Genomic DNA, 288,358 nt, shown 5'->3' on the forward strand with positions numbered 1-288,358 from the left:
CCGGCAAATCCTTGACAGGATGAATATTGTTGTAGCTAGGCCCTCCTTAAAAATTAAGTGTTATCATTGCTCCTGTGAGTTTGTAAGCCCACGTGTAATACAGGAAGGGCAATAAAGGTTAAGTCTTATAATATCAAAGAGTCCTATGTAGAACTGATTTACTATTTAAGATCAATGCTGTTCTTGAATACGTATGGTTCCAAATGCGGCCATTAATAAAATGTTCCATATTTAGAACCTATAGTTCTAAAGGCAGCAGATAATCAAGTTGAAGAGTGCTACAATCATTTAATCGAAATAGCAGAGGAGCCATAATAGTTTCTGGTATGTTGTCATAAGACTAGGAGTACTAAACGACGTAAATTTCTGTTTCAAGGACACTTTCACAAGTGTTTCCACCGAATCATAATCTTAAAATCAAAGCTAAAAATTAACATTTGTAATCAAAAAATGAACGTAAATCACTAAGAACCATAATCCTAAAATGACAGTAAATAATTAAGAATCGTTATAAGACGATAGAAATACATTGAACTTCACTGATTATAAATCTTCCAGGAAATAAAACAGATTTAACTTTTTAAATAGTTTATTTGTTGTAGCAATTACTGTTGGTCACATAGATGCACTGTGCTCAATTGATTCTTCATATCTGAATACCTGTGCTTAACAGAGAAAATATTTCCGATGCTGATAGTTGTATTAATCCATTTCCACCATTAATTCGGCACTGGAATTAAGCCATGAGCTAGATGAAGTGGTCGGGTGAGAGGCGGTTGTGCTGAAAAAATTTCAGCCGCTTTTTCTATTACCGCCAACTCAAATTTCGTAAACAAGTCTTGGGTTCGATGCAGACCTGAAACATCTGAAGTGCTCTGGAGAGCCCGGCGGCAGGTATCAGAAGCTGACACCCCTGGGATAGCGCGGTGGCGTCTTTGAATAAAGTGATCTCACTCCGACTAACACCATCATTGGCTGACAACATTTAGACCTAGACCGAATAAAAGCATTCAGTCGGTTAAGGCCGTAAAAGTTGAGCAGAAACGCAATGAGTAATCGTTAGATACTTCTGAATTTTCGGCGTGAATAAATATTAAATGTGAAGCAAAAACGCACTATGCTTTAGAAACAACACTTACAGCTAGGTAGTTAAAAGTGGAAAGAATATTACTACGTGCCCATTTAGTAATTAACGCTACCACACATTAGTAGAGACTGAAGCTGCTTAAGGTACTTAGGCTAGGGCGCTTACTTAACGTTTGTGAACTTAAACGAGAACATCACTTAGAGCCATGGCCATAGAAACGTATATTACGTCATGCCAATCTGCACACGGCGTACCTTAATCTAGGTTTGCAGTTTAGAATGCGGAACTTAACCGCTTTATTTTTGACTGGCATTAGCCTGATGAAACCTTACAGTGGAATACTGCGGTACCCTTGCTAATAATCATCACTTTACACGGTTTTATCACTGCTGAGATGGAGCAGCTCTTGCTACAAATTTTGCTTCTGACAGCTTAGGATTCACACTGAGCCAAGCGGATACAATGCCGAAACGCATGGTGCTTCTTGGTACTTGGGACTGGTCAGACATAAGCAACACTATAATGTAGATAGACTTCGTTCAGTAACACCTACTACATTAAGAAACAACACACGACGAGAATTGTAAAGCCAAGATGAGATCGACACAATGGCACACGTTCAAAATAGTTCAAATGGCTCTAAGCTCTATGGGACTTAAAATCGAATGGCATCAGTCCCCTAGACTTAGAACTACATAAACCTAACTAACCTAAGGACATCACACACATCCATTCCAGAGGCAGGATTCGAACCTGCGAGCGTAGCAGCCGCGTGGTTCCGGACTGAAGCGCCTAGAACCGCTCGACCACAGAGGCCGGGCAATGGCACCCGTTAAAATAGATGCGCTCAGTACACAGTTAACGGCAAAACACCACGAGAATACTCAAGACATACAGTGGTCACGTCAAAGCAGCAACGTAAGGTACACAAACGTGCGTGCAATGTACACACGGGCAAGAAGGGTGAAACCCGTTCCTAATTCGTCGCCAGGCGAATCTCGCTGGTCGCTGGAACACGGCCCCGCAACTCTCACGCCCTCTGAAGATGCAAACAGAGCAGCAGCCGACCGCGTGACAGTTTGAACCACAGGGTTGCTGACAGTCTTTACTATGACGACCACATTCAGGTATACTTGCTCAAGCATCCACAACAGAACACAAGCGAGACTTATTGGTCCTTTTTTCCGGATGACTTGCAAAACTCGTTTCTCCTGTGTATCGACTGGCACCGCATCTGATATGGGCAATCAGTACAAGATTTGAGCCTGATCCAACAAAGACAACGATCTCAAAACAAATACGTAATATCTACTAAGATGGCACCTGTTCTTTCGGACATGTCCGAAAGAACAGATACCATCGGTGACCATGCAGCTCGTTAGAATGAAATTACAATGAAATAACACCCTTAGCTGATTACAGGCGTTGACATACGTCAACGGGTACAGATGAAAATGTGTGCCCCGACCAGAACTCTAACCCGGGATCTTATGCTTACATGGCAGACGCTCTATCCATCTTTCTTTTCTTTTTTTAATCTCATTTTGTTCGCTTTTGTTCGTTGCATCTGCTCGGGGCGGACGTCGTAAGACATCCGTTTAAGTTCGTTGTTGATCGATTAGCTCAGTTTTTTTATTACAGAGGGCTGCTAACCCTCTGACCGAACACGCTGAGCTACCGTGCCGGCTAGTCCATCTGAGCCACCGAGGACACAGAGGATAGCGCGACTGCAGGGATTTATCTCTGACACACCTCCCGCGAAACCCACATTCTCAACGTATTGTCCCACACTACATTCGTAGTGCCCCCACCGATTATACTCATTACTCGCGGCGCGTTGCCGATTCCCGTAAGAGTTCGGCCACTGTTTGTGCATTCGCACAGAAGAAGAAGATGGTCAAGTGGCTGGTGAGCCTTAACTATATACACTCCTGGAAATGGAAAAAAGAACACATTGACACCGGTGTGTCAGACCCACCATACTTGCTCCGGACACTGCGAGAGGGCTGTACAAGCAATGATCACACGCACGGCACAGCGGACACACCAGGAACCGCGGTGTTGACCGTCGAATGGCGCTAGCTGCGCAGCATTTGTGCACCGCCGCCGTCAGTGTCAGCCAATTTACCGTGGCATACGGAGCTCCATCGCAGTCTTTAACACTGGTAGCATGCCGTGACAGCGTGGACGTGAACCGTATGTGCAGTTGACGGACTTTGAGCGAGGGCGTATAGTGGGCATGCCGGAGGCCGGGTGGACGTACCGCCGAATTGCTCAACACGTGGGGCGTGAGGTCTCCACAGTACATCGCTGTTGTCGCCAGTGGTCGGCGGAAGGTGCACGTGCCCGTCGACCTGGGACCGGACCGCAGCGACGCACGGATGCACGCAAAGACCGCAGGATCCTACGCAGTGCCGTAGGGGACCGCACCGCCACTTCCCAGCAAATTAGGGACACTGTTGCTCCTGGGGTATCGGCGAGGACCATTCGCAACCGTCTCCATGAAGCTGGGCTACGGTCCCGCACACCGTTAGGCCGTCTTCCGCTCACGCCCCAACATCGTGCAGCCCGCCTCCAGTGGTGTCGCGACAGGCGTGAATGAAGGGACGAATGGAGACGTGTCGTCTTCCGCGATGAGAGTCGCTTCTGCCTTGGTGCCAATGATGGTCGTATGCGTGTTTGGCGCCGTGCAGGTGAGCGCCACAATCAGGACTGCATACGACCGAGGCACACAGGGCCAACACCCGGCATCATGGTGTGGGGAGCGATCTCCTACACTGGCCGTACACCACTGGTGATCGTCGAGGGGACACTGAATAGTGCACGGTACATCCAAACCGTCATCGAACCCATCGTTCTACCATTCCTAGACCGGCAAGGGAACTTGCTGTTCCAACAGGACAATGCACGTCTGCATGTATCCTGTGCCACCCAACGTGCTCTAGAAGGTGTAAGTCAACTACCCTGGCCAGCAAGATCTCCGGATCTGTCGCCCATTGAGCATGTTTGGGACTGGATGAAGCGTCGTCTCACGCGGTCTGCACGTCCAGCACGAACGCTGGTCCAACTGAGGCGCCAGGTGGAAATGGCATGGCAAGCCGTTCCACAGGACTACATCCAGCATCTCTACGATCGTCTCCATGGGAGAATAGCAGCCTGCATTGCTGCGAAAGGTGGATATACACTGTACTAGTGCCGACATTGTGCATGCTCTGTTGCCTGTGTCTATGTGCCTGTGGTTCTGTCAGTGTGATCATGTGATGTATCTGACCCCAGGAATGTGTCAATAAAGTTTCCCCTTCCTGGGACAATGAATTCACGGTGTTCTTATTTCAATTTCCAGGAGTGTATATACTAAGATCATATCTGTTCTTTCGGACATGTCCGACAGAGATAAATCCCTGCAGTCGCGCTATCCTCTGTGTCCTCGGTGGCTCAGATGGATAGAGCGTCTGCCATGTAAGCAGGAGATCCCGGGTTCGAGTCCCGGTCGGGGCACACATTTTCATCTGTCCCCGTTGACGTATGTCAACGCCTGTAAGCAGCTAAGGGTGTTCATTTCATTGTAAGAATACGTAATACAAAACACCAGGCAGGCAACCCACTAATGACTGACCCTCCACTCGGTATGCCTGTGAGAAACCAAACAAAACGTTATCGTAACTTATCACCAACCATACTTCGTTTCGGAAACGGTCGGAACCGAGCCAAACCCAATTTCCGGATACGCAATACGTGAATGACTTAGTACGAACGCAGACACACTTACGCTCACAACCACACACACACCGATACACGCACACAACCCACCGCAGACACCAGATTGTCGTTATAGACAAGAGGACACTAACTACGTGTGATAGAATATAAGTTATCTAGGCGATGCTTTCATGATCCAGAAATGATCAACAACACAAACGGACACACTGAAAAATACTCACAACTCTTTCCCTTGTTAGCAGATTACGTGATAGTAGGCAGCTCTACCTTGCTGCACGTGACGGCGGGATGGGAACCTGGCACGACATCTACAGAGGTGACTTCAGGCCTAGCGATTTAGGGAGGAAAACCTATCGCAGAAATGCTATAGGCAGCAAGTATTGTTGACTAATTCCGCTCTACTGCATGTCAAGAGAAGGAACACCACCTCTCTGGGCGCTGCATCGCCCCTCTAGCGAAACCAGTTGTCTGGGAGAGTAACTTTGACATAGAGCCCCGTGGGCAGTAGCTGGCGCAATTTTGAAATCCTCGGAGAGCAGGACAACTCGACACAGCCTCCTCCCCATTTCTCAACTTAACTGCCGTTCATTCATAAACACGCACACACGCCCCCCACCCGGCCCCCCCCTCCCCACACACACACATATAGGTACATGTACTCACACTGACAAGTGTGACACCATATTGTTGCTCTTGGAGCCTTCGGTCCAGCGACTGGTGCTATGCAGCTCTCCCTCCTGGGTTTAAAGAATAGATTAACAGGCAGTATAGAGTAGGTGAAACATTAGTTTAAGTCCTGCTAAATTATTCGCGTATAATTCATCAAGGTGATAGTAAACGCACTTGAATTCCGAAGCCGGCCGCTATTGCCCTGCGCTTCTAGCCGCTTCAGTCCGGAACCGCGCTGCTGCGATGGTCGCAGGTTCGAATCCTGCCTCGGGCATGGATGTGTGTGATATCGTTAGGTTAGTTAGGTTTAAGTAGTTCTAAGTCTATGGGACTGATGATCTCAGATTAAGTCCCATAGTACTTAGAGCCATTTGAACCATTTGAATTCCGGGCTTTGCAGACAGGCGTAGCAACACAGAGGAGGCACGCTGACTCGGCGAGTAACCACAGCACGCAGCTCGGCCTTTTTGAAATGCGACGCCTACAAAAGGGCGACTCTTGATCAGAAGACATAGTGACAACGGGAGTTCCTGCGGACCCCTATAGTACAAGTGGTGTCACAGTTCTTGCCACAGATGTTATAAATTCACTGCAGCATAAACTACTATTTACCCTTTGATGTACCTTTTGCATTTCTTGCTTTTGTGTTTTCGTTTTCTTCAAAGGCAAAGAGAAAAGGCGAAGCGGTAGCCCAGCGTAGAGTCTGCGCCTATCATGTATTTTTGATTTTCAAGTGTTAAAAAATCTAAGATGTTGAACCGTGGATTTAATTTCAAAGAATATTCTTAAAAATTTATTCTACTTACTAGCGATTCACCAAGAACATTAACAGATTTAATCACACTATGTGAGCGTGGAAGTAGTGGCCAGGGAGTAACTGATGAAATCAAAATCAAATTGCTTTTAACAAATGGGAATTTTATTCCTGAAAGCCTTTTTTTTAAAAAGAAACAGATTTAAAATTATAAGCAGAAAGCACCCTCTAAATATCAAGTTACAATTTATTCAGAGGCAGAAAGAAACAAATTTTTGAGTGTACGAGCTTTCGGACTGAGGACCTTACCGCTCCCTTTTGACACGACCGTAGTCACGACCGCTCACAACAACCTCTGAAAGACTACACTGGTGCAAATCTGCAACACACCAGATTACCTCAAAGTAAAAGTTTTAACAATTCACACAAGCACACAAACTGGGTACCCAGTAGGAGGGATGAAAATGGTACAAAACACTAAAATTAAAAGATTAACTTGCCACCGAAGGTGCAACTTGTTTTAAACTTCTAAGAAGAGTCTTACGGTGGGAGGGTGGCAACTTTATATACTAAAATGATCATTTAAATAAAAGCCCATGAAATGCAATCTTATATAAAATTGTACAAGGTTGGCCAAACGAGTTACAATGCTCTACAGTACACAGATACCGCCTCTCAAGATGATAGGCAAGATCAAAACATGTTTCAGAAAATAGGCCGTTACACTCCAAGCAATAAATTCGTTAACACACCGAATCCGACAAACATGACAGAGGCAGCTCCGAAAGACAGACAGCCACTAACTGCCTCACAAATTCGGACGAGAGCAGACTAGCAAGCTGGGGACAAGAGACTGACCCAGAGTCACCCCAGACTGCCTCCTGCCGAGTTTTTTTTTTTCTTTATTGTATTTCAATTCTCCATTGGGGTGGGCTGGCAGCAGCATATGCGCTGCTCTTCAGCGGAAAGACATAGAACAAAACAATAGAAGACACTGAAAAACAGCAAAGGAGAGAATAAGGTGAACATAGATATAAAAAAGGGGAACATCATGGAAGGCAATAGACAAAAAACGGGGTGACTAAAATGGAGATAAAAAACTGTTTAAAAGTAGCACACACAAAAAGCCACACACTGCGACGATTAAAAGAACACAAGGCACAGTATGACTGGAGCATAAAGGTATCGACGGGTGGCGTAGCACATAACGTAACACTGACGGCGAACCTCAAGGCAGTACACAATTAAAATCACACCTCTTGATGCACAGGAGAAACAGCACTAAACACAACACTGATGTGGCACACGGATGATGATCAATACAGAGGATCTGCCAGGCGCTAGGAGATGAGGGAGACCTGAAGGGAGGGAGGGGAAGAGATGGGGGAGAGGAGCGAGGGGCGCGCTGAAGAGGGCCAGGTAGGGAGGGATGTGGGAAGGAAAGGGGCAAGTATGGGGTGCAAGGTCTCAGGGGAGGGGGGAATGGAGGAAAATCCGCTCTGGGAGAAGGAGGGAAGAGGAAAAAGAGGGCCCTGGGGTGGGGGGGTGGGGGGGAACAAGGCCAGGTTACAGTTGGAAGAAAGGGTAGATGTCACGGTGAAGTTCATCTGGGAGGGGGAGGCGTTGGAAATTGCCCTGATGATGGAGATGGAGGGTGTGGATGTGGAGAGAGGGAGGGATACAACGATAGAGGCGCAGCAACCGGCGGGGGGTGGAGAGGAAGGAGGAAACCAGAGGGTGGGGGGATCAAGCCTGCGAACAATGTAAGGGATGTGGAGATGTTGGAGGAGCAGGAAGAGGTGGGGGAAGGGGATCAGTTCATACAGGAGCCGTGTGGGGGAAGGAAGGCGGATACGGAAGGCAAGGAGGAGTGCATGGCGTTCAAGGATTTGGAGGGCCTTGTAAAAGCGGGTGGGGGCGGAGATCCAGGCAACGCTGGCATAACAGAGGATAGGACGGATGAGGGATTTGTAGGTGTGGAGGATGGTTGAAGGATGCAATCCCCATGTCCAGCCAGACAGGAGTTTCAGAAGGCAGAGGCGGGAATGGGTTTTCTGCTGGATGGTCTGGAGATGAGGGGTCCAGGTGAGGTGTCGGTCGAGGGTGAGGCCAAGGTATTTCAGGGTGGGGGTTAGCTGGATAGGACGACCATAAAGGGTGAGGTAGAAATCATGGAGACGAAAGTAGCGAGTGGTGCAGCCTATGATGATTGCCTGGGTTTTGGAGGGGTTGAGATGGAGGAACCACTGGTTACACCAAGTGGTGAACTGGTTAAGGTGGGTTTGGAGGGTACATTGAGACCGTTGAAGGGTAGGATAGAGAGCCAGGAAGGCAGTGTCATCAGCATACTGGAGAAGGTGGACTGTTGGGGGTGGCTTGGGCATATCAGCTGTATACAAGAGATAAAGGAGAGGGGAGAGGACAGAACCCTGGGGGACGCCAGCCATGGGATAAAAGATACGGGAGTTGGTGTTGTGGAGATGGTGCGAGAGGAAGGAAGCGACCAGACGGACAAAATTGATAGGCAGGGCGTAGGTTTGGAGTTAAAAGAGGAGACCGGGATGCCATACACGGTCATAGGCATTTTGGAGGTCAAGGGAAACAAAAATGGCGGAGCGACGGGAGTTGAGCTGGAGGGACAGAAGGCGAACAAGGTTGAGGAGTTGGTCTTCAGCAGATAAGGAGGGTCGGAAGCCACACTGGGTAAGGGGAGGAAGTGGTGTTGAGCAAGGTGCTGATGGATACGGTGGGAGAGGATGGATTCAAAGACCTTACTGAAGATGGAGGTGAGGCAGATGGGGGTTTGTTGGGTTTGAGGAATAAGAGGACATGGGAGGTCTTCCACAGGTCAGGGTAGAAGCCAGTAGAGAGGACGACATTATAGAGATGGGCGAGGACAGTCAAGAAGGAATAGGGGCTTTCTCGAAGGTGGCAGTAGGTGACACAGTCGTGACCAGGGGCCGTGTTGCGTTTGGACTGGAGGATAAGTTTGCCTTGTGCTGTGATGGGAGTGTTGACGTCGGAGGGGGGCAACTGCCCCAAGTACTGGAGACTAGGAGCAAGTGGAGCAACTGAGGTATTGGCACGTTCCATGACGGTGGGGAAAAGAGAATAATCAAAGTGGGGATCATTGGGGATGGAGAAGACCTCGGAAAGGTGGGAAGCGAAGTTGTTGGCCTTACTGAGGTTGTCAGGAAGGGGGCGATCGTTATGGAGAAAGAGGTAGTGGGGAGCGGAAAGGGAACCAGTAAGACGATGGAAGGCGGACCAGTACTTGGAGGAGTTGGTAGGGAGGGTGGCGTTGAGTCGTGTGCAGGTCTGGCGCCAGTCTCGGCGTTTCGTTGCTGTAATAAGTTTCCGTATGTGTCGCTGTATTTGCCGGTGGCACTGGAGTGTATCCCTGTCACGAGTGCGCAGGAAGGAGTGATAGAGGCGGCGGGATTCACGGAGGAGGAGGACAGCCCATGGAGGGAGAGTGGGACGGTGTGGGTGGATGGTTTTAGTAGGAACATGGGCCTCCACGGCGTCAGTAATTACCTTCTGAAGGAAGGACGAGGCGTGGATGATGTCGTCAGGATGGCGATAGGTAAGAGGGTGGCTTTCGACCTGGATGGAGATGGAGTCCCGGTAGGCATCCCAGTTGGCACGGCGGTGGTCATGGACGACCTTGGGAGGGGGTGCAGGGTGCGGAGCCGGAGGGGGGCGGTGAGCAGACGTTATGGTGAGAAGGACAGGGAGGTGATCGCTACCTGTGGGGTCAAGGACGGCGACAGCGATACGCCCAAGGAGGTTGGCGGAGGCAATGACAACATCGGGGGTGGTGTCACTTTCGGGTCGGGTGTGCTGGGGAAGGGGAACAAGGTCACCTTGGATCGTGGAGAGGAATTGATGCCACCGCCGAAGGGCAGCAGGAGTGCAGCTATGGATGTTGAGGTCGGCGGCAATCACATAGGTGGAGAAGGTGTGGTCAATGTGTGACATGAAGTCATAAGGAAGAGGAGCAGTGAAGCGGACATAGATGGTAGCACAGGTAATGGTGAGGGAGGGGAAGAAGACACTAAGGATAACGTGTTCAGTGGGGTCATTGAGGAGAGGTTGTGGCCGGACGGGGATATGCTTAAGGTGGCCAATCGTGACTCCACCCTGCGTACGAGGACCAGGAGCGTCGGTGCGGTGGAGGATATAGGGGGAGGTGCGGATAGAACGGTGGGGCTGGAGAAAGGTTTCGTTCAAGAGGAAGATGTCGACCTGGTGGAGGGAGAGGGTGTGCATGAGGAGGTATTTGTTGGAGTGGAAGGAGCGAATGTTCTGGAAGAGGATGCGAGACTTGTGCCGCGCCATGACGGGAAGGAGGGGGGGAAGAGAGGGAAGGGAAGAGACTTAAACTAGGATGTCGAGGCGGGTCAAGTGGGCTTGGTTGTGGGAGTAAGTGGCGAAGGTGTTCAGGTGGAATACAGAGCGAGCAGCAAGGGAGATTTGCTGAAAGGTGTGGGGCCGCTGAAAAGGGTGAATGTTTTGGAGTACAATGGTAATGAATCGGATGATGTCCTCGGCCGTGGGGGGTGGACGGAGGGAATTGTTGGGATGGACAGGGGGATCGACGGGACGAGCTCATAGCGCCCCTTAAATGCACGTGAACGGCAGCCTTTCCCGCTTTCCCACCAGAGGGAGACACCACAGCTGCGATTGCCACAGCGGCGCCACCGCCAGAAACGGAGGGCGACTGCTTCACACTACGCGCTGCGGCGCGCTCTTCAAAACGGCAATTTTTACCACGGTTCAGATGTTTTTCCAGTTCCTTGGTAAGAGGAAGGACTCGCTCTCTGTTAATGAACGTAGGCAGACGCACGTTATTTTAGAGCGGGATCGGCGATACCCATTTTGGTTGTGAGAATAACTTAAAAGTCTGTATTTTTTATGCATGTAGAGAAAATATTGTGGTATTTCACCAGTGAAAAATTGAATTATTATTCCAAGTATTACTGTAATAAATAAAAATCCAAGAAGCCCACGTGTGTACTTCAGAGTTATTAAGAAGACCCATTATAAAAGAAATGATGGACACGATCAAGATTTTGTAGGTGGATACGGCTATCGGACATAGTCTTATTAATTGGTAAGCATTAATCCCCAACAAGAGAAAGACTATTTTGTTTCGTGGAACTAATATGAAAAGATTCTTTACCCACTTACAGGCGTAACTCAGATTATTGCGCTTGTCCAACAAGCCGAAAAATTAATCTCATTATTTCCATATATCTAAACATTTATTATATTTTTTTATTACATTAAAATCCGTAAACCAAATTTTGCTTGGGTACTCTGCTGCACTTTACAGTCTACATAGACTCACTTCGGGTTCTGTAAGCATTTTTTAAAGTCATCTCTGTGGAGCAGCTGATGAAGCGAAATGTGGCAAATATGAATTATTCCGTCTCCCTTACTCCACCTCTCACTTTTTTACTACTGGAGCTCATTTTATTCGGCTTGTGGTAACGGAGTGGGAGAGGAATAAACACTTTTATCATAATTGTGGCACACCGTGGATCAAATTATTGCTTTTCCACATCTGATCTGGATAATTATATGTGGAACATTCACTTGCTACTGTAACGTAATCAAGAAAGAAAGACTACTGTATCTGGACTTACTACTTTGCATCGTATTCAGGAAAGTCAGTAATGAAATTCAAATGATCGTTACAGCACTGAATGTTAGTTACGTTATACAGTGTATTTTTGAATACTGTTAATGAGTACAGGCGCGCGGCTAGCCCGCGTTCTCTTAATCTCAGGGAAAAAATGTGAAATATTGCATTAGTTTCACAAAGCAGACCTTGCCACAAAATGTGAAAATGATAAAGTCATAACAGTTATTCGTTATATTTTTTGCGGCCGCATGGAACATGTCGCACAGCACCTTCCAAATCAAACTGAGAAATGCACTTAATAATATGATATAGTCTGCCGGCACTGCTGTGAGCTGTAAGAATGTTAAATACTATGTTACCTCGCTTTACCGACGAGGCGACTGCAATGCCTGAAATAAATATTTTTTAAATGTGCCGCGTCTGCAGCCGTTGCCCTCGCAGATTGGTACAGCGGCTTCCGCTAAATTAAAAGCTGAAAATGTCTAAATTACTTACGGGACGAATTGCTGGCAACTTTACAAATTCTTTTAAAAAGATATTTGTTCAAACTCGCCTAATGTCGTATCTCAAGCTTCATGAACAAAAGACTCACGGTTAGCGTATACATTTGCTTAACACGCGAGTGTTACTCGCATAGAGTAAATATCTCTGGAGTGAGCATTCACATGCGCAGAACAGATTTTGTGTTGTCAACATACATTGCCGGCCCGGTCACGTGATCTCGTGACGTCGTGTGTTTGTCCGTATAGAGCCCTGTATATTTAGAATGTCACTTCATCCCTAGTACAGACGGATTCTTGTCGTACGTGCCGTGGATTATTTATATATGTTGCGCAGACATTTTAACAGTATCCATTTGATACCGGGAATAAACCAGCTACTTAACGTTTAAGGGCAAGCGATATTACACCCTGCTTCTTTGAGATAGGTGTCACAGTTCAGATGCACTTAATTTTTGGTAGTTTTCGGTATGATACGGCACTTTATAGTATTACGGAGCCTGACGTACATTTTTGCAGTGATAGTCTTGCAAAACGACTTCACAGTACGCTAGTACTTTTGCAATTGTCCGAAAAACACAGAATTTGCCGCAGATTAGCGATTATATCCCTGCTAATTCGTCCTTTTTTCCTGCTATTTCTGCGTATTTATTTTCTCGTTTTTGCGACCCTGAAGTATTTAACGCATTTTAAGTACTTGCTCCCAGTTTATTAAATAAATAGTAGACTGAGTAATCTATATACATAATCGACAAGTCACTGATAACTGCATGGTAGATAGTATTTTTTGAAACAATTAACCGTTCCCTTTTCACCAGCAAATTTACGAGAGGAAGCGATTGTTTGTAAGCTTTTGTACGAGCCGTAATATCTAATATATAGTCATAAAATCGTAGAAAAATAGGTCTACAGAATTAAGCCTTAATTATAATGCGTCTCGAAATTTTTAAACATATACAGTGTCTCTTGCTAATATGATAACTATAATTAGAGCTACAAGGTATGTACCCATGAAAAGTTACTATCCCTCCTTTCACATAATTTTCTTTGCATCCGTAGCAACAACAGTAATTCACCATCGCTATTACGCTATCAACAAACGGTGAAACACAACAAAAACTCTTGATATTATATACTTCAAACGCTGCAGACAGCACACACGCACAGCGAAGTCCCGAAAACACGTGACAATCCTGGTTTAATGTTGACAACATGCGCAGAACGCAATGCTCACTCCAGAGATATTTACTCTATGGTTACTCGTAACGAACCCCAAAGAGAACAAAGAAATTATTACAATGCTTTTTACTATTTATACGTGTACAGAATTGTCCTTTTTATCTGAGGCACAGATCATAATGACTAATTCATTTAACAAAATTTTCAAAGATGATAATACGTCATGGATTCAAAGTTAACAAATGCATAAAAGGTCAAATAATTATGAATGTTCTACATACACACATAGTACATTCGTGAAATGTTTACACAGTCTTACTTTATCGCTTCACTTGGTTGTGTTTAAATTATTTCTCTTTCGCCGTGTACATGGCACTGTATCGATACATGTTAACTGGTCTTACACACACGGAAAAAATTCTTTCACAGGCTTTTTATGACTGGTCAGGAGACACTACAGAATATTGTTGTAATCGCGACCGGATTTTTTTTCTTTATTGTGATTTTAATACTCGTATAACAGGTAGGCTGGCAGCAGCACAATATGCCGCTCTTCAGCTAAAGATAGTACAACAATAATACAGAGAAGACACATCAGTTGGAACAAAACGGCGGGGAAAAAACAGAAGACACATGAACATTAAAAAAAAACACATGAAGCCATTCACACTCGATGACAATCCACACTACAAACTGTTGACACGAAGCAGAAACACTGAAGATGTCGATGGCACTGGTGAACGATGGAGTGTGACGAACACTAATTATGACGACACACACGAGACACTAATGGCGATGATCTCCGGCGCGCAAATGTCCACGTAGCGTGTGCGAGTTCTGGGACCTGCCAAGTGGGGAAGAATGGTGGGGGGGGGGGGGGAGAGGGGAGAACAAAGATGCCAATGAGGAGATGGGAGGAGGATTAGAGGGACAGGGGAGGTGAAGCCCAGGGGAGGAGTGAGGAGAAATGGAGGAGGGAGGGAAGGGGGGGAGAGATGGGAGGGAGGGTGCCCAAAGGAGCAAACACAGGAAGAGGGAGGGAGAATCAAAGTTGGTAGGAGGGGTAGATGGAGGGGAGGAGGGCATCATCAGGAAGAGGGAGCTGGCGGAAGCAACTATGGGAGAGGGTAAGGAGGTGGAGAGATGAAGACCGGGTGGGACGTGGGAATACAGGCGCAGCAGCGGGCGGGAGTGGGAGAGGATGGGGGAGACAAGCAGGTGAGGAGGATCGAGTTTTCGGGAGGTGTACAGGATCCGTATCCGTTCAAGGAAAAGGAGGTGGGGGAACGGAATGAGGTCATACAGGATCTGCGTGGGGGAGGGGAGACGGAGACGGATGCGGATGCGATAGGCGAGGCGGAGAGCGTGGCGTTCAAGGATCTGAAGGGATTGGTAAAAGGTAGGGGGGGGGGGCGGAGATCCAGGCATGGTGGGCGTAACAGAGGAGCGACCGGAACGATCGCAGGCGATTAAATACACGATAGGGGGCGCCGCTATTGGCCGCTGGGACCACGTGTTCCACTGTGGCGCCCTCACACTAAAAGCGGGCCAGGAGGCGCGCGCCGCTACTGCTTATGCTACTAGGGGTCTTCGACATCCATGTCGTCTGGTGTGGATTCAAATTCCGCGGCGCGCGGTACCAGAAATATATTGCGCTGTAGTATTTCGATTATCCCTGGCAGAATCTTTTGAAATCTGTGTTACTACTGGTTAAATCTACAAGTAAGTACTATTTCTCTCATCAATTGATGTTGCTTTCTGTTGGCGTAATACGCTCTTCACGTTTCCGATTTTTGAATTTTTTTTCATAATAGCGGAGACAGATCGTGATGTGCTGCACTATCACAATACCTTTCAGAAAATGGCCGGCTTGCTGCTCTACAGTTTGGAGACATCCCCCATAGACGAAAACAGTACGCATCCTTCTGACTGTCGTATACATTCTTAAGGTCTCAGCTGTTTCAGGAGCAAGTTATCGTTACAGTACAAGAGCACAGACTGCTTGGCTTCAAATACGTATGTAAATGCACCGAAGCGCCAAAGAAACTGGTATAGGCATGCGTATTCAAATACAGAGATATGCAAACAGGCAGAATACGACGCTGCTGTCGGCAACGGCTATGTAAGAGAAGTGTCTGGTTCAGTTGTTAGATCGGTTACTGCTGCTACAATGGCAGTTTATCAAGATTTAAGTGAGTCTGAACATGGTGTCACAGGCGCCGCACGAGCGATGGGACACAGCATTTCTGAGGTAGCGATGAAGTGGGGATTCTCCCGTACGACCATTTCACTTGTGTACCGTGAATGTCAGGAATGTGGTAAAACGTCAGATCTCTCACATCGCTGAGGCTAGAAAAGCACACTGTAAGAATGGCGCCAACGACAACTGAATGGAATCGTTCAACGCGACAGAAGTGTAGCCCTTCCGCAAACTGCTGCAGATTTCAATACTGGGCGAACCATGCAAAGAAATATCATCGGTATGGGCTTTCAGAGCCGAAGCCCCATTCGCGTACCCTTAATGACTACTTCAGACATTAGTCGATATTATATCTCTTAAAAAAAAAGAAGTGTAACTAATATATTTTTAGAGGAAACGCTCTCCTAGTAAATTTGTTTGTCCTTTGATTTATCGTGATCTGTTACTGATTTTTAGTGAAGTTAGTTTTAACGTTTAGCTTTCAAAAAAATACAAAAGGGATATAATAAGCAAAATAATGAATTTCGTAAGTTGCCAATTACGTATTATATCTGGTTTTATCGAGCGCCAGGCTCCCTACAAATTACTGTAAATGCAATAGCGTAGTATTACTCAGCTCCAGTTCACTATCACAGAAAATAGATGTTTTAATAAAATTATTTCACTGGATTACTTCAATTAATCTCACTGAGTATTTTTACATAATTTCTTCCGCTCCGGCTATCAGACATTGTGCTGTGAAAAAATATTTTTAAATGTACCGCGTAATGGCGGCTGATTGTTAAGTCAGAGATCACTGTTACGCGCTCCGCAGCAGCTGGAAACATGCTAAATAATTTTCATTTAAATATTCTTTTCATAAGATAAATGTGGCGTAGGTTCTTGAAATAACACACGGAGATCACTTTATACTAATATATTCTTCCTAGGACACACTTTACACCATTAAATATTTGCCATTACGTTACGACAGAAACAAATGCTAGGGCAGCACAATAGCTTTCGTACCTTATTCCAGCTAACACCAGAACGAACAGAACAAAACAAACTAGACAGAAGAATGAGAATTGCATTGTTTTTTATACTCTTACAAAGATAATAATACTTCTTTTTAATTACTTGCACATTATAATCTCATACAATAAAAATAATGTCTTTTCTGCATCTATCGATCTATATTGTATATTTTTACAGTTAGTGTTATTACCTTTCGCAGATAAATCGATGTTTGCAGTTCATTTTGAGTCACAGTCATTTTTATTTATGTTTCACCTCGATAATGGTGAATATTGCAAAAGGGACACTACATAGACTCTATGCCACGTCGTTTGCGACACTTCAGCGTGTTCGATATTAGGCAGGTGAACAGATTTTTTGGTTCTTCAGTGTATAACAGTGTTCGTCAAGTTTTTCTGCTCAAGAGCTGACACCGACAATGCGGTGTGTTACCTCTGACAGCTTATTATTAACTGGTACCCTACATAAATTAGTACTTTAGGACTCCCCACAGACACCCTATCGTACGGGCGCAATAACCTCAAGTACTAATCGTCGAAAGTCGGCACCATCTGGAACACTTCGTGTCAATGTTCTCTGTTTCTGATTGCTGCCACCCTCAGCGACTTCCAAAAATTGTGACACTCTAATCGCCTGACGAAGTGTTGTTCGATTTACTACCTTCCTGGCCATTAAAATTGCTACACCACGAAGATGTGCTACAGACGTGAAATTTAACCGACACGAAGAAGATGCTGTGATATGCAATATATCGTTTCCAACCGATTTCTCATACACAAACAGCAGTTGACTGGCGTTGCCTGGTGAAACGTTGTTGTGCTGCCTCGTGTAAGGAGGAGAAATGCGTACCACCACGTTTCCGACTTTGATAAACGTCGGATTGTAGCCTATCGCGATTGAGGTTTATCATATCGCGACATTGCTCCTCGCGTTGGTCGAGATCCAATGACTGTTAGCAGAACATGGAATCGGTGGATTCCGGAGGGTAATATGAAACACCGTGCTGGATCCCAACGGTCTCGTATCACTAGCAGTCGAGATGACAACATCTTATCCGCATGGCTGTAGCGGATCGTGCAGCCACGTCTCGATCCCTGAGTCAACAGATGGGGACGTTTGCAAGACAACAACCATCTGCACGAACAGTTCGATGACATTTGCAGCAGCATGGATTATCAGCTCGAAGACCGTGGCTGCCATTACCCTTGATGCTACATCACAGACAGGAGCGCCTGCGATGGTGTACTCAATGACGAACCTGGTGCACGAATGGCAAAACGTAATTTTTTCGGATGCATCCAGGTTCTGTTTACAGCATCATGATGGTCATATCCGTGTTCGACGACATCACGGTGAACGCACATAGGAAGCGTGTATTCGTCATCGCCATACTGGCGTATCACCCGGCGTGATGGTATAGGGTGCCATTGGTTCCACGTCTCTTTCACCTGTTGTTCGCATTGACGGCACTTTGAACAGTGGACGTTACATTTCAGATGTTTTACGACCTGCCGGCCGTGGTAGCCGAGCGGTTCTAGGCACGTCAGTCCGGAACCACGATGCTGCTACGGTCGCAGGTTCGAATCCTGCCTCGAGCATGGATGTGTGTGATGTTAGGTTTAAGTAGTTCTAAGTTTAGAGGACTGATGACCTCAGCTGTTAAGTCCCATATTGCTTAGAGCCATTTGAACCATTTGTGTTACGTCCCGTGGCTCTAACCTTCATTCGATCCCTGTGAAACCCTACATTTCAGCAGGATAATGCACGACCGCATGTTCCAGGTCCTGTACAGGCCTTTCTGGATAAAGAAAATGTTCGACTGCTGCCCTGACCAGCACATTCTCCAGATCTCTCACCAACTGAAAACATCTCGTCAGTGGTGGCCGAGCAACTGGCTCGTCACATTACGCCAGTCACTACTCTTGATGAACTGTGGTATCGTGTTGACGCTGCATGGGCAGCTGTCCCTGTACATGCCATCCAAGCTCTGTTTGACTCAATGCCCAAGCGTATCAAAGCCGTTAGTACGGCCAGAGGTGGTTGTTCTGGGTACTTATTTCTCAGGATCTATGCTCCCAAATTGCGTGAAAATGTAATCACATGTCAGTTCTAGTATATTTGTCCAATGAATACCCGTTCATCATCTGCATTTCTTCTTGGTGTAGCAATTTTAATGGCCAGTAGTTTATTTACAAATTCTCAATACCATCAAGAGAAAAAAACCTTACCTTGGCTATATATTTCCCAGCAACAAGTATCACCTATTGCAACTAATAGTTTGAGGAAATTTTGACGGCAGGTGTAGTCCAGGACGAACTAGTTCCTAGCTGAAGAATTTAAGCTCCTGTTTTGGAATGAGCACAGAAACGCTACAGACAAACAAGAGATCATTGTAACCATCACCAATATACTTGAAGGTGGGGGTACTTCAAGGAGAAGAAGGTAATGTATATCTATTAATTAATTAAGTTGAGGCATTGAAGATTCCCTATGGCCCATCAACTATCCCCCTCCCCCTCAAAATTGAATGGTAAAGGTCGCATTGCAGTGAATACATGCCTAACCCAAGACACTGGTGTTTAATTTTTTAGGTGAAAAGTAAAAGTTTTACAGAAAAACTAATTACATAGATGGAAGTAGCTCTGCTTCTTCTACATAAAAATTTTTTTTCAAGTACATTACATGGCTTGAAATTTCCCTCGCTGTGTATTGTATGGTACAAGTTCTGTGGAGCGACCAGCATGCCATGTTTCAGTGGACAATGCAATAGGTATACTTATCGATGTTGTTTCACACTGTCGTCCCAGTGTGAACCATTTCAGTTACTTCCACTATGTCTCTATGTACTCTGCGAAACTGGGTTGCTGCAGCATTATACCACAGGTTACGCTGCATGTCATATCGCATACCCTGATTCTGAACTTCGCTTACTGACATTTGTCACCCATTATAATATTTACTTTATACTTCTTTGTGGATTTGTTTTCTGCTCGCCGGGCCCTCCTCAGATAACTTAAACCTAAACAGGTAGTCCACACAATGCCAGTGAGTGCCTCTAGCAGCGCAAAGATTGGCTTGCCAAAGATATCTGACCGTTTATGACCATATATATACATAGATCTTGCATTACACTACACTCAAAAGTTGAAAGTATACTACAGTACAGTCCAAAAACAGTACACAAATGAGACTAGAATGGTATATGGACAAAATAAGCGGTGAATGAAACGATAAATAAAAAAATGGGGAAGGGAGTGGGAGTGGGGGGCGGGGGGGGGGGGGGGGCAACACGACGTGGCATGCACTCGACTAATGTCTGAAGTAGTGCTGAAGGGAAATGACACCATGAATCCTGCAGGGTTGTCCATAAATTCGTACAAGTGCGAGGGGGTGGAGATTTCTTCTGAATACAACTTGGCAAGGCATCCCAGATATGCTCAGTAATGGTCATGTCTGGGGAGTTTGGTGGGCAGTGGAAGTGTTTAAAGTCGGAAGAGTATTGCTGGAGCCACTCTGTAGCAGTTCTGGGCGTATGGTTTGTCACATTGTGCTGCTGGAATTGCCCAATTCCGTCGAAATGCACAATGGACATGAATGGATGCAGGTGGTCAGACAGGGGATGCAGGTGGTCAGACAGGATGTTTACGTATGTGTCACCTGCCAGAGTTGTATCTAGACGTATGATGGGTCCCAAATCACTCCAACTGCAGACGCCCCACAGCATTACAGAGCCTCCACCAGTTTGAACAGTCTCCTGCTGACATGCAGGGTCCATGGATTCATGAGGTTGTCTCCATATACCCATACACGTCTATCTGTCTACAATTTGAAACGAGACTCGTCCGACCAGGCAACATGTTTCTAGTCGTCAACAGTCCAATGTCAGTGTTGATCGGCTCAGGTCAGGCGTAAAGCTTTGTGTCATGCAGTAATAAAGGGTACAAGAGTGGGCCTTCGGCTGCGAAAGCCCATATCGATGATGTTTTGTTGAATCGTTAGCATGCTGACAATTAAAGGCCCAGCATTGAAATCTGCCGCAATTTGCTTAATGGTTGTTCCTCTGCGCAGGATCTTTTTCCGGCCGCTGCGATCTCGGAGATTTGATGTTTTAGCCGATTCCAGCGGTATTCACAGTACACTCATGAAACGGTCGTGAGGGAAAATCCCCACTTAATCGCAACCTCGGAGATGCTGTGTCCCATCGCTCGTGCACAGACCAGGATCAAACTCACTTAAATCTTGATAACCTTCGATTGTAGCAGCAGTAGCCGACCTAACAACTGCACCAGATACTTGTTTCCTTATATAGGCGTTGCCGACTGCAGCGCCGTACACTGCCTGTTTACAGGTCTCTGTATTTGAATACGCATGCCTATACCAGTTTCTTTTGCGCTTCACTGTATTTATACCAAGAACGTTATCTTAGGATGAGAAAAATATGAACTGGCCACATCAACTTTTGTAAGCGTCATAAATGAAACTACGAGAGGTTTTCAAAAGTTTTGAACAACACTGTGGGTATAATTGAAGTCTTTATTGAAAAGTAATTACCAGCGGTCTGACCACAACTATCCCACTGTTTCATGAGCCGAAGGATTTCCTTTTCATTGAATTCTTGTGGCTGTGACTGGAGCGAGTCCTCCACTGTGTGCTTCAGTTCGTCGTCTGAGCTGAAGCACTTCCCTCTGAAGCGTTTGTCTAAGCGACCAATCACATGGAAGTTGCACTGCTACATGTTCGGACTGCAGTGTATATGCTACAGCTGTTCCCACTTGAAATTGACCATTATACTCTGTGAGATCTTGGGGGCGAATGGACGCTCGTTGTCGTGGAGTAGAGTCACTCCCCTTACTGAGCAGCCCAGGCCATATGCTCATGGACTTACGTGGGCTACGCAATGTCTCACAGTACACTTGACTGTTAATGGTTTTTCCGTGCTCAAGGAATCTGATGACGTCAGACACTGGACGTTGAAAGATACGGTGAGAACATCTTTCCTACTGATGGTACAGCTCTGAATTCTTTAGCGAGAGGTGATGACTAATGTTTCCACTGCCTAGATGTCTCACCACGTTATCCCAAAGTGGAATGAGTAAATTGTGACATCTTCTCTGCTGCTGCGAGTCTAGGTCTTGCTCCAGTTCTGTTAGTTCTTGACCTTAGTTTCTCAGGAACTCGTAATTTTTGGATAATCTTGCACAGGAGACGACACAACAATTAACTGATACTTTAGCCACATCGATATTTGAAAGTCAGTACCATGATAAAATCACTGATATCTGATAAATATAGTCTCTTCTAGGAACTGATCTTTAATTTTTCAAGTTTCATATCGTTGAAAACAATGCTGGCCAGACATATTACAAGAACACGACAAACTGCAATATAGCGAGACAAGTGAACTGCGCCTAATCTGCATATGGCAAATTGGGCAGTTAATACTACTGTATAAATCCATTGCCTATAAAGGTCCACAAAACCGTGTCAAATTAATTATTTTTTAATTAAATCATTTCCATTAAGACTTGAAAATATTAATTATTTGTCCAGTTATACTCACATGTTTTCGCAGGTTGAAGCTTTCCCACATAAAAACCCATATTTTCTCCCTTTACAATGTATTTCCATAAATTAGAATCTTTCCAGGACAATAATAGACTACAGTGCTTTCGGAACGACACACGAGAATACAAGGAACCAGAAGAGGGAGAGAGAGTAACAAAGGGTTTCATCGATATTTATAAGAAAATCAAAACAGAAAGTGTCACATCCTTAGCTCTCGTAGCCCATAGTTTCTTAGGAATCTAATTATTTCAATATTAGTGCTATATGTTAAATATTTGTTAACTTCTTCAGGGATATGGCCATTAACCTTATGCTGAATCAAGACCACCTACAATACATCAGACCACAACACAGAAACCAAGATGGCGGCCGTCTTAGGCCAAGTATTTCAGCGCTACCCTAATTCGAATAATTTACAAACTTCATAAATGGAAAGTAGATTCTAAATTTCGTAAGAAATGTATTGTTATGCATTTTTCTATCTTCAAACTTAAATAAAAAGTTGTCACTAAAGCCACAAATTACGTAATGAGAACTATGACGAAGTAAAATTGTGAGATGCAACTCAAAATCAAATCCAAAACACTACTACAAAACACATGTAAATGGCATATTTGGACACTAATAATAATTTGCACAATAGAAGCTACATAACAATAATAAATGAAGTGTGTGACTAAAGCACAAAATTGTATCAAACAATATGCAGTTAATTCTAGTCACTGTCATTACGTAATATGTTAGAAGTGTTTGATTTTGAGTACCTGTTGGATTTATTTGCTTCTCAGCTTGGCCACTTTGAGTTTTGTTATTTTTGCTGCAATGTCTTCATGAGTTCCTCTTTTTTGTTTGACTAGTGTTCGAGCAATTTCCTTTGAAACACACTTTGCATTCAACAGTTTTGTGTAATTATTAATAAAAATACACTCCTGGAAATTGAAATAAGAACACCGTGAGTTCATTGTCCCAGGAAGGGGAAACTTTATTGACACATTCCTGGGGTCAGATACATCACATGATCACACTGACAGAACCACAGGCACATAGACACAGGCAACAGAGCATGCACAATGTCGGCACTAGTACAGTGTATATCCACCTTTCGCAGCAATGCAGGCTGCTATTCTCCCACGGAGACGATCGTAGAGATGCTGGATGTAGTCCCGTGGAACGGCTTGCCATGCCGTTTCCACCTGGCGCCTCAGTTGGACCAGCGTTCGTGATGGACGTGCAGACCGCGTGAGACGACGCTTCATCCAGTCCCAAACATGCTCAATGGGGGACAGATCCGGAGATCTTGCTGGCCAGGGTAGTTGACTTACACCTTCTAGAGCACGTTGGGTGGCACGGGATACATGCGGACGTGCATTGTCCTGTTGGAACAGCAAGTTCCCTTGCCGGTCTAGGAATGGTAGAACGATGGGTTCGATGACGGTTTGGATGTACCGTGCACTATTCAGTGTCCCCTCGACGATCACCAGTGGTGTACGGCCAGTGTAGGATATCGCTCCCCACACCATGGTGCCGGGTGTTGGCACTGTGTGCCTCGGTCGTATGCAGTCCTGATTGTGGCGCTCACCTGCACGGCGCCAAACACGCATACGACCATCATTGGCACCAAGGCAGAAGCGACTCTCATCGCGGAAGACGACACGTCTCCATTCGTCCCTCCATTCACGCCTGTCGCGACACCACTGGAGGCGGGCTGCACGATGTTGGGGCGTGAGCGGAAGACGGCCTAACGGTGTGCGGGACCGTAGCCCAGCTTCATGGAGACGGTTGCGAATGGTCCTCGCCGTTACCCCAGGAGCAACAGAGTCCCTAATTTGCTGGGAAGTGGCGGTGCGGTCCCCTACGGCACTGCGTAGGATCCTACGGTCTTGGCGTGCGTCCGTGCGTCGCTGCGGTCCGGTCCCAGGTCGACGGGCACGTGCACCTTCCGCCGACCACTGGCGACAACATCGATGTACTGTGGAGACCTCACGCCCCACGTGTTGAGCAATTCGGCGGTACGTCCACCCGGCCTCCCGCATGCCCACTATACGCCCTCGCTCAAAGTCCGTCAACTGCACAAACGGTTCACGTCCACGTTGTCGCGGCATGCTACCAGTGTTAAAGACTGCGATGGAGCTCCGTATGCCACGGCAAACTGGCTGACACTGACGGCGGCGGTGCACAAATGCTGCGCAGCTAGCGCCATTCGACGGCCAACACCGCGGTTTCTGGTGTGTCCGCTGTGCCGTGCGTGTAATCATTGCTTGTACAGCCCTCTCGCAGTGTCCGGAGCAAGTATGGTGGGTCTGACACACCGGTGTCAATGTGTTCTTTTTTCCATTTCCAGGAGTGTATTTGAAAGCACTTTAATACTTTTCTTGATTATTGTCTTTAAAGGAATGCCACATTTGCACACATCACTGAGGTTACTAACGGCATTTTCACACAATTCAGTTCCTAAGGCAATTACTGCATCTCTCTGATTTTCAAGTTTTAGGAATTCTGGTTCATATGTGCTGCTAATCAGAACTATATATGTATATATATATATATATATATATATATATATATATATATTACAGAACTATATTTATATATATTACAACACAAGGAAATCATTATAGAAGGACACTTCAATCCCCCACGATTCAGTTGGTTGAAATAGGAAAGGAGTTCTTTGGTTTCACACTGCAACAAAATTTCATCCTGTGTCTGCAACATTTCTTCACAGCCTGAACATTTTCCACCTTTTTGCAGCATCTCAAGCACTGATTTGCTTGTGTAGCTAGCAATACAAACCAAGACTTTCAAGTCTTCATCCATCATGGGAATGTTTGCTAGTTCCTCTAGAGCAGGTTCAAATTTATCTAAATTTTCATACTTTTGGTTTTTTATGCTGTAATTTACTTTTGCTGCAAAATCATTTATTGTAAATTCATCATGTTTAGTAGATATGAGCTTTAGTAGACAGATTCCATGATTTGCTCAATTGAAACATTATATGTGCAGCCACTTAGCCTTCTATAAGCTCCAAAGCATCAGTTTGTAATTTTGCTGTAAGAATATAGGACCAGTTGTAAGTGTTAAAAATGTATATGCATAACTGAACTGTTGCTGCAAGTGTGTGAGAGAAAGCAATATACGTTTCATTCCTTAATTTTCCATGAGTAGGCAATGCATGCCAGATACCAAGAAATGTTTTCAAGTTTTCAAGAAACACAAGTTTGGAGTCAGAAGGTCCAGTGATGGGGCTAGAATTATCATCTGATGTGTATTTGCCTTTCATGGGATGCTGTACATTAGAAACTGTCCACCATTTAATGATTAATTTCAAAAACTGAATAGTGCCATCAGAAATCTCAATCCCCTGACTTTTCAAAATTTCTAGTGCTGTCACATTTTTAGAATCAAAAACACTGAGAGCAAGGGTAACATTCTGTCTGTCAATAGAAGTTGGATATACTGCCTTTCTCACTAGCTTTGGGGCAAGTTTCAACAGTTTATTTTTCTCAGAATGAAACAGGTTCCTCAAATCTGAAAACTTTGCTTCACTGACAGTATATTCACATGCAGCATTCCCTTCATCACTGTGTAGAAAGGTATTGATGAAAGCAAATGTATCCTCAATATTTGGCATTATGAAGGATTCATTTTTTGCATTCAACCAGTTATTTCTGATACACTTAAGCAAGTGCACATTGTCAGACAGAAGAAAGAGAAATTTGGATGGAGCGACTGGATTTGTAATACACAGCTGTAAAGTGCCACCACACATAAGCTGATGCATTTTTCTATTAGTGCTACGGTTATCTGTTACCAGGCATATAACATCATACTGCAGCTCATGCATTAACTTTAATACATCAATTGTCATTTTCAGTAGAGTATCAGAATTAACATTTTTTACAGGAAAGAGAGCTATCACTTCTTTATAATCAGAATGTAAAGATGACGCCATGAAAACCTGCATTCTACCTGCTGTTGTAGTATCTGAAGTATTCTCAGCAACACCAAATATCTTTCCTGCCTTATAAGAGAATTTTGAATTAACATAATCTTCATCTAGCATCATTGAAATTACCTTGTCACTTCCCTGAAGAAATTTATTTTTTTCCCTCAAAAAAGCTACCTGTGATGGTCCAATACAAGGTTTATTTGGACCCATTTTGCATAGAAACTGCCTTAAATAGACAGAATGAGGTAATGTTAATACATTTGTTTTTCTCAAGTGATGGTAGGCACCAGGAAATGAAAAGCAAATGGTTGCTGCCCATATCAAAAGCTCAGGAGAATATCTACATTCCTTTGTTATTGCGAGTTGTAATTGCTCCAAAACAAATTCTATTTTAGGTGCTATTTCAGCGTCAAAATCACTACCAGCTGTTAGTGCTTGTTTGAGAACATTGACTAAAATTATAATCTTGTCAATGGTGCCAGTAGAGTTATCTGTGAAACCATTAAGGTGACTCGCCAGATTATCAAATTTCGTTCACTTGTCACATTTCAAGTTCTCTTCCTCCCCAGAGTGTAGTATCCATTTCAAGGTTTCCGTAGGCAAACACACATTCTTGTGAAACACTTTTACTTCCAAGGAACTTGATATCTTGAAGCACACTGAAACTAATTGCACATCACTGACTGAATCATCCTTTAATTTAATGAAAGATACGTAGTCATCCTTTACTAAAATTGTAAATGAACAAACATTCCTTTTCTGCACTTCGTTTTTAAAATGCTAAAAGTCAGGTATATTGTCATTTTCGCACCACTTACTGAAGCTACATTCATCACGTTCCAGTAGCTGTTGAACACGATCTTCAGGATTCTTCCTTTGCTTGGGAACTGGTACTGTGTGATAAGAAGGTTGAGTAGGAAAGATGGTTGGAGTTGCATCATTTGTTAGTTTTGGTATTTTTCGTGGCACACATATTGGTTCACTATTTTCCACAGGAAAAATGTCTTCCCTAACCACAAACTTAGGTTCAAAATGCTTAATGCGCACCACAGCTTTATCGTTCACTTCAAAATTAGCTCTATGAATTAGTTTAATCCATTTGTTTCTCAATGCTGTTTCCTTGGGAAACTTAAATGTTGAGGTATCGTATGTTTTGCCGTAATTGGATTTACATCCTGGTACACAACAGCTACGACCCATCGCAAGACCAGTTTACACTTTAAATTATGCCGAACTTACTACAGAATATAGAAAATAAATACTAGCGTAGCACTTTTGACGACATTCACAGCATATAGCATAAGTAACAGCTAGTAATAAATGATTTCGCTTCTCTTGAACGTCATGTATACAATGTGACACACACGCGTTATGGAAACACAAGCACACTGATTTGTTTCCCCACGATTGCCGCCATATTGTCAACTATCGATATCTGCCTTAAGGTCTGATTTATTGTAAGTGGTCTTGGCTGAATATATTGAAGAAAATGAGGTCCTGTAATGGGCAGTGGATACATTTGTGACCATTGTGTTCCCATAAGTTGGCTACCCTGTCCCTAGTTCATTATCTTTGACTGTTATGGAGAGAGATGTTTTTATATCTGTGGATAGTCAGAGGCCGCCTGTTGTTCAGTACAAGCATTTGAAATCATAATTTACACTTTTTTGCAGGAGAACTTTTCGTCTACATTTTTTATTGTGTGCTTTGAATATTTATTATTATAATGTTACTGTTGAAACAATGATACACTCCTGGAAATGGAAAAAAGAACACATTGACACCGGTGTGTCAGACCCACCATACTTGCTCCGGACACTGCGAGAGGGCTGTACAAGCAGTGATCACACGCACGGCACAGCGGACACACCAGGAACCGCGGTGTTGCCCGTCGAATGGCGGTAGCTGCGCAGCATTTGTGCACCGCCGCCGTCAGTGTCAGCCAGTTTGCCGTGGCATACGGAGTTCCATCGCAGTCTTTAACACTGGTAGCATGCCGCGACAGCGTGGACGTGAACCGTATGTGCAGTTGACGGACTTTGAGCGAGGGCGTATAGTGGGCATGCGGGTCGCCAGGTGGACGTACCGCCGAATTGCTCAACACGTGGGGCGTGAGGTCTCCACAGTACATCGATGTTGTCGCCAGTGGTCGGCGGAAGGTGCACGTGCCCGTCGACCTGGGACCGGACCGCAGCGACGCACGGATGCACGCCAAGACCGTAGGATCCTACGCAGTGCCGTAGGGGACCGCACCGCCACTTCCCAGCAAATTAGGGACACTGTTGCTCCTGGGGTATCGGCGAGGACCATTCGCAACCGTCTCCATGAAGCTGGGCTACGGTCCCGCACACCGTTAGGCCGTCTTCCGCTCACGCCCCAACATCGTGCAGCCCGCCTCCAGTGGTGTCGCGACAGGCGTGAATGGAGGGACGAATGGAGACGTGTCGTCTTCCGCGATGAGAGTCGCTTCTGCCTTGGTGCCAATGATGGTCGTATGCGTGTTTGGCGCCGTGCAGGTGAGCGCCACAATCAGGACTGCATACGACCGAGGCACACAGGGCCAACACCCGGCATCATGGTGTGGGGAGCGATCTCCTACACTGGCCGTACACCACTGGTGATCGTCGAGGGGACACTGAATAGTGCACGGTACATCCAAACCGTCATCGAACCCATCGTTCTACCATTCCTAGACCGGCAAGGGAACTTGCTGTTCCAACAGGACAATGCACGTCCGCATGTATCCCGTGCCACCCAACGTGCTCTAGAAGGTGTAAGTCAACTACCCTGGCCAGCAAGATCTCCGGATCTGTCGCCCATTGAGCATGTTTGGGACTGGATGAAGCGTCATCTCACGCGGTCTGCACGTCCAGCACGAACGCTGGTCCAACTGAGGCGCCAGGTGGAAATGGCATGGCAAGCCGTTCCACAGGACTACATCCAGCATCTCTACGATCGTCTCCATGGGAGAATAGCAGCCTGCATTGCTGCGAAAGGTGGATATACACTGTACTAGTGCCGACATTGTGCATGCTCTGTTGCCTGTGTCTATGTGCCTGTGGTTCTGTCAGTGTGATCATGTGATGTATCTGACCCCAGGAATGTGTCAATAAAGTTTCCCCTTCCTGGGACAATGAATTCACGGTGTTCTTATTTCAATTTCCAGGAGTGTATCTGGGAACTATTTTGTATAAATCGACTATTTACAAATGTACACATTTGTGGACACAGTGCAATAGGTAACATAACCTGAAATACAATGTAACCACCAGTGTCTCAATTATAAAATACCGTTTTTGTCATTTTGTTACTTTCATTTATTTTACAGTTTCTCTTCCAACATTATTAAAAATGAATAGAAGGAAAATATTGATCCCAGAGGAAATCTTACTCATTTCAGATTCTGCTGATGATGACAATTGTTCTGATTTGGACGTAATTACAAGTGATGAAGACAGTGATATTCCTGATGACGAGTCTGATGATGATAGTGTTGTTGATGATGACATTGTTTCTAGTGGTGATTTAGCTCTTGATAGCGCAATTCAGTCAATAACAGTGCAGACCAATAGAGCAGCTACAGGTTCCACATTTACGAATTCTCCAACATCTTCCCATATTATATGGTATCCAATCAAGGACAATGACTTCGTTGGTAACATTCTTGCATTCTGTGGCGTTTACAAAAGTTATAGTGATTCTTCAGCAGAAAAGACACCGTATTTTTACAACTGCAACATGTTCACTCCTGAAGCACTGGACGCGATAGCTAGAGGGACAACATGGTATGCTTTCTCAAATGGTGAACGCAATTTCTCTCTCTCAGTAAGTGAAATTCATTGCTCCTTAGCGATTAATTTGATTATGACATACATAAAGTACCCAAACTATCGTATGTACTGGTGAAGTAACACAGCTTTGAGAACGGATATATTTCTGACATTATGTCACTAAAAAGATTTGAGAAAATAAAGACGTATTTACATTTTGTGGACAATGACGAAATACTTGAAAACAGCACTGACATGTGTGTGAGGGTGAAACTCATTTTGGACATACTGAAAGAGACATTTTCAGGGAGAGTAACTCCTACTGAATATCAGTGTATAGATGAAGTGATTATCCCCTTCAAGGGTAGAAGCAGGGGAAAACAGTATATAAAGTCTGAACCCCAAAAGTGGGGGCTCAAATCATGAGTACACTCTAGCTCAGATGGCTAGATAACATTTGTTGAGATGTACCAAGGGACAAGACAGAAACAGAAAAACACACTGAGCCCTAACTTTGGTCCTATTGGAAACACTGTTGTAAGATTGTGCCAGGGACTAGAAGGAAAGAATCACAAGATCATTCTTGACAATTTATTCACAACAGTCCCATTGCTTTTGTATCTGAAGCAAAAGAAAATTCATGTATTGGGAACCATAAGGTCGAACAGACTGAAGAGTGCAGAGAGTAAATTGACCAACAGTGAACCTCTAATGAAATCAGGTCGAGGTTCAATGTCTATTGCTTCTTCTAATGACAGTATCACAGTTGTGTGATGGGTGGATAGAAACATTGTCCACAGGGTATCTACCTTTGCCAGAGGGACACCAACTGAAACTTTCAAAAGATGGAACGTGAAGAGCCATGCTTGCATAGATATAGAGAGGTCATCTACTGTAGCATGCTACAACAAATTCATGGGCAGAGCAGACACAAATGACCGGATGGTTGCACACTACCCTCACACAATGAAGAGCAAGAAGCTTTATTTGAGAATATTTTTCCAATTTTATAATGTTACACTATTAAATGCATGGATTATTTACAAAAGAGACACTTAAATAAATATTTCTTTTGTGGAATTCAAGGTATCAGTTGCTACAACAGTTATAGAGCTTGAAAACCTGCAAAGGAAGCATGGCACACCATCAAAAACTCCTGACCATGCTCACTTGAAGAAAAGGCAACGCACTGGATATTCTACAGATATGAGACTGGATGGAATAGCCCATTATTCTGAGGAATGTTGGAATGCTCCTAGATGCAGAGATAAAAACTGCAAAAGAAGAACAAGATACATTTGCAAAAAATGAAAGGTTCCTTTTTGCCCAGAATGTATGGAGTTCTTCCACAATACATGATGTGAACAATTTCTTGTTACTTCAATTTTGCCATTTTTATCACATGTTTTGGTTTCTTTATTTTTTCACCATATTTGCTCTCAAGTAACCTGCTATGCACCATGTATACGAATGTGGCCATTTCCTATTTCCATTGTTGCACAGTAAATTGAAACAGTTGTTGAAAAAATGTATTTCTAATGACTTTCTTACATCACATATAGTGTTAAAAATAATTGTCAAAATTGAAATTATTTAAAAAATTCGTTCCTGAAGAGATTAAAGTATATGAACTTATTACTTTTATTATTAAAAGTTATTACTTAAGGCCTTATGATAGTAGTTAGAAAAAGCCCCCAGATTGGAGGCAGTGAAAGTTTTCTTCACTGTCCTAACTCCAGAAAGAACCACAACATCACTTGAGTATTTTTTTTCTCTCTCTATAAATGATCAAGTCTTAAATATTTCACTGTTAAAGTATTCCATCTCCTACAAATGTGTAAACAACAGCCGCGCGGGATTAGCCGAGTGGTCTAAGGCGCTGCAGTCGTGGACTGTGCGGCTGGTTCCAGCAGAGGTTTGAGCCCTCCCTCGGGCATGGGTATGTGTGTTTGTCCTTAGGATAATATAGGTTAAATAGTGTGTAAGCTTAGATAAGATTTCACACACATTTGAACATTTTTTTGTAAACAATAATTACAGTTCGTTTCACAAATATGTCACCGAAAGTTTGTTTTTGCTTCTGCATTCTTCTTGTTCGCTTCTGTGAGTCAGTGACTTTCGCGTTGTTGTGAGATCTGCTAGTACAGTCAATGCCACAAGTAATGCAATGGAGCATATTTTATGAGTCTCTCTGCAGTTTTAAATTTCAGAAGTTCAGATTCGAGCTATTTATAATCAATTTGAACATTATAAAGTTTCGATCACAGTCAAATAAGTACACATAATCAGTTATAGAATCGTAGTCATTTATCGAGAACTTAGCGGACGTTGATATACACCGTTAATATTTCTCATCAAATATTGCAAACAAGCTACTAGGCTCGAAACGAATTAATGGAAAACTTCATTAGCAAAATACGCATCAGGATAAAAAAACATATCCTGAAGATAACTTTGGACTTCACCCACGACGATTCATTATGCAGTTTTACATGTGAAACATCTTTCAGTTCTCCTGTGCAGGAAGCACTTTTCATTTACATGAAAAATATTTCAATAGCATTTTCGGATTAATAGATCATTTATATTAATTAATTAAGGTAACGTCATAAAATATTCCCCAGAAGAGCTAAAGGCTGATAAATGCAAAAATGAAAAATTATTTGAGGTAAGAGCTGAAGGATCACAAAGACAAAATCGGAACTTGTTTGAATTAGAAGCTGAAGGCTCTTCAAGACAAAGTCAGCGCTGGTTTTAAATAAGAACTGAAGGCTCATTAAGATAGAATCATAAATTATTTAAAATATGAGCTGAAAGCTCACTAAGACAATATTATACAATGAAGACCAGAAGGCTCAGCAGTCACTAAAATTGTTCATGGAATTTGATTCCTTATCAACTCGTTCGGAAGTTATCCACAGAGCTCTTTACACTACAATCATTGTTTGAACTTCACACTTAAAAACTACCACAAACAGACTTTCTGCAGTTATCCACTTAATAGCTACAGACATGAATAATCAAGAAATTTTCATACTTACTCTGCTTCATCCTCATTAAAAACTAATAAACATAATACATTAAAAAACTTCTTATTCACAATATATTTTTAAGGTCTTCTTGCAGGTGCAATGCCTTCATTCTTTTCGTTTCAGGGTACATGATTCAATAACCTCCATTGTAGCCTGCAATTTTTGTAGTTTGTTTCTTTATTAAAGAAGCCTTTGGATGAGTCCCAAGCAAAATCTTATCTCCTGTCTGGTATTGGAAGATTTTACCTAATTTTTTAGCATATTATAGTTTTCACTGCAGTTCTTCTAGAACCCATTGTAGTTGCTCTTCTTTATTTCCAACCAACTCAGGTACCTTTGGGAGTGGGTCTGCCTATTTGTTACTTTCTGCTTAATTTACCATCACTGCAGGCGGTGTATGCTTGGTGGAAGAGTGAGGGAAATATTTAAAAATACCTTCAAAAACGGCAAAGTACTCAATCTATTTGGTTTGTTGCTTGGCAGCATATGAACTAATAAACCTGTTGAACCACCTGTAGATACCTTCCATGGTACTGGATTCAGGATCAAATCAGGATATTAAGACATGGTTAGTGTTCGTTCCGTTGCAAATTCTTTCCGCTTTATGTCCTGCAAATTTGAAGCATTATAAGACAAAATTGCATTGTGTTCCCCCAGCTATGGAATGTAGTCTTCAACAAATCTTCTAATGATATTGGTGGCTGTGGCTACTCTTATAGGATATAAATTTAAGTACTTAGTAAACAGATCATATATTGTTATGATATACTTTATTCTACCCCTCGCAGGGGTAGGGCTCCAGTTACATCTCGAGATACCATGTGAAGTGGTTTAGTGGTAATAATTTGATGTAGATTAATTTTACTACACCTATTTATAGGCTTAACCAATTGACATAATAAACAAGTTCTTAACAACTTATTAACTTTTCTTCTTAAATTATAGTAATAACAGTGTCTAAGCATCTTGGATGCACATTTCTTTGCCCAAAATTTCTCCAGACGTAGTGAGTAAACCAAGTTTAATAGACACTGAGAGGGCATACACTCTTTCCACATATCTACAACATAATTATCTTTATAAAGTAAGATATCAGAATACAGTTCAAAATTTTTAAGTTCATCCTTATCACTAATCTTCCATTAACAGTTGCTTAATTCTACTCAATTTCGGATCTTCGTCCAGTAATCTCGCCACATTCTTACACACAGTCATGTACTGTCGCCTAAATGGAGAGTTCTTTATTAAAATTACCTTAAAGCCAGACGATTGTTCAACCATCTCACGGAAGCTTGTTAAGACTTGCATCAGTCGGGAAAGGGCATCTACCACTATGTTGTCTTTTTCTGTCACATGAACTATCTCTGTATCGTAATTTTGTAACACTAGCGCTTAACAGGTATGAAGAAATCTACAGGATAACAGAAAACTTACAAACTAGTGATCACAACATACTTTTATGTGCTTTCTGTGTATAAGGTAATTAGATTTTTCCAGTACCTATTTTACAGCAAGCACTTCAAATTCTGCAGCTGTATTTCTTCTCTCACAGTTAGAAGGAATTCGGCTGGCGAAACCGATTACCCTAATTTTCAGTTGTTTTTCCACTGTTACTAGTTGCAAAAGAAATGCATGCAACCCAGTTAATGATGCATCGGCAGCCAAACAAAAATCCCTCTTTATATTTCGATTACATATTATAATTTACTAGAGCAATCTTAGTTTTTTCCTAAGCTTCTGTACACAAGGATGTCCAGTGACATGGCGTGTTCTTTCTCAACAGTCATAACAAACGATCATTATTTAATTATTGATTAGGCATGAATTTTCTAAAAAACAACGTGAGGCCAAGAAGAGATTTGAAATGTTTTCATTAGTGGGATATGGAAAAGTAATGATTGTGTCCTTGGAATTAAGTTTTATCCCCAAAGGTCATATGATATGGCCAAGTAATTTTATCAGACTGTTATTGAACTTTGTGATTTCATTACATTCTCAGTAACACGATATTCTGGAAATTCTTAGAACGCCCTGTTATCAATTTTACATTTTCATTATCTGTTTCTGTGGCTATTAATAAAAATCCACATAGAGAGTAAATGTATCTAGCAGTTCTGGTCCTAACACTTTGTCCAGTGCTGCAATAAATACGCCAGCACTTACATTCAATTCGAAAGGCATAACCTTAAACTGGTAACTTCTTCTGAAGAAGATAAAAGCATTGTACTTCCTTGCTTCTTTATCTAACATAATCTGCCAGTAAGCAAACTATAAATCCAGGGAAGTCTTGAATTATCACGATAAAATTTTCATAACAGTTTTTCTAGGCTCTCTGGGCGATACTTATTAGCACAATGATTTGTTTATGTCTTGCACGTCCAGAACTAAGTGAATGCTTCTGCCTGGCTTTTCTACAGCTAACAACAGACTACTATATGTAGAATTTGACGTAATTTTTCTTTTTTAGTCGTTGATCAAAATTTGATTATAAAGATTCTTTCGAATTCATCGTACGTTCTACAATCCTCTGCTGCTTTGTTGAATCACAGAGCAGAACTGAACGGAACGTTGTTTCGCATATCAAAACGCCTTCTGCTCTTTCTGATTTTCAAAAAGACTTTGAATTTCGATTAATTCCAATCTACAGTCTGCTTGCAACAACTTTGTTGTTGATAGTTTTATAATCGGCTTTAAATTCTTCTATGATTTCATGAGTATTAAATTCGTATTTCTTGGTAACTCTTTATGCTGCTGACGTTATCTTCGATGTCACACGCATATTTACTTTGGTACTTTTAGTCTCCATCCACTCAGACATATCGCCCTCCCACTTTCTGAATTGCTTCACTAAATATTAGTCAATCAATTTCTTATTTTCTACTTGCAGTTATAAAACTGTTCCAAATTGATTATTTCTCTTCTTATCTAAATCATTTCCATTAAGACTTGAAAATGTTAAATACCTGTCCAGTTATATTCGAGGGTTTTCACAGCTTAAAGCTTTGTCAAATGAAATCCAATATTTTATCCCTGTTCAATATATTTCCACAGAGTAGAACCTATCCAGTACAATGATAGGCATCAGTGCTTCCCAGAGCGACACACAGTGAACAGTAACAGTAACACAAATTGCATGAAATCCTATAAATTCCGCTCTGTTCTATAAATGAAATATTGTATTTACTGTTGAGCAGAACGTGGGGAACAGTAACAGTAACAGGGAGAGAGATAAACAAAGGGTTTCATTTGTATTTATAAGAACAGGAGAACAAAATAGTCATCTTTAGCTTCTATAGCTTTTAGGTTCTTAGGAAGGTAATTATTCCAATATTAATACTGTTAGAGAAGAAGCTGAGTAGCACAGTGGTGTAGTGGTTATGATACTAAACTGTTGCATGGAGGGTCGAGAGTTCGAAACTCGTCTGGACTGTAAAACTTTAATTTCTGTATTCGGTTCCAGTACATTCTAGAAGTATCCACGAATGTCAAGAATCATTGTAGTGGAATGTTCTGTAACTGTGTACATACTGTATGTGTTTGGGCCAGAGGCAGTTCACTCCGCGCTGTTGTATGTGCAAGTGCTGAATAAACCTTCGTTAAGTGAAGTTAGTTTTCGTCATTCATCTAGTTACACCTGCTTCTACGTAATAATTCAGTATCTTAAATATTTATTAAAGTATACAAACTAATTACTTATATTAGTAAAAAACCTTAAATTACGACTTACGACCACGTAAGATTGATTACAAAATTTCAGCTGGTTTGGCTGTTGTCAAGTTTTTAACTTTTCATTTGAACACTCCTAATATATTTCTGCATTTTTGAATCAGGGATTACTTCAGTAGTCCGTGACTGGCGTTTATTGAGAGCCAGAATTTCAAGTAATGTTTATTTTCAGCCTTTGGTTACTCTATGGAGAACATCACGTTTAATATCACAAGAACGATATTCCATCAGACCATATTCAGCAAAAGTGTGACGTCTTTCTTTTTCAGTCTCTAACTACTTTTATGTTCAGTTAATCTAGTAGCCATAACTCTACCTGACTGACATACAAATAATTTGCCACACAAATTGCATGAAATCCTATAAATTCCGCTCTGTTCTATAAATGAAATATTGTATTTACTGTTGAACAGAACGTGGGGAACAGTTTTCGTAGTACAAAAAATTGGAGTTCATTGATTTTAGTTTGCTGGCAAGTAACTAACAAGTGATACTAATATATAACATGGAAACCCATGTGTTTTCAGTTGTGAAATAACACCTTCTTAGTATGATACAAAAGTGCTATTATCCTGTCTAAGTATGTTACTACTGAGTATGTTATCAGTTAGGATAGGACTATAACCAGTATGAATTGAATTTCTTTGATTATATTTAACTCATTTTCCAAATGTAATTTGATTTATGATACAAATAGCAGATGGTGCTCCATGGAGCGCAAGGATGCATGTTGTGTGTCACAGAACCCTGGAATTCGGCCAGTATTAGTGTTGTCTATAGAAGCTACTTTAACGTTAATCCTTAATTAAAGCTTTTGACTGATAGCTTCAATAGTAAAGTCTAAGAAGTTGACTGAGTCTCCACCTACCTTCACTGTAAACTTAATTTTAGGGTACTGTTAAATATGGGAAAATATTGTTTTAATTGTCTGGTGCTACCTGTCGACAAGCACAACACATTGTCCACATACCTCAAGAAGTATTCTATTTTAGAACTAAACGTATAACTAAGTAAATTCTGGTATAGATCAGGATCTAGGAGGAAGTACTCATGAATTTATATTGCTGAAGCGCCAAAGAAACTGTTACAGGCATGCTTGTTCAATTACACAGGTATATAAACAGGCGGAAGACGGCACTGTAGTCGGCAACGCCTATATGACAACAAGTGTATGGAGCAGTTGTTAGATCGGTTACTGTTGCTGCAGTGGGCAGGTTATCAAGATTTATGTGAGTTTGAAAGTGGTGTTATGGTCGGCGCACGAGCGATTCAGCACAGCATCTCCGACGTGGCGATGAGATGGGGATTTTCCCGTACGACTATTTCACGAGTATACCACGAATCTCAGGAATCCGGTAAAACATCAAGTCTCTGACGCCGCTGCAGCCGGAAAAAGACCTTGCAAGAACGGGGCCAACGACGACTTAAGAGAATCGTTCAACGTGACAGGAGCGCAACTGTTCCTCAAATTACTGCAGATTTTAATGCGGGGCCATCAACAAGTGTTACCGTGCGAACTATTCAACGAAACATCATCGATGTGGGCTTTCGGAACCGAAGGCGCACTCGTTACCCTTGATGACTGCACGACACAGTCATACGCTTCGCTTGGCCCGTCGACACCGACGTTGGACTGTTCATGACTGGAAACATGGTGCCTGGTCGGACGAGTCTCGTTTCAAATTGTATCGAGCGGATGGACATGTAGGGGTATGGAGACAACGTCATGAATCCATGGACTCTGCATGTCAGTAGGGGGACGTTCAAGCTGGTGGAGGCTCTATAATGGTGTGGGGCTTGTGCAGCTGGAGTGATATGGGACCCATGATACGTCTAGGTCCGATTCTGACCGGAGAAACGAACGTAAGCATCCTGTCTGAAGACTTGCATCCATTCACTCCCCAGACATGAACATCATTGAATATATCTGGGATGTCTTGCAACGTGCTGTTCAGAGAGATCTCCACCCCCTCGTACTCTTACAGATTTATAGATAGCCCTGCAGGAATCATAGTATCAGTTCCTTCCAGTACTACTTCAGACATACCAAGTCGTGTTGCGGCACTTCTGCGTGCTCGCGGGGGCAGGGGCCGTATGTGATATCAGGAAGATGTACCAGTTTCTTTGGCTCTTCAGTGTAATGCTCGTGATTGTTAACGGCATAATGGGTTTCCACTGGTGAAGTGGTGAATTCTGATTAAAAATTTTGAGGAAATGTGTTGCTGTCCTTCAGACAGAAAGAAAGGTTTATTACTTTGCGGTAATTGTAATGTAAGTTTCTTAAATACCTCTCTCTCTCTCTCTCTCTCTCTCTCTCTTTCTCTGCTTGTGTGTGTGTGTGTGTGTGTGTGTGTGTGTGTGTGTGTGTGTGCGTGCGTGTGTGTGTGTGTGTGTGTGTGTGTATGCACGTGTGTGTCTAATATTCAATAAGCTGTTATCTTCATACAATTAACAGTTTACATTCCACCAAGGACCTTTCATTACCGTATTCTACTACTTGCGTTTTTGTGTATGTTCTATAATGAAATTAATATTCTAATACATTTTTGAATTCTAGTGCTGGGTTAGCCGGTCCTGCTGTATTCAGGATTAGCTTGGGGAGGGGGGATGGGGGGCCAGGGTAGTGCTTGTATCCTCGTAAATCTTTAAAAAATAGGCCTCTAGGTCGCCATAATAAGAGGCAGCGAAAAAGAGGGGTATGTTTACTAAAAGTTCGTCGCACTACTGAAGTGACTTTCCTGGTATAGTTGTCTATATTGCTTACACAAGTTGGTACTTACCTCTTTGACGGCGAGAATCCACAAAGCTGTTTTAAACATATGTAGCATTCATGGTGCTCAAAAAGTTCCTTCTCTGTCCTGCCTCTTGCTCCGTTATACACTTTGCTGCAACCACTTTATAGACTGCCGCAAAGTGGACACAGTGAAGCGGGATCATTCTAAATTATTCAGCGACTTGCTGACGTAGCGAACTTCTCTCAGGTTGCGTAAAACAACACTCTGCGGAGTGTCTGGGAAGTTTCAGGAAGTGTATTCTACCTACTCCCACACACGCATTGCCGCTACAGGACGATTTAATGGCCGTACTTCTTCGTTACTCACTGGCCATCGCTAATTCGTGAGCGTGTTTCCGATCTAGTGTTTGCGATGTGGGCTGCCGGAGAGGTGACACGAGAGAATATGAGTGCATTTTGCAGGGTGTCTTGTAGATGGTGGAGAGTCTCTAAGCCGGCCGCGGTGGTCTAGCGGTTCTAGGCGCGCAGTCCGGAACCGCGCGACTGCTACGGTCGCAGGTTCGAATCCTGCTTCGGGCATGGATGTGTGTGATGTCCTTAGGTTTAAGTAGTTCTAGGTTCTAGGGGACTGATGACCACAGATGTTAAGTCCCATAGTGCTCAGAGCCATTTGAACCATTTGAGAGTCTCTAAGACACAGTAACGTGGAGAGCTTGTCAGGAGCACCGTTCAGATTCGTGTTAAGTGGAGAGATCATAATTTTACGTGAAGCGAAGAAAAGATTTCTCTTCCTAATCAATGAAATATGCCAAATTGTTCAAGGTAGGAACCAGGTATTTAGATTATGTTTCAGAACGAGTCTCGTCTGAAATCATTTCCCGTTGGATGAAGGCACGATTTTAATTTTTAAATTACACTTAGTACGTTTTGAATCAGTTCACTTAGCAAAACACGTTTTGATCGAGTCACTTTTTTATATAACATAATTTGGAACTTTCATTTCCATGTTTTATTGATTTTACTGTTCGACTCAGCTCATCGCGTAAGAAAATGAAGTTATTGACATGTTGTTGGCGATAGGTCGATGTGTTACAGTCTTGCACTTACACATTCTTCGTCGTGCGAACAGTCTGTCACGCTCAAACAGTCCACGGGTGTACTGCCGGACCATAGTGTACAGCGGGCACAATATTTCGGCGATCAGACATGTCGCCATCGTCAGGTGCGTCGACGAACAGAGCTGCTGATTGCGGGCGGCCGTCCTAAATCAGAGGCTCAACAACGAAAACGAACGAGCGACCAGGGCGGACGAGGCAGTTACACCGACGCCACCACAGAGACCGACGCCAGCCTCTCAGCGACAGCCGACGCGCGGCCGCGGGCGCGGACCGCGGAGAGAACGCCTCGTGGGGGATGGGGATTTAGGACGGCCGCCCTCCCTCAGGAGCTCAGTTCGTCAGCGCACCTGACGATGGCGACATGTCTGATGGCTCAAATATTGTGTCCGTTGTACACTATGGACCGGCAGTACACCCGTGGACTGTTCGAGCAAGAAGTACGCCGGGAGAAGTTGAAGAATCACATCAGTCTGTCATGATCCTCACTTGCCGGCCTACAAGTTTCTTCAGCTGATGTCGCATCGATTATAGTGCCGAGACATAAAACTGCAGACTATCATCCTCCTTGCAGTTGTCTCCAAATCTTGTTTTCAACAGCTTACCGACACCCTAGTAAAGGAGTTTTGCTGTTTGGGGAGCAAAATAACAAATGATGGTCGAAATAGAGAGGATATAAAATGTAGACTGGCAATGGCAAGGAAAGCGTTTCTGAAGAAGAAAAATTTGTTAACATCGAGTATAGATTTAAGTGTCAGGAAGTCGTTTCTGAAAGTATTTGTATGGAGTGTAGCCATGTATGGAAGTGAAACGTGGACGATAAATAGTTTAGACAAGAAGAGAATGGAAGCTTTCGAAATGTGATGCTACAGAAGAATGCTGAAGATTAGATGGGTAGATCACATAACTAATGAGGAGGTATTGAATAGAATTGGGGAGAAGAGGAGCTTGTGGCATAACTTGACTAGAAGAAGGGATCGGTTGGTAGGACATGTTCTGAGACATCGAGGGATCACCAATTTAGTATTGGAGGGCAGCGTGGAGGGTAAAAATCGTAGAGGGAGACCAAGAGATGAATACACTAAGCAGATTCAGAAGGATGTAGGCTGCAGTAGGTACTGGGAGATGAAGAAACTTGCACAGGATAGAGTAGCATGGAGAGCTGCATCAAACCAGTTTCAGGACTGAAGACCACAACAACAATTAGCTTCCTAAGAACCTATAGACCATGGAAGCTAAAGGTGAGACTTTTTCGTTTTCCTCTTATTATAAAAACAGATGAAACCCTTCGTTTATCTGTCTCCCTGTCACTGTTCATTGTTTGTCGCTCTGGCAAGCACTGATGCCTGTCATTGTACTTGATAGGTTCCACTCTGTGGAAATATATTGAAAAGGGAGAAAATATTGGATTTTATTTGACAAAGCTTTAACCTGTGAAAAGCCTTGAATATAACTGGACATGTATTTAACATTTTCAAGTCTTAATGGAAATGATTTAGATAAGAAGAGAGATAATCAATTTGGAACAGTTTTATAACTGGAAGTAGAAAGTAAGAAATAGATTGACTAATATTTAGTGAAGCAATTCAGAAAGTGGGAGGACGATGTGTCCGAGTGGATGGAGACTAAAAGTACCGAAATAAATATGCGTGTGACATCGAAGATAACGTCAGCAACGTAAAGAGTTACCAAGAAATACGAATTTAATACTCATGAAATCATAGAAGAGTTTAAAGCCGAGTGTAAAACAATCAACAACAAAGTTGTTGCGAAGCAGACTGTAGGTTGGAATTAATCGAAATTCAAAATCCGATTGAAAATCAGAAAGAGCAGAAGAGCAGAAGAGAAGTAGGTACTAGGAGATGAAGAAGCTTGCACAGGATAGAGTAGCATGGAGAGCTGCATCAAACCAGTCTCAGGACTGAAGACCACAACAACACCCAGTGTCTTAGCGTCATGTAATTCTCTCATTTTATCAATGGAAATTCGACTTCACTTTCCTTCATAATCATTAATCACATATTTGAACCTGCTCTCTTGTTCCACTTAGTTCGGTATGCTGTAAACTTCATTGTTTGCTTTCACCAGGTGGAATACTGGGATGCTTCCAAATTTGAATCTGCCTTCTTTGTGATTATATGGCGGCTCAAAATTTTTTAAATGTGGATCGCGACTGTAGTAGCTAAAACAAAATACGACTGATCACGTCATAATTACAGATAGTAAGGCTCCACTCATATAACACATCAATCCAATGACATTACAAATGTCACTGAAAATAGTCGTTCGTGAAATGAACCAGGTGTCATTACTTACTGAGCTTCCTTTTCACGCTGTTTTAATTTTTCTCATTCTAGTTCCTTTAGATCTATCTCCCAACGGGTCAGAAGCCCTTCATGATAATCGAAAGTGCACAGTCACGGATTCAAACATCATTTTATGGGCAGTAAGATGAAAATAGCGTAAAGAGCAGGCAAAAGAGCGGGCTAATAACACAGGCTGGGAAACCTGCCCTGAACATAATACGTTTTGAACTGTTGCATGCGGTGTACATAATACGATTTGATCCGATTCATATTTTTCAGCACCAAACTGCTGTGGGAAAGAATATGAAATGACCCGATATGATTCAACAGCTTTAAAGAGCTGATTGGGATGAAAATGGATCAGACTCTGTTCTGATCTGTGATGCGTTTAGTACGTTTTGAAACAATGCTGCTCATATATACTTTTGCTCTTAGCTTAGTACTTCGTATGTTCACTGTCAGTGACCTTGAAATTGATATTACGATGAGATCTGCCAGTTCCTCCTATTATCTAAAAACTAAAAGGACATACGTTCTTTGTGGTTGCATCTTCTCTGCCATTTATTGAGTACGAATAAGAATTCTGGTTTGCAAAAGGACTTAAATTACTTTCCGTATGTACATATTTAATGAGTTATTGCTGAAGTTACATTAATTAAACCATACACATACAACGACGAGTACGGCCTTCATAGCAGTTCCATGTATTGCCATACAATGACAGATACACTCTTTACAGTTCTGTACACGCAACATGTGACTCTTCTGTAGCTCGCTGATTTCTGTAACAGTTCTACATTCGTACTTTTAGATCACACTAGATGTATGTTGGTGAAATTGTAGCATGGATTTGAGCTTCCATGAGTTTAGCCTGTTTTTTGTGACCTCAGTGAGTGACAACATGCTGTGGATGGTGAACAGTCAGACTGAGTGGGTTATGTAAAGGACTGAGGCAAATTTTTAAAAATTTTTATTCCATTCTGTTCTACGATTATGGTGTTGTGTCTTACGATAATACAGCGAGTGGGCCTGGACTGGTGCAGTAAAGATGTTACTAGACACACACCTACCCGTGCTCTGTTGAGGCGGGTAACATTCCCACAGTTGGTACTACTGAGCTGAGTACGCTATAGTAAAGACATTTCTGACAGAGGGGCGTGCTAAACTGCACATCTGCCGGCCAATTGGGGGGCTGGAAACGATCACGTGGGGGACGGAGCTGGGCTGACGGGAATGCACTCGTCCGTCTCTTGCCTACCAGATGCGTTCCCTAGCTCCTCTCTTACAGCGTCATGTCTCCAGTCTGACTGCATCAGTCTCCTGTCGCCGCAGGACAGTAAAGTCTGGAAACAAAAAGCTCCAACTGTGAGAGTTGTTAGTTTGGTTATGGCCTTTATTTTAAGAAACCTCCTGAAAAACCTTGATGCCCGTATCCCACCACCATAGTAAGTCGACCGTACCTATACATCTGGTCTCAGGCGCAGAGTTGAACTCATTGTGTGATCCACGTTGGCACATCCTTTTCTGGATTACTGCCACTTATTGAGAGAGAGAGAATTGCTATGCTTCAGCATTCTCACGTGTTAGTGTGGTTTCACTGTAAGAGACCACTCGTGAGATGGCCATCAGAAGACCGTCAAGCACGAACGTCAGCATCTGGCGCCGCGCCTCCCCTCTCCGGGAAGATTACACGACACCATTGCCCTCTCCAGCGCTGGCATAAAAGACACTGACGACAGCTCTCAGAGGCCAGTTCATCAGCACAGATTATCTCCCCAGTTCGACGTCTCAGCTCCACGGGGCAGCGGCTGCCGACGTCACAGTTAAGCAGTCGGCACAGGGGCCGTGCATCTGAGCGTTGAGCGTGCCGAGTTTCTGACGTCGTAACGTGGAATAGCACGTTCGAGAGTCTTTCCGAACGTGCAGAGCAATATCTGGCATGTCAGATATTCTGAGCGTGCGTCTGAGCGTTGACCAATGAGATGGCACAACGCCACCTACGTCACACGCACGTCGTCTCCCTTCAGTACAGAGTTGTGAGGGGCCATATTGGCATTCATTTCAAGCCTATATGTATACATGCCGTTTCTAAGCACCAGCAAATTGAGAATCACTGGAAACACCATATTCGTGGCAAAAGAATTATTGTAACTTGTGTATTATGAGAGTAGGCTATTTGAAGGCAGTGAAACACTGAATATCTACCCAAAACGCATTGTTCTTGGTACAATTTGTTACAATTAAATTTCAATTAGTAATATATCTACGATTAAGTTATTCAGTAAGGTGTAACGTAATACGATTACATGAAAAGTGTGTGTTGTTGGTTTCGTGTAGTGGGTAGCGTCATGGACCTCACTTAATTTGTTTGTTGTGGCGGTGGATCGCGTCTTGACACGTCCGAATTTTTTTTCCCCTAACATTCGCGTTTTTTTAGGTTTTGATACTTTATTATTAGTTTAATATAAATATATATTATAATGTTTGATGTTATGTAAATGTAAGTTCACCTTTTTTTGAGGGGTGGCTTTGTTCGATTGGCTTAATCTACAGGACAGCTTGCGCCACTTGCATAAAGATATTTAGCTCCTTTTTCTTTGACGCTTCGTAATTCACATGTTGCAAAGATTCTGCTACTGGGCAGGAACAGTGATCAAGTACGACTGACCTTAGGCCTTTACTAAAATGTGGGAACGATGAAATAATGTTCATCTTATGCGGAGAGGTATTCCAAATTTGTACCGCACTGTTTGTAATGGCACTTTTATAAGCCTGGGGTTTTACTAAAATGTGGGAATGATGAAATAATGTTTATCTTATACGGATAAGTATTCCAAATTTGCACCGCACTGTTTGTAATGGAACTTTTAGAAGTCTGTGTCGTTATTGATTGGGCATGGTACTTTCCTTTTCGTGGACTATGGAGGAAATGTGCGTTTTAATAGAGCTGCTGTGGGAATTTTACGCGCGCCCGTTGAATAAACAGTGTGATACACGAACTAGAAACATCCCTCAACTGCCGCTGGAGTGCGTTGCGATCGCATATACCACGTTGGGGCCCACGTACCGTATGCACAAGTCGCATCATTCCTGAGCGTTCAGCAGCACGTTGAACTCGGCACGCTCCATGTTAACGTTCGACAGCACGGTCCATGTGCCGACGGCTTTAGGTCTGTGAGAACCGGCGTGGCTAGAGAGGTAGTTTGCTACTGAGTTGACAAAAGACTTCATTCTCAGAGAGGAGATGCTTATTACGTTCTACACGACTGCTTTTCAAAAGATAAGCAGATGTGTTTTATTATTCAGTCATAGCACTGGCTGTTGATATTCTGTAGTGTTCCCGGCTACCCTGGTCTGTGTCCTGCTTCGTAGTCTATGAATTACTGTTGTGACCACTCGAGATATTACAGTCAGTCTTTGACGCGCTCTTCCGTGCTAGGCCGCACTTGCACACACATGGCTGGTAAGTGCCGTCAGTGGTGTGTATGACCCTCCCTCGCCCTACCGCCGATCTCTTAGGTCCATCAGTCGGCACACGCTGAGCTGCCTGCGCCGACTGGCCCAGTGCAGTCTACAACTTCACCGTCATTGGGGGCCGATGCCACGTCGCTTCTTTGCCGCGGCGTCCGCCGTGTGTCCGTAACGACATCGACGTTGCCAGCTTCACCATCGCCGACGGTCCACGCTGTGTTGCCGACCCCGCCATTTTTGGGCTGTTCCACGCGACGCGGAAAATGGCGAAACTAAGTCTGACTGTCACGCGTACTTATACCTTCCTGCAGTCCTTGTGCAAGCTGCCACAGCTGGACGTTGACGCGGTTAGTTTTTTATGTTCGTTAAACGTTGAGACTTTTTTCCCTTTATTACAGTCTTTGGTCTCTAGAAGTTTTGGTCTCCCCTCTTTTAACCACACCTCATATGCACTCTGGAGCGAATCGGCGCCAGGATAAGCGGCAAGCCGCTGCTGCTAACAAGGGAACCTCCCCATCGCACCCCGCTCAGATTTAGTTATAAGCTGGCACAGTGGATAGGCCTTGAAAAACTGAACACAGATCAATCGAGACAACAGGAAGAAGTTGTGTGGAACTATGAAAAAAATAAGCAAAATATACAAACTGAGTAGTCCATGTGAAACACAGGCAACATCAAGGACAGTATGAGCTCAGGTGCGCCGTGGTCCTGTGTTTAGCTGCGGAACGAGAGGTACTTGGTTCAAGTCTTCCCTCGAATGAAAAGTGAAATTTTTAATTTTCACACAATTATTATCTGTCCGTCCATCCGTCCGATGCGAGGTAACTGCGCCGTAGTATGGGTTCGGAAAATATTCATTGACCTTGTTATTGAAGTCGCGAGCTATATTTGCTGGATTCATATTGCCCACGGAATACATCTCACGTATTTAATGCACTCTCGTCCAAAGTAGCGAACAGTCAACTGCTAGCCAGGGAGCCTCGTTAGCAGAAATACTCTCTCTTCCGTGCGCTGTAGTCGACTGACGTGGTGTGTTTCGATGTTTGTTTAGGTGTAGCGTCCCCATACTACGGCGCAGTTACCTCGCATCGGAGGGACGGACGGACAGATAATAATTGTCTGAAAATAAAAAATTAAACTTTTCACTTTTTTTAATCTCATTTTGTTCGATTTTGTTCGTTGTATCTGCTCGGGGCGGACGCCGTAAGACATCCGATGAAGTTCGTTGATGATCGATTAACTCAGTTTTTTTTATTACAGAGAATACGTAACCCTCTGACCGAACACGGTGAGATTCCGTGCCGGCTACTCGAGGAAAGACTAGAACCAAGGACCTCTCGTTCCGCAGATGCTCACGCTAACTACGGGACCACGGCGCTCCTGACCTCACATAGTCCTTGATGTTGCCTATCTTTCGCATGGACTACTCAGTTTGTATATTTTGCTTATTTTTTTCATAGTTCCACACAACTTCTTCGTGTTTTCTCGATTGATCTGTATTCAGTTTTTCAAGGCCTATCCACTGCGCCAACTTATAACTAAATCTGAGGGGGGTGCGATGGGGAGGTTCCCTTGTAAGAACCCTGAAGTAGATAACACCGCTCTAATCCAGGAACAGGTTAATCCATTGTTATTACAGATGCAGCCACAGAAATAGATTGCTGACCTAGTACGTCAAATAATAACCCGTAAAAAATTACTTGATAGCCGAGACTTCATGCATCGTAGTTGCTTTACTCCAATAAGATCGCTCAACGTCATGCCTGAACTGTTGGCCGCTGCCAAAATGCCACAACAATTAGTTCACTTCCGATTCCCTGCCGTTACCGGTTTCGAACTGGAAAGTTCATCATCAGACGGCTGTTCACATGATTTTCAAGATACACTTTACATTATCGTCCGTTTTCGATTTTTGTTATTCCACTGTGGCGAAGTATTTTTGGTGTGTTGTTGCTGTCGAAAATTCCGCGCAATTTTGTTGCGACGTTGCAGGATTGTATTTTTCGCATATTCCTAAATATATCCAGCACTTATGTAAATTGTACAGCACCATATTGTGCAAAGCACCACACACACACACATACATACACACACACACACACACACACACACCAAAAAGAATTTGCCTCATGTGATCACAGATTACAACACACCAAAAATACTTCGCCACAGTGGAATAATAAAAATCGGAAACTGACGATAATGTAAAGTGTATCTTGAAAATCATGTGAACAGCCGTCTGGTGATGAACTTTCCAGTTCGAAACCGGTAACGGCGCTATTTACCTGAATAAATGGCACTATTAATAGTGGCTGGTTGCTGTCTTCTTCTTTGTAAGAATTAACCTACATTAATTGTACACAGCCACGGTCTCACCATGTCAGTTTAGACAAAATAGCACAATACACACATTTTACACACAGCAATAACCAAACACTACTCGATCCTTCTGCACAAGATGCGATTCAGCCTCATTTGTTTAGTTATTATGATCACAAAAATCAGCTTAAATTAGATAAGCTCCAGTAAATGAAGCCAAATTTTTGAAGGCTGTCAGTGAATCGTTATGACTGGGAAACTGGAGTCGTAAATACAACAGCTTTATACAGGGTTGGCGTAGAGATCAGCAGTGCACAAGATTGTAGATTAGAATCTCGTCACATGTAACGATTTTTTTATTTTTTAAATCTAATCAAAGGAGTTTCATTATCATTTTTATTCAGTTCATTCGTTTAATCACTTTTTTGAAACTTATATTTCCTTGCCATGTCAATTTCATCACCGTATTGACTGTTTTATTTGCTCTAGGTTTTCTTCCTTTCATTCATCTGCTCGTGTTGCCTATAATGTCAAAGCAAGTGCCAGATGGGACTGCTCACCATTTGATAACGCGGCATACTGTATAGCCAGTGTGAGGACAGTTTCAGGTAATCAGTGAAAGATAGAAATTACAGTGTGCTTTTAGCGCAAAAACTGAAATTTTGCTGCCGAAGATGGATATGTAAACAAACAAGTTATGAAATTTATTTGTCTTGTGTTTGCTCGTAGAGGTTACTCTAATCGCCGTGAACAAAGCGATCACTATTTTAGTTCTGTCACAGATTGTCGATCGCCGGAGTCTCAGGTATATTGTACATCACGATATTGCGGGTGGGTTAGCATGTGCGTTTAAATTCAGGGCTGAAAAGGAAGTCGTCTGCTGTCGACAGAGCACTTCGCGTTTCCGACATACCTCGCGGCGGCGGCGGCAGCAGCTAGCAGTGGGATCAGCAGTATTTCTGAAGTGTCCTGCCGCATTTGTGCCTCGCCTGTAACCGAACGGTAGCTGGCCAGCCGATGTGGCTACACTATAGTGCGAAGTGGCAGATGTCATCTGTCAAGTAATTTTAAACGGGCTACAGCCACATAGCAAGTGAAACTGCAGCAAGTACCTCTACTGCTTCTGCAGTGCATGTGGTGGTCAGTCCACCCTAATCAGCCAATTGATTTTGAGCGGGAAGGTCGGGCCACAGTTCACAGTTTATAACAACAACACTTTTATTAAACTTTTCTTTAGCAAATAAAACTTTATCTATAAAATTTTTGTGATAAGGTAAGTTAGCAAACAATCCCTACAAGCACGGGCAAGCGCCCTATTCAAACAACAACATTAGTCTTTAAACAGGCATTAAGTGATTCGCAAGTAAATTAAATTCTGTACACAGTAAAGCTCGCAAAAGGAGTACAATAATGAGATAAAGTTTAATCAGTCATGGATATCACAATTGTTTTAAATAAAATACAAACAGATACACCCCTTCGTGACAGGTTTTCAAAACAGGTGACGTCACATAGGCACGGGCTAATTCAAGTAGCAGAAGGGGGGAGCCCACTGGACCCAGACCAGAGGCGGCTACACCCAGACAGAACCCACAGCAAGCGGGCGAGCTGGACAGGCTGCCGCACACTGTACACTATAACACACTGGAAACAAAGGTCTTATAGCCCGTGATACTAACGGCAAACATTAATTCCTCAAACGTAAAATAACTACGATGTATAAAACAATAGCCTATTTCACGAACATTGAAAGAAAATAGTCAAGCGTGAATCAATAACTAACGCCCTTGACGTAACCTTAAAGGACGAGGTCGAATAGCATGATACCACGTCAGCTTAGAATATTTAAACTACACTAGTAGGTTAACATATGGTCACTGAAACTGGGGAGCTAATTTAAATTACCACTTAATAGGATACTGATAAACTTAAACAGTCAAGTAAGGCTACCACTTCACTGTTTACGAGTGAACAAGTTATGCAATTAGATAACACAGGATGTACAGATTCAATGTTAAGCCTGTGCTTTCAACCAACTGTAACAACGTCCACACAGCTCAATGTACCAGGAAAAATATTACAGTTTCACCATATCTACATCTACATCTACATTTATACTCCGCAAGCCACCCAACGGTGTGTGGCGGAGGGCACTTTACGTGCCACTGTCATTACCTCCCTTTCCTGTTCCAGTCGCGTATGGTTCGCGGGAAGAACGACTGTCTGAAAGCCTCCGTGCGCGCTCTAATCTCTCTAATTTTACATTCGTGATCTCCTCGGGAGGTATAAGTAGGGGGAAGCAATATATTCGATACCTCATCCAGAAACGCACCCTCTCGAAACCTGGCGAGCAAGCTACACCGCAATGCAGAGCGCCTCTCTTGCAGAGTCTGCCACTTGAGTTTGTTAAACATCTCCGTAACGCTCTCACGGTTACCAAATTACCCTGTGACGAAACGCGCCGCTCTTATTTGGATCTTCTCTATCTCCTCCGTCAACCCGATCTGGTACGGATTCCACACCGATGAGCAATACTCAAGTATAGGTCGAACGAGTGTTTGTAAGCCACCTCCTTTGTTGATGGACTACATTTTCTAAGGACTCTCCCAATGAATCTCAACCTGGTACCCGCCTTACCAACAATTAATTTTATATGATCATTCCACTTCAAATCGTTCCGCACGCATACTCCCAGATATTTTACAGAAGTAACTGCTACCAGTGTTTGTTCCGCTATCATATAATCATACAATAAAGGATCCTTGTTTCTATGTATTCGCAATACATTACATTTGTCTATGTTAAGGGTCAGTTGCCACTCCCTGCACCAAGTGCCTATCCGCTGCAGATCTTCCTGCATTTCGCTACAATTTTCTAATGCTGCAACTTCTCTGTATACTACAGCATCATCCGCGAAAACCCGCATGGAACTTCCGACACTATCTACTAGGTCATTTATATATATTGTGAAAAGCAATGGTCCCATAACACTCCCCTGTGGCACGCCAGAGGTTACTTTAACGTCTGTAGACGTCTCTCCATTGATAACAACATGCTGTGTTCTGTTTGCTAAAAACTCTTCAATCCAGCCACACAGCTTGTCTGATATTCCGTAGGCTCTTACTTTGTTGGTATCCCGTCAGGTCCAGTGGACTTTCCTCTGTTGAGTGATTCCAGTTGCTTTTCTATTCCTTGGACACTTATTTCGATGTCAGCCATTTTTTCGTTTGTGCGAGGATTTAGAGAAGGAACTGCAGTGCGGTCTTCCTCTGTGAAACAGCTTTGGAAAAAGGTGTTTAGTATTTCAGCTGTACGCGTGTCATCCTCTGTTTCAATGCCATCATCATCCCGGAGTGTCTGGATATGCTGTTTCGAGCCACTTACTGATTTAACGTAAGACCAGAACTTCCTAGGATTTTCTCTCAAGTCGGTACATAGAATTTTACTTTCGAATTCACTGAACGCTTCACGCATAGCCCTCCTTACGCTAACTTTGACATCGTTTAGCTTCTGTTTGTCTGAGAGGTTTTGGCTGCGTTTAAACTTGGAGTGAAGCTCTCTTTGCTTTCGCAGTAGTTTCCTAACTTAGTTGTACCACGGTGGGTTTTTCCCGTCCCTCACAGTTTTACTCGGCACGTACCTGTCTAAAACGCATTTTACGATTGCCTTGAACTTTTTCGATAAACACTCAACATTGTCAGTGTCGGAACAGAAATTTTCGTTTTGATCTGTTAGGTAGTCTGAAATCTGCCTTCTATTACTCTTGCTAAACAGATAAACCTTCCTCCCTTTTTTTATATTCCTACTAACTTCCATATTCAGGGATGCTGCAACGGCCTTATGATCACTGATTCCCTGTTCTGTACATACAGAGTCGAAAAGTTCGGGTCTGTTTGTTATCAGTAGGTCCAAGATGTTATCTCCACGAGTCCGTCACTCTGATCATCAATAGTACCAATCAATACACCTCGCTTACTCCGACTGTATCACATAACAAAATCCAGATAAACCTTTAACCAAACACAATGAAACGTGTTTACTTAAATAGCTCTAAATAGAGGGGACCTTTTGGTTGGCAAGACAACAGTTTCCAGTTATGGTGCCGATACTTGGGAAGCAAGGATCAGTATAATATGGGCACCAAAAACATGACAAGCAATTCTCACCACATCTTTTGTGGAATCCTTTACAGATCCAAATCAGGGATGCACGACCCGATTCATTTAATGTGGCCGACTACAGTTCTCACACTACTAGCCAGGTTCGGTCTTCCAAACGTGTCAAACACACCACGACCTCTGCGCCGTGCCCCGGCCTGCTCAACCACGCTCTCCCTGCTTCCCCAGCGCCGCGCGGCTCTCCGGCCGTCCTCTTTCTCGCCCCCACGCCGGTCGCGGCCAAAAGCCACGTCAAACGGCCGAGCCCAAAGATCACACCATGCCGACCCGATCGATCAATCGATACGAGCCGGCACGGCTCAGTGCAAACAGTGGCTTTTGTACCAAATGATGCTAGCAAGCACCCTTCCTGTACTTCCTGCAGTTTCTTTTGTTTCTTCATTATCGGAAAAAACAGCCAGAATGTTACCACCTTTTACCAGAACGTCTGAAGTGTAGGATGCACTTGCTTCTGGCTGGAGAGTTTTCTGTTAAATGTAACTAAACTGAAACTTACAGACGATGCATGCACCTTTGTCGAATCACCAGACGTGTTGCGCGAACTCACAACATTTAGTGTCCTGCAAAAGATATTCGCAGAGCGCAACTCTGATAAAAGGAGTGTCAGTTATTACAGCGACCGTTTGTCCACTTTACGCAGAAAAATGGTGATGACTTTGAGGGTTTCGCCGACAGGATACGAACAGTGTCTTGTCGTCCATATGCACTGGCAATGAGTTGCTGAACCGTTTTCAGGCGGTGTTAGATTATAAGATAAAACTGTGCTTTTTAGTGAGTCAGTTCACTGTTTGGACAGTAAGCACGTGCCTAGTAGCGAGGAACTTTATGTGTGAGGGCATCAAAGATTAGCACCCCTGCCAGAACCAGCAAATGTATGGGAAAACTTCTGTGCATTGATGTCAAACCCCGGACACTGCCAAGATTGGACTTTCTGGTTGGTCCGCTCAGCTCTTTATCGATTGCAAATTCATATCAGAATAAGCATAAGTAAACCAGAAACAGGAGAAAAGAAGTTTCATGTGCTCGCATGAGTTGCAAATTTTGGTCAGAGAGATGTTGAAAATCCACGTGGATCCATATTGGCTAGTGTTGAGGAAGTAATGAAAGTATAAGTTCAATGTGATAAAGAATTTAGGCAGAAGTTGCCAGTGAGAAATGTTCCCAGAATTATTAATTTTCCAAGCAGTCTGTAACGAGAGAAGTTAGCATATTTGTCTGAGTCACAACAGAATCTTTTGCACCCAGTTCTGGAAAAATATGCGTGGCTATTCAAGAAATGGCAGAACTTTCCATCATCTGACCTTGTACCACATGAAATTCCCCTAGAAGACGTTAGACAGATTGCTCAGAAACCAGACACACTACTATTTCACCTAAAGTTTCTGCAGGCCCACCACTGACTCGTTTTGAGCGCGGAATCTTGGCATGGATGCCACTCCGCTATACCCACCAACAGCATGGGAAGAGAAAGAGGACGGATGTATAACAAAAGCATTTCAAATCTTTGACAGTTTTATAAACTGTATGGTGAAGTATGTAACGTTCCCTGGCAAACTCACGTTATTAAAAAAAAAAAAAGAGTTTATTTGTACCATATACGCCGCTCTGGGCAAGTTGTATATATCGTAATTATTGAACAAAAATATTACTGAATGTGGTGTAAAAGACATTTGTTATTCTCCTTATATTTTTTGTTGTAATATTTGTCTGTATTTAGGATAGGAATTTTTCTGTATTTATTATGTGATTGTAAAATGTGTCAGTATTTGCGATAGCAGAGATATGTTGCCAGAAGAGAATAATATCGTCAATTTGCAAAGAAATGTTAATAGTCAGCAATACTATTTAAGCACAATGCATTATGTATTCTTTGGTCTTCTCTGTTCAGAAGTCATTGCGGTAGGACACTGTGAAAGAGTTTTTTACGAATGGGTAGACTTCTTTTGTCTCTGTCTGGACTTAGCCGCCATTAGACGATGCGTTACGAATTAATGTGAGTTGTATTGTTGTTTGATCTAAATATATTAGAGTTTATCAAAAGTGTGAATTATTTATGTAAATTAGCTTGCCCACGTCATCTATAAAATTTCTTTAAGAATTTTTCAGCATTTTTTAGCGGTGTTGCTGGGCTGTGCCGCGACCAACAATAGCAAACCCGTAAATCGGGAACAGATGCATAAAAATCAATGGTGAATTAAGAAATTGTTCTTCCTTTTCAGAGATCCTGTGGCTGATAAAATTTGAATTAATTATACGTTTGTGCATTCGTAGGCGGATAGCTAATGTTAGTTAACATTGAAATTTAAACAGTTTGGTTCTTTCAAAATATCTTAAATGTGTAATGAAGTAGGTTTGATCAGTGATAAATGTCGGCTTGGCAATAATTAAAACATTTTCTGCTAATAGAAGTAATCTTGTGTTCTATGGCTAGTGCCGGGATAAAATTCAGTAAAAATATTTAACAAAAAAATCCACTGCATCAGGAAAGTGTATGCCAAGGCCGAATGATTTAAAGGACCCAATTCTCAACCTAATATTCTTAACCAGTTCATATGAGTTCACGTAAATATTATTTTTTCTTTAAATGTACGTAATAATTAAGTGAGTAAAAATTTTTTATTACCACACGAAAATAAGAGAGTGGTTCTACAACAAAGTTCGCACGAAAGAAAATTAACTTAAAAACAACAGATAAATTTTATTATTCTTCTTTAACGAAATTTCAAATCAATCCCATTCATTACGACCGATTTCGTTAAATTGGCGCCCAACGTGGGGCACGAATATGCAGTGGCCACTAAATACCCGTGAGATAACTAGGGAATTAATATAGTCGAACTTTGTTGCAGAACATTTAATAATTTTGCTATGTATTGTATGTATTGCATAACCAATATTGTGTGGTAATACCTGTGTATGATTTTTTGCATGAGAACACTATGTACCCGGAGGCAAGCTGAAGAAGAGAGCTCAATATTTCGAAAAATTAATTACCTACCACAATATCAGGGGGCAGCTGCACCCAAGATAGATCACCAAAAGGTAAAGCTACAGTGTAGTTGTCCTGTGGGTACTAAAGTAGCCTCAGCGCAGTGTTCTCGGATCATTAGTGGTGTGCTTGTTGTTAGTACTTTGTTTTAAAATAACAGGACATTTAGGTAGTTAGTCATTGTAGTATATAGTAAGTGTGTATTAGTTAATGTCCATTTCTTGTGTGATTATGTCAGTGAAACCTGAGTGTTAGGATATTTAGTTCAGATTTTATTTCTTTTGTTTACTATGGTTAGATTGCGTAGTCAGAAATATATCAACATGGATAATGAGCAACAGTCAGTAAGTAGTGATACCGAGTTGGAAAGTGGGACACAAAGTAATGTTAGTGACGTAGTTCAGGAAGTACAATGTGAGAATCTGGGGGCAGAAGGACAAGAAATGTTGCCATTGCCACCCAGTGATTCAGTTGATAGCGGAAATACTGTGCCATCCGCAAGCACTGGACACGGACCAGAGAGTGGTGAGGTGTCAGAAGTGCAATCATTAAGAGTTATGTTCGAGCGCATGCTCAATTTCCAAGCTGAATTTGTACGTGTGCAAGCAGAGCGTGATAGAGAACGTGTAGCTAAACAAGCAGAACGCGATAGAGAACGTGATGCTGAACAAACAGAGCGTGACCAGAGATTGGTAGCTGAATTTGCATGTATGCAAGCAGAACGCGATAGAGAACGTGATGCTGAACAAGCAGAGCGTGACCAGAGATTGGTAGCTGAATTTGCCAAACAAGCAGAGCGCGATAGAGAACGTGATGCTAAACAAGCAGAGCGTGACCGACGCCTGCATGAGAGGGACTTGCAGTTGATGCAAACTTTAGAAGTTATGCAAAGTGAGATTGTTAGTTTGAAACAAAAATATGAAACCATACCCAAAACGGTGCAAGAATTAAGCGAAAGAGTAGATAGTGTTCAAGTGGCTAACGCCAATATAGTAGAGGAAATCAGTGTCCTGACTAATAGGGTCGAACAACTAGAAATTGACACAACTCAAGTAATTGAGAACAAAGTGATCGAGCAAGTGCACAAAGTAGAAAATGAAGTCATAAAAGAAATAGATCAGAAAGTGCACGCCGCAATTGAGGCCAGAGATGTGGGCTCAAGTGCGGATGTGCAAGATCGAAAAAGGGTAGTGCACAAAGACATTCCGCTGTGGCAGCGGAGTGTGGACCGTCGTCTTGCCGAGATGGAGCTTAGCTTGCGGCATGACGAGGCACGGGCGTATGTCACGCCAGCCAGGTCCAACAATGATAGGCATATAAATACTGCAGTAAAAAATTGCGACTGCGAGACAGAACAGGCAACCAATGTAAGCGAAACAAATAAATGTCATTCCAAAGTAGTGATTGAAGAAAGCTTGATTAGGAACCGACAGTTTCAAATCTTTACAACGGAGAAGAAATCTGTTCACCCTGTAGTGTTTATCAAGGGATTTAGAAACATTTTGCCTAGCGTTTGGAGTCATACCCAGAAAATACAGTTCGTTATGTCTTACATACAAGGAGATGCTGCATTATGGGCAACCGAAGCAGCTGACAGTTGTGATACATATGAGCAATTTGAAAAAGCATTCTTGGCCAAATATTGGTCAACATGTATCCAGGAGAGATTACGGAAGGAGGTATATAATCCAGAGCCGTATTCTCCACGACTAGGCAATTTGCGAAAATATTTCGAGAAGTACATTAATAAGACCCGTTACTGGGACGAACAGATTTCATCCCGGGATTTGATCAGGCTTTTGAAATCACACTTGCCGATACATGTAAAGGAAAAACTTATACACGTGCCTGAAAATGATATGGAACATTTCTTGTCTGTTCTGGACTCAATTGACCTGATTCAGGAGGACGTTAAGGCAGCCTCTGAACAGGCTAGAAGTAACGGAAACGGTTATAGAAATGGTTGAAATAACACGCCTCCACCAAGTAATGGAAACGGCGGAGGTAATAATAGGAGACAGGAGTATGCACAAAACGGAAATAGAGGTAGAGACCGGAACGGCAATAGTCCGCCGGTGAATAATGACCGGAAAAGGAGGTTCGATGACCGGTATGAGACAGGCCCACCAAGCAATAATAGATGGAAAAATGCCAGGGGGCCGAGCAACACTAATACTTATAATGATGCAAACCGAACTTGGCCGCAGAACCAGAGGCCCAGTCCGGACCGGCAAAACAGTGATAGATATGACAATAACCGACCGCCACCACAAAATGCGCCAATTGCGCAACCGTGGCGGCCGACGCAACACAACATGCACATAGTGGAGGTCAGTGACACAGAGCAGCCACGCCCATCCACTAGCAACAATTCAACAAACTAGATGCAGCCGAGATACGCTCTCCATCGTCGGCTGAGGTTTGGAGTGAGAGCAGCCCGACACAGAACAAAACACCGAACAAAATCTGTATCCTTAGGTATAATGACGGGGTACAGATGGGAGATGAATTAATAACTGAACCATCCACGTGCATAAAGGAGCACAAAGACAAAGTACAAGCGATAATAGAGATCAAAATTAACAATATTGATGTGCAAGCGGTCGTAGATACAGGTGCTACAGTCAGTGTTATGAGTATGGACTTATTCAAAGTACTGGGGAAGGAAAGGCGTATGCTGACTTTTCCCGTGAATAATTGTAAAGTCACTGGAGCCATAAGTGCACAGTGACAAATAATTAAACTCCAAGTGCGGGTAGAGATGTATGTAGGGGATGAAGCCATAGCGTGCTCATTCCTGGTAGTAAAGGGTTTAAAGGTAGCCTGCATTTTGGGGGTAGATTTTTTAAGAGAAAGGGACGCAATAATCGACCTTTCTCGGGGAAAATTAAGCTTGATGAATGCTGGTAGGAGAATAGAATTGTCCATGCTCAGATCTGAAGAGGTACCTGTACCTAATTGTAACGCTATTAACATAAGGTGTAGGAATCAGTGGATACTACATTTAGACAATCATTGTCTAGGTCAGAATCTCTATTATCCTGACGTACAAGATGATCAATTAAAAGCAAATGTGGACGCACTTGTGAACAAAGTATCACAGTCCGAAAATTTGAACTCTATGCAACAGCAGGATTTGGTACAGTTATTATCTAATTATGCAGATGTATTTTCAGAACGACCAGGAATTGTTAAGGGATATCAGTACAATATCGAGGTAAAGCCTCACAAAACTTACTGTCGAGCCTCATACTCCATTCCTTGGTCCAAGAAGGAAATAGTAGCTAAAGAAATAAGAAAACTGATCGAGTGGGGAATAATAGAACCGTCTTTGTCCCCTTATAGTAGTCCTTTGGTGGCGGTAGCAAAAGCAGACGGACAGGTACGGTTAGTACTAGATGCGAGAGACATAAATGAAATTATTGTACCTGTTAGGACTCATCCGGAAAATCTTGATGAGCAAATTCAAAAATTTCATGGAGTGCAATATTTGACATCTATTGATATGAGAAGTTCTTTGTGGCAAATCCTGCTCACACCCGAGTCGAGGAAATATACTGCATTTATATTTGGGGGAAGGAGCTACCAATTTAGGGTACTACCTTTCGGCCTAAATGTAAGTGCAGGAGTTTTTATAATAGCCCTCGACGCGGTTTTAGGTCCGGATTTGCTGCAAAGGGTAACAGTGTATGTAGACGATCTAGTGATTGTCACTGCCACCTGGGAGGAGCACGTAGAACTACTGAGTAAAGTCTTAGAAAGGTTTAAGCAAGCGGGAGTAACAGCGAATCTTGATAAATCCAAATTTGGACGTAATCAGATTAAATTTCTAGGTCACATAATAACACCACAAGGCATCAAGCCTGACAGCAAAAAACTTGATGTAATTCGTGGGTTTCCTAGTCCGAGAACTAAGAAACAGCTCAAAGCATTTATAGGTCTAGCATCTTTTTTTAGACGGTTTGTTCCAAACCAATTAATGAATAACGAATCTTTATTGAGCCTGTTGCGTAAAAATGCGCACTGGATGTGGACAGAAGAATGTCAACGCGCATTTGACGCTATCAAAAATGCCTTGGTAAACGCCAACATACTGCGACACCCAGACATGACAAAAGATTTTTGTATAGCGACAGATTCGTGTTCATACGGTCTGGGCGCGTGTTTATTTCAGTGGGACAGGAGCAACGACCCCACAACAATCAATGTAATCGGATTTGCCAGCCGCACACTAAACAGCTGCGAGAGAGCATATTCCGCTACCGAATTAGAGGCTCTTGCAGTGGTTTGGGCGGTAAAGAAATTTAACTATTACATCTATGGTAAAGAAGTCAAAGTATTCAGTGACCACCAGGCTTTGAGCTATTTAATGACTTGCAAATTATACCATACCCGCTTGCTAAGATGGAGGTTAGCATTACAGGAATATAAAATTAAAATCATGTACCTTAAAGGACAAGATAATGTTGTAGCAGACGCCTTGTCGAGGCTTCCACTAGGGCAATCCTCAATGTCAAATATTTTGGGACAATCGGAGGAATATCGAATACTATTAGTACAAGATAAGGTACATAGGAGGGACTTTTTACATATGTGTAAAAATATGTCCATATTGCAGGAAACTGATCCGATTTGGCGAGATATCATTAGTAAAATTAAAGAAGGAACCAATCTTAAAAGTGTTCAGAATTTCAAAATAGTAGATAATATTCTGTATTATAAAACAGGTGTGTCAAATGACCGTGGAGTCGTGTGTATACCACAACAGGCTATCCCAGCTGTAGTGTGGCACACGCATTTAGCATGGGGTCACGCTGGGATAGGCAAGACAATAAGGATTTTGTCCAAATTCTGTTATTTTAAGGCGATAAGCCAGCAGACTCGCACCATTATCAGGACTTGTCCTCTGTGCCAAAAAGCTAAGTTTCAAAATAAGTCCACAAGGTTTGAACTGCATCCTATAGTGCCTCATCGACCACTTCAGTTAGTATCTATAGACATAGCAGGACCCTACCCACGAGCCAGGGGTGGATTGAAGTACATTTTAGCGGTGTATGACCTTTTCTCTAAATATTTAAAAATATACTGCCTTAAATCAGCCACTGCTCGTGGAATAGTTAAATGGTTAGGGAAGGAATATTTTACACAAGTGGGTAAGCCTGAAGCGATAATATCGGATAATGCTTCCTATTTTACAGGCCATACCTGGAAAAACTATTTACATGAACAAGATATAAAGCATATACTAATTTCCCGTTTTCACCCACAAGCAAGTTTAGTAGAGAGAACATTTGGAGAGTTAAATAAATTTTTCAGGTTATACATTGCATATAAACACACAAGATGGCCAGATCTGATACCTAAGTTTGTAGAAGTTCACAACGCAACCCCGCATGCTTCTACGGGGTATCCACCAAACGAGATTATAATGAATAATAATAGAGTTTTGAATGAGTGGCTGGCACCTTTGCCTAAGGTCCCAGTCATTCCTGAGCCTAAGGAAGAGAAGATAAGAAAAGCAGGGTGCAACCTTACCAGGTGCGCTCAGAAAAGGAAAGAAAAATATAATCGACATGTGACGAATAACCAAAAATTTAGTGTTGGGGACTTGGTACTCTTACGCAATCATCCTAAGTCCTCGGCATCCTTGAAACAGAATAGCAAGTGGCAATTGGTGTACAGTGGACCTTTTAGAGTAGTAAGTGTGCCACATGAGTGTAGCTATCTCTTAGCAGATCCCCACTCAGGGAGAGTACGGGGACTGTATCCGCGTAAGGATGTAAAAGCATTCCTACAGTAAAAGACTAATAGTCCTATGTGGACACCATTCTTTTGTAAATAATGAACATTAATGATGTGTGATCTTTAGAGATAATATACTAGTGTAGAAGTGTTTAGTTATAAGAATATGATTGACTTTCTCATGTGTATGGATATTTGTGTTATGTACTCTTTTAATTTGTGTTATCTAGAACATGCTCTAAATGTTTGCACAGATAATCTGATTAGTGCAATTATTTGTAGTGTTAAGCTGTGACAGAGTTCAATCAAAAAGAACATTTTAGTAATGATTAGTTAGTGTACTACATAATTTTCTATGTGCCCAAATTTGAAATATTTCTTGGCACAATCTTCTCTATTATGTGTATGTATGTATATATGTGTAGCTGTCAGATTGACAGATTCGAACCCAGAATAATATCAATAATATGAGGCCCTGAGAACTTTATTATCTAACCAATGTTATTAGAGAAAATAATGCACCCAGTAGTGACCCGAGGGCACCACGGGAGGCAAACTTGTTGCAAATTTATGTAATGCAAAGTTACGCACAAAGAAGCTTCAATTGAAGCATGTGCAGATTCAAACAGTAAAAAAGAGCTAGCCAGATACAGTCCAAGTCAATTTTTGCCTACAGAGACTACACTGTAGTTACGTAGGACGTTGATAGTAAAGTGTGACATGAGTTCAAAGGAGTTATTGAACAATATGCCTGAATCCGGCTGGAATGCACAAATAAAATCTACTCGAACACGAATATAGATGACTTTTGGGCAAACTAATACCAAATTTTAATATTTTGTTACCATGTACGCAAATATCACACCTTGGTAAAGAGTTACGAATGTGCTATTACAAAAAAAAAAAAAAAAAATTGCACAGCGGACATTGTAAATAAAAATAAAGGAACTTAAACAAAAGTGCAGTATTGTGCGGCAGAGACAGACAGTGACTGTTAAACCTGCAGCAATACGTCACGGAATAGTTGTGTATAAGTGATAAAAAACTGTATCATCGCCGTGTGTGCAAGTGGACAAGGAACTAGCACGACACGAACAGTGAACCGATAACGGACGGTGGATCAAGCTAGTGTCAAACTTTAACTCTTTGTGTGTCAAGGGACGCTAGGAAAGCGCATTGACTACGAAGATACATTTTGTCCTAAGGTGAAAACTTGCGTGTGACTAATGACAAGTCATGACATGGTGAAAAATATTGTATGCCCATAAAACGTGTTACTGTGACAACGAAACATTGTGCAAACCAGACTAGTGAAGGCCTACTGAGTAATAACTGCCACTAACTGTGTGCGTTCTTTCCCACAGCAAGAAAAATGCCTATAAGGATAGTACACTGTTTCTGAACTTGTTGCATGTTTCCTGGAGCACTGCAAGAAAACGTCGCACGGGCGAGCGGATATCCAACGCGTATCCGGCTACATCAGCTATGCAGCGGCCGCGGCAGCCCGTAGCAGACCAGACAGACAGCCACGCCCCTCCGCGCCGTAGCTGTCAACGCCGGGGGCGGTGACCTACACGGAGTCAGCGCGCCGCGCCGAGCGCCGCTCAACAATCACTCCGCACCGCTCACCAAATACAGCATTATTGATTTTTTTTTATGTTCACATAAACTGAATAACATGTCAATGACTTCATTTCGATAAACATTGAACATTTACTACGTAGGACAAGTGACCTTGTAGTGTATCACACGAATAATAGTATCACACACAAAAAAACTTCAGTCGAACTGTATGTGACTGTGATATTGTGTAATTGTGTAACCGTTTGTGACGAACTGAATTTAATTCAAATGAATAACTGCATTTAATTCAAATGACCATGAACCAACTGGGATGGCTGGGCTCCGGCACAGTTTTGCCCAGGTTTCCTGTTTGCCTACGCCCAAATGGGGGAGCCATGAACTTATATAATCCTGGGACTAAATAAAAGAGCCATTCCGTAAAATATACAAGTGTAAAGAACGTTACTGGCACCATTGTGTCAAAGTGTAAAAACTCTTTGCCAAATGCTGCCAGGGGGCAATGTAACGTTCCCTGGCAAACTCACGTTATTAAAAAAAAAAAAAAAGAGTTTATTTGTACCATATACGCCGCTCTGGGCAAGTTGTATATATCGTAATTATTGAACAAAAATATTACTGAATGTGGTGTAAAAGACATTTGTTATTCTCCTTATATTTTTTGTTGTAATATTTGTCTGTATTTAGGATAGGAATTTTTTCTGTATTTATTATGTGATTGTAAAATGTGTCAGTATTTGCGATAGCAGAGATATGTTGCCAGAAGAGAATAATATCGTCAATTTGCAAAGAAATGTTAATAGTCAGCAATACTATTTAAGCACAATGCATTATGTATTCTTTGGTCTTCTCTGTTCAGAAGTCATTGCGGTAGGACACTGTGAAAGAGTTTTTTACGAATGGGTAGACTTCTTTTGTCTCTGTCTGGACTTAGCCGCCATTAGACGATGCGTTATGAATTAATGTGAGTTGTATTGTTGTTTGATCTAAATATATTAGAGTTTATCAAAAGTGTGAATTATTTATGTAAATTAGCTTGCCCACGTCATCTATAAAATTTCTTTAAGAATTTTTCAGCATTTTTTAGCGGTGTTGCTGGGCTGTGCCGCGACCAACAATAGCAAACCCGTAAATCGGGAACAGATGCATAAAAATCAATGGTGAATTAAGAAATTGTTCTTCCTTTTCAGAGATCCTGTGGCTGATAAAATTTGAATTAATTATACGTTTGTGCATTCGTAGGCGGATAGCTAATGTTAGTTAACATTGAAATTTAAACAGTTTGGTTCTTTCAAAATATCTTAAATGTGTAATGAAGTAGGTTTGATCAGTGATAAATGTCGGCTTGGCAATAATTAAAACATTTTCTGCTAATAGAGGTAATCTTGTGTTCTATGGCTAGTGCCGGGATAAAATTCAGTAAAAATATTTAACAAAAAAATCCACTGCATCAGGAAAGTGTATGCCAAGGCCGAATGATTTAAAGGACCCAATTCTCAACCTAATATTCTTAACCAGTTCAAATGTACGTAATAATTAAGTGAGTAAAAAATTTTTTATTACCACACGAAAATAAGAGAGTGGTTCTACAACAAAGTTCGCACGAAAGAAAATTAACTTAAAAACAACAGATAAATTTTATTATTCTTCTTTAACGAAATTTCAAATCAATCCCATTCATTACGACCGATTTCGTTAAAAACTTAAACACAATAAATATTGAATTTAATGTAAATGTGATCTTATTTGGTAATAAACGCAGGTACAGAGGTTCCAGTACTGTGAATTTGTGGGAGGTATTTTTGAAATTTAGATTTCTTAAAATGTTCCAACGCTTTTCTGAGCTCTGTGAATACCTTTGTACTGCTAAACAGTGAAACTCCCATGTGCTCTAATAATCAGTTATTACATGTTTTATTAATCAAGTTAAATATTATTTCTCAGTTTATGATTTGTTAAAAAAATTAAGTTACAGTAAGGTGAACACGTGAAAAGTTGAATTTTAAGATAGTGAAAAATTTAAAAATTATGAATACTTTTAACGAAATCGGTCGTAATGAATGGGATTGATTTGAAATTTCGTTAAAGAAGAATAATAAAATTTATCTGTTGTTTTTAAGTTAATTTTCTTTCGTGCGAACTTTGTTGTAGAACCACTCTCTTATTTTCGTGTGGTAATAAAAAATTTTTACTCACTTAATTATTACGTACATTTAAAGAAAAAATAGTATTTACGTGAACTCATATGAACTGGTTAAGAATATTAGGTTGAGAATTGGGTCCTTTAAATCATTCGGCCTTGGCATACACTTTCCTGATGCAGTGGATTTTTTTGTTAAATATTTTTACTGAATTTTATCCCGGCACTAGCCATAGAACACAAGATTACCTCTATTAGCAGAAAATGTTTTAATTATTGCCAAGCCGACATTTATCACTGATCAAACCTACTTCATTACACATTTAAGATATTTTGAAAGAACCAAACTGTTTAAATTTCAATGTTAACTAACATTAGCTATCCGCCTACGAATGCACAAACGTATAATTAATTCAAATTTTATCAGCCACAGGATCTCTGAAAAGGAAGAACAATTTCTTAATTCACCATTGATTTTTATGCACCTGTTCCCGATTTACGGGTTTGCTATTGTTGGTCGCGGCACAGCCCAGCAACACCGCTAAAAAATGCTGAAAAATTCTTAAAGAAATTTTATAGATGACGTGGGCAAGCTAATTTACATAAATAATTCACACTTTTGATAAACTCTAATATATTTAGATCAAACAACAATACAACTCACATTAATTCGTAACGCATCGTCTAATGGCGGCTAAGTCCAGACAGAGACAAAAGAAGTCTACCCATTCGTAAAAAACTCTTTCACAGTGTCCTACCGCAATGACTTCTGAACAGAGAAGACCAAAGAATACATAATGCATTGTGCTTAAATAGTATTGCTGACTATTAACATTTCTTTGCAAATTGACGATATTATTCTCTTCTGGCAACATATCTCTGCTATCGCAAATACTGACACATTTTACAATCACATAATAAATACAGAAAAATTCCTATCCTAAATACAGACAAATATTACAACAAAAAATATAAGGAGAATAACAAATGTCTTTTACACCACATTCAGTAATATTTTTGTTCAATAATTACGATATATACAACTTGCCCAGAGCGGCGTATATGGTACAAATAAACTCTTTTTTTTTTTTTTAATAACGTGAGTTTGCCAGGGAACGTTACATTGCCCCCTGGCAGCATTTGGCAAAGAGTTTTTACACTTTGACACAATGGTGCCAGTAACGTTCTTTACACTTGTATATTTTACGGAATGGCTCTTTTATTTAGTCCCAGGATTATATAAGTTCATGGCTCCCCCATTTGAGCGTAGGCAAACAGGAAACCTGGGCAAAACTGTGCCGGAGCCCAGCCATCCCAGTTGGTTCATGGTCATTTGAATTAAATGCAGTTATTCATTTGAATTAAATTCAGTTCGTCACAAACGGTTACACAATTACACAATATCACAGTCACATACAGTTCGACTGAAGTTTTTTTGTGTGTGATACTATTATTCATGTGATACACTACAAGGTCACTTGTCCTACGTAGTAAATGTTCAATGTTTATCGAAATGAAGTCATTGACATGTTATTCAGTTTATGTGAACATAAAAAAAAATCAATAATGCTGTATTTGGTGAGCGGTGCGGAGTGATTGTTGAGCGGCGCTCGGCGCGGCGCGCTGACTCCGTGTAGGTCACCGCCCCCGGCGTTGACAGCTACGGCGCGGAGGGGCGTGGCTGTCTGTCTGGTCTGCTACGGGCTGCTGCGGCCGCTGCATAGCTGATGTAGACGGATGCGCGTTGGATATCCGCTCGCCCGTGCGACGTTTTCTTGCAGTGCTCCAGGAAACATGCAACAAGTTCAGAAACAGTGTACTATCCTTATAGGTATTTTTCCTGCTGTGAGAAAGAACGCACACAGTTAGTGACAGTTATTACTCAGTAGGCCTTCACTAGTCTGGTTTGCACAATATTTCGTTGTCACAGTAACACGTTTTATGGGCATACAATATTTTTCACCATGTCATGACTTGTCATTAGTCACACGCAAGTTTTCACCTTAGGACAAAATGTATCTTCGTAGTCAATGCGCTTTCCTAGCGTCCCTTGACACACAAAGAGTTAAAGTTTGACACTAGCTTGATCCACCGTCCGTTATCGGTTCACTGTTCGTGTCGTGCTAGTTCCTTGTCCACTTGCACACACGGCGATGATACAGTTTTTTATCACTTATACACAACTATTCCGTGACGTATTGCTGCAGGTTTAACAGTCACTGTCTGTCTCTGCCGCACAATACTGCACTTTTGTTTAAGTTCCTTTATTTTTATTTACAATGTCCGCTGTGCAATTTTTTTTTTTTTTTTTGTAATAGCACATTCGTAACTCTTTACCAAGGTGTGATATTTGCGTACATGGTAACAAAATATTAAAATTTGGTATTAGTTTGCCCAAAAGTCATCTATATTCGTGTTCGAGTAGATTTTATTTGTGCATTCCAGCCGGATTCAGGCATATTGTTCAATAACTCCTTTGAACTCATGTCACACTTTACTATCAACGTCCTACGTAACTACAGTGTAGTCTCTGTAGGCAAAAATTGACTTGGACTGTATCTGGCTAGCTCTTTTTTACTGTTTGAATCTGCACATGCTTCAATTGAAGCTTCTTTGTACGTAACTTTGCATTACATAAATTTGCAACAAGTTTGCCTCCCGTGGTGCCCTCGGGTCACTACTGGGTGCATTATTTTCTCTAATAACATTGGTTAGATAATAAAGTTCTCAGGGCCTCATATTATTGATATTATTCTGGGTTCGAATCTGTCAATCTGACAGCTACACATATATACATACATACACATAATAGAGAAGATTGTGCCAAGAAATATTTCAAATTTGGGCACATAGAAAATTATGTAGTACACTAACTAATCATTACTAAAATGTTCTTTTTGATTGAACTCTGTCACAGCTTAACACTACAAATAATTGCACTAATCAGATTATCTGTGCAAACATTTAGAGCATGTTCTAGATAACACAAATTAAAAGAGTACATAACACAAATATCCATACACATGAGAAAGTCAATCATATTCTTATAACTAAACACTTCTACACTAGTATATTATCTCTAAAGATCACACATCATTAATGTTCATTATTTACAAAAGAATGGTGTCCACATAGGACTATTAGTCTTTTACTGTAGGAATGCTTTTACATCCTTACGCGGATACAGTCCCCGTACTCTCCCTGAGTGGGGATCTGCTAAGAGATAGCTACACTCATGTGGCACACTTACTACTCTAAAAGGTCCACTGTACACCAATTGCCACTTGCTATTCTGTTTCAAGGATGCCGAGGACTTAGGATGATTGCGTAAGAGTACCAAGTCCCCAACACTAAATTTTTGGTTATTCGTCACATGTCGATTATATTTTTCTTTCCTTTTCTGAGCGCACCTGGTAAGGTTGCACCCTGCTTTTCTTATCTTCTCTTCCTTAGGCTCAGGAATGACTGGGACCTTAGGCAAAGGTGCCAGCCACTCATTCAAAACTCTATTATTATTCATTATAATCTCGTTTGGTGGATACCCCGTAGAAGCATGCGGGGTTGCGTTGTGAACTTCTACAAACTTAGGTATCAGATCTGGCCATCTTGTGTGTTTATATGCAATGTATAACCTGAAAAATTTATTTAACTCTCCAAATGTTCTCTCTACTAAACTTGCTTGTGGGTGAAAACGGGAAATTAGTATATGCTTTATATCTTGTTCATGTAAATAGTTTTTCCAGGTATGGCCTGTAAAATAGGAAGCATTATCCGATATTATCGCTTCAGGCTTACCCACTTGTGTAAAATATTCCTTCCCTAACCATTTAACTATTCCACGAGCAGTGGCTGATTTAAGGCAGTATATTTTTAAATATTTAGAGAAAAGGTCATACACCGCTAAAATGTACTTCAATCCACCCCTGGCTCGTGGGTAGGGTCCTGCTATGTCTATAGATACTAACTGAAGTGGTCGATGAGGCACTATAGGATGCAGTTCAAACCTTGTGGACTTATTTTGAAACTTAGCTTTTTGGCACAGAGGACAAGTCCTGATAATGGTGCGAGTCTGCTGGCTTATCGCCTTAAAATAACAGAATTTGGACAAAATCCTTATTGTCTTGCCTATCCCAGCGTGACCCCATGCTAAATGCGTGTGCCACACTACAGCTGGGATAGCCTGTTGTGGTATACACACGACTCCACGGTCATTTGACACACCTGTTTTATAATACAGAATATTATCTACTATTTTGAAATTCTGAACACTTTTAAGATTGGTTCCTTCTTTAATTTTACTAATGATATCTCGCCAAATCGGATCAGTTTCCTGCAATATGGACATATTTTTACACATATGTAAAAAGTCCCTCCTATGTACCTTATCTTGTACTAATAGTATTCGATATTCCTCCGATTGTCCCAAAATATTTGACATTGAGGATTGCCCTAGTGGAAGCCTCGACAAGGCGTCTGCTACAACATTATCTTGTCCTTTAAGGTACATGATTTTAATTTTATATTCCTGTAATGCTAACCTCCATCTTAGCAAGCGGGTATGGTATAATTTGCAAGTCATTAAATAGCTCAAAGCCTGGTGGTCACTGAATACTTTGACTTCTTTACCATAGATGTAATAGTTAAATTTCTTTACCGCCCAAACCACTGCAAGAGCCTCTAATTCGGTAGCGGAATATGCTCTCTCGCAGCTGTTTAGTGTGCGGCTGGCAAATCCGATTACATTGATTGTTGTGGGGTCGTTGCTCCTGTCCCACTGAAATAAACACGCGCCCAGACCGTATGAACACGAATCTGTCGCTATACAAAAATCTTTTGTCATGTCTGGGTGTCGCAGTATGTTGGCGTTTACCAAGGCATTTTTGATAGCGTCAAATGCGCGTTGACATTCTTCTGTCCACACCCAGTGCGCATTTTTACGCAACAGGCTCAATAAAGATTCGTTATTCATTAATTGGTTTGGAACAAACCGTCTAAAAAAAGATGCTAGACCTATAAATGCTTTGAGCTGTTTCTTAGTTCTCGGACTAGGAAACCCACGAATTACATCAAGTTTTTTGCTGTCAGGCTTGATGCCTTGTGGTGTTATTATGTGACCTAGAAATTTAATCTGATTACGTCCAAATTTGGATTTATCAAGATTCGCTGTTACTCCCGCTTGCTTAAACCTTTCTAAGACTTTACTCAGTAGTTCTACGTGCTCCTCCCAGGTGGCAGTGACAATCACTAGATCGTCTACATACACTGTTACCCTTTGCAGCAAATCCGGACCTAAAACCGCGTCGAGGGCTATTATAAAAACTCCTGCACTTACATTTAGGCCGAAAGGTAGTACCCTAAATTGGTAGCTCCTTCCCCCAAATATAAATGCAGTATATTTCCTCGACTCGGGTGTGAGCAGGATTTGCCACAAAGAACTTCTCATATCAATAGATGTCAAATATTGCACTCCATGAAATTTTTGAATTTGCTCATCAAGATTTTCCGGATGAGTCCTAACAGGTACAATAATTTCATTTATGTCTCTCGCATCTAGTACTAACCGTACCTGTCCGTCTGCTTTTGCTACCGCCACCAAAGGACTACTATAAGGGAACAAAGACGGTTCTATTATTCCCCACTCGATCAGTTTTCTTATTTCTTTAGCTACTATTTCCTTCTTGGACCAAGGAATGGAGTATGAGGCTCGACAGTAAGTTTTGTGAGGCTTTACCTCGATATTGTACTGATATCCCTTAACAATTCCTGGTCGTTCTGAAAATACATCTGCATAATTAGATAATAACTGTACCAAATCCTGCTGTTGCATAGAGTTCAAATTTTCGGACTGTGATACTTTGTTCACAAGTGCGTCCACATTTGCTTTTAATTGATCATCTTGTACGTCAGGATAATAGAGATTCTGACCTAGACAATGATTGTCTAAATGTAGTATCCACTGATTCCTACACCTTATGTTAATAGCGTTACAATTAGGTACAGGTACCTCTTCAGATCTGAGCATGGACAATTCTATTCTCCTACCAGCATTCATCAAGCTTAATTTTCCCCGAGAAAGGTCGATTATTGCGTCCCTTTCTCTTAAAAAATCTACTCCCAAAATGCAGGCTACCTTTAAACCCTTTACTACCAGGAATGAGCACGCTATGGCTTCATCCCCTACATACATCTCTACCCGCACTTGGAGTTTAATTATTTGTCACTGTGCACTTATGGCTCCAGTGACTTTACAATTATTCACGGGAAAAGTCAGCATACGCCTTTCCTTCCCCAGTACTTTGAATAAGTCCATACTCATAACACTGACTGTAGCACCTGTATCTACGACCGCTTGCACATCAATATTGTTAATTTTGATCTCTATTATCGCTTGTACTTTGTCTTTGTGCTCCTTTATGCACGTGGATGGTTCAGTTATTAATTCATCTCCCATCTGTACCCCGTCATTATACCTAAGGATACAGATTTTGTTCGGTGTTTTGTTCTGTGTCGGGCTGCTCTCACTCCAAACCTCAGCCGACGATGGAGAGCGTATCTCGGCTGCATCTAGTTTGTTGAATTGTTGCTAGTGGATGGGCGTGGCTGCTCTGTGTCACTGACCTCCACTATGTGCACGTTGTGTTGCGTCGGCCGCCACGGTTGCGCAATTGGCGCATTTTGTGGTGGCGGTCGGTTATTGTCATATCTATCACTGTTTTGCCGGTCCGGACTGGGCCTCTGGTTCTGCGGCCAAGTTCGGTTTGCATCATTATAAGTATTAGTGTTGCTCGGCCCCCTGGCATTTTTCCATCTATTATTGCTTGGTGGGCCTGTCTCATACCGGTCATCGAACCTCCTTTTCCGGTCATTATTCACCGGCGGACTATTGCCGTTCCGGTCTCTACCTCTATTTCCGTTTTGTGCATACTCCTGTCTCCTATTATTACCTCCGCCGTTTCCATTACTTGGTGGAGGCGTGTTATTTCAACCATTTCTATAACCGTTTCCGTTACTTCTAGCCTGTTCAGAGGCTGCCTTAACGTCCTCCTGAATCAGGTCAATTGAGTCCAGAACAGACAAGAAATGTTCCATATCATTTTCAGGCACGTGTATAAGTTTTTCCTTTACATGTATCGGCAAGTGTGATTTCAAAAGCCTGATCAAATCCCGGGATGAAATCTGTTCGTCCCAGTAACGGGTCTTATTAATGTACTTCTCGAAATATTTTCGCAAATTGCCTAGTCGTGGAGAATACGGCTCTGGATTATATACCTCCTTCCGTAATCTCTCCTGGATACATGTTGACCAATATTTGGCCAAGAATGCTTTTTCAAATTGCTCATATGTATCGCAACTGTCAGCTGCTTCGGTTGCCCATAATGCAGCATCTCCTTGTATGTAGGACATAACGAACTGTATTTTCTGGGTATGACTCCAAACGCTAGGCAAAATGTTTCTAAATCCCTTGATAAACACTACATGGTGAACAGATTTCTTCTCCGTTGTAAAGATCTGAAACTGTCGGTTCCTAATCAAGCTTTCTTCAATCACTACTTTGGAATGACATTTATTTGTTTCGCTTACATTGGTTGCCTGTTCTGTCTCGCAGTCGCAATTTTTTACTGCAGTATTTATATGCCTATCATTGTTGGACCTGGCTGGCGTGACATACGCCTGTGCCTCACCATGCCGCAAGCTGAGCTCCATTTCGGCAAGACGACGGTCCACACTCCGCTGCCACAGCGGAATGTCTTTGTGCACTATCCTTTTTAGATCTTGCACATCCGCACTTGAGCCCACATCTCTGGCCTCAATTGCGGCGTGCACTTTCTGATCTATTTCTTTTATGACTTCATTTTCTACTTTGTGCACTTGCTCGATCACTTTGTCCTCAATTACTTGAGTTGTGTCAATTTCCAATTGCTCGACTCTGTTAGTCAGGACACTAATTTCCTCTACGATATTGGCGTTAGCCACTTGAATACTGTCTACTCTTTCGCTTAATTCATGCACTGTTTTGGGTATGGTTTCATATTTTTGTTTCAAACTAACAAGCTCACTTTGCATAACTTCTAAAGTTTGCATCAACTGCAAGTCCCTCTCATGCAGGCGTCGGTCACGCTCTGCTTGTTTAGCATCACGTTCTTTATCACGCTCTGCTTGTTTAGCATCAGTGTTCTTTATCGCGTTCTGCTTGTTTGCATGCAAATTCAGCTACCAATCTCTGGTCACGCTCTGCTTGCATATGTACAAATTCAGCTTGGAAATTGAGCATGCGCTCGAACATAACTCTTAATGATTGCACTTCTGACACCTCACCACTCTCTGGTCCGTGTCCAGTGCTTGCGGATGGCACAGTATTTCCGCTATCAACTGAATCACTGGGTGGCAATGGCAACATTTCTTGTCCTTCTGCCCCCAGATTCTCACATTGTACTTCCTGAACTACGTCACTAACATTACTTTGTGTCCCACTTTCCAACTCGGTATCACTACTTACTGACTGTTGCTCATTATCCATGTTGATATATTTCTGACTACGCAATCTAACCATAGTAAACAAAAGAAATAAAATCTGAACTAAATATCCTAACACTCAGGTTTCACTGACATAATCACACAAGAAATGGACATTAACTAATACACACTTACTATATACTACAATGACTAACTACCTAAATGTCCTGTTATTTTAAAACAAAGTACTAACAACAAGCACACCACTAATGATCCGAGAACACTGCGCTGAGGCTACTTTAGTACCCACAGGACAACTACACTGTAGCTTTACCTTTTGGTGATCTATCTTGGGTGCAGCTGCCCCCTGATATTGTGGTAGGTAATTAATTTTTCGAAATATTGAGCTCTCTTCTTCAGCTTGCCTCCGGGTACATAGTGTTCTCATGCAAAAAATCATACACAGGTATTACCACACAATATTGGTTATGCAATACATACAATACATAGCAAAATTATTAAATGTTCTGCAACAAAGTTCGACTATATTAATTCCCTAGTTATCTCACGGGTATTTAGTGGCCACTGCATATTCGTGCCCCACGTTGGGCGCCAATTTAACGAAATCGGTCGTAATGAATGGGATTGATTTGAAATTTCGTTAAAGAAGAATAATAAAATTTATCTGTTGTTTTTAAGTTAATTTTCTTTCGTGCGAACTTTGTTGTAGAACCACTCTCTTATTTTCGTGTGGTAATAAAAAATTTTTTACTCACTTAATTATTACGTACATTTGAACTGGTTAAGAATATTAGGTTGAGAATTGGGTCCTTTAAATCATTCGGCCTTGGCATACACTTTCCTGATGCAGTGGATTTTTTGTTAAATATTTTTACTGAATTTTATCCCGGCACTAGCCATAGAACACAAGATTACCTCTATTAGCAGAAAATGTTTTAATTATTGCCAAGCCGACATTTATCACTGATCAAACCTACTTCATTACACATTTAAGATATTTTGAAAGAACTAAACTGTTTAAATTTCAATGTTAACTAACATTAACTATCCGCCTACGAATGCACAAACGTATAATTAATTCAAATTTTATCAGCCACAGGATCTCTGAAAAGGAAGAACAATTTCTTAATTCACCATTGATTTTTATGCATCTGTTCCCGATTTACGGGTTTGCTATTGTTGGTCGCGGCACAGCCCAGCAACACCGCTAAAAAATGCTGAAAAATTCTTAAAGAAATTTTATAGATGACGTGGGCAAGCTAATTTACATAAATAATTCACACTTTTGATAAACTCTAATATATTTAGATCAAACAACAATACAACTCACATTAATTCGTAACGCATCGTCTAATGGCGGCTAAGTCCAGACAGAGACAAAAGAAGTCTACCCATTCGTAAAAAACTCTTTCACAGTGTCCTACCGCAATGACTTCTGAACAGAGAAGACCAAAGAATACATAATGCATTGTGCTTAAATAGTATTGCTGACTATTAACATTTCTTTGCAAATTGACGATATTATTCTCTTCTGGCAACATATCTCTGCTATCGCAAATACTGACACATTTTACAATCACATAATAAATACAGAAAAAATTCCTATCCTAAATACAGACAAATATTACAACAAAAAATATAAGGAGAATAACAAATGTCTTTTACACCACATTCAGTAATATTTTTGTTCAATAATTACGATATATACAACTTGCCCAGAGCGGCGTATATGGTACAAATAAACTCTTTTTTTTTTTTTTTTTTTAATAACGTGAGTTTGCCAGGGAACGTTACAAGTTACATACTACAATCGAAAGGAGACGTTGAAATGTGAACTCCTAAAGGTTTGCATTTCATTCTTGTTTTTTCTCAGATAGTTTAACATCTATGTGTTAGAAGTTTCACACATCCAGTCTACACAACACATCTCTACCTTTCTGTCTGTGTAGTCGATTAATCTGGATATTACACTAGTAGTCCTTTCAAAGTTAATTTACCATCAGTTCGGTTTCGTACTCCTACCGCTCGCAAACATAGAGCTTCAAACTCAGTATCGCAAGTAGAGCCAGTAATCACTGCAACAACGTTACAAGTGTCTAAAGCTTCAACGTCAATGTTGGGGGTATCATCAAGAATTACTGCTTCAACATTATAAGCGTCGGAAGCTGTAGAGTCAACATCGTAAGTGACGTCAACAAACAGTATACCAACTTTACAAGCTTGTCGATGTGAAATTTCAATTAATTCCACAGACTTACTGCATTTTATTAATAATTTGTGTTAGAGATCTTAAGATACATCTGAAGTCATGTTAAGGGGGGGGGGGGGGGGGCAGGACGTGAAACTGGCCAACTTGGAGCAGGAAAGGCACCACAGGACATTTTAATTTACACTGTCTATACTTTTACAAATAAATTCATAAAACTTTGTTAGAATGACCAGGACGGATTCCGGATTCACACTCATAGCAGAGTAAGTTCAAAAACATAACAAAACAAATTTTCTTTACATGTGAAATTTCATCATTTTTTCACTTGGTATTGGCTGGATTTGTTGTTGTAGGTACACTTTTCTTCATAAGTAAGAGAGGTTCTTAGATGAATTTCGCACAGCATACAAACCATACTTACAGGTGTATGAAACTCTAGAATTTCCCAAATCTGTTAAAAACGGTGGTAAAAATTGAGATAATTAACTATAAAATTCGAGTTTTCTCTAAACACGAAGTTTAAAACGTAACAGCCCATTCATTTTTCCATAGATTAAATAAATTCTAGAGTTTCATACACTTGTAAGTATGGTTTGCAAGCTGTAATTCATCAAAGAATCTCTCTTAGTTATGAAAAAAAGTGTACCTATAGCAACAAATGCAGCCAACAGTAAGTGAAAAAATCATGAAATTTCACATTTAAGAAATACTAGTTTTCGTGTTTTTGAACTTCCACTGCTATGAGTGTGAATCCTCAATCCTTCCTGGTCATGCTGACAAAGTTTTATGAATTTATTTGTAAAAGTATAGACAGTGCAAATTAAAATGTCCTGTGGTGCCTCTCCTTCTCGAAGACGGCCCGTTTGACGTCCTACCCCCCTTAATAGGAACTTTCACCGAAGATTCTCACTATGAAAGTGCCCATGACTTACACCACACATTACATATCTTGTGGTCCCCAGCCTAAAGTCTGTTTTGATGCAGCTAGCTCTCCATGCCGCTCTTTTCTTAGCAAATGTTCTCGTCTCTCCAGAAATATTTCGACTGACATCCATTTCAACCTCCTCACTGTTTTCAACAAGCCTTCGCCTCTTTCTACAATTTTTACCACTCCAAAATTTCTTCCACTGCTGACCTGAGGCTTCCTTGACACGTCAGGACGTTCGCTCCTTCACTTACTTAACTTGTGATGCAGGTTTTCTTTTTCTGCATTTCGCTTCAGAACCTCCTCATTAGTTAATTCGATCTAACCTTTCAATCTACAGTATTCTTCTGTAACGCCTCATTTCAAAAGCTTCCATCCGATTTTGGTCTCAGCTGTTTGCAGTACACATTTCACTTCCGCAGATGCCCACACTCTTGCTGCCAACAGCCTTGCCGCTGTGGTAACACCGGTTCCCCTCAGATCACTGAAGTTAAGCGCTGTCGGGCTGGGCTAGCACTTGAATGGGTGACCATCCGGTCTGCTGAGCGCTGTTGGCAAGCGGGGTGCACTCAGCCCTTGTGAGGCAAAACTGAGGACCTACTTGATTGAGAGCAAGGAGGTATATAAACTACATAGAGTGCCTATCTGTGAGGTAACAGCGCTCCCAGCGGCAGCAAAAAGCAACACCGGCCGCCATTTTTTGAAACGTCTACATGTCAGTATATTTACATTTGGTGTATAGTACTGGCGTTAGAAAATCACTGTTTTCCGGTTGTAGTTTGTTTTAAAAGTCTTATCGACCGACTGCGAATCATGCCCAGTGTATGTGCAGCGTACAATTGCTCTAATAGAAGTGATAAAACAACTGGAATATCATATCTAAATGCGTGTTGTACTTAGCGTCTTGTGCATAATTTTCGTGTTTAAGCTGCATACAAAATGTAAATAAGCTATTGTATACACGTCTCTTTATTCTGAGATTTCCTCTGAAAAAGAAAGAGCTGTTAAGTCGGTGGGTAGCCAATATGAGGCGAGATAAGTGGCAGCCAACTCAATATAGCTACATATGCTCGTTTCACTTTGAAGATAGATACATGTATAGTACATACGAGAAAATGCGACCTCTGGCAAACGCAGTAACCGACAATATTTACGTTTGCTGACCATCTGCAGAAAACAACTATAGTATAAAGACAACCAAGGAAACGGCCTGTCAGTGAAGAATCAGCTTCCTTATCAAATGAACCAGGTAAAATAGTTTTCTTGTTCTTTATTTGCTATATGGGTTATGTGTGAATTTTACTATTAATCAATGTATGTTTAAAGAAAAATAAAGCTTAATGATAATACTTCATTTTTGTAGGTGAAAGAGTGATCATTCTTATTGTTTGCCTAGCCCCAAAAAATTGAAACAGAATTATGAGGCACTACAGAAAAGGACTGAGAACCTGAGGAAGCAAGCGGAACATCCAAGGCAAAGTGTTTCAAGAAAGAAGGAACAAATTGTGACATATGAAACAGTGGCTGTAGGCCTAAATAAGAGACTCCAAGACTGCTTCTGAAGTGATAGGATGTGACAAAAATAGTGATATCCTGAAGTACTTTTTGCAATGCAAAAAAAATGTTCAATTCCTGAATATCCTAAAGAAATAAGACAGTTTGTCCTTACACTCAATTTTTACTCCTTCAAAGTTTGTAATTATTTGAGGAAGTCTGTTAAATTACCCCATCCTGCGCTGTCAATTGATCGTTTTTGGACCTACTGAACTATTTAAAATTGTTTTTGACCTAATCTATATGGCATTGCAGCGAAATGAACTGCATTTCGTAATAAACTTTTCAATTAATCGATGTCAGAAGTGTGTTTCATTTCTTTTAGCCTTCATCACTATATGTTTTACAATAGAGAAATCAGATTGTCAGTGCAGATTGTTTTTTTTTTTTTACGCCATGCTTAGTAAACAATAACAACATTCAGTATTAGCAGACAACGTGTAGGCTGCACCTTGCCGTTACAAGACATGGCGGCTCAGTTTTCAAGTTGCTTCAAAGATGGCGGTGCCATAGCCAGTCTATGTTGTTTATATAGGTCGTTGATTGAAAAGTAGCCGCTCTGGAACTCGGAAACTGACATATGGTCGGGAGAGCGGTGTGCTGACCACATGCCCCTCCATATCCGCATCCAGTGTCGCCTGTGGTCTGAGGATAACACGGCGGCCGGTCGGTACCTTTGGGCCGTCATGGCCTGTTCGGGAGGAGTTTAGTTTTACTTTTTAGTTGCCCACACTCTATGCAAATAACTTGAGAAACTGCTTCTTTGACATTGTTTCCACGTTTTTTCCCTTGTATTGACCGAATACATATGCCTGCCACCTTCTGGCCTTCCGTTTTCGCTTAGTGCAAGGTGCCATTCGAGCACTCGCTATTCATGCAGGTGCTTTTCTTTTCGCCAAGGATCTTGTTGCGAAACAAGCGCTGTATCATTTGAGAGATGCAGAGGCGAGCAAGTGCGCCGGGACTTAACCCAGTGCATTGCTACCAACGCCACGTCACCATAACGCGTCTGTGCGTAGGATACAAGTATTGCACCACAATGTAAGGCTGAAACTAGAAATTAAAGTAGCTTTTCCAAATTTTGTCAGCATATGCTTCAGTATATTAATGTTTAAATTGTCATATCTCAGATCAATATCTTTCCCTAAATACATCGTTTTAACAAAAAACCAAGTGGCGCTAAATAATAAACCTAGAAAGCCAAAAACTGGTCTGAATGTGAAAATGTATGTTAAAACAACTGTTACAAGTTTCAACTTAATCGCAGCAATATTTTGTTGAAAATCGAGGATATTACGAAAAATCGACGGAGCTAAATATTGGACTTAGAAGGATGTAAATTCGTATGAAGCATCAGTTTGATATGAAGACCAGAAGTATGTCAACCCATTAACCTACCTCTAATAGCTTTTGATTAATTTACTGAAAACTAAATTTGTAACAAAAACGTCCTTATTTGTAGTAGGTTAAGTATTTTTTATATTAATCATCGAAAGTTTCGATTACATCACCTGATGAAATCCACTAAATAATAGAGCTATAACAAGTTTCAGGACTTTGATGCAAATACCAATCAATACAAGGCCTCTTACAGTTGTAGTTCAGAGGTCATGTTCTACTGTTAGTTCCATTCTAAAAGTTCTAGATGGCAATGTTTAAATGCAGGCGAGCTAAGTCTTTTTCTGTGATTATAGCCAACTTAATTACATTCATAAAGAAATTACGAAGATTCTAAATCGATACACAACAATGTTATAAATTATTGTGTGTCCGAGAAACCGGCCGTTTAGAGGCTACTACTGGGGCATAGGGCGAATGACAGCAGGTGGTCCTTCGGCCGCCCGCTGGGCCAGTATATAAAGACAGCCTGAGAGGCAACGACTTCGCTGCACTTCGCCCCCAACTACTATACGGTCCGCGTCAGTCAAACGCCGGCTTGCAGGCTGCCTCGGATGACGTCACAGCCAGACTATTACGAAACACGTTTTCTGTACAAATAGGATGTGAACTCGCGAGGACTGTACACCGTCCTGGACTGCTAGGATTTCGCTGAAGTAACCGTTTGTGTGCCACCCGTAATGTTAAAAAGTCCACGGGGCAAGTGGTAATACTTATTTTCCACTTTTATGGCGAGCAATTATTTCGATTATCAGAAATCAGGCAGAAAGACCGTTTAATGGGTACTTATCACAAGGGTCGCCTCTTCACTTCTCATAGTGTTGTTTAGGACAGAGACAGTTATTATTAGTCTGGACAGCGGGGCATGTCACACCACCGGCTACATGCAGCAGCAGATGGGGCATCAGCATTCCAGCCCCCAGCGGGTCACTGGTTCGACTCTCTCAGGCCAACGTGGGGCATTCAAGTGTTGCAGCTCTCCTGGACGATGGGGTGTGTCGCACCACCAGCTACACGCAGCGGCATATGGGGCGCCATCGTTCCAGTCCACGGCAGGTCACTGGTTCGACCCTCTGAAGCCGGTGCGGGGTCCGTAGCCAGCCAGCCAGCGGTGCGCCACTCTACGGCTCGCTATTGTGGGCAGTCGTCCTGGCTTCCAACATATGCCGGAGGCATCCCAAGGCGAGAGCTGCAGATTCGGATGCCAGATTGTGGGAGCTCATTATCGCTGTGATCTCAGCTATGCAAGCGAGGAAGAATGCAGCGGGCCACTTGGTGGCTCCTAGTGGAGCAGTGGTGAGTCAATGGGGAAGAACACCACTGAGCCGGCTGTAAGTGCAGCCCTGGACGATGTGGTCCTGTGAGGTCGACACACAACAGCACGTTGCACTGGGTCACTGGTGCGGTGCCCTCAGCATTGTGGGACCCTGTGACGCAGACCGAGGTGAATGGGGCACTGTAGTGGGAGCAAATAAATCATTTGAAAAGTTCTCACCATGTTTTAATACGGCATCTCCTGGCACCATCCACTACATTTGGTGTCAGAATAGCAGATGTCGTCTGTACAGTACGACATTCGAGCCCACCGCCCGCATTACATTCAGAAGATCTGGTGAGCTTTGATCAGTTTTCTTTTAAGTATTGGACGTTTTTTGCTTTTTTTGAGTATGACTCCTGTTGAATGGAATGGACAGTGTCTTGAAAGGAGGATATAAGATGAACATCAACAAAAGCAAAACAAGGATAATGGAATGTAGTCTAATTAAGTCGGGTGATGCTGAGGGAATTAGATTAGGAAATGAGGCACTTAAAGTAGTAAGGGAGTTTTGCTACTTGGGGAGCAAAATAACTGATGATGGTCGAAGTAGAGAGGATATAAAATGTAGACTGGCAATGGCAAGAAAAGCGTTTCTGAAGAAGAAAAATTTGTTAGCATCCAGTATTGATTTAAGTGTCAGGAAGTCATTTCTGAAAGTATTCGTATGGAGTGTAGCCATGTATGGAAGTGAAACATGGACGATAAATAGTTTGGACAAGAAGAGAATAGAAGCTTTCGAATTGTGGTGCTACAGAAGAATGCTGAAGATTAGATGGGTAGATCACATAACTAATGAGGAAGTATTGAATAGGATTGGGGAGAAGAGAAGTTTGTGGCACAACTCGACCAGAAGAAGGGATCGGTTGGTAGGACATGTTCTGAGGCATCAAGGGATCACCAATTTAGTATTGGAGGACAGCGTGGAGGGTAAAAATCGTAGAGGGAGACCAAGAGATGAATACACTAAGCAGATTCAGAAGGATGTAGGTTGCAGTAGGTACTGGGAGATGAAAAAGCTTGCACAGGATAGAGTAGCATGGAGAGCTGCATCAAACCAGTCTCAGGACTGAAGACCACAACAACAACATGGCTCCTGGCAAGCAACATTTTTAGATGTTTTGCTTGGGCATATTATTTTGTCGTCAGAGTAAGTGTTAGTATGTTTAGGGAGTAACATTGTTTCGTGGTGTGTAATTACTTTTGTGTTAATTTGAGTATGATGTTACTGAGTATGATGGTAGTGAGGTGTAAGGAATCTGATTATTTTTGTAGTTAAATGTTTTGATTTTTGGGATTTTATGGGTTGAAATGGCGCTAACTGGGGATGAAAGCATCACAATGGCAGAGTCAGGGACGTGAGGTGTGTCGGAAACAGAAGTGGTGCTGATTTTGATGGAAAAGATTACTCAATCGATAGCGCACAATACGCAGTTGAGAAATGTATTAACATCTAGAAGTGAGCGGGAAACCGCATCTGATCAGCCGTTGTTGCCTAGTGTGGAGAGGATTGATCCAGCAGCAGCGAGTTTGATTATTCCGTTTTCTGGCAAGGCATTTGAGGATGTGCGCTGTGATGAATGGTTGGTCTGATAAGCAGTTGTTAGATATAGCCAAAATTAGATTAACGGGTGAAGCAAAAAAATATGCAGCGTACACTCCGCTGCAGAGTGAAAATCTCATTCTGGAAACATCCCCCAGGCTGTGGCTAAGCTATGTCTCCGCAATACCCTTTCTTTCAGGAGTGCTAGTTCTGCAAGGTTCGCAGGAGAGCTTCTGTAAAGTTTGGAAGGTAGGAGACGAGATACTGGCAGAAGTATAGCTGTGAGTACCGGGCGTGAGTCGTGCTTCGGTAGCTCAGATGGTAGAGCACTTGCGCGCGAAAGGCAAAGCCCCCGAGTTCGAGTCTCGGTCGGGCACCCAGTTTTAATCTGCCAGGAAGTTTCATATGTAAGTTGTTCCGAGGCCTTAAGGAGGGCGGGAAAGTTCAAGCAGTTAAAGGAAGGGCTTTTACAAAGGTACAAAAAACAGAATAGCTCTCGGTATTTTAGAGAGAGGTTAAGTACAATGACGAAAATATAGAGGGAGTAGAGAAACTTGCGGACAGAATAAGAGAAATTAACGAGTACACTTACGAGTTGCGTCAGAGCAATGAAGCGAATGGTGTTCTGTTGCAGGAGGCCGAGCAAAAGGCATTTGATGTAGTTTTGAGGGGGTTACCGGCGCATATGGAACGGAAAGTGCGTGAAGGGAATCCGAAAGATTTGTATTCGGCCATTCAGCTGGCAATTCAGTGTGAGGAAATAGACGTGGCAACAGGGGTATGTGACAGTCAAACAGTGTTTACAGCGAGTATAAAATATGTGGTCGTACGCGACATGTGCAGAAGCAATGTATCTAGTCACCAAGGAATAAAGGAGTGGAAATCAGCAGCGTGGAGGATGGAGCAGTAGAATTAGTAGGGGTGGACAATCGTTAAACGGCAGAGGGGTCCCAAGACCCACTTGAGAGAGCTCCTGTTTAATTTCAGTGCTACGACTACGAAAGCAGAGATGGGATGTTCAGTGGTAGGATTCGTAGGAACTAAAAAGCTTAAGATTTTGTTGGACACAGGGGCGCAAGTGTCAGTGGCTACTAAGAGTTTAATTCGACCAAGGAAGTTAGACCCACCACGTTATAGGTTGCACGGAGTGGGGGATAAGGAGGTCACGCCCTTGGGGTCGGTGACAGTTGACTTTCGCAAATAAAGTCCGATTAAATGCATGCATGGAGGTGGTACCATAGGTGAGCGAGGGCTACAACATGGTCCTATGAGTAGATTTCTTGCATCAACATCATGCCAAAATCGACCTTGGACAACGAATTGTGGAACTTGGTGGATAGCCTGGGGGAAACTGTTGTGAATGCAGAACTGTTGCGAGGGATGTTCAATGTAATGAACAAACCAACTGAACCGTGTACATTAGCATTAAGGCTTAATTCGTATGAGTGTGTGTCTAGTGGCACCGGGATGTCGCTTTGGTAAGTGTGGAGTCAAATCTACCTGTGGGTGTAGTATGTGTTATTGAACCATTTGAAGATAATGAATTTTTGGATTCATTGGGTTGTTTTGTGAAACATAGTATTGTACACGTACAGGAGGCGAACGACGGGCGAGTAGTTCCCGTGAATGTGGATAATTTTAGCGCTGTAGACGCGAATTTGAGGAAAGGAGTTTTAGTAGCAAATTTGGATGTGCCAGGTGACGAAGACTGGTGTTTGAGAGGTAGGCGAAGCGATCAGCCACTAACTGCCGGTAGAATGGAGGACAGAGGGCCGTCGAACTGCTGAAAAAAGTAAATGCAGCAGTTTGCATTCACAAGATACAGGCAGAAGGGGTCCACTGGCGCAACCCACGTGTGCGTACGTGACTCGGAGCGGTGTGTTAGCAAAAGAGAGGCACACAGCCGTGTATAGATAGGTTCTGGTTTTCTAACAAGGCACTGAAGTGTGACAGCTCTCCTGGACAGCGCGTCATGTCACACCACCGGCTACATGTAGCAGCAGATGCGTCATCAGCGTTCCAGGCCCTGGCGGGTCACTGGTTCGACCCTCTGAAGCCTACGTGAGGTGTGTCGTCAGGCAGCCAGTGGCGGGCCACTCCACGGCGCGCTACCGCGGGCAGTCGTCCTGGCTTCCAACATATGGCGCAGACATCCTGAGGCGAGAGCAACAGATTCGGACACCGGATTGCGGGCGCTCATTGTCAGCTTGATCTCAGCTACGCCAGCGAGGAAGGACGCAGCGGGCTACTCGGCGGCTCCCAGCAGAGCACCGCTGAGTCAATGGGGAAGAAGACCGCTGAGCTGGCTGTCGGCGCAGCCCTGACGACGCGGTCCTACAAGGCCGACACACATCAGCGCATTGCACTGGGTCGCTGGGACGGTGGCCTCAAAATTGCGGGACTCTATGACGTGGACTGAGGTGATGTGGCACTGTAGTGGAAACAAATAAATCATTTGGAAAGTTCTCGCCGAGTTTTAATACGGCACCTCGTGGTACCATCCACTACACTTGTTGTGTTCCCGCTACATTTGGTCATCCAGATACGTTCAGTGGCAGAAGTCGCCACTACATTTTTGAGATGTAGCTATTCCATTTCAGCTATCTCATTTGTTACATTTCTTTCTCCTTTTGTCAGTTAAAACCAATAGTTCTAATGCTATCCCCGGACTTGTATTTGATCTTGTCTTTTTGTCTGACTTAAGCACTTCATCTATCAAAGTTCCCCATTCATCTTGTGTTTTATTCCTATACCCTGCATCAGTCAATTGTTGCTGAAGGCTGTTTCTGAAACTTGCAACAGCCTCTGGTTCTTTCAATTTATCCATTTCTCTTATCCTTGATAGACATTTACCATACTCATTGAAACCACATATGTGGGTCTCCATGCTACAACACAATCATAGGCCTGGCAGATGTTACTAGTGTCGTATTCAGTCCAAGCATACAAACAGAAACAGAAGAAATGGTAAATAATGTTTTTAAAAATATTGACTTGTTTTCTGTGAATGGTCTCACTGTCACTTTTAAAAAGATACACCATACTCATTTCTGCACGTCTAGGGGTACTGCGCTACACACAGAGACGAAGTAGTAATAATAATAATAATAATAATAATAACCACAGCGACTGCATAGAAGCGATGGAAAAACCAGATGTCTATAAATATCTAGGATACAGGCGAAAAATAGGCTATAGATAATACAAATATTAAAGAAAAACTAAAAGAAAAATATAGACAATGACTAACAAAAATACTGAAAAATACTGAATTGACAGCAAGTAACAAGACAAAAGCTATAAATACTTATGCTATACCAATATTGACCTATTCATTTGGAGTAGTGAAATGGAGTAACAGACCTAGAAGCACTCAATACACTTACACGATCACAATGCCACAAATATAGAATACATCACATACATTCAGCAACAGAAAGATTCACATTAAGCAGAAAGGAAGGAGGAAGGTGATTTATCGACATAAAAAACCTACATTATGGGCAGGTAGACAATTTAAGAAAATTCTTTATAGAACGAGCAGAAACTAGCAAAATACACAAAGCAATAACACATATAAATACATCGGCTACACCATTGCAATTTCATAACTTCAACAGATACAAAGAAAGTAAATAGGAAAAAGAAAACACTACATGGCAAGCACCCGCATCATCTAACACAGCCACACATAGATCAAGACGCATCCAACACATGGCTAAGAAAAGGCAATATATACAATGAGACGGAAGGATTCATGATTGCAATACAGGATCAAACAATAAACACCAGATATTACAGCAAGCATATTATTAAAGATCCCAATACCACAACAGATAAATGCAGACTTTGCAAACAACAAATAGAAACAGTAGATCAAATCACAAGCGGATGTACAATACTAGCAAATACAGAATACACCTGAAGACATGACAATGTATCAAAAATAATACATCAACAATTTGCCATACAACATAAACTAATAAAACAACATGTTCCTACATACAAGTATGCACCACAAAATGCACTGGACAATCATGAATACAAAATATACTAAAACGGAACCATTACAACAGAAAAAACACCACCACATAACAAACCTGACATCATACTCACCAATAAAAAGAAGAAATTAACACAACTAATCGAAATATCCATACCCAATACAGCAAATAACCAGAAGAAAACAGGAGAAAAAAATTGAAAAATTCATCCCAAACTGACTGAGGAAGTCAAGGACATCTGGCATCAGGATAAAGTTGACATTATACCAATTATATCCGCCAGTACATCAACGCAATACAGCTACATCATAATGTATATATACAACTACAGAAATCTGTAATTATTGATACATGTTCAATTACCCGAAAATTCCTAAATGCAATGTAACATATACCATACAGTTAAAAGGAAGTCACACTTGATCAAGGTCCACCTCACTTTCCATTTTTAATCAGACATAACGTCTGAGAAAGGAAAGAAATAATAATAACAAATGTAACACACAGTGAAGAAATAATAATGCAATATGGAAAATTCTTAGATGTCGATATTGATGAGAATTTAAATTGGAAGAAGCACGTTATGGAACTCCTGAAACAATTTAGTTCAGCGACATTTGTACTTAGAATCATTCCAAATGTTGGGGAGAGACAAATCAATAAGTTGACATATTCCAAATCTTCGGGAGAGCCAAATCAATAAGTTGACAAATGTTACATATTTTAATTATTATGTTATAATAATTTAATTCAATAACGTCTTATAGAAAAATGTTCTGAGGCAATTCATTTTCAAGAAAGTAAGTCTTCATTGCGCAAAAACGTACTGCAAGAATAATATGTGGTACCCACCCATGGCCATCTTGTAGACATCTGTTTAAGGAGTTAGGCATTCTGACTACTGCTTCACTGCATATTTGTTCCCTTGTGAAAAAATGGATAAGGTACAGTCTTGGATTCCACATTGCAAGTACGGAAAATGAAGTTTGGTTTTGGGCAGTCAGTCAATACTCCTAATAGTGACAGGTTGCAGAACAACGTAGTGTTCTGTGTGTACAGGTGTGCCACTAAATATAATTACCATCGAAGCTCATGTACATTGTAAGGCACAGTGATTGTCAGAGTTTTTTGCGAAAATATCAGTATCAGTCCGTGGCTAAATACCAGTAAAAGATTTCAGCAAAGTACTATATTATGAATTTTCTAGAAATTTAACCAGAAAGTGACATGCATTAATTTTTATGTTCATTTACTCTGTTATCACTATGACAATTCTGGTACAGTGATTGTTTGTAAGACTAAGACAAAGAGTAGCTTTATTCAGGGTCAACAATTTAATATGAATCACTTGCTTCATGGCCCAGTTATATACACAAATTGCACTGAAAACAGATTGCTTTCTCACAGATGAATTGTTCAATGTACCATATAGCATGGATTTCTCATCGTGTAGCATGAATTCCACATATTTCCGTTGAAAATTAAATTTCCACATGGTTTTGTTGGTCTGGACCGAAACTTACGTATTTTGATACCATAATGAATTTCACACATTTCTCAGATACCAACTTCACGCTTAGAAACACGAGTTTAACTTTTAACAGGAACGTTTCAATACATAATGTTCAAAATGTAATTGTATGTACAAATTAATTTGCGATGTGAATGTAAAATGACTCGTACACGTCATAACAATCTGTCGTACAAAATGACCCGTGGAGAATGTAACTAACGAACATGTTAGTTGTGGAGAAGCTCAAACATAACCGTTGGAAGAAGCAGTAAATCTCATACCCAGTGTACCCAGTGTGTTTTGAACGCCTTTACTACTAATACTGTCTTTATTCTCTAAACACACAGAAATAAACACTTCACTACAGGTTTGTTTCCAACGGACTGCACATTTCTTTCCTCTTATATTAGTTCATTTGAGATAAATCTACCAGAAAACCATGAAAAATTACTTACCAGAATTCGTTGCTCTTGTTATCATTTCCTTGGAACCGGAAGCTGTCATATAAAGCACCACTAATATTTTTTTGTAGGACCTTCACTGGTGAGTGGCACACGTTACACTTTCTTCCTTTTACGACAAGGCACTGGTCATTAAGAGTAAATAATTACTTTATAAAATTTTCAGATCCATAAAAAATTCAAGATAAATCGAGTCACTGATTTCGGCAACTGAAAAAGGTAACTCACTCGTGTTTACGACAAACTGAGAAACTCGAACTATTCAGCGTCCCACAAAGAAGACATATGTCCGAGAAGGAAAGGTGTGATAAGACTTTTATATGTGGCTCGAATATTTTTTGAACTTATCACCTATACAAACAGAACAAAATAAAATGATCATTCTGTGTCGCTAACACAGGGCTGTCAAGAAGCGGCATTTCTTATACACAAACAACCAATGAGGAATTTTACTATGAGACACAATGATCGAACAACACCTACCCTTGTGCAGGTTATCTGACGGGTCTGTTCTAATACCAGGCGGGAGATGGTGGTATAAGAGATTTTAAATGGTGGCATGGGTGTAACTAATGCAGTAAACCAATTTAAGCCGAAATTTCACGTGGAACTAAAACCTGTATCTTTCTGGAAAACACTATATTTTAGGATGAAATTAAGTTTTAATTACTGCAATTCTTATGCAACACCTCGCAATTAAACTGTTACGTTCACACCAAAATTAGACTTCAGCCTACTCTACAGATGACTGTCACGCCTCGCACCTATTTTGTATTCACATCCCATAGTTTCGCAGACGTACGACCTGTCACCTGCACAGACTTGGGGCCGTGCTGTAGATCAGTCTCCCATCACAGCCAGATCTTCTCCATTCTTGCCAGTGCTAAGGACTTCCTGCCACTTTACCACTGTCTGAACTAACCACATGGCCACAAATCTTCATATCTTCTAAAGTGTTGCCTGTAACGGTGACAGCGTTTCAAACTAAGTTATCTGTTCTCATATTCAGTACCATATTATAAATTCCAGCATCCAAAAAAATCACCCCCCGAAAAGAGTAAAAAGGTATGAGTGTAATTGTGATTTTAGGTAATCTAGCATGTATAGTGCTAATCACCAGTGGGAAGTACGTGGCGCGTTGGAAAGAGACTATTATCAACATTGATTACGCCTTTTCAAATTTTGTTAATTATTCAGAGTATGGAATCTGCGTCATTTGGAAAAACGCAGTCCATATGGAAGATGATGATCTCGTTAACTTCAGATTAATTCTGCTGGATGTGATTCGTATACCTGTTGTCATGCAAGTTTGGTTCTGTCTTCGCCAGAGGCGCTACAGCCTCTTAGTTAGCTGTGAGCTTCTTGAGTTGACATTGATTCTGATAGAGGTACCACAGAGACTTGTGTTCCCTTAAGTTCCCAGAAGAGTTGCAGATGTTAAGCTGTCTTTCATTAGTTACTCTCAATCAAGCAGATAATCGCCGTTTGGAAATACCTGTCCTCACATGCATCTCGACAACATACAATCTGTAATGTAGAGAATATCATTTATTACAATTAAAACATAACACATAAGTGAAAAATATCATGCATCTGAGATAAGAGACAGTGAGGGCTAATGTCACCACCAGCTCCGTGGCAGTCGCTTAAGGAAATGTTTATTTGGCAGGTGGTCCACCACCATACCTACTCAGATTCTCAGTCCCTGCTTGCCATATCCCAATAATAATATCACCGAGGAAACTCTTTAGTTATGTTCTGCACTATTATTTTTCTAAATCGCGAACTAGGTTACAACTTATATGGCCATCGCCAGGTGACAGACGAATCTCACAGCTACAAAGAAAATAAGATGTGTGTTAGGGACATGTTAGCGGTGCGTGTAACACTACCACTTCTAAAAAACAATTTGTGATCCATTAAACAGAAATTGCAGAATATAAGGTAGATTTTTTTTTTCATTTTGATATTAGTGGCCAGTTCGGTCAGGCGCCGCCCTCCGAATGCGGAATGCGTAATACGTATTTTTATAAATACTTTTGTGTTAAAATAGTTAATAATGATATTAACAGAAATACGCGTTGTCCTTTGACAATATGTGCCTGACCACACGTATTTCGAGGTGGTGATTACCTCGACAGTTGATATTACATTGTTTTATCTGTATGTACACTACTGGCCATTAAAATTGCTACACCACGAAGATGTGCTACAGACGTGAAAATTAACCGATAGAAGAAGATGCTGTGATATGCAAATGATTAGCTTTTCAGAGCATTCGCACAAGGTTGGCGCCGGTGGCGACACCTACAACGTGCTGACATGAGGAAAGTTTCCAACCGATTTCTCATACACAAACAGCAGTTGACCGACGTTGCCTGGTGAAACGTTGTTGTGCTGCCTCGTGTAAGGAGGAGAAATGCGTACCATCACGTTTCCGACTTTGATAAAGGTCGGATTGTAGCCTATCGCGATTGCGGTTTATCGTATCGCGACATTGCTCCTCGCGTTGGTCGAGATCCAATGACTGTTAGCAGAATATGAAATCGGTGGGTTCAGGAGGGTAATACGGAACGCCGTGCCGGATCCCAACGGCCTCGTATCACTAGCAGTCGAGATGTCAGGCATCTTATCCGCATAGCTGTAACCGATCGTGCAGCCACGTCTCGATCCTAAGTCAACAGACGGGGACGTTTGCAAGACAACAACCATCTGCACGAACAGTCCCACGACGTTTGCAGCAACATGCACTATCAGCTCGGAGACCATGGCTGCGGTTACCCTCGACGCTGCATGACAGACAGGAGCGCCTGCGATGGTGTACTCAACGACTAACCTGGGTCCACGAATGGCAAAACGTCATTTTTTCGGTTGAATCCAGGTTCTTTTTAAAGTATCATGATCGTCGCATCCCTGTTTGGTGAGATCGCCGTGAACCCACATTGGAAGCGTCTATTCGTCATCGCCATACTGGCGTATCACCCGACGTGATGGTATGGGGTGCCATTGGTTACACGTCTCGGTCACCTCTTGTTCGCATTGACGGCACTTCAGTGGACGTTACATTTCAGATGTGTTACGACCCGTGGCTCTACCCTTCATTCGATCCCTGCGAAACCCTACATTTCAGCAGGATAATGCACGACCGCATGTTGCAGGTCCTGTACGGGCCTTTCTGGATACAGAAAATGTTCGACTACTGCCCTGCCGAGCACATTCTCCAGATCTCTCACCAATTGAAAACGTTTGGCAATGGTGGCCGAGCAACTGGCTCGTCACATTACGCCAGTCACTACTCGTGATGAAGTGTGATATCGTGTTGGAGCTGCATGGGCAGCTGTACCTGTACACGCCATCCAAGGTGTGTTTGACTCAATGCCCAGGCGTATGAAGGCCGTTATTACGGCCAGAGGTGGTTGTTCTGGGTACTGATTTCTCAGGATCTATGCACCCAAATTGCGTGAAAATTGTAATAGTGTAGTGTAGTGTAGTGCAATATATTTGTCCAATGAATACCCGTTTATCATCTGCATTTCTTCCTGGTGTAGCAATTTTAATGGCTAGTAGTGTATTTGGAACCATTAGGGTGAATGGTGGGAAGTTCATACTTGTTATATCGTCTACTCACTGATATAGGTCGAAGTGTATGAAACAGCTGTAAAGAAAAGTTGAATTACAATGAGCTGCAAAACAGGACCTTAAAGCAAAGTGCCGAATTACATACGACAGCATCCACCGTGGCCTGTTAAATGCTCAGTCCTCTACGTACCCTCTTTCGTCAGAGACTGAACACTACATAACTGATATAGACTTGTCAGTCCTGAGATACATTTGATGAATGACAGATTTATGTTGGTTTTCAGTGCACTGTCCTGGACCCAAACAAGACTGAAATAGTAAATTTAAAAAAAAAATTGGTGTGATTCTCCAAAATTTTAGCAATTCTCCAAATGAATACTATTTATGTTAATAAATAGCTAAATATGTGCAATATTCAGGAAACTCAATGTCAATGAGTTAAAAAGTATGAAAACGATGTTATTGAAAATCTTAAGTACAGTCGTTGCCGAATGTAGAGCCATTGCTACATCGGAAAGAAACCATCGCTTCTCTGTTGTGAAGAAATAAACAGTCGTTTATTCGATAGAGTAGGGTACATCAGAGAATTACAACATATTCTAAATATATTCTACCGTATTATTTTTTCACCATTACTAAATGTACTATCCTGATGTATTCTTATTTTGATTAGGATCCAGTAACCCCATCACCAGGTTTGTGGTAGAGCAGAGACAGAACCGAAGTCGAAGCATTTGCTTTGAAATTGTCCGAACAGTGAGACAGCGTCAGTTGGGAGCTGGGCGGCAAGCAGAGCCAGCTTCTCGCTAGACGCTGATCTGGGCCGTCTTGGTGATCCAGTCGAGGACTGAGGTAACCCTGGTGTAGGCGCCGGGCACCCCGGCCGCGCCGCAGATGTCCTTCGTCAGATAGCCCGCTATCCCGATCTGCTTGAACCCTCCGCCGGTCTTGAGAACCAGAGCAGTGCCACTATCTCCCTGCAATGCAGACAGTTGTTTACTTACACCTCTGCTGCAATTATGAAATAAGCTTACCAACAGTGTTACCCCTTGAACTAATGGATTGATGCATAAGTTCGTAGCAAAGGATGCACATAACAGATACTTTCGTCACCAAAAATATATTCTCCCTCACTATTTACAGCGCTGGGGTAACTTTTCCATTCGGCGACTGTAGAAAACACGTGGTTTTGACACGAACTCGTCGAGCCTGTTCGGTGCGAATTTTCATCCGGAAAGGAAGTTCCTTGAAGGTTGTTCGATGTTGTTGTTGTTGTTGTGGTCTGCAGTCCTGAGACTGGTTTGATGCAGCTCTCCATTCTGCCCTATCCTGTGCAAGCTTCTTCATCTCCCAGTACCTACTGCAACCTACATCCTTATGAATCTGCTTAGTGTATTCATCTTTTGGTCTCCCTCACGATTTTTACCCTCCACGCTGCCCTCCAATGCTAAATTTGGGATCCCTTGATGCCTCAGAACATGTCCTATCAACCGGTCCCTTCTCCTTGTCAAGTTGTGCCACAAACTCCTCCCCAATTCTATTCAATACCTCCTCATTAGTTATGTGATCTACCTATCTGATCTTCAGCATTCTTCTTTAGCAACACATTTCGAAAGCTTCTATTCTCTTGTTGTCCAAACTATTTATCATCTATGTTTCACTTCCATACATAGCTACACTCCATACAAATACTTTCAGAAACGGCTTCCTGACACTTAAATCTATACTCGATGTTAACAAAATCCTCTTCTTCAGAAACGCTTTCCTTGCCATTGCCAGTCTACATTTTATATCCTCTCTACTTCGACCATCATCAGTTATTTTGCTCCCCAAATAGCAAAACTCCTTTACTACTTTGCTACACGAGTATCACAGTGTGTTGCTACATAGTTACAGCAAGCAGTACAACGAAGGTCAGCATCCGTAGTACCGATACTGCACAAATTCAAACCGAATTGACTAATGTAAAGCAACAAATCGAAGCCGAACTTATCGGATGGAAACAAGATATGGAGGAAACCATGCAATAGAAACATTCATACCTCAAGTCGAAGATTTCAACAACCTATGTTACATTTTCTGACGAAATTAGGCCGAATTTGGAAGCAACAACGTTCATAATGAGTAGCTCTGTACCGACAGCTAAAAGTGAAGTTGCGATGTCAGACACATTCCCTGACAATATACCAAACGATAATGTGTACACACAGATGCACATGGAAGAGAAGCTACTAAAGCATCGACAATTTCAGACCTTTCTACCGGAGAAGCGATCGGTTAATCCAAGCATTCAAGGATTTAGACGAGTCTTGCCTAGGGCACGGTCTGATGCCCAGAAAATCAGTTTCATCGCGGGCTGCATACAAGGCGAAGGAACCTTTTGGTGTACAGATGTGGTGGAGACATGCCAGACGTATGAGGAATTTGAAAAGGCTTTTCTCAACCGGTACTGGTGTAAGGGAATCCAGGAGCGTTTGAAGAAAGAGGCGTACAATCCAAAACCCTTCATACCAGCCAACCTTCGGAGATACTTCGAGATGTATTTCAATAAGGGCAGATATTGAACCAGAGCAGTTCCTCAGAAGGACATAGTGAAAATTATTAATGCCTGACTTTTGGTAAAGGTGCGTGAGAAGTTAATGTACGCACCAGAAGCCGATGTTGAGGAATTTCTACCCGTGGTGGACACAGTTGACCTTCTCCAAGAAGATTTAAGACAAAGAAACCAAAATAGTGGTCCGTCTAATTCCTTTAATAAATATTTTGGAAATCAGAATGAACACAACCACAATAACAGGCAAAACAATTCGGGTAGCACGAATCACGCCAACGTCAACAAATGAACAACGTTCATTGACTTAATGAAAATGCACCGAATTTTCAACCTCACTTGAAGAAAAACAGGAGGTATGACAGGCGTTTTGACCCTATGTATGCAAACAACCAGGGAAACAACACAGAAAGTGGACCACAAAAACAAAGCAACTGGCAACAGCCATCAAACTCGGACTAGTCTACTGCTAGTAACAACCTCCAACTAGAGAAACAATCCGGTGATAATTACGGATTAACAGATGAATCAAGATCATCAACCAACCAACAGCTAAACTAATGCGACCGGATCGTGTCCCGGAGGAATGGTCGTCAGTGGAGAGAGGGTTGTAAGTAGGCTGTTCAGGTTTTTTTTATTGGTAACGCCACCTCTGTATAAAAATCACTGGCTGTGCTGTGTGCAGTCTGTGTCTAGTTTGCATTGTTGTCTGCCATTGTAGCGTTGGGCAGCGGCAGCTGCATGTGAACAGCGCGTAGCGTTGCGCAGTTGGAGGTGAGCCGCCAGCAGTGGTGGATGTGGGGAGAGAGATGGCGGAGTTTTGTAATTTGTCATGAACTGCTATATATATGATGACTATTAAGGTAAATACATTGTTTGTTCTCTATTAAAATCTTTCATTTGCTAACTATGCCTATCAGTAGTTAGTGCCTTCAGTAGTTTGAATCTTTTATTTAACTGGCAGTAGTGGCGCTCGCTGTATTGCAGTAGCTTGAGTAGCGAAGATTTTTGTGAGGTAAGTGATTTGTGAAAGGTATAGTTTAATGTTAGTCAGGGCCATTCTTTTGTAGGGATTATTGAAAGTCAGATTGCGTTGCGCTAACAAAATATTGTGTGTCAGTTTAAGCACAGTCTTGTATAAATTGTTCTAAGGGGACGTTTCAGGGTCTCCAATGAGAAAATGAGTATGTTCAGAATGGTCATAATTTAGAGGATAAACTGACTGAAGAAGAAAGGAGATATGCCACTAGAAGGATGGCACTTTTTACGCTGATGATTTATGTGGTGTCACCGCCAGACACCACACTTGCTAGGTGGTAGCTTAAATCGGCCGCGGTCCATTTAGTACATGTCGGACCCGCGTGTCGCCACTGTGTGATCGCAGACCTAGCACCACCACAAGGCAGGTCTCGATATACGAACAAGCACTCGCCCCAGTTGTACGGACGACATTGCTAGCGACAATACGGACGAAGCCTTCCTCTCATTTGCCGAGAGACAGTTAGAATAGCCTTCTGCTAAGTCCATGGCTACGACCTAGCAAGGCGCCAATTGTAACAGTGCATGTATCTTACGAGTCGCATTTGTATAGTCAAGAGAGATGTATCACAAGAAGACATTAAAGTATAAAGCAGCTACGTACTTTTCTTGCTACCATTCAATAGTTATCCTGTTCCAGACTTGACGCCCGTCGGCGTGTGTGTACGCGTGCCTTTCTTTCGGCTACTACCGTGTGGCGTAACAGTCTTGTTACGTCACTACAGATTGGCGACGAGTAAAAACTTCTTTCTGATTGCTTACATTTATTTGTGTCATGGCTTCGCCACATTCTCCAGATGTGCTGTCCGAATTTTATCGCTTGCAGACTCAGCAGACGCAGGCGTTATTGGATGCTCTTGGACAGCTCGTCCAGGGTCAACGTGCCATTGAAACCGATGCGGCGGCCGCCGCTTCACCGGTACCGCAGCCACAACCTGCCGTTGCACCACCGTTTCGCAGTTTTAATGAAACCCACGAGACTTGGCAGGAATGGTCCCGCCAGTTTGCCTTCCATCTCGCCGCCTACAGAATTCAAGGTAATGAGCGGCAGCCATTTTTGCTTTCTTCTGTCGGTGTGTCCACCTACCGTGTGATAGTGAAATTGTTTCCCCGACGCGACGTAGCAACTCTGTCCTACGAGGAAATTTTGTCTGCTTTAGATGCCTATTTCAAAGAAACGGTTAATGTGGTTGCAAAACGGTATACGTTTTTTCGTACAAAACGTACGGCCGGTCAAACTAATAGGGAGTGGGTAGCAACATTGCAAGGACTTACTATGGACTGTGCCTTTTGACTGTGACTGTGGCCTTTCTTATGCAGATACAATGGTACGTGATGCAATTGCACAGAACGTTTCTGATGTTCGCATACGGGAGCACATTTTGAAACTAGTTAATCCCTCCCTTCAACAAGTGATAGACATATTGGATAGACAAGACACACTTGACTGTGCTCAGGAATCTTTTGAAACTTCGCCAGCAGTGTGTAACATTAACCGGCCCGCCGGGCGAGCTGCGCGGCCCGGTCAACTGCCCTCGCGCAAACAAACGAAGCTGCCGCCGCGCTCTAAGCCACGTGTGCCGCGCCAGCCCACAAATGCAGTGAAATCATGCCCGCGGTGTGCTACTAGACATTCGCGTGAACATTGCCCGTCACGCCAAGCTATTTGCTTTTTCTACAATAGGAAAGGACATGTTCAAAGTGTTTGCCAGAAAAATCTCAGATCAGACAATCACAACCATTCCAGGCCCTTTGCTTCGCGCCGGAACCGAACCAAGGACACTCAGGATCGTGGACCTTCGCCCATGGACATTCATGTCGTTAATTCCACTTCGTCCAGTGACACTTTCTCTAACAGTGACTGTGTTCGTCCCACAAAAACTGTGCGTCGACGTCGCCGGAAATCACGTCAATTAGCAAGTGATTCTGTACAAGTATCAGTTCAAATTGCACAAAACAGTCGCTCTTGTCGTCAGCAGGACAATAAACTTTTTGTGGACTTAGACTTTGAAGGCATAGTGATACCATTCCAGCTCGATACCGGAGCTGCAGTTTCCTTGCTCAATCACGACACGTACAAACAACTGGGCGCACCTCCGTTGCATGCCTGAAATGTTAAGCTAACCACATATTCAGGACAGAAAATTCCTGTGTTAGGACAGTGCAGCCTTCTTGCAACATACAAGGGACAAACAAAACTTGTGTCGTTTTACATTCTTCGTTCTTCTACTGCAGTGAACTTGTTTGGCTTAGATTTATTTCAATTGTTTAACATGTCTATTGTAAATCAGGTCCTATCAATGAATCAAACTGTGCCTTCAGACAGTGTTTCTCGTCTGTGTGACGAATTTGCAGACATTTTTGCACCGGGCTTAGGTTGCGCTAAAAACTATGAAGCACATTTGGAACTGAAAGTAAACGCGCAACCGAAATTTTTCAGAGCGCGCAATGTTCCCCACGCATTGCGTGATGAGGTCGCAAGAACATTAAACGATCTGGAATCACAGGGTGTAATTGAACGTGTGCAAGCTTCTCTCTGGGCCTCACCCTTAGTCATTTTGCCAAAACCTTTCGGAAAATTGAGACTTTGCGTGGACTTCAAGGCCACAGTGAATCCACAACTAGTGACTGCTACTTTTCCTTTGCCCCGCCCGGAAGATCTTTTTGCTAAACTGTGCCCGGGAAAATATTTTTCAAAGTTGGATCTCGCCGATGCGTACTTGCAAATACCGGTGGACGACGAATTCCAGCGCGTGTTGGTGGTTAACACGCATCTTGGATTGTACAGATTCAAAAGACTGCCGTTCGGGTGTGCATCCGCCCCTGCCTTGTTTCAGCAATATTTACAAACTATTTGTGCGTCGGTCCCTACTGCAGCAAACTATCTGGACGATGTAGTGATCTCCGGACAGACAGAAGAAGATCATCTTGCGAACCTACGAACGTTATTTCAGGTCTTGCGACAAAATGGTCTTCGCTTGAGGAAGGACAAATGTGTGTTGTTTGCTCGTGACTTACCATACCTGGGCCATGTCATCAATGCCCAAGGCATACATCTGAGTCCAGAGCACCTCCGTGCCATACAAGAATTGCCTTCCCCTCAAAATGTGAAACAGCTGCAGAGTGTGGTGTTGGGTAAAATTACTTACTATCATCGCTTTCTTCACAATGCTTCTTCCATTTCAGCTCCGCTTCATCGCTTACGCCGTAAAGGTGTTCCGTTCGTCTGGACGACGGAATGCGAACGCGCCTTTCGCCAGTTGAAATCGGCGTTGCTTTCTAATACTTGCCTCACGCCTTTCGATCCCCGGAAACCCCTTTTGTTGATGGTAGATGCATCGGATTTCGGGATCGGTGCTGTGCTTGCGCACAAAGTTGGCTCGCATGATCGCCCTATTGCCTTTGCGTCAAAATTGCTCTCATCTGCGCAAAGAAATTATTCCCAGATAGAGAAAGAAGCTTTGGCTCTCGTGTTTGGTGTTACTAAGTTCCATGATTTCTTGTGTGGTCGTCATTTTACCATCATCACAGACCACAAACCTTTGACATCGCTTTTTCATCCGAACAAGCCTGTACCTCCGCGTACGGCGCAGAAATTCATTCGCTGGTCTATTTTTCTCTCGCAGTACCGCTACGATATCTTGTATCGCTCTACTGCTAAGCACGGAAACGCCGATGCGTTGTCCCGTTTGCCTGTTGCTGAGGATAAAGCATTCGATTCTTCCGAACTTGCTTGCATGTTCATTGATTCGGAAACGGATGAAGTGGTCGAATCGTTTCCGATTGATTTTCGTCGGGTAGCTACAGCCACAGCTGCTGATCCTGTCCTTGCTACCGTTTTGCGTTTTGTTGCTACGCAATGGCCTTTGTCAAAGTCTCGGATCGAGGATCCGTTGGTTCGCCGATTTTTTGCTCACAAGGAGAGACTTTTTGTTCGACGTGGTGTTTTGTTGTTGCGTTCTGATAATGATCAGTCCCGAGTCGTGGTCCCACGTTCGTTACAGTCCTCTGTCTTACGGCTTCTTCACCAAGGACATTGGGGTATAGTGCGAACGAAACAACTTGCTCGTCAGCACTGTACTTGGTTCGTAATCGATGCTGCAATTACGACTATGTGTTCTTCTTGCATGGCGTGTGCCGAACAACAATCCGCACCGCCGCGGAAAGTCTTTGCATGGCCAAAAGCCACTTCCCCTTGGCAACGCTTGCACATTGATTTTGCTGGTCCATTCTGGAATGCTCGATGGTTGGTTCTGGTCGACGCCTTCAGTAATTTTCCTTTTGTTGTCCGGATGTCTTCCACGACGTCCTCCGCCACCATCCAAGCGTTGTCTGCTATCTTTTGCATTGAAGGTCTTCCGCAGACTATTGTTTCCGACAATGGCCCACAATTCATGTCCACAGAATTTCAGTCAGTCTGCCAGGCCAATGGTATTCAACATCTGACATCTGCGCCGTTTTCGCCTCAGTCAAACGGTGCCGCTGAACGATTGGTCCGGACTTTCAAGTCACAGATGTTGAAATTGAAAGAGTCGCATTCTCAGGAGGACGCATTGTTGCTCTTTTTGTCTTCGTATCGCTCTCAGCCCCGAGATGGTCGCTCGCCGGCTGAGTTGCTCCATGGTCGTCCTCATCGCACCTTGATGTCTTTGCTGCATCCGCCGCATCAGGTTCCTGTGCAGCGGCAGACTTCTGCTTTTGCTCCAGGCGACGTTGTATTTTATCGCACCTATCGAGGTTCACGGCGTTGGCTCGCAGGGCGCATTCTTCGCTGCCTCGGCCGCGCGATGTATTTGGTTTTGGGGGCCTCTGGTGAGGTGCGTCGGCATCTCAATCAACTGCGCCTCTGTCGTCGCACGGGTTCTGCCGCTCCCCGTCTGCTTTCAGCGACGGTGCCGTCCGGTCAGCGCCCTGGGGACCCATCTACTGGCTCGCCTCATCCCCAGGTGTTACCGACGATGCCTTCCATTTTGCCCCATGGCGACGCGCCGCCGCAGCAGCCGCCGCCGCCGCCGCCGCCGCCGCCGCAGCCGCCGGTACTCCGGCCGGCGCCGCCCGCATTCGACGCTTCGCTGCAGCCGCCAAGCGCCTCCCAGGGTCACGCGCCGCCGATCGCTTCCCGTGACCAGCTGTCCTCCGCAGTGGAACTCTTGCCCGCTCCGGACCACATGACGTCACCGCGCGTCGGCTACCTCGACGCAATGGAGGTCGACCCTTCGGCCCCTCCTGTCTTTTTACGGGCGCATACCCCGCATGTTGACGTGCACCCTGGACTAGGTTTTCAGGCGTTTCCTAGCTCCCCTCGGACCGGCCGGGTGTGGGTGGCACAGCCTCGCCTGTTGTTAGGCTCCCCACCTCATCGCATACGTCAACATGGGGTCCTCCCCACGGCGGGCGGAAGCCTTATCTCACGACCGTTCGCCGATTTGCGGGGGAGGAATGTGGTGTCACCGCCAGACACCACACTTGCAAGGTGGTAGCTTAAATCGGCCGCGGTCCATTTAGTACATGTCGGACCCGCGTGTCGCCACTGTGTGATCGCAGACCTAGCGCCACCACAAGGCAGGTCTCGTTATACGATAAAGCACTCGCCCCAGTTGTACGGACGACATTGCTAGCGACAATACGGACGAAGCCTTCCTCTCATTTGCCGAGAGACAGTTAGAATAGCCTTCTGCTAAGTCCATGGCTACGACCTAGCAAGGCGCCAATTGTAACAGTGCATGTATCTTATGAGTCGCATTTGTATAGTCAAGAGAGATGTATCACAAGAAGACATTAAAGTTAAGTATAAAGCAGCTACGTACTTTTCTTGCTACCATTCAATAGTTATCCTGTTCCGGACTTGACGCCCGTCGGCGTGTGTGTACGCGTGCCTTTCTTTCGGCTACTACCGTGTGGCGTAACAGTCTTGTTACGTCACTACAATTTATACGGAGATTCTGGGTAGAACGGTCAAGGTAATTTTTGACACAGGTGCCAACATTAATGCTATTTCAGCATGTTTGTTTGACAAACTGTCTCGAAATGCAAAATTACCAGTCTTTCCCGTAAGTAACTGCAAGGTAATTGGAGCTGTGGGCAGTAAGGCTCTGAATATACGTATACAGACTTTATTGGAGTTAAGATTAGGAAATGCAGCGATTTTATGCGCGTTCTTGATAATTAGTAAGTTGATGGAGGACTGTACAACAGGAATGGAGGTGATACGCAAGAAGGATATGCACTTCGACTTCTCAGTGGGATATGCAGATACTAATGTTGATGGTGAGAGAATTTGTGTGGAGTTCATACGGGAAGAGAACACAGACTGGCGGAGATATATCCCCATGACACATATTGTTACAGTTTTTACTCGATACCATGGGGGCTACGTCAACCTGTTAAAGAAGAAACTCATCAAATGATTTAGTGGAATCTCATCGAAACTTCATGCAGTCCATACTGCAGTCGATTGTTGGTTTCACCCAAGCCAGGTGGTAAAGTTCACCTAGTTCTGGATGCCCGTCAGATCAACACTATTATCGTTCCAGACAGAACGCACCCAGAAAATATTGACGAACTGATTCTAAGATTTCACGGCAAAAAGTACTTCGCCACATTCGACCTTTGCACTTCGTCCTGGCAGGTCAAGCTAGTAGAAGAATCTAGGAAGCATACAGCTTTTCTCTATGCGAGCAGAAGCTACCAATTTAAAGTTCTGCCATTCGGTCTGAACGTGAGTTCAGGAGTCTTCATTCAGGCCCTAGATACAGTACTCGGACCTGAATTGCGGAGCCAGCTAACGCTCTTAGTGGACAATATTCTAATAGCAACAACATTGTGGGATGTGCACATTAATCTCTTTTCGAGAGTTCTGTCAACATTTCAACAATCTGGAATGGCTACGAATTCTTTCGCGACGTATTTCTTTAATAAAAATTTCTCGGTGTACATGCCGCGTCAATTCAGGATAAAACTCCAAACTTTCGACCACTACCTCCATGGTCGTCGTCAGGGCTAAAACTGACTGTCGTAAACTAGCGAGGCTCCCACTTTTATATGCAAAGGACGGCTTCTGACTGGCCGGAATACGTCATAGCAACAGCGATATGGCGCGTAGTGAAGTGGTGCCCTCTACTTCCATAGATGTAGTTTCTATCCCGCGTTGCTTGCAGCGCCATCCCTTGAATCAGGAGGTAAAGTGCGGGAAGTTTTCCTCTGCGATTATTCTTTATCCAGTGCACTCTTCCAGGTGTTGCTAAGTACATAGCCGCTGTCTCTGTTAAAGTTATTATCGCTAAGTCTAATTTCGACTGCTTCCCGGATCACAGAGTCCCAGTAATTCGATGCGTGGGCCATTACTTTCGTTTCTTCAAATAAAATCTTATGCTTGTTAAGCAGGCTATGTTCGGCCACCGCTGATTTTTTCCAAATACCTGTATTTCAGGTGGTGCTGGTGCTCGGTGCAGCGGTCGGCAACGGTTCTTACAGACTGGCCCACGTAATTCTTGCCGCATTCGCAAGGAAAGCTATAAATTCCCGGCACCCTTAAGCCGAGACTATCTTTGACTGGTCTCAACATTTTCTTAATTTTCCTAGGTGGTCGGAAAACTGGTTTTATTCCTTGCCTCTTTAAGACTCTGCCTATCTTGCTTGTTGTAACACCGCAAAATGGAAGCTGCGCTATGTGTTGGTCCTCTTCTTGTTTATGGACGGCATCGTGTCTTACTTTCTTGGACAATACTGATGTAATTTCACCGGCAGAATAACCATTCCTCTTGAAAACAGTCGTCAAATGGTTAATCCGGGGACCGAGGTGGTCCTTGTCGAAAATAGTCCTGGCTCTGTGTACTAAAGTATTCAGCATAGTTCTCTTCTGAGACGGATGATGGAAGCTGTGGCTATGCAGATATAAGTCTGTATGCGTTGGCTTCCTGTACACGGAATGGAACAGTCGTCCATCCGATTTTCGCTCCACCAACACATCTAAAAAAGGTAACTTCCCTTCCTTCTCTACCTCCATTGTAAATTTTATGTTTGGATGTACACTATTCAAATGTTCGACGAACTGCTGCAGCGTGTCACTGCCATGTGACCAGATTAAAAAAGTATCGTCGACGTATCTGTAGAAGCATGATGGGCGGAGGTGAGCGCTGCTCAACGCTCGTTCTTCAAAATCCTCCATGAAAAAATTCGCTATTGCTGGTAATAGTGGCGAACCCATGGCTGTTCCATCCGTCATTTCATAATAATTTCCACTGTGTAAAAAGTAAGTGGTCGTCAAAGTATGCCGGAACAACTTCAAAATTTCTGACGAAAAATGAGCAGCCAACAGTTGTAATGTGTCATCTACAGGTACTTTGGTGAACAAAGAAACCACGTCGAGGCTGACCATGATATCACTTGGGCCTATCTTGATTTGTTTTATGATATCAACAAACATTTTTGAATTCTTAATATGATGTGGGCAGTGACCAACTATAGGCGCCAACAATTTAGTTAACTGTTTTGCAAGGCTGTACGTAGCAGAACCAATAGCGTTAACAATCGGTCTCAACGGGACGTTCTCCTTATGAACCTTTGGCAAACCGTACAATTTTGGTGGACTAGGTGCTCTCGGCCGTAAGTCCTTCACCAGTTCGTCGGAGAGGCCAGAGTTTTTTACTAGCTCCCTTGTCTTCCTGCTGATCGCCGATGTAAGATCCCATATGAGAATCCGATATGTGCTATCCTCCAGTTATCCAGTTACAAGCCAACTTCCTTGTGGTAATGTGTAGCATTGAGGATTACCGTAGCGTTCCCCTTGTCAACAGGTAAAACATCTAGATCTTCATCTTTTTGCAACAATTTCAGTCCTTGTCTCTCCTCTCTGCTGATGTTTGACTTAGGCGGCTTGGAGGTCGCTAAAATCCGGCTAGTGGCAAGCCTTACGTCCTGCTTAAATTGGCTCGTTGTTGTGCAAGACTACAGCGATGAAGTAAATGAAAGGTATACAGTAAGAAAAAAATACTAACTCTTTGTGTAACAGACTCAGTTGAAGTCAAAATAATGCTAAAAAGTTGTTTTGCTAAAGAATTATGGGAAATTAGTTAAATATTATAAAGTATTCAAAGGAAACTGTTTAGGAGAACTGATGCAGAGTCTGACAATCTGAAATTAAGTTGGTCAGAAGACAAAGCACAGAGACTAATTAGATAAACACATGAAAACTATGGTCATTGTGGAACACAAATACGTACGCAAAACCTACAGGAAAATGTTTATTATTATAACGTAGATAGAAAGGTAAGAAGAGAATTATCAAACTGTGATAACTGTCAGTGAGTCAAGGTAAGTTATAGGACACATCAAGGTGAAATGCAATACATTATTCCTGTAAAACCTTTGCACTACAGAACGTTGCCAAAATATAAATGTAGACAATATTATATTTTTGTCATGCTTGATGTTTTCTTCTAGTGTACTATATTATGAAAGCTACAAGGAAAGAAATCATTGGAAAAACTGAAAAAAGATTATTTTAAGAATGTAGGGAAAGCAAAAGTTATTTTATCAGATAATCGTTCGTAATTTGTGCCAAAAAACTGCAAGTCATTTATAGCTAAACATGTTTTCAATTCAGTTTATAAATCATTACTGAATTCAGCAGGGACATACATGCATGAAATTGGTCATGGTCTCATACGCTTTGTAGCCATAAACATCCAACATGGTATGAGCCCATAAATGCTTTTGAAGATATTACACAGACACAGACACACACACACACACACACACACACATATATATATATATATATATATATATATATATATATATATACACTCCTGGAAATTGAAATAAGAACACCGTGAATTCATTGTCCCAGGAAGGGCAAACTTTATTGACACATTCCTGGGGTCAGATACATCACATGATCACACTGACAGAACCACAGGCACATAGACACAGGCAACAGAGCACGCACAATGTCGGCACTAGTACAGTGTATACCCACCTTTCGCAGCAATGCAGGCTGCTATTCTCCCATGGAGACGATCGTAGAGATGCTGGATGTAGTCCTGTGGAACGGCTTGCCATGCCATTTCCACCTGGCGCCTCAGTTGGACCAGCGTTCGTGCTGGACGTGCAGACCGCGTGAGACGACGCTTCATCCAGTCCCAAACATGCTCATTGGGGGACAGATCCGGAGATCTTGCTGGCCAGGGTAGTTGACTTACACCTTCTAGAGCACGTTGGGTGGCACGGGATACATGCGGACGTGCATTGTCCTGTTGGAACAGCAAGTTCCCTTGCCGGTCTAGGAATGGTAGAACGATGGGTTCGATGACGGTTTGGATGTACCGTGCACTATTCAGTGTCCCCTCGACGATCACCAGTGGTGTACGGCCAGTGTAGGAGATCGCTCCCCACACCATGATGCCGGGTGTTGGCCCTGTGTGCCTCAGTCGTATACAGTCCTGATTGTGGCGCTCACCTGCACGGCGCCAAACACGTATACGACCATCATTGGCACCAAGGCAGAAACGACTCTCATCGCTGAAGACGACACGTCTCCATTCGTCCCTCCATTCACGCCTGTCGCGACACCACTGGAGGCGGGCTGCACGATGTTGGGGCGTGAGCGGAAGACGGCCTAAAGGGACCGTAGCCCAGCTTCATGGAGACGGTTGCGAATGGTCCTCGCCGATACTCCAGGACCAACAGTGTCCCTAATTTGCTGGGAAGTGGCGGTGCGGTCCCCTACGGCACTGCGTAGGATCCTGTGGTCTTGGCGTGCATCCGTGGGTCGCTGCGATCCGGTCCCAGGTCGACGGGCACGTGCACCTTCCGCCGACCACTGGCGACAACATCGATGTACTGTGGAGACCTCACGCCCCACGTGTTGAGCAATTCGGCGGTACGTCCACCCGGCCTCCCGCATGCCCACTATACGCCCTCGCTCAAAGTCCGTCAACTGCACATACGGTTCACGTCCACGCTGTCGCGGCATGCTACCAGTGTTAAAGACTGCGATGGAGCTCCGTATGCCACGGCAAACTGGCTGACACTGACGGCGGCGGTGCACAAATGCTGCGCAGCTAGCGCCATTCGACGGCCAACACCGCGGTTCCTGGTGTGTCCGCTGTGCCGTGCGTGTGATCATTGCTTGTACAGCCCTCTCGCAGTGTCCGGAGCAAGTATGGTGGGTCTGACGCACCGGTGTCAAGGTGTTCTTTTTTCCATTTCCAGGAGTGTGTATATATATATAGGGTGAGCATAAAGTCCAGGAACACTTTCAATTATTTATTGCACAAATACCAAACATTGTAGAGTTATCATATTTATGTCATTTTGAAGAGAAACCCTGAAAGTTTTTTTCGTGTATACTGCCACAGCGTAGTTTGGTAATTTGCCGATAGTCAGTGCTAGTCGCAAACATAGCTATTTCAGATGCGGACCGAGCATTCTCTGTGTTGGAGTTCGACAAAAACAAGCGTGCTACAGCTGTTCAGCGGACGTTTGGTATCAAGTGCGGCAAGAAGGCACCAACAAGGAAGACCATTTACCAATGGCACAACAAATTCGTTATGACGTGTCGCTTGTGCCTGGCAAAGAGAAGCAGACGTCCCAGTGTGAGTGAAGTGAATGTGGAGCACGTACAAGATACATTCGTAAGGAATCCAAAGAAATTGGTGTGTCGTGAATCCCTTGGCCATGTTGCAGCAATGGCTGATGCCTCAAATGCAACTGGATTCTCCATTCATCTTTCAGCAGGATGGGTCTCCACCCCATTTTCATCACGAAGTTCGTGGGTACCTGAACACAGAGCTGCCACATTGATGCATCAGCTGTGTTACAGAAGAGGACAGCTGTTTCATGGAACGGCCTCCCCAATCACCAGATCTCACTCCATGTGACTTCTTTCTCTGGGGACACATTAAAGATCTGGTGTATGTGCCACCTCTACCACGTGATGTAGTAGAACTCCGGGAGAGAATACGGGAAGCGCCTGTCATAGACGACCCTGCCACGCTGGGACGGTTATGACAAGAATTCAGTTACCGTACTGACGTCTGCCTGGTCATTCACGGTTCACATATCGAATGTTTGTAAAGTGACTTTCACAGTTTCTCTTCAAAATGCAATTTGTATGACATCTGTACTATGTTTAGTCCTGGTGCAATAAATAAACGAAAGTGTTCCCCTGACTTTATGTACACCATGTATATGTTGAATGGGTGCGTGAGTGTGTGTGTGTGTGTGTGTGTGTGTGTGTGTGTGTGTGTGTGTGTGTGTGTGTTTCTGTATATAGCCTATATAAGTGACAAATACTCAATAATTTATTTTGAGACTGTAATGAAAATTCGTTTAGTTTACAGGTATTGGAGATACAACTAAATTATTGACAAAGACCAATGGCTAATAAGACAATTTAGGAGACAAAAAATGTGAACATCATAAATATTATTCATTCAAACAGAAGAGAGATAGTGTGGATAGAAAGAGATAACAATGATAGATTTAAAGATAGAGGAGGAGCATGTGGTACAGAAAATGAGGATGAAACAGTGCCATAACAGCTCGAGGTTCTGTGCTAGCCATGCACATCATGTTTGCCTGAGGGAATCTTTCCTCATCACAATATACTGTTGATTTATTGCAAATAAAATAGTGAAAATAATGGTAATTATGTAGATGTCCATAGTTCTGACTAATCTCAAACGCATCCTTCAATTTTCGATTAGTACAAGAAAACATGCAATTTTTTTCCAGTGAGAGCCCTTTTCCTTTAAGTTCAAATTCGAAAAGAATCTTTACCCTTCTGTTTATATGGTTTCGAAGATGTAACACTCCTAAGCCCCTGTAGTTTCCTACGTTTTGGATAAATCAAACAATTTACACTAGGATGTGGGTTTTCCGAAATTTCGAATGGAGCAATGTATATGTCGATAAACTTTTTTAGTTCTGTATTTAAAATTTTGCGCATTTTGTGTGATATGACCAGTACATAATCGCCAGCCTAAAATATTGTTATTTTTGCTTTACCATCATCATCATGTCTTCTCTTTAGTGTTTCCCCCTGTTTTCTCATAGTATCTTTGTCAGATTCCGTACATTCCTATATATATATATATATATATATATATATATATATATATATATATATATATATATAACAGACACAGTCCCTTTGACTGTTCACTAAACCAGCCCAAAGATGACAACCATGCACGAGCAGGGCCTGCTAGATGGAGGGGGTTCGACAGCCGATCAGTTCCACTCATTCCATCAGGAAGGAGGTACACGGCTCGTGTTGTCTGTACTTCAACCATGCCTAGATGGTCAATACCGCGGTTCAATCGCGTCCGCAATGTTACATTGTGCCAGGAAGGGCTGTCAACAAGGGAAGCGTCCAGAAATCTCGGAGTGAACAAAACGATGTTGTTCGGACATGGAGGAAACACAGAGACACAGGAACTGTCAATGATATGCCTCAATCAGACCGCCAAAGGGCTACTACTGCAGTGGATGACCGCTACCTACGGATTATGGCTCGGAGGAACCCTGATAGCAACGCCACCGTGTTGAATAACGCTTTTCGTGCAGCCACGGGACGTCGTGTTACGACTCAAATTGTGTGCAATAGGCTGCACGATCCGCAACTTAACTCCCGACATTCATGGCGAGGTCCATCTTTGCAACCACGACACCATACAGCGTGGTACAAATGGGCCCAACAACATGCCAAATGGACCGCTCAGGATTGGCATCACGTCCTCTTCACCAATGAGTGTCGCATATGTCTTCAACCAGACAATTGTCGAAGACATGTATGGAGGCAACCCAACGAGGCTGAACGTGGAAATTCCCTGCTGTTTTGGGGTGGCAGTATGTGGGGCCGACGTACGCCACTGGTGATTATGGGAGGTGCCATAACGCCTGTACGATACGTGAATGCCATCCTCCGACTGATAGTGCAACCATATCAGCAGCATGGACGACAATTCGCGCCCCCATCGTGCACATCTTTTGAATGACTTCCTTCAGGATAACGACATCGCTCGACTAGGGTGGCTGGCACGTTCTCCAGACATGAGCCTTATCGAACATGCCTGGAATAGATTGAAAGGGCTGTTCATGGAAGATGTAATCCATTAACCACTCTGAGGGATCTACACCAAATCGCTGGTGAGGAGTGGGACAATCTTTACCAATAGTGCCTTGATGAACTTGTGGATAGTATACCACGACCAATGCAGACATGCACCAATGCAAGAGGACGTGCTACTGGGTATTAGAGGTACCAGGGTGTACAGAAATCTGGAGTACAACCTCTGAAGGTCTGGCTGTATGGTGTTACAATTCCAATGTTCTGTACAGGTTGTGGAACTCTCGGAATTGAGGTGCTGCAGTATTTTTTTGGTATATATATATATATATATATATATATATATATATATATATATATATATATATATGTTTCCCTTATGTGTAAATTCACATACTCATCTTCATTTTCACATCCCCTCTTGTATACAGAGCCAAGATTCAGACAAATTTTCATGATAAAGTTTCTGATGATGCTGTTTGGGACATGATGATAGTCATCCATTCTGCCAATCTTTGTTGTAATTTTATGTTCATGTCAGATGCTACCCACCTTAATTTTTGAGGCCCCCACTTTCTTATTCTTACTGTGTTGCCATGTAACTACAGCTACCCTTTCTATCTCCTGCTGTTCATGAGGAGTAGTTTGAGCTAAACTTCTGCAACAGTACCAGTTTTCTGCTTTTCCTTCCATCCAGATATTTTGAGGCACTGTGCTTCCCTAGGCTTCCCTAGTTGCAGTGTTTGAACAATACTTATCTCTTGTTCCTATTACTAGCAAGTACAGTCTGTCTTCTGCAAATAATCCATTTTAAAGCTATGTTACTTTTCAAAACTATATGATATTCCTTTTGACAACTAAACTGACATCTGATGAATAACATAAAATTTGCCATTTAACAGAATCCATGTGGTAATATATTTTGTGTTAGACTGCTAAAATATATCTGAATATCTGAAATTATGTCTATTGTCCTTGTAGGAAACTTACTTTGTCATTATGAAGATGAGTTATTGTTTGTACAATGTCAGCTCACACACAGCACTTGTATTATGATAGAAGAACTAAAATCTGGTTATGAACTGAAGTTTTCGAAATCCTACTTGATACATGATGATGAGTTTGAAATTGTTGTCTTAGTAACATTATGTAAAAGATGCTATGAAAACAAGAAATCTGGTTTTTCAGAACTTACAGATGATGAAGGTGTTGTTAATAATAGGTAATAATTGTAATACTTTCTGAATGAATAGCTGAGTCAAATATATGTATTGATATTTTTTTCAGTTTATCTATGAACATATTGCTTACAAAATTATCTATTATATGAAGTTGATGGGTTTAGGAATGAGCTGAGATGATATAATGAAACACTGTCTCTGTGAGATGTGGAAGATACATTATGATGTGTTTGATGTTGTGGAGATGTTGATGAAAAGGTTTAATGCTGAATTTAAGAAACTTTATTCATTATTGTTTGACTATGGCAAAGTTCATACAAAAACAGCTTGATATGCAATTGTGTAGGTACTAAATACCACATTTTAATAATATGTCTCTGTATATGTTAGGTCAGGGCGTGGACTGTCAGAAGCTTGAACGTGGTAGGGAAACTAGAAAATCTGAAAAGGGAAATGCAAAGGCTCAATCTAGATATAGTAGGGGTCAGTGAAGTGAAGTGGAAGGAAGACAAGGATTTCTGGTCAGATGAGTATCGGGTAATATCAACAGCAGCAGAAAATGGTATAACAGGTGTAGGATTCGTTATGAATAGGAAGGTAGGCCAGAGGGTGTGTTACTGTGAACAGTTCAGTGACCGGGTTGTTCTAATCAGAATCGACAGCAGACCAACACCGACAACGATAGTTCAGGTATACATGCCGACGTCGCAAGCTGAAGATGAACAGATAGAGAAAGTGTATGAGGATATTGAAAGGGTAATGCAGTATGTAAAGGGGGACGAAAATCTAATAGTCATGGGCGACTGGAATGCAGTTGTAGGGGAAGGAGTAGAAGAAAAGGTTACAGGAGAATATGGGCTTGGGACAAGGAATGAAAGAGGAGAAAGACTAATTGAGTTCTGTAACAAGTTTCAGCTAGTAATAGCGAATACCCTGTTCAAGAATCACAAGAGGAGAAGGTATACTTGGAAAAGGCCGGGAGATACGGGAAGATTTCAATTAGATTACATCATGGTCAGACAGAGATTCCGAAATCAGATACTGGATTGTAAGTCGTACCCAGGAGCAGATATAGACTCAGATCACAATATAGTAGTGATGAAGAGTAGGCTGAAGTTCAAGACATTAGTCAGGAAGAATCAATATGCAAAGAAGTGGGATACGGAAGTACTAAGGAATGACGAGATAAGTTTGAAGTTCTCTAACGCTATAGACACAGCAATAAGGAATAGTGCAGTAGGCAGTACAGTTGAAGAGGAATGGACATCTCTAAAAAGGGGCATCACAGAAGTTGGGAAGGAAAACATAGGTACAAAGAAGGTAGCTGCGAAGAAACCATGGGTAACAGAAGAAATACTTCAGTTGATTGATAAAAGGAGGAAGTACAAACATGTTCCGGGAAAATCAGGAATACAGAAATACAAGTCGCTGAGGAATGAAATAAATAGGAAGTGCAGGGAAGCTAAGACGAAGTGGCTGCAGGAAAAATGTGAAGATATCGAAAAAGATATGATTGTTGGAAGGACAGACTCAGCATACAGGAAAGTCAAAACAACCTTTGGTGACATTAAAAGCAACGGTGGTAACATTAAGAGTGCAACGGGAATTCCACTGTTAAATGCAGAGGAGAGAGTAGATAGGTGGAAAGAATACATTGAAAGCTTCTATGAGGGTGAAGATTTGTCTGATGTGATAGAAGAAGAAACAGGAGTCGATTTAGAAGAGATAGGGGATCCAGTATTAAAATCGGAATTTAAAAGAGCTTTGGAGGACTTATGGTCAAATAAGGCAGAAGGGATAGATAACATTGCATCAGAATTTCTAAAATCATTGGGGGAAATGGCAACAAAACGACTATTCAAGTTGGTGTGTAGAATACGAGGTGTGGCTAGAAAAAAACCGGACTAGTACTGGTGAAACAATAAAACGAATGCAATAAGGCTGAAAGTCGCGTGGACTGTCACGTGACTCTCGCTCAGCCTACTGCTCGAGTTTCATCTGCCTCCTGGACTCAGTCTGCCCGTAGCGTCTGTTTTAAGTAGTTGACGTTTTGTCTGTGCGTCGGAAAATGTTGAGTGTGCAGAAAGAACAGCGTGTTAACATCAAATTTTGTTTCAAACTAGGAAAATCTGCAAGTGAAACGTTTGTAATGTTACAACAAATGTACGGCGATGATTGTTTATCGCGAACACAAGTGTTTGAGTGGTTTAAAGGATTTAAAGATGGCCGCGAAGACACCAGTGATGACACTCGCACTGGCAGACCATTGTCAGCAAAAACTGATGCAAACATTGGAAAAATCGGTAAACTTGTTCGACAAGATCGCCCTTTAACAATCAGAGCAGTGTCTGAGTTAACAGGAGTTGACAAGGATTACCGATTTACCGGAAAGGAATTCGTGGCGGGCCGCATCAAACCAGTCAGTAGACTGATGACAAAAAAAAAAAAAAAAAAAAATGTTAAGTGATGATATGATTATTTTATGGACTGTATAAAGTTAAACTATTGTTGACTCTGACCTGTTTTTTTGGTCAGTATGTTTTGCTTTAAGAAATTCATGTTTGACAAGTTCTTCCATATTAAGTTAATCCCAGGTATTTGGCCTTTATACCCATTTACTTATGTATAGCTGGAAATGTCACCAGAAACTAATAAGTGATACTTTCTGTAGCTGCCATCACATTCATATACGATGACAGTTATTGAACTATACGAAAAGAAAAGGTAAATTAGTTGCAAGCGTACACTTTATTCAACATGTAAACGTCACTATGATATTAAGAGTTTGGTAATGACATGTTCCACATGCCTGCCATCCTTGACAATGATGTGGCGCAAACGAATAACGAAATCCTGCATGACGTGCTGGAGTTTTGGAACATAGATGCTATCGATGACCTCTTGAATAGCTGTTTCCAGATCAGCAGTCGTTTTGGGGTTATCACTGTACATCCTCTCCTTAATATAGCCCCACAAAAAGGAGGCACATATGTTCAGATCAAGAGAATATGGCAGTCAATCGAGGCCCGTACCAGTGGTCTCTGGGTATATCAGAGCAAAAATGTGGTCCCCAGAGTGCGCCTTCAGGATACCAAACACTCTCCTGCATTGATGGAGTCGAGCTCCATGCTGCATGAACCACATCTTGTCGAAATAAGGGTCACTTTGGATGATGGGGATGAAATTATTTTCCAAATCTTCATGTACCATTTATTAGTCACTGTGCCATCAAGGAATATCGCACTGATTATTCCGTGACTGGACATTGTCCACCGCACAGTCATCTGTTGAGGGTGAAGAGACTTCTCGATCGCGAAATGCGCCAATTTTGCTTATTGATGAACCCATCCAAACGAAAGAGTGCTTCGTCGCAAAACCAATGTATACCTGTAGTACTAATTGCCATCATTCTCCACGGCCAACCATGGAGTTTGAACGTCCAAATGCAAATGGTTCAGAAGTTATGACGATTTTATTTCATATAGATCAATAATTGTCACCCTGCATAAAGGACAATCTACTGTGACAAGTAGCAAAAAGCATTCTCACGAATGTAACAGAGTATTTTACCAAAGTAAGATATGAAACAAGACTAATGTATTTGAAATAAGATAAAAATGAAATGTAAAGGACTCCAAAATGATAAAATTGAGTCAAGTGAAAGAAAACAAAAGGTTTGATGTTTGTGCCATTTTCTTGTAACGAAGTGAAGAGAGACCATAAATCAGCTGTACTAATCTGCTGCTGTAAACACCAAAGAAGAAAGTGAAGAAAGTGCACATGCAGATTTGTTAAGTCTTTCGTGGCCACTTGTTGACAAACTGCCTATTGGCTTCTTGACAGAAGTCAATAGGCAGTTTGTCAAAGTACATATGGCTTTGCATGTCAAATGTAAAGAACTTCATTTTATGAAAAACTTAAGTATTAAATATAATTATGTCTAGCAGTATTTAATTAGTTAACCAATCATTTTCTAATCCTATGTGCAAAAGGTCATTTAATGTATTTGATTTAAAAAATACTTCATCATCATTAGGTCTAAATAAGTCAAACACATTTCAGTGAGGAAAGTAATTTGCTTTTCTTTGTCAAAACACGACTTTGCATGGTTTCATTATATTAGTGATATAACAATTTTTTGCATGTGCATGCTTACAAATTTCTTGGTGGGCTATTGTAACGGAACTGCTGAACACACCTCATTTTTCACGAAATATTGTATATTACGATACTATGCAGGTGAAAGTAATGAACCTCATGATACACAATACTGTTTCTTATGATTCAAAAAGATAAAACTATAATCATGATTTGGAAATATTACCATTCTTTGTAATCACATGAATAATTCTGAAAATGTTTAACAAGGTGGTAAATTGTATTAGACTTTGTGAATGTAAAGATCGTTATATACACAAATCTATGTACTGTGACTTTATTTATCACAGCACTTGATCTGCATTTGTAACAAGCAGTAGTCAGTTTGTATCTGACCGAGCAATGAGTCAGTTGTAGTTGTGTAATGGCATACTTGATTGGGCTCTAGAATCAGGTATAGTGCAGTGAAGTTATGATGGATTGAGATAGCAATATTTTTTAAGTGTTTTCTTCGAATCATGCAAAAAATGTTGACTGATATTAAGAAGTGAAACAACAAATATTTATCAAGAAAGTGAAGTGAAATCTGTCTCTGATTCGTTATTATATTTCACCATACGTATATGAAACCAACAACCTATAAATCTTGTAGAAGAATACTATATTAATAAGACCAGAGTTAAGTAAATTTGTTTTTAACAGCCACTTGCTCATTTTTTATTATTCCGCAAATAGCCTCATTGTAATTAAATGACCATGTTTGCCATTTTAGTTGGTTGTGCTATTATTGATGCCAACAGAGCGACTAGGCCTGCTAAAGTATCAACAAAGCTATCAGTCAAAAGTCTTAGAGAAGAAATGCATATGTCAGTTTCACATCCTTCCAGTTTGTCGCACTGACATCTGCTGACAGTAAGATATTAAAAGCAATTAAAAAAACGTGAACTGGCTGTACCTGCTGGCTTAATTACAACATATTTTGAGAGGTCATCAGTGTGTACAAGTTGATTGAGTGTCTCGGTTACCAATAGGAAATTCTATTAATTCAATGAAATAAATTGTAACAACATTAAGTAATAATTTGAGCTGCATCAAGCATTTACGTTTAAACAACAAATGCAGAGTTTGAAAAGTCGTAGAATTATCAATCGCTCATGGTTAAATGCTCAAAATGAACTATACTTTCTACTCACACGGCATATGCCACTGTAGTCGTTTCCAGCACATAGCGTACTTTCAATAATGTAGCCTGCACTGTAGAACTCGCTACATACTGTGTTGGGAACAACTGTCACCTCAGTCCACAGAAGATTCTGCGGGCAGCAAGGTTCTGCAACCAAAAGAATTTAATCATGTAATATGTGTGTCTCTTTACCAACATGAATATCCAGTTACAGTACACATCAGTAGAGACATTAAATAACAAATAAATAGTAATATTTCCACGTTATTCGCTGTGCAGGGGTCTCTGAATGCTGAATTGCTAAAATCACAATAATAATTTTTACAATAATTGAGGTGAACATTGTTAGATTAGTTACTAATTCTATTTGTCTAATTTGTTCCATTGTGGTAGAGATTAAATCAGTTTTCACGTCACAAACAAATCACAAGCTCGTGCACATAGTTACATACCTGCTATTTAGAGATGAATGGAAACCACAGAGAAACGTACAACATTGTACTATCAGGTATATTACACATTAGTCTTCAGCAAATCATGTGATACTGTTGAGACTTATTTCACCTACACAAAACGATTAAGATGTTATCATTTTATATGTAATATAATTCATCAGTTTGGTAAAGGATGTTGTTCAAAACATGCAACTGCCGATTTAATGATAGTTGCCTTCCACAACTCTTGACATCTCTTGATATCGGGGGTGACTCTTGTAACCTCCCCACAGAAAAATGTAATAAAAATGAAAATGAAATGAACCATGTGTAAACTCCCAGCAAAAATAATAATTAAATGAATTTTTAATATTGTAAGCTCTGAACAAAATTGGCTCCCATTTACAATCTGTGTGCAGAAATGCATTCACATTTAACGTTCCCACAAAATTCTTTTCTCATTTAATGTTAAGTTCGAAACAGAAAAATTCCTAAACACCAAAATAATAAAGAAAATTCAGTAAGCTGGTAAATTTTATGACGACAGCAGCGCTGCGCCTCGGCCCTGTATTCTGAATAAAAAAAGAAGCAAAAATTCTTACCTCAATAAAAACTGCAAATATATCTGCTCTTACATAAAAATTTTCGCCACAGCTCCGTGCAATGCTGGCCCATGCTTTGTGATTCGTGAAAGGAATTAATAATTCATTGGATAAAATCTTCAAATTGAAATGAATGCTTTTTTTAAAAATTACTTTATATTATAAAAATTTTTTTTAAAGAAATTAAATGACAACATACATTACTACATATGCGCAAGGCTGCTTCTTTACCTTCTACAACACTGCTCATCCACCAAAGACTTGACCAGAGTCCCGAGCAGACCAGACAGCCGACACGCCCGACTACCGCCGACTCACGCAGACTACTCAAGACTACTGTCGACACGCGCAGACAAGCGCAGACTAGTGACATACTGCTCTCTGGTCAGAGACTCTCCTAAGTACCTCACCTCTTACAATCTGTGACGTACTCCTTCTGTACCTAATTATAGCTTTACTGAAGAATATTGAAGTAAATATTTTTAATGTGTTGGGTTTATATTTTCTTTTTCCAACCGGTGCTGGACTATTTAAAAATTTTGCTACCAGTTATACGTGGTGGTGAATTTGAGAAATGGCTGTCATACCGGCGTACATATTCACCACTTGCTGCTCTTCTCATGCACGACATGTAAGCAGGAGGTAATAGAGAATTTTACTCAGAAAAATGGTTGTGAAAACCGCAACTTGACCAGAGTAATTACTCACCACATATTTATCTTTTAAATCAGGTGGTCGATATTAACTAAGGAGCGCACAAAACGAGCAGGTGCCATCAGTGAAGCATAGTGGGGCGCTGTTGGTTGAGAAAGGCGAGTCATCACGGCGAGAGCGAAGCCACGTTTCTGGATATGTTTAAAAATACAGCGCAGTTCAGAAGCGTACACTTCTTATTTCGAACCAGGGCCTGATAATGCAACGGACTCTAATAGTAAAATTATGGCAGATATCATTCTGCAAGGGTCTCAGTTTGAGGTACCTATGGGAAACATTTTAATATTTAAAAAGATTAAAGGTGTTCGAGAGAACATGGCTATGGTCTGAAGTGAATGGACGTATCACGAGTTGGCTCTGAAGTTATGTCAAAATACTCTTTGTCTTCACGAATACTGGATAAATAATGCTGTTTAAAAGAAAGTCGCATAGGAAGTGGATTTGTTTGGTGATTACACGTGTTTCTACTTTTGTGACATGCTCACAGGCTTAGGCACTGCAACACCCTGCGTAAGTAACTTGTCTTGCGTGTCGGTAGTTTCATACTGAGAAGGAAAAGTTACTTTCGCTAGTGCACAGCCATCTCTGGTCGAAGCAGTTGAGAGTTTGTGCCATCGTTGTAACGAATGTAACCAAACGAAACTTGAGGACACTCAGCCTCGACAATAGATCCATATGTCACCAGCTTTGCCTGTGCTTTCCAGAATTATTATCTTCGAAATACGTGTGTACTCAGTATTCACAAGTTGATGTACAACGTGCAGTTAGCAGCCCTTTGAGTAAGACAGGTAAGTTTGACAGGTGGTTGGTGTATTTGGACTTGAAATTTGCGAGACCATAAAAGTAGTTTTCTAAGCACGTGATCCACGTAGCCCTGTTAGACTACCACGGCCTGATGAAGGCGGTTTATGAGCTGTACATTGCGGTTCACAGTTTTGATCATGGTGCTTTTCTCTCGTAGCATGTCAGTGTGTTTAATTTTGTTTGACACGAGAATCTTTATAAGTCAGAACCATGTAAAATACCCGAGGGAAGATCGACAAGGCAACAAAGTCATTTTTATTTTTTAATACAGCTTCTAAATCGTGATGAATTAATATCAGCGTTTACTATCATTTTCCATTTCGGCTGTACTTTCTTTCCTACAGAAGATTAACGTAATAAAATCTTAGCAAACAGCACTAGTGAGGAAAAATCAAGAGATATAGAGATACAATTATTTCTTTCCTTGATTAACAATGCTGTAAAGTGTGCAAATTGCTGTAACAGTTTGTTCGATTTGTTAAGTATTATTTATGCTCCATTGCAAAAATCATATCAATATATATTTCAAAAAATGTCTGACACTGTCTGTTTCAGAAACTCCATCTTGTCTGCTACAGTAATATTTGATATTATTATCCACACAGGAAGTGCAGAAAAGCCAGGAGGAACGACTGGAGGAGAAATGCCAAACTTTATAATCACGTAAGTCTATAGGAAAAATAAATGTAACATGTAGGAAAATTGGAGAATCCTTTGGAAAAAGTACAAGCAGTTGTATGAATATATGAGCTCAAGTAGCAATCCAGTACTGAGCAAAGAAGAGAAGCTTGATTGGTGTGGAGGATGTAAGACTGGCAATGGAATGGGAGGAGGACATTGTGGAGCTAAGATGAGGGAGAAGAAACTGTGAGAAAAATTTGTCAACCCACTGACTATGCAACATTACTGTCACAACTTCATGTAAATTTTTATGAAATTTTAATAACTTTATTATGTATAATATCAGTTAATATGTGCCAAGAAGCATCCACAAATAGAGAAGAAAGCTTCACTCATTCAGTCCTGGAAGAAATATGATATTTACGGAGAAGTTGGAAGGCAAATCCTAAAATCAAACTGTCTTTTTAACATTTAAACAAGTGATAAGTAAAAATAAATAAGGTTTTAATTATGTTCTTATATGCAGAATTAATTTACTTAATCTTCTTATAACTGTGAAGTACATAAGGGGTTAATTTGTTAAAGAAAATGAGTTGTTTACAAGACAACCAATCAGAAAACTTCTCGTGGCGAGCAGTGGTGCAGCTAACGCCACAGGACAATCCTCTGTCATTGGCTGGCAAGTTGGGAGCAACTGGTCTGCAGTGGGCCTCCGTGACCACCCTAAAAATCGACCTAGCTTATCAGAGACATTAATTACAGGATGGGCGAACATTAATATTTAGTGTGTATTAGCTGCGACAGAAATATTTCTCCTCAACGTAAACCTCATGTACACATCTCTGACTGTTCATCGTTTCATAATGCACAAGTGTTCCCGTTTGTTGGGCATCACTGCAAAAATATTAACAAGTGAATGTAACAGCGGCCGCCAGAATGTACAGAAACGTTGGTTAGTTATACTCCACTGCATAATTTAATATTATTATTGTTATTCTGCCTGGTAATTATTGAATTATTAGTTTGCGTTTTCCTTCAGGGACTCACATCTAGTGAGTACGTGGCTGGCGACCACGGGGTCCCGACTCCTGGCATTGCTTCCACTTACTTATGCCAGGCTCCTCACTTTTATCTTTCCTATTTGGCCACCCTCGGCCAACTCTTGTTCTTTTCCGACCCTGACGCTATGAGGTTTCGAGGGCTAGAGGTCTTCCATTTCCAACCTATACTTCTACTGAGCCGAATATCTCCCGGGATAAGGAGAATACCTTCTATCAAGTGCCAACGGCCTTCTAGGAGGGCGGATGAGCGGCTAGAAGGAAGGGCACTCTCTTGCCCTTGGGGTAGGAAACTGCTCCTAAAGGCGGAGGAGCCACAAGGTGGCCAACGGCATAGAATGGAGAAGGCAACGGGAAACCACTCCATTAAAGACCCGGGCGGATATCCCAAGTATCAACAGCTTATGATGGAAAGCTCTTTGGTTAAATTCTCCGGAGGTAAAATAGTCCCCCATTCGGATCTCTGGGCGGGGACAACTAAAGAGATACCAAAGTCCAAAAACATTAATGTAAGAAGGATAGCAACATGGAGTGTCAACTCACTTCTTAAATGTGGTAAACTGGAAAACTTGAAAATGGAAATGAAACGAATGGATATTGATGTACTGGGAGTCTCAGAAATGAGATGGCCAAACGCTGGCGACTTTTGGTCAGGGGATTACAGAATCATACACACTGAAACAGCACAAGACAGTCCCGGGATTGCAGGAGTGGGAATTATCCTCAATAAAGAGATGGGGTTAAGAGTAAAAGGATTTGTTCAACATAGTGAGAGGATAATTTATGTCCGATTGGAAACTAAACCAAGAGACACAATCATAATCCAAGTATACATGCCAACTACGAGGCACGAGGATGATGAAATCGACATGATGTATGACCACCTTGAAGAAGTAATTGGCAGAATTAAAGGAGCTGAAAACCTTGTCATCATGGGAGATATGAATGCCTTTGTTGGGGAAGGTAAAGAAGAGGATGTGGCAGGGAATTTTGGATTAGGATTAAGAAATGAAAGAGGGGATAAACTTGTAGAATTCTGCCAAAGAAATAAACTTTGCATTACAAATACCTTCTTTAATCATCATCCAAGAAGAAGATATACTTGGAAAATGCCTGGTGACATTAACAGATACCAAATTGACTTCATATTAGTGAAGCAAAGATTTAAAAACCAAGGTAAGGACAGCAGATCATATCCAGGCTGTGATGTGGAAAGTGACCACATACTCGTTATGATGACGACTGAACTAAAATTCAAGAACATTAAAAGAAGAAGTACATGTAAATGGGATTTGACAAACCTGAAAAACGAAAATACACTGAAGCACTATCAACTAGAAACAGACAAGAAAACAACAGGGCTGCAATGACATCCAAAGCAGCTGGGAAAAAATAAAAACTGGTATTTTGGAAGCAGGAGAAGAAGTAATAGGAAAAGAAAGGACAGAGAAAAGGAAGGAATGGATCACTAATGACCTACTAAATATGATGGAAGAAAGAAGGAAATTAAGAAATTCTGTGAAGAAGGAAGACCAAGAGAAATACAGGAGTCTGAAAAACAGAATCAACAGAGAGGCAAAACAAGCAAGAGAAAAATACCTTGATGATCTCTGTATTTCAGTTGAGGACAACATGAACAAGGGAAATATCGACAAGGCCTATAAATGTGTGAGACATTGCTTTGGAGACAGAAGAAACAAGTGTAGGGCTGTGATGGATGAAAATGGCAATATGTTGGATGACGATGATGAAGTTGCAAGAAGATGGAAACAATATATAGGAAAACTGTACAGCGGACCAGACCTGTCTGAAAACATCATGGAAAAAGAAACAGAAGTAGATGCACACAACATAGGTGAACCTATATTAAAGGAAGAGTTTGAACTAGCTCTGAAAAAATTGAAAAACAACAAATCGCCTGGTATAGACAATATCCCAGCCGAACTTCTGAAATCTGGAGGAGCAAAACTGAATCAGGAGTTGTATAATCTTGTTTTCAACATGTACGAGCAGGGTAAAATTCCTACAGACTTTGAGAAAAACATTATGATCCCCATTCCAAAGAAGGCAAATGCTACAAGATGTGAAAATTATAGGACACTCAGCCTAGTTACTCACGCCTCTAAAATATTAACCTCAATTATCCTAAAACGCATAGCACAAAAAGTCGAAGCTACACTCTCCGAAGACCAGTTTGGATTCCGGAAAGATAGAGGAACCAGAGAAGCAATATTTGCTCTAAAACTAATAATAGAGAAACGACTAGATAAGAACCTGAAAACATACATAGCTTTCGTAGATGTAGAGAAAGCCTTTGATAATGTTAAATGGGATAAGATGTTTGAGGTACTCAAAAAAGTAGGAATAGACCATAAAGATAGAAAAATGATATGGAACCTGTACAAAAACGAGACAGCAGTTATCCGTGGACGGACAAAACAAGAAGAGGTGGAGATACGGAAAGGTGTCCGACAAGGTTGCGCACTATCCCCTGTTATCTTTAACCTATACATTGAAGAGGCGCTGAAAAAAGTAAGGGAAAATTCACAGACAGGTGTAGTAATTCATGGCCAACGAATAGATATGATAAGATATGCCGATGATATAGCTGTCCTGGCTGAAAGTGAAGAAGATCTTGTAGTCCTACTGAATAGAATGGATAAAGTTATGGGTGAAGAATATAATATGAGAATTAATAAAGCAAAGACAAAAGTAATGGCATGCGACAAAGAAGATCAAGTGAAAGTCCAAGTTCATGTAGGCAATGAACTGCTTGAACAAGTTGATAAATTTACTTATCTGGGCAGTAATATTACCAGGGATGGAAGGAGCAAGGCAGAAGTGAGATGTAGAATAGCTCAAGCAAAGACTGCTTTTAACAAGAAGAAAAACATATTAACATCTAAGAGCATCAGCCTTGAAACCAGGAAAAGATTTTTGAAATCATATGTGTGGAGTGTGGCATGCTATGGGTGTGAAACATGGACTCTCGGGACAGAGGAACAGCAGAAGCTAAATTCTTTTGAAATGTGGTGCTATAGACGCATGCTCAAAATAAAATGGATCGACAAGGTCACAAACGAAGTGGTTTTGGAAAGAGCAGGTGAGAAGAGAAGCTTCTGGAGTTTCATTGTTAAAAGAAGAGTGCAATTTACAGGCAATCTAGTAAGACATAAAGGACTCCTGAACACAATCATAGAGGGATATGTCGAGGGAAAAAGACCAAGAGGAAGACCACGACTGAGGTACATGGATCAAATCGTGAAAGATGTGGGATGTGACACCTATAAAGAAATGAAGAGAAAAGCTGAAAGCCGCACAGAATGGAGACAAGCTGCCATTGTAGCTGTTGCAAACCAATCCTTGGATTGACCACTACAGAAGAAGAAGTTTGCGTTTTTACAACAGTGAATATTTCAAAATAATTTAGTCCATGAAAGAAGCCAAAGGTTCAAAGTATGTTTTGAAAATAGGTACATATATTTGTATAAATCATGTACCTAAAATCATTAAAAACTCACCTAAGAGTATTATAACATAAAGAAAAATCTTTCTTCCTCCAGGAAAAATTCATATATGAAAGGATTAACAGTTCACAGCAGTGTTGTGTTGGTTCGTAGATAAGCTAGCATTGTTAATGGATACTTCTGATTATATGTTACGTTACACATCAAAATACCAACTGGATATATTTTGTGTATTTATTTCGGACTCCCTTAGGAAAGAAAGTAGCTGATGATCAGTTAGCAGATTTACAACTATGATGATGAAGGTGTTACTGTATTTGGTGCAAAACTATAATGAAACACAAAGTATGGTTACATAATCTTGTCGTGATATCATGCAAGAGATAGTTCTGTAACATTTTAACATCATATCAGTCCAGCTGAGCTACAATGGGCATTTTTATGATAGTATACATGTCCGGCAGAATTGCAAAGCTGGAACCATACCGCAAAAGAATCTCAAGAGGCTGTCTTCACGGTAGGACAAATGTAAGACATGAAACTTCCTGACTGATTAAACTGTATGCCAGACTGAGACTCAAACACAGGACCTTTGCCTTTTGTGGGCAAGTGCTCCAACAACTGAGCTACTCAAACGCGACTCATTATCAACAAAAGGGTGAGCTCTCGTGTTTGAATCCTAGTGTGGCACACAGTTTTAATCACCAGAAAGCTTTTTATCTGTGGATACTGCGATGAAGAGTAAAAAAGTCCATTCTTTAACTGCAAGACAGGCTGTAAGACTGTAAAATCCAAACGCACTTGCATACAAACATTGGATTTTAAACCTGAATATTAATGAGAGCTGATCAGACATACGAAAAGTAACAGGGGAAGAACGACGGATATTAAAGACGCAGATACCAAAAAGAAAGACAAAGGGTGCTTCAAGAGAATAGCAATTATATGAGCGTTTGAATCTTGGGAAAAAAAAATTCGAACAGGATCGGACAATAACGAGGAACTAAGTACAAAAGAGAATTCAGGGGGTTGGAACCCTCAGCAATAGCTACCCTGTTACGCCAGAGCTACCTTCTGCGTTCACAGATCCATACGATAAAATGGTCTGCTACCATCGTCCTTTTCATTATCTGCTATGTGTTTCAGCCATATCGTCTGCATTCTACATCAACTACGTTATCTAATAAAACATATGTAACCCAGAATTTACCACTAGCTGCAAAGAGAGGTGGGCCTGCGAGTATAGATATTCGGTTGACAGTGGAGAAGCATGATGAGCAAGGTGACCAGCAAATTAACTAAGAGCCTTCCATATTGGACTGGTCATTGTATGTCACCTTAATAACAAATCCATAAGGTATAGTTAAACCCTTCTAAAAAGCTCGAGTACAAAACTGGTCATATGACTGTGAAGTGTAAACACGAACAAGCAACCACACCTAAATCAACACCTGGTCGACCTCATGTACTGATAGAGAAGTGATGTCGAGCGTTGTAGATGTTGGTTGTAAAAAATCACACGAAAGCAGGGAAAGGAATAAATCGTGGGTTCCGAAGTACTACGAGCATTCCAGTTAGCACAACGACTGTGTGTAGAGGGGTAAAAAGAATGGGATTCAATGGTCGAGTAGGTCCTCATAAGCGACAAAATTCGCATGTTCATGTAAGCAACGCTAAGCGACGACTGCTGCGGTCTGAAGAGTGATGGCACTGGTCATTCGATAGCTGGATACGAATTATTTTCAGTGGCGAATCGTCCTATACCTTGTGGAAAAAGGATGGAAGGTTTTAAATTTACCGAATGCCCGTAGGACTTCATCTGCCATCATGTGTATGAGTAATATGGAGATTCTTCAGGCTCTCAAATGGGAGTCCCTGGACAGAAGGCAAAGTTCTTTTTGCGCAACACTGTCGAGAAAACTCAGATAGCCAGCATTTGGAGCTGGCTGCAGAACGATTCAACTGACGCCAACATACATTTCGCCAAGGGCCATGAAGGTAAGATACAAGGAATTGGGACCTCCATGGAGTCATATAGACAGTCATTTTTCCCTCGCTCTATTTGCAAGTGTAGGAGGAAAGGAAATGACAAGTAGTGATACAGGGCACCTCTGCCATGCATCGTATCGTGGATTGCGGAGTACGTACGTAGACGTAGCTTTAGAAGTGCCGCAGTGAAGTGTAGAGCAGATGCTACAATACACTACTGGCCATTAAAATTGCTACACCCAGAAAAAATGCAGATGATAAACGGGTATTCATTGGACAAATATAGTTTACTAGAACTGACATGTGATTACACTTTCACGCAATTTGGGTGCACAGATCCTGAGAAATCAGTACCCAGAACAACCACCTCTGGCCGTAATAACGGCCTTGATACGCCTGGGCATTGAGACAAACAGAGCTTGGATGGCGTGTACAGGTACAGCTACCCATGCAGCTTCAACACGATACCACAGTTCATCAAGACTAGTGACTGGCGTATCGTGACGAGCCACTTGCTCGGCCACCATTGACCAGACGTTTTCAGTTGGTGAGATATCTGGAGAATTTGCTGGTCAGGGCAGCAGTCGAACATTTTCTGTATCCAGAAAGGCCCGTACAGGACCTGAAACATGCAGTCGTGCATTATCCTACTGAAATGTAGGGTTTCACAGGGATCGAATGAAGGGTAGAGCCACGGGTCGTAACACATCTCAAATGTAACGTCCACTGTTCAAAGTGCCGTCAATGCGAACAAGAGGTGACCGAGACGTGTAACCAGCGGCACCCCATACCATCACGCAGGGTGATACGCCAATATGGTGATGACGAATACACGCTTCCAACGTGCATTCACCGCGATATCGCCATACACGGATGCGACCATCGATGCTGTAAACAGAACCTGGGTTCATCCGAAAAAATGACGTTCTGCCATTCGTGCACCCAGGTTCGTCGTCGAGTACAGCATCGCAGGCGCTCGTGTCTGTGATGCAGTGTCAAGGGTAACCGCAGCCATGGTCTCCGAGCTGATAGTGCATGCTGCTGCAAACGTAGTCGAACTGTTCGTGCAGATGCTTGTTGTCTTGCAGACGTCCCCATCTGTTGACTCAGGGATCGAGACGTGGCTGCACGATCCGCTACAGCCATGCGGATAAGATGGATGTCATCTCGACTGCTAGTGACACGAGGCCTTTGGGATCCGTCACGGCGTTCCGTATTACCCTCCTGAACCCACCGATTCCATATTCTGCTAACAGTCATTGGATCTCGACCAGCGCGAACAGCAATGTCGCGATACGATAGACCGCAATCGCGATAGGCTACAATCCGACCTTTATCAAAGTCAGAAACGTGATGATACGCATTTCTCCTCGTTACACGAGGCATCACAACAACGTTTCACCAGGCAACGCCGGTCAACTGCTGTTTGTGTAATAGAAATTGATTGGAAGCTTTCCTCATGTTAGCACGTTGTACGTGTCGCCACCGGCGCCAACCTTGTGTGAATGCTCTAAAAAGCTTATCATCTGTATATCACAGAATCTTCTGCCTGTCGGTTAAATTTCGGTTCTGTAGCACGTTATCTTCCTGGTGTAGCAATTTTAATGGCTAGTAGTGTAATATATATAGTATATAGTATAATAAAAATTTGGATGCAATGATTGTTTGTATCAAGGTTATAATGCAACCTGTCATAAAGCAGCATCTAAGAGGTAATGATTTATGGATAATAACATTCCTGAAATGGCTCTAATGGCACAAATGGCTCTGAGCACTATGGGACTCAACTGCTGTGGTCATCACTCCTCTAGAACTTAGAACTACTTTAACTAACCTAAGGAGATCACACACATCCATGCCCGAGGCAGGATTCGAACCTGCGACCGTAGCAGTATCACGGTTACAGACTGCGCGCCTAGAACCGCGAGACCACCGCGGCCGGCTTCCTGAAATGGACTGACCTACCGGAGCCCTGGCCATAGCACAATGGAACATCTTGGGGACGAATTAGAACGTCATGGCGCGGATTCCAATATTAAGGGAGCAAATAGGGCAATGCATTTAGCTATGAGCTGTCCAGGGAACATGGCGGAAGTGTTGGTGCAATCGGTTACTCACTGGAAAAGGTATAAGGAAGCTAAGTAGTATTTACTTAACGCCAACCAGGATTGTGTTGAGGCAACTCTTAAGAAGTGCCGCTACTGCCAGTGCTACACAGCCGTGCCACAGCGAGTGAGAGGCCGGCATACCTAAGGGGTTGACTCTGCTGCCGCGCCACAGCTGCGCCACAATGAGTGAGAGGCTCCCCACATCAAAAGAGATGCCACAGCCGTGGTATAGTGAGTAAGAGACTCGCCATACCAAGGGGACCACCACCGCCGCTGTCACTGCAGCAGTGGTGCAGTGAGTGAGAGGATTGCCATACCAAAGGGTCTGCCACCACCACAGCCACCTCTGCTGCCGCCGCTGCCGCCAGCGCCGATACAGTTGCCGCCACCTGCCCCACCACCTCCACCACAGAGCACACTGGGAGCTGGAGTCTCATGCGATCCAGAAAGCAGACACCGAGGAGAGCAACGCAGCAGCCAGCTGGACGACAATAGCAACAGCAAGTCAGTGACTATGACTTCTCCATGTGAGGCAGGGAATGCACTCCCAGATAGCAGGGATCGAGAGTTCCTGAGTTACAATGGTGTAGGCAAATTTGTGCAAGAACAGTTTAATGGTGATCACGAGCAGTTGTGTGAAATGATAAACAACTATGATTACACATATGATTTGCGGACCCTAGCTGTAAGAAAGTATTTGTAAAATTTATCACACGACATATCACTAGGTCAGCTCATAGCCAATTAATAATTATTAAATGGCATGGATTATAATCCATTATCATACAGAATATTGGTCTGCAGTGCGAGAAATTTTAATTGAAATTTATGAGAATGAACGAATGTTACACTATTATGCTTGCACATTATTTGGCAGCAGTCAACCACAGGAGGAAAATGGGGCTGAATGGGGAGCGGGAACAGGTGCGATGCATATTGAAAGCAGAAGATGTTTCAGGAAGTACTGCATTGATCAGAAATCTTAGTCGGGCAGTTTATATTCCAGGACTCCATGAGAACAGGATAAAGACGTCTATTAGAACTAAGGCTATATATTTAACGGCAGTATTGAAGAAAATGTTATGAATTCAGGCCCAGAAAACTTTAAGGGAACAGTCCACCCAAGACAAAGCTAGGGAGCAAGTACAAAGTGTTTTACATGTGCTCAGGGAGGACATTTGGCACGCGATTGAATACTACTGTATCAAATCAGGCAAATTAATTGTGCTCCAGTGCCTCCGCTGAGACAAGCTTCGAACAGACTACCGACCACAGAGATCGGCATTTGTCAGTTTAGAGGAATCAGACTGCAAAGCCCACCTCAAATCGGGTGCAGTCAGTGCAACATGATGGGACATACTCCTCCGTGTACAAAAGGAAAACCAGGTACATGTTTTGCATGTCCCTTTCTAGCACACTGCGCCATGGATTGTACAGAGAGCCGGTGGCTGAATATGAATAAGAAGAATGGGCAGGGAAACGTCCGTAAAACGTCATGGAGCAGTCACATAACGCTGCATATGGCTTTATATGTGCTGCAGACTGCACCAGAAAAGTGATGTTATTCAATTGAAACGCCCATATTCGTGTAATTGTCAGGTAAAGTTATTAATAGATAGTGAGGCGCTTATAAGTGTAATAAACGTGGAAGGATTGAAGCCTGAGAAACCCTGGGATGAAATGAAAGCTGTCAGCATTTGAAGTATTGCAAGTGAAGAGACCCGAACGGAAGAGAGAGCAAAATTAGTCTTGGATACTCCACAGGGGACAAGATGTGTACAGGGTATCCAGGTCAGTGGAGAAAGTATTAATTTACCCTTTGATGGTTTAGTGAGTAGCGACTTCCTGGATCAGCACCTCGTAATTGTTGTCTTAAGGTATGGAACGAGTGGGTCCAGTTGCAAGGGGCAGACGAATATGCAACAGTAGCCAAATTGAGAATGGCGTCAAACTGAAGTGCTGACACCAGACACGCAGTACACGAGAATAGAAACGACGGAGTGGTAACTAGTGCAAAAGCACCGCTCGGTGTCACAAGACACCAGAGGAACGGAAACGGGGAATCGATAGCGCAGAAATCGGCAGCCGACCATTTAAGAATGAGAAGTTCACCCAGGAATGTAAACACAAGCGTGACGAGAAATAAGGTTTCCAGACGGAGGCAGCCGAACTGGACGTTAGCCCAAGTTGCACTTGACTAACCTAAGGCCGTCAGCATAACAGAAAAAGAAGCGTCGTGGGACGGAATTTCCACAGAAAAGGGGTAAGGACTAGTCAATCGGAAGGAAGCCAGCAGCAGCGGCAACCAGAGGTTATACATTGACTTGGGCTGTGTATATTTATTCCAGACCATCTACACTACTGCTCATTAAAATTGCTACACCAAGAAGAAATGCAGATGATAAACTGACATGTGATTACATTTTCACGCAATTTAGGTGCATAGATTCTGAGAAATCAGTATCCAGAACAACCACCTCTGGCCGTAATAATGGCCTTGATTCGCCTGGGCATTGAGTCAAACAGAACTTGGATGGCGTGTACAGGTACAGCTGCCCATGCAGCTTCAACACGATACCACAGTTCATCGAGAGTAGTGACTGGCCTATTGTGACGGGCCAGTTGCTCGGCCACCATTGACCAGACGTTTTTAATTGGTGAGAGATCTGGAGAATGTGCTGGCCAGGGCAGCAGTCGAACATTTTTTGTATACAGAAAGGCCCACAGGTCGTGCAAAATGCAGTCGTGTATAATCCTGCTGAAATGTAGAGTTTCGCAGGGATCGAATAAAGGGTAGAGACACGGGTCGTAACACATCTGAAATGTAACGTCCACTGTTCAAAATGCCGTCAATGCGAACAAGAGGTGACCGAGACGTGTAACCAATGGCACCCCATACCATCACGCAAATGATACGCCGGTATGTCGATGACGAATACACGCTTCCAATGTTGCATTCACCGCGATGTCGCCAAACATGGATGCGACCATCACGGTGCTGTAAACAAAACTGGATTCATCGGAAAAAAATGACGTTTTGCCATTCGTGCACCCAGATTCGTCGTTGAGTACACCATCGCAGGCGCTCCTGTCTGTGATGCAGCGTCAAGGGTAACGGCAGCCATGGTCTCCGAGCTGATAGTCAATGCTGCTGCAAACGTCGTCGAAGTGTTCGCCCAGATGGTTGTTGTCTTGCTAACGTCCCCAACTGTTGACTCAGGGATCGATACGTGACTGCACGATCCGTTACAGCCATGCGGATAAGATGCCTGTCATCTCGACTGCTAGTGATACGAGGCCGTTGTGATCCAGCGCGGCGTTCCGTATTACTCTCCTGAACCCACCGATTCCATATTCTGCTAACAGTCATTTGATCTCGACCAACGCGAGCAGCAATGTCACGATACGATAAACCGCAATCGCGATAGGCTACAATCCGACCTTTATCAGAGTCGGAAACGTGATGCTACGCATTTCTCCTCCTTACACGAGGCATCACAACAACGTTTTACCAGGCAACGCCAGTCAACTGCTGTTTGTGTATGAGAAATCGGTTGGAAACTTTCCTCATGTCAGCACGTTGTAGGTGATGCTACCGGAGCCAACCTTGTGTGAATGTTCCGAAAAGCTAATCATTTGCATATCACAGCATCTTCTTCCTGTCGGTTTACTTTCGCGTCTGTAGCACGTGATCTTCGTGGTGTAGCAATTTTAATGTCCAGTAGTTTAGTAACCGTGAAAGAGGGAACGCATATTACTAGCGTGATAATCACTCGTGAGGAAGACTTGAGAGTACCAGTGTCAGAGGTATTTGTAGAGCCTGTGCCTTCACCAAACCACTACGAACTCCAAGTACGAAGAGAGTTTGTTAAGTCTAGAATCGATTTCAGAAATGTTCGGCGCCTACAACGATGTGTTTCATTTGCCGGTCGATCGGTTAACGCAAACAACTGTCGTGAATCACCAGCTAGCGTTACTACCAAAAGCAGCCGGCACAGTTACCAATCAACGACGTTACAGAATTCTGCACGCCCAGCAAGAGGCACAGAGAAAGAGGTTGACAGGATGTTAGCAGATGGAATAGTATCACCTAGTAATGGTCCTTGGAACTTCCCGTTAATCATGTTGTCTAAGAAAGCAGATGCAAACGGCCGACAGGAGTGGAGTGTGGTAGCCAGCTACAGAAAGTTAAATATCTCTCAGTGTTGTGTATCCTCTTCCCCTATAGACGATATGCTAGACAGCTTATGAAAAGAAAAAGACTCTTCAACATTGCACCTGACAAAGGGATACTGCCAAGTGCGGAAGAGACCACGAGGAAACTGCGTTTAGCACGCACACAGGTCACTTTGAGTACAATCAGATGGCCGTGGGATTAAAGGTGGCGCCATCCCTGCTCCTAAGATTGATTGACACTGTGTTGACAGGAATACAGGCTAACCAAGTTTTTGTGTATGTAGATTATCTAGTCATATATCTAGATTATCTAGCTCGAGGAGTATAACTTCCAATTGGGAGCAGTGTTCGAATGGTTAAGCCAAAACACTTTTATGGCTTCAGACAGGTAAGTGAGAAGTCTTGGGAAAAGCAGCCACTTTTTTGAGTCATGTGTTGATGACCAAGGGACTTCAGCCAGATCCATCCAAAGTGGAAGCCACCAGGAAATACCCGCAACAACAAACGACAACACAGCAGAAAGCGTATTTAGTCCTTGTAGGATACTACAGGCATTTTTAAGGAACTTCAGGAAGGTAGCCAAACCATTGTATTTCTTATAGGAAAAGGGAGTTCCGTGTATCTGGACGACTCAACAGGAAGAAGCTTTCAAACAGTTAAAAGAGAAAATAGCTAGTCATCCATATTGCTGTTCCCTGACTCGAACAAAGAGTTTATAGTGACGATGGACGCGAGGCAGCACGCTATTGTTTCGGTTCTGAGTCAAGGACCAGATGGCAAGGACCTACCAGTAGCCTTTATATCGTGGACACTCAACAAGCCTGAACAAAATTACACTCCCCTGGAGGGAAAGTTACTCGCAATAGAGAGGGCGATGAAGTACTTTTGATCTTACATGTTTGGAAGACTTGACAAGATATCTACATCTACATCTGCATCTACGTGGACACTCCGCAAATCAAATTTAAGTGCCTGGCAGAGGGTTCATCGAACCACCTTCAGAATTCTCTATTATTCCAATCTCGTATAGCGCGCGGAATGAACGAACATCTCTGGCTTCTCTTATTTTATCGTGGTGATCGTTTCTCCCTCTGTAGGTCGGCGCCAACAAAATATTTTCGCATTCGGAGGAGAAAGTTGGTGATTGGAATTTCCTGAGAAGATTCCGTAGCAACGAAAAACGGTTCTCTTTTAATGATGTCCAGCCCGAATCGTGTATCGTTTCAGTGACACTCTCCCCCATATTTCGCGATAATACAAAACGTGCTCACCTTCTTTGAACTTTTTCGATGTACTCCGCCAGTCCTACCTGGTGAGGATCCCACACCACGCAACAGTATTTTAAAAGAGGATGGACAAGCTTAGTGTAGGCTGTCTCCTTAGTAGGTCTGTTACATTTTCTAAGTGTCCTGCCAATAAAACGCAATCTTTGGTTAGCCTTTCCCACAACATTTTCTGAGTGTTCCTTCGAATTGAAGTTGTTCGTAATTGTAATTCCTAGGTATTTAGTTGAATTTGACAGATCGCAAGCTACTCATGTGGATCGGTAGTATTTGCAATCTGTCGTCCCACCTGGTGAAGTTCAGGTTGAAATTAGAAGAATATCATTACCAGATTTTGTACAAAGAGTGCAAACAATGTAAGATGGCAGATACGTTGTATAGCATTCGGAATGCACGTGAGGTAGGGAGTGACCCAGCCACTAGAGCAATGGAAAGCGCAATAAGTGGAGAAGATAACGCTGTAGACACGGTTAGCCCAGCTGAGGCAGTGTCGATCTACTGATAACGCGAGGAGACAACATACGCTTCGACCTTCGGAAACACCGGCAGGAGTGCCGCAAAAGGAAACAAACGAGCTCGAATTCAATAATGAGGAGAAATCAGCAATAATGAAGCAAATGCACGTCTCCAATTGAAGGACATCAGGGTATGGGTAGAACGTACGAGAGAGTATAGCAATACTGCTGCTAGCCGGGAATGAAGGCAGACATGGAGAAGTTTATTCGCGAGTGCGAAAGTTGACAGAAAAATAAAATTACCCAGGCTAAAACTAAGCAGCCGTTAGAGTTAATGCCTACCCCTGAATTTATATACGGCACGTGTGATGTGGACGTAGCTGGACCGTTACCACAGACGCAGGTTTGTAACAAGTATCTTTTGACCTTCCAGGATCCACTGCCAAAATTCGTTGTGGCAGAGCCGCTGGAGAGACAGGATGCAGATACGGTCGGGAGGAAGTTGGTGGAGAACATTATCTTAAAATTCGGCATACCAACCACACTGCTGAGAGACATGAGTAATAATTTCGTGAGCGACAGGATGAACGCGTATGGCGTATGCAGATCACTAGAGACTGAGAAACTGCGAACTACGAGGCACCACCCGCAAACAAAAGTACACTGGAGCGAACGCACAGGACATTAGCTGAGATGCTCAGACACTACATAAACAGAGACCAGACAGACTAGGACGTGTGGGTGCTATTCGCAACATTCGATTTTAATACAACCTCCCGAAGTGCAACAGGGTGCACGTTATTTGAATTATTCTTCGGCAGAAAATGCAACCTACTGCTATGTTTACAAAGAAGCCCGTCGAATGTCATCTATAACTCCAATGATAACGTCGCAGAGATACGAAAGAGGATTCAATTGTTACACCAAGAGGCCAGGGCCGCCATTCAAGAGAACAAGGAAAGGAATGAAATTCAGTACGATAGAACGCAGAATGCAAAGACGTTTACGGTGAGCGGCCTAGTGCCACTAAAAGATGGGAGCGTAAGAAGGGGTATATGGAGGAAACTGGACAACCAATGGAGACAACCCTACCATGTAGTCCCTGTACACGGGCCAAATGTGACAACTGGGATAAAAGGACAGAAATGTACAAAGACACATGCAAATAGGCTGAGAGGATTCTTTTAATTTCAGGCGGCAGCAGTACGAGACTTTTTGGGATGGCTAATCATCAGTACCGTGGTAACCAGCATCGCAGAACCAACAGACACAGCGACAGAGACACGGTTAGAACGATTCCAATCTGCAGTTGGGATTTATTATGACGACCACGGAACAGTTAGTTTACATAGTACTAATTGGCGTATAGTACGTATTTTAATTTAAGGGAATTACTCGGTATACATGGAAGAAGCCTGGAGATACTGACAGGTTTCAGATAGATTATATAATGGTAAGACAGAGATTTAGGAACAAGGTTTTAAATTGTAAGACATTTCCAGGGGCTGATGTGGACTCTGACCACAATCTACTGGTTATGAACTGTAGGTTAAAACTGAAGAAACTGCAAAAAGGTGGGAATTTAAGGATATGGAACTTGAATAAACTGACTGAAGCAGGGGTTGTACAGAGTTTCAGGGAGAGCATAAGCGAACAATTGACAGGAATGGAGAAAAAGAAATACAGTAGAAGAATGGGTAGCTCTGAGGGATGAAGTAGTGAAGGCAGCAGAGGATCAAGTAGATAACAAGACGAGGGCTAGTAGAAATCCTTGGGTATAGACGAAATATTGACTTTAATTGATGAAAGGAGAAAATTCAAATATGCAGTAAATGAAGTAGGCAAAAAGGAATACAAACGTCTCAAAAATGAGATCGACAGGAAGTGCAAAATGGCTAAGCAGGGATGGCTAGAGGACATATGTAAGGATGTAGAGGCTTATCTCACTAGGGGTAAGATAGATACTGCCTACAGGAAAATTAAAGAGACCTTTGGAGAAAAGAGAACCACTTGTATAGATGTCAAGAGCTCAGATGGAAACCCAGTTCTAAGCAAAGAAGGGAAAGCAGAAAGATGGAAGGAGTATATAGAGGGTTTATACAAGGGCGATGTACTTGAGGACAATATTACGGAAATGGAAGATGAAATGGGAGATACGATACTGCGTGAAGAGTTTGACAGAGCACTGAAAGACCTGAGTCGAAACAAGGCCCCGGGAGTAGACAACATTCCATTAGAACTACTGACGGCTGCAAAACACTAACGCGAATTCTTTACAGACAAATGGAAAAACTGGTAGAAGCCGACCTCGGGGAAGATCAGTTTGGATTCTGTAGAAATATTGGAACACGTGATGCAATACTGATTCTACGACTTATCTTAGAAGCTAGATTAAGGAAAGGCAAACCTACGTTTCTAGCACTTGTAGACTTAGAGATAGCTTTTGACAATGTTGACTGGAATATTCTCTTTCAAATTCTGAAGGTGACAGGGGTAAAATACAGGGAGCGAAAGGCTATTTACAATTTTTACAGAAACCACAAGGCAGTTATTAGAGTAGAGGGGCATGAAAGGGAAGCAGTGGTTGGGAAGGGAGTGAGACAGGGTTGTAGCCTATCCCCGATGTTATTCAATCTGTGTGTTGAGCGAGCAGTAAAGGAAACAAAAGAGAAATCTGGAGTAGGAATTAAAGTCTATGGAGAAGAAATAAAAACTTTGAGGTTCGCCGATGACATTATAATTCTGTCAGAGACAAGGACCTGCAAGAGCAGTTGAACGGAATGGACAGTGTCTTGAAAGGAAGATGTAAGATGAACATCAACAAAAGCAAAACGAGGATAATAGAATGTAGTGGAATTAACTCGGGTGATGCTGCGAGAATTAGATTAGGAAATTAGACACTTAAAGTAGTAAATGGGTTTTGCTATTTGGGGAGCAAAATAACTGATGATGGTCGAAGTAGAGAGGATATAAAATGTAGACTGGCAACGGCATGGAAGGCGTTTGTGAAGAAGAGAAATTTGCTAACATCGAGTATAGATTTAAGTGTGAGGAAGTCGTTTCTGAAAGTATTTGTATGGAGTGTAGCCATGTATGGAAGTGAAACATGGACGATAAATAGTTTAGACAAGAAGAGAATAGAAGCTTCCGAAATGTGGTTCTAGAGAAGAATGCTGAAGATTAGATGGGTAGATCATGTAACTAATGAGGAGGTATTGAATAGAATTGGGGAGAAGAGGAGTTTGTGGCACGACAAGAAGAAGGGACCGGTTGGTAGGACATATTCTGAGGCATCAAGGGATCACAAATTTAGCATTGGAGGGCAGCTTGGAGGGTAAAAATCGTAGAGGGAAACCAAGAGATGAATACACTATGCAGATTCAGACGGACGTAGATTGCAGTAAGTACTGGGAGATGAAGAAGCTTGCACAGGATAGAGTAGCATGCAGAGCTGCATCAAACCAGTCTCAGGACTGAAGACCACAACAACAACAACACTCGGTAAGTCTGACAAAACTCGCCGAGCCGCAATGCAAGCGGTGTTGGACTGCATAACGAGGTTACATACCGTCAAGTTGTCCACAGTCGAATGTGAGCACGCCCAGCAAGCCGTAATGTGGCGTGTGGAAAAAAAAAGTAAGTAAAACGGAATATGTGATATGGCACTTAGCTAGACATGAGAACGCCCGACGGCAAAGAGGAATTTTGAATGTTATAGGAGAAGCAAGTAGGAGTTTATTTGGTATCGTTTTTCAACGCAAGGATAGATGTTCTGGAGGAACAGCAATGAGAATTACGAACGTTATCATCCAGGGACCGAGTGATAGCAGTGAAGGCCTCCCTAGCGAGTTTTAATCAGGCGATCAATGTGGTTACGAAGAATGAAAACGCAATTGCTGACGGAATTCAGAACTTGAGTAAATACGTGGATCATTATGAAATTATTAAGAGTAAGAAGATACGGCAGGCATTAATTCTGATAATGGTAACTGAACAGTTGGTACAATTAAAAGCAATGTTTAAATTAGAAAGAGAATATGACGTGCTAATTTCGGCCATGGTGGATGCACAGAAAGAGTTGTTAGAGCCTCTGTTAATGATCTTAATAAACCCGGTACAAGTAGTGCGGCATTTACAGTTAATTAAAGGGATGTGAAGGACAAAAGGTTTGCAATAGCACTAACTGAGGACCAGGGTTACCAATTGCTATATATTGTAGATTTAGATGTATTTTTAGGCGGCCGTGCTTTGCCCTATTTTCTAAATGTACCACTAGTGAATAGCAGTGAGTACACGATCTATAAGATATGACGATACCTGCAGAAGTTGAACAACTAAGAGACTGTTTATTTATATGACCCCACAACCGAATTGTTAATAATCGATGAAGCCAAGAGGCAGCATGCACAGCTAACTCTTGATCCATTAAAATAACAAGCAGCAGATTGTAAACAAAGTTTTATATTGTTGTCTACCTATGATCACGAGAGAACCGAAACACGAATGCTGTACCCAGTTCAAGAGGAACCAAAAATAGCAATATGAAGTATATAATTTTGAACGGAAGTATGTGGACGCGGATACTGGAAAATGAATGATTATTCGTAGCTTCCAAAGATGATGCACTACGTATGCGATGAATACCCGTGCGATGTCGTAGTACACGATACCAGAAAATTAACATTTCTGGGAAAATACAAGGGCTGTGGAGCTCAGATCAGTGCTACAATCAGAGCATGCAATACGCACCATTATAAACTATGTAGATATAATACTTGCCTTAAATATAGAGATAGACTGTTGTATTACAGAAGATGAAAAAAAGAAAGTACCAGAAATACCCATAATGTTACTTTAAGAGCACGTAATTTGCCAGTTGGACGATTTTAGAGCCACTGGACATAAGACTGATGAGTTAGAACATGAAATAGATTATCAACAAAGAACGGCCTTCAAGGTATGGTCGATGATCCAGTATTCCATCTGGGGTTACTCGGAATCCGTTATATTAATTGTATTTATAATCTTGAATTGTCCGTGTATTTATTGTAGATGTTGTAGGAATTGTATAAAAACTGTCAAATATCAAGTACAGATTCTTTTTCTTGAATTTGTGTAACAAATACCGCTGTAAACGAACGTGCCCCAATCTCACATGTCAAGTATACCCTAGCTCACCAAACTATCGTAGAATGTGCGGAGAAGGAGAAGACTTTTATGATGCAAGATTACGGAGGGCTACCAGTCCCCTGCCAAGGTGAATTAGGGAGACTGAATCCCTCTCCCCAATAACAAATTCATCACAATTACGCACTGACAAACGATAAGTCGCAGCAATGACTCGACGATGATTCTTTGCTGTGTTAACATTTTGACTTACTTCATGAACTCTGTAACTATACTGTAACTGAAGAGTGAGACCAGTATTACTACTGGCCATTAAAATTGCTACACCACGAAGATGACGTGCTACAGACGCGAAATTTAACTGACAAGAAGAAGATACTGTGATATGCAAAAGATTAGCTTTTCAGAGCATTCACACAAGGCTGGCGCCGGTGGCGACACCTACAACGTGCTGACATGAGGAAAGTTTCCAACCGAGTTCTCATACACAAACAGCAGTTGACCGGCGTTGCCTGGTGAAACGTTGTTGTGATGCCTCGTGTAAGGAGGAGAAATGCGTACCATCACGTTTCCGACTTTGATAAAGGTCAGATTGTAGCCTATCGCGATTGCGGTTTATCGTATCGCGACATTACTGCTCGCGTTGGTCGAGATCCAATGACTGTTAGCAGAATATGGAATCGGTAGGTTCAGGAGGGTAATACGGAACGCCGTGCTGGATCCCAACGGCATCGTATCACTAGCAGTCGAGATGACAGGCATCTTATCCGCATGGCTGTAACGGATCGTGCAGCCACGTCTCGATCCTGAGTCAACAGATGGGGACGTTTGCAAGACACCAACTATCTGCTCGAACAGTTCGACGACGTTTGCAACAGCAGGGACTATCAGCTCGGAGACCATGGCTGCTGGCTGCGGTTACCCTTGACGCTGCATCACAGACAGGAGCGCCTGCGATGGTGTACTCAACGACGAACCTGGGTGCACGAATGGCAAAACGTCATTTTTTCCGATCAATGCAGGTTTTGTTTAGAGTATCATGATGGTCGCACCCGTGTTTGGCGACATCGCAGTGAACGCACATTGGAAGCGTGTATTCGTCATCGCCATACTGTCGTATCACCCGGCGTGATGGTATGGGGTGCCATTGGTTACACGTCTCGGTCACCTCCTGTTCGCAATGACGGCACTTTGAATAGTGGACGTTACGTTTCAGATGTCCTACGGCCCGTGGCTCTACCCCTCATTCGATCCCTGCGAAACCCTACATTTCAGCATTATAATGCACGACCGCATGTTGCAGGTCCTGTACAGGCCTTTCTGGAGACAGAAAATGTTCGACTGCTGCCCTGGCCAGCACATTCTCCAGATCTCTTACCAATTGAAAACGTCTGGTCAATGGTGGCCGAGCAACTGGCTCGTCACAATATGCGAGTCACTACTCTTGATGAACTGTGGTATCGTGTAGAAGCTGCAAGGGCAACTGTAGCTGTACACGCCATCCAAGCTCTGTTTGACTCAATGCCCAGGCGTATCAAGGCTGTTGTTACAGCCAGAGGTGGTTGTTCAGGGTACTGATTTCTCAGGATCTATGCGCCCAAATTGCGTGAAAATGTAATCACATATCAGTTCTAGTATGATATATTTGTCCAATGAATACTCGTTTATCATCTGCATTTCTTCTTTGTGTAGCAATTTTAGTGGCCAGTAGTGTATGATGTACTAGTTTTGTCCTGTAAATCTTTAGATACTATGTGTTAAATAGAAATGTGATATGCGCTCCAACGTGTATAAATTATTTTGTACTATGATGCATTTATTCTGGATTAATGCCACTAGGGAAAGTTAGGAAAAGCAGTATCTATGAATGTGTAGTGTCTGCCCTTTCGAAACAATTGACATGACGTATTCATGTAACTGGGTCACTCTGATGGTTATGAATCCACCACATTCAGTTGGAGTCCATAATCACGTTCCACCTGCTGTGGGAATCTCAGAGTAGCGAACATGGAGGACATGGGCGGAGACTGTGGATAGGTGACGCTAGGCGGGAGTGCGGAGTAAGTCCGCGCCATTGCGACATACACTGTGTCCAGGTGGTGCAGCGGTCAGCGCAACTGCCCAGTAAGCAGGAGATCCTGGATTCGAATCCAGCTCTGGCACACATTTTCACTTGTTGCCGCTGAGCTCGCTTGGAGTCCCGATGCAGGTGACATGAAGAGTTCCTTCCCGTTCCTTTCCTTTCTTCTCCCCCAACTTCAGTTCACATGCAAGCAATATCGTCGGAAGACAGCAAAAACTTGTGTCATCAAGATCCTGCCCCATACTTGGTCATTCCGACTCAAGGCTCCCAGCAGTATTACATGGAGGAATCCGAACACTGTAGACGAATTGCATTGTAGTTTTATTTTTGTTCACGTTATAAACTTTTTGGGTTGTTTGGTTTCGGAAGGGGATTGGGAACAAGAGAGGCGATTCTGGCACTGAGACTTGTTATCGAAAAGCAATTACAGAAAAATAAACCAACCCATATTGCCTTTGTAGACATGGAAAAGGCATTTGATAACGTTATCTGGCAAGAGATGTTCAGAGTGCAGAGGAAAAGTGGAATGAAGTACAAAGACATCCGTGTGTTATTCTGTTTCTATAAGAATGAGGTAGCAGTGATTAGAAACTGTCACCAGGACAAGAAGCAAATATTGGAAAAGGGGTAAGGCAAGGATGTGCTCTCTCTCCTCTTATATTCAAGGCTTACATCCAGGAAGCTATAGACCAAGTTCGAGGAACTACTGAGGTGGGGATAAAAATTAATGGGTAGAAGACAGACATGCTGCGTCATGCAGATGATATTGCTATAGTCACGGAGACAAAAGAAGATCTAGAGGAAGTCCTCAGAAAAACGGAAAAAATTCTATGCAATCAGTATGGAATGGGAATAAACAAGAAAAAGACTAAAGTGATCGTATGCAGTATAGGAGCAGAATATGAACCTGCCGGCCGCGGTGGTCTCGCGGTTCTAGGCGCGCAGTCCGGAACCGCGCGACTGCTACGGTCGCAGGTTCGAATCCTGCCTCGGGCATGGATGTGTGTGATGTCCTTAGGTTAGTTAGGTTTACGTAGTTCTAAGTTCTAGGGGACTGATGACCACAGCTATTAAGTCCCATAGTGCTCAGAGCCATTTTTGAATATGAACCTCTGAGAATGAGAATTGGAAGAGAGGAGCTGGAAGTGATAGAGGAATTTACTTACCTGGGAAGCAAAATCACAAGAGATGGTAGAAGCCAGAAAGAAATTACGACCAGAATACAGAAAGCCAAAATTGCATTTAATCGGAGAAGGAACTTACTTACCAGCAACAACATCAGTCTGAAAATAAGGAAACGTATCATGAATGGTTTCGTTTGGAGTGTGGCCCTATACGGATGTGAAACTTGGACAATTGGAAGAGAAGAGAGAAGACGGCTAGAGGCCCTGGAGATGTGGTGGTACAGAAGGATGATGCAGATCAGCTGGAGTGACAAAGTAACAAATGAAGAGGTGCTTAGAAGAGTACAGGAAACCAGATCTCTGTGGAGGCACATCCAAACAAGAAGAGACAAATTTGTAGGACACATCCTACAACACAACAACATCATTGGAACAAAAGCAGAAGGAGCTATAGAGGGAAGGAATCGGCAGGGGCGACCTAGGATATTATACATGCAACAGATCATGAATGACGTTGGATGTAACACACACGTCGAAATGAAGAGGAAGGCAGACAGGGGACAAGAATGGCGCTCTGCTGCAAACCAACCTCAGGGTTGAACACTAAAAGAAGAAGAAGAACCAAGAGTTGTACGTAAACTCTGCAGCTTACTGATATTGTCGCTGTTATCAGTCGATGTCACCAACTTAGCGTTCCATTCCTTTCCAGTTATTGAATATTCGAGTATCGCTGTTTAATTAGCTAGAGGAAACGTAATAAAAGACTATCATTGCCGGTTTTGTTTGTCTGCTGGGAAGATAATTGAAGGTAATTAGGAATGAAGCCTCAATGAGTTAAAAGTAGTGTCCAATAACACTAAGAGGCAATGTAATTCTGACTGAGTGAAGACAAAGTAAAGTAAAACAACTTAAAATAATTCTGGCAATCTCAAATGAAAGAAAAGTATAAGTTCACATGTTTCATATATGTGTTTATTGTAATAATGCAATCGTGTACTGTCATGGTTCATATTTTGGCACATAAATCTGTTGACAGACAACAGTTGCAGATTTGATTCAGTCAGTTTTCATGGTAATTACAGCTTATTCAAAGTAAGCAGCTTGTCATGTCCTGGAGTTTGGTGCACATTAGCAAATGATAACCTTACATTACATAGATTACTGTCATAACCAAAGAGTTACCCTCATTCAGTCATTTACTTTTTGAAAATGAGTTAAAATATCTTTTCCAAATTAACATAGCTGAGCTCTAGCGATATCAAACAATTGCTTTCTGTAGTCATTATTATTTAGTAACGTATTGTGTTATTAGAGACGTGTCAATCTTCTGTTGTCACATGTATAGCCGAACGGCTCTAACTGGTGGTTCATAAGAATATTTAAAAACTGACGTGGCACATCGAACATACAACAAGGATAAGTAGTGACATAGGAACTGGGAGTCGCTACGGTCACGAGAGGGCGCTTCTGTGCAAAGACGGGCATAGTGCACGGAGTCCCTCAACATTCACAGCGTGGAAGCGTTAGGAGTGGCATGATTGGTTACATGTATCGCAAAATGGCTGAGATGCATTCGATTTACGGCGCGGTCAACTGCAATGGACGAGAAGCAATGCGATTGTATCGTGTGAAATATCCCGGTAGGAAGGTGCCGCACCACACACTGTTCGCCACCCAACATCACCGATTGTGCGCAACCGGCTTGTTCCATGTGCAGAACCGGATGCTGGTCGCCAGCGAACAACACTGACAGTTGCGGCGGAAGAAAGCCTTCTCGAAACGGTGCAGCTTAAGGTCGTCAACAAGTACGCGAGGTGTACCCCGCGCCACTTACACAACTGGCGATTAAAATTGCTACACCAAAATGAAACACAGATGATAAACGGGTATTCATTGGACAGATATATTATACTAGAACTGATATTTGATTACATTTTCACGCAATTTCGGTGCATACATCCTGAGAAATCAGTACCCAGAACAACCACGGCCTTGATACGCCTGGGCATTGAGTCAAACAGAGCTTGGAATGCGTGTATAGGTACAGCTGCCCATGCAGCTTCAACACGATACCACAGTTCTTCAAGAGTAGTGACTGGTGTGTTGTGACGAGCCAGTTGCTCGGCCACCATTGACCAGACGTTTTCAATTGGTGAGAGATCTGGAGAATGTGCTGGCCAGGGCAGCAGTCGAACATTTGTTTTACCCAGAAAGGCCCGTACAGGACCTGCAAATGCGGTCGTGCATTATCCTGCTGAAATGTAGGGTTCCACAGGGATCGAATGAAGGGTAGAGCCACGCATCGTAACACATCTGAAATGTAACGTCCACTGTTCAAAGTACTGTCAATGTGAACAAGAGGTGACCGAGACGTGTAAACAATGGCACCCCATACCATCACGCCGGGAGATACGTCAGTATGGCGATGACGAATACACGCTTCCAATGTGCGTTCACCGCGATGTCGCCAAACACGGGTGCGACCATCATGATGCTGTAAACAGAACCTGGAATTCATCCGAAAAAATGACGTTTTGCCATTCGTGCACCCAGGTTCGACGTTGAGTACACCATCGCAGGCGCTCCTACTGTGATGCAGCGTCAAGGGTAACCGCAGCAATGGTCTCCGAGCTGATAGTCCATGCTGCTGCAATCGTCGTCGAACTGTTCGTGCAGATGGTTGTTGTCTTGCTAACGTCCCAATCTGTTGACTCAGGGATCGAGTCGTGGCTGCACGATCCGTTACAGCCATGCGGATAAGATGCCTGTCATCTCGGCTGCTAGTGATACGAGGCCGTTGGGATCCAGCACGGCGTTCTGTATTACCCTCCTGAACCCACCGATTCCATATTCCACTAACAGTCATTGGATCTCGACCAACGCGAGCAGCAACGTCGTGATACGATAAACCGCAATTGCGATAGGCTACAATCCGACTTTTATCAAAGTCGGAAACGTGATGGTACGCATTTCTCCTCCTTACACGAGGCATCACAACAACGTTTCACCAGGCATCGCCGGTTAACTGCTGTTTGTGTATGAGAAATCGGTTGGAAACTTTCCTCATGTCAGCACGTTGTAGGTGTCGCCACCGGTACCAACCAAGTGTGAATGCTCTGAAAAGCTAATCATTTGCATATCACAGCATCTTCTTCCTGTCGGGAAGATGTCCTGTCGCGTCTATAGCACGTCATCTTCGTCGTGTAGCAATTCTGATGGCGAGTAGTGTATATCCCCAACCCTCCATCTGGCGGATTCTGCAAGACGAAGGATTCCATCCAATTACAACGCGTCCAGGCACTGCAACTGGAAGACTATAACAAGCGCATGGGACTTGAGTCGCAGTTTTTGCAGGAATCCACTGCAGACCGAAGCTTCACAGCGAGTGTCCTCTTCAGCGATGTGGCTGTGTTCCCTCTCTAGCGGGTGAACGTTCACAGCCTGCGTACGTGGGCGGATGTGAACCCACATGCTACATGAGCGCATGCCTCACAACGCAAATTTGCCCTTAAAGCGTGAACAGACATCGTCGGAGACTCTAATTAGGTCGTACATTGTCGCCGATCGACATGACGGTAGCACGTATCTTGTATTCAGGTTAGAGGTTCTCCTGGACATGCTGAATGATGTTCCCATGCCTGTTCGTCGCCGCATTTTACTTCAGCTCGACGCGACCCCTGCGTTTTTCAGAAGACAAGTGAGGGCACATCTACAGGCAACCTTTCCCAGCCGCTTCAGTCCGCTCTGACAGTTTCGTTTCAGCCTCGCTAGCGAGTGGAAGTTGTTTACTGCTGCGCTGCACTTCCGTGTTTACATCGGTGTGCTTGTGCTTCGCCGAGTGCTGTCCGTCCGTTAATCTCCGTATTAGTTCATATTCCTTGTGATTTGATCGCTCCTTCTGTTCGTGCGGCTACTAGTTGGAATTTCGGTTTCTAACCGAAATTTCGTAGCTGGATTAACCGTGCCTACAAACATCAGGAAGAATACTCAGGTATTTGCTTTTGACAAGGAATTACGTCCTGTTCAGGTGACATCCCTGGAAGTAGATGACTGGGTTACACAGGTAACTGGACTCAATTCTGAAACCGTCCATACCTGGCAACCAGATCAGGAAAAATAGGTTTCCATCTGTAGAGCTGAGCCGCGCGGGATTAGCCGAGCGGTCTGGGGCGCTGCAGTCATGGGCTGTGCGTCTCGTCCCGGCAGAGGTTCGAGTCCTCCTTCGGGCATGGGTCTGTGTGCTTGTTCTTAGGTTAAGCAGTGTGTAAGCTTAGGGACTGATGACCTTAGCAGTTAAGTCCCATAAGATTTCACACACATTTGAACATTTTTTTGTAGAGCTGATATTGATTATAAAACCGTTCGTGTCTTGAATCTTCCCATTGAAATTGAAAATGATAAGATTAACGAAACTCTTTCAAAGTACGGGGACGTTAAATCTGTTGGAAATGAAAGATTGTCGCCTCGCTTTAAACTACAATGTTTCAACGGGGTCCGCTGTGTAGAGATGGACGTTAAGACAAATATTCCGTCTCACGTAAGTGTTCGTGGGTATAAGGCACAAATTGTTTATACAGGTCAGGAAGCTACATGTCGTATACGTAACGAAACCGACCACTTCAGACAGGAATGTTCGCAGCGTACTGCTGTTCTTAAAGGAATTTGATACAACTTAAATGATCTATTACCAAAGAATAGCCCAGATCAGCTGATTGAGGATGTTAACGCAGCGGGCCAAGCTGATGTCTCCCTTCACGATAACAGTCAAAAAATGGTTCAAATGGCTCTGAGTACTATGGGACTTAACATCTGATGTCATCAGTCCCCTAGAACTTAAAACTACTTAAACCTAACTAATCCAAGGACATCACACACATCCATGCCTGAAGCGCCTAGAACTGCTCGGCCACTCCGGCCGGCACGATAACAGTCAATTTCCCCTTTAACAACAAGGGGAAACCCTGTTACTACTACTCGTGAAACTGAAATGCAACCGAAAAAACGACCTCTGGAGACGACTGATAGTTGTTCAGAGGACGAGCTGTCCTGTACAACTCCCTCAGTTCGCAAGCAAAAACAGTGCTATGAGGAGGCGGAGGAACCGGAAGACAGAATGCGAATGGAAACTGATAAACAGAAAGATAATAAACATACGGTACCAGAAAATGAAGGGGGTGTAGTCAGTATTAATTTGCAAGGAAAAACAGGTGAAGTAGCTGATTGCAAAGATCAGCAGCTATCTGTTAGTAAACAAATTCAGGGAGAGGTTGCAAAACTGCCGTCTCCATTTGTTTCTCTCGATCAGGAACTAACTGATATTAATAAAGAGCAAGGAAGTAGTGGCCAAAATGATATCACGGTTAACACCGCAGGGCAGGCGCCACAACAGAAATTGCGAAAGCGTCTGCTGCTGCTCCAGATGACCAGCGAAGTAAAATAAAAACGCAGTCAAATGTGAATGTAGCTCGTAACCAAGGGAAGGAAAAACCCGGAAAGGGCGGCCCAAGCCCAAAGAATGTTCGGTACGAAACGGTCCTACACGAATCACTGGAGGAAAATTCAGAAAGTTTACAAGGAAACATGTCTGCTACCGGTACAAGAGAAAACCTCAGAAGTAGAAAAAAATGGAACAGTAACTAATGAACTGATTGAAGTGTTATTCCATGTTCAGCCTTCCGGGAAAACTGTTAATAGTTTAACTGAACACTGAATCACAGGAAACTGAATTAGTTCATCAAAACAACTACATAGTGCCAGCGCAATGACGCAATCTTATTCTGTAACCACTATAGACATAAATAAAATAACGTTCGATTTGAAATTAGCGGCACTTAAGGAGTTTTTGTACGAATCCGCGACTGATTTTGCCCTGTTACAAGACGTTCTAATGTCGTATATAGTAATTCCCGGTTATGCCAGTTACATAAATGTGTCTCCCGAAACAAGTGTTGCAACTGCTGTTTGGTGAGGGAAGGGATTCCAGTAAGTGCGGTGCAACGACTGGAATCCGGAAGGGGAACAGGACTAAATATCTATGATGTGACTATCATCAATATGTATGCCCCCTCAGGAAACTCTCACCGAGCTGACAGGGCATCTTTCTTCAAAGATGAACTGACTTACATGTTAAGGAAAAATCCAAGAAATTATTTGGAGACTATTTTGATTGTGTTTTAAATCGAAAAGATCATGTACCTAACTTTAATTTCTCTAGTGAACTAAAACAACTAATTACTGGTTTAGAATTAAAGGTTACATGGGAAATCAAATACCCCTCCATTGTTAATTTCACTTATGTCACCGCAGCATCGCGTAGGAGGATTGATAGTGTGGTGTCACCGCCAGACATCACACTTGCTAGGTGGTAGCCTTTAAATCGGCCGCGTTCCGTTAGTATACGTCGGACCCGCGTGTCGCCACTATCAGTGATTGCAGACCGAGCGCCGCCACACGGCAGGTCTAGAGAGACTTCCTAGCACTCGCCCCAGTTGTACAGCCGACTTTGCTAGCGGTGGTTCACTGACAAATTACGCTCTCATTTGCCGAGACGATAGTTAGCATAGCCTTCAGCTACGTCATTTGCTACGACCTAGCAAGGCGCCATTATCATTTGCTATTTATCTTGTGATGCATGTACGGTCAAGAGCGATGTTCACCAATTATGGATTAAAGTTAAGTATTCCAGAAGCTACGTACCTTTTTTGCTAGTCTCAATTCCTTGTCATTTTTCAGACCTCACGCCAGCCTGCGTGAGATTAAACGCGTGCCTTTCGGCTACCTGTCATAGTGGATTGGCTGTCTTGCCAGTCCACAAAAGATAGATTATACATTTCTAAAAATCTTGAAACTTCCGTGACAAAAGTAGAGACCATTCCTACGTAGTTTTCAAAGCATTGAAATGTCTTAGCTTGCATAAATATAACAAGACAGCCAGTTCGCCGATTCAAGAATCAGTGGAATTTGAACATTTCCTTCTTAGTAAATCACGATTTGGAAGACCTGATTAAAGACGCATGGGCAATATGCCTGCGTGCTCGCAGTAGATATGCTACTGACATCGACTGGTTGGTTAAAATGGCGAAGCCAAAGTTGAGAAAGGTTTTTCTTCAATACAGTTCCCAGAGCGCAAGAAAAATGAAATGCACTATAGAATATTACTATTCCTTTCTGAGAGATCTGTATGATCAGGTCTCCGCAGATTCCTCACTTCGGATTTCGGATAGCAGACATAAAAAAAGTCAAAGCCAAGTTACCTTAATACCAAAAGAAATCAAATGGAAGGGTTGAAAACAAAATGGAAGGCAAATTTGGTGTCAGAAGACGAAACTACTTCCCTGTATCATTTAGTGAAGTATACGAGGAACGGAAGAAGGACTTTTATTTATGAAATTCGAACAAAAAACGGTACGATTCTCAAAACCCAGCAGGATATCATGGACGAGATTTATCGCTATTATTGCGAGCTATATTCTGTAAATCAAAGTAGTGATGCGTCCTTGGAAGGATTCCTTGAGATCCTAGCCCCAAAGCGGACAGAAGATGACAACGAAAATTTTCTCGAGGTAGTCAATGAAGAGGACGTGTATGCCTGTGCGCCTCACCACCAAAAAAATCCCCAGGACCGGATGACCTGGCAGCAGAGTTTTACATCCGTTACTGGCCAATAGTGGGTGCGAAAATCACGGAAACTGTAAGTCAGGTTATTCGGGGTAAAATGATTCCTGCTGAGTTTAAGGAGAGTAAAATTGTTCTTGTGCCAAAAAATATTCTGATTATAAATTAATAGCTAGAATAGTAAACAAGAGAATTTCATGCCTTACAGATAAAATTATTAGTAAACATCAGAACTGCGCGCAAGGCAGAACCATTTTTCAAAATCTAGCAGAATTCAGGGATATCACTGCAATAACATCTCTAACAAACATAAAGTGTGCTTTATGTTTTTTTAGATTTTTATAAAGCCTTCGATATAGTTAATCATGAATATCTTCTACAGACGTTGAAGAAACTAGGTTTCAACGACAGGGTCATGCAGTTCATAAAGAACATAGCAACTGGAAATTATGCTAAAATAGCGGTGAATTGTCAGCAATCCAGGCCGATAGAAATAAAACGGGGTGTTCCCCAAGGGAGTCCTCTCTCCACGTCGCTCTTCGCCATTTCACTGGTACCTTTCCTTGGGCATGTCCATGCTAGATTAAAAGGATTAACATTATCAGAAAATAAACCAGTTATAAGAGCCTATGCTGACGATATAGGGGTCATTATAGGGAATGATGAAGAGGTAACTGTGGTGTCACCGCCAGACACCACACTTGCTAGGTGGTAGCTTTAAATCGGCCGCGGTCCATTAGTACATGTCGGACCCGCGTGTCGCCACTGTGTGATCGCAGACCGAGCGCCACCACAAGGCATGTCTCTAGATACGGAATAGCACTCGCCCCAGTTGTACGGACGACATTGCTAGCGACTACACTGACGAAGCATCGCTCATTAGCCGAGCAGATAGTTAGAATAGCCTTCAGCTAAGTCCATGGCTACGACCTAGCAAGGCGCCATTAGCCTTACGTAGTTTGATAGTTATCGTATGAAATGTCTCATCAAGAACGCTGTATACAAATGGTGGATTAAAGTTAAGTATTCCAGCAGCTACGTACTTTTCTTTATCGCATTTATGAAGTATCCTGTTTCAGACCATCAAGTCCGCCTGCTTGCTTAATGGCCGCCTCCCTTAAATAATGTGCGTAGTGTTGGCAATCTGTCAACACTACAGTAACCACGTCAGCAACAGTGATTGATACGTACTGTAGAGCATCTGCAGCCAATGTAAACGAAAAAAAGTAAGGTGTTAAATCTCAAAGGTTTTGATAATATCAACGTCGAGTGAGCAAAATTAGTCCGACAGCGTAGAACACTTGGGATCACCCTGACAGCATGTCCCATGAAAATGACGGCTTTAAATTCGAAAGTTTCAGCAGATAAAATGCAAGGAGCCATTATAGAAAATTTAACTCGATATGTGAACCAAGTTCAAAGAACGAAGTATATCAATTCATACATCATTGCTAAAGCTTATTAGACTGCCCAGCTGTTTCCAATACCGAGAACGATAGCGAGGAGAATAATATCCAAAATTACAAACTTATTGTGGGAAAGTGAAGTGTTCAGAGTACCTGCTAAAGTAGCCACTTTAGATTCTAAAAATGGTGGACTAGGATTAACTGATATAATGGATAAAGCCTCTGCACTTTTTATCAAAAGGGAAGTTAATTTAATAAGAGACTCGCGAGAAAGCATAACCTGCCAAATTTTCGAGATCATTAAAACTCGAAGCCTGCTTCCCCCGATTGACGTGCAGAATGTCAAAAGTAGTTTACAGCATGTGAGGGTTTTCTATGTTGAGTTCAGTTATGCAAGTGCCGAAATCAGACAGTCACGGCACCTAATATCAAGAGTCATAATGCGGGAACGAAAGGAAAGAGAAGGAAGGAACAAAATAGGACGACAATTTCCAAACATTGATTGGATTGACATTTCGAAAAACATTAGTTCTAATGTACTTACGTCTAATTTAAAAAATTCATGGTACAAGACAGTTAACAACATAGTTGGCACCAATAAAAGACTGCACGCAATCGGACTCTGTGAAACAAATTTATGTCGACAATGCCATCTAGCTGCCACAATAATTCACAGATACACTTGCAGCGGCCACATGAATAGTTGGAAGTTGATCCGAGAGCAAATAGCTCTGATTACAAGGACATCCCCTGAGAGTATATCGCTGTCATTGATACACAGGACTGAAGCACGCTATTTCCCAGAGGCGAAAAATAACGCTATGTACTGGTTGCTGGGAAATTTTGTTGTTTATGTCATTAACAAACTAGGATCTGACAGAACGATAGACCTCAAGGTACTCATGCTGTGTGAATACTACAAAATTAGAAGGTATTCGAATCACAAGAGAAAGTTCGGTAATATGTTAAAAATTATATTTGAAAGGATGGACATTGGTTAATATAAAAAAAAGAAGACTGTGTTGACAGTGATGTATTGTAGTTACCTTAAGGAGATTATTTAAATTTTTACTGTAAATTTATTGTGCTTGTTTTTTCTGCTTTAGAAAGTAGTTTTTGAAATTTTATAAGCTAATGTACAGAACCTATGTGACAGTCAGATTCTGTGTCTAATAGTGTCAACATCTAAACATTAAAGCTGCATTATTGGTTTATAGTATGTATATGAAAATTGACAGTTTTTATGGAAATGTCTTTATCGATTGGTTAAAACCATAAGATTGTATCTGATATAATGTAATATTCAATGGCTGGCAAGTTGCTCTGTTCATTTTTGAACTGTGATGTGTAAGTCAGTTTCCCAGTGAAAGATCTATTATATACGTCTGATCACTTCAGATAATTAACATTCCATTAATGTCCAGAAAGTGTAGTAGGAAGGCTAGTCACCTTTATAACATCTCTTTTCCGCCATTCTCAAGTATTTAAGAGATTGTCTAATATGATTATTAAATTGTTTCTATGTGCGATGGGCATAAATCTTGCATATTCTGTATAAGTTTTGGTGACTTCCATAAAATTGTGTGAAATGCTCATAGCTAGTCCGACAGAGCTGAGAAGGTAAAAGATCAGTTTCTTCTCTTAATCTTTCTCTCAAGCAGACGATTTCATTTTGTACATTAATATAGTAAAAATTATCCCAAAAACTCGCTGATATCCTTCATAAAGTGACATTTATGCTTCTGTAAAGATTGGAGCACATGTAATTGAAAGTGCAATTGTTTATTTATTCATGTTTGAAGAAGTTTGAATGTCTTTAAAACACTTTTCTTGATCTTCAATTAATTCTTTCTGGTAATTTAGTCAGTAACACAATTTCCTGTTGTATTTCTTGAACATCAGCATAATTGCAATCATCAAACTGTTTTTGTTTAAATCATTTCATGTATAAGATGTGTGCATGGTTAGTACATGTACTTAGTATGTATTTGGAATGTGTAACATTGTTCCTTAAATAAATGTTTATAAAAAGCTGAGGGGTCAGCGCGGTGGCCTGTCACCCCTTAACTTGTACTATTTTCCATCTGCTGCTTTCCTGGTCCATTGCCCTGGACTAACGATAATATAGGCAACTGAGGTAAAGCTTCTACAGCTCCTTCAAATGGCATAATTCGTCACATTTCTATGACCTGATACGGTCCTTGGTATAGGGTCAAGACATTTTTTTGTCCTCCATCGCTAAAACCCACTGTTGTAGTTACTACTGTGGTGACTTTCCCAGTGCTTCCCACCATGTCTGATCTAGTTAAATCAGAAATAGAAAGATTTCAGAGAATGGAAGAAATAACCCCAGTATCGTCTAGCCAGTCCTCAACCAGCCCGTGGTAGTAATTTAGTGCCCAAGGAGGTCACTTAGAATTTGTAGCGATTTGAACTCTATCATTAACGCTGATGAAAATATCGAACTGTATCCAATTCCTAGACAAGGGGAATTGATGGAACACAGGGCTGGGAGGAAATATTTTCCGATATCTCACTGACGACTATTTTCAGTAGCCTGTGATGATAAAACAGTTTCTAGTGGTTAGTACACAAATTAGCATGCGTCCTATCTTTGCCATTTGGCGTCACAATCTCTCCCACAGTACTTTAGAGAAATCTTGAGCAGCTCGTCCAGGGTATGACTTAACTGTCCACACGTTGTGTAACCAGTCTGAAAAATATGTACAAGTTAGTTGCCATAAAATTCTGTAACTGAAGAATTAATAATGCATTCCTCACAGCTTTAGTACAGCATACTTCATTATGTACAGCTGGTTGCATTTGCAAATGCAGCACAAAACACAACATCGTGTCCAGCAACGACAAAAACTGTACGAAATGGGGAAAACTGCTCACGATGCTGTCTAGTGCGCATCCGTTTACGTGATTGTAATTACCATACTATCTTTTACTTCGTTTAGATAGGGATCAGAAAGTGAACTGAGGCAATAAACTTACCACTCCCATTAATATATCCCCAGCCGCTGACCTGAGCGCGTAGTCCCACGAAGGATTCGTTGACCTCGAGAAAAGAAGGTAACGCCACCAGGTTGATGTAGCCTAAAAGACAAAATATTACGAATTATATATTTATATTTTATAAATTTGGAATGCAGTATATTAGTACCCGCACTGAATGAAATTCACACATCAAAAAAAGTTTTGCATCCCCTCGGTTCCGAGAGTTCCGGAACCTGTCCAGAAAATTGGAATAGAGATCAAGATAAACATCGTTTCCGCCCTTTTTATTGCTCATGAAAACCACACATAACGTGTTGTACCACCACACAGCGAGACCTTCAGAAGTGGTGGTCCAGACTGCTGTACTCAGCTGTACCTCTAATAACCAGCAGCAAGTCTTGTTGCATTGATGCATGCCTGTATTCGTCGTGGCATACTATCCACAAGTTCATCAAGGCACTGTTGATCCACATTGTCCCACTCCTGAACGGAGATTCGGCGTAGATCCCTCAGAGTGATTGGTGGGTCACGTCGTCCATAAACAGTCCTTTACAATCCATCCCAGGCATGTTCGATAGGGCCATGTCTGGAGAACATGATGGCCACTGTAGTCGAGCGATGTCGTTATCCTCAATGAAGTCATTCAAGAGATATGCACGATGGGGCTGCGAATTGTCGTCCATGAATACGAATGCCTCGCCAATATGCTGCTGATATTGTTGCACTATCGGTCGGAGGATGGCATTCACGTATCGTACAGCCGTTACGGCACCTTCCATGGCCACCAGCGGCGTACGTCGGCCCCACATAACGCCACCCCAAAACAGCAGGGAACCTCCACCTTGCAGCACTTGCTGGACAGTGTGTCTAAGGCGTTCAGCCCGACCGGGTTGCCTCCAAACACGTCTGGTTGAAGGCGCATACGACACTCATCGGTGAAGAGAACGTGATGCCAATCATGAGCAGTCCATTTGGCAGTTGTTGGGCCCATCTGTACCGCATTGCATGGGGTCGTGGTTGCAAAGATGGACCTCGCCATGGACGTAGAGAGTGAAGTTACGCATCATGCAGCCTATGCTCACAGTTTGAGTCGTAAAACGACGTCCTGTGGCTGCACGAAAAGCATTATTCAACATAGTAGCGTTGTTGTCAGGGTTTCTCCAAGTCACATTCCGTAGACAGCGGTCATCCACTGCTGTAGTAGCCTTGGCCGGCCTGAGCTAGGTATGTCATCGACAGTTCCTGTCTCTCTGTATCTCCTCCATGTCCGAACAACATCGCTTTGGTTCACTCCGAGACGCCTGGACACTTCCATTGTTGACAGCCCTTCCTGGCAAAATGTAACAATGCGGATGCGATCGAACCGTGGTATTGACCCTCTAGGCATGGTTGAACTACAGACAACTGGAGCCATGTACCTCCTTCCTGGTGGAATGACTGGAACTGGTCGGCTGTCGGACCCCCTCCGTCTAATAGGCGCTGCTCATGCTTGGTTGTTTACATCTTTGGGCGGGTTTGGCGACATTTGTGAACAGTCAAACGGACTGTGTCTGTGATACAATATCCACAGTCAACATCTATCTTCAGGAATTGTGGGAACTGGGGTGATGCAAAACTCTTTTTGATGTATGTACTTCAACTTTGCGGTCTGCTTATTAGTCGGCAAGGTGTTCTGACCTGCAATATTTACCTATGGTGATAGATGCGGTTATCGGAATAATAGTGGACGACGAATCTAAATGGATTCCAGTTTTTCCGTGAAAGCCTGCTCACAAAGAAACCCCTGTTATGCGGTCCTGAACTCTGCAATACAGTATAGCCACCTACATATCAGACTCCTTGTCAAGTCATGTTTGACCTGACATTCACAGTGGTTACTTTTTTTTATCTTCACATTCCTCTTGCTATTTAGCGTCTCGGTAGCGAAGGAAGAAGAATAAGTACGAATGTTTGTCTTTACACGAAATAACATCATAATTTTTTTTACCATTTTTAATGTGAACGACGGAACCGAGGCGAGCTCTGTGTACTCTGAGACGGAACAGAGTCCAATAAAGTTACTACATTTGTAGACAGGATACAGCACTTAATCTAAAGACAATAAATGTTACTGGTGGACTCTTCGAGACAATCACACTTAGTAGCGAATATTGTCAAGCACATGTGTCAATGTGTTATTTAAATCATATGCCAATGAACTTTCGTGAGTGTTTTATGAATGTGAATTGCTTCAAAGTAATTTAAGAATGTGAATGTCTGAAAAGCAATGTACTTTTAAAAGAAACTGAACAACTAAATTTGCTGAAAGAACAAAGCACCTGATCTTGGTGAGCTACTGAAAAGAGCGACAATGTACTTTTAAGCTGTTCTGTTATTTGGATTCAAACAAGAGAAATATTCTCAATAATTACGAACGAAAAAGTGTAACACACTTTCACTTCCGTAATTACAAGATAATTATACCAGATCAATATTTTAATGTATAGTAAATGCCTAATTCCATTTCAGTTTTGTTCTAATCCAGCACTATACATCATTGTGTGTCCGCGCCCGGTATCTCAGTGGTCAGCGCGACAGAATGTCAGTCTAAGGGCCCGGGTTCGATTCCCGGCTGGGTCGGAGATTTCCTCCGCTCAGGGTGTTGTCCTAATCATCATCATTTCACCCCCATCGACGCGCAAATCGCCGAAGTAGCGCCAAATCGAAAGACTTGGACCCGGCGAACGGTCTACCCAACGGGAGGCCCTAGTCACACGACATTTGCATCATTGTAGAGTTAAGTTAATTGAAAATTCCTTTTCCATTAACGTATTTACCGCTCAGCGCACGGATCTGACAAACTAATGTCAGGTTCTCCAATCACGCACGATAAGCACACGTAGAATGCTATCGAATGTGTGAATTAAGTACTGTATAGTGTGGTCGCTATGCCTGTTGTAGCCAACACAATAATAGCTGATTGCACCAACGTCAATTAAAAGTTAACGACGGTTAAGTCGGAATTTAACCCTGGTCGACGCAAAATTCGACTGCACCAATCTCGTTTAAAATAAAATGAGGGAGGTAATCGTGGCTGGAGACTCGTTCAGCTTGAGTAAATCGCGGTTAAAATGAAGTAAATACATGCCGTTTGAAGGTGGAGGCACGTTTTCATGTTTTAAATGGTACAGAATTTGAAGAAATATTATATTTTGACCATGTAAATCCTTACCGCAACCGTACTGGTGTACTTTGGGAAAAGGGAAATCTTTTCGAAGATTACGTAAACAGGAAATCAGAAGAGAGATTTAGTCTTTAAAAAGAAACAGTGTGTTGTTTATTAGGTCAAATCAACGTGATTTCGCAATTTCATACTTACTGGAACAACCCTGTCTCGTCTACCAACAATCTTCTGATGTCATTAAGGGCATATGCATCTGGTGCATTTCATATAGTTATTGATAACTGTGCTAACGTACATAGTACAACAGCGCAAATAATTTTTAGTAATGTATCGGGGATCATAGCAGCAATGTCTCCGCAATACAAAAAGCTTAAGTCTGCTGGATGGATTTCGTGGTGCCTTTGGTACAGTGAATTTCAATACCACATAGTTCTGATAGCATTTGTCATGGTTAAATATCAAATAACAAAATCTGTATATAGGCTCTTTGAACAGTGCGTACCAATTCAGAAACATAGCTGCATAGTTGAAACCATTGCCTAATTGGTAGCTTCGCGAGCTGCGAAAAAAGGTAGCTGAATTTTGTCCACCTCCCTTAACATATTTAAATTTTTCACCTTTTGTTTTCTAGAAGATTCTGGGTTTCTCTTCTTAATTTAATAGAAGTATTACGTGAAGTATTAGTATTTATTGTAAATAACGTTTTGGCTGCAGTTCTTGTTGCAAAGGTCAATGCCTGCGATGTGGTCCCAGTGGTAACTTAACTATCATCAGTCAATGTATGAAAGAACACACAGGCCGCACACTGATAGTTGTGTTATTATGAAATTTCGTGTAAATATATATTCCTATCTCCTGGTTTTATGGAATGCGTCATGTTTGTAAGTTCTAAGTAAATAACCTTTTCACTGATGATGAGCAGTTTTGGAAAAATCTCCACTTTCATTCAAATGAAATTAAGAAATTAATCTCTATCTAAAAACTAGGTGATGAAGCAACCACTTTAGAGTGATGATACTCAATTCAGCATCGGGAGTATATATATTACCCATGTGTCAACTGACATCGCACATTGTAGTTTAACTATAATATTCAACTGGAAACCGAACATTGGATGAAGATTCAATTGAGTTAACGAACAGCGTCTACTAGAAGTCCATGCACGTTGCACACCATTATTCGCTGTTCAAGCCATTGACAAGACCTGGATCTTCTTAACCTACACCTGTTTGCTTTTTTATATTCTAAAATTTTCGCATCACGCCCGAAGAGCTCTGAAAGGGCATTAGCTTCAAATTTTAAGAAATTAGGTCTCCTTTTCTTGTTCTGCATAGCGTATATACCCACATTACGATAACAATCTGAAAGACGCGCGTAAGCACAATACCAAGACATGTGTGGATCTCCTGCTTGAGCCAATTTGTACAATGTTGAGTATTCGTCAATAAATGTTTGTGTCCTTGTCACTAATAGTTATCAGTGTTTCGGTATTCCACTCGTTCTCCTCTTCTAGCGTTTCCCTCAGCGCACTAGAAGTAGTTGAGGACGGCGACGAGCAAAATATCTTTCTGTGGTCGCATCAAAAGTACGATACAACAGCTGGCGCTGAGGATGGGATAGGATCTCCGCAAGCTACAGCATCAATTTTTGTTTTTGCTCTCTCATCTACTTACTCTTGCTATTTCTTTTTACACTTCTAGTACGTTAGTATGTGGACTTTTTGACGCTACTACTGAGACGAGTGTAAAATTTTGTGTGTGGCATCCAATCCAAACTCATTATAAGCATTGTTCTCATATGTGTGTTATTTAGTTACAGAGCGAGCAAATACAGCAGTTGCTGCAAGCCATGACGCAGCTAACACAACAACAGCAGCAGAATCTACAAGCAGCTTCAGCCACAGTCGACATCAGCCATTCCACCATTCCGAAGTTCCTAGAAACAGCATAAGGACTGGTCGGAATACTTAGCTCAGTTGATGAATCATACGGAGTCACGCCAACTGCAAGGTGCGACGAGCAAAGCATTTCTTCTTTCAGTAGTGGGCACGGGGGTTTACAGGCTCACAGTGACATTGTTTCTTGACAAACAACCATAACATGGAGAGTTTGACACTTTTCTTAGCAAGTTAACCACTTACTTTGATGAAAAAACACCCGTGTCTGCTACAAGGTTCAAATAATTCTGCCTTCAGAGGGCAGCAGTTCACGCTCATAAAAACTGGATCACTGCATTACAAGATTTCACTGGGCGTCGCAAATTTTTGTGTCGTTGTGGACAATCATACAGATATGGCACTCTGTGTGACGCTATAACTCAAAATACACTACTGGCCATTAAAATTGCTACACCAAGAAGGGATGCAGATGATTAACGGGTATTCATTCGACAAATATATTATACTAGAACCGATATGTTCTATTTTCACGCAGTTTGGGTGCATGGGTGCATAGATCCTGAGAAATCAGTACCGAGAACAACCACCTCTGGCCGTAATAACGGCCTTGATACGCCTGGGCATTGAGTCAAACAGAGCTCGGATGGCGTGTACAGGTACATATACATGGATACTCCGCAAATCACATTTAAGTGCCTGGCAGAGGGTTCATCGAACCATCTTCATAATTCTCTATTATTCCAATCTCGTACAGCGCGCGGAAAGAATGAACACCTATATCTTTCTGTATGAGCTCTGATTTCCCTTATTTTTCGTGGTGATCGTTTCTCCTCATTTAGGTTGGTGTCAACAAAATATTTTGGCATTCGAAGGAGAAAGTTGGTGATTGGAATTTCGTGAGAAGATTCCGTCGCAGCGAAAAACGCCTTTCTTTTAATGATGTCCAGCCCAAATCCCGTATCGCTTCTGTGATACTCTCTCCCATATTTCGATATAATACAAAACGTGCTGCCCTCCTTTGATCTTTTTCGATGTACTCCGTCAGTCCTATCTGGTAAGGATCCCACACCGCGCAGCAGTATTCTAAAAGAGGACGGACACGCGTAGTGTAGGCAGTCTCCTTAGTAGGTCTGTTACATTTTCCAGGTGTCATGTCAATAAAACGCAGTCTTTGATTAGCCTTCCCCACAACATTTTCTTTGTGTTCCTTCCAATTTAAGTTGTTAGTAATTGTAAGACCTGGGTATTTAGTTGAAATTACGGCTTTTAGATTAGACTGATTTTTCGTGTAACCGAAGTTTAACGAGTTCCTTTTAGCACTCATGTGGATGACCTCCTCACACTTTTTCGTTATTTAAGGTCAACTGCCACTTTCCGCACCACTCCGATATTTCTTCTAAATCATTTTGCTGTTTGTTTTGATCCTCTGATGACTTTATTAGTTGATTAACGAAAGCGTCATCTGCAAACAACCGAAGACGGCTGCTCAGATTGTGTCCCAAATCGTTTATACAGATAAGGAACAGCAAAGGGCCTATAACACTATCTTGGGGAACGCCTGAAATCGCTTCTGTTTTACTCGATGACTTTCCGTCAGTTACTACGAACTGTGACCTCTCTGACAGGAAATCACAGATCCAGTCACATTACTGATACGATATTCCACAAGCACGCAATTTCACTAAGAGTCGCTTGTGTGGTACAGTGTCAAAAGCCTTCCGGGAATCCAGAAATACGGAATCGATCTGAAATCCCTTGTCAATAGCACTCACCACTTCATGTGAATAAAGAGCTAGTTGTGTTTCACAAGAACGATGTTTTCTAAACCCATGTTGACTATGTGTCAATAGACCGTTTTCTTCGAGGTAATTCATAATGTTCGAATACAATATATGTTGTACAATCCTGCTGCATATCGACGTTAACGATATGGACCTGTAATTTAGTGGATTACTCCTACTACCTTTCTTGAATATTGGTGTGACCTGTGCAACTTTCCAGTCATTGGGTACGGATCTTTCGTCGAGCGAACGGTTGTATTTGATTGTTAAAAAATGGTTCAAATGGCTCTGAGCACTATGGGACTTAACATCTGTGGTCATCAATCCCCTAGAACTTAGCACTATTTAAACCTAACTAACCTAAGGACATCACACACATCCATGCCCGAGGCAGGATTCGAACCTGCGACCGCAGCAGTCGCGCTGTTCCGGACTGAGCGCCTAGAACCACTCGGCCACCATGGCCGGCTTGATTGTTAAGTATGGAGCTAATGCATCAGCATACTCCAAATGGAACCTAATTGGTATACAGTCTGGACCAGAAGACACGCTTTTATTAAGTGATTTACGTTTCTTCACTGCTCCGAGGATATTTACTTCTACGTTACTCATGTTGGCAGCTGTTTTCGATTCGAATTCTGGAATATTTACTTCGTCTTCTTTTGTGAAGGCATTTCGGAAGGCTGTGTTTAGTAACTCTGCTTCGGCAGCACTGTCTTCGATAGTATCTCCATTGCTATCGTGCAGAGAAGGCATTGATTGTTTCCTGCCGCTAACATACTGCACATACGACCAGAATCTCTTTGGATTTTTTGCTAGGTTTCGAGACAAAGTTTCGTTGTGAAAACTGTTATAGGCATCTCTCATTGAGCTCCGCGCTAAGTTTCGAGCTTCTGTAAAGGATCGACAATCTTGGAGATTTTGCGTCTGTTTAAATTTGGCATGTTTGTTTCGTTGTTTCTGCAACAGTGTTCTAACCAGTTTTGTGTGCCAAGGAGGATCAGCTCTGTCGTTTTTTAATTTATTTGCTATAAATCTTTCAATTGCTGCCGATACTATTTCTTTGAATCCAAGCTACATCTGGTCTACAATTATATTATTAATTTAAAATGAGTGGAAATTGTCTCTCAGGACGGCATCAAGTGAATTTTTATCTGCTTTTGTGAATAGGTATATTTTTCGCTTATTTTTCGAGGATTTGGGTATTACAATATTCAATCTTGCTACGACAGCCCTGTGCTCACTAATTCCTGAATCGGTTTTGATGCTCGTTATTAACTCAGGATTATTTGTTGCTAAGAGGTCAAGTGTGTTTTCACAACCGTTTACTATTCGCGTGAGCTCATGAACTAATTGCTCGAAATTATTTGCAGAGAATGCGTTTAGCACAAATTCGGATGATATTTTATGCGCACCTCCGGAATTAAACATGTATTTTCGCCAACATATCGAGGGTAAATTAAAGTCACCACCAACTATTGGCGTATGAGTCGGATACGTGTTTGAAATCAAACTCAACTTTTCTTTGAACCTTTCAGCAACTGTATCATCTGAATTGGGAGGTCGGTAAAACAATTATTATTTTATTCCGGTTGCCAACAATGAACTCTGCCCATACTAACTCACAGGAAGTATCTACTTAAATTTCGCGACAAGTTAAACTGCTTCTGACAGCAACAAACACTCCACCGCCAACTGTGTTTAGCATGCAAAATCTTGTTGGGTGATCAACCAAACGGTGGCATTTCAAAGACTTTTCTGCTCATCGTCATCAGGCGAAATGTTGGAATACTTTGTCATGCATATCTATGCAGTCACTGGACTGCTCCCCTGTACAAGCTGACTGATCATGCATCCTGGGAAGAGGATGTGGCATCGGTAGTGGAGGAACACAGCCTGGCCGATGGTGGGGGAACGCTGGTGATGAGGGTATGCCTCACTTTCAGTGGTGGGGTATTGCAGCACGGCCGGTGGTGGGGAAATGCGTAATGGCCATTGATGGGGGATGTGGTGCGGCCAATGGTGGAGCAGCCTGTGATGGGAGAACACAACATGTTTGGAAGTGGGAGAATGTGGCACTGCCAGTGGTGAGGGAACATGGTGCAGCCAGTGGGGGTGGGGGGACACTGCAGCCTGTGGTGAGGGAACATGGCATGTATAGCAGTGGGTGATCACACTGTGGCCAATGGTAGGGGAACACAGCACAGCCAGGAGTGGGGTAACAGAATGCAGCCAGTGGTGGGGGAACTCAGTGGGGCCAGTAGTCAGGAATGCAGCACATATGGTGCTGGAGGAATGCAGTACAGCTGCTGGTGGTAGCATGTGGTGCAGTAGATGGGGAGGGTGTGGTTCAGTCAGCGATGTGGGAATGTGGGATGGCCAGTGGTGGGGGAATGGGGTGCAGCTGGTAGTGGGGAAATGTGGTGTGGTTGGTGGTGGAGGGATGTGCTGCAACCAATGGCAGGGGAATGTGGCATGGCCAGTGTTGGGGGAATGTAGTGTGGCTGGTAGAGGAGGAATGAAATATGGCCATTGGTGAGGAAAGGTGGCACAGTCCACATCTTACTGCTCCTTTCTGCTTCAGGACATTTAACTACTAAAAATGCTGACTGGATCAGCTTTTTAAATTTCCCATAGGTTTTCTCAGTTTCTTCTTTAGTGTATGTCAAGTGGTACTCATAGCATGTTAGAAATTTACTTCCAAACTCAATTAAATTTGGTGCACGTATTTCATCTGCTGCAATGCGCTGCCCAATACAAATGTCTCTTCTTCCACATATTTTCTAGTTTTATCAGCTATTATGTGGTCTGCAGTGTGACATTCTTCCAACGTTTATTCGTAGCACATGCAATATTATGCTTCTTGCACAACTCAGCCAATAGATAATCCTCTTATCACAGTGTACCAGTCGTTTTTCAAGCTTTCTTCCTGGTCTACAATAGTTATATGTAGGAATATGCAAATCCACTGGTAGATTATTGAGAAGACCATCGCTACTTCTGATGTGCTGCCTACCACACATAGTATGCTGGAGCATGGTTTGAGGTTTCCATATGCTTTCATGAGCATTCACACAAGTGCTCTGCAATGATGGGAAGCCAAGCCATTTAACTGAAGCACTGGTATCTCGATGGCTTATGATAAAATGCCCTATGAGAAAGACGCCCACTTCAGAGATTCTCTCTAATTCTTCTATGTAAAAACTCCCAGCAATTTCTTCACTTTCACTGTCCTTTGTAATGTTAGTTCTTGGGTTTGTTTGATGCATTTTGCTAATACAAATATCTCTGCTGACCGGTTTGGTAAATAAGGTTTCTCAAATGCCATCTTCTGTTATTAAATATGTATCAAGTCACCTACATTAAATTATTGTCAGCACAGATCTACCACATTTAGGAGCTCATCCATGGACATTATTTGGCTTAATTTTTATTTTATGATATTTAGTTCACTTAAACTATCCAATTATTTCTGGGAGAATATCTGCCAATTTGTGTGATCTTCAGAAATTGAAACACATCTACACTCAGTACCAATCCATTAACATGTTAAAATAACTATTGTAAAATTCGCCTCCATGGCCAATTTGAATGTTGTCTGAGCAACGATTTGTATCCATCTACACCAACTGTTCAAACACCTATGCAGCTTCCTTCCTCATTTTATTGTCACTGGTTCAGTCCAGGTAGATTCGTACTATGTATCAGTAACTATTAAAATGTATTTGAAGCCTTTTGTCCTCGAGAATATTGTTTCATGTTAATGAGATCTACCTGCTGGCAAATTGTCCAAACCTCATACTATAACATGTCTAAGAGGGATTTTTTTGCACACTGTAGTTCTCAAACTACTGTCTCCATAATTATTTGATGAAAGATCTTTCTATAAGATTAGAAATGGCTGATATGATTTCATTCACATGAGAACTTCCTGGCAGTGGCCGATGGTGTGAGCAGTCATAGTTATCACAGCCTGTGTGTTGCAGAAATCGATTGTTCATTCTTTACGCTAAATGTCAACGCCTTCATCGTTGCTGTGTTTAGCATCTAATTTCAGTTCAATAACTGTTTTGCCTTTCACACTACTTGGGCTATTTTGTCTTCCATTTGCTTCTTGTGCACATGAGGAATATATTTCGACATACATTTCTCGATCTTTTGGTACATAATTCTTGGGTGTTGAGGTTCTTGCGAATATTATGTTCAGTAAACAGGATGTTGTTTCATATCCTCTACTACCAGTATTGTTCGCTTGGTTAAATGTATAGGTTGTGTACCTGCCATATGTGGTTTTTCTCTGCTGACTCCGTAAATTTTATCTATCTGAGCATCACTGTGGCTGTTAATGAAAATGGTCATCAGGACTTCTGCTTAGAGAGGGATATTCAGTAGCTGGTTTAAGCATTGCTCTGAGAGTTATTATGGTCCAACTGCCCTAACCTTTATCATAATTATTTCCACTGAACGGCCTTCCATGTGTTGATGACTTTACATTTTGTCAATAAGCTGTTGTGTATTAAACTGAAATCAGTGCAGAATGCCATGTACTGGTATATAGTCTCACAGATACACACATGTTAATGAATGGCATTTTCTCCTCATATATCCAAAACTTTTTCAGACTTGTCAACCATTCTATTTACCATACTGGTTAACCTCAGAAGATTTCTAGTGATGTCTTCGCAAGTTCTTTTTCCTTATCGTTATTTACATGAAATCTTTCTTCAATATCTTACAATTTTTTTAATTTCATGAACCTCTACAATTACCATTATCATGCCATCTATAACACTTTCCTAATTTTGTATATGTCAAGTAAGTCATTTAAAAATTTTCTTGATATTTTCAATTTCTGTTGTCCAGCTTTTAAGATTTTTGTTTATTGTTTCAATTTTCACATCCACAGTCAGATAAATGTTCTGCCCATGCACCCCACTACCCTTTACTGAAGGTTAAATAAGAAGAAGATTCAAATCCTACCACTGCCCATGTGGCATGGTAGCTGCACAAAGCCGTCTACTTTTTATGTCTCAGTTACTCATGAAAACATAAACTGCACTCACACTTATCACAGTTACATACCATCAATAATTTAGTTTAAGGATTGAGAACAGTTTCTCTTTATAAACTATAAGGGAGGACGAAGTTTCTTTGTGCTGCACAACTCATGGTACCCAACTCTCTCTCTCCCTCTCTCTCTCTCTCTCTCTCTCTCTCTCTCTCTCTCTCTCTCTCACACACACACACACACACACACAGATAGTTTTTTGTTGCTAAAATACATTATGGTAAATTCAACTCTGAAATTCTTTCTAATGTACTTGATATAATTTCCCCCTAAATTCCAAAAGATAGAAGAAAAGATGATGAAATATTACGAACTAAGTAGAGGGTAAAAATAGTAGAGGGAGACCAAGAGATGGATACACTAAGCAGGTTCAGAAGGCTGTAGGCTGCAATAGGCACTGGGAGATGAAGAAGCTTGCACAGGATAGAGTAGCATGGAGAGCTGCATCAAACCAGTCTCAGGACTGAAGACCACAACAACAACACATTCCAATACCTGAAGCAAATGTGTGTTTGACAGACACCTGTTCTTATTAAATCCCGGTGGCAAAATTCAGCACTAGAAGAAGCCCATGTTACACTAAAAGAATTTTAGCGCATATCTTTTGCAAAAGCCGTTTTACAAAAGTACGACAGTGTAGTAGGATACATTTAGGATACATTTATTATAACTTTTGTAAAAGTCAGAGCACGGGTTTAGCTTTTATTACAGGTCTGTAAGAGAACTATGACAGTGTAATATGGGCTTAAGCAAATCCCGCATTTTAGTGGAGAAGGGTAATCAGTGATCATCACGACCCTTCCTGCCAACTCAGATCTGTAACTCCTGAGATACCAGATCAACAATAATACTAAACTTCTCTGCCTTCTCACTGACGAAACCACTAGTCGCACAACTGCTCAAGCAGAAAAATGATATCTATTGCTCTTACAAAGACTCACATTCACTCATTCCAGTCATGCGCAGCAGTTTAAATAATAGGAAAAGGATACAGGGAAGGCATTGGTGCACTGAAATCAATATAAATATTGAGAGTGAAGAAGATTCATTTCATCTGAACGAGATGTATCTGATGGATCTGTCTCAGTATGGCCTCAGCACGTTGCTAAACACGTCAGTAAACACTAGAAACGAGTTGTACTTGGTCACACTTCGTTTTAGTTCAGCCTACTTAAATTGAAGGCAAAGAATAGAGAAAGCACACATTTATAATGTATATGAGAATTGGATATACATCATAAGCTCCTTCTCTCCCCTGCTTCCGTGCATCTCCTCCTACTCCCCCCCTCTCTCTGTGCATCTTCCCCCCCCCCCCCCACTAAGAGCCATAAGCACGACTTCATTTTTGCTGTATATATTTGCATATCTTAAATACATATTTATATGTTACAAAGTATGTAGTCTACATGTGTCTAAAATTAGAGAACGTAATCTAAACTAAATTGGATATATATATATATATATATATATAGAGAGAGAGAGAGAGAGAGGGTGGTCCATTGAACGTGACCGGGCCAAATATCTCACGAAATAAGCGTCAAACAGAAAAACTACAAAGAACGAAATCTGTCTAGCTTGAAGGGGGAAACCAGATTGCGCTGTGGTTGGCCCGCTAGATGGTCAAACGGATATCAACTTGCGTTTATTTAAATAGGAACCCCCATTTCTATAACATTCGTGTAGTACATAAAGAAATATGAATTTTTTAGTTGGACCACTTTTTTCGCTTTGTGATAGATGGCGCTGTAATAGTCACAAACATATGGCTCACAATTTTAGACGAACAGTTGGTAACAGGTAGATTTTTAAATTAAAACACAGTACGTAGGTACGTTTGAACAGTTTATTTCGGTTGTTTCAATGTGATACACGTACCTTTGTGAAATTATCATTTCTGAGAACGCATGCTGTTACGGTGTGATTACCTGTAAATACCACATTAATGCAATAAATGCGCAAAATAATGTTCGTCAACCTCAGTGCAACTGGCAATACGTGTAACGACATTCCTCTCAACAGCGAGTAGTTCGCATTCCGTAATGTTGGCACATGCATTGACAATGCGCTGACGCATGTTGTCAGTCGTAGTCGGTGGATGACGACAGCAAATATCCTTCAACTTTCGCCACATAATGAAATCCGGGCACGTCAGATCCGGTGAAGGTGCGGGCCATGGTATGGTGCTTCGACGACCAATCCACCGGTCATGAAATATGCTATTCAATACTGCTTCAACCGCACGCGAGCTGTGTGCCGGACTTCCATCATGATGGAAGTACATCTCCATTCTGTCATGCAGTGAAACATCTTGTAGTAACATCGGTAGAACATTACGTAGGTAATCAGCATGCATTGCACCATTTCGATTGCCATCGATAAAATGGGGACCAATTATCCTTCCTCCCATAATGCCGCACCACAAATTAATCCGCCAAGGTCGCTGAAGTTCCACTTGTCGCAGCCATCGTGGGTTTTCCGTTGTCTAATAGTGCATATCATGCCGGTTTACGTTACCACTGTTGGTGAATGACGCTTCGTCGCTAAATAGAAGGCGTGCAAAAAATCTGTCATAGTCCCGTAATTTCTCTTGTGCCCAGTGGCAGAACTGTACACGACGTTCAAAGTCGTCGCCATGCAATTCCTGGTGCATAGAAATATGGTACGGTTGCAATCGATGTTGATGCAGTATTCTCAACACCGACGTGTTTGAGACTCCCGATTCTCGCGCAATTCGTCTGCTAGTGATGGGCGGATTAGCCGCGACAGCAGCTAAAACACCTACTTGGCCATCATCAGTTGTTGCAGGTCGTGGTTGACGTTTCACATGTGGCTGAAGACATCCTGTTTCCTTAAATAACGTAACTATCCGGCGAACGGTCCGGATACTTGGATGATGTCGTCCAGGATACTGAGCAGCATACATAGCACATGCCCGTTGGGCATTTTGATCACAATAGCCAAACATCAACACGATATCGATCTTTTTCGCAATTGGTAAACGGTTCATTTTAACACGGGTAATGTATCACGAAGCAAATACCGTCCACACTGACGGAATGTTACGTGATAGCACGTACTTATACTTTTGTGACTATTACAGCGCCATCTATCACAAAGCGAAAAAAGTGGTCCAACTTAAACATTCATATTTCTTTACGTACTACACGAATATGTAATAAAAAATGAGGGTTCCTATTTAAAAAAAAACCAGTTGATATCCGTTTGACCCATGACAGCGCCCTCTAGCGGGCCAACCATAGCGCTATCTGGTTTCCCCCATCAAGCCAGACGAGTTTCGTTCTTTGTAGTTTTTTCGTTTGATGCTTATTTCATGAGATATTTGGCCTGGTCACTCTAAATGGACCACACTGTATATACATTTGATGAGTTAAAAATATACGTATCTTACAGAATTAGGTACCTAAAATAATGTATGTATCATAATTCAATGTTGTGTCATAATTTCGAAGCTGTCTGTCAGGGGCGATTCTAGAAGTCGGTCAAGGGGGGGGGGCTAATGGGGGGGAGGGTGGTTGGGAGAGTGGAATATTGCTTAACAAAAGGAGAGTTGGGGTCCTGTACTGACAAATTGGTAAAATTTGGTGTTGTTTGAACTAGTTTTTGTTAACTGTTTTGGAGTTCAGGGTAAAAAATGTGTATTAATAAATAATAAGACGTCTATTTTAAGTTAAATGATATTTATTGGTTTAGATAGTAAGCTATATGCCGCTCTTATTCTTTTGTTAAAATGTATTTGAAATACATTGCAACCTATGTTGCTACATAATTATATAAGAAATGATTGAATATGTTGGGGTAATGTATTCGCTGATCTCTGAAGTAATTTTATCCAGTGTAATATGATACTCCAGTAATTTTTTCTTTGAGATTCTCCGTAAAGTTCTTCTTAATCTTCCTAATTTTTTGCTGTTCTTTTGGAGTAATTCCAGGCCTTCACCAAATTGTTTGCTACATATTTCACTACTTTGCCGATTCGCTATTCAACCATTATCACTACTGAATCTTATTGTGGCGGTAGTAAGCACAGAAATTAAATCCTCTAGTGAGCTATTTACATTTGCTAGTGTTTATGAACATTCAAGTGAATTCTTTCTTTCATTTCAATAGACTATTTCCAATCCTTTGCCAAATTTGCCGCTTTCTCAGTACTTCCCCTTTATTCCCTAGCCCAAATCAATGGAAACATATTCTTAGGTTTTACAATTGCCTTCTGCTTAACACACAGAAAAAACTGTCACTGTCCGTCAGTTGTTTGATCTGAAATACAACAGGATCACTTATAATTGTTTCGCTTTTACTGCTTCTGCTGCGTGCCTCTTACTTTTTATGAGCATCGTCGGCCTGCACCATGTTCAGTGTGCATCACAGTATGGCTGTTGTGGCTGCAGGCTCCTCTGTCCACTCCTCCACATCCCGCATCACTTCCTCTTCTCTGTTCCCAAATTTGACTGTTCGTCGTGACGCCTTCTCTGTTCTTTCATGAAAAAAAAGTAAAACTCGTAGTCGTAATTCCATCTTCTAGCTTTTGCTTCCCGTTGCTTTTACCAAATTTGGCACTTCTTCAGAGTTCCTTTTCATTACACACAACACTTTGTAGTTTTATGTTCAACAGTTCCTCATTCACTGTTTATCTGATCTGCAATTGGCCATTGGTAGAGAACAGAGGTATTGAAGAAGATCTTTTGTTATATTCCCTAAAAAAGTGATTCTTTATACTGTATTAAACTGCCATTATCTATTCTTTCCCTTTAATAGATGATATACACTCCTGGAAATTGAAATAAGAACACCGTGAATTCATTGTCCCAGGAAGGGGAAACTTTATTGACACATTCCTGGGGTCAGATACATCACATGATCACACTGACAGAACCACAGGCACATAGACACAGGCAACAGAGCATGCACAATGTCGGCACTAGTACAGTGTATATCCAACTTTCGCAGCAATGCAGGCTGCTATTCTCCCATGGAGACGATCGTAGAGATGCTGGATGTAGTCCTGTGGAACGGCTTGCCATGCCATTTCCACCTGGCGCCTCAGTTGGACCAGCGTTCGTGCTGGACGTGCAGACCGCGTGAGACGACGCTTCATCCAGTCCCAAACATGCTCAATGGGGGACAGATCCGGAGATCTTGCTGGCCAGGGTAGTTGACTTACACCTTCTAGAGCACGTTGGGTGGCACGGGATACATGCGGACGTGCATTGTCCTGTTGGAACAGCAAGTTCCCTTGCCGGTCTAGGAATGGTAGAACGATGGGTTCGATGACGTTTTGGATGTACCGTGCACTATTCAGTGTCCCCTCGACGATCACCAGTGGTGTACGGCCAGTGTAGGAGATCGCTCCCCACACCATGATGCCGGGTGTTGGCCCTGTGTGCCTCGGTCGTATGCAGTCCTGATTGTGGCGCTCACCTGCACGGCGCCAAACACGCATACGACCATCATTGGCACCAAGGCAGAAGCGACTCTCATCGCTGAAGACGACACATCTCCATTCGTCCCTCCATTCACGCCTGTCGCGACACCACTGGAGGCGGGCTGCACGATGTTGGGGCTTGAGCGGAAGACGGCCTAACGGTGTGCGGGACCGTAGCCCAGCTTCATGGAGACGGTTGCGAATGGTCCTTGCCGATACCCCAGGAGCAACAGTGTCCCTAATTTGCTGGGAAGTGGCGGTGCGGTCCCCTACGGCACTGCGTAGGATCCTACGGTCTTGGCGTGCATCCGTGCGTCGCTGCGGTCCGGTCCCAGGTCGACGGGCACGTGCACCTTCCGCCGACCACTGGCGACAACATCGATGTACTGTGGAGACCTCACGTCCCACGTGTTGAGCAATTCGGCGGTACGTCCACCCGGCCTCCCGCATGCCCACTATACGCCCTCGCTCAAAGTCCGTCAACTGCACATACGGTTCACGTCCACGCTGTCGCGGCATGCTACCAGTGTTAAAGACTGCGATGGAGCTCCGTATGCCACGGCAAACTGGCTGACACTGACGGCGGCGGTGCACAAATGCTGCGCAGCTAGCGCCATTCGACGGCCAACACCGCGGTTCCTGGTGTGTCCGCTGTGCCGTGCGTGTGATCATTGCTTGTACAGCCCTCTCGCAGTGCCCGGAGCAAGTATGGTGGTTCTGACACGCCGGTGTCAATGTGTTCTTTTTTCCATTTCCAGGAGTGTATCTAAAGTACTCTGTTTGTTATAATTATACTGACAACAGATGTCGTATCTAAAGTTCCTGGTATCTAGGAAGGGCGTATGTTGCCTTTGTTATTTCGTAAGTCACGTTCCGTGAATGACGCTTATTTACTTGTCGTCAATTGGCCGATAGACGTAACGATCGAGAAGACTGCATTGTTACGTATTTAACGCATGTTTCGATGTTGGTTGCTGAAGGTGCGAGATTTCACCGATCTTACTACCTGTGTGTGGCTTCTCTTTTCATATTCCCATGGCCTATTGTGGTTTCAGATGGCGTACTGCACATGAATGATTTTAGTTGACAAGTGGGTACGTTAATATATGGAACATATCATTGATTTTGCAGACATTATTTTTATTCTCCATCGCATTCTGAGTTCTATGATACACGGAATCATCATCATGCCCACACCGTATAAACGACATACGAGATTCTTCGCCTGACTTTACTTGCTTTTAAATGATTCGCTCGGTTGTGCTGAAGGCAACTTGACCCGGCAAAAGCTCCTGTTAAAAATATTCGTGTAGGAGTGGGCTGAGTCTGACAAACGGTCCTGATTTGTGTATCTAAGTTGCAGGGGTCTGATGGACCTAACTTTCCATACGTTTTTCAGTGAGAAAAACATATTGACGAATCTGTAAGAACTGTCTTTTAGGACCACAGTTGCGTCACGATTTCTTCGGCAGCCGCTGTACAAGTAACTAACATACGACGGACCGTTGTCATGGTATCTGACGGGGCACCATATCAAACAGGCCAGAGATGGTTATTTTAACAGGAGAAAAATTTATTCGTGTAACACAAATGATTACTGATACGACACCAATTTAGACTACATTTTCCGTCTTCATATTATAAGCGCTGAAACACGCGGTCTCCTGCCGATACTTAGTGAGAGGCGTCCACGTGTAAAATAGATAATGCTTCATCTCGTTCAGCTTTTCACTAACGGAATGCCTCTGTTAAATTTAGCAAATGCTTAACAAAGATAAGTGAGGAGGAGAGTAAAATGCTCGTACTTTGCAAGCCTTTTAAAATTTACTCTACAATAACCATAATATAAGCGTATAAAATTGTATTTAGTGTTATGTCAAAGACCGAATAACATCCTTGTGTTACCGTGTTTATCCGACTATCCCTTCTCCGTTTCCAGCATGAGAGATAGTCTGCAAAGGTATTAAAATGTGAATGGGATCCACCACGATCTTCGTCTTTCGTAATTGTTACAAACTGCGTTTCATGAGTTTCCAGAACAAACTATCGCGTTCTCATGTTGCAGACGTCGAAGTTGTGTAGTCTGCTGTCTGCAATACTCTTTCTATTGTGTTACTGTTCAGAGTTAGCTCCCTGAACATTATGGAAATTTTCTGAAATTCTACAAGTGCCATACGTTACTTTATGTTACACGCTTCGTTTTGCTAAGAGTTTGCTCTCGGCAAAAACTGCATTTGATGTTCTCGATACAGTAGAAGCCATCTACTTTGAACTACTACATTGCCGGCGCTGACGACTGGAGGAATCGTTTAAGCTGCAACCGGTGCGAGGAGGCTCGCAGACTCCACACCTTCTCAGGTGTTTTACTCGCTCGGGAAGGATTGCACTGAGTAAAGTCTGATGGACAGCAAGAAGGATGCCAACAAGTCACATACGTGCAGACACTTACCTTTCCTTCAGAAGCCACTGAGCTTTTTGTTGTGTGGCTGCCTCCTTGACAATTCAGGAATTCAGCGAAGCACTTGCACAGTTACATGGGGATACTGAAGCCAACTCGGAACTGCCGCAAAATGAACAACTCAGAACAAGAAGGGAGTTCCTGAGTGACAGGACGACCACTACAACATCTGAAATTTTCGCCATGTACAAACACTGGGAGGCTGACGTGGGTCAACTGTTGAGCGTAGTTGCAATTTTGATCCAACAATAACAACACTGATACAGTGGAAAAGTAAGGCTGTCTGTGAGCTATGTGAGCAGCCAAGGAAGATCCAGTCTAAATGGTTCAAATGGTTCTGAGCACTATGGGACTCAACATCTGAGGTCATCAGTCCCCTAGACTTAGAACTACTTAAACCTAAGGACGTCACACACATCCAAGCCGGAGGCAGGATTCGAACCTGCGACCGTAGCAGCAGCGCGGTTCCGGACTGAGCGCCTAGAACCGCTCGGCCACCGCGGCCGGCGAAGATCCAGTCTGTGACACAGCGAGAAGTCACTCAGACATTCAGGGTGTCAGGGAGACAGTGATGAAATAGCGATCGTGCGGCGAGTTTGTCTTCTGACTGGTGTCAGCTTATGGGAGACTCTGTGTTTGGACGTCGGGTCAGATCCGTAATTCCATTCGAATGCCTATTGTCACCTTACGCGACATTTATATTCGCGCCAGACTGAACGGGCGAATTCTTGTGGTCCAGTTGTTGGGCCTTTAAACATTCAACTGCACAGTGCACTTTCCTTGTCCGAACATCGCCTCTGAACGTAAGGATAACACTACTTCTGCTAGCACGAGAGAACCACAACGGACTCCTCCATCGAACGATTCACCTGGGGAGGATCGAGGCATGCACTCAGTTAGGGCGCTAGATGGAACCATCTCTTAAGCTGCCCTGAGCTGCTGTCTAAAAACCATGGAACCCGAAAGTTGCCGGCTGTCAAATCGCCACCGCAGCGAGATGGCGACCTTGCGTCTGCCGCCCACGCCTTCACGGAGAAACTGACTCCATCGAGTCGTGGGGAGGGCCATTCATTCCTTCTACTCGCCGAAGATAGATTCGTGTCTATGCCCAGTCAAATGGAAAACACACATTCCAATGTAAAATTGTATGATTTCTACCATAATGCAATGAAACGAAACTATGGTGAAAATATTAATTTATGTTGTATGGATACTGATTCTTTCATTTACTATACAGTAACCAAAGATTATATAAAGACATGAAATCTATGATAAATGAGTTTGACACAAGTCATTATCCAGAAAGTAATATATATGAAATTCCACAATTAATCAAGAAAATTGTAGGAAAAATAAAAGAGGAAAACAATGGAAAAATTATGTTAGACATGTTACTTTACGATCGAAAATGCATATAGTGTAGAAGATTAAGAATATAGAAAATCTAAAGTAGTTAAAAAATCTGTTGAGAAAAAATTACTTTTTACAGTTATAAAATTTTTTAAGTGACAGAATAAAACAATAGAGTAAAATGATTTTGATTAGATGATTTAAACACATTATATATAGCTGAATGTAATAAAATTGTATCAGACTTTGACAATGATAAATGGTTTACAGCAAAACATAGAACACTCTACCACATGGTAAATATTAAAAGCATTAATGTCTGAATAATTAAAATGAAAAATTTATTTTTAAACATATTTGTGTTTTCATAAATTTTTAATATTTTTAATGATATGATAAATTCTGACACATTTTCAAATATTCTATATTTTACAACAAATTTTCTGCAAAAACATTCAATCTATTGAAAGTACTTATCTGTATGCTCCTGATACTCAAAACATTTTCTCCCTTCTTTTGTTTTCATAACATCATGAATTTTTACATCTTTTGTAGGAATTTCAGAAGTAAATGTATTTTTATTTCAGTTTTTGGTAAGTTACTTCTTATACACTAATACAATTCATTTTTGAAGGTGTATTTTGTTTTCTTATTTGTATTTCTTTATTAATTTCTTTTTCATGTTTACACATTGGACAAATCACTTTATTTGTCCTATCCATTTATAATAAAAATTAAGTGATTTAAAAAAATTAAAATTTAATAAATTTTGTCTGTATATAAATAGATTCATTTTTAGATTTAAAAAAACTAACGTATGCATAACAATAACGAAGCATTAATGATTACCAATGAAAATAATAATCTGTGATTCCAAGGGAAAATATTGCCAAAATATTAGAATATAAAGGTAGTGACAAGCAATTAGAAAAGTGTCCATGAAGATAACTGTAAAATATTTGAACATTTTAAAGGTGTCTTGGAGACACTCTTAAAAAGAAATGAAAAATCTTCAATATTTATGAGTGAATCTGAAATATTTTCATTAATATTAAAGTAAAAAAATAAGAAATGAAAAAATTTAAAAAATTGGTTAGTTATTAATTTTTACTCTCAACTGAAAAATGTGGTGAATATAAATTAAAGGATAAATGAAAAGGATAAACAAAAGGGCAAAAAATCACTCTATGAAGGTCTAACAAATCATTTAAAAGATCTAAATAAAATTAAGGATATGATGAAAAATAAGATACAGGTATGGAAAATTGTAAAGAAACATGCGATTTTGCTTTAGATGTACTAAACCAAGGGAACAGAGAAACAGATACATCATGTGGTCCATAAGCAAATGATCTGAATTTAAAATCAACTTTTGCTATTTTAAGAATATATGATTATAGTTTTAAATACAATCATTATGTTATTTGAAAACATTTTAAAATATTCACAAGCAAATAAATATTATAAGAAAGGAACATCTACTTATGAAGAATTAATCATGTACATAATTCAGTAAACACATTTTAAGAATGAAAGAAAGATTTGATATTCCTTGTTATTGAAATTATTTAAATACCTGGGAAATTTATTTACAACAAAAATTCTATGATGATATATTTAATCTTGCAACTGCTGAAACCGTTTTTAGACAGATGACTGGAAAACCCCCACACAGACTGTTCTTAAAAAATGAAGCCAAATTTAGAACTTCTTTTTTCATATTCAAGTTAAAACTCAATTTCATAAATATTGTTATAACGATCTAGTGAACAAAATTGATTAGTGCCATTGGTTTCAATGACTTCAAATTTAAAATTCTCAAATAATGATGACATAATGTCATTCTTATTAACCTTTATTTTGATATCAAAGTATACTGTATCTTCTTTAATAAAGCAATAAGTGCAATGAATATTATATTCAATACAAAACTTGTTAAGCTGTCAGTAGTGAACTCAATTTATATAAAAAAATTTACTGACTGCATTGAATTAAAAATCCTGCTTAAATTCTTATGAAAATTATTAATCTCATTTTCTATTTTTGGGTTTAAAGATGACTGAAGAGTTTGGATGTCTTTAAATTTTGTTTCTAATGACTGTAATGTTATTTTTTTTCAATTCTGAATCTGGTTTCGGATTTGTCAGCTTCAGTTGACACTAATTTGTCCTTAATTTTTAGTTCTACTGATTGAATATCTTTGATTCTTGTTTCTAATGACTCTAATTGCTTTTAATTTTTCTTTAATTTTTAGATCTGTTGATGACTGAATGTTATATTTTTTATTTCTGATTGAATATCTTCAGATTTTGAAGTTAATCCTTTTCTTATTTTTGGTTCTAATGACTGAATATTTTTCATTTTTGATACTAATATGCTTATCACTTATCTAAGATTATAGAATTCTTACTAAGTTTTTGGTTGTAGTGACTGGATATCTTTGATTTTTTTTAAATTCTCCATTGTCTTTGAGATTTAATTAATTTCCAAGAATGTCCATTTATTATATCTAAAGTTTCATTAATTTCATAACCATTTAGACACAGTCCTAAGTCTGCTTCAGCTGGCGATGATAACATTTCAAAGACAAAATTATAACAAATGACTGCAAACAAATTTGTTAAGCCTTGGTATTCTTTTTGCATTAAAAGTCATATTTCCCAAAAATTTACTAATTCTTTCAGCATATAACAAGAAGTGAATAAAAACGAATTTAGTATTTTTTGAATTATAATAACAAATCCAATGTGTAACAACATGATCAGGTGTATCTAAACTAAGTATTCCATTAGCTGATCTTCTTTTTTGAATATTTCCTGTTGCATTTTCATTGCCTCTTCAATTTTTAAGTTCTTCTTTTAAATAATTCTTTACTTTTAAATTATGTCTAGCTTTTTTAACAATTTCAGCATCATATTTTGTAAACATTTATTAAGTATGAAAAACAATAATTAATTGCGTTTTTACATTTAAAGTTTAAATTCATCATTTATGTTCAACAGTCATATTTATTATTTATATTAAACATTTATGTCCAATGTTTACATTCATCATTCTTGATCAATGATTTAAAAAATTCTTAATCTCTTCTCTGTATTTACTGTTATTAATTTTTCTTTTCGTATCTACTGTAATAAAACAAATTCGTTGTTATTCCAATACAAGCTACACATTGTTTAAATTGTCAAATTCAAAATCACCTAGAATGGGCTCATGACAAAATGTGAGCAAAATTTGTGTCACTGTCTCTGAATATATTTAAAAAAATTAAGATATATTAACAAAGTGTTTTGGTATTTATGAATATGTTTGAGTTAAATAAAAACAATCTATTCCTACATGTTTACCTCTAGTAAAATATTCTCTAAATATATCCTGATTTTCATGAATGAAATCTTAAAATATAACAACTGTATTATCATCACATTCATCAAACAGAGAAATTTCTTTAATATTTTCAACAAGAGTAATATTGATTTTTTACTAATTTTACCTTCAAGTTTTTAACAACTTCCCATAAATTGTTGATATTTTGTATGTAATTGATGTATTGCGACGCAAAAAACGCCGTTCTTTTTGGGATTTTTCATGTTATTGATTGCATATGAAGTAATATGGGAATGTCCATTTCAAAAGGCCGGCCGAAGTGGCCGCGCGGTTCTGGTGCTGCAGTCTGGAACTGCGAGACCGCTACGGTCGCAGGTTCGAATCCTGCCTCGGGCATGGATGTGTGTGATGTCCTTAGGTTAGTTAGGTTTAACTAGTTCTAAGTTCTAGGGGACTAATGACCCCAGCAGTTGAGTCCCATAGTGCTCAGAGCCATTTGAACCATTTGAACCATTTCAAAGAAAAACATAAATTTGTGTTGAAATTAATATTTACTTACATCTTAAAAAGTCTAAAAGTTTTTACTTTTCTGAGCCTCTGCCTACCACTCATACCCATGAAAGTCGTTTTTGATTTTCTATTGTTACTCCAGAGATACTTGTGCTGAAACACCTAAGTGGGCCAACCTGTGTGTATACATATACAAACAGTATAAAAAAGTACTGAATAAACCAATAACTGAAAGAAAAGCAGCTATATAGTGTATTAAGAAAAACTATCCGGCTGGAAACGCCGCTTTTCATGACATTTGTCATTCCATCACTATGTTCTCTCTCTCTCTCTCTCTCTCTCTCTCTACGAACAAGAACGCTAAGTTATTTTTGCGCCACTCACTGTTCAGAGGAGCTTCCTTGGGCAGGAATATGACAGCCACGTCGTAACTGTAATAGGATGACGTGTTGAATTCAGGGTGCACCTGGGCCCAGCTTGAGACCACGATCCAGGTGGTGGACTCGTCCTGACTTCGGTAGATGCCTCCCAGGCGGCGGTCCACTTGCTATACCTGCAACAGTAAATTTCTTGTTTCAAGTTATGAAGCAAACTATTGTTGCTACTAATTCTTATGTATGACTGTTGGTAGTCAGTATTAGCGACATACAAAAACAGATGAAAAATTAACTACACCCTGTCAATCTGCATTCGTAGTTTTTGTGTACCTACATACACACTCAAACACAATAAAACCTCAACAAATCTGATTACACTTTATTTGACTGATTTTAGTAATATGTCCTGACATTTTTGTGATCAGTATTTTGGAATATTTTCCAAATGACTTAAGAATGCTGACCGCAAGCACTTGCATAAGCAAATAAATAAAATCGATTTCTTAAGGGCTACGCGACTGAGAAGGCTTTTTACACGATCTCTCAAAGACATCTGATGAAGCAAATCACGACATAATTTTAATTAATTTAGAATATTAATTTCTGATTGAAGCATGGTTCAAATCTTACGTCTGTATAAGAAGCAAATGATGAGAAAAAGAAAGAGTATTGTGTTAAGTTACCAGGCGTCATACAACTGGGAACTAATTACATATGGTGTCCCACAAGGCCCTTACGTTTATTGGATATATCAGCGACCTCTCGTCAGTAACATTACCACTTGTCAATGTTGTTTCGTTTCCAACAAACAGTTTTGAAAAAATGGCTTTTGTAATTTTCATTGTCATTAATAAATGATTCATAGACAATTCTTTCTAATAAAACTTTGATTAAACACATTATAAGCAGCTCATAGCTTGTTAGAGGTTTCCGCTCTGTGAACTCCTAAACTTCTTGGTATTAATACTTGGTAATAAATTTAGAAGTTTCCTCCACTGGGTATTCCTAACATTCTTGGTGTTAATTATAATAAATTCATTAGACATAAATGATATAAAATTAGAGAAACTATCATACTTTGCTTACTTTCATTCAGTATTGTCACAGTGGACCTTTCTTTCTTTTGGTTAATTCAAAGTGCCAAGCTAAAGATTTTCTGCTACAAAAATGTGTAATATGAATCGTTTCTCATGTGAACTGAAGAACTTTCTGCTGAGTCTATTCAAACAAGTAAGGATATTAACTACTGCCTTCCAATACATTTATTCCTTACTGAAATTTGTCATAAATAGCACAATGTTTCTCAGACCAAGCGATTAGATCGTGGAAATAATAATGATACAAATAATAATAATATTCACACTGATTTAAAGTCATTATTTTGCTACAGAAAGGTGTCCATTATTCAGGAACACACATTTTCAGCAACTTGTTATCAGCCATAAAAAGATTAACTGCTGATGAACTTCTGTTTAAGAGGGACCTAATGTTTTTTTTTTCGTGACCAATTCCTTTTACTTTGTTGACGAATTTCTATGTAGAAGTGACTGATGTGTTTATTCTCTGATGAACCACATTGGACCTTCTGTCGATATAAGCCCATGGAGACGATAAAAATCTAGTCAGATACACGCACAGGGCATGTAATATCAGTGAGCGTGCTGTCCGTGTATAGAATGGGAAAGGCGCGCTATCTATCTGAGTTTGGCTGAGGGCAGATTGAGATAGCCCGGAGGCTCGGCATGAGCATTTCAGAAACAGCACAGCTTTTTGGGTGTTCGAGGAGCGCTGTGGTGAGTCCTCGACACATGGTGAAACCAAGGTGAAACCACGTCCAATCGTCATGTGATTGGACGGCCATCCCTCATTACAGATGTCGCACATCATAGGCTGAGCAGACTGGTAAAACAGGACAGGCGGCAAACTGTGACTGAACTATCATCGGACTTGAGTGTTGGGCCTAGGCCCATGAAGTTAGTGTCAGTAGCTTTTAGACCCTTTTTGTTTTAACTTTTATATGTTTTGTACCGATAAAAATTACTTTGAATTCCTTAAAAGCAGTGAAAAGTTAAAACAGTGTATTGTTGAGTTACTATAGTGTCGTATAAACGTTTCATACAACAAAAATCTGAAAAACGTTATTAATCTCCAGTGAAGAGTTACTCAATCACATTACTGATGGCTGAACAAGAGGGAAAAATGATTATCTCTTACTATTGTACATTACTGCTACCGAACCTAGTTTATATCTTACAAGATAACACTCTGTTGTTCAAATAAGCACAATACAGAGCTATGATTTTGGATTGTGTTAATGAATTGGTAACAAGTACAATGCTACATATGATGCTCAGAACGGCAATAATTGTAAGTTGAGACTAATATTGTACGAGAGGTGTTCTAGTTTTAGCCAATTGGTATACCAGCTATACTGATGAGCCAAAACATTATCACCATCTGCTTAATAGCTTGTTCGTCTTTAGAAAGAGATACATCACTGATTCTGCCTGTCAGCGATCCGATTGTTTCCTTGTATGTTTGTGGAGGTATGTGGCATTAGATGTCTACGCATCAGGTCATGTAATTCGTGTAAATAACGAGCCGCCGATTTGCGTACGCGGTGATGACACCCGATAGCGACCAAGATGGGTTCCATATGATTTACATCAGGCGAATTTGGTCGCCGAGACGTGACCTGGGTTCACTATAATGCTCCTCAAACCACTGCAGCACAGTTCTGTCTCAGAGATGTGGGCAATTATACAGCTGAAAGATGAAAAAAGTTCAAATATGTGTGAAATCTTATGGGACTTAACTGCTAAGGTCATCAGTCCCTAAGCTTACACACTACTTAACCTAAATTATCCTAAGGACAAACACACACACCCATGCCCGAGGGAGGACTCGAACCTCCGCCGGGACCACCCGCACAGTCCATGACTGCAGCGCTTTAGACCGTTAGGCTAATCCCACATGGCAAGTTATTATTCCAAGAAGTACGGTAATATATAAAAATCCAAGAAGCCCACCAGCTGTATTTCGTAGGTACTACGAAAATCCGATTACAAAAGGCATGATGGACACGGTCAAGATTTTGTAGGCGGATACGGCGATTGGACATAGTATTATTGATCGGTAAGCAAAAACCTACATGAGGAAGACTATTTCACTAATCTGGAATTGGCATAAAAAGGTTCTTTACCCATTTACAGGCCTAGCTCAGCTTACTGTGCTTATTCGGCTCACCTAAAGATTAATGTCATTATTTCTGTGGTGTCACCGCCAGACACCACACTTGCTAGGTGGTAGCCTTTAAATCGGCCGCGGTCCGTTAGTTTACGTCGGACCCGCGTGTCGCCACCATCAGTGATTGCAGACCGAGCGCCGCCACACGGCAGGTCTAGAGAGACTTCCTAGCACTCGCCCAGTTGTACAACCAACTTTGCTAGCGATGGTTCACTGACAAAATACTCTCTCATTTGCCGAGACGATAGTTTAACATAGCCTTCAGCTACGTCATTTGCTACGACCTAGCAAGGCGCCAGTACCAGTTGCTATTGATCTTGTGATTCATGTACTGTCAGATCGACATTCACCATTAATGGATTAAAGTTAAGTATTCCACCAGCTACGTTCGTTTTTCTAAATTCTAATTTCCTTGTCCTATTCCAGACCTCACGCCAGCCTGCGTGAGCTAAAACGAGTGCCTTTCGGCTTTTTCTATTCATAGGATGTTGGCTCTCCTGCCAACCCACAACATTGGCGACGAGGCCAATCTGCGTTCTTATCGATATTGCCCTGATTTACTTGTGTAATGGCTTCGCCACAATCTCCAGATGTACTGTTCCAATTTTATCGCTTACAGAATCAGCAGACGCAGGCCTTACTGGATGTCCTTGGACAGCTCGTCCAGGGTCAACGTGCAATGCAAAACGATGCGGCAGCCGCCGCTTCACCGCTAATGCAGCCACAACACGCTGTTGCACCAACTTTTCTACCTTTTGATGCTGCACTGGAAAGCTGGACGGAGTGGTCACGCCAATTTGGATTCCATCTCGCCGCCTACAGAATTCAAGGTAATGAGCGGCAGCCTTTTTAGTTGTCCTCTGTAGGGGTGACCAGGTACCGTGTGATAGTCAAATTATTTCCCCAACGCGACGTAGCAACTCTGTCCTACTACGAAATTTTGTCTGCATTAGATGCATATTTCAAAGAATCAGTCAATGTAATTGCGAAAAGGTATACCTTCTTTCGTACAAAACGTACGGCAGGTCAGACTAATCGGGAGTGGGTTGCAACCTTGCAAGGCCTTACTAGGGATTCTGCTTTTGAGTGTCAATGTGGACTCCCTTATTCAGATACTATGGTACGTGATGCAATTGCACAGAACGTTTCTGATGTTCGTATAAGGGAACAGATTTTGAAACTAGTCAATCCCTCCCTTCAACAAGTGATGGACATATTGGATCGGCAGGACACACTTGACTTGGCTCAGGAATCATTTGAAACTTCACTGGCCATGTGTCAGGTTAACCGGCCCGCCGGGCGAGCTGCACGGAGCAGTAAACAGCCCTCGCGCCTGGCGCACAGCGGCCGCCAGACTCTCAGCCAAGTGTGCCGCGCGGCAAGTAAATGCAGTGCTAAAATCATGCCCACGGTGTGCTACAAGACATTCGCGTGAGAATTGCCCGTCACGCCAAGCTATTTGCTTTTCTGTAATAAAAAAGGCCATGTTCAGAGTGTTTGCCAGAAAAAGCTCAGATCGGACACTCACAACCATTCCAGGCCCTTTGCTTCGCGCCGAATTCGAACCAAGGATATTCAGGCTCGTGAAACTTCGCCCATGGATATTCATGTAGTTCATTCCACTCCACCCAGTGCTACTCTCTCTAACAGTGACTGTGTTCGTCCCACAAAAAGTGTGCGTCGACATCGCCGGAAATCCCGTCAAGTCGCAAGTGATTATGTGCCAGTGTCAGTTCACGTTGCACGAGACAGTCGCTCTTGTCGTCAGCAGGACAATAAACTTTTTGTAGATTTGGACATTAACGGCAAAGTGATACCATTCCAGCTCGATACCAGAGCTGCAGTTTCACCAATCAAGACACGTACAAACAGCTGGGCACACCTCCGTCGTGTGCCGCAAATGTTAAGTTAACTGGCTATTCCGGTCAAGATATCCCTGTGTTATGACAGTGCAGCCTTCTTGCAACATACAAAGGACAAACAAAACTTGTGTCATTTTACGTCCTTCGTTCTTCTTCTGCAGTGAACTTGTTTGGTTTCGATTTATTTCAGTTGTTGTCTATAGTAAATGAGGTCCTATCAGTGAACCAGACTGTGCCTTCAGACAGTTTCTCGTCTATGTGAAGAATTTGCAGACATTTTTGCACCGGGCCTTGGTTGCGCTACGAACTATAAAGCACGTTTGGAACTGAAAGTAAACGCGCAACCGAAATTTTTCAGAGCGCGCAATGTTCCCCACGCATTGCGTGATGAGGTCGCAAAAACATTACACGATGTGGAATCGCAAGGTGTAATTGAACGTGTGCAGGCTTCTCTCTGGGCCTCACCCTTAGTAATTTTGCCAAAACCTTCAGGAAAATTGAGACTATGTGTGGACTTCAAGGCAACAGTGAATCCACAACTAGTGATTGCAACTTTTCCTTTACCTTGCCTGGAAGATCTTTTTGACAAACTGTGCCCGGGTAAATATTTTTCGAAGTTGGACCTAGCAGATGCGTACTTGCAAATACCGGTGGGCGAAATCCCAGCGCGTCTTGGTGGTTAACACGCATCTTGGTTTGTATCGATTCAAACGACTGCCATTCGGGTGTGCATCCGCCCCTGCATTGTTTCAGCACTATCTACAAACTGTTTGTGCGTCAGTCCCTACTGCAGCAAACTATCTGGACGATATTGTGATCTCCGGAAAGACGGAAGAAGAACATTTAGCCAATCTCAGAACATTATTTCAGGTCTTGCGACACAATGGTCTTCGCTTGCGAAAGGACAAATGTGTGTTTTTTGCTCGTGGCTTAGCCTACCTGGGACATGTTCTCAATGCCCAAGGCATACATCCCAGTCCCAAGCATCTCCGTGCCATACAAGACTTGCCTTCGCCGCAGAATTTGAAGCAGCTACAGAGTGTGCTGGGAAAAATCAACTATTATCATAAATATATCCCACACGCCTCTTCCATTTCAGCTCCGCTTCATCGCTTACGCCGTAAAGGTGTTCCGTTCGTCTGGACGACGGAATGCGAACGCGCCTTTCGCCAGTTGAAATCGGCGTTGCTTTCCAATACTTGCCTTACGTCATTCGATCCCCAGAAACCCCTTTTGTTGATGGTAGATGCATCGGATTTCTGGATCGGTGCTGTGCTTGCGCACAAAGATGGATCGCACGATCGCCCTATTGCCTTTGCGTCCAAATTGCTCTCGTCTGCGCAAAGAAATTATTCACAGATGGAGAGAGAAGCATTGGCTCTCGTATTTGGTGTTACAAAGTTTCATGATTTCTTGTATGGTCATCACTTTACCATCATCACAAACCACAAACCTTTGACATCGCTTTTTCATGCGAACACGCCTGTACCTCCACGTACAGCGCAGAAATTCATTCGCTGGTCTATTTCCCTCTCGCAGTACCGCTACGATATCTTGTATCGGTCCACTGCTAAGCACGGAAACGCCGATGCGTTGTCCCGTTTGTCTGTTGCTGAGGATAGGGTATTCGATTCCTCCGAACCTGCTTGCATGTTCATTGATGCGGAAACCGATGACGTGGTCGAATCGTTTCCGATTGAATTTCGTCGTGTAGCTACTGCCACAGCTGCCGACCCTGTCCTTGCTACCGTTCTGCGTTTTGTTGCTACGCAATGGCCCTTGTCAAAGTGACGGATCAGCGATCCGTTGGTTCGCCGATTTTTTGCCCACCAGGAGAGACTTTTTGTTCGACGTGGTGTTTTGCTGTTGCGCTCTGATAACGATCAGTCCAGTGTCGTGGTCCCACGTTCGTTACAGTCCTCTGTCTTACGGCTTCTCCACCAAGGACATTGGGATGTAGTGAGAACGAAACAACTTGCTCGTCAGCACTGTACTTGGTTCTGAATCGATGCCGCGATTACGAATATGTGCTCTTCTTGCATGGTGTGTGCCGAAGAACAATCCTCCCCACCGCGGAAATTCTTTGCATGGCCAAAAGCCACTTCTCCCTGGCAACGCTTACACATCGATTTTGCTGGTCCATTCTGGAATGCTCGATGGTTGGTTGTGGTAGATTCCTTCAGTAATTTTCCTTTTGTTGTCCGGTTGTCTTCCACGACGTCATCTGCCACCATCCAAGCGTTATCTGCTACCTTTTGCATTGAAGGTCTTCCACAGACTATTGTTTCCGACAATCGCCCACAATTCATGTCCGCAGAATTTCAGTCATTCTGCAAGGCCAATATTATTCAACATCTTACGTCCGCGCCGTTTTCGCCACAGTCAAACGGTGCCGCTGAACGATTGGTCAGGACTTTCAAGTCACAGATGTTGAAGTTAAAAGAGTCGCATTCTCGGGAGGACGCGTTATTGCTCTTTTTGTTCTCGTATAGCTCTCAGCCCCGAGATGGTCGCTCGCCGGCTGAGTTGCTCCACGGTCGTCAAACTTGATGTCTTTGCTACATCCGCCGCATCAGGTTCCTGTGCAGCGGCAGCCACCTGCTTTTGTTCCAGGCGACGTTGTCTACTATCGCCACTATCGAGGTTCACGGCGTTGGCTCGAAGGGCGCATTCTTCGCTGCCTCGGACGCGCTAAGTATCTGGTTTTGGGAGCCTCTGGTGAGGTGCGCCGGCATCTCAACCAGCTGCGCCTCTGTCGTCGCACGGGATCTGCCGCTCCCCGTCTGCTTTCAGCGACGGTGCCGTCCGGTCAGCGCCCTGGGAACCCATCTAATGGCTCGCCTCAGCCCCAGGTGTTACCGACGCTGCCTTCCATTTTGCCCCATGGCGACGTGCCGCCGCCACTGCCGCCGCCGCCTGTTCTCCCGCCGACGACGCCCGCTGTGAATGCGTCGCTGCAACCGCCGGGCGCCTCCCTGGGTCACGCGCAGCCGATCGCTTCCCGTGACCAGTCGTCCTCCGACATGGAACTCTTGCCCGCTCCGGACCGTATGTCGTCTTCGCCCGTCGGGTGCCCCGGCCCGATGGAGGTCGACCCTTCGGTCCCACCTGTCTCTCTACGGGCGCATACACCGCATGTTGGCGTGCACCCTGGAGCAGGTTTTCAGGCGTTTCCTAGCTCCCCGCGGTCCGAATGGCAGGGTGCGGGTGGCACCGCCTCGCCTGTTGTTAGGCTCCCCACCTCGTCGCATACGTCAACATGAGGTCCTCCCCACGGCGGGCGGAAGCCTTATAACACAACCGTACGCCGATTTGCGGGGGAGGAATGTGGTGTCACCGCCAGACACCACACTTGCTAGATGGTAGCCTTTAAATCGGCCGCGGTCCTTTAGTATACGTCGGACCCGCGTGTCGCCACTATCAGTGATTGCAGACCGAGCGCCGCCACACGGCAGGTCTAGAGAGACTTCCTAGCACTCGCCCAGTTGTATAACCGACTTTGCTAGCGATGGTTCACTGACAAAATACGATCTCATTTGCCGAGACGATAGTTTAACATAGCCTTCAGCTACGTCATTTGCTACGACCTAGCAAGGCGCCATTACCAGTTGCTATTGATCTTGTGATTCATGTACCGTTAGACCGACGTTCACCATTAATGGATTAAAGTTAAGTATTCCATCAGCTACGACCGTTTTCCTAAATTCTAATTTCCTTGTCCTATTCCAGACCCCACGCCAGCCTGCGTGAGCTAAAACGCGTGCTTTTCGGCTTCCTCTATTAATAGGGTGTTGGCTCTCCTGCCAACCCACAACAGTTTCCATACATCTTAACATTTGTTATATATTTTTTATTATATTATAAAGTGCCGACAAGTGACAGGCATCATGCGTAGTGGGCAGAACTGTGAGTACTAGTACTGTTACAGACAATGAATATACATGTATGTTAATAATTTCTTTATGTTCCATGTACTCTGATGCCATCATGGAGCCGCTGACGTAACACTGAAAAAATAATAACTGAAAGAAAAAGAAAATATAAATGAATTAGAAGGAAGAAGACAACAACATCAAAAGTGGACAACTACATCTACATATACATCCGTACTCCGCAAGCCACCTGACGGTGTGTGACACAGGGTACCTTGAGTACCTCTATCGGTTCTCCCTTCTATTCCAGTCTCATATTGTTCGTGGAAAGAAAGATTGTCGGTATACCTCTGTTTGGGCTCTAATCTCTCTGATTTTATCCTTATGATCTCTTCGCGAGATATACGTAGGAGGGAGCAATATACTGTTTGACTCTTCGATGAAGGTATGTTCTCGAAACTTCAACAAAAGCCCGTACCGAGCTACTGAGCGTCTCCCCCGCAGAGTCTTCCACTGGAGTTTATCTGTCATCTCTCTAACGCTTTCGCGATTACTAAATGATCCTGTAACGAAGTGCGCTGCTCTCCGTTGGATCTTCTCTATCTCTTCTATCAACCCTATCTGGTACGGATCCCACACCGGTGAGCAGTATCCAAGCAGTGGGTGAACGAGTGTACTGTAACCTACTTCCTTTGTTTTCGGATTGCCTTTCCTTAGGATTCTTCCAATGAATCTCAGCCTGGCATCTGCTTTACCGACGATTGATTTTATATGCTCATTCCATTTTAAATCACTCCTAATGCCTACTCCTAGATAATTTATGGAATTAACTACTTCCAGTTGCTGACCTGCTATGTTGTAGCTAAATGATAAAGGATCTTTCTTTCTATGTATTCGCAGCACATTACACTTGTCTACATTGAGATTCAATTGCCATTCCCTGCACCATGCATTAACACGATGCAGATCCTCCTGCAGTTCAGTACATTTTTCTATTGTTACAACTTCTCGATATACTACAGCATCATCCGCAAAAAGCCTCATTGAACTTCCGATGTTATCCACAAGGTTCTTTATATATATTGTGAATAGCAACGGTCCTACGACACTCCCCTGCGGCACACCTGAAATCACTCTTACTTCGGAAGACTTCTCTCCATTGAGAATGACATGCTGCGTTCTGTTATCTAGGAACGTTTCAATCCAATCACACAATTGGTCTGATAGTCCATATGCTCTTACTTTGTTCATTAAACGACTGTGTGGAACTGTATCAAACGCCTTGCGGAAGTCAAGAAACACGGCATCTACCTGTGAACCCGTGTCTATGGCCTTCTGAGTCTCGTACACGAATAGCGCGAGCTGGGTTTCACACGATCGTCTTTTTCTAAACCCATGCTGATTCCTACAGAGTAGATTTCTAGTCTCCAGAAAAGTCATTATACTCGAACATAATACGTATTCCAAAATTCTACAACAGATTGACGTTAGTGATATAGGTCTATAGTTCCGCACATCTGTTCGACGTCCCTTCTTGAAAACGGGGATGACCTGAGCCCTTTTCCAATCTTTTGGAACGCTACGCTCTTCTAGAGACCTACTGTAGCGACCTTTTTTTCTATCCCGACTTCCGCATCTTGCATGAAAGTAGGAATGTTAATTTATCTATACATTGACTGGTATTGAGGGGTTTTGTTTTATCCCGGCTAGTTCTTAAATTAACCCCAGTGAGTCATTACATGTATTGTCTTCCCAGTTCTGAGGGAAAAAGCCATAAGTAAATTAATACGTGTTTTCAGCTTATTCTCGTTCACTTGTTTCAGTTACTAGTCTGCAGTTTATTCTTGGTGAAAATCACGTAACCTAATTATTTATGAACCTAAATCGAAGTAAAGTTCAAGACGAATAGTCAGTTTCAAATTAACACGTATTTTATTTAACAATAATTATTAATAAATAAGTTCATTCACACGATCGCATTCAAAGGGGTTCTTTGAATAAGTATCTAATCTGGAATCCCGTCAATATCAGAGATACTAAACAATGTTCTGTGACTTTCGATAAAAAGATTGTTCCTGTTTAATATCCATAAACTGTCACGAACTATGATTACTAGTCGCGTGAAGTAAAGCTTTTCCACTATCACAATACAAGGTCCGAATCTGTTCAAAAATCGTTAATTCCGTAAAATATTTAAATCTTCACACGAAGTGACGTTAAAGTCAGAGAGATTATTGATCACCTGCCCGTTCCTCTAATATGACAAAAGTTCTAATTCTGATCTGAAATTAATGCTTCCCAGAAAACAATCTCGTCGCGATTTATTCTCACGCCCTGGTTAAATAAAGCTCCTATTGTCGCTTCCTAAAGCTGTACGCCCTAATTGACTTCGAACAGACTAGACGATAGAGACTGGAGTATCATAATTGCATTGTATGTCTATTTATACTTTAGTAAACGCTATCTTTGGTGTTCAAGACCTACGTTCTGTGACTATAATATTGATTTTCTCATCTATAAGAATAACTAATAATTTAACCATTTCTATCGTTTTCCCCCCTCACATGCTTCCAAAATTTATGATTAAAATTCTTTTCTTTCGCTATTATTTTTCTACTATAGATTTCCCTCTATTTGTCTCTTATTTCTATTTCGTAAATTACTACTTGTGGAGGGGATTGGGACATTTTCTGAATTTATATTTCGAGGGCATGGGAGCTAATTTGGGAGCTATTTTGATTTATTAACACCGAGAGGCGTTGTAGGTGTTACACTACGGTACCCCGCTGCAAGAACGGGGGCAAATTCCTTCACGTTCTCTGTGTATAATCGAACTGGTATCCCATCAAGTCCAGCGGCCTTTCCTCTTTTGAGCGATTTTAATTGTTTCTCTATATCTCTGTCGTCTGTTTCGATATCTACCATTTTGTCATCTGTGCGACAATCTAGAGAAGGAACTACAGTGCAGTCTTCCTCTGTGAAACAGCTGTGAAAAAAGACATTTAGTATTTCGGCCTTTAGTCTGTCAACCACTGTTTCAGTACCATTTTGGTCACAGAGTGTCTAAAACATTTTGTTTTGATCCACATACCGCGTACTAAAAGTACAATAGAGGGATGTACCAGTTACAACACAACAACAAGGTAGGACCGCCCAATGTATGTAGAAAATGCGTTCCTAGTAGACCTACTAGAAAATACAAGCACCTTTTTCCTAAAATCCAGTACCTAAAGCTTCAGAGGTTAACACGATTGCAATCAAGTAGAGAGAATGACATTTCTTTATCACTACGAAAAGCCTAATGAGAGAAAAACAATTGAGATTACAATTACATACAGCTGTACAGTCGTGTACAAAACGAGCGAGACCTCTCGCGTTTTCGTTATGCTGATCCGCACAGCTTTAAAGTCTGCTACACAGCATAACAGGCAAGTCGACGAAGTGCTACCAACACACTACGCACAGGCGTCGAATTGAAAAAATATCCGAACTTTGTCAGACTATTTTCAATCATGTGTACGACTATATTAATGCTGATTAGTGCGTTAAAAACAACACGTAAATATATGATATAAATGAAAGAAGAAACCCTAATTAGTATGAACTGTACTAATAAAAATTAATTTCAGCTTATCGAGATAACATAACTGTTTTAATAAGGCAAAGTACCCCAGACCGTTACGAATTAGCAAAATATTATGCGCATTCGGCCGCGAAACGGTCTGTGTCAAGTTTCAGACCAGTCATACTCGATTACCGTTGCTGACCTACCATGAAAGTGTGGAAATTTAACAATGCGTGCAGATTCATAACGAAATTCAGCTAAAAATCATTCAGTGCCACACTTAAGTCAATTCAGTTATTGACTGAAGCGGAAAAGTAGGCAGTAACAAGTATAAAATTCTACAAGAGTGTCATATTGACATCCACAGGGCGCTGGTACAGAATAAAGGTAGCAATAAAACGTATTGCAGGCGCGAGAATTTCTTAAAATTGCTTTATTGATAGTCTATCTGCCTACATCGAGATTAGAACTGAAAACAAACCAGACCTTTTAGCGTGTAAGGATTCAACTGATGCGGTGGCTCGGCTGCTAAAAGGTATCTACACTATAGCAGCAGCGCATTGAAAAGTTTGACCGTCGTTTCCTCAGAAGTGGTCGAGTGTTTGCAGATTAGCTGAGACATGTGTTCGCTTATTTTTGTCCCCTCTTTCACTGAGCGAAGCTTCAGCAACATCGGGGTATGACACTTGGCGGGTCCCCTAGTAAGTGGCGTGAGTCGCGATTCAGTAGACAAAAGGCGTCCACTTTCCTCGACTACTGATTGCACGTTTGGAAACTTTCGTTCTAGTAGTGGCAGTTTGCAGTATGAGGGCTGGTTTTCCTGATAACGATCTACTAATGGATTTTGTTCCTAATTTACGTAACAGTGTAGTAGAACCTACTGCAACGACTTGAACTGGAAATGTTTGTTTATTTGGATAGTCTGCTTCTTAGTTGCCATATTTGCCTATAATATTTTCCTTTGTTTCAAAACGGCACGTTTAGATGACCACTACAACTTGGTGACAGCAGTAGCAATTTAAAACTTTGAAACAGTTACGTGTGGTGTACGAGGAGTGTACTCTGTTGAATGAGGAATACATTAAACACGAAAGCTGCGTACAGTAATTATAACAAACTTTCGGTTACATGACAAACCACAAGTCGAAATACTGTCTATTCATCTCAGTACCCAGTAAAACTTAAACTGGGACGAACTCTAACATACATTTGTGGGGAAGGCAAACGGAAGACTGCGTTTTATTGGCCGCACGCTAAGAATACGCAACAGGTCTAGTGAAAACACTGCTTACACTACGTTTGTCCGTCCACTGCTATAGTATTCCCGCGCGGTATGCGATCCTTGACAGACGTGATTGATGGTGCACGCCAAAAACGTCCAAGGAACGGTAGCACGATTTGTAATGTCACGAAATAGGGGAGAGAGGGTCCCAGATTTGATAAGCGAGTTTCGTTGCCGCGAGATCTTGGCACGAAATTTCAGTCACGAACATGTGTTCACAATGCCAAAACATTATTTCCTCGGGAACTTACACAGGAAGAAATGACCACAGTAATAATGTAATTCGGGGCTCGTGAGAAAAGATTTAAGTCGTCCTTTTTCCCGCACGCTGTTAAAGAGTGGGACGGTAGAGAAATAGTCCGAAGGTGGTTCGATGAACCCTCTGCCAGGCACGTAAGTCTGGACGCAAAGAAATCCTGTAGATGTAGTCATGTAGATGTAACAACGAAATTATGTTGTAATATGCTACATGTGAGTTACATTTGATTTGAACATCGAAGTTTTTTGCTGTTTATTTATTTTTTGTTCATTATTTTCAGCCATAAATAGACAACACCTATGTGCGTTAAATTGATACTGAAATACAGTGTCATGCATGGACCAATAACAATAAACTAATTACTACTTGTTGTGGTACTGCAATATCTGCCAGCGCCTTTAGGAGTGGATATCGCATACGACGTTCCTAGTGCGTTTAGAAGTGGATATTGCAGACGACTTCGAACAAAATTTCAATGTAGCTTCGTAAAAGTTCCGTGGTCAAACGATCTGAGCTGCTGGCGAATACAGTTTATCCTCACTAGACAGTAAATATTATCATTATACATGAGATGAAAAGGGCTTCGCCGGGTGCGGTGGCAGAGCGATTATAGGCGCTTCAGTCACGAACCGCGCGGCTACTTCAGTCGCAGGTTGGAAGAGCCATTTTTTGACCTTTCGCGTAAATTTTCTTGACATAAACGGCCATATCTTTAGATTGCGTTGACATAGAAGTTCACTTTTTTACAGCACCAAGAGACCGTATACTGCAGGAACTGCGAAACATTTCGGCTTATTATGTCTACCCGTACTCGAGGTAAACGGGTTTTATGGGTTGGGTAGACAGATAGCCGGTCAAGAAAGTGACATTAGTGGGGTTCCCTTTATACCGATTTAAGTGACGAAATCCTAACATCGAAAACAGCTACGACAGGTACTGAAGATGAGGGCCGCATAAATAATTCCCCCTACTCTTTACTGGAAATATTCTAGTTGCAGTCGATGCATCAGGATATTAATCCTAGCTACGCTTTCGATGCAAATCACGTTTACAGGAATGCAAATAAAATCCATTTGCCTATACACTTGGTAATTCAGATCCCAGTATTAATGCCACCGCGTTTTAGAAGTTCGATCATTCCCATTGCTAGCTAGCTTAAGAAACATTTCGGCTAATGAACGGTTTCTGGCTGTGGCTAGTCTAATGGAGAATTCGAAACTTTGTAGAATATGTTTGGCAGCTATGTCGCTGTTTTTTCCTGGGGTGGTTCAGAATTATTCTACTAAATTTACTCGCTAATAACAGTATTTTGTTATTTCGATAAACATCCGGAATGATTGTCACGTAAGCGGCGACAAAAAGGTAGAAAATTCATGTTTTTGAGTCCAGAAAGCTCTATGCAACAGAAACTGCAGATCATTTTGCCATTTTCATTGCGAAATTACCGGCTTATTCATGCCTGGGGTAATAATAGAGGGCTGTTTGTCTGGGTTGTCTGCTAGCGTAGTGAAAGGTGTTAGCTACTGCAAGTGAGGTCAGGTTTGTTTTCGGTTTTAATCTCGATGGAGGCAGATAGACTATCAATAAAGCAATTTTAAGAAATTCTCGCGCCCCCAATACGTTTTATTGCTACCTTTATTCTGTACTGGCGCCCTGTGGATGTCAATATGAAACTCTTGTAGAATTTCAAACTTGTTACTGCCTACTTTTCCGCTTCAGTCAATAACTGAATTCACTTAAGTGTGGCACTGAATGATTTTTAGCTGAAATTCGTTATGAATCTTCACGCATTGTTAAATCTCCACACTTTCATGGTAGGTCAGCAACGGTAATCCAGTATGAGTGGTCTGAACGTTGGCACAGACCGTTTCGCGACCGAAATATTTTGCTAATTAGTAACGATCTGGGGTACTTTGCTTTACTAAAACAGTTATGTTACCTCGATAAGCTGAAATTAATTTTTATTAGTACAGTTCATACTAATTAGGGTTTCTTCTTTCATTTATGTCTTATATTTACGTGTTGTGTTTAACACACTAATCCGCATTAATGTAGTCTTACACATACTGAAAACAGTCTGACAAAGTTCGGATATTTTTTCAATTCGACGTCTGTGCGTAGTATGTTGGTAGCACTTCGTCGACTTGCCTGTAATGCTGTGTAGCAGACTTTAAAGCTTTGCGGATCAGGATAACGAAAAGGCGAGGGGTCTCGCTCGTTTTGTACACGACTGTACATGCATTCCGTAGCGGTCGAAATAGCGCGGAAGTAAAATTGAAACAGAGAAAATGTTAATTTTGTTAAGTGCAGAGGCGTAAAGATTACTATAATGAATAGGCAAAACAACCTACATCCTTCTGAATCTGCTTAGTGTATTCATCTCTTGGTCTCCCTCTACGATTTTTACCCTCCACGCTGCCCTCCAACACTAAATTGGTGATCCCTTGATGCCTCACAACATGTCCTACCAACCGATCCCTTCTTCTAGTCAAGTTGTGCCACAAACGTCTCTTCTCCCCAATCCTATTCAATACCTCCTCATTAGTTAAGTGTTCTACCCATCTAATCTTCAGCATTCTTCTGTAGCAACACATTTCAAAAGCTTCTATTCTCTTCTCGTCCAAACTATTTATCGTCCATGTTTCACTTCCATACATGGCTACACTCCATACAAATACTTTCAGAAATGACTTCCTGAGACTTAAATCTATACTCCATGTTAGCAAATTTCTCTTCTTCAGAAACGCTTTCCTTGCCATTGCCAGTCTACATTTTATACCCTCTCTACTTCGACCGTCATCAGTTATTTTGTTCCCCAAACAGCAAAACTCCTTTACTACTTTAAGTGTCTCATTTCCTGATCTAATTCCCTCAGTATCACCCGACTTAATTCGACTACAATCCATTATCCTCATTTTGCCTTTGTTGATGTTAATCTTATATAATCCTTTCAAGACACTGCCCATTCCGTTCAACTGCTCTTCCAAGTCCTTTGCTGTCTTTGACAGAATTACAATGTCATCGGTGAAACTTTAAGTTTTTATTTCTTCTCCATGGATTTTAATACCTACTCCGAATTTTTCTTTTGTTTCCTTTACTGCTTGCTCAATATACAGATTGAATAACATTGGGGAGAGGCTAAAACCCTGTCTCGCTCCCTTCCCAACCACTGCTTCCCTTTCACGTCCCTCGACTCTTATAACTGCCATCTGGTTTCTGTACAAATTGTAAATAGCGTTTCACTCCCTGTATTTTACATCTGCCACCTTCAGAATTTGAAAGAGAGTTTTCAAGTCAACATTGTCAAAAGCTTTCTCTAAGTCTACAAATGCTAGAAACGTAGGTTTGCCTTTCTTTAATGTAGCTTCTAAGATACGTCGTAGGGTCAGTATTGCTTCACGTGTTCAAATATTTCTAAGGAATCCAAACTGATCTTTCCCGAGGTCAGCTTCTACCAGTTTTTCCATTCGTCTGTAAAGAATTCGCGTTAGTATTTTGCAGCCGTTACTTATTAAACTGATAGTTCGGTAATTTTCACATCTGTCAACACCTGCTTTCTTTGGGATTGGAATTATTATATTCTTCTTGAAGTCTGAGGGTATTTCGCCTGTTTCAAACATCTTGCTTACCAGAGGGTAGAGTTTTCTCAGGAGTGGCTCTCCCAAGGCCGTCAGTAGTCCTAATGAAATGTTGTCTACTCCCGGGGCCTTGTTTCGACTCGGGTCTTTCAGTGCTCCGTCAAACTCTTCACGCAGTATCGCATCTCCCACTTCATCTTCATCTACATCCTCTTCGATTTCCATAATATTGTCCTCAAGTACATCGCCCTTGTATAGACCCTCTATATACTCCTTGCATCTTTCTGCTTTCCCTTCTTTGCTTAGAACTGGGTTTCCATCTGAGCTGTTGATATTCGTACAAGTGGTTCTCTTTTCTCCAAAGGTCTCTTTAATTTTCCTGTAGGCAGTATCTATCTTACCCCTAGTGACATACGCCTCTACATCCTTAGATTTGTTCTCTAGCCATTCCTGCTTTGCCATTTTGCCCTTCCTGTAGATCTCATTTTTGAGACGTTTGTATTCCTTTTTCCATGCTTCATTTACAGCATTTTTATTTTTTCTCCTTTCATCAACTAATTTCAATATTTATTTTGTACCCATCAGTTTATTACTACAACGTAAATCAACTATACAAACAAAACGAATAGAGATATTTATTCCCAAGTCGCAGACTATACTGAAAGAACACTAATTTCAAGAGTATATCATTAGGTTAAGCATACGTAGTTTTAAGAAACGGAGCGCATCGATGCAAGTAAACTAGAAGGAGCGTAGAATACGCTAAATTTGTGAACTTAACATAGGATATTGATTGTACATAGTTGGAAATAAGTATCAGAATTCAAAGTAGAAGATAATATACACAAGAAATGACCTATCCGACTATATACAACAGGATTAACACACTTTTGAAAGAAAAGTAATAACAAGTATACATAAAAGAAAATGATTACCACAGAACTTTAGAACTAAGTGACTTCCATACAGCACGCAAGTAAGCGACAATGTGAAAGGTAGAATGAAGTATACACAGAGAAAAATTCGTGTGACTGAGATGTAAACTATAAAATAACACATCTTATAAGATTTTATAGAACTACAGTTCTTTATAGACAACAACAGCAGTAGTGAGCTTAATGTACAAGGAGAATACATACACACAAATCTGCTATTATAGGACTCACTTATGTTACTTGCTATTAATTAGATTGTACCTTATAGGAAAAGCATAAGCAGCAAAATGAAACTGTGAACATGGATCGTACAGCACGTGGGAGATAAGCTAAGTAAATACGAAAACAAACCAATACCCACACCACATAATTACATGAACTTTAACAAAATAACTGAGGTAAGTACTGTATGATTAAAAAGCGATATGGAGAAATAAATGAATTTCACTGCTGGATAATACTAGGAAGTAGAGAGAGTGTGAAAGATTTTAGATTCAACTGGAGGTATTAATTAGTTAATCTACGTTTGTGGGGACACCATATATGGAGTCAAAGTAGGAAGAGAGTGAAAGTGTATTTGAGTAACATGAGTTTATTTATATTTGTGGGAAGAAAGAAATATGACGGTGGTGCCAGTGTGAGAACCCCATAGGTAATATATGGGTATAAATGAAGATTTATCTGGAAGATTTTTAATGAATTATTATATGGGTATACGACGATGAATACGAAGATGAATATTACAGGGGTACCTAGGAAAGGGCCATGGTAGCGATGTAAAAAGAAATAGATTATATAATTTTAAGACTTAGAATGAATTACTGTATGAGAGTGGAAAGCGAAATATATTGATATACGTACGGTAAGTAATTGTGAAAACAAACATCTTGAAGAAAGAGTGAAGAGTATAGAAGAGACATTGAAGTCTATATTAACAAAGATACACGGTACATTTAACGTACGCTCAGAACAGTAATCTGCCACACATGCATCAGAATGAAAAACAACTTAGTATGAAAGCTATTTCCTTAGCGATTAACTGTTACATCTTGAGCAACCATAAGGTGGATGTAAATGAAAATATGATATACAATTCGTACCAGGGATGAGCACATAATGCAGGGAAATAATATTTTCTACACTGAGTTCCTGACACACGCAGAAGCGAAAGAAGTACATTTAGCATAAGCACCTTCTTCTTTAGTGGGAATAAATTATGAGTGGAATTACGTATGACAAAAATACAGTAAAATTACCAGTCACACGTTACGAAGGTAACCTCGCAATGCCGTCGCCTCAATAAGGCAGATATACAGCTAGAAATATGTGTACATGAACGTGAACTATTACGACGATTAACAAACAGTGAAGAAGTTAGGATTTTCAAGGGATAAAACATTCTCCATACTCACTCACAATCGAGCACTTGTAAATATTGTACATAGTATGAAGATTTATCAAATGCCAAGGATAGAATAAGTACACTAACGACGCACTACAAGTAGAAATCCTAGAAGTAGCTTTATGTCTGAAGCAGACCCTAGCAAATCCTCTTTTTTGAATGTAGTGAGTAGTGCTGGAACGTATTTTCCATGTGTAGTATGAAGGTAAAAACGCGCTGGAGGTCGGTCCTGCAAGACAAGAAAAGAAAATGGAAATATTCAGAATAAATGCAAGATTACCTCTAATTTACATATTGGTGTGTAAGACGGTGCATGTCATGTAGTCCGTATATGAAATATGAATGTGAATTTTAAATTTATTTGACAACTTTATTATTGTCAGTGCCTATGTCTGTGTAAAATTTATGTACTATTGTCAGTTTTATGTGAAATTTTATTCTTGAAGGTGAACCATTTATGTATGTATGTGACTTGCAACGCGACGGACGAGTAAAATACTCGCATCTGTTAAGTGATGCAAAAATAGTAAGGCCTGCTAATAGTGAAAAAAAACGGCTGAGCTTTGATAATAGTAAACGCTACAGTCTAGCGAGGTGGATACAGTGAGTGTGATAGGTGTGCGATGGAGGAATCAGAGGAAATCCGTGTAACCACTAATTGATGTCTGAGGACCGCCGACCTACAATGCACAACGGAAGATAATTCCGAGTCCTGCAGTGTGGCCCTTACCTTCAGTTTCAATGGCCGAAAACTTCGTACAGGTGCGAGATGAGGTATTGGTGTTCTTCGGGTTGAGTGTTGGAGCTGAATCCGTCGTAACCAGTGACCGGACTGGAAGGCATACAACACACCGACTTCATAAGCCTGGAGCCTGGAACGACATTGCAGTGGAGTCGCAGGCAGTGCTGGTGCTCACGTGGCGTTTTGCGTCGCTGGGACGAGTGCGTTAAACAAGGAGCTGCTGCTGGCGATATGTACAGCGAACAATGAGATAGCGTGTGTATTTGTAGGCGGATACGGCGATCGGACGTAGTATTATTAATTGGTAAGCATAAATCTACTCTCTTTCAAATTCTGAAGGTGGCAGATGTAAAATACAGGGAGCGAAAGGCTATTTACAATTTGTACAGAAACCAGATGGCAGTTATAAGAGTCGAGGGACATGAAAGGGAAGCAGCGGTTGGGAAGGGAGTGAGACAGGGTTGTAGCCTGTCCCCGATGTTATTCAATCTGTATATTGAGCAAGCAGTAAAGGAAACAAAAGAAAAAATCGTAGTAGGTATTAAAATCCATGGAGAAGAAATAAAAACTTTGAGGTTCGCCGATGACATTGTAATTCTGTCAGAGACAGCAAAGGACTTGGAAGAGCAGTTGAATGGAATGGACAGTGTCTTGGAAGGAGGATATAAGATGAACATCAACAAAAGCAAAACGAGGATAATGGAATGTAGTCGAATCAAATCGGTTGATGCTGAGGGCATTAGATTAGGAAATGAGACACTTAAAGTAGTAAAGGAGTTTTGCTATTTGGGGAGCAAAATAACTGATGATGGTCGAAGTAGAGAGGATATAATATGTGGACTGGCAATGGCAAGAAAAGCGTTTCTGAAGAAGAAAAATTTGTTAACATCGAGTATAGATTTAAGTGTCAGGAAGTAGTTTCTGAAAGTATTTGTATGGAGTGTAGCCGTGTATGGAAGTGAAACATGGACGATAAATAGTTTGGACAAGAAGAGAATAGAAGCTTCCGAAATGTGGTGCTACAGAAGAATGCTGAAGATTAGATGGGTAGATCACATAACTAATGAGGAGGTATTGAATAGAATTGGGGAGAAGTGGAGTTTGTGGCACAACTTGACAAGAAGAAGGGACCGGTTGGTAGGACATGTTCTGAGGCATCAAGGGATCACAAATTTAGCATTGGAGGGCAGTGTGGAGGGTAAAAATCGTAGAGGGAGACCACGAAATGAATGCACTAAGCAGATTCAGAAGGACATAGGCTGCAGTAAGTACTGGGAGATGAAGAAGCTTGCACAGGATAGAGTAGCATGGAGAGCTGCATCAAACCAGTCTCAGGACTGAAGACCACAACAACAACAACAGCTCCCAGTAAAACTGTCTGAATAAGATAGAATGACGGCAGTAGACCAGGGTATTCAACCTCGAGCACGAGTCCTCCCGTATTTCTTTAAAAATTCTTGCTATGTGCTCTGTCACTTCTGAGGAGAGCTGTTTTATTTTGTGGTTTGTTGTATAGCTAGAGAAAGCCGAAATGCACGCTATAAGCTCACGCAGGATGGCGTGAGGTCTGAAACAGGATACGGAATGAATGCTATAAAGAAAAGTACGTAGCTGCTGGAATACTTAACTTTAATCCATCATTTGTATACATCGTTCTTGATGAGACATGCTTCATACGATAACTATCAATTGCTATGGCGCATTGCTAGGTCGTAGCAATTGACTTAGCTGAAGGCTATGCTAATTATCGTCTCGGCAATGGAGAGTGTAATTCTCAGTGAACCGTTCATAGCAACGTCGGTTGTACAACTGGGGCGAGTGCTAGTAAGTCTCTCTAGACCTGCCGTGTGGCGGCGCTCGGTCTGCTATCACTGATAGTGGCGACACGCGGGTCCGTCGTATACTAGCGGACCGCGGCCAATTTAAAAGCTACCACCTAGCAATTGTGGTGTCTGGCGGTGATACCACATGGTTAGTCACCAGTCTGGATAGACATGCTTTCCTGCTTTCCAGATGTTGCAGTTGTGTCACTTCTTCTCCAACTACCGACGTCTTCATCTTCTTATGATTGCATATACTGTGGCAGACGAGTAGTAACCTCTTGGATGTGTGCTGGGTCCGTAGAATCTGCTGAAAGTCGGAAATTCTTGGCTAAGGCATCGACGAGGGCCTCTGCCTTGGCGTTTCGCTCTGAGATTTATAAGCGCCCCACAACCAGAGGTGTTTCTTCGGCGTAGACCTAACCAGGCGCCATGATCATCTGTCTTCCAGCGACAATGACGCTAGACTGTTGTTCCAGTAGGGACTGTGATTTTCTGCTGCGACTCCTGCAAAGTTGGAATGTGCAGACACTCTCAGTTGGTGTGATCGACAGATCACAATCAAACACCTCGCTGGTCAACTGGACGTCTCTGTTGTTAGCGCTGACTCACTCTACGACCATTTGGTGTACTAAGGTGTGTGCCTTCTGGGTTCTTCGCTGGCTACCGGAACACCATACAGAGTAACATAGAATCATGTGTATTGGGTTCTTGCGTCTTACGTGGCTGATCGTGACAATTTTCTGTCGAACATTGCCACAGACGATGAAACATTGGTTCATCACTTCGAAATTGAAACATAACGGCAATCCATGAGATAGCGCCACACTACCTCTACATCTAAATCTACATACATACTCCGCAATCCAACATACGGTGCGTGGCGGAGGGTATCTCGTACCACAACTAGCATTTTCTCTCCCTGTTCCGCTCCCAAACAGAACGAGGGGAAAATGACTACCTATATGCCTGTATACGAGCCCTAATCTCTCTTATCTTATCTTTGTGGAATTTCCGCGAAATATAAGTTGGTGGCAGTAAAATTGTACTGCAATCAGCCTGAAATACTGATTCTCTAAATTTACTCAGTAGCTATTCACGAAAAGAACGCCTCCTTTCCTCTACAGACTTCCACCCGAGTTCCTGAAACATTTCCGTAACACTCGTGTGATGATCAAACCTACTAGTAACAAATCCAGCAGCCCGCCTTTGAATTGCTTCTATGTCCTCCCTCAATCCGACCTGATAGGGATCCCAAACGCTCGAGCAGTACTCAAGAATGGGTCGTATTAGTGTTTTATAAGCGGTCTCCTTTACAGATGAACCACATCTTCCCAAAATTCTACCAATGAACCGAAGACGACTATCCGCCTTCCCCACAAATGCCATTACATGCTTGTCCCACTTCATATCGCTCTGCAATGTTACGCCAAAATATTTAATCGACGTGACTGTGTGAAGCGCTACACTACTAATGGAGTATTCAAATATTACTGGATCCTTTTTCCTATTCATCTGCATTAATTTACATTTATCTGTATTTAGAGTTAGCCGCCATTCTTTACACCAATGACAAATCCTGTCCAAGTCATCTTGTACCGTCCTACAGTCACTCAACGACGACACCTTCCCGTACACCACAGCATTATCAGCAAACAGCCGGACATTGCTATCCACCCTCTCCTCTGAAGAAGACGTTCAGAGCTGGACCCTTAGGAAATAAAGTAATGGCGTCTGTTTTCTGCACTCTGAAGGGTTGATTTTGTTTGATATCCTCCCTCCCCAACAACCAACTCTGAAGTGAACTGTCCTTTCCTCAGGAAATTGAAGAAACGATTTCACCGAAATGGCAAACGAACTTCTTCTCCATGACAGCGCAAGGCCTCATAAAAGTCTGTCCACCTGAGAGGAGCTCACAAAACTTTATTGGATTTTTCTGACTGATCTCGCAGCTTCCCACTTCCATCTGCTTGGCCCAGTGAAGCATGCACCCCACAAGAAGCAGTACGTGGATGACGGGAAGGCTACTGGCTTAGCCAGGTGTTGGCTCTGACGTTGGCCAGTAGAGCTGTACCATGCAGGCGCACAGGCAGTGCCAGTACGGTGCTGTAAGCTCATCGCATTTCACAGAGACTATATTAAAGAAAAGTGCTTTTGCCAAGAGAGAGGGCAATAATATGATGTACTGGACTCTTGAACAAAACCAACCTGCTTTCAGCAAAAAATGTGTTTCATTGCTTATTGAACAGCCCTCTTAGACTGGGTGATAGACCCTCCACCACTCCACTCCTGTCGGTATGCAGGTAGCCGCCGTGGTGGATGGTGTGGACGTAGTGGTTGCACCACCTGGCTGTCCCCGCCCTACCGCTGTCGGATGTGGACATCACGCTATGGGATCGTTCTTCTTTTTCTAGGCTTAGTGCAGGGTTCCACGCTATTTCTATTAAAATATTATTTTACGTACAAACACATGAAACAATAGCTATAAAGGAATAAATTGAGTCTTTTCAGTTAATCCATTACGTTATTTTCATACTTAATTAATAATGTCGTAAACAACTATTTTTCTCCTTCATTACAATTGACCTTTTTACTTGAAATATTATGTAATGGAAATTGCTTCGTCAACGTATGTCCTTATTTCCATACGTTCTGACAATCGCTCATTTCCGTTATTGTAAAACTTTAATAATTTTTCGCTTCTGCAATAACACTCAACCGAGAAAAACCGACGTCGTTATGGAACATAGCAATCTGCCACGAAAACAAAGCATAATAGTAAAATAAAGATTAGCAAGAGACTAACGCACAATGTCCACTACCGTAGGTCGAGTGAGTGCGGCGAAAATACACTACTGGCCATTAAAATTGCTACACCAAGAAGAAATGCAGATGATAAACGGGTATTCATTGGACAGTTATATTATACCAGAACTGACATGTGATTACATTTTCATGCAATTTGGGTGCATAGATCCTGAGAAATCAGTACCCAGAAGAACCACCTCTAGCCGTAATAACGGCTTTGATGCGGCTGGGCATTGAGTCAAACAGAGCTAGGATGGCGTGTACAGGTACAGCTGCCCATGCAGCTTCATCACGATACCACAGTTCATCAAAAGTAGTGACGGACGTATTGTGACGAGCTAGTTGCTCGGCCACCATTGACCAAACGTTTTCAATTGGTAAGAGATCTGGAGAATGTGCTGGCCTGGGCAGCAGTCGAAGATTTTCTGTATCCAGAAAGGCCCGTACAGGACCTGCAACATGCGGTCGTGAATTATCCTGCTGAAATGTAGGGTTTCGCAGGGATGGAATGAAGGGTAGAGCCACGGGTCGTAACACATTTGAAATGTAACGTCCACTGTCCAAAATGCCGTCAGTGCGAACAAGAGGTGTCCAATGGCACCCCATACCATCACTCCGGGTGATACGCAAGTATGGCGATGACGAATACACGCTTCCAATGTGCGTTCACCGCGATGTCGCCAAAAACGGATGCGACCATCATGATGCTGTAAACAGAACCTGGATTCATCCGAAAAAATGACGTTTTGGGCATTCGTTCACCCAGGTTCGTCGTTGAGTACACCATCGCAGTTGCTCCTGTCTGTGATGCAGCGCCAAGGGTAACCGCAACCGTGGTCTCCGAGCCGATAGGCCATGCTACTGCAAACGTCGTCGAACTGTTCGTGCAGATGGTTGTTGTCTTGCAAACGTCCCCATCTGTTGACTCAGGGATCGAGACGTGGCTGCACGATCTGTTACAGCCATGCGGATAAGATGCCTGTCATCTCGACTGCTAGTGATATGAGGCCGTTGGGATCCAGCCCGGCAATCCGTATTACCCTCCTGAACCCACCGATTCCCTATTCTGCTAACAGTCATTGGATCTCGACCAACGCGAGCAGCAATGTAGCGATACGGTAAACCGCAATCGCGAGAGGCTACAATCCGACCTTTATCAAAGTCGGAAACGTGATGGTACGCATTTCTCCTCCTTACACGAGGCATCACAACAACGTTTCACCAGGCAACGCCGGTCAACTGCTATTTGTGTATGAGAAATCGGTTGGAAACTTTCCTCATGTCAAAATCGTTCAAATGGCTCTGAGGACTATGCGACTTAACTTAGAACTAATTAAACCTAACTAACCTAAGGACATCACACACATCCATGCCCGAGGCAGGATTCGAAGCTGCGACCGTAGCGTTCGCTCGGCTCCAGACTGTAGCGCCTAGAGCCGCACGATCACTCCGGCCGGCCTTTCCTCATGTCAGCACGTTGTAGGTGTCGCCACCGGCGCCAACCTTGTGTGAATGCTCTGAAAAGCTAATCATCTGCATATCACAGCATCTTCTTCCTGTCGGTTAAATTTCGCTTCTGTAGCACGTCATCTTCGTGGTGTAGCAATTTTAATGGCCAGTTGTGTAGGTTGTTAGCAGACTATGATACCGTCAGTGCTTTCTTCCCGTGAAGCCTTGACGTGACGTGACATGATATGACGGCCAATGTCAACTGGCCTTAAACAGCGTCATCCCGGGATCACGTAACAAGGCTAGCTTCATTTCGACAACATGTGCGGAACAGAATGCTCACTCCAGAGATATTTCTACTCTATGGTTGTGCTAACCGCTATTTCAACTCACCTAACGACATTATGTGCTGCGGTGAGGACTGCAGTTCTGGTGATGAGCGACCCGGCGCATATATACCGCTCGTCGGCAAGTACAAGGGCCTGGTGAGTGAACTGGCCGACCCCTGCTGGGTGGCCATCGATGATGCGGTCATGTGCCTGTTTACGTGGAGTCCACGCATCTGAAACAAGACGTGGCGCTCTGACAGATTTCTGCTGAATTCTGTATTCTTCTTTTCAAAGCTGAGATCTGTTGCAGACACTGATCTAAATCTCGTCGGGGGGTGGGGGGGAGGGGCGGGGGCTGGAGGGGGTAAGGGGAACCTTTTGGGAAGAACACTTGCTACTGTAGGAATGAGCAAAATTATCGATGTATCTGAATACCGACACTTTTCCAGAAACGACATCTATACAGGGTGGTCCATTGATCGTGACCGGGCCAAATATCTCATGAAATAAGCATCAAACGAAAAAACTACAAAGAACAAAACTCGTCTGGCTTGAAAGGGGAAACCAGATGGCGCCATGGTTGGCCCGCTAGATGGCGCTGCCATAGGTCAAACGAATATGAACTGCTTTTTTTTAAAAAATAGGAACCCCCATTTTTATTACGTATTCGTGTAGTACGTAAAGAAATACGTATGTTTTAGTTGGACCACATTTTACGCTTTGTGATAGATGGCGCTGTAATAGTCACAAACGTATAAGTACGTAACATTCCGCCAGTGTGGACGGTATTTGCTTCGTGATACATTACCCGTTTACCAATTGCGGAAAAGGTCGATACCGTGTTGATGTATTGTGATCATAATGCCCAACAGGCGTGTGCTATGTATACTGCTCGGTATCCTGGACGACATCATCCAATTGTCCGAACCGTTAGCCGGATAGTTACGTTAATTAAGGAAACAGGAAGTGTTCAGCCACATGTGAAACGTCAACCACGACCTGCAACAAATGATAATGCCCAAGTAGCTGTTTTAGCTGCTGTCGCGGCTAATCCGCACATCAGTAGCAGACAAACTGCGCGAGAATCGGGAATCTCAAAAACGTCGGTGTTGAGAATAGCTACATCAACATCGATTGCACCCGTACCACATTTCTATGCACCAGGAATTGCATGGCGACAACTCTGAACTTCGTGTACAGTTCTGCCACCGGGCACAAGAGAAATTACGGGTCGATGACAGATTTTTTGCACGCCTTCTATTTAGCGACGAAGCGTCATTCACCAACAGCGGTAACGTAAACCGGCATAATATGCGCTACTGGGCAACGGAAAATCCACGATGGCCGCAACAAGTGGAACTTCAGCGACCTTGGCGGGTTAATCTGTGGTGCGGCATTATGGGAGGAAGGATAATTGGGTCTCATTTTATCGATGGAAATCTAAATGGTGCAATGTATGCTGATTTCCTACGTAATTTTCTACCGATCTTACTACAACATGTTTCACTGCATGACAGATGTCCTTCCAACAAGATGGATGTCCGGCACATAGCTCGCGTGCGGTTGAAGCGGTATTGAATAGCATATTTCATGACAGGTGGATTGGTCGTCGAAGCACCGTACCATGGCCCGCACCTTCACCGGATCTAACGTCCCTGGATTTCTTTCTGTGGCGATAGTTGAAGGATATTTGCTGTCGTGATCCACCGACAACGCCTGATAGCATGCGTCAGTGCAATTTCAATGCATGTTCGAACGTTACGGAAGGCGAACTACTCGCTGTTGAGAAGAATGTCGTTACACGTATTGCCAAATGCATTGAGGTTGACGGACATCATTTTGAGCATTTATTGCATTAATGTGGTATTTACAGGTAATCAAGCTGTAACAGCAATTGTTCTCAGAAATGCTAAGTTCACAAAGGCACATGTATCACAATGGAACAACCGAAATAAAATGTTCAAACGTACCTACGTTCTGTATTTTAATTTAAAAAACCTACCTGTTACCAACAGTTCGTTAAAATTGTGAGCCATATGTTTGCGACTATTACAGCGCCATCTATCACACAGCGAAAAAGTGGTCCAACTGAGACATTAGTATTTCTTTACGAACTACACGAATATGTATTAAAAATGGGGGTTCCTATTTAAAAAAAAAAAAAACGCAGTTGATGTCCGCTTGACCTATGGCAGCTCCATCTAGCGAGCCAACCATAGCGCCATCTGGTTTCCCCCTTCAAGCTAGACAAGTTTCGTTCTGTGTAGTTTTTTCGTTTCACCCTTATTTCGTGATATATTTGGCCTGGTCATGATCAATGGACCACCCTGTATACATCCTCGATATTCAAATTAGGGATACACCGATAAACTGATATTTAATACCGACTGTCTTTTCTTGATTCATAAGCATTGTAGTTCTCCTCACCTGATTTTTTGCCTATTCCAGCTACTACCGATCTTGGCAATCTGACAGTAAATTTCCTACAACTAGGTTAATCTAATTTCATATTCAGTACTACAAATGAGCATTAGATTTGAACATGAATGTATCTGTAATGCATACTGATGAAAGCTTATTACTGCCGTGTGTCATTTCTGCCACTGCAAATGGTAGGTACAAGAAGCAAAATGCACACCTTTGGTGATAGCACTGTATGAGAATGGTTCAATTTATCGTCCCCTGCTCCCTACTATGAGGCGGAATGCGCACTTCTCTTACCCCCTGACTGCTTGCATCAAGGAAAGGCAGACGCACCGTAAGGGTAGCGTACACTTGGCTCAAAAATCACACACATTACTGCACTGTCATTTAATGGAAAATGGACTCTGCTGTCTGAAATGCTTAGTCGTCATTTCACATCTGTTTTGTCAGAACACACTCAAAAGTAATTAATGTGCTAAGCGTCTTCTCTTTCGTCCGAAAGAGTTGCTTCCTTTGTAAACCTGGCTGAGCCCGTTAACAGAAGCAGACTGACCTGGGAACGTATTAAACGGGAATTCTGTTAATGTCTAGAAGAAAAATATGCGTGTCTATGAATGTAAACGTGCTCTCTCTGATAAAATATTATTTCGGAACGAGAAAAGTCTATACCTTTCGAAGATAAAAAAACTGATAATTAAAATATTTCTGTGTAGCAAATACTAAGAATTACAAAGACTATAGCCGGCCAGTGTGGCCGAGCGGTTCTAGGCGCTTCAGTCCCGAACCGCGCTCCTGCTACAGTCGCAGGTTCGAATTCTGCCTCGGGCATGGATGTGGGTGATGTCCTTAGGTTAGTTAGGTTTAGATAGTTCTAAGTCTAGGGGACTGATCACCTCAGATGTTAAGTCCCATAGTGCTTAGAGCCATTTGAACATGTTCGAACAAAGACTATATTATGTCAAGGAATTTCTGTATAATTATGGGATAAAGACTTGGATGAATAAAATGATCACACTGGTGTCAGCTCTAGAATCTATTAGACGCTTTTGTTCGAGGTTGCTTCTGAACGCACGACTCTGTTAATTGTACGTAAGTTTTTATCACAACAGATGTATAAAAAGTATTTGTCCTTTTAATCTCATTGTATACCTCTCGCTACATGTGAGTAATTAATTATCGCTAGAGCTCTATCATTGGACATCTGCCAGTCTTCGGTCTCAATGGCGCACTGGCAGCCATTACGTGAAATGCCATTAATCACCCTCAAGATAAGAAGAAAAAATATTTTAAAGATTCTGCTATCAGGAAAAGCAAATATTTTTTGGAGAAAAGTTTTCATTAAATGCACACGACGTACGCAAATATAGTAAATAATATCACTCTCGGTCTTGCTTATGAGTAAATCGCTAACTGCTAAAAATCTTGTTTCCACTGCCTAAAATATTATTCAAATCATAACTAACAGTATAAAATGACAGTGTTTAACAAAGAATTTACGTAACATTGAGCATAATAGTGCAGCTGCGTAGGTGATTATATCGGGCCTCTCTTTGCAACAATGTTTATTTACAGTTTTACACAAACTACGGTATTTTTGAGCTATCCGTGTGTGTTTGACAAAATACGTAAATAGTTTCAACCCAAACTAGTATCTTTACTCTGAATTATTAACCTACATAGCAACATCGATGATTGTTAGCGTATATTTTAGCTGCTACCACGAGTGTGCGAAATACACACGACGTCACGACTTACAAATACTTTCATCCACAATTCCAAACGTTAACAAACCGATACTTTTCATAAAAGAGAGAGGTAGAGAGAGAGAGAGGTAGATGACATACGTTTGGCTAGTATTATTGGCTGCATTAATTAGCTTTTTGTAAATAAGTGATTTTAATATACATTGTGTGTCTTTCATCGGTTAATGTTGAGTATAATAAAGTATTTCACAATTTTTAAATGTTTGATTAACATTTCTGTGACTTGGATCAGTTTTTTTTTAATATGTGTAAGTACTGAAAATATCGACCTTTATATCGTATTATCGTTACTGCTTTGTGGATCATATAGATACCTCTTATGAATATAGACACAATGTACCGGGTGATCAAAAAGTCAGTATAAATTTGAAAACTTAATAAACCACGGAATAATGTAGATAGAGAGGTAAAAATTGACATACATGCTTGGAATGACATGGGGTTTTATTAGAAAAAAGAATTATTGCTAGACGCGTGAAAGATCTCTTGCGCGCGTTGTTTGGTGATGATCGTGTGCTAAGCCGCCACTTTCGTCATGCTTGGCCTCCCAGGTCCCCAGACCTCAGTCCGTGCGATTATTGGCTTTGGGGTTACCTGAAGTCGCAAGTGTATCGTGATCGACCGACGTCTCTAGGGATGCTGAAAGACAACACCCGACGCCAATGCCTCACCATAACTGCGGACATGCCTTACAGAGCTGTTCACAACATTATTCCTCGACTACAGCTATTGTTGAGGAATGATGGTGGACATATTGAGCATTTCCTGTGAAGAACATCATCTTTGCTTTGTCTTACTTTGTTATGCTAGTTATTGCTATTCTGATCAGATGAAGCGCCATCTGTCGGACATCTTTTGAACGTTTGTATATTTTTGGTTCTAATAAAACCCCATGTCATTCCAAGCATGTGTGTCAATTTATACCTCTCTATCTACATTATTCCGTGATTTATTCAGTTTTCAAATTTATACTGACTTTTTGATCACCTGGTATATCGATACCTATTGGCTCGAGCCCCCCGATCTGACAGTGAGGCTGAGCAGAGGAGAGCAGCGCAGCAGTGTGATCGTACGCAAATGCGTCGCACCACAGTCGCTATAGCGTGTTACTCTCCATTGCACTTTCGTGTTGGTTCAGTACACAGTTGGACTAATCAAATCAATTGGCATCACAGATGTATTACACATCAGGACCACACAAACGATAAGATGAGAAACAACTCACTCTTTTGATGGAAAGGCAATGTAGGTTGTTCCAGATTTCTGTCGCCCTTTACCAGATGAAGGTGCAGTCCGTAGCTGCTTCCCCTTTATAGCACATCACTTCATGGCTTCCAACTTTCCTTCTGGTTTCAGATACCTAATCCTTATAAATATTCTCGTTCTTTCAACAAGTGTCGTGAACCTTGGGAACGGAGACTTTGCGTTAATATTTGGTTTCTACTTCTACATCTGCATGATTACTCTGCAATTCACCTTTAGGTTACTTCTCTACCGTTCCACTCTCGAACAGCCCACGTGAAAAATGAACACTTAGATCTTACGGTGCCAGTTCTCATTTCTCTTATTTTATTATAATAATCATTTCTCCCTATGTAGTTGGGCGCCAACGAAATATTTTCACATTCTGAGTAGAAAGTTAGCGATGAAACTTCATGAGAAGACGTTGCCGCAGCGAGAAAGGCTTTTGTCTTAATGACTGGCACTCCAGTTCGTGTATCATATCCCTGGCACTCTCTTCCTTATTTCACGGTAATACAAAACGAGTTGTTCTTCTCTGAACTTTATCAATGTCCTCCGTCAATCGGATTTGACGTGGATCCCACATCGCACAGCAATCCTCCAGAAGAGGGAGGACAAGCGTAATGTAAGAAGTCTCTTTGGTAGACCTGTTGCATTTTCTAAGAGGTCCGCCAATAAATCACAATCTTTGGTTTATTTTCCCCCACAACATTATCTATGTGCCCATTCCGATTTAAGTTATTCGTAATTGAATTCCTAAGTATTTAGTTGAATTTAGCGATTTTAGTTTTGTGCGATTTATCGCATAACTGAAATTTAGATGATTCTTTTTAGTGCACATGTGGATGACTTCACACTTTATGATACTAAAATGTAGACTTTCACGGCCGGAAATGTCATGTCCATTATGATTGTCCGGGCTGTTATGCCGTGGTCGGTTGATGAATTTTGTCTCAATTCCCAACGTTTCGTCTCCGTCTGCGGGAGACATCTTCAAGGGGGTCTGTAGCTCGATGGAAGGTCCAACACACCCGATGGCTCGCTACTGACTGCCGCTAAATTCCGTGTCCGCACGCTCCCGCGCCGCGGCGTGACGTCACGTGACGTCACAAAATTCATCAACCGACCACGGCATAACAGCCCGGATAATCATAATGGACTTCACATTCTATATTATTTAGTGTCAATTGCCACTTTTCGCACCATAAAGATATCTTGTCTAAATCACTTTGCAATTTGTTTTAATCATCTGATGGCTTTACTTGACAGTAAATGACAGCATCAGCTGCAAACAATCTAAGAGGACTGCTCAGCTTGTCTCCTGAGTTGTTTACGTAAGTCGGGAACAAAAGAGACATATAGCACTTCCTTGAGGAACGCCAGATAGTACTTCTGTATTACTCGATGAGTGTCCGTCAGTTACTATGAACTGTGACAATTCTAACAGGAAATCACGAATCGAGTCATACAACCGAGACGATACTCCATAGGCAGGCAATTTAATTAGAAGTCGCTTGTGAAGAACAGTGTCAAATGCCTTCTGGAAATCTAAAAATATGGAATCAAATTGGTTCAAATGGCTCTGAGCACTATGGGACTTAACATCTATGGTCATCAGTCCCCTAGAACTTAGAACTACTTAAACCTAACTAACCTAAGGACATCACACAACACCCAGTCATCACGAGGCAGAGAAAATCCCCGACCCCGCCGGGAATCAAACCCGGGAACCCGGGCGTGGGAACCGAGAACGCTACCGCACGACCACGAGCTGCGGACATATCGAATCAATCTGACGTCCTTTGTCGAAAGCACTCATTACTTTGTAAGCATAAAGAGCTAGTTGTGTTTTACAAGAACGATATTTTCTGAATCTGTGTTGACTGTTTGTCAATTTTCTTTGACGTTGTAAGGGTACAGTACCCTTACGAAGTATCGATTATGCACTATGCAGAGATCATACATGGTTTAAGCAAAGACTGCAGTGCAGTCAACAATGTGCGAGTGGGTAAGCAGTAGTCGAGTGTTGCTATGCAGAGACCATACATGGTTTAAGCAAAGACTGCAGTGCAGTTAACAATGTGCGAGTGGGTAAGAAGTAATCGAGTGTTGGAGTCCGTGGGTGACAGTCGGGTGTGGGAGGCTAGAGAGAGAGGTTGCTCGGTAGCGAGACCGGAGATGAGTGGCAGAATGGCACACAGTGTTTGATGTTCATAAATGTTTATAAATTGAGTGATTTAATTAATAAATTCCAGCAACCATGGGATGCTGACGTCAGCGGCCAACTGATCAGCAACAAGCTTCACGGCGCGGGAGTCGCTGTTATGACGCTGTTACTACAATTCCACTAATTTGCAGAGACAATGAGTCTACAGTCCCCGGCGGCTTCGATGCCACAGCCCTATAATTCGTCGAAAGCTACGAATACGTGTGTTTTGCATCGTATCATATAGGGAAGTGAAAAAGCAGAGTAAACAGTGAAAGTGTTATTGTTATTGTGGTGGTATATCCCCGGCGGCATCGATGCCACAGCCCAGTGCGTAGTGAACCAGCGTGTTTGCGTGTGATTTACGACTCAACATATAGGCAGGGACCTAAAGCAGAGTAATTAGATATGAAGTACTTTGTAAAAAAAGTGTTTTCCAAGGTGATTATTTGTTTATGGATTACTTTCCAATGTATGAGCCTTTTGTCAATTTCTTGTATTACTAACCCTGTAAACTGTGTGCCATAAATATAACAGTATCGCATTTTCAAAATATGCTGCCACTTGGAGTGTTAATTTATGTGGGGTAGTAACAGAATATTTTCCTGTGAATATTGTGTAGTAGTTAGAGTTAGTTGTCTGTTTATTATTTTGTTTATTGTTTGATCACATTCATTCAGTTAGGCCTATGTTTCTATTCATTCAATACAGTGACTATCATTATAATTATAATTAATCATTAGTATTTAATTCATTACAAAAAAAAAGAAAATTCATGAAGAAGCTAATAGAGACGTGTTATTCGTGTATCACAGTTAGGCATACTATTTATTTGGGACGTTACAGCATTGTGTTTCATGTTGCTATGTTAATTCAATGACATTATGCAGTGAGCACAAGCATTTGCGATTAACTTGATTTATCTTATTGCTAATTAGCGAGTGATTTAATGATTTAATTTGATTAATGTACTGTGATTAAGTGATACTTGAATTTCTTAAACACCATTTTCTTTACACAAATGAGAATCATTCTTAATGACTTGAGGTTCTCCATTAATAAGCAAATAGTTTTGACTAAATAATGTAATATTACAATTTTTTTCTTTTTTGTCTTTCTATATATTTTTCTACTTTAATATTCAAATCTAATATCACTATTACATTTTTTCATATTAAAGTATTGTTTTGGTGGGGATATGTAAGGCTACAGTACCCTTACATAGTATCGATTATGCACTATGCAGGGATCATACATGGTTTAAGCAAAGACTGTAGTGCAGTCAAAAATGTGCGAGTGGGTAAGCGGTAGTCGAGTGTTGGGAGTCCGTGAGTGGAAGTTGGGTGTGAGAGGCTAGAGAGAGAAGTTGCTCGGTAGCGAGTCCGGAGATGAGTGGCAGAATGGCACACAGTGTTTGATGTTCATAAATGTTTATAAATTGAGTGATTTAATTAATAAATTCCATCATTTAAGAAAGGAGATGTTATCATTTAGTAGTTTTCACAATAACGGAAGTGGACAACAATGAGTCTCATGACAAGGAGGAAAGATATATATTATGCTAAAATAATTAAAATATAACTTCACCTATAGCGTATGCGAATGATATAGTTCGGTGCGAAACTGGGGGGAGGTTACAAACGTGATTCATAATCTTTGAACCCAGCATATGTTTCAAAATGCTACTGCAATTCGACGTTGGTGATATGGTCTGTAGTTCAACGGATTACCCCTCTCTCCTTTCTTGGGTGCTGGTATGGCTTGTGTAACTTTCCAGTCATTGGGTACAGATGAATCTACGAGCGAGCCATAGATTTGACTGCTACGTAAGTATGGAGCTATTGTATCAGCATGCTCTCAAAGCAATCTCACTGGTATGCAGTCTGGACCATAAGACTTTCTTAACTGTTTTAAGCTGCTACACTAAGGATATCTGCTTTTAAATTACTCATGTTGGCAGTTGTTCTTGATCCGAATTTTGGTGTATCTGCTTCGTGTTCTTTTGTGATGTTCCGGCGTAATGTCAAGCGAGGGGACGTCGGGCAAGAACGGAAGAGGAGGGAGGGCTGTGAGACGACGTCAGCCAATAGCAGGCTGACCGACCCCTCTCTAGGACGACACCGAGACAAGAGCGCCATCTGGGCGAAGAGAACATAAAGCACCGCTCCACCTGGTCCCAGCCGAGTTGAAGTCTAGGCAGTTACGGGTTGTAAATACTGAAGAAACTTCTTATTTGTCTGTCACCCATTGCTTGCGACGCCTCTTTGTAGTTTCAGAACGTTAAATATTGTCATTTATCCAACTGTAATAACAATTCATTAATACGATTTGCTTGAATTGTTGTCTAGCGATCCGACTGAGCACGTTTCCTAGGCACCCCATATGAGACGAGTGGTCAGGGCACAACAGAAGGAATTTCGGAAACCTGTGTTTAGTTATTCTGCGCACCCCATTTCCATGAAAAGTAGCAAATTTTTCTTCAAACTACAACACTTTGTTTGTCCGTGATGGTGTCGGAGAGTGAAGACCACTACCAGATATAATTTGATATCTAGTCTCTATTATGCTGCACAACTTGACTTTATGCTGCTGAAAAACCTAGCGTTTTTTCAGCGTTTTGAGCGCTTAAATGAAATATAGCTTTCAACGTATTTCACCGCATCTGGAAGACAATCCGGGATTACGGAGACATTGTACACTGATATCACAGCTGTTAATACATTTATTCACATTAGTACTTCCTGGGATCTCTCACACTAGCTGTTCTTTTACATAATTCAGACAGAACTTACTGGCCATGAATCTCAGGGACCCAGAAGCAGAGTCGATGTCACACAGACAAAGCTGTGTGTTTAGTCCTTCTGTAACTGGGGTGTTCCCAGAGAAAGAAGTATCACCTGCATTACCCAGCAATATTAGGAGGCGCACCCTGTTCTTTACTTCAAATGGCCCAAGTTTATTACCATTTGAAAAGAAAAATTCCCAGCAGTCTTGATGTAGTTTGGAAATTAATATTTAGCTAACTTTCCTTCCTGTTTAGACTTTCGAAAACACCAAAGAGAGATTATATTGATGTAATGAAATCTTTTTGCAAAGACAACCACCTGTCTCTATAACAGTGACCATTGCTGAACAGATGTCTAGGAATCTCTTTAGAGTATTCTCCCGATTTGTAAAATTCATTCAAAATCCACTACACAGAAGTGAATTTTTTGGATCTCTACAGTTCAAGATATCAAAAATGTCGTTAACGAGTGCAATAAAATTATTTTAAATATATTTGTGAATAATATACTTCAAGGTCTGAGATGTTCGTCGTGAAAAGAGGAGTGCTGCCACCCTTACGTTCTGCCTTGATGGTCCAGTTACACGTAAGTGTGCTTCGGCAAGATGGTGTGTTATTGTTAGGTCACTTTTTTGATGTTTAAGAAGATTGCTGTATAGCTGGTTTTTTGACCCTTTAGACAGCGTAATGTCTCTATCTATGAAATGGTTCCTCAACAATTTTAACAGAAGTGGAACACCGAAGAAAACCCATACATCCCTGTTATCGCCTGCTGGATTTACGATGGGCATACAGTTCCAAAGTTTTATATTATTTCCACCTGTATCACATATCACAGGTATAACATACTGGGTGAGTCAGGACGAAAGGTACATGATTTGAGGGGCGACACTAGTGGTGATTCTGAACAAAAACCTCCTAATGCCCTTTTCTTATCCATTTCCGGACAAACCAATGAAAAAGACTACTAGTAACGGGAAACAAGTAGAGTCTTCCTTACTAACCGTGTCAGTACGCAGTTCACCTGAGCATGGTGCAGTTGTTCACCTCAAGTCTCAGTCAGACAGTGCCTGTCGTAGTGCACGGTACTACAGTGTTGTTATGTAAACAACGAATACACTTTTGTATAGTGAAAATGCCACGGCTCTTCACGCATGCAGAGTATGCCGACATCGGGTTTGTCTATGGTTTGTCCAATGGAAATCCCAGAGCTGCTGTGCGAGAATACCAACAACGATTTCCGAATCTCAGAGTGCCGGATAGCAGGTGTTTACCAGGGTGTTTCACGGATTGCGTGAGCGTGGTACGCTTCCCTGCGTAAATGTTGTCTCTGCACGTCCCTTACTACAAACTTTTAATGAAGCTGAGAACATTCTTAAGTTATTGTTGTGGTCTTCAGTCCAGAGACTGGTTTAATACAGTTCTCCATGCTACTCTATCCTGTGCAAGCTTCTTCATCTCCCAGTACCTACTTCTCTTCTTCAGAAACGCTTTCCTTGCCATTGCCAGTCTACATTTTATATCCTCTCTATTTCGACCATCATGAGTTATTTTGCTCCCTAAATAGCAAAACTCATTTACTACTTTAAGCGTCTCATTCCCTAATCAAATTCCCTCAGCATCACCCGACTTAATTCGACTACATTCCATTATCGTCGTTTTGCTTTTGTTGATGTTCATCTTATATCCTCCTTTCAAGACACTGTCCATTCCGTTCAACTGCTCTTCCAGGTCCTTTGCTGTCTCTGACATAATTACAATGTCATCGGCGAACCTCAAAGTTTTTATTTCTTCTCCATGGATTATAATTCCTACGCCGAATTTTTCTTTTGTTTCCTTTACTGCTTGCTCAAGATACAGATTGAATAACATCGGGGAGAGGCTACAACTCTGTCACACTCCCTTCCCAACCACTGCTTCCCTTTCATGCCCCTAGACCCTTATAACTGTCATCTGGTTTCTGTACAAATTGTAAATAGCGTTTCGCTCCCTGTATATTACCTCTGTCACGTTTAGAATTTGAAAGAGAGTATTCCAGTCAACATTGTCAAAAGCTTTCTCTTTCTCTACAGTGGCTAGAAACGTAGGTTTGTCTTTCCTTAGTCTATTCTCTAAGATAAGTCGTAGTGTCAGTATTGCCTCACGTATTCCAGCATTTCTAGGGACCCAAACTGATCTTCCTCGAGGTCAGCTTCTACCAGTTTTTCCATTCGCCTGTAAAGAATTAGTGTTAGTATTTTGTAGCCGTGGGTTATTAGATAGTTCGGCAATTTTCACATATGTCAGCACGTGCTTGCTTTAGGATTGGTATTATTATATTCTTCTTGAAGTCTGAGGGTATTTCGCCTGTCTCATACATCTTGCTCACCAGATGGTAGAGTTTTGTCAGGGCTGGCTCTCCCAAGGCTATCAGTAGTTCTAATGGAATGCTGTCTACTCTCGGGGCCTTGTTTCGACTTAGGTCTTTCAGTGCTCTATCAAACTCTTCATTCTTAAGTAGTGGAACGCAACCCTACTACTAGCTCTACAAGAATTGCTGCCCAACTTGGTATTCCACAAACACGAGTGATACGCACAGTGCACGAACACGGTCTGTATCCCTTTCATCGGCAGAGTGTATAACGCCTGAATGAAGGAGATGCTGCCGCCCGGCTAGAATTCTGTCAATGGATCATTGCAAATGAGCGATTAATTCCACATATGAGTCAACATTTACCCGCAACGGAATCAACAACACGCACAACTCTCATATATGAGCTAATGAAAATGCGCACGCCACTGTGGAAACGAACAACGACGTTTCTCAGTCAACGTGTGGTGCGGTATTGTTGATGACAGTCGTTGGTCCAGTTGTTTTAGATAACCGTCTTAGTGAGACACGGTATCTTGAGTTTCTTCAAAATGTGTTACGAGAATACGTGGCGGATATCCCTTTGACAACGCGAGCTCGTATGTACACTCCTGGAAATGGAAAAAAGAACACATTGACACCGGTGTGTCAGACCCACCATACTTGCTCCGCACTCTGCGAGAGGGCTGTACAAGCAATGATCACACGCACGGCACAGCGGACACACCAGGAACGCGGTGTTGGCCGTCTAATGGCGCTAGCTGCGCAGCATTTGTGCACCGCCGCCGTCAGTGTCAGCCAGTTTGCCGTGGCATACGGAGCTCCATCGCAGTCTTTAACACTGGTAGCATGCCGCGACAACATGGACGTGAACCGTATGTGCAGTTGGCGGACTTTGAGCGAGGGCGTATAGTGGGCATGCGGGAGGCCGGGTGGACGTACCGCCGAATTGCTCAACACGTGGGGCGTGAGGTCTCCACAGTACATCGATGTTGTCGCCAGTGGTCGGCGGAAGGTGCACGTGCCCGTCGACCTGGGACCGGACCGCAGCGACGCACGGATGCACGCCAAGACCGTAGGATCCTACGCAGTGCCGTAGGGGACCGCACCGCCACTTCCCAGCAAATTAGGGACACTGTTGCTCCTGGGGTATCGGCGAGGACCATTCGCAACCGTCTCCATGAAGCTGGGCTACGGTCCCGCACACCGTTAGGCCGTCTTCCGCTCACGCCCCAACATCGTGCAGCCCGCCTCCAGTGGTGTCGCGACAGGCGTGAATGGAGGGACGAATGGGGATGTGTCGTCTTCAGCGATGAGAGTCGCTTCTGCCTTGGTGCCAATGATGGTCGTATGCGTGTTTGGCGCCGTGCAGGTGAGTGCCACAATCAGGACTGCATACGACCGAGGCACACAGGGCCAACACCCGTCATCATGGCGTGGGGAGCGATCTCCTACACTGGCCGTACACCACTGGTGATCGTCGAGGGGACACTGAATAGTGCACGGTACATCCAAACCGTCATCGAACCCATCGTTCTACCATTCCTAGACCGGCAAGGGAACTTGCTGTTCCAACAGGACAATGCACGTCCGCATGTATCCCGTGCCACCCAACGTGCTCTAGAAGGTGTAAGTCAACTACCCTGGCCAGCAAGATCTCCGGATCTGTCCCCCATTGAGCATGTTTGGGACTGGATGAAGCGTCGTCTCACGCGGTCTGCACGTCCAGCACGAACGCTGGTCCAACTGAGGCGCCAGGTGGAAATGGCATGGCAAGCCGTTCCACAGGACTACATCCAGCATCTCTACGATCGTCTCCATGGGAGAATAGCAGCCTGCATTGCTGCGAAAGGTGGATATACACTGTACTAGTGCCGACATTGTGCATGCTCTGTTGCCTGTGTCTATGTGCCTGTGGTTCTGTCAGTGTGATCATGTGATGTATCTGACCCCGGGAATGTGTCAATAAAGTTTCCCCTTCCTGGGACAATGAATTCACGGTGTTCTTATTTCAATTTCCAGGAGTGTACTTCCAGCATGACAGAGTTCCTACACATTCCGTACGGCCAGTGGCACAGTATCTCAACACAACGTATCCTGGTCGTTGGATCGGTCGCCGCGGAGTCATTGCTTGGCCACCGAGGTCACCCGATCTCACCCCACTGCATTACTGTTTGTGGGGGTGGCTGAAGAGTGACGTCTACAAGCGCAGAGCGAACACAAGAGAGGAACTTCTTGTTCGTGCACTACTGGCCATTAAAATTGCTACACCAAGACGATGACGTGCTACAGACGCGAAATTTAACCGACAGGAAGAAGATGCTGTGATATGCAAATTATATAGCTTTTCAGAGCATTCACACTAGGTTGGCGCCGGTGGCGACACCTATAACGTGCTGACATGAGACAACTTTTCCGTTTATTACGCCTGCAGTAATTTGATTGCTACATCTTTTCCGTTTCTATTGTTTCCAAATGATGTTTCGTTATACGTAGTAGAGTTGTAAAAATACCTTTCGATTTTTCACTTACCTTTAGTTTTATGAGAAGTTCATCTTATGTATCATGAAAAAGACCAATTTCATTTCGATAACGTGTTCCACAAGCCAAAGAGTGAGGAAGTTTCCAGCGAAGTTTGCATTGTAATTTATGCCCAACTTCCTTCAGCTTACAATGTGCCCAACAATTAAACGTGTGTCAGATTTTCTGAGTAACGTAACCTGTTAATATGTACAATGTGTGCTCATTGTTGAGTACGACATCAGTGGTTTGTATTGTGGTACCTATATTAAATAATCCTGCTCTAGTATTAGTTTGTGCTCCGGGAGAGTTATAACAAATTATATACTTATTTCTTCACCCTGATTTGCTTGAGTCCAGTGACAAACTGAAACTTTCTACATGATTTTGGAAGTATGTTGAGCGAATTTTAACCTTGTGTGTATTCCTAGTATTCACGAAATAAAATATTTTATCTTGATTATGTTCTGATACAGTGAGACAAACTTCTCAGTATCTTGTACTCATTGCTGTGGGTGTTATCTATCTGCCTGAAGATTTTTAGTGGTTTACTGATTCCAGTCGCCAACTTTTCTGTAACGAAGAATAACCTATCACCAATTCTGTGGCTCGAAACTATTTAGCATTACGTATTATTCCCATCAGGTTTTCCAGTTTACAGGATTTTTAATTCAAAGAGCTTGTAAGGAGTGTTTCAGAACTCTCTATTACATTGAAAATAATATAGCCAACTCAACGCTATTCTTTGCATTGTATAAGACTGGAAATAAATAAGCACTCAGATATCGACAGTAACAGTCTGAAACACGGGAGCGCGACTGTAAGTAGTGTCGGTCGCGAGGTCAGAGACAGAAGACGTGTCATGCTGCCCCCACTTCGGTGATGGCAGATCTTACAACACTCAAGGCCTGATTTCATTTATATGGCCAGGAGAGATGTAGATGGCTTAACTACGCTTGAAGATGGAATACAGTGTAAAATTCGCAAGCACAGCCTAAACCGCAATTTTAAGGTTAGGATCGTGATTGTTAGTCCGAGTTTGCAATAATACCATGTTTTGCTTGTCAGTTAAAGAAGCAGCCTTATCCTCCAAATAAATATGCTGTGGTTATTAAATGTTAAGGTAACTTTCAAATTGAAATCATTTGTTATCTGGTACTCAGCCATTATTGATACTTATGTCACTGTCAGTCATTTCGCCATTATTAATACTTCTCAAACTATTCTTGGTCATGATGCTTTCTGAAGTTTTAAATAGACTTTATTTATGAAATCCCGTCTTTCAAGTTATTTGGTAGTTAACAAGACCCAAGGAAACTCCTTTTTGTTACCAGAATGAGATTTTCACTCTGCAGCGGAGTGTGCGCTGATATGAAACTTCCTGGTAGATTAAAACTGTGTGCCGGACCGAGACTCGAACTCGGGACCTTTGCCTTGCCCGCGAAAGGCAAATGTCCCGAGTTCGAGTCTCGGTCGGGCACACAGTTTTAATCTACCAGGAAGTATCATATCAGCGCACACTCCGCTGCAGAGTGAAAATCTCATTCTGGAAACATCCCCCAGGCAGTGGCTAAGCCATGTCTCCGCAATATCCTTTCTTTCAGGAGTGCTAGTTCTGCAAGGTTCGCAGGAGAGCTTCTGTAAAGTTTGGAAGGTAGGAGACGAGGTACTGGCAGAAGTAAAGCTGTGAGGACGGGGCGTGAGTCGTGCTTGGGTAGCTCAGTTGGTAGAGCAGTTGTCCGCGAAAGGCAAAGGTCCCGAGTTCGAGTCTCCGTCCGGCACACAGTTTTATCTACCAGGAAGTTCCTTTTTATTACATTCATTCTTAGTAACAACAAGCTTTACCCGCTGCTGCTGCATTATTCTGCGAATTGCTGTAAACCACATGGAAAAAAGCAGTCATCTAAAGAGTTGAGTGCAAAACTTACAGCCAAAACCGAGACACTGACACACCACAGCGTGTCATGTACACTAATCTATTCTTTGTTACATGTTCATTTGTTCCTGTACTTTTTCATATTCAAATATGTAGTCAGGTATCTTATCCAAACGTTAATTTTAAGTTTTTCATGTTACGATCTGTTGAGGGCTTAAGTGACATGGAAACTGACACTCCTACAACATGCATACGGTGTTATGCAGGTTAGATCCCAATTACTGTTAGCTCAGGTTGCTTATCGAGTCCATTTTCACAGACGAACATAGGCTCTATTTGTTGTAGGAATGTCACATGTTTGCTGTAGTTACGTTACATATTAGTTGTAGGTACGTTACAAGCTACAAGATACTTTTTGACAAGCACCGGTATATAAATATCTATAGGATCATTTTGGTCATTTATACAAATATAGCTACTTCCGAATTAATTTTGTGCTGAAAATACCTTTTAAACTTGTTTTAGTGAATTCATTGTTTAACAGATTAAGCAATGAAGGAAGAAGAATTACATGGTAAATCAATCGCACTCTGACAGAATTTTCAGTCAAGGATATGAAAGAAAAATAAATTTCTTGTGTTTGAGGTTTCTAGAGGACTGGAAAATTAGGTCATGTTTTGTTGATTTAATGAACATTGTCTCAGGAGGTGTTCCATTTTGTGGAATGATATGGGTTTCGTGTGCTGTCAGTATATTTTGGAAGATTAGTGGAGACAAAAATTTATTAAAGTAATCAGTATAATAAATCCTTATGTTCTGTAGGGGCTCCACTGTTTTATTTTAAAACGGAATGTGTGTTTCTTGTTGCATATGACTGGTTTATGCACCCGTGGTCTATGGGTAGTGTGTTTGATTACTAATCAAACAGTTCTTAGTTATGTGTTGAAACCCCACCACCGCTTAAATTCTGAAAAAAACTCATCAGCAATGGAAGCCGAAGGCTTCCGGAATAAGAAGTCACCCTCATTCTGCCAACGGCTTTGTCAAAAGATGGTGCAGGAGTTGTTAGAGGTTCAAAACATTCTCTTCCACTTGAGTTTGGAAACTGCCCCTAAGAGAGGAAGAATCAGCAATGATCAACGGCATGAGGATGCTGAGGGCAATAAAACCACTGTATTAAAGACATATAACGTGTGTCCACAAGACATGTAGCCTGTATATGAAAAAGGGTCATGATGATCTCTCCATTGCCAAAAGATTCTGGAATAGCCCTCATTCGGATATCCGAGAGGGTCTTGCCCAAAGGGATGTGACCATGAGAAAAAGACTGAATAACGAATGAAAGGATAACGTTTGTCGGAATTTTGAACATGGTAGGGATGTTAGAAAATCTGAAAAGAGAAATGCAAAGGCTAAATCAAGATGTGGTAGGGGTTAGTGAAGTAAAATGGAAAGAAGACAAGGATTTCTAGTCAGATGAGTGCGGGGTAATGTAAACAGCAGCAGAAAATGGTATAACAGGAGTGAGATTCGTTATGAACAGGAAAGTAAGACAAAGAGTATGTTACTGTGAGCAGCTGAGTTTAAAAAATGGTTCAAGTGGCTCTGAGCACTATGGGACTTAACGTCTGAGGTCATCGGTCCCCTAAAACTAGAACTACTTAAACCTAACTAACCTAAGGACATCACACACATCCATGCCCGAGGCAGGATTCGAACCTGCGTCCGTAGCGATCGCGCTGTTCCAGACTGAAGCGCCTAGAACCGCTCAGCCACACCGGCCGACGCAGCTGAGTGATCAGGTTTTTCTTATCAGAATCGACAGCAAACCAACATCAATAACGATAGTTCAGGTATACATGCCGATGTGGCAAGCCGAAGATGGAGAGTTAGAGAAAGTATGTGAGGATATCGAATGGATAATTCAGTCGGTAAAGTTAGATGAAAATTTAAGAGTTGAAGTTGGAAGGAGAAACATAGGTACAAAGACATTATCTGTGAAGAAACAATAGGTAACAGAAGAAATACTTCAGTTGATCGAAGAAAGAAGCAGTTCTAGGCGCTACAGTCTGGAACCGCGCGACCGCTACGGTCACAGGTTCGAATCCTGCCGCGGGCATGGGTGTTTGTGATGACCTCAGGTTAGTTAGGTTTAAGTAGTTCTAAGTTGTAGGGGACATGACCTCAGAAGTTAAGTCCCATAGTGCTCAGAGCCATTTTTTGAAGAAAGAAGGAAGTACAAATATGCTAAGGGAAATTCAGGAATACAGAAAAACAAGTCGCTGAGGAATGAAATAAACAGGAAGTGCAGGGACCTAAGACGAAACGGCTGCATGAAAAATGTGAAGAAATCGAAACAGAAATGATTGTCAGAAGGACTGACTCAGCATATAGGAAAGTCAAAACAATCTTCGGGGAAGTTAAAAGCGAGGATGGTAGCATTAAGAGTGGAATAGGAATTCCACTGTTACGTGCAGAAGAGAGAGCAGCTAAGTGAAAAGAGTACATTGAAAGCCTCTACAAATAAGGAAGAAGGGATAGATAACATTCCATCAGAATTTCTAACATCATCTGGGGAAATGGCAACGGAACGACTGTTCACGTTGCTGTCTAGAATGTATGATCCTGGCGATATACCATCTGTTTTTCCGAAAAACGTCATCCACACAGTTCCGAAGATTGCAAGAGCCGACATGTGGGAGAATTATCACAAAATCAACTTAACAGGACTTGCATCCAAGTTGCTGACAAGAATAAGATACAGAAGAATGGAAAACAAAATTGAGGATCTGTTAGATGTTGATCACTTTGGCTTTAGGAAAGGCAATGGCACCTGATAGGCAGTTCTCACGTTACGGCTTGTAAATGGATGCACGACTGAAGAAAAATCAAGAGATGTTCATAGGATCTGTCGACATGGAAAAAGCATTCGTCATTATAAAATGGTGGAAGATGTACGAAATTCTGAGAAAAATGAGCGTAAACTACAGGGAAAGACGAGTAATTTACACGAACGAAGAGGCAAAGATCACAGTGGGAGATGAAGAACGAAGTGCTCGGATTAAAAACGGTCTGAGGCAGGGGTGTGGTCTTTCGCCTCTACTGATCAATCTATACCAGGAAAAAGCAATTACAGAGATAAAGAAAGGTTCAAGAGCGGAATTTAAATTCAAGGTGAAAGGATATCAATGATAAGTTTCACTGATGACATTGCTATCCTGCGTGAGAGTGAAGAATAAAGGACCTGGTGAATGGAACGAATAGTTCAATGAGTACAGAATATGGACTGAGAGTATGTCGAAGAAAGACGAAAGTAATGACAAGTAGCAGATGTGAGAATAGCGAAAAACTTGACAAGAGGATTGGTGATCAAAAAGTAGGAGAAGTTAAAAATTCTGCTATCTAGCTAGCAAACTAACGCATGACGCTCGGAGCAAGAATGACATCAAAAGCGGACTATCTCTGGCTAAAATGACATTCCTGGCCAAGAGAATTTTACCAGAATCAAACATAGGCCTTAATTTGAGGAAGAAACTTCTGAGAATGTTCATATGGAGCGCAACACAACATCTGAGATGTGGTGTTAGAGAAGAGTGCTGAAAATTAGGTGGACCGATAAGGTAACGAACGAAAAACAAAAAAAACAGATTTTTACATTAAGTAGTAAGATAAATCCCCAGGGCGGGAGATAAAGATGTTTAAAATTACAGTTTTTTTCAGGCCTACTGATTCGTGTTTGCAGTATACTGTCAAAACAATTTTACAGGCTGACAAATCGTAGAGGAATTTTGTTCTGTTGTTTTACGTGATGGTATAAATTTCCTTAGTTTAATTACACTACTGGCCATTAAAATTGCTACACCAAGAAGAAATGCAGATGTAAACGGGTATTCATTAGACAAATATGTTATACTAGAACTGCCATGCAATTACATTTTCACGCAATTTGGGTGCATAGATCCTGAGAAATCAGTACCCAGAACAACCACCTCTGGCCGTAATAACGGCCTTGATACGCCTGGGCATCGAGTCAAACAGAGCTTGGATGGCGTATGCAGGTACAAAGGCCCATGCAGCTTCAACACGATACCACAGTTCATTAAGAGTAGTGACTGGCGTATTGTGACGAGCCAGTTGCTCGGCCACCATTGACCAGACGTTTTCAATTGGTGAGAGATCTGGAGAATGTGCTGGCCAGGGCAGCAGTCGAACATTTTCTGTATCCAGAAAGGCCCGTGCAGGACCAGCAACATGCGGTCGTGCATTATCCTGCTGAAATGTAGGGTTTCGCAGGGATCGAATGAAGGGTAGAGCCACAGGTCGTAACACATCTGAAATGTAACGTCCACTGTTCAATGTGCCGTTAATGCGAACAAGAGGTGACCGAGACGTGTAACCAATGGCACCCCATACAATCACGCCGGGTGATACGCCAGTATGGAGATGCCGAATACACGCTTCCAATGTGCATTCACCGCGATGTCGCCAAACACGGATGCGACCATCATAATGCTGTAAACAGAACCTGGATTCATCCGAAAAATTGACGTTTTGTCATTCCTTCACCCAGGTTTGTCGTTGAGTACACCATCGCAGGCGCTCCTGTCTGTGATGCAGCGTCAAGGGTAACAGCAGCCACTATCTTCGAGCTGATAGTTCATGCTGCTGCAAACGTCGTCGAACTGTTCGTGCAGATGGTTGTTGTCTTGCAAACGTCCCCATCTGTTGACTCAGGGATCGAGACGTGGCTGCACGATGCGTTACAGCCATGTGGATAAGATGCCTGTCATCTCGGGATCCAGTACGGAGTTCCATATTACCCGCCTGAACCCACCGATTCCATATTCTGCTAACAGTCATTGGATCTCGACCAACGCGAGCAGCAATGTCGCGATACAATTAACCGCAATCGCAATAGACTACAATCCGACCTTTATCAAATCCGGAAACGTGATGGTACGCATTTCTCCTCCTTACACGAGGCATCACAACAACGTTTCACTTGGCAACGCCGGTCAACTGCCGTTTGTGTATGAGAAATCAGTTGGAAACCTTCCTCATTTCAGCACGTTGTAGGTGTCGCCACCGGCGCCAACCTCGTGTGAATGCTCTAAAAAGCTAATCATATGCATATCACAGCATCCTCTTCCTGTCGGTTAAACTTCGCGTCTGTAGGACGTCACCTTCGTGGTGAAGCAATTTTAATGGCTAGTAGTGTAGAAGGCTATGTAGGAGAAGACAGCACAGAGAAACTGATGCCGTTACAGGTCAGAAAACCAGCTGCAGTGTGCGTCACAGTGAAGTTCCGATACAGACACGATCATCAGGGCGTGACGTTATCAGGTGCAGGTAGGTCTGCTAGCCAGGTGGTGTTGGCGCAATCAGATGCCGGCACATATCCTGGTCGTTCCGGAAAGCACCGAGGCGGCCACCAGCTTAACCTGCCCATCCGATGAACTGGTCACCATGAACAGTGTCAAATGCTCTCGCATAATGAGACAGTGTGGAGAGGTTTGGAAGTTAATCCAGGACTCTGGCGGAACTACTGGTGATCAGAACCTTTACGCCACCATCTCACCTGCCCCGGCCAACCAGATACTGGCAGGGATAATCTTCCACTACCAGATTTCCAACCGGCAACCCTCCCGAGTCGTGAGCTACAGGACAAGCAACCTGGGTTGCGGTGATGGAAGTTTGTATTGACGTGGGAGTATGTAGAAAATAAACTGGACTTACAGGGTGAAAAGCATTTAAACCGACAAACTCTGGGAGGTTGTAGGGGACATCAAAACAAATATTTTTCCTTAATGTCATTTTTTCTCATGAGGATTATTTAAACCGGTGGAGGCCGTATTACGATCTTCAGTAGTTAGAGGGCTTATTACGCTCTTCAGTTGTAGGCAACTGCTGTCCACCAGTGTAGTAGTGCATTGTCTCTGTTTACTAATGGAGCGATACAACTGGAGTGAGTACACTGATATGGTTGGTGCGTACTAAGTAGCGGACCACAACGGACGAGCTTCACAGCGGGTTTATCAACAATAATATCCTAATCGCCGTATCCCGCATCATACGACCTTTGCTGCTGTGTACCAACGTCTGCGTGAGACCGGGTCATTTGGTAGATTACCTGGACAGGGACGCCGTCGCACGGTAAGAACGCTGCAATTTGAGGAATCTGTCTTGCAGCATTTGGAGAGGGATACTTCAATCAGCACTCGTGCAATTGCACGTGACATGGGGACGAGTCAGGCGAATGTAAGAACAGTTCTTCGAGAGCAATTGTTACGTCCATTTCACTTACAGCGTGTCCACAACTTGGAAGCAGTTGATAATCCGCCCAGAGCACAGTTTTCGCAGTGGTACCTGGAACAGTGTGAAATGCATCCTACATTTCCATCCTGTGTTTTGTTTACCGATGAAGCAACGTTCGGGCGTGATAGAGTCTTCAACATGCACAATTCGCATGTTTGGATTGAGGATAACGCACATCCCACAGTTACTAGCGCTCATCAAGTGCGGTTCTTCGTTGATGTGTGGGAGGGTGTTGTTGGGGACTGTTTAATTGGGCCGTAGCTGCTACCTAGGCCATTAAATGGCAGACGCTATTACAATTTTCTTGCCAGAGCATTGCCAGCATTGCTGGAAGACGTCCCGCTCCCTACAAGACAATGCATGTGGTTCCAGCATGACGGGGCGCCGGCACATTTCAGTCGTCGTGTGCGTCGATTCCTGGACCGACGGTTCCCAGAAACGTTCACTGGCAGAGGTGGTCCTGTACCATGACCTGCTCGATCCCCAATAGGTCCCCTCTGGACCTTTTTGTGTGGGGAGAGATGCTTAACCTTGTTTACGCAACTCCTGTTGCATCAGAAGAGGATCTGGTTTCCCGGATAGTAGCAGCAGCAGGAACAATTTAGCGTACTCCTGAGGTTTTTGCCCGTGTCAGACAGAACATGATCCGACGATGTAACCTTTGTTTACGTGTCCGTGGAGGCATTTTTTTAAATCTACTGCAATTGAAATTGGGTTGTGTTAATTTGTTGTCTCTTGGTCATAAAAAAATGGAATCGTGTTAGTTGGTTTAATTAATTTGCCACCTGAGAAATCTTCCTCTACCAGTTTAAATACTCCTCATAGGTAAAAATGACATTAGGGAAAATATTTGTTTTAATGTCCCCAACAACCTCCCAGAGTTTGTCGGTTTAAATACTTTCCCCCCTTTATAAATTAAGAGATATGAAAATTCTATGCAGGATCGTGAGAGACACAATATATTGAAAAATCTGACTGAAAGAAGTGGCAGGACGACAGGACACGTGGTAACACATTAGGAAATAAATTCAGTATTACTAGAGGGAATCACTGAGGGCAAAAATGGTAGAGGAAGACAGATTGCAATACATGTAGTTTTTTTTATAGCAACACATCGTATGTATTACATTACAACTACAAACTGGTCTTCGTTTGTCGCGAAGTGGATTTCCTTTTGCAACAGTTTTATTGGGAACGAAAACTTTTTTCATGGTTCATTAAAATAATCTATCTGCTGTACTAATTACATACAAGTATTTAAGGATGTTGGGCGTAAATTTTACTCTGAGATGAAGGGTTGGAAGGGGAGAGGAAATCGTAGCAGTCTGTTACAAATTAATAAGGATAAAATAAGAGAAATTAAATGACGCATAGAGTAACGCCTGGCAATGGAAAAAAGGTCCAAAAATTTCTACTAAACCAACTGCCCGTTTTACACGTTTCACTGTGGAATTTAATCTTTATTATAGCGAAACTCACCCAGTTTGTTAATACTCGGCTTCGCCGTAACTACCAACAGCGCGGATACCAGCAAGTATAAGACGCGCACAGCCATTGCTCCTGCTTAAGTGCTACTAGCAGCAGAGGAAAGAACTCGGTGCCGGTAACAGCAGCTAACTTAAGCTAATTGCTTCTATCAGCCTCTATCTGCCGTTATCGCTATCTGAGGAAGCAGGTCGCCCCTACATGTCGTGCAGTTCCAGGAGCATTACGTCTCGATAAGGTCTGGCTATCATTTCAGAACTTTATAGCTTGGAATATGGCTGAGATAAGACACAAAGACACAAAGGAATTACAAACAATGACTGCGAGTGGGCTTTGGTTTAAATCAGTGGGAAAAGTTGAAAGTTGGTACCAGAGCAGGATTCGAAAAAAATGGTTCAAATGGCTCTGAGCACTATGGGACTTAACATCTGTGGTCATCAGTCCCCTACAACTTAGAACTACTTAAACCTAACTAACCTAAGGACATCACACACATCCATGCCCGAGGCAGGATTCGAACCTGCGACCGCAGCAGTCGCGCGATTCCAGACTGAAGCGTTTAGAACCGCTCGGCCACAGCGGCCGCCAGCAGAATTCGAACTGCGCCATCTGGACGCAGTGGTCATAGTAACTGCACGAAATAACCTAGCAGGTGTCCCGTAAGACCTGCATTTCTCAACTTACCCACATGACACGGATATAGTGCCCCTCGTCCATTATCCTTATTCCTCGCGGTATTTCGCAGATTCCCGTAAGAGCTGGAGCCTGGAATGCATCTGCACTGAAGAGATCATTGGCCGTCCTCGCCTCAATTATATCCATGTCCAGAAGAAGAGACACTACTTTATTGAAATGAGATAAGGAATCAGGGTTACTTGTGAAACGTTAAGTAGCTCTCAAAGTTACGTTTCTGCGTCCTTTGTTTCAGAATTGACATGAACTGCATGAAAATGGTGGCAGACCAGGAGAAGGCGTACTGTGTCATATGGCGCGCCACATACAAATCTGTGACAACGGCAGTGCGAAATCATTGATACCAGGTTGGGAGGGCATCACTGGCAGAAACAAGCCCAATGAGGCAGTTCAGACCCTTTAAAAGGGCAGGCAGTACCAACGAACTTCATCTAAATGGACACCCCCCGCCCCCCCACATCCACCATGAGTTTGAAACAGGTGTTGACAGAGTGCAAGCTGCCATGGCGGTAGTACACGTCCAACTGGAGTCTGAACTTGTGGGAAGTGCTGCTGTATAGGATTCAGAGTAGGGTGGGTGAGCACCGGAAGGGAGGCGATCAAACAAAGTAGTTAATTAAAGAAAATTTGTGATGTATTCTGAATAACAGAGAACAAAATGGCCTTGGCCATGGGCCAGAGGTAGAAGTCGACCGCCTGTCTAAGAGTTCCTTCAATAATAATAAATGAACAGGGAACGAACAAGGTAGCCGTTCAGGTTCGTGAGGCTGGTGGCCGGTCTTGGCGAACAGGGTCTGGGGCAGATGGGGGAAACCGCCAGCTCTGGCTGAAGTCTGGAACGTAAGCGAGAAGAACGACTGCACTCTGTCGTCAAAGACCCTCCAGCGACCACACAACTCACTCCATCTCTGCATCGCCTGTTGATTAATTGGTGGCGTGGGTACTCCAGTTCTTCTGCAGAAATGCTGCACACTGGTGTTTTTTCTGTAATGACTGCTTCTGTGCTGTACAGCAGACAGGCTTATCATGCAGGCACTGATGAAGTTATACTGGGAGAGTAGTTGAAATATTCAATGCAAAACAAAGATTGGAACAAAATTTTGCAAGAAATCGTAAACATCCCTTGACCGCGGTGCCACCCTGTACCCCATTCGCCCTCCCATAAGATTTGGTGCTTACATGTTTACAAAAGTGTGCCAGCCACGCCCTCGAGAAACGTCTTGCTCAGTTAGTGGATGTACAGCCTATGGAAGGACTCTATTACAACAGACTTTCTGCAGTGTTGGAAAGCGATCACGACAGTTGAGTTGGTACAAATTCTCAGAATGTTGTGGAACTGCTCCAAAGCCAAATAATCCGCCAGTGCATGTTAATAGTAACCGTTTAGCGGTAGCATAATGGGTGTTTGCATTGAAAATACCTTCTGCCCATAAATCGCTTTAGGGTTATTGGCATGTAGAAATTCTACATTCACTGTTACTTGTTTATACAGAACCAAAATTTACATTCCGACTCCACCATAAAAAAAAATTACTGACAAAATCGCAGTCTATTAAATGTTGTGGTACCCACTAACAGAAAACATGCGACTTATGTAAAAGGATTCAATTATTCACAATACACAAGTCATTCTATGAAGTAAGACACTTCACTGTTTACTTAAAAAGTTACATCAACAGGATTCACCACTTTAGCACAAAATCTGTTCTCTAGATTTACATAATCAAATTTTTAACATTAAAATTACTTGGAAACCATCAAGCATAAAGGTAGACGTGATCTGACACCCAGGATTAGACACTGGAAGCCTAATACAATGATGAAATAGCATCCTTAAATACCAATACATAATAGTATCTTACTGGGTAAGTAGAAATAATCAATTCACAATGGTAGTTCCTCAGGGCACAGACTACCCGAACATATTAAGAAATTGAGTGTGGTGGTCCAGCAATGATGGCGTGAACATATGAGACAGCGATACAATGATACTGCCGGAGGGGTTTAGCATGACAAAAGACAATAGTCAATAGCTGTGTAGTGTCAGAGGCCACCACCCAGTGGCATCGGCAGAATGGGCGATGGTGACCTCGCCAGCTCAGCAGTACTAGAAACTGCTCCACTGAAAGTTTGTCTGAACTACTCTCAGGCTACTGTGTTGACGAATAAGGCAGATGGCTTGACAAAAATACAGTTCTTAGATAGTAGAAGTAATCACTGAAATATTTATTTACTATGTTGACCCCATTACCCCGGACTACTAGCAGCCATGCCCACATAGAGAGGGATGCGAACAGCAGTGTTTGTCATAATTACGCAAGGCATGATCCGCTTCACTTCAGGCAGGGGGATTACCTTCATAGTCTTGGATGTTATTGAATTTAGCATATGTGAAAATTCAGGATTAAGTAAGAAACATGCATTTTTTTATTTTCTCGAAAAAAATTCCTGCCCCAAGGTACAGGCCTCCAAAGATGATACTGCGATAACCATTTTCAAGATGCAAGTTTCGGAAAAAGTTTTGAAATGATGTATCTCTGTAACAGTTCTAGATATTTTGTTAGAGGTTTTTTTTATTTGAAAGATAATTGCTTTATGATTACAATGGTATCCTCAGTTTGGACATATCTGTCAAAGTTCTTTTACTGTCGCCTTTTGAATAATTTATAATTTACAGAAAAAAAATTATTTTCAGAAATGCCAATCCAGAAAATTTAGATTTTTTTCTGTTGATTAGGACCATGTAGTGCTATATTCTCTGCAAAGGAGAGCTTCCACTTTTCAGTAGGACAAGTTTTATTTTAAAAGATCATTTTTTTAGCTTTTGGGGATAATGTATGTCTTCACTAGTTTCTTACTAAATTCTTTGTTACAATATTTATTTCTACTGTCTCTGGTTCAAAAAATGGCTCTGAGCACTATGGGACTCGACTGCTGTGGTCATAAGTCCCCTAGAACTTAGAACTACTTAAACCTAACTAACCTAAGGACAGCACACAACACCCAGCCATCACGAGGCAGAGAAAATCCCTGACCCCGCCGGGAATCGAACCCGGGAACCCGGGCGTGGGAAGCGAGAACGCTACCACACGACCACGAGATGCGGGCTCTACTGTCTCTGTTCCAGTTATTTGTTATATCTTTCCTCGTTGCAATTATTTCTTTCCACTTGCATTGTTGCAGATATTTCTTTTACTTCGTTGTAGTTTCTTGTCGGTTTTTTGTTGTGGTTGTTCATTGCAGGATTTTGTACTGTAGTTGTTCAGTGCTAATTTCTTTACTGAAGAGGCTTCTAAGAAATCTCATACGATCCAGTGAGTTATGTGTTTACATGAGGAATTTGCCAGTTGACACAGCTGCAGTGTGTTTTGTGAAAAGCACTGTTTGAAATGTCTTCAGACTGGGGCCACAGGAGAGTGAAGTGTGCCGACTATTTGCAAATCCATAAAAGAGTGATATATAAGACAAACAAAAGAACAGACTTTGTTCAGGTTGGGAATAAGTGTTCTCATTTGAAGACTCTGTTTCAAAAAGTTAAGATGTTTCCAATGACGACTTTTTGTGCTATAAATGTTTTGACAGAATAACAACAGTGATAGGTAAAGCCTCCTATGGTGCAGATGATGCAGATTTTGCATCAATAGAGGAAGAATTAAATACCCTGAAGCAGTCAACTACAGAAGTCAGTCCTGTTGAGAACCCGTGGTCAGTGAAGTCGAGTCGTATGCTCTATGCATCAAGAAAGCGCAGAGAAATTACTAAAGCTATGGATGAATACACTACAGAAAAACTGACCACACTCTTCAAAGTAGAAATTCCATCTTCAGAACGAAATGAACCAAAGCATCCTTACACCTGTTGCCAGGAATTTGTCACAAGTATCAATTCAGCTGTTGAATGCTGTGCATCCTACAGTGAACAGGTGCAAGTTTTAACTATTATTCCAGAGACATTTTCAGAGAAAACAATTTTGAACCACGTTCCATCAGTATCAAAGTACATGGTAGACAAATCAAGAAATGTGAGGTCTGTAAAAGTAGTCTTTGGAAGACCATATCCCTATTATTATGGTCATCCTACAGAAGTGGCTCAAGTTCAAATAGTGCCGTCATTTTACCTAGAAGATAAATGGGACTGTTCTTGCCATAGTGCCAACAAAAAAGACGCTATAACTGTAACAGTTGAAGGTCTAAATTTGTGAAAGTGAAGATGTACATGACTCGCTCTATTAAAGAAACTTTTTCAATTTATAATAACAACTATGCTACTTCACATATTGGAAGATCAAAATTTTATGCACTACGACCTAAGTGGGTAGTTCCACACCAAACTACAGAAGTTTGCTTATGCGTGTACTTTGTGAATTTTGAATTTTTGTGTGGAACTTTAAAGAACGAACTGAAGAATGTGACATATAGCATCTTGGTTGAGCGTGTGAAGTCGCCGGCCGGTGTGGCCGAACGGTTCTAGGCGCTACAGTCTGGAACCGCGCGACTGCTGCGGTCGCAGGTTCGAATCCTGCCTCGGGCATGGATGTGTGTGATATCCTTAGGTTAGTTAGGTTTAAGTAGTTCTAAGTTCTAGAGGACTGATGACCTCAGCAGTTAAGTCCCCTAGTGCTCAGAGCCATTTTTGAACCGTGTGAAGTCATTAGTAGTTTGCAACATAAAGCGAGAGACTTGTTTGTTTCAAGAACGTGGTGACTGCCCTGGAAAGGGAGGACTGTCTTTACAGACACTTTGCTAGGAAGACGTAGCAGACAGTTCTGCACAAACTACATATGCGACATAGGAGAACAATAAATTAATTAAGAAAAGTGTTGCCTTTGACAGTTTCATTGATGAACTTGGTAAATTGTCAATGAAACCAGTAACATACCATCGTCTGAAGAAATTGCAGCAACAACACACTGCAGAAGTGAAAGGGTGTGTACAGGTTGAAGAACTATGTTTAGTGCGTCACGGTGATTTTGTTGAGAACTCGTCTGTAATACTCTCATAAGCAGTACAGGTTGCAGTTTTTACAAGAGTGAAATACACACATCAAAACAGTTTTGCATCACCTCAGTTCCCAAGAAGACAGACGTTGACTGTGGGTACTGTATCACAGACGCAGTCCCTTTGACTGTTCAGAGATGTCGGTTACCCGCCCCCCCTCCCCCCCACTCCCCCCTAAAAGGTGCGCCTATTAGACGGAGAGGGTCCGACAGCCGATCAGTTCCAGTTCCAGTCACTCCACCAGGAAGGAGGTACATGGCAACCACGCCTAGACGATCAATACCGCGGTTCGGACATGGAGGAGATACAAAGAGACAGGAACTGTCGATGACATACCTCACTCAGGTCGCCCAAGGGCTACTGCTGCAGTGGATGACTGCTACCTACGGATTCTGGCTCGGAGGAACCCTGACAGCAACCCCACCATGTTGGATAATGCTTTTCGTGCAGCCACAGTACGTCGTGTTACGGCTCAAACTGTGCGCAATAGGCTGCAACTTCATTCCCGACGTCCATGGGGAAGTCCGTCCATCTTTCCAACCACGACACCATGCAGCGCGGTACAGATGGGTCCAACAACATGCCGAATGGACCGCCGATGATTGCCATCAGGTTCCCTTCACCGATGAGTGTCGCATATGCCTTCAACCACACAATCGTCGGAGACATGTTTGGGGGCAACCTGATCAGGCTGAATGTCTTAGACACATTTTCCAGCGAGTGCAGCAAGGTGGAGGTTCCCTGCTGTTTTGGGGTGGCATTATGTGGGGCCGACGTACGCCGCTGGTGGTCACAGAAGGTGCCGTAACGGCCGTACGATACGTGAATGCCATCCTTGAGTGATAGAGCAACCAAATCGGCAGTATACTGGCGAGGCATTCGTCTTCATGGACGACAACTTCGCGCCCCCATCGTGCATTTCTTGTGAATGACTTCCTTCAGCGTAACGACATCGCCCGACTAGAGTGGCAAGCATACTCTCCAGACATGAACACTATCGAACATGCCTGGGATAGATTGAAAAGGGCTGCTTATGGACGACGTGACCACCAACCCCTCTGAGGGATTCACGCCGAATCGCCGTTGAGGAGTGGGACAATCTGCTTTGATGAACTTGTGGATAGTATGCCACGACGAATACAGGCATGCATCAATGCAAGAGGACTTTCTACTGGGTATTAGAGGTACCAGGGTGTACAGCAGTCTTGACCACCACCTCTGAAGGTCTTGCTGCATGGTGGTACCACATGCAATATGTGGTTTTGATGAGGAATAAAAAGGGCGGAAATGATGTTTTTATCGATCTGTATTCCAATTTCCTGTACAGCTTCTGGAACTCTCAGAACCGAGGTGATAACTTTTTTGAGGTGTGTATTTACTCAAGCCTTTAAATGAAGTGATAGAGGATATCAGGTTGATTTGGGCGTATATTCTGAAACCAAATGCTGTGAAAGCATGCCACTCCGAACTGTTAATGGCTAATGGCGAGTCAACAAGGAGAAACATGGGTTTTTGCTCCATGTTCATATATATTACTAGCATAATGAGCTGGTCTCATTGACCATATTATGGACATTGTTAGCTGCCACTTCGCCTTGTCACCAGAGAGAAGGTGTTGGACTGGCTAACACTACGTATGTTCAGATTTATCACTGACGTATAAATTCCAGTTTCGATCTGGAACTACAGTTGCTGATTTGTGATGTTGAGTGCGATAATCACCTTCTCCCGAGTTTCGACAGCTGCAGGAACCTACACTATATGATCAAAAGCTCCAGGACACTTACTAGTGGACATTAATATTGGGTATGTCCTACCTTTGCTTTTATGACTGACTGATCTCTGCTGGGCACATTGTTAATGAGGTGTCTGAAAGTCTGTGAAGGAATGGCGGTCAGTTCTTCCTTATGAGTCGAAACCAGGAAGAGTAGTGATGTAGGACACTGGGATCTGAAGTAGACGTTCTGACTCATCACAGAGAGTGACAGTGGGTCCAGGTCGGGACTATAGGCATCCTTTTCAGATTAGTTATTGTCCACAAACTTTTGGTACAGATAAACTGTCATATGGCAGGGGGCATTGTCACACTGATGCAATGATCGTGTCTGAACACTTTCTACATTGTCTGCAGTACACAAAGCTTCTAAATGTATTCCACGTTTGTGTTCCTCCGACAGAATTTTCTTAAGCGCTATAATGGAACCAAATCGTCCCTACGCAAAACACCTGTATACCATAACGTCACAACCTCAATATCTCACTGCACATGGTGGCACGTAATGTTCTCTGAGCTGAAAACGATAGCTTCTGCCATCGAATGTATCAGGATGACCAAATGTAGCGGGATGACACCAAATGTCGTGTGTGGTTGCCAGGAGCTGCCTTATTAAAACTCGGCGAGGACTTCCGAAATGATTTATTGTTTTTTATCTACAGTGCCCCGTTCACCTCAGTCTGTATCACAGTGGCGGATGTTGTGTAAGCGCAGAAGACCACGTGAACACCCAAACTTTAGACATCTTGCGGACATATTGGTTATTTTTCTTCTCATGCTGCTAAACGCAATATAGATGCGATAATCATAAATGCACGGAACTTAATCTACTGCGCTATGCTACATTCTACTCCTGTAGACTCCATGAAACTTGTGATTCTTCAATTTCTCCATGCGTATTTTATGACGAAATAAATTTCGGGTGAACAGCCTGGTATGAGTGTGCATAGGACACAATATTTCGGCAATATTCTAAAGATGTACCCATTGCTGACATCATTAGCACAGTGGAACAAACAGCTGCTCGACTTCCACCTGAAGCTGCTGAACAAGTTCGTCGCGAAACCTGCAGAGCTCTAACCAAAACAAAGCTAATGAAACCGAACATCTCTTACAGGGAGAGGGCCGCCATACGGGAGCTAAGAGAAGATCCAGACATAGTAATATTACCTGCAGACAAGGGCAACGCAACAGTGATCCTATCCCGACAAGATTATGCTGAGAAGATGCGGGGCCTAGTTGGTGACAGTGCATACCGCAAGATTGACACCGATCCTACCAAGAGGGTCGAGAGAAAGACTCTGGCGCTTCTCAAGGATTCTGGCTTCCCTGACGAGATTACCAAGAAGCTACGCCCGAGGGCTGCTGTTCCTCCTAGACTTTACAGCTGCCGAAGGTGCACGAGGAATCGATTCCGTTACGTCCCATTGTCAGCAATATTGGTGCCCCAACGCACCTTCTCGCCAAGCACCTCAAACAACAGCTTAGCCCTTACGTTGGGAGATGTATACACCATATCCATAACTCCGTGGATTTCCTGGGACGCATCAACAAACTTGCGCTTAAGGAATCTGACATACTGGTGAGCTTCGACGTGGTATCTCTATTCACTAAAGTTCCGTTACAAGAATCCTTGGAACTCATCAGCCAGAAATTTAACGAAGAGACCACCAACCTTTTCAGACATGTCCTGACATCAACTTACATCTTATTTGACGGTGAATACTACGAACAGACAGAAGTAGTAGCCATGGGGAGTCCACTCTCACCCGTTGTCATAAATATGTACATGGAACATTTCGAGGAGGAAGCTCTTGAATCAGCACATCTAAAACCCACCTGTTTCTTTAGATATGTGGATGATACCTTCGTTATCTGGCCACATGGAAGAGATAAACTGGCAGATTTCCTCACACATCTCAACTACAGACACGAGAATATTAAGTTCACCACAGCGATCGTGTGAGACCCAACTCGCTTTATTTGTTCATGAGACCCAGAAAATATTAGATACAGGCTCCCAGGTAGATGCTATTTTCCTTGACTTCCGGAAGGCGTTCGATACAGTTCCGCACTGTCGCCTCATAAACAAAGTAAGAGCCTACGGAATATCAGACCAGCTGTATGGCTGGATTGAAGAGTTTTTAGCAAACAGAACACAGCATGTTGTTATCAATGGAGAGACGTCTACAGACGTTAAAGTAACCTCTGGCGTGCCACAGGGGAGTGTTATGGGACCATACATTTTCACAATATATATAAATGACCTAGTAGATAGTGTCGGAAGTTCCATGCGGCTTGTCGCGGATGATGCTCTAGTATACAGAGAAGTTGCAGCATTAGAAAATTGTAGCGAAATGCAGGAATATCTGCAGCGGATAGACACTTGGTACAGGGAGTGGCTACTGACCCTTAACATAGACAAATGTAATGTATTGCGGATACATAGAAAGAAGGATCCTTTATTGTATGATTATATGATAGCGGAACAAACACTGGTAGCAGTTACTTCTGTAAAATATCTGGGAGTATGCGTGCGGAACGATTTGAAGTGGAATGATCATATAAAATTAATTGTTGGTAAGGCGGGTACCAGGTTGAGATTCATTGGGAGAGTCTTTAGAAAATGTAGTCCATCAACAAAGGAGGTGGCTTACAAAACACTCGTTCGACCTATACTTGAGTATTGCTCATCGGGTTGACGGAGGAGATAGAGAAGATCCAAAGAAGAGCGGCGCGTTTCGTCACAGAGTTATCTGGTAACCGTGATAGCGTTACGGAGATGTTTAGCAAACTCAAGTGGCAGACTCTGCAAGAGAGGCGCTCTGCATCGCGGTGTAGCTTGCTCGCCAGGTTTCGAGAGGGTGCGTTTCTGGATGAGGTATCGAATATATTGCTTCCCCCTACTTATAGCTCCCGAGGAGATCACTAATGTAAAATTAGAGAGATTCGAGCGCGCACGGAGGTTTTCAGACAGTCGTTCTTCCCGCGAACCATACGCGACTGGAACAGAAAGGGAGGTAATGACAGTGGCACGTAAAGTGCCCTCCGCCACACACCGTTGGGTGGCTTGCGGAGTATAAATGTAGATGTAGATGTAGAGATCGAAACGGATGGGATGCTCCCTTTCCTAGATGTTTTGATTAGAATATGAGCTGACGGCACTTTGGGCCACAGTGTGTGTAGGAAAAAGACGCACAACGATTTGTACCTTCATGTGGACAGCTGCCACCACCCGGCACAAAAGGATGACGTGCTCAAAACTCTTGTACACAGAGCTCACGCCATTTCCGACAGGGAAAGTCTGCAACAATAATTGGACCATCTGAAGACCGTGTTTCGGAGGAACGGTTACAAGGAAGGGCAAATTCGGAAGGCTCTACATCCCACACCTGCAGCACCGGCGGAAACTGGGGATGAACCTCAGGAGGAGGCGGCCTTGGCTGTTATTCCGTTTAGTGGGGCCTTATCCGGAAAAATTGGCCGCATTTTACGTAAACACCAAGTGAAAACCATCTTCCGTCCTCCAAGCAAAACCAAGAGCCTATTTGATAGTGTCAAGGACAACCTTGGTCTACGTAAATCAGGGGTTTATCAGATACCTTGCCAATGCGGTAGTGTATACATAGCGCAGACCGTTCGTACGATTGAGGACCGATGCCGAGAACATTAACGGCACACTAGACTGCAACAGCCCAGTAAGTCGGCAATCGCTGAGCATTGCCTGTCGGAACCCCACAGCATGGATTATGACCAAATCAAAGTCCTGACACAGACTTCCAAATACTGGGACGGTGTTATCAAAGAAGCCGTAGGGATCAGAGTAAGGGAGCCACAACTAAATCGTGACAGCGGTTACATCCTTAGCAAGGCGTGGGGACCCACGATCACCCGGATTAAGAAGAAAAAGGATATTTCCCAGAGTGTACCAACTTCGGGGCAGGAGGGAAGAATAACCGGCAGACCCTCCTGAACGAAAAGACATAGGACGCAGCGCCCAGACGGTGGGGAAACGGACGCTGCACCTGGACCGCGTGCGGGGCGCGGACCGCACCTGATGATGGCAACGTGGTCGATTGCCGAAATATTGTGTCCTATGCACACTCATACCAGGCGGTTCACCCGAGATTTATTTCGTCCATGAAACTTCACATCAGAGTCTTGAGCACACCTTCAGTTGTGAATGTTTTAAGGAGATTTTCCGCAAGCACAACTGGCGTGACGTAATTATCTTATGGGCCAAATACACACGCATTTGATAAACAATGTGCATTGTTATAGGTGTGCACATCTAGCCCTTAGCACTCAACTACAAGCTTATGTCAGTGCCACCAGGTGGTAGCACACTGGAGAAGATTCGCTGCCCATTAATACTGCTAGACGGCAGAACACTCGTCAGATATGCCAAATCACTCACTATATAGTGAAATTAGATCGGACGTCAGTTTACAGTGTGTTTGAAAAAGAGATCCGTAGTTTTAATGTGTCATAGAATACGTACAAAGTGAAATACACTATTCTTCTAGTTTGTGGTGTTTGATTCATCAACTCTCCAAGTTTTGCTCCTGTGCAGTTGGCAGGTCTGCTTGACCTTGAGACGGCACCAGTTTTTTTTCCTGTTTTCCCTCAGTTAACTCCAGGCATGCATGCACTGAAGTGCAGACCAACTTAGCAACTATGTCTACTCTGCAACAGAAAGCGCAGTGTGTTATTTGGCTTGTGAAAACTGAGGCAGAGCATCCACATGAAGTCATTCAGCATCAACGAGACTCACCCAAAGTTAATGTCTGGTGCGGTTTGATGGAAGATCGTGTGATTTGTCCTTTCATTTTTGTAGGAAAAACAATAAATGGGAACGTTTGCTGTGGCATGTTGACAGTGTACGTCCTTCCCCAAATGAATGATATTGAGATGGAAAAGCCGCACCTCATTACAGTAACAATGTGCAGCGACTCTTGACATTCGCTTTCCAGGAAGGTGGATAGGCCACCACGAAGCCCAGACTTATCCCCACTGGATTTTTTCTTTTGGGACCACATGAAAAATGTTGTGTACAGTAAAAAGATCAAAGACATCAATCACTTACGGGAAAGAATCGTCGCAGCCGTTGAGACAGTTACACCTGAAATGTTGGTGAATACATGACGAGAAGTGTAATATCGTCACGACGTGTGAGGGCAACAAATAGATCCCACACTGAAGTCTACTAACATTAAACAAAACTTGAAGGAATTCTCTTTCATGATATGTACACATAGATGTAATTTTTCACTAATTTCCCCATTAAATTTGAACTGAAGTTATTTCTTTTCCAAACATGCTATTTTGTGGGATTCTGTATGAGATATAGTATATTAAGTTTTGGATTTTATCATATAGTAATCCATTTGAGGTGGTCAGAACCACAAAGCACATCATCGTCTTTTGTGAGACTGTAGCATTTATTCGTGCTTCTGACATCTGTTGATCTTATGATGGGTCAGGTTTACCTATGCTGTAGGCCCACAATTTCACACATAGTTATCTGAATCTAAAACCCTGTGACCACCTAGAATATATATCCACAAGCTGCCACTGTTCGAATGACCTTTATAGATTTGTTACTCACGTGACATCAAAAGACAAGTGCACATTCGAGGTGACATAGCCTATCCAGGATATCCATTCTTCTCTTACTGCTAATCCACTAACTACATAATAGCCCCCATCTCCTATTCAACTGGCTTCGCCTGTTACAACACATAGCAGTCAGTCCCGCATTGCATGGGGATGTCCAGATACTTTTGATCAGGTAGCACATTTATGTGATAGAGTGCAGAGGTGTTGCACATCGTGATGCGTAGACTTGTTTGTGATGACACACAGAAGATAGATATCCAGACATCTTCATCTTCATTCTTTCTGAGAGTTTGCCACATTATGCAGCGTATTCCATTTCCTTCTACCTTGCATGGCCCGGTGCTACATCGCACGCCTGAATTTGTCGTTCCAATGTAGCCAGGGTCTTCCTCTTTACCTGTGTCAAGGAGGTCCCTAGAGCCACATTTTAGTAGGCTATCTGTCCTCTGGTATTCTTCTAAGATGTCCATGCCGTTTATTCTCAGTTCTGTCTAGAATATCTTTTGTAACTCCCATATGTTTTCGTAGCACGTCATTCCTTATTTCGTCTGTACTTGTTACTTCAGAACTTCATCTCCAAAACTCCATTTCCATTGCCTTCAGTTTCTTCTCATTGTCCCTGGATATTTACCACAGTTCCGCACCATACAGACCAATGCTCTTAATGATGATTTCGTAGATCGTCTTAGTGTAGTTTTATTCTAAATAATGGAGTGTTAATATTTAACTCCCACCTTTTCCTTTCCCATTCTGTGCTTTGTTTCCTCGTTGCATCCATCTTTTCCCGAAATAACTGTCGCTAAATATTTGTATGAATGGCTACACTTTTCTATAGATCCATCATCCATAACAAGGCCCGTTCTGTACCTCGTATAACCAAGTATTCAATTTTTGTAAAGTTAGTTTCCATGCCCCACGTCTCATACTGCTCTTCAAGCATTCTCAGCATATCAGACACATCCTCCTCTTCCTCGGCGAAGATGATCTTGGCAAAATTTTGGGTGAACAGGATGTTGTCACCTAATTTCATTCTCATGTTTTTGCACTTCCTCTTCCCATTTTACAGTGTCCAGACTTTTTGCAAGAAAAGCACTCTGCGTCACAGCATATGTAGTGGAGCTCGTCGTAGCTCTCAGGTGCACGACTCCGACAGATGCAGTGCCTGAGCACGTGTTGACAACATCGTGGCGGATGTGCGATCTTTGTGGGTAGTCGCCTGGGCAGAAGGCCGACAGAGGCTTCGGAAGTCAGTGCCAGGGCAGTATAAGTGGAACAAAGCTACGTCTTAATTCCCAGAATACCACATGAAGCTGGGCTCCGAGAGCACGAAGATGCAGTCTGCCCACCTGTTGATTGTTGTTTACTACGTCGACTACAGACCGATTAAAATTACATCATAGTTGACATTTCATCCGTTGGAGCTGTTTTCCTCCAATCAGAGCTCTCAACGTCACACCCGAATAGTTCGGCATCGCCAAACTGCCACAAAAGTTGGTCAGTTCACTTCCAATTCCTCGCCTGAGATTCTTTCTTGATGTCTTTGGGTCCCGAATCGTGAGTTTAAATTCAGCGCTGACTATCCCGTCGCCTGCTACAGTTATGTCACTGGTCACTTATAATCAGCTGTTGACAGAAGTACCTTGCACCGGCCACCCCTAACATTGTTCCGCATTACACATTAATAGCATTACATCTACATCTACATGATTACTCTGCAATTCACATTTAAGGTCTTGGCAGAGGGTTCATCGAACCACAATCATACTATCTCCCTACCATTCCACTCCCGATCAGCGCGTGGGAAAAACGAACACCTAAACCTTTCTGTTCGAGCTCTGATTTCTTTTATTTTATTTTCATGATCATTCCTACCTATGTAGGTTGGGCTCAACAAAATAGTTTCGCATTCGGAAGAGAAAGTTGGTGAATGAAATTTCGTAAATAGATCTCGCCGCGATGAAAAACGTCTTTGCTGTAATGACTTCCATCCCAACTTGCGTATCATATCTGCCACACTCTCTCCCCTACTACGCGATAATAGAAAACGAGCTGCCCTTTTTTGCACCCTTTCTATGTCCTCGGTCAATCACACCTGTTAAGGATCCCACACCGCGCAGCAATATTCTAACAGAGGACGAACGAGTGTAGTGTAAGCCGTCTCTTTAGTGGACTTGTTGCATCTTCTAAGTGTCCTGCCAATGAAACGCAACCTTTGGCTCGCCTTCCCCACAATATTATCTATGTGGTCTTTTCAACTGAAGTTGTAGCGAAGTGACTTGCCGTGTTTCTGTGCAGTAGCCGGCGGCCGATGCAACACCGTAGCAACAAATGCAGACGTCAAGTATCAAGTAATTTTAAACTGACTGTAATAAACATGGTACCTATGGCCACAACCTTTTCATAGACTTTCTGTGCTTAAGAAGCAGTTGAAGAAGATGCTGCTTAGTGCAACGCTTCACTGAGTATTGCTCATCTCTCTGAGCTCTTACCAACTGTGATTAATAAAAGAGACAGGGAAGAGCCAACAAACAGCGGCGAGTCTCATCACGATGATGTTTAGTAAGCACAAGAGCTTTACGAAGATGCTCAAGGAATTTCAGTGGCAGACCTTAAAAGAGATTCGCTTTCTATCATGGAAACGTTTACTACTGAAATTCCGAGAGAGTACTTGCTGGTATGAGTCGGGTAAAATATTTCTTCTTCTCATGTAAACTGACAGAAAATAAATCGCAACACCGAGAAGGGGTTTTGCGACGTAAACGAACTTTGGTAGGCGTGTTTCTAGATTTGGATGGTGACCTCTACCACATACTGTGGTATGAATGGGACAGTTCTCAAATGGTTTAAATCAAACCTAACTGGAAGAGTGCAGAAAGTTGAAATAAACAGTTCGCATAACATCCAAAAAACGGTTGATTTCTCAAACTGGGGAACAATCAAGAAATGGGGTGCCACGAGGTTCGATCTTGGGTCCTCTGCTGTTAATATATATTAATGACTTGCCATTCTATATTCACGAAGATGCAAAGCTGGTATTTTTTGCCGATGATACAAGTATAGCTATCACACCCAACAGACAAGAATTAACTGTTGAAATTGTAAACGATGTTTTTAAGAAAATCATTAAGTGGTTCTCTGCAAATGGGCTCTTATTAAACTTTGACAAAACCCAGTATATACAGTTCCACACAGTAAATGGAATGACACCATTAGTAAATATAGACTTCGATTAGAAATCGGTAGCTAAGGTAGAATATTCAAAATTTCTAGGTGTATGCATTGATGAGGGGTTGAACTGGAAAAAACACACTGAGGATCTGCTGAAACGTTTGAGTTCAGCTACTTATGCTATTAGGGTCATTGCAAATTTTGGCGATATACATCTGAGTAAACTAGCTTACCATGCCTATTTTCATTCTCTGCTTTCGTATGGCATCATATTCTGGGGTAACTCATCATTGAGTAAAAGTGTGTTCATTGCAGAAAAGTGTGTAATCAGAATAATTTCTGAAGTTCATCTAAGATCATCCTGCAGACACTTATTTAAAGAGCTAGAAATCTTCACTGTAGCCTCACAATATATATATTCACTTATGAAATTTGTTATCGACAATCCGAAGGAATTCAAAAGTAATAGCAGTGTACATGGCTACAACACTAGGAGAAAGGTTAAATCTAACTTTGGCTCAGAAGGGTGTAAATTCTGCTGCCACAAAAGTCTTTGGTCACTTACCTAATAGCATCAAAAGTCTGACAGATAACCATATAGCATTTAAAAGAAAATTAAAAGAATTTCTTAATGGCAACTCCTTCTACTCATTAGATGAATTTTTGGATATAGTAAGAGGGAAATTTCCCAACCCCCACAAAAAATTGAGTGTCTTTTAATATTTTGTGTAATGTAATATCTTGTATAGACACGTTCCACATCATTACGAAGTGTCGTATACATGATATATGGAACAAGTACTAATCTAATCTAATTTCGTGCCAGTCGCACAAGATTGGCGCCTGGCGCTAACAAGGGAACCTCCCCATCGCACCCCCCTCTGATTTAGTTATAAGTTGGCACAGTGGACAGGCCTTGAAAAGCTGAACACAGATCAATCGAGAAAACAGGAAGAAGCTCTGTGGAACTATAAAAAAAATAAGCAAGATTATACAAACTGAGTAGTCCATGTGCAAGATATGCAACATCACGGATACTATGAACTCAGGAGCGCCGTGGTCCCGTGGTTAGCGTGAGCAGCTGCGGAACGAGAGGCCGTTGGTTCAAGTCTTCCCTTGAGTGAGAAGTTTAATTTTTTTATTTTCAGTTTATGTGACAAACTCTTATGTTTTCATCACTTTTTTGGGAATGATTATCACATCCACAAGAAAACCTAAATCGGGCAAGGTAGAAGAATCTTTTTACCCATTCGCCAAGTGAACAAGTTAGGTGTGTCGACAACATATTCCTATCATGTCACGCACATGCCGTCACCAGTGTCGTATGGAATATATCAGATGTGTTTTCCTGTGGAGGAATCGGTTGACCTATGACCTTGCGATCAAATGTTTTCGGTTCCCACTGGAGAGGCACGTCATTTCGTCTACTAATCGCACTGTTTTGCAGTGCGGTCGCAAAACATAGACACTAAACTTATTACAGTGAACAGAGACGTCAATGAACGAACGGACAGATCATAACTCTGCGAAAATAAAGAACGTAAACTTTTCACTCGAGGGAGGACTTGAACCAAGGACCTCTCCATCCGCAGCTGCTCACGCTAACCACGAGAGCACGGCGCTGGTGAGCTCGCAATATCCTTGATGTTGCATATCTTGCACATGGACTACTCAGTTTTTATATTTTGCTTATTTTTTCCATAGTTCCACACAACTTCTTCCTGTTTTCTCGATTGATCTGTGTTCAGTTTTTCAAGGCCTATCCACTGCGCCAACTTATAACTAAACCAGAGGGGGGTGCGATGGGGAGGTTGCCTTGTAAGTAGCACCTCTTTGAGGATGCAAATCAGATTTGTTTCAAATACGCGCTGTAATGGTCGTCAGCGTTAGTTGCCTCTGATATTAGACATTGTGAGTTGGTTAGTCAAGAATGGCTTTAAGGCGCCAAAGACGCCATTATCAACACCTCACTGAGTTTGAACGAGGCCGTGTAATACGGCTACGAGAGGGCGAATGTTCCTACTGCGATACTGCAGAAAGACACGCCAGGAATGTAGTCACGGTACATGATTGCTGGCAGTGGTGGTCGCGACAGTGTACACCCGCAAGAACTCTGGGCTCCGGGCGGCCACATGCCACTCCCGAAATGGAACACCGTCGTGTTTGGCAAATTGCTCTTTCTCATCGTACTGCATCTGCAGCGGCAGTCTGAGCAGCAATTGACACCACAGTGACACAACGAACTTTTACAAAACAGTTACTGCAGGGAAAGCATTGCACTGTCACCAAACCATGGTCATGCGAGAGCTCATTGGAGGGCAGGATGTAGGGGAAGTCGGGGCAAGATGGGGAAGTTAACTTTAAACCCTTACGAAAGGGACAAAAACAAATTCAAATAGGTTTGATTGTCATTTGTTTATTTAACCATCGATTTACAATAGCATGCCAAGAAACCTGCAAACTTGTTACATTTAGTTAGAAATATCTCGATTTGAAACATAAACTACCAATTCCCCATCTTGCCCCATATGTGGGGTAAGATGGGGAACTAGCACGAATTCATCTCTAAAGCTCAAATAAGGACTGGTATAACGAAATCATGTGACAATAAGGTTTCGAAACATGGTTCTGCGAGTTGAAGAATCAAGTATTACGTTTTATTTAGACCTCTTACTTTGACATAGTACACAAGTGTGGACAGCCTCGTCATCATCACTTTCTGTCCCTGCACAAGTGTCGTGGGCACCCCGACGCTGAAACACATATTTCTGTGGCACTTTGAGCTGTCGAGCAGCCCTGAAAGAACCCGTATGACCTTCCATAACAGCATTTACAGCGCCTTCCATTGACCCCAATGACCAATCTTTCCTAGACGTTTGTCGCCGATACTTGCGAACCATCTGAAATAAAATACGTGGAACGTACTATTGAGTCAGATCATTCCTGGTAATCTATATTATACAGTAAATACCATATTTCCAATAGTCAGTCGTTAAAGCATGGCAAGAATACTGACATTGCAGGTTTTGTGTGTTTTTATTCACCGTATAGCCTAAGGCATACTTTGTAATAAATTAGGAAAGTGTTGGAATAACGAATACCATTCTATTTACAATTGTATTCAACGTATAATGTACGTGTTTAAAACCCGCAGCGAGGTAAACACATGAGACGATAAGAACGTAATGGTTGGACAAATAGTAGGGGCAAGACAGGGATGCTCCCCATCTTGCCCCAGCCCGTCTTGCCCCCTACCATGCTGTCAGGTTATGTTACGCCTACATGAACACTATGCATTGAACACTGACTACTGACACAGCAGTTTACTGTTAATAAGACGTACTATTCAGTGCTACATATACAGTCTGGACAAATGTTCACGAAACACTTGTTTTAGGACCTCGAAAGGTGTAAAACATTGCAGATCAGTATAACAATTGTACGTACCTTGAAAAGCTCACAGAAACCGCCGCGAAACTAAGGTTCAGCAATGTCAACACACTGGGACCTGTGTATTGATGATGTTGACGTAGCTATCCATAGATGGCAATACTCTAACTGCAGCTTATATCCCTTCCCCGTCTTACCCCACCTCCCCGTCTTGCCCCGCCTTCCCCTAGTCCCTTTGCAATTTCTAATGAAAACTGTTTCAGCCTCGGTGGCATCGATGGCCGTGTATTGGTTACAAGGAGGCCATGCGAGACACAATTGGCCTACAACTGGGGTTATGATATGGAATGCGATTTCGCATGACAGCAGGAGCGCCTTCGTGGTTATCGCACGCTTCCTGACTGAAAATCTGTGCATCAGTCCCGTGATACGACCCATTGTGCTGCCATTCGTGAGCAGCATCCCAGGGGTTGCTTTCCAACAAGATAACATTTGGCCAAGATTCTCTACGTATTGTCCACATACTTCCCCGGCCCACCGATGTGGCCGAGCCGTTCTAGGCACTTCAGTTTGGAACCGTGCGACCGCTACGGTCGCAGGTTCGAATCCTGCCTCGGGCATGGATGTATGTGATGTCCTTAGGTTGGCTAGGTTTAAGTAGTTCTAAGTTCTAGGGGACTGATGACCTCAGATGTTAAGTCCCATAGTGCTCAGAGCCATTTGAACCATACTGCCCCAGCTTACATTAACCTGTGGTCTTACAGCGTTAATCACTTACATATGTTACCTGGACGGATGTAAAACTGAAATTTCATTGTTGTTGTGGTCTTCAGTCCAGAGACTGGTTTGATGCAGCCCTCCATGCTGCTCTATCCTGTGCAAGCTTCTTCATCTACAAGTAACTATTGCAGCCTACATCCTTCTGAATCTGCTTAGTGTGTTTATCTCTTCGGCTCCCTCTACAATTTTTATCTTCCACACTCCCTCCAATACTAAACTGATGATGCCCTGATGCCTCTGAACATCTCCTACCCCCATCGATCCATTCTTCTAGTCAAGTTTTGCCACAAATTTCTCTTCACCCCAATTCTAATCAGTACCTCCTCATTAGTTACGCGGTTTACCCATCTAATCTTCAGCATTCTTCTGTAGCAACACATTTCGATAGCTTGTCTTCTTGTCTAAACTAATTATCGTCCATGTTTCACTTCCATACTAATGCTTTCGAAAAAGACTTCCACATACTTAAATCTATACTCGATGTTAACAAATTTCTCTTCTTCAAAAAGGCTTTCTTTGCCATTGCCAGTCTAAATTTTATATCGTCTCTACTTCGACCATTATCAGTTACTTTGGTTCCGAAATAGCAATACTTATCCACTGCTTTAAGTGTCTCTTTTCATAATCTAATTGTCTCAGTATCACCTGATTTAATTAAACTACATTCCATTACATTTTGCTTTTGTTGATGTTCATCTTATATCCTCCTTTCAAGACACTAACTATTCCGTTCAACTTCTCTACCAGGTCCTTTGCTGTCTCTGATAGAGTTACAATGTCATCGATAAACCTTGAGATTTTTATTTCTTCACCATGGATTTTAATTCCTGCTCCAAATATTTCTTTTGTTCCCTTTACTGCGTGCTCGACATACAGACAGAATAACATTGGGGAGAGGCTACAACCCTGTCTCACTCCCTTCCCAACCACTGATTCGCTATCATGCCCCTCGACTGTTGTAACTGCCAGCTGGTTTCTGTACATATTGTAAACAGCTGTATTTGATTCTTTCCACCTTCGGAGTTTGAAAGAGAGTATTGCTATTAACATGGTCAAAAGCCTTCTCTAAGTCTACAAATGGTAGAAACGTAGGTTTGGCCTTCCTTAATCTATCTTATAAGATACTGTATTAATTATTTCTTGGTGTTGCGATTTTGTTTCCGTCAGTGTACACTTTGCACAATGAATACAACGGGAAAGCCCGTCAAGTTAGAGTTAATACGGAAGTGCATCGACGCGACATGCGCGAATGGATCGGGGAAGAAGGGGTACCAGATGTGGGCCTAAACTAACGGCCAGCCTTGTCGTTATCGGCTCGCGGTTTTTGTGCGTCCGTATCTTGAGGGCCTCCACCCACTTCCCCTGTCCACTAGAGACGTTACGATGGTGAGCTGCTTCGCTGTGACACTTTGTTTCCTCGTGTGTGGCCTCGACAGCGGGCCAAAAACAGCTCATCTGGGGCCTGAACTGCGGCCCAGCCGTGCCGTTATCGGCTCGCGGTTTTTGTCCGTCCGTATCTTGAGTGCCTCTCACCCACATTCCTGTTGCACGTCCTATCTCTAGTGCCAGGAGGAAAACAGAAGGGCAGCCCATCCAGTGTCCAAGTGAGATGCTTATCGGCACATGGCGGACAATAATTGTGTATTCTGTACGAACTGTGATCCTCTTTCACTCATAATTCCTGCTCGCCTTGCCGATGACAGATTCTTTCATCATTGTTGTTGTTGTGGTCTTCAGTCCAGAGACTGGTTTCATGCAGCTCTCCATGCTACTCTATTCTGTGCAAGCTTCTTCATCTCCCAGTACCTACTGCAGCCTACATCCTCCTTAGTCTGCTTATTCATCTCTTGGTCTCCCTCTACGATTTTTACCCTCCAAGCTGCCCTCCAATACTAAACTGGTGATCCCTTGATGACTCAGATTATGCCCTAAGAACCGATCCCTTCTTCTAGTCATGTTGTGCCACAAATCTCTCCAGTTCTATTCAATACCTCCTCATTAGTTATGTGATCTACCCATCTAGTCTTCAGCATTCTTCTGTGGCACCACATTTCGAAAGCTTCTATTCTCTTCTTGTCTAAACTATTTATCGTCCACGTTTCACTTACATACATGGCTACGCTCCATACAAATACTTTCAGAAACGACTTCCTGACACTTAAATCTATACTCCATGTTAACAAATTTCTCTTCTTCAGAAACGCTTTCCTTGCCATTGCCAGACTACGTTTTATATCCTCTCTACTTCGACCATCATCGGTTATTTTCCTCCCCAAATAGTAAAACTCATTTACTACTTTAACCCTCTAACGGTAAGGTTGGGGTTGGATCCGACCCCAGCGTTTTGTTTATAACTGCCCACTCCCTTTTCTGAGAGCGCCGTGGTTCCAGCTACCCTACCAGCCAGTCGTCCCGAGAACGCCGAGGAGGCCACGTCAGTCTGGTGAGTGTCCTGCAGCTACCCTCTCTATCCAAAACCTACATTTCCCGCGCTCGGGTTGGATCCGACCCCACCTTACAGTTTACGTCACACTTATTAGTTTCTTTTGTGGGGAGGATTCAACCGCATATTGATGTTTATATTACATCTGAGTTTTCTTTTCTCTTCTAGTATCTTACTAAAAAGGCGCATCATCTCCTTAGAACTCCAGAGGAGATATACAACGAGTTTATCCAACAGGAGGCTGAGTAAGAGGATGGCGACAATATCGATGCTGAAAAGTGTTCAGAAACCGAGGATCATGTATTATCTAATACTGATGACGAGGATGATGCATTTCATTGTGCGGCAGGAGCAGTCGAGTTTGATAATTCTCATTCAGATGTAGATGATGAGAGAAATTTTGAGCTAGGTAAAGACTTAGAGGCAATATGGACCAAGAAACCCATCCATTCAAAATTTTCTAGGACACCAACGTCAAACATTATTACTCATCTCCCTGGTCCACGTGGGGAAGCAAGGGGGGTCACTAGTGAATTGGAAATACTTTTGTTATTTATAGATTCTAAAATTATAGAAAAAATTGTTTTGTACACAAATCTTGAAATCGAGAAATCTATGCAAAAGTACAATACGGTCCAGCGGTTTCATTCACCAACAGAGACCGTTGAAATAAAGGGGTTGATGGGCCTCCTCTTCATGAGTGGTGTCCTAAAAAATTCTGTGCTTAGTGTAGATGAGATGTTCTCAGCAACCTATGGACCTCCGGTATTCCGTTGCACTATGTGCAAGAAAAGGTTTGCGTTTCTTCTAGAAAAACTGCGCTTCGATGATAAAGCCACCAGACAGGCCAGAAAAATCAACGACAAATTTGCGGCTTTCAGAGAAGTGTGGGACATGTTTGAATGTAACAGTGAAAAAAAATATAGTCCATCTGAATATGTCACAAGACTCTACTGAGATTTCGGGGTGCCTGTCCATTCAAAACGTATATCCCATCGAAACCCGACAAATATGGGTTGAAAATAATGTCACTATGCGACGCAAGGGCATTCTATTTTTTGCGTGGCATTCCATACACTGGCAAGGACAACAGAATAAAGAGGAAACCTGATATCGTCTATGCACTTCTCTGGAGATATAAATGAAAAATCAAATAAGCCTGAAATTCTGGAGTTCTACCATCTAACTAAAGTAGGGGTCGATGTATTAGATATGCTTTGCCACAGCAGGACCACAAAAAGAGAATCGAGAAGATGGCCGATGCGGTACTTTTATGCTATTTTAGACATCGCTGCTATAAATAGTTTTATCATTTACAAAAGCAACAGCAAAATGGACACCTTTTCAAATGACGCGAGAATATCATTTCTCAAAAATCTTGCGCTCTCTTTGACAAAACCTCTTATGGAAAAGAGGTTGAATAACGCATATCTTCCCTGTGAGCTCCGTTCGTCTATTTGAAAACTTTTAGAAAAAGAACCAATCGAATTAGACAAGTCTACCCAAACACAGCCACTAAAGAAAAGAAGATGTGATTTTTGTGACAGATCAAAAGATAGGAAGGGGAATGCTTTTTGTAGTAAGTGTAATCGTTCTATATGTGGGGAGCATAAAGTTATTATATGCCCTGGCTGTAAAGAAACTGAGATGTGATAAATTGTGCCAAATATGTATTTTCAGGGCTGTATGTGATCGTTTTCAGGATAACATCATATATTTATTATTTGTTCCTATTACATTATGTGTACAAAGCCATTTATTATTGAGAACTTTATATTTCGAAACTGCTGACACTATAATTATTTTCTACAGTTAGTAAGAGATGTTTCTCATTTAGTTCCTATCTTTAGAATTTCTAAAGCACTCAAGTTCCTAGTTGATGACTGATCTATTGATTTTTACTATGTTTACAATAATTTTATAGAGAATATTTTTATTAAGGTATTTTTTTGTAATCAAGTTACTATTTTTTTCCAAAGTACTTTATATTCTTACTTACTGACTATAAAAATAAAAAAAACTTGTTGTTATAACAAATATTATATGTGTTTAATTGATAATAAAACTTTTACCCATTATTCATTTTTTATTTTACCCCGAAAAATCGCTATTTGGAGGGTGGGGTCTGATCCAACCCCACCTTACCGTTTATGTCAGGAAACTTCACCTTACCGTTAGAGGGTTAAACGTCTCATTTCCTAATCTAATTCCTGCAGCATCCCTCGATTTAATTCGACTACATTCCATTGTCCGCGTTTTGCTTTTGCTGATGTTCATCTTATATCCTTATATCATTACATTTGATGATTCCTTGGGTGAAGTTCACTGTAATGGCCTAAAAAAGCGTTTCCTTGACTCTTTTCTTTCTTCAATTTTCCCCAAGAGAGGATGACATTTGTTAATAAATATTGTTTTAATTAACTAATTGAAAATCCCCTATGTGGTTCTCTTTGAAATGTTTTTAATGATGTGGTTAAATTTTGAAACACAAGGACTGAAAATCTTTGGAGTTGTGCTGCGTGCCGTTTTGAAAAATCATATTCGAAGAAAGACTCGTTTGAAGTTTTTTAATGTTATATGCAAGAAAAAAATGAAGAAAATTCAACTTTTAGAAATCTTTTAGCATTAATCTGCTATCCTTGGACAGCCTGCCGTACTGTTTGCGTTGCGATCGGAAACATTTCTATCACATTATCAAAGATCGATGGTTTCATTTCAGCCCACTCTCCGCTGCAGAGTGAAAATTTCACTCTGGAAATTCTCCCTAGGCTGTGGCTAAGCCATGTCTCCCCACTATCCATTCTTTCAGGAGTGCTAGTTCTGCAAGGTTCGCAGGAGAGCTTCTGTAAAGTTTGGAAGGTAGGAGACGAGGTACTGGCAGAAGTAAATCTGTGAGGACGGAGCGTCAGTCGTGCTTGGGTAGCTCAGTTGGCAGAGTACTTGCCCGCGAAAGGCAAAGGTCCCGAGTTCGAGCCTCGGTCCGGCGCACGGTTTCAATCTTCCAGGAAGTTTCGTATCAGCGCACACTCCGCTGCAGAGTGAAAATCTCATTCTGGAGAGACCGACGGTAATATCGGTGGTCACGCTTTCATGAACGCACCAAACTTTACAATTCCGGTTAGCCGTAGTCCAAGCAGGCACATTGCTAGGACGATTCGACGTTGATTTCATATACTTTTCGTAATATCTTACTACTTGGCATAACAACTTCGGGGCTGTTTGGAGAAGCAATAATTATTGTGAAGCATAAGCCTCGGCGACTTTGTTCTTGGAACATGATGTCTATAATGCGCGTTTTATATTTCACGTGGTGAGAAATAACAGAGAAAACGGCAAGAAAATTTACAATCACATAGCTCAATGCGTAATTCACATCAGACTCCTGGTCACTGACTCTCAGTTTCTTACCAGAGTCACTGACTCCCTCCGAACTGCTCCCGGACTCACATCTGTTATTTGGAGGTTTTGATGACATACTGCGCCGACGCCACGTTGTATACGATGCTTTCGTGTCTTTTCTACCCGGATACACCTTCTTACCAATTGTTGTTGCTTGAAATACAAAAGGGTTTACCATGAAGACAAAAACAAACTATCAAAAGTCAGTACTGCACACAAAAATCAAGACTCGAAGCGAAAGAGCTGTCTTTTTCGTACAGGTACTGACGTTTGCTGACGCCAAGCTAATATATTATTGTTCCGAAATGCTTCTGGCTGTACCCAGACACTACAAGGGGGAATCGAGTTGGCGCAGGCAGTCCGCTTCCGGTCATCCTAGAGGCTATAGAAGAAACTCCGAATTCCGTAGAACAAATTTTTATTCAGGGGTTGCCTCGTATTTTAGAAGAGTTTTTAAGCCGATAAAAATAAGTTTTTGTAAATTATATAGTGCTATTACCCGTTAAGCACTATGGATTGAGTTGACGCTATTAATTCATTATATCCTTTGTGGAAAGCTAGTATTGAGTTATAGTAACGAAGTCACGCGACGGGATTCGAATACAACTTGAACTTTCACGAAAGCTTCAGTCTTGGACTACATCACGTACTTGCCGATTACTATCCAGTATTACCTCGACACTTGATCGACAACTTCAGTACACTATTTGGCTTCCATCCGAATGCCTCCTCTGGCCGAATGCTCGCAGTAGACCACATCTGAACACTCTCGCGCGTTCGAAAACAAGTCACCGTACAGAGATACTTTTTAAAGATTGGTACATAGAGTTTTCTATGAGCGAAACGCAGACAGCGTTGGTTTTAATTTCTAAGAAATGAGAATTGGTCTTCAGACGCGGAACGAGAATGGACTCTAGTTTCAGGGGTGGTAGGAGGCCGTAGGTGTTGCTCTCAACAGGGATGGCAGACCTGGAAGGCAGCTCCCAGCAGCACAGCTGTAGCGGCACACTTGCCGGCAGCCAGCTTCGCCGTCAACTGTCTGCTCACGTCACATCAACGAGTATGGTGCGAGTACTTCGCAGCGCCGGAACATTAGGATCAGTGGAAATTAGGGGATCCACCATCACCTTCGGTTTAGCTCTCCCAAGTTCGATGGAACTGTCACAGTTGCATGGGCGACTCCAGTTTCTCTTCTGACACTCACAATGACTGTTCTTAACTGGCAGGCAGGTTGCAGTAAAATCGTTAGCAAAGGGAAATTGTGTTTAGCAAATACCGAACACCCGCCAGTTATCTTTGCTAACCCTTTTTTGGATTATCTCAGTTTCATCGTAATCATTGTTCAATTGCGCACCAAGTAATTTCATTTTATGTCTTTTGCAATTTTTTTGTGCATTTACACTTTTATAAAAAAATTCAGTCTCAACATCATGCTTATGATTGTTACGGCGTACAGTCAGCGCCGGTACACCAGTCGGTCCAGTGACAGAGAAGGGAAGGCTGTGAGGAGGAGTCAGCCAATCGCACACTGACCGACCTCCCTTCCAGGATGACAACGCGATACCAGCGGTCCCTATGTGAAGAGCACACAATCGCCGCGACCGACTTCTATGTAATTGCCAAAGTAATGTATTTCATTAATTGTGATAAAACCCATTAATACGAGTTGTTCGATTGTTTCTCTAGCGAACCGAGTATGCAGGCTTCCTAGTCACTACAAGACTGACAACGAGGCTGGACGAAAGAATGACGAACATAGTTAACTAACCCTCTATCATGATCAACGTTTTTGAATAAAATAATTATTAACACACCAACTTCAGTTTTACTGCTAGGGACTCACAAACTTCTAAAGAATTAATTTAATCCGTTGTGCACATTTAATGCAGCGTGGTCCCTCAAGCGCGAATCAGTCTCACAGATAGATACTTCCGCCATAGAATGTTTTCACAACACTGAGTTTCACACCTTTAACATAAAAAATTAATTAACTGATTTTTTACCAGTCAGTTGAATAGACGGCGCATTTTGCAGATGCTAGAACGCGTGGCGCGGTGGGTGATATTTATGGTATTTGTTCTCTAATTTATAAGTTGAAATGTGTGGTAGTGTTGTGCGATTTTTGGATACCACACACTTTTACAATGGCCTTAAAACTATATGTGTGAACACGCAGAAAGCGATGATGAAGGTACTGTCCATACTCTTCCTTCCACAGGACCACTTCTCAGCTCGCCTAAACTGAAGTAAAACGTCATAGCTCTCTAACAATAAGGCAAAGGTGGCAGGAACCACGACGATAAATAAAAGTCTGCCCGTCGTTTAATGTTAGTGTGCGCTACGGTCAGTGTTCACAAGCAGAACGTATAAAACTTCCTGGCAGATTAAAACTGTGTGCCGGACCGAGACTCGAACTCGGGACCTTTGCCTTTCGCGGGCAAGTGCTCTACCAACTGAGCTACCCAAGCACGACTGTGTGCCGGACCGAGACTCGAACTCGGGACCTTTGCCTTTCGCGGGCAAGTGCTCTACCAACTGAGCTACCCAAGCACGACTGTGTGCCGGACCGAGACTCGAACTCGGGACCTTTGCCTTTCGCGGGCAAGTGCTCTACCAACTGAGCTACCCAAGCACGACTGTGTGCCGGACCGAGACTCGAACTCGGGACCTTTGCCTTTCGCGGGCAAGTGCTCTACCAACTGAGCTACCCAAGCACGACTGTGTGCCGGACCGAGACTCGAACTCGGGACCTTTGCCTTTCGCGGGCAAGTGCTCTACCAACTGAGCTACCCAAGCACGACTGTGTGCCGGACCGAGACTCGAACTCGGGACCTTTGCCTTTCGCGGGCAAGTGCTCTACCAACTGAGCTACCCAAGCACGACTGTGTGCCGGACCGAGACTCGAACTCGGGACCTTTGCCTTTCGCGGGCAAGTGCTCTACCAACTGAGCTACCCAACCACGACTGTGTGCCGGACCGAGACTCGAACTCGGGACCTTTGCCTTTCGCGGGCAAGTGCTCTACCAACTGAGCTACCCAACCACGACTGTGTGCCGGACCGAGACTCGAACTCGGGACCTTTGCCTTTCGCGGGCAAGTGCTCTACCAACTGAGCTACCCAACCACGACTGTGTGCCGGACCGAGACTCGAACTCGGGACCTTTGCCTTTCGCGGGCAAGTGCTCTACCAACTGAGCTACCCAACCACGACTGTGTGCCGGACCGAGACTCGAACTCGGGACCTTTGCCTTTCGCGGGCAAGTGCTCTACCAACTGAGCTACCCAAGCACGACTGTGTGCCGGACCGAGACTCGAACTCTTTGCCTTTCGCGGGCAAGTGCTCTACCAACTGAGCGACCCGTCCTCACAGCTTCAATTCAGCCACTACCTTGTCTCCTAGCCTTCCTACTAGTAAGTATAAAAATCATTCAAACTTGTCGATCGTACTCAACACTCGAAACAGTTCATATACCATTTCTACTGCCCTTTTACGAAAAGTCAATTGCCCGTTTTAAAAGTGGAGAATAATCTCGCGCACTTGCCATATGGTTTTCTCTAATACAGCGGGTGGCCCAAAGAACGGAGAACAAAACACGGGTTTCTTAGAAAATTCGTAATCCAATAGGTTCACTTTTTCTCAGTTATACCAGTTTTACGTAATATATCATTCTACCGAAACGGAACAATATCAGGCATTATGAACGCCATCCGAGAATTAAGCGGACGCGAAGAGAATCACTAAAGAGCATAGCACATTCTCGTATGACTGCCAACGATCGAGTAATTTCCCAAGTACAGACACCTCGTTATTTATATATTCTCGGTGCAGACTACGAAGGGAACGATTACACCAAAACTGCTTCTAGCGTTGTCAGCAGTACTCAGCCACTACTTTTTATGAGTATAAAATTATTTTCTTGTTGTTAGTTGAAGAGTAACCGATGGTAGATGGTCGCCTCTGAACTGTATCCGTTTTAACTCCGTACGACTTTAAACTTTAAAATGTTATCTTAAAACTTGCACAGCTTCATTACTACATACACTGAAGATCCAAAGAAATTGGTATACCTGCCTGATACTGTGTAGGGTCCACGAGAGCACGCAGAAGTGCTGCAACACGACGTGGCATGGACTCGAATAATGTCTGAAGTAGTGCTGGAGGGAACTGACACCACGAATCCCTTAGGGCTGCCCGTAAATCCGTAAGAGTACGAGAGGGTGGAGACCTCTTCTGAACAGCACGTTGCAAGGCATCCAACATATGCTCAATAATGTTCATATCTGGAGAGTATGGTGACCAGCGCAAGTGTTTAAACTCAGAAGAATGTTCCTGAAGCCACTCTGCAACAATTCTGGACGGTGGGGTGTTGGATTGTCCTACTGGAATTTGCCACGTCCGTCGGCATGCACAATGGACATGAATGGATGCGGGTGATCAGACAGGATGCTTACATACGTGTTACCTGCCAGAATCTAGAGTTATCAGGGGTTCCATATCACTCCAACTGCACACGGCCCACACCATTACAGAGCCTCCCCCTGCTAAAACAGTCCCCTGCTGGCATACATTGTCCTGGATTCATGAGGTTGTCTCCATGCCAGTACATGTCCATCTGCTCGATACAATACACTGATCTCTATCTGTGATACCTGGAAACACATAGAAGAGAAAACTGTTTGTTGGGAACCATTTGTCAGGCTGTTACATTATCCACTGGCTGGTACGGGCGGGTTTGTGTCTTCCAACAGCACACTTGTGTCATCAGTAAACACACAGATTTTGAAGAGTCATCCAGAGCTCCTGGTTTAATTTTTACACTGTCCAAGGCACGTATTTTCAGCGGAAGTGTAAGGAAATAACTGTCTGCATTGCAGGGTGATTTCGGCAGTGCCCTTGTTCTCGAGACCAATGGAGGTTTCAAGCAGATTGGCGTGGCCAGCTTTGTCCCAACCACGGGCTGTGACGCAGCTGGGACCCCGCTGGATACACCAGAGTCACCTCTGTCCTCGACTGGATCACAACAACCGCCGGCATCAGTGTTGAGTGAGAAGCTGGTACTTGCTGCAAAGTGGTTCTATTTCGGCGCTATCTCAGTGTTTAGATAATTTCAAAAGTATGTCCCTCGAATGTAGTTCTGTTGTGTCACATATCTCGTCTTGAAGTTACTCTATCATGTGTATTTAAACAAATAAAATAAAAAATGAGGAGGGAAACGTCTAATAATTCCGAGAAGATACGATCTCGGACACCCATTCTCCTCAGTCTTTATGTAACATGTATCCTACATCTTACTTCAATATTGTTCTAGCACAGCGAATAAAATAAAGTCGTTGTGCTCAGCTGCGTCATATACTCTGCACCACGCGCTTTTTGAGCATAACTTGTCTTGGTTTCTGAATGCTCCTATTAGGTGGCAGCTTTTGCTTTAAGAACGCTGTTTATGGCAGTATCAGCATGAGTACAAGAAAGATACTTTATTACTGGTCGTTTTAAGTAATTCTGGAATAAAATGTCTTTAAGATATGTTGTAAAACCCTAATATACCCTACTTTGTCAATTTCTTCACAAAAATAAAGCCATGTGTCTTCAATATTTCTCGAGTATTCAGCCGAGTGCCGTCGTCCAAATGCGCGACATTTCGGCCAGTCAAATGGCTCTGAGCACTGTGGGACTTAACTTCTGAGGTCAGCAGTCCCCTAGAACTTATAACTACTTAAACCTAACTAACCTAACGACATCACGCACGCCCATCCCCAAGGTAGGGTTCGAACCTGCGACCGTAGCGGTGGGCGGTTCCAGACTGTAGCGCCTAGAACCGCTCGGCTACCTCGGCCGGCGACTTCTTGACATCCTCAGGCTTTCCTCATGAAGAACTTGGCGCTGGAAAATCTCAAGACATCAAGAACTAGGCTGGCCGAAATATCGCGCCTTCAGGATTACGCCATCAATCTGAATACCCGTAAAATATTAAAGATTTTGCCACGCTGGGCAAATCTAAAATGACATAAATCGATATTTATTTTCGACGTAGTGTTGCCGCCTCTACATTCCACATTCCAATGGCATAGGTTTCATAGTTTTTAGGCGTTTCACACTGAGTTTCCTGAATACATCACACATCTCATTTTCTAACATCAACAGCTCCTACTTTGAACGCTTACTAAAATGTTGATGAATCACTGCAATTTTTTAAATTTAGCGTTTGTCTTATTTTGTCCCAGAACAATGAACTGGTCATCATTTTAAACTTTTCATTCACAAAATCTACGCTCAAGACCGAGGAGACTATTTTGCTAATATTATGGCAGTTCACACTGCCAGGAAAACGGAGATATTGAGGACTCAGTATTTAACGGACCATGGTGAAAATATGAACATTGCGCTTTGCATGAACATCTTGTTTCACTCCTCAGTGTAATTTAATTTTTCTTCATAATCTTTTTCGCAGACTTCGAACTATATGGCCTGGGTTGGGGGCTGACACATGTGCTTCCTACTCTTCGCCATAATGAGTTCAAAATACATACAAACGAAACAGTATAACTTCAGCTAACGTAATCGCCACCTCGAAATACGTGTGCTCAGGCCCATAAACAATCCACATTTCAAACCATTTCATTATTAACTATTCAAACAAAACAAATAATTGCAAAATGACATACATATTCTGCATGGGGTGTGGGAGATAAGAGGGCGGGCAGTAGGCACAGATGAAACCAAGTCATCAGTCGGTGTTTCACAGAACACCACACTAATATTGAAAACTATCCTTATATTCACCCACTACTATTTACGGGATCGTAAAACGGTCCTTGGACGTAGAAGTGTTAAATTTATAATACACTACTGACCATTAAAATTGCTACACCACGACGATGACGTGCTACAGACGCGAAATTTAACCGACAGGAAGAAGATGCTGTGATATGCAAATGATTAGCTTTTCAGAGCATTCACACAAGGTTCGCACCGGTGGCGACACTTACCACGTGCTGACATGAGAAAAGTTTCCCACCGATTTCTCATACGCAAACAGCAGTTGACGGCCGTTGCCTGGTGAAACGTTGTTGTGATGCCTCATGTAAGGAGGAGAAATGCGTACTATCACGCTTCCGACTTTAATAAATGTCGGATTGTAGCCAATCGCGATTGCGGTTTACCGTATCGCGACATTGCTGCTTGCGTTGGTCGTGATCCAATTACTGTTAGCAGAATATGGAATCGGTGGGTTCATGAGGGTAATACGGAACTCCGTGCTGGATCCCAACGGCCTCGTATCACTAGCAGTCGAGATGACAGGCATATTATCCGCATGGCTGTAACGGATCGTGCAGCCACGTCTCGATCCCTGAGTCAACAGATGGGGACGTTTGCAAGACAACAACCATCTGCACGAACAGTTCGACGACGTTTGCAGCAGCATGGACTGTCAGCTCGGAGACCATGGCTGCGGTTGCCCTTGACGCTGCATCACAGACAGGAGCTCCTGGGATGGTGTACTTAACGACGAACCTGGGTGCACGAATGGCAAGATGTAATTTTTTCGAATGAATCGAGGTTCGGTTTACAGCATCATGATGGTCGCATCTGTGTTTGGCGACATCACGGTGAACGCACATTGGAAGCGTGTATTTCTCATCGCCATACTGGCGCATCACCCGGCGTGATGGTATGGGGTGCCATTGGTTACACGTCTCGGTCACTTCTTGTTCGCACTGACGGCACTTTGAACAGTGGAAGTTACATTTCAGATGTGTTACGACCCGTGGCTCTACCCTTCATTCGATTCGTGCGAAACCCTACATTTCAGCAGGATAAAGCACGACCGCATGTTGCATGTTATGTACGGGCCTCGGCTGATCCCGGCGGAGTTTCGAGTCCTCCTTCGGGCATGGGTGTGTGTGTTTGTCCTTGGATAATTTAGGTTAAGTAGTGTGGAAGCTGAGGGACTGATGACCTTAGCAGTTAAATCCCATAAGATTTCACACAAATTTGAACATTTTTTACGGGCCTTTCTGGATACAGAACATGTTCGACTGCTGTCCTGGCCAGCACATTCTCCAGATCTCTCACCAACTGAAAACGTCTGGTTAATGGTGGCCGAGCGACTGTCTCGTAACAATACTCCAGTCACTACTCTTGATGAACTGTGGTATCGTGTTGAAGCTGCATGGGCAGCTCTACCTGTACACGCCATCCAACCTCTGTTTGACTCAATGCCCAGGCGTATCAAGGCCGTTATTACGGCTAGAGGTGGTTGTTCTGAGTACTGATTTCTCGGGATCTATGCACCAAAATTGCGTGAAAATGTAATATCAGTTCTAGTATAATGTATTTGTTCAATGAATACCCGTTTATCATCTGCGTTTCTTCTTCGTGTAGCATATTTAAAGGCAAGTATTGTTTACTAGACTGGTTCACTCTTGCAGGCGCCTTGGTATACACAGTACACTTACATTGTCTTTACGAATAATATTTTCATTAGTCTCTAAACATGTAGAAATACATACTAGCGGTTTTCAATAAGTTGAATTAACACGGCCGATACACATAACAGAGACTTTAGCCATCAATAATACATTCTCCTTCGCTACTTACAATAGTGGTCCAACGTTGCGGTAAGTACTCCGTGATTGTAGAAATGACGTAGTGCTGAGGTGAAGAACTCGTCGCATTTTCATCCGGAAAGGAAATTCCTTGAAGGTTGTTCGATAGAGAGCGGAGAACGTGAAAATCTGTAGGTGCAAGATCAGGTGAATTAGATGAGTGTGGAATGACTTCCCGACACAACTGCTGTATAGTAGTTTTATCAGTCAAGCACGATGCGGTCGGGCGTTATCGTGGATTGGCGTCACTTCACGCAGTCCTCCTGGTCGTTGTTTTTGGATTGCCTCTGCAAGGCGTCTCAGTTGTTGACATTCAATGCCAGTAGCGATGGTTACACCTCGGGGAAGCAATATGTGGGACACCACATGGGCCGGCCGCGGTGGTCTCGCGGTTCTAGGCGCGCAGTCCGGAGCCGTGCGACTGCTGCGGTCGCAGGTTTGAATCCTGCCTCGGGCATGGATGTGTGTGATGTCCTTGGGTTAGTTAGGTTTAAGTAGTTCTGAGTTCTAGGGGACTAATGACCACAGCAGTTGAGTCCCATAGTGGTCAGAGCCATTTGAACCATTTTGAACACCACATGGTAACTGTTCTACCAGAAGCATGACATTATCTTTTGTGAATGTGTGCAGCTCTTTGTACAGGGAGTTGTTGCTTTTCCTGGGTCTAACCACTCACTTCTTTCCCTTACGTTAGCATAAAGACACCATTTCTCGTCACCAGTAACGGCACAGGATAGGAATGGTCGGTGTTGTTCACGAGCCAGTTGATGACGGGCAGCTAAAGATGCGCACATGGCCACCCATTGAGTTCTGTGATTTCGGCTTAGAGGATGCGGTTCTCACAAACCCTATTTTTGAACCTTCCACATTGCATGCAAATGACGGACAGTGGTGGAATGATGCCAGTTCTCGAGTACATTGACAGGGATTATTGTGGATTAATGCGTTTAAGCGATCTTCTTCAAATCACGAAGGTTTTGAAGAACGTGAAGAGTCACAAATGTCAAAACGATCCTCCTTAAATCTATAAAGCCACTTTCTTGTTTTGCTCTGTCCAATAGCATTAACCTCATACGCGTTTCAAATCTTTCTAGCAGGCTCCGCTGCTGTCATCCCTCTACTGAAGTCATACAGAAGAAAATGTCGGAAGTGTTCCGATTTCTTCCACTTGCATTTTCTAGCGTCCACAGTATGGAAGATTAAACAGCAGTCATGAATAACAAATAAAAAAAATGACAGTCCATAAATAAAACCATAGCAACTGGTACACCAAAATGCAAAAGAAAAACTCAACGAACTTCCACACCAACTTTATATCTCTAAGTTGCACGTTATTCTATTTGCGGCTGTGACATTGAGCTGTCACCTGGCGATGGCCTAAGAAGTTGGTATCTAGTTTGTGATTTAGACAAATAATTGTTGCTTAATATCAGGAAAGTCTTTCCTTCTGGACATTATTGTAATGATACGACAAGCACAGACGGAACGTCTGCATAGGTGTGACGATGCGCTTCCTATCAACTATTCTTTTGCTTGAGCGATTACTGTGGAATTGATTGTGATACTAATTTTCACTGTTTCTTACGTCATATGTACGGTATTTTTCGACTTATTTGTTATGATCAAAAAGTATGTTGTCAACATAACTCTGAGCACGGCATATAGCGATTACGTCATTGGCGCCGGCCGAAGTGGCCGTGCGGTTAAAGGCGCTGCAGTCTGGAACCGCAAGACCGCTACGGTCGCAGGTTCGAATCCTGCCTCGGGCATGGATGTTTGTGATGTCCTTAGGTTAGTTAGGTTTAACTAGTTCTAAGTTCTAGGGGACTAATGACCTCAGCAGTTGAGTCCCATAGTGCTCAGAGCCATTTGAACCATTACGTCATTGGCTGAGAGTGACCAGTGAAAGACAACTTTACGTTTGCGACACCTGTGGTGCACGAAAATCCAAACTTAAAGGAAAACAGATGTATGTGGTACGTCTTGCGGGATACATATCAACTTATAAAGCACGCTCTCAACTAAGTAGTTTTAGCGCCTGCGGTGAAGACAGGACCAATCTTACGCCCCAACTGGTTTATGACGCACGTCCAGCGGAATGAATACGAAGTTAACGAGATCGTCAGCACCCTAACGTTCTGCTATTCTTCAAACAGTGTGTATTTCGTACTCTTAGGAACTAACAAAAGTTCAAAACACTTCATCCATAGTAGTAACAGTCTCTTTACGACGCTCCACGTATTTTACTGTGGTAGTTAGCAACACGCACGATACATTAGCCAGTATGGTAGTTAGTCATACATTTTTCCTCTTATTCGTGGGATAACTTTTGTGAGCTTGGAATTGATAATGTGGTTCTGAGCATGGAACTCTTTGTGAAGATAACACATGTAAATAAGAAAGGGCTGGCTCGCTTGACATGGTACTCAATTAGTCGTACCTATGATACAATGATAAATCTCTAGACAACCTCGCATCCCGCCTGGTCTGCGAAAAGACCTATCAGATAAAAGCGGAAATGATATTGTATCATATGTGTCCCGTACTAAATTGCCTATTTCGTTGTTTTCGTTTTATAATTTAGTTCTGTAAAGAAGTACTGTAGTGCATTAACAACATAGAATGAACATTTTGTTTTGTATTCTTTGTGAAAGTGATTAGCTGGGAATAATTAGAACAAAGTATAAAAAATTGATCTTCTCCTTCTTTCTTTCATGACACTTCTGTGTGAACATGTGAATACTCTGGCAATTCTCAGTCTGTGATCGGTTTCGAACGTGTGACCCCTGTAATTCTGAGTGAGTTGTCTTTTCCTGTTGCCGAAATGAGCGAGCTGAAGTTGTATGCAACTGAAAATGGCAGAAAGAAAATATTCACCCTTAGGTGACCAGTGTCTCACCATAAAAGGGAGAATGTGTAACGTGTGCCACTCACCAGTGATGCTGTTACCGAAAGAAAGCTGTAATGGTGGTTTATGTGGCGGTGTCATGTTAAATGAACAATCGCCAAGAGCATCCATGTTCAGTATGTAATTTTTCATGGTTTTCTGGAAGATTTATCTGAAATGAACTAAAGACATGGAAAACAAGGTGTAGTTCCTTGCAAAGAAAATTGTGGTGAAGTATGTATTTCTACTTCTTTAGAGACTAATGAAAATATTAGTCGTAAAGACGATGTAACTGCACTGTGTATACCAAGGCGCCTGCAAGGGTGAGCCAGCGGCGACAGCTGCCCCTGGTGGGAACTTGTTTGGTTACGGATATGAAAAGGACCTGTAACTGAAAGACCTGGATTTTTATGACCTAAAACAGCTGTGAAATTATCAATAAAATTAACCGAAAATATCGATAAAATGATGCAAAACCGATATAAAATACACGCCAATTGAGTTATAAACCCCAATACACAACGTTATTTTGTATAATATTTACTACGAGGTGGAGTGCCTGGGACCTCCATGTGTAAACCAAGTTTTAAGATGGAAACCATTTGAAATTTTTAAAATCAGTTATATAACATTTATTTAAGCGTTGTTTAAATACTCCATCTTGATTTTATTCCATTAAATAACTCATGGAGTATTTTACTTCTTATCACACAAAATCCCATACTTTTTTGCGGTATTCTGGGTAATGCACATAAAAGAACTGTTAGAGATCTAAACTTAACATTCTGAGAAATTATAGTATGCCTGTAGCAAGTAAATATTCACATAAAACTGTATTCCAGGGTTTAAACTTGCGCATTAAAATTTGCGCTCCACAGGTACAAGAAGAAAGTCTTCAAAATTGACATTCAATGCTGTGTTCTATATTTTCCTTCATCACGACTCGGAGCACATCTGATTTTAACTAGCACATTAGGTATTTTGTTGGAGAAATGGGAAAGTCCCAATTACAATAGTCCTTATGTTTTACTTCTATATGATTCTCCACTAACAGAACTATGATCACTGGCTATTCAAAAATTGTCGTCTCTTACGTCTATTTCTTGATCTATATTACTGACATCTTCCTCCATCAACCGACTGACAATTACATCAAGCTTAGGATCGTTAAAACTGACACGTTTCTATGACTACATTTTGTACTATGCTGTGTTTACTAGGTGCGGTCCAGGAGATCCCAACACATGTCTATAGCATTTCTTAACAACGAACAAAGAGGGAAATAATGTTAACAGCAAAATATTGTAGGGTTCGCGATTTAAGGAGGGCAGGAAGGGCATAGAATCGTCCCACCAGAACTGATCTTGGAAAGCGATTTCGAAAATTGTCGCTCGGTCTGACAGACCACGCCTCGTTAGTTAAAGGATAAGTTCAACTGCAGTAACGAAAAACTTTGTTGAAGGTGGGAATTTAAATTTAAAATTTAGTACACTTAATTAAAAATCACTATGTTTCAGTCTAAGAAAGCTCATTATTCCAACATTATGGAAATTGTTGTGTGATGACATTAGAGATATTGCAGTGTGACAATAAGCATGTAGCTGTTCTCGAAACTGAGTAACATCTGCTGTCTGAAATAACTGGAGAGCAAAATTTATTATTTTCCCCAGCGACATTAAAATTGGTACATTACCGATAAAAAGTGACATTTTTGTTCCAGTATCCGTAAATGATACTAGTTAAGAACAGTAAGTGACGTGGCAATTATAACAAGCAGATGGACCATCACTTTATTTTCAGTACGTGCTAATATATTCCTGAGCAACATTGTTGCATTTTGCTTTAGAAATATGCATCGTTTGTTCTTGCGAACATTAAAAGTAATTGTGTCATAAATGGAGGTCAAACACAAACATAAAGAAATGAAATAAAATCTTAAAGGTGAGAGAATCCTTAAAAAATCAATACAGTACAGCATTTATATGACGAAAAATGCAAAATTGGGATTTTAGTACATGTGAACAATATGTAGCTAATAAGAAATGAAAGATGACATATCAGAAAACTCTATGAAACACTAATAAACACTAGTGAAACGGAATGAAGCTGCTGATCGACTGACTGACGACACTGCTATAGGTGTACGTAGGAGCATTTAGAAAAATATCTGTGGTGACAATTATGTCTCTGAAATGCTGCCTTAGCAGAGAATGAAAAAGTCACCCTCTCAGTTCCCATGTGCTCACACAACCGCAACCTCAAATGGCTACTTGTGTAACAAAACAGTTGCACGACAGAAAACACTCAACAAAAGTCTGAAAATCAAAGAAAGAAATAAAATAATGTCTGACAACTTTCAGGCGTTAATTTAAAGTAGCATAATATTTGTTATACAGGGTGTTTGAAAACGAACTCCCTAGTTTTAAGTATAAATTTAATGGGGAAATTATTGAAAAATTACATCAATGAATACATACCATGAAAGAGAATTCGTTCAAGTTTTCTTTAATGTTAGTTGACGTCAACATGGGATCCATTTGTTGTCCTGTACACGTCGAGACGATATTACACTTCTCGCTGCATAATCATCAACATTTCATGTGTAACTGTTCTAACCGCCACGACGATTCTTTCCCATAAATGACTGATGTCTCTGATCTTTTCACTGTACACAACATTTTTTATGTGGCCCCAAAAGAAAAAGGTATATGTGTGTGATGTCCTTAGGTTAGTTAGGTTTAAGTAGTTCTAAGTTCTAGGGGACTGATGACCTCAGGTGTTGAGGCCCATAGTGCTCAGAGCTATTTGAATCATTTTTTTGACTCAGTTTTCGGAAGTCAAATAACACACTGCGTTTTCTGTTGCGGAGTACACATTGTTGCTGAGTTGCTTCGCACTACACCCACGCCTGGGTGGAGGTGAGGGGAGGGGTCAGACGAAAAGAAAACAGCACTGGTGCCGTCTCAAGGTCGAGCAGACCTGCCAACTGCAGGGGAGCCAAACTTAGAGAGTTGATAAATGAAACACCACAAACTAGAATAGTGTATGTCACTTTGTACAGATTCAAGGACACATTAAAAGTAGGGAGTACTTATTTTCATATGGTGATGGGGATAACACTTTAACTCTGTGACCCCGATCAGTAGCGGTGCTTGTATGGAGACATTCATTGAGTAACTGTTGTACAACATCCTTCGTTTGGTTAATTTAATAATTAGGGAAAGTGGAGCAAAACGACATAAAAGGGAAAAATGACATAGTGGTCTCTTTTAAAATTTGGCAGGCGACAGGATCATATTCTTTGGTTTAATTGATTGCTTGTGGAAGCTACACTTGGCGTCAAGACATTAATGTTTTCCCGCTACCATTTGGTAGGGTGAAATGCACGAACCATTTCCAAAGTCAACAAAGTCTACATTTCTTTTAGGAACCTGTTAAAACTGTGCAGTGCTGATTATCTGTGTGGAAAATTTACTACGAGTGGGAGACCTTGTCAGTCTTAAATTCCGTAAGGCTACTGTGGTTGTGTGATTGTTACTTTTTGAAGTTACGTTTGTGTTGAAGAGGGCAAAATGACATAGGACTACGTCGCTTCTGCATTGCTGCATCACATATCTTATCGACTGTTGAAACGCATAGTATCTCTTTATAAAAAGCTTGTTAGGAATGGAAACAGTAACTAGAACAACAAATATTATTTTTTATGACTAAAGTTGTATGATTCAAGTTTCCTGAAAATAATTTGCCATAAATTTTGGTGTATTTTACTAAAACACATGATTAATTTGTTAGGATTACAGTTCTAATGAATAAGGTATAATATGTATTTATGCTATAATTTACGCTTACACTAACAATTTAATAGCGAAAATGAAGGAATAACCCTGGTAATAGAAAATGTGTCATTTTGCCCTTCCAAGTAGCCCAAAATGACACTCTCACAACATTTTAGAAATTCTGATCTCATAGCGAAACTAAGTATTTTATGTTGAATTATTTATGCATATGTCGCTCTAGAAACGTCAGTATAATTTAAAATTACATTTATATGATTTTAACTGGTGGACATGAAATGTGAAAAATAATTTTGTAGATATCGTTTTCCCCTACTACGGTAACTAATCACCACATCTGAACATGAAAATCTATATAACGCGTTGTCACGAAACCTAGCTGATCGGTTAGAGGCGAGAATGTTGTTGGCAGTGAATGAAGCTCTTTCTCAGTTTTTCCATGGTCAATGATGTGTATGAGTTAACAGTGGTCCACGAATGTGGTTTACTACGAATTTTGTGCATTGTGAGAGGAGTGAATGGAGTGAAAAAATGACCGCTATTCGTAAGTCTTTTGTATCTCACAAACGAATGAAAACCGAAAATGGAAGTGAGGGAAAATCGAAAAATATCACACGAAGGAGTTGAGCCAGCTCCAAATATTTGTACTAAAATTCCAGTAATTTCATCAATGGGTATGTAGCCAGTGTCTTTTTCGGTTTCAAGCATTTGGAGGAAAAGCATTACAGTCCACTGATGGGTAGTTAAGTTGAAATAAAAGGAGACTAAAAAAATCCCTAAAGATTTTACTGAATCTATTGCAATATGACCAAAATTATAATTTCAAGAATGACGCAAAAGACATACACAGAACAGTTGAACTGAACTAGCTGTCATTATACTCATAGTTGGTTTATTCTGATGCAGTTAAAGCAGTACTTTATAAGCTATTTGTGATTTTTCGGTCGTGTAAAACCCATGGCACTAACCATGGAACATCTATAAGACATTCATTTGCCCGTTTCAAAAAGTTTCACGTACGTGCGAAAATGGTTAAGAATTCCGATTGGCAGAAATATGTAACTGGAAGGTCAGGTTATTTTGTTAATTTTATGACGAGCAAAACTAAGACTGCAGAAGAACCCGTCAGTGAGAATCTTTTTAAATTAGTGCAAACTAATCCCAGTAAGCTGAAGTCAGTTGTATTTTGCATACTCTTTTGTGCATTACATGACTAACCTTTGAGAGGAAAAACAAATTAAGAAGCTGTTTTTAAGATTCATTACAGTTTATAGTGCAGTTGGCGATGAAATATTGCAGAAAGTGCCCCTAATAACACCAGCTATATTTTTCACAGATTCCAAAGTTATTTAGATTCTTAAAAAAATCGTACAGTTTTATGTTAAGCACTGCCCTACGTGCTGTACATTAGAGAATACAAAACCATGTTTCCAGATAAATCGATTTGAGAATCAATGTTACAGCTTGCGGTAGTGGTTCAAAAGCACAAAACGTGACAAATATTATCCATACTTTTAATCGTAGGAAACAAGTAATTCAGAGTATCGAACTGACGAGACCAATGGGAAATAACGTACATTCTGGGAAAATTTAAAGTATGGTAAGGCAAAAACGAGTTTTACTATAATTACATTCTTACTTTGTTTATGTTGAAAAACATCGACCATGTACTAAAATTGCAGTGTAGAAACCAATAGCAGAAAATAGTCAGAAGATAGCAATGTCCTCGAAACTTCTACGTCATACACTATGTCATCAAAAGTATCAGGACACTTGGCTGAAAATTACTTACAAGTTCGTGGCGCCCTCCATCGGTAATGCTATAATTCAGTATGGTGTTGTCCACCCTTAGCCTTGAAGACAGCTTCCATTCCATCAGGCATACATTCAGTCAGGTGCTGGAAGGTTTCTTGGGGAATGGCAGCCCATTCTTCACGGAGTGCTGCACTGAGGAGAGGTATCGATATCGGTCGGTGAGGCCTGGCACGGAGTCGGCATTCCAAAACACCCAAAAGGTGTTTTGTACGATTCAGGTCATGACTCTGTGCACGCCAGTCTATTACAGGGATGTTATTGTCGTGTAACCATTCCACCACAGGCCGTGCATTATGAACAGGTACTGGATCGTGTTGAAAGATGCAATCGCCATCCCCGAATTGCTCTTCAACAGTGGGGAGCAAGAAGGTGCTTAAAACATCAGTGTAGGGCTGTGCTGCGACAGTGCCACGCAAAATAAAAGGGGTGCAAGCCTCTTCCATGAAAGATTTTGAATTTTCTGTTGGCACTACACACGCTTGCAGATGACGTTTACCGGGTATTCGCCGTACCCGCACCCTGCCATCGGATCGCCACGTTGTGTACCGTGATTCGTCACTCTACACAATGGATGTCCATTGTTCAGTAGTCCAATGTTTACGCTTCTTAAACCAAGCGATGCATCGTTTGGCAATTACCGGCGTGATGTGTGGCTTATGAACAGTCGCTCGAGCGTGAAATCCAAGTTTTCTCACCTCCCGCCTAGTTGTCATAGTACCTACAGGATCCTGATGCAATTTGAAATTCCTGTGTGATGGTCTGTATGCCTATTACACATTAGGACCCTCGTCAACTGTCGGCGCTCTCTGTCAGTCAACAGACGAGGTCGGCCTGTACGCTTTTGTGCTGTACATGTCCCTTCACGTTTCGACTTCAGTATCAGATCGGAATCGGTGGACCTAGGGATGTTTAGGAGTGTGGAAATCTCGCGTAGAAATGAGTGACCCAAGTGATACCCAATCACCTGACCGCGTTCAAAGTCCGTGAGTTCCGCGGAGCGCCCCATTCTGCTCTCTCACGATGTCTAGTGACTGGTGAGGTGGCTGATATTGAGTACCTCTAATATGTTTTTGGGGGTGTCCGGATACTTCTGATCACATATTGCATGTATGGGAAAAATGCATTTCCTCTACTGACATAAAAGCCGGCGGGTACCCAGATGTATACTGAGTAGGTGGTGTGCTTTTTCTTCCGGCTGCTATCTTTGAGATCCTGCTGGGTACCGTTGTTATGGAGCGACAATGTAGCTTGAGAATTCGAATCCATTCGTTTCGTTGTAGCAGGGAAATCCTCTAAGATTGCTTAAAGTTTCGGAAATCGCATTAAGCAATGACTGGAAGAGTATCACAGGAGATTAATGGGTAGGTTTGTGAGACGAATTACTGACGCCAGAAGAGGATCAAATAGGCAAAAACACGAGACGTAGTAGAAATCATTTGATAACACATACTGAATTTAATTGGCGAGAAGAGAAAATACAAAAATTCAGAAAATACACGGGGCGAAAGAGAGTATCAACGTCTAGAGAAGCAGACTGGTAGAGTGCAAAATGTGTAAGTAGGAGCGGCTAGAAGAGGCTGTGTAAGCATACATGACAGGGGAATAGATAAATACCATATATAGGAAATCTTTGGAGAAAAGAGACGTACTGCAAGAATATGAGCTCAAATTATACTCTGCACAAAGCTAAGAAGGGAAAGCACAAAGGTGAACCGAACGAGGTGTCGCAATGGTTAGCACACTGGACTCGCATTCGGGAGAACGACGGTTCAATCCCGTCTCCAGCCATCCTGTTTTAGGTTTTCCGTGATTTCCCTAAATCGTTTCAGGCAAATGCCGGGATGGTTCCTCTGAAAGAGCACGACCGATTTCCTTACCCATCCTTCCCTAATCCGAGCTTGTGCTCCGTCTCTAATGACCTCGTTGTCGACGAGACGTTAAACACTAATCTCCTCCTCCACAAAGGTGAAAGGAATACGCAGAGAATCAATTCGAGAAAACAACGTGAAGCCAATATCGTGAAAGTCTTCTCTGAAGTTGTTTGTACAGAAGTGTAATGTGTACCGTAAACATTTTAGGGGAAAAGAGGTTAGATGCTTTTGATGTGTGCCGCTAAAGAAGAAAGCTGAAGATTACATGAGTAGATCAAACAACCAACGAAGCAATACTAAATCGAAGGGAAGGAAAAGGAACTTGCAGCACAATTTGACTAGTCACATCCTCGAGCTTAACCGAAGCGCCCATTTGGTAACTGAGGGAAGTGCGAAGTGTGTAAATGTGTGTGAAATCTTATGGGACTTAACTGCTAAGGTAATCAGTCCCTAAGCTAACACACTACTTAACCTAAATTATCCTAAGGACAAACACACACACCCATGCCCGAGGGAGGACTCGAACCTCCGCCGGGATCAGCCGCACAGTCCATGACTGCAGCGCCTTAGACCGCTCGGCTAATCCCGCGCGGCGAAGTGCGAAGTGGTAAAACTCGTATAGGGAGAGCAAGACTTGTTGAATACACTGAGCAGGTTCATATAGACGTAGGGTGCAGTATATATCCAGAGATAAAGACACTTGCCCAGAATATAGTAGCACTCTCGATGAAGTACACAATTATTGTCAGCAGCCGGCCGTGGTGGCCGAGCGGTTCTAGGCGCTTCAGTCCGGAACCACGCGACTGCTACGGTCGCAGGTTCGAATTCTGCCTCGGGCATGGATGTGTGTGATGTCCTTAGGTTAGTTAGGTTTAGGTATTTCTAAGTTCTAGGAGACTGATGACCACAGCTGTTAAGTCCCATAGTGCTCAGAGCCATTTGAACCATTTATTGTCAACAACAATGTTGTAAGAGGTTCATGACTAAGGAATTTATTGCTAGCGCACTAGAGCACATGTAATTTCGATGGATTGTTCACGCGCTGCCTGCGATATGTCAGCTACAATAGAATCGCAGACCCGAGAGCAGTAGTACTTGTAGCTCCGGCAGTAGGAGTAAGCAGTAGCTAGAGCAGTCGGGTGTATGGAGTTGGCTGGGCCGGTCGTGGGTAGCGATGGCGGTGCCTGAGCGATGTAGTTTAAGGTAAAAACAGCCGCGTACATATCTAATTTGTAACAACTAACTTTGTACTATTGTCATATCAAGTCCCGTGTAAATGTTTTTAAAAATCTTTTAATAATAATCTATCTTATAAAATTAACTTTTGACAATCATTCATCTGAATTTAAAGAATTTACTAATTACTCCAATCCATGGTCATCCCGATTATCGTAAAGAAAAGTCAGTTGTTTCTTTTTATACATGAGTTGCTACGTGCGGTCGTGCATTATCCTGCTGAAATGTAGGGTTTCGCACGAATCGAATGAAGGGTAGAGCCACGGGTCGTACCACATATGAAATGTAACGTCCACTGTTCAAAGTGCCGTCTGTCCGAACAAGAGGTGACCGAGACGTGTAACCAATGGCACCTCATACTATCATGCCGGGTGATACACCAATATGGCGATGACGGACACACGCTTACAATGTGCGTTCACCACGATGCCACCAAACACGGATGCGACCATCATGATGCTGTAAACAGAACCTGGATTCATCCGAAAAAATGACGTTTTGCCATTCGTGCACTCGGGTTAGTCGTTGAGCACGCCATAGCAGGCGCTCCTGTCTGATGCAGCGTCAAGGGTAACCGCAGCCGCGGTCTCCGAGCTGATAATCCGTGCTGCTGCAAACGTCGTCGAACTGTTCGTGCAGATGGTTGTTGTCTTGCAATCGTCCCCATCTGTTGACTGAGGGATCGAGACGTGGCTGTGCGATCAGTTACAGCCATGCGGATAAGTTGCCTGTCATCTCGACTGCTAGTGATACGAGGCCGTTGGGATCCAGCACGGCGTTCCGTATTACCCTCCTGAACCCACCGATTGCATATTCTACTAACAGTCATTGGATCTCGACCAACGCGAGCAGCAATGTCGCGATACGATAAACCGCAGTCGCGATAGGCTACAATCAGACCTTTATCAGAGTCGGAAACGTGATGGTAGGCATTTCTCCTCCTTACACGAGGTATCACAACAACGTTTCACCAGGCAACGCCGGTGAACTGGTGTTTGAGTATGAGAAATCGGTTGGAAACTTTCCTCATGTCAGCAAGTTGTAGGTGTCGCCACCGGCGCCAACCTTGTGTGAATGCTCTGTAAGCTAATCATTTGCATATCACACCATCTTCTTCCTGTCGGTTAAATTTCGCGTCTGTAGCACGTCATCTTCGTGGTGCAGCAGTTTTAATGGCCAGTAGTGTAGATGGTGGGGCTACTGCTGGCTGGCAGAGTGGAGAGAGCGGCGGGCAGGCCTTGCGGTCTCCTGCGAAACGGTATTTTACCCAACCCTGGTCTAAGCTGCCTTGAGAGCTACTGTAATACGAAACTATTTCCTTTTTGGGCTCGAAATGGCATCGACTGAGCTGACACAAGCGCATGTGTAAAATAGAAAGAAGCGAACAGCAATATAATGTGAACAAACGACAGTGGTAACTTGTCAAAGCGAAGCTAGAGTAGAGCGACTGGAAAGTCTGTATGATTTTTAAATGTGGTTCGCCACGTATGTAAGAGTCCCTTGGAGTATGATTTTAGATGGTGTTTGTTTTTGAACGAGAGATCCATTCATCTTAAGGTTAAACGCTGTAGATTGGAAGGTGTGATACTCGTTGAAAAGGGAAGAAAAAAAAATGGTTCAAATGGATCTGAGCACTATAGGGCTTAACTTCTGAGGTCATCAGTCCCCTGGAACTTAGAACTACTTAAACCTACCTAACCTAAGGACATCACACACATCCATGCCCGAGGCAGGATTCGAACCTGCGACCGTAGCGGTCGCGCGGTTCCAGACTGTAGCGCCTAGAACCGCTCGGCCACTCCGGCCGTCAAAAGGCAAGACCATTTCGCTTAAAAAAGAAAAGAAAACCGAGGGAAAGAGTTCCTTCGATAGGCCGGCAAATATTATTTTGACGCAGGCAGGCCAGAGAACATCCTTGCTAGGTGATTGATAGTTCCCGTAATCTCTGTCCGCAGTTTCTTAGGAGGAAATGGCTGTGTGGTGTACAGGGCCGAGGAGGCAAGTAGAAAAGGAAAAGCTTGGAGGAGTGGAGATGTGGCGGGCAGACAACTCCCTCCCACCCGCTCTCTGCATTCCTTGACCACCTTGCTCTCTCCGCCGGTCCTAACCAGTCAACTATTGACGATAATGACACAGGAAGCATTAGACTCCAAATCCAAGCGGTTTTGTGACTCACTGTTCTTTGCCACGTTTTCTTAATAACATACATCTCGCAACGAAAAGCCGACTCAAGACAGCCAACTAACGTTGAGAGCTTTTTTGTAATAATTATTCCATTCCCTCGTGGAAGGCTGCTATTGCGAACTTATTTTTTTTTATAAATGACACGTTGCACCCTTTTGGGGCATTATCAAATTGTGTATAAAAACAAGAAACCAGTCATATAACAACAAACAAGGGAAACTGCATGGTCCTATCTTCCACGAGTACGTAGATAAAATGATAAAGTAGTATAAACATACGTAAAAACAACAGTATATAAGCCGGCCGGTGTGGCCGAGCGGTTCTAGACGCTTCAGTCTGGAACCGCGCGACCGTTACGGTCGCAGGTTCGAATCCTGCCTCGGGCATGGATGTATGTGATAGCCTTAAGGTAGTTAGGTTTAAGTAGTTCTAAGTTCTAGGGGACTGATGACCTCAGATGTTGAGTCCTATAGTGCTCAGAGCCATTTGAACTATTTGAACAGTATATAAAACACACCCGTCCTCAAGCCATATAAAATGGAAAATGAACTGAACAGTAATGGGATATGTAATCCAGCTGTCATAAGAACATATAAAATGCAAGGCTGATCTGAACAAAAGAAAAGAAAACAACCAGTTTATTGTTATGAAAGTAAAGTAAGGCGTCGGAAAAAATTCGTCCACTATCGTGTGTTACCTTTAACACACCAGCTACTTGCGCCATAGCAGTACAAAATAGGACAATACTTACAAAATAAACGCGTTATGAGTCGCACACACCACGTAGCACGATGTTCGTTTGGCGCACACACAAATAAACTATGCGATCAAATGCAAACGGGCACCCCCAAAAACAAACATTTTTCATATTAGGTGCCTTGTGCTGCCACCTACTGCCAAGTACTCCATATCAGCGACCTCAGTATTCATTAGACTTCGTGAGAGAGCAGAATGGGGCGCTCCGCGGAACTCACAGACTTCGAACGTGGTCAGGCGATTGGGTGTCACTTGTGTCCTACGTCTGTATGCGAGATTTCCACACTCCTAAACAGGCCCACTGGGTCTGATCTGATAGTGAAGTGGAAACGTGAAGCGACACGCACAGCACAAAAGCGTACAGGCCGAGCTCTGTTGTCTGGCAAAGACCGCCGACAGTTGAAGAGGGTCGTAATTTGTAATAGGCATACATCTATCCAGACCATCACACATTGAATTCCAAACTGCATCAGGATCCATTGCAAGTACTATGACAGTTAGACGGTAGGTGAGAAAACTTGGATTTCGTGGTCGAGCGGCTGCTGATAAGCCACACATCACGCTGTTAAATGCCAAACGACGCCTCGCTTGGGGTAAGGAGCATAAATATTGGACGATTTAACAGTGGAAAGAAGTTGTGTGGAGTGACAAATCACAGTGCACAATGTGGCGATCTGATGGCAGGGTGTGGGTATGGCGAATGGCTGGTGAACGTTGTCTGCCAGCGTGTGTAGTGCCAACAGTAAATTTCGGAGGCGTGGTGTTATGGTGTGGTCGTTTTTTTCGCGGAGGGGGCTCGCACCCCTTGTTTTTTTGCGTGGCACCATCACAGCACAGGCCTACATTGATGTTTTAAGCACCTTTTTGCATCCCGCTGTTGAAGAACAATGCGGGGATGACAATTGGTTCTTTCTACACGATCGAGCACCTTTTCACAGTGCACGGCCTATGGCGGAGTGGTTGCACGACAATAACATCCCTGTAATGGACTGGCCTGCACAAAGTCTGACCTGAATGCTGTAGAACACGTTTGGGATGTTTTGGAACGCCGACTACGTGCCAGGCCTCAACAACCGACATCGATACCTCTCCTCAGTGCAGCACTCCGTGAAGAACGGGCTGCCATTCCCCTAGAAACTTTCCAGCACCTGATTGAAAGTATGCCTCCGAGAGTGGAAGCTGTCATCAAGGCTAAATGTGGGCCAATACCATACTGAATTCCAGCATCACCGATGGGGGGCGCCACGAACGTGTCCGGATACAGCCATGTGTCCGGATACTTTTGATCACTTACTGTGACGGAACAAGACTCAGACACCGCATTTAGTGTGGCAAGAGGTACCCAGCTGGCGCGCATGACCGGCGTAAGACACGTTTACGAAATACGAAAATCTATAAATCATTATACAAATAAGCAAACCATTGCAACCACATAAAATCAAAAGCACATTAACATGCCCCTATATGAAAGAGAATAAATAAACTAACGACATAAAATAGCAAGTCAAGTTATTTTATTAAAACTGTCATACGTAGTGAAACAGCTAAATTTTAAAGTGCTCGCGCAGCGTGTGTAAACAAAACCAAAAACCCAAACTTCAAGGCATTAGGAAGAGGTGCCGTCTTAAACATTGCAAACCATTGACAAAGATGTGTTTCTAGTCATTAGAACAAAATGTAAGTAACAGAAGGGGGGAGGGAGGCGCACCATCACTCTGACACCTTCCACTCCATCAAACTCGTTGGGGGGGGGGGGGGGTGGGGGGGGGGTGTCCAGTGTAATGAAATTCTTTGACATTGCCTGTCCTTTTGAATATTTGGAACCGCCTCACCAAGCTAGTTTATGCTTTTGGTACCTTCCTATCCTGGCGTCGATGATTTCTGGCTTCCGTTGTCACGGATTTGAATTCTGCTTATCAGGTACATTGTACCTTCACCTGGTCTGACGCACTGTAACTTCACCTGATTCGTCTTCACCTGGCCATTTGGATGCAGTTCAAGTCAAGTCTGTAACAAAAGACACAGGAAAATGATTTCGGGAGCTGATAAACGTTTCATAGGTAAACAAGATTCTTTATCTCGTTTAGTTTCCGAGTACTGGTGCTTTGAAATGAATGATAGCTGGACCTTATCGAGACTCAATGTTGCTCTAATCGCATGCCGTGTTGTGACGGGCTGCATCGTCAAATAGCGATAGTGGTAGATAGCAGCAGGTGGAAGCACCTACCAGCACCGAGTTCATCACTCTAGTGACAGCGGCACTAACGGCTGCAGCAATGGCTGTGTCCGTCCTGTACTTGCTCCTCTCTGCGCTCGTGCTAGCTGCTGCGAAGCCGAGAATTACGGAGTCGGGTGAGTGCTGCTGTGACAAAGATCAAATTTCACAGTACAACGTACGAAACGGGTAATTAGTTTACTAGAAACGAGTATACCTTTTGTTTTCAATGCCAAGCGTTACTCTATCTGTCATTTCATTTCTCTTCTTTTCTTCTCACCACTTTCTAAAGGCCTGCTACGATTTCCTCTCCTCCGTGAATTTCTTCGTTTATGGCCGATATCCTAAATTATTCGGAGTGAATAGTTACTAGAGCTCATGCGATTATGTTAAGGAATATAAGAAATGTTTTTGTTCGTAATGGCGTTATTCGGTAATGAATCCAGTGAGTGAAAAATAAAGACCAATTTGTAGTTAAAATGTAATAAATTCTTAGAAGTAGATACCTTAGGGGTTGCGAAGCAACTCAAATCGCTTGATATGGGCAAGTCTTCAGGTCCAGATTGTACATGGGCAGTTCAATAAGTAATGAAAATATTTTTTTTCTGAAATAGGGGTTGTTTTATTCAGCATTGAAATACACCAGGTTATTCCCCAATCTTTGCCTGCACGGTACCATTCCACTGGTCGATGTCGGAGCCAACGTCGTACTGCATCAATAACTTCTTCATCATCCGCGTAGTGCCTCCCACGGATTGCGTCCTTCATTGGGCCAAACATATGGAAATCCGACGGTGCGAGATCGGGGCTGTAGGGTGCATGAGGAAGAACAGTCCACTGAAGTTTTGTGAGCTCCTCTCGGGTACGAAGACTTGTGTGAGGTCTTGCGTTGTCATGAAGAAGGAGAAGTTCGTTCAGATTTTTGTGCCTACGAACACGCTGAAGTCGTTTCTTCAATTTCTGAAGAGTAGCACAATACAATTCAGAGTTGATCGTTTGACCATGGGGAAGGACATCGAACAGAATAACCCCTTCAGCGTCCCAGAAGACTGTAACCATGACTTTACCGGCTGAGGGTATGGCTTTAAACTTTTTCTTGGTAGGGGAGTGGGTATGGCGCCACTCCATTGATTGCTGTTTTGTTTCAGGTTCGAAGTGATGAACCCATGTTTCATCGCCTGTAACAATCTTTGACAAGAAATTGTCACCCTCAGCCACATGACGAGCAAGCAATTCCGCACAGATGGTTCTCCTTTGCTCTTTATGGTGTTCGGTTAGACAACGAGGGACCCAGCGGGAACAAACCTTTGAATATCCCAACTGGTGAACAACTGTGACAGCACTACCAACAGAGATGTCAAGTTGAGCACTGAGTTGTTTGATGGTGATCCGTCGATCATCTCGAACGAGTGTGTTCGCACGCTCCGCCGTTGCAGGAGTCCCAGCTGTGCACGGCCGGCCCGCACGCGGGAGATCAGACAGTCTAGCTTGACCTTGCGGCGATGATGACACACGCTTTGCCCAACGACTAACCGTGCTTTTGTCCATTGCCAGATCACCGTAGACATTCTGCAAGCGCCTATGAATATCTGAGATGCCCTGGTTTTCCGCAAAAAGAAACTCGATCACTGCCCGTTGTTTGCAACGCACATCCGTTAGAGACGCCATTTTAACAGCTCCGTACAGCGCTGCCACCTGTCGGAAGTCAATGAAACTATACGAGACGAAGCGGGAATGTTTGAAAATATTCCACAAGAAATTTCCGGTTTTTTCAACCAAAATTGGCCGAGAAAAAAAATGTGTAGCATTACTTATTGAACTGCCCTCGTATACCGATTAGGTTCCTTTCAGATTACGCTGATACAATAGCTCCCTGCTTAGCAATCATATACAACCGCTCGCTCACCGATAGATCTGTACCTACAGATTGGAAAATTGCGCAGGTCGCACCAGTGTTTAAGAAGGGTAGTAGGAGTAATCCATCGAACTACAGACCTATATCATTGACGTCGGTTTGCAGTAGGGTTTTGGTGCATATACTGTTTTCAAACATTATGAATCACCTCGAAGGGAACGATCTATTGATACGTAATCAGCATGGTTTCAGAAAACATCGTTCTTGTGCAACGCAGCTAGCTCTTCATTCGCACGAAGCAATGGCCGCTATCGACAGGGGATCTCAAGTTGATTCCGTATTTCTAGATTTCCGGAAAGTTTTTGACACCGTTCCTCACAAGCGACTTCTAATCAAGCTGCGGGCCTATGGGGTATCGTCTCAGTTGTGCCACTGGATTCGTGATTTCCTGTCAGGAAGGTCGCAGTTCGTAGTAATAGACGGCAAATCATCGAGTAAAACTGAAGTGATACCAGGTGTTCCCCAGGGAAGCGTCCTGGGACATCTGCTGTTCCTGATCCATATAAATGACCTGGGTGACAATCTGTGCAGTTCTCTTAGGTTGTTCGCAGATGCTGTAATTTACCGTCTCGTAAGGTCATCCGAAGACCAGTATCAGTTGCAAAGCGATTTAGAAAAGATTGATGTATGGTGTGGCAGGTGGCAGTTGACGCTAAATAACGAAAAGTGTGAGGTGAGCCACATGAGTTCCAAAAGACATCCGTTGGAATTCGATTACTCGATAAATAGTACAATTCGCAAGGCTGTCAATTCAACTGCGTACCTGGGTATTAAAATTACGAACAACTTCAGTTGGAAAGACCACATGGATAATATTGCGGGGAAGGCGAGCCAAAGGTTGCGTTTCATTGGCAGGACACTTAGAAGATGCAACAATTCCACTAAAGAGACAGCTTACACAACACTCGTTCCTCCTCTGTTAGAATACTGCTGCGCGCTGTGGGATGCTTACCAGGTGGGATTGACAGAGGACATGGAAAGGGTGCAAAAAAGGACAGCTCGTTTTGTATTATCACGTAATAGGGGAGAGAGTGTGGCAGATATGATACGCGAGTTGCGATGGGAGTCATTAAAGCAAAGACGTTTTCGTCGCGGCGAGATCTATTTACGAAATTTCAGTCACCAACTTTCTCTTCCGAATGCGAAAATATTTTGTTGAGCCCAACCTACATAGGTAGGAATGATCATCAAAATAAGAGAAATCAGAGCTCGAACAGAAAGGTTTAGATGTTCGTTTTTCCCACGCGCTGCTCGGGAGTGGAATGGTAGAGAGATAGTATGATTGTGGTTCGATGAACCCTCTGCCAAGCACTTAAATGTGAATTGCAGAGTAATCATATAGATGTAGATGTAGACATATGATGACATCTATAGGGTGTTACCGTAAGAGCATGCAAAAACTAAACTGGGCATAGAGGATGTTCCGCTGAACAATCTGAGGTAGGGAACCTTGCATCGGAGTTGCCAACCTAAGGAGATAAAAGGAATAAAATCACATTAGTGTGTATTTTATTATTATTATTATTAGTTGCAAAGCTCCCAGAGTGAAAGACGCTAAGTAAATATGGTTCATTTTCTGTTCTTCAGGTTCTTTTTATTTGCCCACCAGTTTTTCATTGCTTGCGAGAATGTAGCTCTTCTTTCTTCCCTTCATTTTGTTCTGGTTCTTCAGGCTTTTGTCTCTGGTTTAATATCCCCGTTTTCTACTTTTATTCTAAAATTGTTCTTCACGTCTATTTCTTCTTTGGTGATTTTGGCTAATTCCAAGTCTTTTTTAACGTTTTGTATCCAGTCTCCTTCATTAGCGAGGGAATCTACGTATTTAACTATTCTTTTTGTTAGTCTGTGTTCGGGAAGCCTCATTATGCGGCCATAGAATTTGAGGCGTCTTTTGCTCATGTTTGACTCTATGTTACAATATTCTTCAGTTTTGGAAGTCTATACCTATTCTCGGTCCATCTTGGTTCCCAAATTTTCCTAATTTTTTTCTTTTTTCTTTCTTTAGATTTTCTATATCAGTTTTCCTGTTTAGTGTCAAGGTTTCGCTGACATATAACATTGATGGCTTAATTGCTGTTTTGTAATTTCTAATTTTGGCATTTAAAGATAAGCATTTTTTATTATAGAAGTTCTGCACTAATCCTAAACCTTTACGAGCTGCTTGTATTATTTCTTATTGTGCATATTTTACAGAGATAAGTTATTCTAGATATTTAAAGTGTGATACTCTGTTAATTTCTCCATATTTGGTTTGTAATTTGAAAATTTCTAAATTTGATGTTGTAAACATTCTGTTTTTAAATGGTATCTGCAGGCCAACTTTCTATGGGCGTTCTCTTAGACGTTCTATCTGTTTTATACCCATCTCACAAAAATCTGCCATTATTGTGAGATCGTCCGCAAAGGGAATTCGTAGGTTTTTATTTTTTTAGTTCCTAATGAAATTGCTTTCCAGCAATTTTCTTCTTCAGGTTTCTTTTCCCATTCTTCCATGACTCTATCCAGAACTACATTGAACAACAAAGGCGATAACCTATGGTTTTTGAAAGATTTTGGGTTTAAGCAGTTGTTGTGCCCTTTCAAGAATACAAGCTAGTAATATCTTACATGTGGCAGCGAGTACAGAAATTCCTTTGTAATTATTCACATCATGGCCGTCCCCTTTCTTTAATTTTATTTATTTTTATTTTTATTTATTTATTTTTTATTTAAATTAGTTACAGTCAACTGCAAATACCGCCATTGACACAATGAACGTACCATT

At 42.4% G+C, this 288,358-nt stretch overlaps 1 protein-coding gene, 5 non-coding genes and 1 pseudogene across 6 annotated transcripts; 2 read left to right on the forward strand and 5 right to left on the reverse strand.

Annotated features, from left to right (window-relative positions):
• Positions 1-4,511: 4,511 nt before the first annotated feature.
• Positions 4,512-4,585, forward strand: Trnat-ugu. The gene has a single exon. It is a non-coding gene; the product is annotated as a tRNA-Thr (tRNA).
• A 72,856-nt stretch (positions 4,586-77,441) lies between these two features.
• Positions 77,442-77,559, forward strand: LOC124717608 (annotated as a pseudogene).
• A 15,616-nt stretch (positions 77,560-93,175) lies between these two features.
• On the reverse strand, positions 93,176-207,159 carry LOC124716779 (tryptase beta-2-like). Its single transcript, XM_047243327.1, has 5 exons — positions 207,150-207,159; positions 180,026-180,112; positions 154,560-154,661; positions 116,505-116,641; positions 93,176-93,346 (listed from the first exon to the last, which is right to left on the reverse strand). The coding sequence occupies exons 1-5, from the start codon at positions 207,157-207,159 to the stop codon at positions 93,176-93,178; spliced, it is 507 nt and encodes a 168-aa protein (XP_047099283.1).
• A 54,040-nt stretch (positions 207,160-261,199) lies between these two features.
• On the reverse strand, positions 261,200-261,274 carry Trnas-cga. Its single transcript has one exon. It is a non-coding gene; the product is annotated as a tRNA-Ser (tRNA).
• Positions 261,275-261,281: 7 nt separating this feature from the next.
• Trnas-cga lies at positions 261,282-261,356 on the reverse strand. The gene has a single exon. It is a non-coding gene; the product is annotated as a tRNA-Ser (tRNA).
• A 7-nt stretch (positions 261,357-261,363) lies between these two features.
• On the reverse strand, positions 261,364-261,438 carry Trnas-cga. Its single transcript has one exon. It is a non-coding gene; the product is annotated as a tRNA-Ser (tRNA).
• A 7-nt stretch (positions 261,439-261,445) lies between these two features.
• Trnas-cga lies at positions 261,446-261,520 on the reverse strand. Its single transcript has one exon. It is a non-coding gene; the product is annotated as a tRNA-Ser (tRNA).
• Positions 261,521-288,358: the final 26,838 nt, after the last annotated feature.

Source organism: Schistocerca piceifrons, chromosome 9 (assembly GCF_021461385.2).
Source record: "Schistocerca piceifrons isolate TAMUIC-IGC-003096 chromosome 9, iqSchPice1.1, whole genome shotgun sequence".
In the NCBI taxonomy this organism is placed as follows: Eukaryota; Metazoa; Arthropoda; class Insecta; order Orthoptera; family Acrididae; genus Schistocerca; species Schistocerca piceifrons.

Excerpts from the sequence above, each read along its gene's own strand:
- LOC124716779 (XM_047243327.1), bottom strand. Across the intron at positions 116,642-154,559 it reads GGGATATATTAATGGGAGTG|AACCTTGCTGCCCGCAGAAT; the intron begins GTAAGTTTATTG and ends TTTTGGTTGCAG. Across the intron at positions 93,347-116,504 it reads ACTACAGTGGCATATGCCGT|GGAGATAGTGGCACTGCTCT; the intron begins GTGAGTAGAAAG and ends TCTGCATTGCAG.